Source organism: Wolffia australiana, chromosome 1 (genome assembly GCF_029677425.1).
Source record: "Wolffia australiana isolate 7733 chromosome 1, ASM2967742v1".
Taxonomy (NCBI): Eukaryota; Viridiplantae; Streptophyta; class Magnoliopsida; order Alismatales; family Araceae; genus Wolffia; species Wolffia australiana.
This window is the reverse complement of record NC_135835.1, coordinates 24886655-25143300: the sequence shown is the minus strand read 5'-3', so window position 1 is coordinate 25143300 and position 256646 is coordinate 24886655. Positions and strand designations below refer to the sequence as shown.

At 39.7% G+C, this 256646-nt stretch overlaps 12 protein-coding genes, 2 long non-coding RNA genes and 1 pseudogene across 25 annotated transcripts; 7 read left to right on the top strand and 8 right to left on the bottom strand.

The window, feature by feature from the left end:
* Positions 1-46664: 46664 nt before the first annotated feature.
* On the bottom strand, positions 46665-49200 carry LOC144716832 (uncharacterized). Its single transcript, XR_013585006.1, has 2 exons — positions 48108-49200; positions 46665-47974 (listed from the first exon to the last, which is right to left on the bottom strand). It is a non-coding gene; the product is annotated as an uncharacterized LOC144716832 (long non-coding RNA).
* Positions 49201-57039: 7839 nt separating this feature from the next.
* On the bottom strand, positions 57040-58757 carry LOC144712321 (xylan glycosyltransferase MUCI21-like). The gene is made up of 2 exons (XM_078586563.1): positions 58521-58757; positions 57040-58445 (listed from the first exon to the last, which is right to left on the bottom strand). The coding sequence occupies exons 1-2, from the start codon at positions 58645-58647 to the stop codon at positions 57208-57210; spliced, it is 1365 nt and encodes a 454-aa protein (XP_078442689.1). The 5' UTR covers positions 58648-58757; the 3' UTR covers positions 57040-57207.
* A 3252-nt stretch (positions 58758-62009) lies between these two features.
* LOC144712291 (xylan glycosyltransferase MUCI21-like) lies at positions 62010-63749 on the bottom strand. Its single transcript, XM_078586528.1, has 2 exons — positions 63499-63749; positions 62010-63423 (listed from the first exon to the last, which is right to left on the bottom strand). The coding sequence occupies exons 1-2, from the start codon at positions 63677-63679 to the stop codon at positions 62126-62128; spliced, it is 1479 nt and encodes a 492-aa protein (XP_078442654.1). The 5' UTR covers positions 63680-63749; the 3' UTR covers positions 62010-62125.
* Positions 63750-64840: 1091 nt separating this feature from the next.
* LOC144712301 (xylan glycosyltransferase MUCI21-like) lies at positions 64841-66458 on the top strand. The gene is made up of 2 exons (XM_078586540.1): positions 64841-65029; positions 65100-66458. The coding sequence occupies exons 1-2, from the start codon at positions 64903-64905 to the stop codon at positions 66344-66346; spliced, it is 1374 nt and encodes a 457-aa protein (XP_078442666.1). The 5' UTR covers positions 64841-64902; the 3' UTR covers positions 66347-66458.
* An 8949-nt stretch (positions 66459-75407) lies between these two features.
* On the top strand, positions 75408-77175 carry LOC144712311 (xylan glycosyltransferase MUCI21-like). The gene is made up of 2 exons (XM_078586551.1): positions 75408-75612; positions 75711-77175. The coding sequence occupies exons 1-2, from the start codon at positions 75522-75524 to the stop codon at positions 76991-76993; spliced, it is 1374 nt and encodes a 457-aa protein (XP_078442677.1). The 5' UTR covers positions 75408-75521; the 3' UTR covers positions 76994-77175.
* A 46904-nt stretch (positions 77176-124079) lies between these two features.
* On the top strand, positions 124080-135051 carry LOC144712258 (protein CLT1, chloroplastic-like). Of its 2 annotated transcripts, XM_078586493.1 has the most exons (11): positions 124080-124259; positions 124333-124771; positions 125678-125823; positions 126205-126242; positions 126373-126488; positions 127012-127111; positions 127195-127230; positions 127302-127352; positions 127449-127572; positions 129567-129692; positions 132422-135051. In XM_078586493.1, exons 2-11 carry the CDS (start codon positions 124365-124367, stop codon positions 132589-132591), a joined length of 1314 nt encoding a protein of 437 aa, XP_078442619.1. In that variant the 5' UTR covers positions 124080-124259; positions 124333-124364; the 3' UTR covers positions 132592-135051. The 2 variants fall into 2 exon arrangements, with proteins under 2 accessions (XP_078442619.1, XP_078442612.1); XM_078586486.1 differs by having other exon boundaries at positions 124080-124771.
* Positions 135052-135231: 180 nt separating this feature from the next.
* Positions 135232-139798, bottom strand: LOC144717109 (uncharacterized; annotated as a pseudogene). The gene is made up of 3 exons (XR_013585054.1): positions 135838-139798; positions 135532-135764; positions 135232-135450 (listed from the first exon to the last, which is right to left on the bottom strand). The product of XR_013585054.1 is annotated as an uncharacterized LOC144717109 (transcript).
* Positions 135232-143606, bottom strand: LOC144712273 (uncharacterized). 6 transcript variants are annotated; one of them, XR_013583760.1, is made up of 5 exons: positions 143376-143606; positions 140438-140513; positions 140281-140346; positions 135581-135662; positions 135232-135482 (listed from the first exon to the last, which is right to left on the bottom strand). It is a non-coding gene; the product is annotated as an uncharacterized LOC144712273 (long non-coding RNA). The 6 variants fall into 6 exon arrangements; XR_013583767.1 differs by lacking the exon at positions 135581-135662 and having other exon boundaries at positions 135232-135307; positions 135375-135482; XR_013583762.1 differs by lacking the exon at positions 135581-135662 and having other exon boundaries at positions 140281-140372.
* An 8956-nt stretch (positions 143607-152562) lies between these two features.
* Positions 152563-167028, top strand: LOC144712240 (rho GTPase-activating protein 7-like). 3 transcript variants are annotated; one of them, XM_078586478.1, is made up of 22 exons: positions 152565-152963; positions 153898-153934; positions 155197-155273; positions 156997-157067; positions 157146-157224; positions 157316-157460; positions 157562-157681; positions 158599-158676; positions 158832-158887; positions 158967-159036; positions 159164-159251; positions 159834-160077; positions 161499-161720; positions 162275-162550; positions 162630-162679; positions 163220-163280; positions 163932-164015; positions 164415-164528; positions 164660-164814; positions 165346-165415; positions 166148-166276; positions 166625-167028. In XM_078586478.1, the coding sequence occupies exons 1-22, from the start codon at positions 152904-152906 to the stop codon at positions 166817-166819; spliced, it is 2481 nt and encodes an 826-aa protein (XP_078442604.1). In that variant the 5' UTR covers positions 152565-152903; the 3' UTR covers positions 166820-167028. The 3 variants fall into 3 exon arrangements, with proteins under 3 accessions (XP_078442596.1, XP_078442587.1, XP_078442604.1); XM_078586470.1 differs by having other exon boundaries at positions 152563-152963; positions 156997-157224; positions 166148-166249; XM_078586461.1 differs by having other exon boundaries at positions 152563-152963; positions 156997-157224.
* A 5427-nt stretch (positions 167029-172455) lies between these two features.
* On the top strand, positions 172456-177278 carry LOC144712214 (uncharacterized). 3 transcript variants are annotated; one of them, XR_013583751.1, is made up of 6 exons: positions 172456-172833; positions 173910-174073; positions 175151-175697; positions 175770-175864; positions 176759-177051; positions 177148-177278. XR_013583751.1 is itself a non-coding variant. In XM_078586437.1 (5 exons), exons 1-5 carry the CDS (start codon positions 172492-172494, stop codon positions 176904-176906), a joined length of 1281 nt encoding a protein of 426 aa, XP_078442563.1. In that variant the 5' UTR covers positions 172456-172491; the 3' UTR covers positions 176907-177278. The 3 variants fall into 3 exon arrangements, 2 of the variants coding, with proteins under 2 accessions (XP_078442563.1, XP_078442552.1); XM_078586437.1 differs by having other exon boundaries at positions 172456-172818; positions 176759-177278; XM_078586426.1 differs by having other exon boundaries at positions 176759-177278.
* Positions 177279-180728: 3450 nt separating this feature from the next.
* LOC144712231 (antigenic heat-stable protein) lies at positions 180729-183732 on the top strand. The gene is made up of 4 exons (XM_078586450.1): positions 180729-180787; positions 182029-182155; positions 182795-182910; positions 183331-183732. The coding sequence occupies exons 2-4, from the start codon at positions 182048-182050 to the stop codon at positions 183644-183646; spliced, it is 540 nt and encodes a 179-aa protein (XP_078442576.1). The 5' UTR covers positions 180729-180787; positions 182029-182047; the 3' UTR covers positions 183647-183732.
* Positions 183733-195232: 11500 nt separating this feature from the next.
* On the bottom strand, positions 195233-198056 carry LOC144712207 (protein RETICULATA-RELATED 4, chloroplastic-like). Its single transcript, XM_078586413.1, has 8 exons — positions 197402-198056; positions 197185-197253; positions 196792-196923; positions 196652-196705; positions 196473-196517; positions 195845-195984; positions 195563-195688; positions 195233-195453 (listed from the first exon to the last, which is right to left on the bottom strand). Exons 1-8 carry the CDS (start codon positions 197945-197947, stop codon positions 195405-195407), a joined length of 1161 nt encoding a protein of 386 aa, XP_078442539.1. The 5' UTR covers positions 197948-198056; the 3' UTR covers positions 195233-195404.
* An 8824-nt stretch (positions 198057-206880) lies between these two features.
* EMB2654 (Tetratricopeptide repeat (TPR)-like superfamily protein) lies at positions 206881-228343 on the top strand. The gene is made up of 9 exons (XM_078586391.1): positions 206881-207410; positions 208199-208371; positions 208921-209026; positions 210581-211690; positions 211768-211873; positions 211969-212173; positions 212697-212829; positions 221815-221919; positions 228078-228343. Exons 1-9 carry the CDS (start codon positions 206979-206981, stop codon positions 228210-228212), a joined length of 2505 nt encoding a protein of 834 aa, XP_078442517.1. The 5' UTR covers positions 206881-206978; the 3' UTR covers positions 228213-228343.
* A 1241-nt stretch (positions 228344-229584) lies between these two features.
* On the bottom strand, positions 229585-235485 carry LOC144712197 (protein PNS1-like). The gene is made up of 4 exons (XM_078586403.1): positions 235193-235485; positions 231283-232224; positions 230266-230499; positions 229585-230177 (listed from the first exon to the last, which is right to left on the bottom strand). Exons 1-4 carry the CDS (start codon positions 235355-235357, stop codon positions 230001-230003), a joined length of 1518 nt encoding a protein of 505 aa, XP_078442529.1. The 5' UTR covers positions 235358-235485; the 3' UTR covers positions 229585-230000.
* An 11432-nt stretch (positions 235486-246917) lies between these two features.
* On the bottom strand, positions 246918-250865 carry LOC144712179 (phospholipase A1-Igamma1, chloroplastic-like). Its single transcript, XM_078586381.1, is given in 2 exon segments — positions 246918-247612; positions 249148-250865. Coding segments are annotated over 2 exon segments (1569 nt in total). The 5' UTR covers positions 250467-250865; the 3' UTR covers positions 246918-247362.
* Positions 250866-256646: the final 5781 nt, after the last annotated feature.

Here is a 256646-nt window from a genome sequence, read left to right as displayed (position 1 = left end):
AACTAACAACAAAATTGGTTATCCAAATTTAATTATAAGATTACCTTCAATTAGCAAAGCTTGATCAAGCTTTCCAAATTAAGGAATTCGGAACTACATTGCTTGGATTTAAAATTCAATTTGATTTGACATGATTCACCCTTAGCTAATGAATATTAAATGATTGAAAAACATAAGAATTTCGACGATTAAAAGATTGTAAACAGAATTTTAGAAGAAATCATGAAACTGAACGGAATTATGATATTGCTAAAATTGAGCACTAAATTAAGTTTAAATTGAATTAAAATTGAGCCTAGAAATACCAGGAATGAACTATGAATCTACTTGAAAGAATTCCGTGAAACGAACAGCGAGCTTTCCACGGATTTAGGCTTGAATTTTGGGGAAGAACACGGTGCTGGATTGTCGGTTTTGTTGTCCAATTCGAGCTCCGAATTCATTCCAGGTTGTTCTTTAGTCTTCAAAGATGGCAGGCGATCGCTCCTCAAGCTTGCAAATCAAGAACATACTCTAATTTTCAATTTTGCCCAGATTTATCACAGCAGAATCAGAAGAACTTGTTCTTCCGAGTATGCTTCCAACATTTTTTTGGCTTTGTACGCAGGTTGAATTAAGCGCCACATTGGACCACATGGTGCCGCGTGCGTGTCAAGCTTCCTTGGCACGGCTCTGTGTACATGTGATTTGCATGGACAAGGCTTGCATGAACTATGTGGAACTAAAATCCCATTGGTCCACACGAGCTTTGCACGTTTTAAGTCGCTACATCACACACAGCTAGTTAAGCCGCACTCATGCCGGATGTCATCCGGTCATCACGGAGCATGCTGAATTGGTGTCGATAAGGTGACGGTTTTGGACAACGACCAGGGCATTATTCGACAGTGAATCCTAACGGCTAGGATCTACGATGAAGATGCAGAATGCGTCTACTTATGGTATGTGCAAGCGCCGACTAACAATGGATTCCGACTTCTGGGAAACCGACGGAGTTGCCCGATGACGGGGAGGTTAGGTCTCCCGAGCCTTGTTCGAGGGGGTCAAGGAGGATACGACACCGTATGGGAAGTTCTCCTGCCGGGCTTTGCTCACACGGGACGGGCGAACCCGACTCGACCAAACAGGTAAGACACTCAAGTTACGCATATTTCCACTTGTCCTGTCCCGCTCACCTACGTCTAACTTGAGCGCGGAAGAGGCAATTTGACTAAGCACTGAAGGAAATAAGAGACGGGGCATAAGGGACGTACCTCAGGGGGTTTTGTTAACCAGAGTCCTGGCCTCGTGCATTCGTCCTAGCGCGGCAATGTGGGGGACGGTGGCTGGAACTTGGCAAGAGCAATAGGTTCGTCCCAACACACGGCATCGGTGACATCGTGGGGTACGAGCACGGGTAGCGACCGGACTGACAAGCGCGGTGAAGACAACTGCAGAGCGCCGGCGACCTCGCGGCAAGTGCGGGCACGCGGCCAGCCGGGTGGTTGAATGGGCACGGAGGGCGCTGGATTCCACACAAGGAAAGGCAGATGCCGGGTGCCGAGGTGGCATAGATGGCGGCTGTAGGAGCGACCGAGTCAACAGGTCAAGCGCCCGGTGACTCACGGGTGCGAGGGGAGTGTGAAGTGGGTAGTTGCAAGTGCGAGAGCGCAGTGCAGACGCGTAACGGTGGTGTGGGATGGGAGGAGAATCGGTATTGACACTGGCCGTTGGTGCCGATTCGGTGGCGGCAGCTGGTGCAAGCGCGAGGCTGCGGCGTCGGGCCTGGCAAGTGGCGGAGGTGCGAGTACACAGAGAGGTCCACGGACAAAGGGGGGGCTATCCTGCGACGGGCGCACGCACGCTATTTGACTTTGGTCAGTGCAACCCGACTGCGGCGAATGGTTGCGTGGGACGGCCGGCGACGGGGGTGGTGGGCCAAAGGGAAGCGCAAGGTGAGAGTCCTCTAGGAAGACCTGGGCACTCGTGTGCAGTACTGGCACCGTGACAGGGCGGTAGCGCGGTGCGTGCGCACGCGCTATCGAGGCCGGCGCGACACGCACGAGCGGTGGCCACTGCCGAGCGTTGACATCTTGCTTCCTCCTTCTCCTCCCTCCTTCTCTTCCTCCTTCTTGTTCCTCTTCTCTCCTTCCTCGATCGTGAGCGGTGACCTCTCGTCTAACACTTCTCTTTGAAAAGCACAACTTAGTCAAAAATAAACGAGGGTAATTGTTTAGGGGGGAGTAGGTGGGCCTTAACATAACAGGCCTAAACCCAAAAAGAAAATAAAAGAAAGGGAAGAAAGGAAAGAAAAAGGAAGAGAGAAAAGAGGGGGAGACAAGGGGAAGAGGAGGGAATTGTCTTTCCGTTGAGTGGTGGTGGAGGGGAATTCCCTATTGGTTGGATTCCCCTCATTACAACGAGTAAGACGGGGGACAAGAGATAAAAACAACGGAAAGGAAAGGAACACTGATAAAGTGTGAACGAAGCAGCGAAAGGAAAGAAAGATAACAAGCCCGTTACCCGGAATACTTGAATCCGGGCATACGTACCGTCGCCTTAGCTTGCCCGGTGGGCTGAACGCGAACCGATGACGATGTCGATGCTGTTGGTGATGTCTCCGAAGATGTTTCTGGGGTCTTGGGCTGCGCTGCGCCTTGCCAGGCAGGCTGAACGCGAACCAGCGGTGATGTTGATGCCGATGGTGATGTCTCTGAAGACGTTTATGGGGGCTTTGGCTGCGCTGCACCATCACGCACCTTATTGGTCCACGATCGCTATGCATGGTGCGCGACACACACAATGTTGTGTGCACGCGTGTCGTGCATCGAACATGCTGGTCGCGACTTCTGATTGGTTTGCACGCTCCTCATACACCCTGTGCAACTTAACACACGGTTAGTGCTTAAACTGGCCCAATAATGGCCAGTTTCATACAAAAATGATTTTTATTAAAAAAAATTGAAATAACGTGTAAAATAAATTATTAATGCATAAAAAATGCTTTATTAAATTCTCAAATTAGTTTTATTATCAATTTCTTTTAATTTAATTTCCATTAAAAACATTTAATTTCTTATACAGTTGAATTTTCAAACCATTAGAATGTGTTAATTGACTTAATTATTTATCAAGAGTATTGTTTGTTTTGAAAATTAAAAAAAATCTTGTTTTAACATAAACTCATGATACATGCACTAAGATTTAAAATTTTTAAACATTAAAAGGCCACAAATATGATTAAATTAGCATTTTATTAGTTGTTATTTGCATGTTATTATAGGGTTTAAAAGGGGGTGAAATCCCTTTAAATAAGGGGGAAATGGCCTCAAAAAGGCCCTTTCCTCACAAAACAACAAGAGGGGGTGTGCTTCAATTTTTGTGCACCCCTTTCTTTTAGGGGGTTTGCCAAGTCAAGCCCCCTTTCCCACATTCTGGAGTGTGGGGGGGGGGGCATATGTCATCGCAGGAACAACTGTTTTCTTTTGGAATCTTAGTTATCCAGATAACTGGAAATGTATGGTCCTTATGTCAATTTATTTTAACATAATTTCAAGCAGGGTTCATGGAAAAATACCATTAGTTGTGATGCTCTAAATATCAACATCTCTCTTGTTGGACAATTAGGGGCTTTTGTTTTGAATTTCATGAAACAAAGTGTCAGAAAGACTTCAATGTTTTTAATATTATATCTAATTTTGTGAGAATAAATTCATCACTGTAAGCATTGTCTCTGGGATTCTTTCATCGTGCATTTGACTTAGCATTCTTATATTGATAAAATTAGTGTTCTAAGCATTTAGAATTTGCATTCCTACCCTCCAATCAATGAATCATTCATTTAAGACTAAAATTGTTCAGTTTATTTTAATTTATATTGGAAGTAACCTATTGTTGATTTCTACATCCCAGTGCACAAACTAGGCTCTGACAACTTTGTACTATGTGGTGATTTTGAAATGAAACTTCCATGCTCTTTTCATTCGCAATGCCTTTATAACGTCCTACATACAGAAAATTCCTAGACCTTTTTGTCCTTTGGGGAGAAAAATAATCTACCAAAAAAATACAGTGAACATTAGTTTCATTATCCATAACAAGACTAAAGTTGGCATTAGTTTATTGATGTCAATTAGCATTTTCTTTGGGACAACATAAACTGAAAGAATGTTTAATGGCATGATATTTCAATCATTATTCATGAGTATTAGCCTAACACACACACACACACACATATATATATATGTTTCCCTTTTCAGGCTTCTACCATTTGGATAGTTTTCTTTTGTATGCTATCAAAATAAATGGATTTGGCTTGTCTCGTAAACATGTAGTAACGCATGTGAGTAAAAGGTAATGGATCAGAGAATAAAGTTTTCATCTGTTTAATTTTATTTTTTATAAAACATAGCAATTTGATTGGAGACAAGACACTCTTGGTTTTACTAATTTCATCATATTTTTGAATATTTAGTTTTTCTATTTAGGAAAAATATATGGGTCGTAATCAAGTAAGAAATCACAGGGTTTCCATTTTTCATATAGTATGATCCATTATGTGTGGATAGAAATTTTTTCAACATGTAGTGGCTCTGGACTTCTTTGTTAACACAAATAAGCTGGAAGAAATTGGAGCTCCTTTCCCTCAAACCCCTTGACCATTGAAACAGTGGGGTAGAATTTTATTGACAAGCACTGAAACGTTTTGTATGATGTAATAAAACTTATCCATTCCAAAGATAATCAATATATTTCTAACGGTTAAAACATGAATGTCATTCAACTCAACCATATGACTTTTTTTCATGTCGAGTTTTAAAAACAAAATGTTGGCTGCTAATTTTATGGTTTTGAAATTGTACTAATGATTGAACCAACCTAATATTGTTGTGCTTCTTTTTTCGTTTGTTAAAGCCAAAATGTTGAGAAATTCTTATGTGACATTACATAAACTTGTAGGGTATTTAAGCAAAATATGCAGGGTTTGGCATTCAGGTATCAGGGCAATGAATGTGGCTTTGTATGCTTGTGGCATGCGTTTTAAAGGAATTAATTTTTTATTTCCGTTAATACATATTATTTTATGATACCTCAGCAGTAGGTGAATAATCTTGAAGTCAAGCCATATGAACTTGGAGCACTATATGGGTTCATCATGTGGACAACATCTTTAGGCTCCTTGATACATGGTTTTTGACACAGCTATTGATTTACATAATTATTTACTGATTTCCAGATAACCTCCAGGAGTGTATGATGAAGTATCATTATTTTAATTCCAAGTACATTTTGAGAAATAGGAATTGCTTGCTTCAAAATATTTGCATCATAGTTTGTTTCATCAATCAGACAAGTATTGCAAGCTCATATAGGTTGATGATTTAATACATAGTCAAAATTTGCTTTATTTATCTTTTAAAATTTTTAATTTTTATTAAAGAATAAATAAAATAGTTCTTCATGTAATTCCAAAATTTTGTTAAATAAATTGCCGTAGTTTTCATTTTTTATAACTCAATCTTTTTGTAGTTAAAATTCCAAGGAATCAATTATTTCCTACAATTTTTATTTTATTTCAATAATATTCCTGAATGAGTTATAATAAAATTGAATTATTCATCTACTATCCAGATTGGCCCACATTAAAGTTATGATTTCCATATGATACAATGCATAGATGAACGGGAAAAATGTTTTTATGTATTGCAGAGTTTCAGCTTGTGATATTTTTCTTCATAGTTGAATTATTTTATATATCATCAAAAAATTATGTTATTACCTTACCCTTATTAGTAGATGTTTGGTCTAATAATCTAGTTCATTTACAATTTTTTAAGAGTTTGTATGTTTGATGTCGAACGTCGTCTGATCGGCACTGAGTATGATGGCTCGGTACTGATAAGGGATGATGGTATCCAAAGTCGACGGTGTCATCGTTCGACGAATGCAACCCTAACGGGTTATGTAACTATGATGCACAAAAGAGTGCCCTACGTGTCGTACGTGCAGGCTTGGACTGGGTTGCCGAGTGACGGCGACGGTGGCCGAACGGAGACAATCCGTAGGGCTCGCACATAACAGACGTACTTGTCCATACCAATAAGATACTCAATTATGTCATAGTTTTTCTCTCAAATGCCTCTCTCACCTACCTAGCCCGAGTGCGGTGGAGTGAAGATGAAAGTACACTACAAGAAGTAACTAAACGTGCAACAGGAGAGGATGGCGTACCTCATCGACGTGGCTCGCGGTGCAGAACTCATCGACGGTGAGCAGTAATCAAAAAGGGTGGGGTGGAGAGGCGCCGGAGAGTGAACTGCGGCTCGACAAGAAAGATGATGCTGGAGTACTATGTAAAGGTCAGAGGAGAAGAGGGTGGAGAGAGGCACGGTGAGCTACGGGTGCTGGCTCATAGAGCGATTGAATTTGGGTCGCACTCTTAGGCGTATATGCGCGGTAGAGTCAGACAGGCTTAAGGAGCGGCGGCAAACAGCGGTCGGTGGGGTGCGGATAGACCCCATCGCTGTCACCTTGGGAGGCGTTGGCTGGCATTGCGATCAAGGACGGAGGGGGACGTCCCAACTCTGTGGAGCAATTGAGCGAACAGTTGGCACAGTTTGGCGTGGGGATTTTCTGGCTACCGTGAGCACAACGAAGGCAGTCCAGCATGCGGCGCTGCTGGAATCAGTGAGTGGCTATGGCCGATCCACCAAGTTGTTCGCTATCAGGCTGCACGGGCAGGGGCGTCACAGTCGTGACTCCGTTCAACCTCGACGGGGTCACCAGTAGGCCCTGATGCAGCATTGAAATCGTGTCGCAATCTCTTATCCGGCGGAGATGGATGAGCCCGCAGCGCCGATGTTCTAGATCACCGGGCGTGGCCTCTTCTGTCGGTGAAATTAACCCGTGCGGAACAGGAGGGGGATCAAGCCCTCAGGTCAAACGAGTCAGAAATTCCCTTCACTCTGCGTTAATTTGCTGACAGAACGCGACATCTCCATCCTGCTTGGTGGTCGCGAGGGAAAATTGACTTGCGTGTAGTGACCGCGTAGACCCCCAAGTGTAGGGGTGGTAGGGTCCGTTGGGAATGGGGATGACTTCAGTCAGATAGTGAGCGCACCAAGTGCAATTTGACTGAGTGGGGTGGTGGGATGCTCCTTCCACTTCCATATTCTTTCCTGCCCTTGCTTCCATTCTCTCTTCTCCCTCAACTCCCCTTCCTCTTTCTACTTCTCTGAACGAGGGAGTGAGACTAGAAATAAACAACACAAACCTCTTCTTTGGTTTCTCCTGGTCTAACGAGCTAGGACGCCCCCCTCTTCCCTTATAAAGGGGAAGAGGTCAATTGGGCCCCCGTAGCTGGGTCAACAAGGGGGTAGAAAGGTCCATTAAGGGGGCCCTTATATAATGGGCCCCCTCATTACAAAATAAAGGGGGGGTGGGGGGGGGGAATTAAAACAAAGTAAAAATCAAAAGAAAGATACCAAAGATGAGGGCACAAGGGAGGGGATCCAATTATAGCTAAGGACCCCTCACCTTGACGACGACGAAGGGTGTACGTCATGTATCCCAAACATGACAAAAACACAATGACGAGACGAGAAAAGCACAAAACACGAGAAAGAACGACAAAAAAAAAAACACGATAAATCGAGCGATTTCACCCGATTTTTGACGACGGTGGCTGGCGATGTGGACGACGTCGTCAACAATTTTTGATGGCATGCGCCATCAATGTTTGTTTCTATGGTTGTAGTCTCTTTAACACTTGATAGGTTCAATTATTTGGGAATGCCATTTTGGATATATGTTCAATTATTTGCAAACGACAGATTAGGGTTTACACATATGTGTTGTGATTAATTTCCTTGACAGTTTATTTTCGTCTTGATTTGCTTAGGGAGAATTGAAATGGTTTTTGGTTTCTATAAAATATCACAAGTGAATTGGAGACAGCATGAGGTGTCGGTGATGCCTAAGATGTAGATAGTAAATTGGAGATGTTGATGGCTACAAAAGAGATGGAAATGATAGTGATAATGATGAAATTAAATATAATAGTAACATATGATCACAAGGGAAATGATGCCAAAAGGTGCAGATATGGAAAAGCACGCTGCTTAGAGTAGCAAACGTATTAGGGAAATAATGGAGGCAATAGTATGATAAGACTGCTGACACTAGCTATAGGCTGTAATTGGCAAGTCTTGTTGCCATGGGTAAAAAGGGGAGAGAAGGGCTTGGCCTAGTGGCAGGGATAGAGGGTCGAGGTGGCCGGAATATGGAAGAAAGTCCTAAAGTGAAAAATTAATGAGATTCTCTTTCCAAAATGTCGCTCATATCTACGTCAAGAGAATAGGCTTTTATAGACTTCCCCATGTGTTTTTTGAGTTCTTAAAAATGGAAATATTAAAAAACAAGGTAAAGTCTTTGTGTCTCTTTGCTTGGTTTTGTAGCCATTACCTTAGCAGTTTGGCTTCCCCAGAAATTTCCATCGGAGTGTTGTTATCTGTAATGTGTAGGTAAATTGGTCAAAATGTACTATTGGGTTTTGTCTTGAAAAATAATGCTTTAAGGGGCTATAAAAAATAAATTTTCTGAAACGTATTTCTTTTTACAGTTTTCCTCTGTGAGTTCAACCACTTGAAAATTGGAATATCATTATGGGTTGATGGATATAATGTGGCCATAAAACAAAAATACACAACCGTGTTTTACTTAAGTTCATTGAATAAAATACTATGTTCATTATGACTCCACTATGATGTTTAAAATGAAATCCATAAATATAAGCAATGACATAGTGAACTATGACGAGATCATAAGATATTGATCACTAGTCTTTAAACGTTAATTCCATGTATTCCTATTCAATAGATAGTTAAGAAGGACATCGAATTATCCTAATAGAATAACCCTTATTGATCCTACTTTTACAATCAGTATAACTGATACTACGGCTATTAGTGTGGCAACACTAAGGACAAATAGTAGGGGCTCTTTGGAGAAAGAGTTCACTGCATTGATCTGAAGAATCCTTATTTAGTGTTATACTTAACGTCAATCAGGTTGATTCATGTTACGGTTTTATAAGTGATCCACTAACTTGAGATAGGAAGGACCTCACATGGATGGATGACTACATTTTGACTATGACTTACGAGCCTTTAATCATGGTATTCAAATAAGTCATAGCTCAAATGTAGTAACAAGCTCACGAAGATGATTGAGTGGTTAATATGGAGTCATCCACACTTGGTAAAAGAGGAGATCGACTCAAGGAAGATGATGTAGTAATATTTGGACACGATACTGAGGATATTGGAGAAGGTGTTCTCTAATGATTCCTGTTATGCATCAGTACGAATCAAATGATGGATTAGGGTTTGATGATAAACCATACTCTAAGTTATTGGAGATTCTTGCGGAGATGATGGATTATACATATATCATTACTGATGATGGTAAAGGTTCCATCAAAGAGTTCAAACACTACTTGGTATCTTCTAGAGAACATGGTGTACCTTGGCACCCCATGGGCTGAAAACTTAACCTACCAATTGGGTTGAATCGATCCTTAGTTAATTAATCTATATGTTGATATAGTTAATTAATAAGATTGACCAATAATTGTTATTGGGCCACTAAAGTTGTTAAGTAGAATGATACATGGGCCTAGAGGGTCACATGAATAAGATCATAGGGGCATTGGTGAATATGTTTTACTTAATGGGTTTTTGAGAAAAATATATGGGCCTAGAGGGTCACATGAATAAGATCACAAGGGTATTGATGAAATATAAATTGGGAAGGGACACTTATTTCAAGCGCCCAAGACACCTAGAATTGGGATCCCCCTTTCTCCACTCTAATCTCTTCTCCACTTAGCCAAGGAGAGTGTCTTCATAGTGAGAAGATCTTCAAGGTTTTCAAGGAGATTTGAAGAAGAAAAATTAGAGATCCAAGAGCAACATGATTGCATGGATACTTCTTGAGGCCGGGCACATAAACAGCTTCATAACAATTAAAGAGTGAGGAAGTTTTGCATAAGGTATACATGATATATGATTTTAAAGATTGATTTAGAGTCGATAAATACTTTCACATTCATGGAAAAACCTATTTTCCATGATTGAACCAAGGCACAGAACCCAACAAGGGTAACCATCTAGCACTAATATGTGTTTACTTAATTACTTAGAGTGATTATGTATAAGAATGAAGTACATGAGTTGTTAAAATACCTCAAGCTCCATACATGCCCACGTATAGCCTTGTCAAGAAAAAAACGGATTCCTTCGTCATTAACTATAACTGTTCCCATTATAGAAGATATGAATACGAACAAAGAATTAAAAATTGAGAGTTAAGACCTGGGAAACCATCCCGTGTTGTGATTGTTGGATTAATATCCTATGAATGGTCTAAGAGGGGGGGACTGAATTAGACCACTCCCTTTTTCTTTTTTTCTTTTTTTTTGTATTATTATTTTCCTGATATCTCTACCTATTACCTAATTATAAAGAGAAAAGAAGTGGACACCCATAATTTTTATACAGGTTAGGGCTAATCCCTTAATCCTGTCCCGGGGTATCCAGCCGGAGTTTTAATATGTCCCTAACCAAGTTTCTAGGCCCCCAAGCTAAAACAGCCTGGTAATAGGGATACACAGATACCTCCTGTCTAGAAATTGAAAAACAAGAATGACCTTGAGCCCCCTCAGCCTTTTTGACGGTATCCTTGCTTTCACTTCTACTTCCAATGGACCACTCAAGTCCTTCTCAGCTTCCAAAAACTCCTTTACTCAAAATATTGCCTCTATTCTCACAAGTGTTGAAAGACCTTGTGAAAATATTGAAAAACTTGTATTCGATTCACCTGAAAGGTTAGCTCAAGAGCAAAAATATTCCAATGTAATTATTATTTTTTATATATATGAATATTTTTCAAGTCCTTATTATTAAAAAAAACTTAAAGAATAAGATTGATACTGTGATAATACTACTTTCTTAAGATACCAGGACTCTGAAAAGAAGAGAATTGAAAATCTGATCCCTTTTTCAGATTTGAAATTCAACAGTAAAAAAAAAATAGAAATCCAATTCTCTTTTCCTTTCAAATAATGGTTTCAGCAGGTAATTCTAATTCGTTCAGAGTGTTAAAATCAGCAAATGGAAAGAGAGATTAATCTTGATCTCTTTCTATCTTAATCAACAATTTCAGCAGGTAATTCTAGGTTGTTCAGAGTTTAACTTCTGCAGATGTAAAGAGAAACTAATATTGATCTGTTTCTATCTTAATCAATGATTTCAACAGGTAATTCGAAATTGTTCAGAGTTTAAATTCTGCAGATGAAAAGAGAAACTAATATTGATTTCAGCAGGTAATTCTAAATTGTTCAAGAGTTTAAATTCTGCAGATGAAAAGAGAAACTAATATTGATTTCAGCAGGTAATTCTAAATTGTTCAGATTTTAAATTCTGCAGATGAAAAGAGAAACTAATATTGATTTCAACAGGTAATTCGAAATTGTTCAGAGTTTAAATTCTGCAGATGAAAAGAGAAACTAATATTGATTTCAGCAGGAATGAAAATTCGTTCAAAATTTTTTTATTCTTCAAACGAGAAAGAATATTAATCTCGATTTCAGTAGTAATGAAAATTCGTTCAGAATGCAAGCTTAATTGTTATTTTCCGAATTTCAAACATTCAATTTCGCCAAAGAAACTCAAAATGTCAATGAATTTAATGTTCTGTTCTTACCAGGAATGGTGAGGTCGTAGTATCTGTTACTCTTACCAATGATGCCAATGCCGTTTAGAACCTTCACCCAAGATCTTCAGGTTTGACAATTTTGATCAACGTCAAAGATCACAAGAATGATCTGAGTCGCCGCACAAGGTCTTCCACGTTTCCCTGAAATCTGAGTTGTTTTTCCCAGGAGCTCAAGATCACCAAGCTTTTTCCTAGGAGCTGAAGATCACCAAACTTTTTCTCCCAAGAGCACAAGATCACCAAGCTTTTTCTGTTTTCCCACTTCTTAAAAAATCCCGCTACTTTTCTCTATTTCATTCTTTTTTTCACCACTCACGACCAACTACCTTTCTTCTTATTATTATTATTATTATTATTATTTTTAATTTTATTTATTTCGTGCCTACTTCTTTCTTTTTCTAAAATATTCCTGCAACTCTAACCATAATAACATTTTAATTTTATCTATGATAAACTAGGCACACAAAATCGAAACTTATGCATTTTGAAAAACTAAACTATATTTTTATTTCTCTTTTACCCAAAACCTAAATCTTGATTATTCTCTATGTTTTGAAATTCATAAAAATTCATAATCAACAATTTTCAGTGATAAGTGTCGATTCTTTCCCAGAGTAAAATTCAGGACTCCACTAAAAAAATTTCATTATCATCTGATCTAATTTACACAAGCTTTGACTCAAAGCCTTTCAAAAGTCCTTGTTACCCTTAAACCTAGGAATGTCACATTTTTTATCTAGGCCATTGAGATAAAATGGTGTCTAAATATTTTCAAGTCGTTCAAATTTTCCTTTAAGATTTTCAAAGTCTCCCAAACAAAAATTTGCCTAAATGCATTCATTTAATGTTTTTTCATTTTATTTAATTCCTAAAAGTGTATATTGTAAGGTCTATTAGGTATATAGTTTGTGAATTTCCAATCCATTCATTTTTTCTTCTTTCTTCTAATTTATTTACAGTCTTTCTGGTCAGAATAATTAGTAATGGAATGAAAACCTTTACGTGACTTGTGGAATCTTATATTTTTTAGAATATTTAAGGGTAGCTTTTCCTGGTTTTGATTTCAAAGGATATATAACTTTTGATTTTTGTTATGTGTGAATGGATATCCGTTTTATGCGTAAGATTTGGAAATTAACAGGAATACCTTTCCTCGATGATAAGAAGATGATGATTGGATAACTATGGCATTGTGAATTGTGATGCCATAATTATCTTATGGCGAATGATTGGCTGCACCAATCATTTGCACGACAGCAGCGAGCTATATTTGACGTGGCAAATGACATGAAAATAAAATGTATTATTAAATGCCACATAAATCATAAAATATATTCTATTAAATTTAGAACAATATTTCTTGGCTAAATAATTGTCAGAAAATTATAAAAATATATGCAAAAATTCTAAAAATATTAGTACATGCCTTAACAGTCTCTAGCCAAGTATTATATGCCCTGAAAAAAATAAATCTTCAGTGCATTAAGGTCAGGATGTCATGTAAAAGCACTATTTTTTTTTTAAATCACAGAACAATAGTGATGGGTATTTATGTCTATTTAATTATGATTACATGCAAATATGCCCAATAGAAGACATATATTTATGTAATATTCAGAAATTTTATATTATTACTTGCAAGTTATCATATTCCTTTGGTAGTTTTGATCCTACTGGACTTCTGATATGTCTAGAACTATGTTAAATATATATATATATATATTATGTTCTATAAATTTAACTAATTGTGGGCATCCAAATGAATGATTTTTTAAATTCCTCAATTTAAAGAAAGTTTTATCCCCAACTTGAGTTCTCATGAAGTGTTTTTATGGAAAGTAATTAATCTTTTAGGGTATTAAAGGGCTCTCAATGCCTTAAAGTATCCACACTCAACTCTACATAAAAAATGAATTTCTTTGGATATATAATGGCAAATTGACCATTGAGCCCTCTTACACATGTATATTATGCCAATTATTAATATGATATTTATCTCCAGAAGTTTAGTTTATGATGGCACATGAACACAAGAAAAAAATAACAGTGAACTAAGATAAGATTATGAAAAATGTAACAACATAAAAACAATTGTGGAAGGAAAAGAAGCGCTAGTTATTATGGAAAGATGGAAGCTGAAACCTGACGTATAGGTGATTATTTACTTCTAGAAAAGTTGTCATACATGAAATGTATAGTATATTTAATTTTTCTCAAATGATTCAATGTATTTCATTTATTTTTACAAGGAATTCATTTTCGTCCACTAGAAACCATATATGATCCTTCATTTATATCAAATCATTGTGCTAATGAGTAAACAATAAGTTTAAAATGTATAGTTTATCAAGGGAGTCAGTTTATTTACAATTAAATTTGACAACCATATTTTTTATCTTATATATATTTCTACGAATTTTATAAACAATTTAAAGGCCTAAATTCTATACTCTCATATTCCTTGATTTTATTTGAGTAGGAATTTATTTCACTTCCAAATTCATGATCATATAACTTTTCTTTATTTCACTTTAACTCATGTTTCATATCCTTCGGGGGTAAATCATCAAAATTACTGAAAAAACTGGGGGTATTTTACAAGAATCAAGTGAAAGTTTACCATATTCACATTTTATATTAATATCTTATTCTTGAATGAAAAATAATACCAGAGACACTGTTATTATTTGTTCCCGCACAAGATTCTCCATTTGGATCCTCAAACATTCATCATTTTTCATTATTCAATTCTTCTGCCCCAAATGCCTTCTAGGATAATCCCGTCAAAATTTCTCGTCTGGTTTTGCAAATATTATTCAAGTATGAATTTTCAATTTCATAAGACATTTTATCAGTAAGCATATATTCAGTCATATACTATAATTCTTAAGTAAAGAAGTATAAATTTAATCTACTTCCTTCGGTTTCTCCTTGTAAAATAGATTTTGTAAACTTTGAGAGCTTTTAGGGAATAAGGTGCTAGTGTATTTATGGGCATATAGTTTTCTTAAATGTTTCTCCATCGAGATATTCGTTGTTATCCTTATCATTTTTCTTAATTTCATCTGCATAATTTCATTGAAATTAGTAGATTATAATCTTCTTATTAACTTTATAATATGACTATGTATGCTTATGTTAATAAATGTCATCTTCAAAATTGGTACATGTAAAGTTTTAATGTTAATTTGGCTGGATCCCATGCTATTTTTTTTATCTTTCAAGTGGTTAAGATAGGATTTCTTTTGCGGCACTTGTGTTCGATTGAGGTCTATTATGGCTTTCCACATACTTTGTCATTCTATTTTTTGGTTGCATCATCATTTAAACGTTTTTGAATCATCACCTACTTTCTGTTCCAGAATATGTTCATAAGTATCGGACAGCATTTGCAGGTTGAAGTTGAACTTAAAATTGATTTTGTTGATTTGTGTAGAAATTGGGGTTTTTATAAGAATGCATATTGTTATGCATTTTTAATATTGATTTACATTCACATGGTTGCAGGTATGAAAAAATTCGTTGTTGTTCACTTTTCAGCTTCAAAAACTTTTTCATTTAAATGATACTCATTAAGACAAATAAAAATGGGAATATAAGCATAGATTAAATTTTGATGATGCTCACACCTATTAAACTTGCAACAGACATGGTCAAAGTTGATGACATTATCTTCATCCAATTCTATGAATATAACGTAGTTAGATTTACTAAAAAAATGACAAAAATATTTCTACATATGTGCCATCTAAGTATTACCCATCTTTTCTGGTTTAGTCCTTTAACAAACTAATTTCTTGAAGACTATATAAAAGGGATTAGAAATTAGTTACCTTACAATGGATTAGATGGGTTGCTTATCTGAATGACACCTTACTTTCTGGTGACAATGCCAGCTTACAAACCAGAATGAAAACACTATATATGTGCTTTAAGAGTCTCATGCAATGAAATAATTAATCGTATCTTTTATTATGAAAGCTTGAGCATGATTCAATCCAAAATGAACGTATGTATTTGGTTTTGAAATTGTAGAAAGAGGGAAATAGAAATAAATTTTAGGATTTTCATGAAAATATCGTTTCATCTTTTCATATATCAAGTGGAAAATTTTTCATGTGGTTAAAAGGTGATACTGAGATATTAAATAGCATATTATGATAACGAGGAGAATGAATGTCCTAACCAAGGATAAATATATATGATTATTAATACATATAATTTGGCTTCATGTTGATGATGCTTTAATGGATAAATGACATGCATGGCTGCATGTGGCTAGGTGGAGGCGGATAAATTAATGTGAAAAGATAAATACCCATAAGAAAATGATGAATCAAGTTCAAAAAGACTCATTATAAATCTATATGTTTCACCACAATCATGAAAGTTTCTAAATTAGATTAGAGCCTCTCCAGTTCTCTTTCACCTTCTTATTTTAATCAACAGGTAACACAAAACAAGCTTAATGGATCTGAAATCATTTTATTACTAATTAAGTATCAGAAATTACAGCATATTTTTACAACGATAGAGGGATTGATGAACCCAAGATGTGACATAGAAGTATACACATTCTAAGACCATTGTTGAGATTAATTTATCTGTATTATACTTATTTTTATATGAACTTTTATCTCATGCTTTCAATATATTAATTGGTTACAACAACAATTTTTAATGTAATGTTTGCATAAATTACAACTTCAATTACTTTAATGAAAAATGAATTTTATAGTATTAATGTGTTAAATTCTGTTCACTAGTCATTTTATATTATTTAGGACGAACCAAAAGAATGAAGTATAAGAGGGGGCTGAGTGAACAGACAAGCCACACACCAGCAACACTCATGCAGACCACTATCAGTTGAGTGCAGAAGCACTCACACTCGCCTATAGCTGGCAAGCATTTTTGCGTCTAAGGAGCTGCATCAGCGCCCTTCGAGATCTGCATAAGGGATCCTAGAAGGAGCCCACAGCACCTACATGTGGATTTGGACGCCCATTCAAGAGAAGAATTGTTTAGTTAATTTGCAGGGTATCCTTAGTCATTATTTGTATATAAGTGTCATTTTTAGTATTATCAATGTGGGATAATGCCTAACACACTTCTTTCAGCTCCGCATTGAGCTGGGCCGAGGAGATAAGAAACAGCTTGCGATCTAACACACCATGATCTAAAGAGAATTAGCAAGAAATTATGAGTGGGCTTCAAGCCAGCCCAACCCGAAGCCCGTGTCATATCGGGCCATTTAACTAAGCAGATATAATCTCAACATTCCGGTCTTCTTAAGAAAGATCAGGCTGTGAGATTGACGTCGTGCTTCTAATTCTCTTTTTTTTTCTATTCAGGCTTTTGATTGGCCACGACAACTGATGTGGACTGAGGGGCCAAGTAATGGATAATCAGGAGTTAGGGGTAGCTGATGAGGGCTGATGGAGCCACTTATATGGTAAAGGAGGGGTGCACAAATTATGAATGTGTCTACGAGTGTGACTTAATCTCAGCTGTTAACTGATTATTATGACGATCCAATAGTTGGGGGGCAAAGACCTCCTTGGTCACCCTGATTCTCACCCTTGGGAGTTTGCCAAAGGATGATGGGAGAATCGCATGCTGATCCAACGGCTTGGAGAAGCCATTGGATCCATGAACCCATAATTGAAGGGTCAAGAGAGCTTATCTCTTGACCCAATAAACTTAATTTTTGAAGCTTCACACCCTAGCTCATGGCACGAAAAACAGAAACACAGAGAGACCCATTATGGCATTGGGATGAGTGGGAGGAGAAGGGTGATGCTTCTTCAACAGCCTTAACTTCACAGGACGGCTCTAGGGAGAGTAGAGGGAGACTCAGATCTGCGCCATCATATTACTATCTGTCTAAGGTAATCAGAAATATTAAAAAATCTGAAATCCCCACTAATATTCATTTTACTTATCCTCTTAAGTCTTACCCGCCTTCTTAATTTCTCTCTCTATCTCTCTACCTGGTGTTGGTCAGGGCTGAGGGGGTGGTAGTGGTTTGGTATGTTGGGGCTGGTACAGGGTCGCGTCCTCGTAGGAGAACTTGTTGCTCTGTACTAAGCTATAGGCTTGATCTATGGTCGTCGGGTTCTACTCCAGCACCTTGGCACCCAACTCTGGTTGGATGCCGTGTATGAAGATGACGATTTGAATATGTGGACTCTCAACAAATCTTCACGGCATGCGGAGTTCCTCAAAGTCTTTGATGTAGTCATCCACCTTTCATTTGCCTTGCTTGAGGTCCATCCACTTTAGTAGGAGTCACATGATATAGAGCTTACAGATATATTTATCCTTCACCTTTCTAGAAAAGATGTCCCACATCATCGTAAGATCACGACGTTGTCTCATGGCATCCTTCTCGTCCTTCTAGTAGATATTGGCCTGTCCTCCAAGCTGGTCCTCAACATAGGCATCACATAAATCATCGTTCATGTCGTACCACTAAAAGTAGCTATCTAGGTTAGATTCGCAATCCGTGTAATCCTTAGGGTTTTATGTACCTTGGTAGACTGGTGCCTTGATATGGATGGTCTTCTAGATCATGGCACGATGTGCCTCTCTTCTTCACTCTTGAATATCATCGTGGTAGTCACGAGGAGCAGGTTTTTGTCGCATGACGTTCTATGGACCATAGTGTTCTCAAGGCTCTGGTACTAGTGCCAAGGGTGGAGCTGATAGGGTTGGGTAACTATCCTGATGGACGTGCAGGTCAGTTGGCATGTTGGTAGTCTGAGGTGCATGTGGCGTCGGTGGGACGTACTGGCCATATTGTGCTAGACGCAAGTATGATGGGTGGGGCGTGGGCTCAACTTGAGGAGGCACAGGTGGTGTCGCGGCAGCATACGAGTGGTCACGCAACGTATAGGTTGACGCCAACACATACGATGGTGGTAGTTGAGGGGGTGCACGAGGTGCCTTGTAATAGTCCTGGTGGCTGTATGGTGGTGGTGGCGCAGGGGATGCGCGAGGTGCCTTACTAGGCCATACGAGGCCGGAGTCATCTGAGGGGCTGGTGGGTTGTGAGGCTCCTCGTGTGCTACTGGGTAAACCCACACGCAAGGCGCATTGTACACGTCATGGCCTGGTACTAAATAGGGGCCGGTTCGTAAGGTCCACTTTGGTAGATATGATGGGGTCCTCCTGTGCGGTAACCAGCTGGTGCGAGTGCTTCTTCCCGGGGAAAAAATCTCACCTCCAGATAGTGTTGTGGCCGGTGTTGGTAGTAATAGCGAACGTCGTGGCATCGCGGTGAACGATAGCGGCCGGGCGGTGGCGATCATCATTTTTGTGGCTCCAAAGGGGTGTGACGTTGCTGGTACGGGCACGTTGGCTGATCAAGTGGTCGAGGTTGCTGTTAGGGCTATGGTAGGTTGTGGGAGGGGGGGAGGGCATGGAGCTATCACTCGTTGGAGCCTTCCTTTGGTAGTGGGGAGTGTTGTCCCATGGTGTTGGAGTTTGATGGGCACTTAGTGTCAGCACAGGCGCCGAAGCTAACACTATCTGGTCCCGATCACCTGACAAGGGTGGTGCCGCACTCATCGGCGGCCCTCTAGGGGGAGTAGAAACCCTTGAAAGAGAGTCCCTACTGGTTCGAGTAGATTTTTCATCTTCGCCAATATCAGGCGAGGTGGCATGTTGGTGCGGACCAACGGGATCTTCCAACGGAAGATCAGAACTCTCAAAATCATACTCATGATCCTCCTCGTAAGGTTCATCAACTATGATGGACCGTACCTGGCCGTGTTCATACCATCCTATGGCCAGATAAATCGTAAACTAGGGTTTCTATCTACAGTGATGCAATGATGTGATACATGTATGCACGTGTTTATGAATTTTGAAATATGGGATGCATGAAATCAAGTGTGGGAATGAGAAAATTTTGACCGAAGAAGCTAAGCGCAAAAATTAGCATGATTGAGTCTAATACCAGTATGGTGTAACACAAAGTACTAGGATCAAAGGGCTCGTGTCACACCATAGGGACTACGCAATGATGTGTGAAGGCGATGAGAACCAATGATGCGTTCGTTAGAAGATTTAATAAGAAGTACGACGATAACCTAGTGACCCAGGTCGGTAGTCCAGGTAGGCGACACGAGGGGTCAAGGCTACATACATGCTCCCAATGACCCGGATGATCATTTCAAAAAAAAACCGACGGAGTGGGGGAGGATCACTATCGATGAGCGTCCCCAATCATCACTGAGAGTGTTTCTGATCGGACGCAGATAAACAAAGTTCCTGACACAAATTCGGTCGCTCTTCCTACGACGTGAAAAACTCTTGGCAGAGGAGTGGACAAAATTGGCACTAACGGACATAATAATATTAAAAAGAGGGGAGAGAATATATGATCTACGGTCTCAGGGTTAGATGATTGTGGCAGGTCACGACCGTCGTTGAAATTGATGAAGGAACCGTAGGGGAGGGGGGTCGTAAGTGATCATGTCATGTTGGGGGGAATCGGTGTTCACGTTCACAACATGAGCAATGGAAGGGAGCAATCGTGACAATGACATGCTATGGCCAAGCATAGCGATAAAACTATGGGGCAGAACCAGGGCAGTTGAAGGAGATGACCGCAAGTGACGACCTAGTCGGATGACCGCTTGAGGGTTGACAACCAAGTGATGACCATGAGTGTGGTCGACATGTCGGGTGGTACGATTAGGCTGCGATTTGTATGATTCAGGTTGCACTCCGCGCGATGGATTTCAGATGGGGGGCAGGTGGGAGACCTCAAAAGCTAGGACAGGAGGCCACCGGGACGGGGAGTGGCAATTGAGGCACGCAGTAAGAGTGCTGATCGACTGTAGGGCACACGGGAAGTTGTGGGAACGTGCAGCGCGGGCTGAGGGGAAGCCATGGTTTAAGAAACTATAGACAACCGAGCCAGACCCGGAGTCCTGTGGAGAGGCTGTAGGAAAACGCCAAGAGGGCGCCAGGAACGTGGGATGACTCCGGGCAGGGTGCTGAGGGTGGTGGGTGGGCACGAGATGCAAGGGTGATTGGTGGTGGACGGGCAGCGCAACTGCGTTCAAGGGGCTGCGGGACCCCACCAAAAGGTATCGACTACGTCGGGAGCCTCTAGGCAAAGCACTGAGACCGCCGGAAGGCTGCATGACTGTGGAGCGTGCAACACAGCTGCGGGCTGGCTGGCCATGAGGTCGTGTCAAGGGAGCGCTACCTGCACACATTGGATGATTGCACTGTCAGCGGTGCAAGTGGTGGCCCGACCAAGGTCACAATGGCAGCTGTCAATGGCACTCAACGGTGGCTCAGTGGTGGTGATGATCGGAGAGTACCCTTTCTTCAGAAGTAACCTACAGGACCTGAGCTAGTGCTCCTCCATGGAGGGCAAAGATGGAGCCCCAAGGTGCAACTACGAAAGTCTTTTGTCTATTCCAAGGATCTCTGAGTTCATCATATGATGACCCTTATATAGTAAGGAGGGTTGGGGGTGCTCTAATGGGCCACCTTAGGGAAGGGGTCCAAAATAAGGACTCTCCCCTAAGATCAAAATAAAACAAAATAAAACCAACAAAAACGATGGAAGGGGGGGGCTCCCAAAAGTCAAAGGAAAAAAGGATGACACGTGGAAGGAAATAAAATGATGCTATGAAGTTGTCATCAATCCTGATATTGGAAATTTGGGTTCTTCACGTCGACTCGGGCTCCATGGTGCGGATATTGACAAGCATGGGCTTGATCTTTTGAATGGTCCATCATCATTTGGGATGCATGTTAAGGTGCCGGATGACCCGATGCTTAATTCTAAGCCAACCCTTTATGAAGAGGCAGTATACTCTACAATATTTCATTTCTTCCCCATAAATTCTTCTCAAGGTTTTTTCATGTCAACAACACATAAATGAAATGTTATTTCACAAGACTATCCACTAATGGGTAAAATACATAGATATATATATATATATATATATATATATATAGAATATAGAATGAAATTAAATCATGTTCGTAAATGGTACATACCTCATCTGATTTGGCTCCCAGTAATCGAAGACTAAGAATGGCATGATTGGGTCATCATATTCACATCCTTTCATGACTTAGATGAGTTGCCTGAACTATGAGTTTTGGGATTTGCTCACATAGTTGTCATTACAGAACCTCAAGGATTCCATGTGATATTATCTAATAAATAAAAGTATCAATGATAAATCATACTTTATACAACATTGGGGATAATTTAATTTAAATATTCATTGAATATAGAGACATAATTTTTTAATCATAATATGTTTTTTTTCAAAAACTCTCACTACAAGGCTTTGAAAAAAACGAATACGTTTTTTTCAAAAACATTGAAACAAATTGAATCTAAATTAAAAAAGACTCCATAGTTCTGGGTTGTGAAAAAATAAAAGGGATTTTGAATGAGAAAATGGTGATTAGAAATAAAAAGTTATTAAGAATGACTTCTCTAAGATTAAACTTGGTCAATATTTTGGTCAAAATCTGACTGATAAGATCATTGATTCACCTTATTTTAATACTGATTATGTAATAGGGAGGTCTTGAATATTTGGAGCTGTGGAGCCAGGCTAGCTCTTAGCTACTGTGATTACATAATTTATCAAGATTGGAGATGTTTCAGGTATTCTCTTCTGGTTATCAAGAAAAAGATAACCAATTTCAAATAGGAGCTCTATATATTTTATGGGTAGTCCTCTGGGAAAATCAGTGCCTTGGCATCCTCATTTGAAAATTCATTTTATATATTTAAGATGAATTTTCAAATGGGATTCATAGGACGAGTGAGATTGAATTTCACTTGGCGTTCTCATATAATAAGTTTTTCAAAGTCTGTAATGGGGCTCTATTACATATATTACTAGGTACGTTTACCAAGAGGTCCCTCCTCTATATAGATTTGTTGATTTTTATGGCTAGGTTTGTACATAAGAGTGGCGGGGTCTAAGTTAGAGATTTAAAAATTCATTTTTTATCTACTGTTTTTCAAGTTCATTCATAGATTATTGATTTCCTAGATACTGGAATGTAGATGAAGGGTCAACATTGTGCTTCTTATGTAGGTTACGACAACTCACTTACCCCTGACCTGGGTATATCAGTGGCTGGACTTCAAAGGCCCCCTAGAAAATTGTTGTTAAAGAGGTTATATAAGGGTATCAAATAATAAAAAGATGGTGAATAACTTGTCCTTCCTTGGTCCATTTGGCCTTGTCCATTTTAAATGGACATCTCTTTCCCCTCCTCTTGTTCGAACCACTCAATTTAGTTCACTTGTCCTCTTTAACCATTGTAAATGACTCTACCATGACACCGGATTAATCACTTAGGTCATCTAGGTGGCCTCCATGGCATAGTCTAGGAAACTCTCACAATATCCCTAGACTTCCAAATATTATCCAATCAAATAAAAAAATAAAAAATACAAATATATGAGTTCCAATAAAGTAGTTTATTGTGTTTGACCTTTTCTATCTTAAAACTACTGACTTTGACTTCTCCTTTTGACTTTTGACTTTGGCTCACTCTTCTGCTAATCAATAAATCACAAGTCTAACAACAAGAGGTTTACACAATATCCTTTTCTAATCCACTAAAATTTGTCTTGCTAAATTTGCCCATTACTTAACTTGGTGGCCCAATACGTCAACTTGATATCTCAAAATTGTATCTCTATTACAAGTCCAAATCATTCTTCTCTCCTCAAACTCTGTCCATAAGTATCTCTTTTATTATCGCTACGTCTCCTCAAGAATTTTCCTTTTTTAGTAATTTCTTTAGCTATCTTTTTCTTATCTTATCTTTGTTAATACATCAAATATTAAAAAATATTTTTCATAAATGCTCTAAGATCCTGATGTTTTTAGCCCTTTTGTAATCAGTACCCTCCTAAGGATTTTGCTCTGATCACTCCCTTTAGTCCACAATATTTCTCATTCAAACTGATCAAAGCTCTCTCAAACTCTTTGCATACTTTATCGCACTTTCCATCCACAAATTTTCCTTCTCTCCTTAGGTTCATTAATCTTCTTACATCAATCCAAAGTTTCTCATTTAAGATGCTTTCAATCCACACACTCTTACGATGCCTTAAACTCTGTCCTCCTCACCTTCTGTCCACATGTACAGGCTACTCTTACGATTTTGTCTAGATTAAACACACAAGACAAAAATAAAAAGGTCATAAGAGGAAGACCGGAATATGTTATTTATTCATTCTCATGATAGCATAGCACTATGGAAGGAATGATATGCCTTCTTTGGAAAGAGTGATTTATTTATTTACTTTATTTATTCCATTTCAGGTATGTAGAGCTCGAAGGTCAAGAATTTGGTGAACATCAACACTATTTCATTCAAGATTAAGACATTTATAGGATGCGATATGTTTTACTTTTAAAGAAGTGGGAAGCAGCATTACATGCAAGCAATTTTAAATTAAAAAAACCACCATTAACTTCTTACCTTTTTTCTTTCCAGGTTCAGAATTTGTGACAGCATTCATGGAACTTTTAGGGAACTTTGTACTTTCCCCATTATGAGGTCACACAATCTAGGTGGGCAGAAAAAATAGTATAACTAATAAGCCATTAAACTAAACAAAATAGAATGGCTAAAGACCTTTGTATAGTGCACAAGATCTAGCTTCCTGAAAACTCGTTTGAAAAAAATATTTTTAAAAAACTAATTTAAAAATGTTTACTTTATTTTTTTCCAAAGAAAAACACGCATTAGTCAAATTATGATGAGGGCATCCCCACTGATCAAAAAACTCTTTATAAATTTCTGAAATAATAATTTTAATATCCTTCAAATAAATATGGACAACTATAATTTGAATGTCAATTATAAACTTATCTTAAATCATTCTGAAAAAAATATACTTTTATGGCTTAAAGTTGATCCGAAAATAGAAGCAATGCATTGTTCATCCTTTTAAAGTGATTAAATGAGTTTAAATCATTTTATTTTTGGATTTAAGATTGATTACATATTAGGTATTTGGCTGAACACACAAATTTGGAGTCAACATGCATCTGTTTGACCCTGTTACCTTACATGTCAGGTGAACTATGTCATAGCATTCCTTAGGCATAGGTAGTATGTGCATGTATGATTATGGATTTCCAACTCATCCTCAACTCACTAAACATGATTTAAAATTTTTTATCATGTCTTGAAAAGAGGTTCATTGTGGAATGATCTCTGGCTCCCAAGTGCTTACATTGAACAAAATGTATGTAGAATTCATAGGGTAAATTCAACAAAATACACACATTCATAGAATACAAAGTTTTATGAACCATAAAATGCAATGTAAGGCAATGTAACATATTTGAAATTTCATCTAAGAATGATATACTTAGTTAAAGACAGAGCTTTAGATCCATAAAGGTGCTCCTGCTGTTCTTGTCTGATTGAGAACACGCAACATAGAAGTTAAGGAGATCACCTGGATCTTTTAATCAACCTGTCTTGGTAGAAGATAATGACTTATATTGATGACTCCTGATCTAGTTTCGATCCATCCCTTCTTCCATCAAATTGCATACAAAATTTTCCCCATTTCCTAAGACCTTAAATATTTTATTTTCTCATCATTTCACATTACCGAAGTTACATACCTAGCTTAATTCCACATACATGAATATCCATATATCTCCCTTTCTTATCTTATCATCACTCATTCCCTTCATTTTATTTATCTTTCTTTGTCATTCTCTCTCCACATCTACATTATCCATATTTGATATAAATTACTCATAATTTTTATAAATACTAATATTAAATTAAAACCTCACTAATTCCCCGTTCTCTCGAGCTCTTACCTTAAACCTATCACTTTTTCACCGCCCTGATCATAACTTCAATAGTTCTAAACTTCTGATGATGGTTTCATGTTGAGAGTGGTGATACTCATCAGTAAATGCACATTACAGTGCTTATACATCTATTCAATATTATTTATTAATATCAAACACCAATCAGGACATTACCATACCTAATTCTGAGTTTATATCATGGCACTTTACTGTGCTAAATTATCCTTAAATGGTCATGTCTTTGTTAAATACTGATTAAACGACTAATTCTGAAAACATGTTTTAAGTTAAGTGATTAACGTAATGTAATATCACAATAGTTCACTACTCATTAGCTATATCTTTATATTTCCTTTTAGGTAGATCATGTACATTACAATATTAAATTTATGTCAATGAATATTGGTGCGATATTGACTGTGAGATTTACTTCAGGGCTTCATACATAAAATTTGTCCTTTTTTCTCACAGTAATAAATGATCCAGAAAAGTTTGAACAGCAGGATAAAATTTAGATAAGTTAAAAACAAATTCCCTTGTAATACATGACCTTAGGAGGTAAATAAATCAAGGACTATTGCTCTTCCTGATTTTTTTGGAGTTTCGACTATAATAAGGAAATTAGAAATAGAAATTAAAGTTTAGCCTTAATATTACTGCCCATGGCGAGTACTCACTTCACTTAGCTTTGGCAACCTACTCCACATTTGATCAAAAGCAAGTATAGTGTTCTAGCAGCCACATCAACAACTCAACAACCCCAATCAATGAGTATGTGCTATTGTGCTTGCTATTTCATGTCATTATCACAACATACACAGCCTAATAGGCCATAGCGCCTTACACATGAGAAATGTTGGGTTCTTATTTTAAATCAGTTTATTTAACCTTTATGAAGGCATTTAGATTCTAAGTTTTTTCCATATGGAATTAATCACTCTGTATCATACAATAAAAGTGTGTGCTGGGCCATGGGCAAATATATATGAGAGAAGAATACAACCCATGTCTGTACCTCCAAACAAAGTAGGAAAATATTCATAGACCTTGAGTCAGTTTGGCCAACACCCATTCAGAGTGGGAGATTTCTTTCAAAACAGTCAATGTTTTAATCTTATTGGCAGAAATGGATGATAATGGAGCTGCTGTAAATGAATCAAAAGGCAAAATATGACTTATAATGCTGATCGGGAAATCATGGATTGCTTGAAGTGACCTGGGTTCATGACTCCAATTGACTTGTAAATGTAGAATATGTTCTACTGGAAATATAATAAACAGTAACATGGCCATCCATTTGCATTTTTAGCCATCTACCCCTTACTAGAAATCCTTTCTCGATGATGGATAAGACAAACGATTATGAAATAAAATATTTTAAGCTCTATATAAACCCCCCCACAATATTAGCTCACTCCATCCTATTAAACTGAATATATATAATCCTTTTGGTATATTTTATTCTAAAATCACAATATATTCTTTAACCTCAAAGTGAGGAAGACCCACCATCATTTTTTATTTATCTCTGACCTTTTTGTTTGAAGGTGCTGACAGTTCCTGCATTTGAATGAAGGACATGGTGTTAGTGAGCGAAAGGTAAGAGGATGGATAACAAAACTGAAGGGTGGGCATTACTGGAAGTGGATAATCAGAAGCGGATGACAAAACCCCAAGTATTCTGGAAAAATGGTAAATCAAAATTCCAAATTGAATATAAAATATAAATAATGAAAATATTTCATCGAATAGTTTAAGTACAACCTTTGTGCTATATATAGAATTTTGTGAAACACCATACATTCATTCTTCTTTCCCACGTTTGTGCTTCCTTTCTTCCTCTCTATTTTTATCTCTCCTTTATTTATCTTATTTCCATATGACTGAAAGACATGTAGCCATGCAGCTGTGTATCGATACAAATGTGAGGCTGCAAGACCAAGCAATGACCTGGTGGCATTGGGCAGTCACATAGTGTGCAATAACTATGCATAGCTAGTAAGCTTGTACGCCCCCCAAAATACCAAGAGGTGTTGAGTGCTTGTGTTCACTGCACTAATCCATATACACATGCACATAATTCACCTGTCTATATGTTCCTCTAATTTTTTAATTACGTCTATATGTGAATTACCTATCATTGTGGAAACAACCTCCCTCTTCACCATGCTTCTCAGAGTGATATTCAAAGGTTATAAAAATTATTTACCTAAAGTGAAATTTATTACAATGTTAAATTGACATTCCAAAATTAGCTCTATCATTTATGTGGTGGCAGAAAACATGAAATCATAATAACCATTTTCAAACAAATGAAAAGATAATAATCAAATCGGCTTATCATACTTTGGAATTTAAGTTATTGGTTCTTAAGTTATCACGTGCTGAACTTGTCAAGTGTCTAGCCTCTAGAAGTATCCACATGATCTTACACACCTTTAATCTCTTCTCTAAAGAGCCCTGTCACGTATTATGTGTCAATCTTTCACCATTCCAATCACAAGAAGAGGAGATGACACCCAATGCAAAAATGGTGGAGAATAATTGCCCCTAAAATTCTAGATTTTTCAAATCTTACTTGATGAGTTGTTTATACCCGCTAATTGAATTATGTATTGTAACATCCAAAAAACCAATCATTTGTGACCCTCTAGGCCCATGTGTTAGTCTCATTTAGAACTCCAATGTAATAATTTCTTTTATTGGTTAACCTTTATAATGGTATAAGTCAACATATAGCTTAATAAAGAAAAGCATGATTTAACCGAACCTTATGTTAAGTGTTATGCCCTTGGGGTGCTAGGTACAGCTTTCACTTAACAAGATACAAAAGAGAACATCAAATCTGTCACAGAGCCTTGATTGTGATTGATTTCTGTGAACGTGAAGTCCCTTGTACTCGATGTTCCTAGGGTGACATAAGCTTTGGCCTACTATCAAACACTAATCACTCATCTAGTTAGTACTTGTGTGTTAGGAAATCATCAGAAAACTCTGGTATGATATTTTAAAAGTTTTTCCAAGGACTTGATTGTGTAATCTTTCTTGAGTTATCTCTTCTAATAATGAGAGCACTCAATTCCACCTTGATCGATCAATCATCTTTGTAAAGTTCATGTATTGTTCCATCTAATATGTTTTTCAATTATATAAAAAGGAACTCACTGGTTTTTGCCTAAATATAGTAGTCCATCCATCGGATGTCATTTCTGAGTCAGGTTTAAGGATCACTCACCCAGATATGATGTAAATCAATCTGAATAATAGTTTCGTATAATCTCACTCAAGGATTTCTATGGATCAATTGAACGAACACTTCCCCCTGATGAGCACCCAATAGCTGTTAGTGTGTCCATATAAATGTCTACAATATTGGTCATTCTTATTTGGATATTTAAAATTATTTTCGAATATCTGTTGTGTGGGATTATAATATGTATTTAAATCTGTTGTGTGGGATTATAAGATATATTTCAACCTCATTGTGGCCCTACACTTAGCCTCAAACTCTAATCCTTTAGCTCGTTCCTTTAAAACAGTATGATTGTGTATGATTTACATCATTCCATGGATAGGCATTATATATTATTTTTAAGCACTCGAGCGTTAGTCTAAGTATAAATACATAATTCAAGCATTCCTCTTTTGTAAACGCAAAGCTACATAAACCAACAAGATGTAAGATCTGTATAAAAGTTTGTCACAATCCATTTTGTTATCTAACACTTTTATGATTTACAGTAATTTTAAAGTATACATAAATTTACTTGAACCACTTACCAGCAATAAGAAATGAATAATAGTTTGATCATAAAGAATAAAGGGTTTTAAACGATGAATTTAATATTCTGGTAAAAATAGATAAGAAATTGGCTTAAAATGGATTAAAAATATATGAAATTGAATATCGAGGTATTTTCCTAAACCAATTCAAGGAACACCAAGCAAATGGAGCATGTTGTTCTCAGCTACATGATGTTTGCTACGTATGCAAGATATGTGGAAACGGCACATGTAGGGGATATAGGCACCTTCATGGGAAATGAAAATACATGCATAAGCTACTGCACACATCCTATACAATGAAAACACCCTCGGGGTTGTAGTCTAGTATTTGATAATAATTGAAGAGACTAGTTTAATGGCCTGTCCAATCATATGTACGTGATGTCGCACGTCAGCAATGTCGTCGTCCATCGGTTAATTCACTAGGAGTGATGTAACTATGTGATGACATGAATCCTAGGTGGACGTCGATGTGCAGGCCCAGACGCGTGGGGATTCGCCAAGTTCTGAGCCCGAGGCGGGCGACCGGTGATGGTGACGGTGACCTTGTGACCCTCCCCAGAGCAACGATGGCAGCTACGATGTCAAAGGGAACAAATTCCGTTGATGCTCACACATAACAGACGAGCTCGACCCGTACCAAAGAATTCACTCAATTCATAATTTTCTCGATAAATTCTCTCACCTTGACTAGCCCGAGTGCGGTGGAGTCCAGCCAAAAATATATTGTATAAAGTAATGTAACTGACAAGCAAGGGGACGGTGTACCTGGTCGGTGGTGTCGATCATCGTCGCCATCTTCGACGATGCAAGTGGCTGGTAGGGGCTGGCACCGTAAAGGCCTGTCGAAGGATAAAATGATATAGCTCGATAGTAGGCGATGGCATGGTACTGGAGTGTGGTGTCGGAGGGCTGAGGGGAGGAGAGAGAGGAGGGTACAGTGGTACGAGAGAACGTACAATCAACCTAGGCTCGACAAGCACGACTCGTCAGGTGAGCCGGTGCGACAATGCATGAGAAACGATGTCCGAGGTACAAAGTATGACCAAGGGGCTCGGCAATGGCAGCAGCAGCTCTGAACAAATGCAGTGAGGGCGGCACAAGTAGCATGGCGGGCAGCAGAGTAGTTGTGTCAGTAGCAGCGCGTGTCCAAACACCTGGCGGGTGTCATAATTGTCTGATGCAGTCCTGGGCATGGCAAGGTTGCGATTGGTCTGCTCGGCTGAATAGGGTGCGAGTAGAGAACAACGTGCAGTGCTGTCACACAAGGGTTTATGCTCGTGTGTTGACCCTGCTTGACACAGACAGCATGGCCCGATGGAAGCTTGTAGTCCACGGCCAATAATTGGCTTAGAACATCGCCAATTGACCGTAGAGTGTGGGCGCACACCCGAACTCGGCAGACGACCATAAGATCTTGTACAGCTAAGGTTGTCGCAGAATGCACCGCACAACTAGATTTTGATGGAGGACCATGCCGACGAATGCAACCCGACTCATCGCCAACCTCATCGCGAAGCCCCAACAGATGTGAAGAACCCGAGTTTTCACTACTGATAAGCCAAAAATAGGGGTGAAAATTACGCAAAATTTTTAGCCCTTGTCGTTGTGAATTTTTGGCTTATGCAATAAAATTTATAAAACTCTACTTAATATGTATAGTGATAAGTATGAGTGTCGTCCAAGGGAGACAAGTAGGAATTTCAATTTGATTTTATTTTTGGTGTTTTAGATCCTAATTAGAGTGAATTTGATCTTCAATGAGGATCAAGTCACCCTAATTAGGTGAGAATTTAGAGAGGGGGGTAGAAGAGATGAGATGAAAAGAAGAAATGTGGGCTCTAGATTGAATTAATTGATCCAATTGGATGGATCAAAGAATTCAATTAGAGAGGTTGGAAGAAATTTTTGATTTAAGTTTTGGTTGGTTTTGAGAATTTGCTAAATCAGAAATAAAAAGGGAAATCTTAATCTCCTAAGAATTAAAACTAAATTTTGTAGAGTTTTCTTTTGGAATGCAATTGAATGCCAAGGTAAATCCCTCAATTTCTCCTCTCAATCCTAATCAGGGCTTGTACATGCCGCTCAAGCCAAGCGATTTAGAAGTTCAGATCAGAATAGAGATGAAGAAACAAACAACTTAACCTAATTCATTCAAAATGCATAAAAGTTCAAATACAATAAAGGAAAAAAAGTACCAGATAACTTGATCCAAGCTAGAGCTCCTCCTTGTCTTGCAGCTGTGATAGAGCACCATCCAAAATGAGCTCCCCCTCTCGAAATTTAGCTTTTATACTTAGGTTATAGGGTAAAAATCACCATTTTACCCCCGTTTAGTACTTAATATTTATCTATCAATGTAGGCTAGATCTGAATGATCTAACCATACAGATAGAAAGAGGGGATCAAGACGAAAAAATCCATAAAAAAATCATCTCAATCGGACTTCAGGATCAAAAGTTATTAATAAATCAATTTTAAACCAATTTAATCCATTGGATTTAAAATTGATTTATTTATTAGTTTCGTTTTTAAACACGCAATGACGTGTCGCTCTCTCATTGGCTGGCGCATTTTGAATCCTCCTTTTTGCAGAAAACTCCTTAAAAAGCCTGGAATTGCTTTTGGACGCCGCCCAAAAGTAATTGCGTATATGCCCCTGGCTCACTCTCTCTCCTCCGATTTCTCCTAAAACATTAAAAATATATATTAAAAATTGCAATAAAACCCTGAATGATTTTAAATAGGATCTTTACGCCTGCCGTGGCGACCGAGAGCTGTGTTCAGGGTCTTTTTGCAACGAAACGTTGCAAAAAGGCCCCGAAAAGTCTAGAAATTGCATAAATACATTTTTTCTCTTATAAATATGCCCTTTTTCATAGAATAAATGCATTTCTTCTTGAAATAAATCCCAGAAAATTCCTAAAAATTTTTAAAAAATTCTAGAAAATTCTAGAAAATTCCCTGATTAATTCCCATGTTGATAAATGTCGAAATAAACTTTTTAATATGCCATTTTCATCCAAAAATAATTATTTCGAGCTTCAATAAATCCTTAAAAATTCATATAATTAACAGAAAATTAGGGAAAAGCAGAAATTACTTGGAAGCATTATTTTTGTGTAAATATATGATAACAACCCAAATTTAAGCCTTTTAAATGCATAAATCATGCTAATAACATGAAATAAAGACCGAAATTAGGGTGTTATCAACTACCATATTTGAAAATCACACCTGTGTCATGGGAGAGCCCACTAAACCTTCTCTCCTAAAGGAGCCCATTAGGGCACTTTTGACGCCCCCCTTCTCTCTTTCACTGTAAAGGGAGGGGGAGGGCATCGTTTTTGGATGGACTGTCATTTGAAATATGAAATGAAAGTCTACGTTCTTTTTTCTAGGGGTTTTCTAGTGCCGATCTGCCCCTCTCCTCTTCTCTTTTTCCACCACTCCTTCTCCAGTCCTCCCCTCCTACTCGACTACCCGTTGATGTGATGTGTTCTGGGAACCTTCTGAGCGTCGGTGCTCATGCAACAGTTCTCCCGCTCCACAATTGACGAACTCCTGTGAAGTCGTGGTAGACTTCGTGCGGCAGGTCAGGAGCATGATGTTCTTAAGAAAGTGCACCGCTCGTAGTACCCGGGAAGTCCGTTCCCTCCTCCCTCCTCTCAGACTCGACCACGACTACAAGAGCCCCTTTGATGACGGGAGGGCCAGGAGAACTAGGGGGAAAGTGTCCTCTGCTTCCAGTTGTGTTTTTTGACCAACTGAATTCTATAGGCCATTGAAAGCCAGCACAGGACGGCGCTGCCAGTGTCTCACCCACACTATTGTGGGGCCACCTTGCAAGGGAAGCACTCCCAACGCCCTTCGGTCTGCTCAAAAACAAAGGAGTCGTCGTGACAGAATCCTCTTAACACTTTGAGAGGCTGGGACGTGAACACTCGACGTGGCCGTGTGAACGTGCTGGTGTAGAAATTTTAATCCAGTTAGCCATCGGGCTCCAAGTAGTGGACCCTGCGGAAAATTTCTTCACACTCATGAATGCTGCTTTTCTCTTTGACCGTTCACGCCCTGGTCGCGGTCTCATGAAGCTTACATAGGAAGGATCGTGGGGGAGGGGGAGACGCGGTCGATCTTGCTGCCTTGGGTTTCTCCCTCTCCCTCTCGATCACGAATCTGCTCAAGCTGGTCCCCTGTCAAGCGGGAGAATCGGTGGATACACACCCATCCGTGGACCGCGGCTGCTTCGGGCATTCTTTTGTTTCCTTTAAAAACACTTCAGTTCTGCAACAGGCATGCCCTGTCTCCAGACTTAATGCCACCACCACAGGTCACGCCTCCTCTCCCCTTTAATCTTTGCGGTATCATACTGCCTTCAGTGCCGATTTATTACGAGTGCTCCTCTGCCTTGAGAGATCCTTTGATTACTACATAGGAATAGCCACCATCTTATGTTAGAATACTTCTTTATAGTGTTGGATTAGTTCGCTAGTGACGACGGCATAGACGCTGCTGGATGGTAACCCTTCCTTTACTTCGTCGGCTTTCGAGCTGAGCTCTCGGATCATTGGGAGCCTAGGCCTGGCTCGACATCTGTGAGTGTTGTTACCTGAACCCCACCCTGGTTCAGTTGGTTACTACGTTTTCTCGTTGATCTCCCATTAAAACTTGCACGCATTTCACTTTGTTGTTGTTGCTTATATTGTGAACACTCCCAGCAGTGCTATGCGATGGGTCGATCGGTCGTTTTACATCATATTGGTATTAGAGCTTATCGTGCTAACCTCTATGCTTAGCACTATCAGTCCAGGAAAATACAAAAAAAATTATTTTCTCTTATTTTATTTTTCTTTTTTTTTGTACGCATATATATTTTGAAATTCATTGCATCCCATACATACATCTTGTCATCACATCATCCTAGATAGAAGACCTAGACTACAACTTACCTGGCCATAGAATGGTTAAGACACGGGCCAATTACGGTTCACCGTGGATGGTGCACCTCACGAGGAGGGTCTCGACTACGACCCTGTTGTTCCCAATATTCCACCTGAAGAACCCTTGTTAGCCCTCCCTTATGAACCCTCGCTAGAGAGAGGCGAATCCGAAGCATCGACTCGAGCTAGCGAAGGGCCCTCTCCGAGGGCCCCTACTCCCCCTAACAGGCCACCTATGAGCGCGCCCCCACCCATGATCAATGACCGGGGGCAGGATGTAGTGCTATTGGCACCTACGCCGGCACTAGGCTCCCACCCCATCCCAGCACCTGCGAAGGACTTTGTTCAAAGCCCCCCGAAGGCGCCAGCGCCAGATAGCTCGGAGTCCCCGCCACTCCTCGACGTGCCACCTCGTCAAGTCGAGCCACCGATGCGCACCTACCAACCACGTTAGATGCCACGGGGACAACCGCCATGAAGGCCAGCACCAACCAACCTGTACTGCCCGCCACGATAAAATGAAGACCGATATTACTACCAATATCGGCCGCTGCACTACCCAGAGTCGCAGTTCCCGCCACGCGAAGAGATGCCCACCCCGGTCGCATATCGGTCAGCAGGACCCTATCATAATTCTCAGGGCAGGCCATACGAGCCCACCCCTACCACGTACCCGAGTTGTGATACCTACGTCCCGCCATATGCGTGGGCCCAACCACCGACATACGAGGGCCCATACTACCCATTGGCTCCTCAGGCACCTCTAGCATCGTACGGGTCGGTGCCAACTCATGTAGCACCTTACAAGCAACCTGACTACTACGAGGAACCTCGTGCCCCCCCCCTCGGGCACCACTTCAATTGGCTTACGCGCCGGCGCCGACATACGTACCAGCGCCAACTTACACAACACTGCCTGCCTATGCACCAGCGCCAACCTATGCGCCACGCGACCCATATGCTGCCTCAACATCTGCCGCCGCCTCACCGGTTGCGGTCGTGGTCGTGGCATTCTATGCGCCCACTAATCAGTACGAGCCATATCATCAGTCGGCACCCCCCGCGCCAAGCCCTACGGACATGCCGCCCAGACCATCGGCCCCCCTAGATTACTACCCCACTCCTCGGGCTCCGGCTCCGGTGCCGACATCATAGGCCCGCGATCCCTATGACCCCCAGGATATTCGGTGACATTCGTCACCCCGTTGGCACTATGATGACAATGTCAGGGATCGTAGACGAGAGGCTCACCGAGCCATGATTCAGAAGAGCGTCCGAGTGGAGGTTCCGATCTAGAAGGGTACGAGGAACCCGAAGGACTATACAGACTGGGAGTCCGACTTGGAGAGCTACTTCCAATGGTACGGTATGGACGACGACTTATGCGTCTCATACGCCGAGGCCTGACTTGGAGGACAGGCCAAGATATATTGGGAGATCCAGAAGGATGCTGCGAGATGACGAGGGGATGCACAAAACTGAGATCGGCACACGTTCAGGGCAATAGGTTAATGTACGGTGGAACCAACCGACTGCTGCCCGCACAGGAAGAACGCATTGGAAGAAAGGATCATCTGGAGAGTGTCGGAGGATCAACCGCAGAGTAGTCTGCTCGTATCAAACACAAAGATTGACCGCACAGAGCCTTCTTGAGACAAAGGCCTTAGTTGACCAGGCGCGTGGAGCCTGAAGATCTGGCCATGATGAGAGTTCAACAAGGAGACTACACACTGCAGAATTATAGTCACGTTTGGCTGATAGGAATGACCAGAGGGCTCCGCAGAATCGATAGAGGAGCAATCCACACGTCCCGGGCACTACGATCGTCCACACAGAATGTTCCCGAGAAGGAACACCTCAGTACCTAGCGGAAGATCGAATACGAATGTTCCCGCACAGAATATTTCCGAGTAGGAACACCGACAGTGATAAGGGGTCTTCACGTTTTGGAGAGAGAAAACACGGCGGTTGACTGATATGCCGAAGTTGAAGTCACAACGAGCGGGGAAGAATTCCGACAGACAACGTAGTAGAACACTCCGACGGCAGGCTTCGTTGGTCACCCAAGAGTTGTAATAACAGCGACGTGAAAATGAGATCCCAACTAGCTTCTTCAGCGAAGATATTGGACAATCCGATGAAGATTTTGGGGCCCCTACAAAGGTGATTTTTGTGGGTGGGCGGCGCCTTCTTCCTTCTTCTTCTTCCTCCTTACCTTCTTCTTCTTCCTCTTCTCCTCTCAAGGTGAGATCTCAACGATGACTGTAACTGTCACAAATGCAAATCCAGATCTAGAATTGAACGTGGTCCCATCATGGCCTTATATAGGGCCATGATGGGCCCTTGCAAAGAGTCCAGGAAGGGGAGTCCAATAAGGATCTCCCCCCCCCCATTTACAACATAAGTACGAAAATAACATACTAAATGACGTGAAAATAAAAACGATGCGAATCGATATGAAAACATGGTGATACGGACGTGCCATGATGAGTAGGGGTGCTCGTCGTGACGAACACAAAACAGAGAATAAAACAATGGAAAACAGATAACGGAAGGTGCGAACACGTGCTCTACCCAGGGTACTTAAACCCGGGCATTTTCACGGACACTTTGGCGTGCCGGTCGAGCTGGACACGGACCGGCGGTGATGCTGGTGTCGTGGACGCCGGCTTCGGTGATGGCTCATTGGCGTCGTCTTGATGCTCTCCATCACCCTACCCATACGGTCCCAATGCTACGTACCGCTAAAGATGAGCACCTATGATGAGCACGTGCTATGCGACGTCCTTCCCATAAAAATCGGTAGCATTATATTGGGACGACCATGGTTATAGGACTACGACATGCAACTTTCAGGAAGATCGAACACATGCTCCTTTATGTATTGAGGATGCCGATTGATTTAGTATCCAGCGGTACGAGCACCCACATAGTCAGGACCGATCACCCCAATCCCGGTCGCCCAGCCGAAGATCACTAATGGGTGTATACCCGTATGTTTTGCTCTCACCCTGAGTGTTCTTTCAATGGAAGCGCCTAATACGCTACAAGCACCCCAGGCGCCTGATGCGCTCGAGTTGACAAATCTCATGTCTGATTATAGGGATGTTTTCCCCCAAGAGCTCCCTGACAAGCTCCCACCCATGCTAAGTATTCAGCATGCCATCAACTTAGTACTCGGAGCTTTGCTCCCAAATTTGGCACACTACCAAATGGACCGGTAAAGTATGAGGAGTTGTATCGACAGGTCAAGGAGCTCTTGGCCAAAGGTCTTATCCGAGAGAGTCTTAGCCCATGTGCCGTTCCACGGCACCTAGCACATGTGTTGCGACTCACGTGCCATCAACAAAATTATGGTGAAATACCATTTTCCCATACCTCGGGTGTAGGACTCATTCGATCAAATGGTCCGAGCAACTATATTCTCGAAGATTGATTTGCGTAGCGGATACCATCAGGTTCGCATCTGACAAGGGGTCGAGTGGAAAATGGCCTTCAAGATCAAGGATGGTTTGTTCTAGTGGAACGTCATGCCGTTTGGGCTATCCAATGCCCCAAACATGTTCCAGCGATTGATGAACGAAATCTTACATCCGTTCATCAACACCTCCGAGAGGTGTGCGTGGCATTACAGCGGGACAAACTCTATGCCCACCCGAAGAAGTGTAGCTTCTTCATGACCAAGGTCTCCTTCCTCGGCTTTATCATATCCGCTCACAGAGTCTCGGCCGACCCGGCCAAGGTCGAAACCACTACGTCATGGCCACAACCCAAGGATGTCAACGAAGTACGAAGTTTCATGGGTTTAGCTACCTTTTACCGAAGATTCGTCCCCATATTCAGCAACATCACTGCCCCATCATTGATCTCATCGGACTCCATAAGTTTGAGGGAATGAAGGTGGCCGACAAGGCATTTGAAGAAGTCAAGTGACGCATGACCGAATCGTTCTCTTTGGACTTTAACAAAGTCTTCAAAGTCACCTTCGACGCCTCGAGCGTAGGAATCGGTGGCATCCTCAGTCGGGATGGACATCACGTAGAATACTTTAGCGAGAAATTCAATGATACAAGACATCGTTATGACAACTAAAACCGAGAATTCTATGCCCTGGTACAGTCATTATGCCATTGGCGCGACTATCTCTTATCCAAGTAGTTCGTTCTCTTCTCTGATCATAGCGTGCTACGACACTTGCACGATTAGTGGAACGTGAGCGATCGCCACGCTCGCTGGATCGCATATCTATAGGAGTATACATTCGTCATCCAGCACAAGAAGGGGAAAGACAATGCTGTCGCTGATGCCCTTAGCCGACGCCCACCTGTGCTCACCATGATGAAAACTCGCATTTTTGGGTTTGAACAACTCCCACAGGACTATGCCGACGGTCCCAACTTGGGGAAGATTTCCAGCGCCATTCGAGATGGACCAAGAACTGAGTACCGAGATTACTATTTCTCCGATGGTTACCTCTTCTATGGGACGAGGCTATGTGTACCCCGCACCTCGTTGCAGGATTTTCTTATCTGGGAGACGCACGTGGGTGGTCTGAGCGGACACTTTTATGTCAACAAGACCATCTTATCTTTGGAACACCAATTTTACTAGCCGTCCTGGAAGAGGGACCTGCTCCAAGGCTAAGATGATCAAGCAGAATGCGGGGCTTTATACTCTATTACTTGTGCTGACACATCCATGGGATGATGTTAGCATTGATTTGGTACTAGGATTACCGAGGACTGGCCGGCATCAGGACTCCATCATGGTAGTCATCCATAGATGCTCCAAGATGGCTCATTTCATACCCTGCTCAAAGACGGCCGATGCCTCGCATGTAGCACGCCTGTTCATTGACGAGATAGTCTGCCTGCATGGAGTACCACAGTCAATTATGTCGGACTGCGACGTACTCTTTACTAGTTATTTTTTGAAGACCTTATGGGTTCTCATGGGAACAAAACTCAAATTCTCGATGGCCTATCATCCGTAGACGGATGGACAGATAGAGGTCGTGAATTGGAGTTTGGGAAATCTGCTCTACTCCATCATGGGCAAAATCTCACCACCTTGGATCGTATCCTTCCTCGCACGGAGCTTGCCTTCAACTCCTCGTTGAACCGCACAACCGGTTGCACTGTGTTTGAGATCGTATATGGCCAGGTACCTCGTAAACCCTTAGATCTCATTCAAGTGGAACCGCATTATAGAGCATCCTAAGATGGCATCGCATTTACATGACATATTAGGGACTAGGGAAGGACACAGTCCGGTCTCAGTCCAGTTTTACCAAAAAGCTAAACCTAGACCTAAAGTTTGGTCCAGTCTCGATCTCTGTCCGGTCCCGGTCTGGTCCGGTCTTTGGTCGGTCAAGTTGACTAGTCAATGTGTAATTACATGTTAAGTTGAATTGGCCGTCTCGCCACATCTACATGTTAGTTCCCTCTATCTCTCTCTGGAGCCAAAGCAGTATTGGATAATGAGAGAGAGGGAGAGAGAAAGAGAGGAATACAATTATAGAGTGAGAGTGTGAGAATGTGAGAGGGAGGGATTGAGAGAGTGAGAGTGAGACTGAGATAGTGCAAGACAGAGAATACCATAGGGAGAGAGTAAGACAGTGAGAGTGAGAGGGCAAAACTGTGAGAGAGAAAGAGAGAGAGAGAGAGAGAGAGGTTTAGGAGGGATAGAGGGAGTAGTTAAGGAGAGTAGAAGGGGGAGAGAGCAAGAGAGAAGAGGATGAGAGGGAGACCCGGAGAGGGGAAGTGAGAGGGAGAGAGAGCAGGCGAGATGGAAAGAGTTCAATAGGGCGAGAGTGCGCAAGGGAGAGGAATCAGGCTTGAGGGAGAGAGTATGATAGAGAGAATGAGAGAGGGAGAGAAGGACAGCCAAAGTGAGGGCGAGCGAGCAGAGAACGAGAGGAAGAGAGGAGTAAAAGGGGGAGAGCGGTTGACAGAGAGAGGGAGAGAGAGGAGGAGAGGGAGAGCAGGAGAGAGGGTGAGAGAGAGGGCGAGAGGGCGAGAGAGAGAGGTCCTTGAGAAAGGAGAGGGAGAGCCGGTGAGAGAGAGAGGGAGGAAGGAGGAATGGGTGAATAGGAGAGAGGTAGAGAGAAAGAAAATGAGAGGGAGAGAGTGAGAGCGGGAGAGAGGGCGATATGGAAGGAGGGAGGGTGAGACTGGAACGAGGGAGAGAGAGACAGGGAGAGAGCGGAAGAGAACGAGTGAGAGAGAGGGCTAGAGAAGTAGCGGGAGAGAGGGAGAGAGGGAGAGAGGACATAAGAGAGAGAGAGAGAGAGAGAGAGGAGATAAAGTAAAAGAAAACGAGTGGGAGAGAGAGATAAGCAAAAAGAAAGGAAGAGGTAGAGAGAGATAGAGGAAAACAAAACGAGAGGGGGAGAAAGAGAGTAATAGAAAACGAGAGGGAGAGAGTGAGAGCGGGGGAGAGGGCGAGAGGGAGGTGGTAAGAAACGTGAGAGAGGGAGCGTGAATAATTGGGAGGACAAGGCTGGATCTACAGGAGTGAGAGGGGGCGGAGAGAGAGAACGAGAAAGAGAGAGGGGGAGAAAACTAGGCGAGGGACAGAGAGAACGAGAAAGAGAGAGGGGGAGAAAACTAGGCGAGGGACAGAGAGAACGAGAAAGAGAGAGGGGGAGAAAACTAAGCGAGGGACAGAGAGAACGAGAAAGAGAGAGAGGGAGAAAACTAGGTGAGGGACAGAGAGAACGAGAAAGAGAGAGGGGGAGAGAGGGGGTGAGATATAGATAGCAGGAGAAAGAGAGAGAGGGAGAGAAATAGCGGAAGAGAGGGTGAGAGAGAGAGGAGAGAACTAGCGGGAGAGAGGGTGAGAGAGAGAGAAGAGAACTAGCAGGAGAGAGATTGAGAGAGAGAGAGGAGAGAGAGCAACCGGGAGAGAGGGAGAGAGGAGCAGGAGAGGGGAGAGAGGACGAGAGAGAGAGAGAGAGAGAGAGAGAGAGAGAGAGAGAGAATGAGTGGGAGAGAGGGAGAGACGACAAGAGAGAGAGAAAACGAGAAGAAAAGAGGAAGAGGGTGGGCAAGGGCAAGAAAAAGAGAGCAAGAGAGGGAAAGAGGGTGAGAGAATGGGTTTCGGTCTTCGGTCTGGTTTCGACGTGCGAACCGGACCCAGACCGGAAGGTTCGGTCAGCCCTTAAAACGCTGATCGAAGGTCCGGTTCGGTCCGGTCTGACTGAATTTCGGTCAGACCGTGTCCTTCCCTAGTAGGGACATGTATCATGACATTCATAATCGCATCGTCATGAAGAATGAGAAATACAAAGTTGCAGCTGATGTGGGCCGTAGGTCAGTTAGCTGAACTGAGGGTGATCTAGTCATGGTCAGGTTGAGGCCTGAGAGATATTCTCCTAGGGTCGCTACGAAGCTTCACACTCGTAGCGCCGGGCCTTTCTCGATAGTCCGCGTGGTTGGAGAGAACGCCTGCGTTGTGGGTATCCCACCTAATTTGGCGATCTGTCCTACCTTCAACATTAGCGATCTGGTCCGATACCATCCTATGCCACCCATTGTTGAGCCTCATAGCCCTTCGAGCCTTCGTAGTAATGTGAGCGAGCGTCCCCCTCTACCCCCTCCGTCTTGTCCCCAGAGAGGCATGAGCATGTTGAGTCGGTACTAGAGGAAGTAATTAACGTTGTAGGGGAACGAATGGACCAGAGGTTTCTTGTGCATTGGCAGGGTCGCCCGTCGTCAGACGACCTGTGGATTTCAGAGGCATATCTTCTTCGACTACTCCCAGAGCTCGTTCAACCCCTCGATGAAATCGTCGGCCCTCACTCGTCGGAGCCGAGTTCTTCCCACACCAGGAGGATAATGGAGGACCATATTGACAAATGCACCTTGACTTGTCATCAACCTCATCGCGAAGCCCCAGCGGATGTGAAGAACCCGAGTTTTCACTGCCAGATTTGTAAATCACACCTGTGTCATGGTGTTTTCTCATGTTCATGTTGTTTTACTATCTTACGGAGGCCCCTCACGGTTTTACGGGGTTGGTTTCACGTCGTTGATTTTGGTCTATCGTCCTAGACTGTGGGGGAGGCCACACCTGTGTGTGTACAGCCTTTCCCCCATGGAGCTTGTGTCTTTCCTTTTATCTCATTTTGTTAGGCCTTGAGGGAGGGAGAAGCCCAGCAGGACTTCTTCCTCCTTGAAGATCCCTTTAGGGGGGGAGAGCCCACTAAGCCTTCTCTCCTAAAGGAGCCCATTACCGCACTTTTGACACCACCCTTCTCGCTTTCACTATAAAGGGAGGGGAAGGGTATCGTTTCTAGATGGACTGTCATTTGAAAGATGAAATGAAAGTTTACGTTCTTTTTTCTTAGGGTTTTCTGGTGCCGAACTGCCCCTCTCCTCTTCTCTTTTTCCACCCCTCCTTCTCCAGCCCTTCCCTCCTACTCGACTACCCGTTGATGTGATATGTTCTAGGAAACCCTCAAAACGTCGGTGCTCACGCAACAGTTCTCCCGCCCCACAACCGACGGATTCCTATGAAGTCATGGTGGACTTCGTGCTGCGGATCAGGAGCATGACGTTCTGAAGCGGTTGCACCACTCGTGGTACCCGGGACGTCCGTTCACTCCTCCCTCCTCCCATACTCAACTACCACTACAGGAGCCCCTTTGATGGAAGGAGGGCCAGGAGAACTGGGGGGATAGTGTCCTCCGATTCCAGTTGTGTTTTCTGACCAACTAGATTCTGTCGTTCGTCGACAGCCAGCACATAACGGCACTGCCAGTGGCTTGCCCCCGCTATTGTCAGGCCACCTTGCAGGGGAATCACTCCTAACGCCCTTCGGTCTGCTCAGAAAACAAAGGAGTCACCGCGAAAGAATCCTCTTAACACTCTGAGAGGCTGGGACGTGAACACTCAACGTGGCCGTGTGAACGTGCTGGTGTAGAAATTTTAATCCCGTTAGCCATCGGGCTCCAAGCAGTGGACCCTGCGGAAAATTTCTTTGCACTCATGAATGCTGCTTTTCTCTTTGACCATTCACGCCCTGGTCGCGGTCTCATGAAGCTTACATAGGAAGGATCGTGGGGGAGGAAGACGCCGTCGATCTCGTTGCCCTGGGTTTTCTCCCTCTCCCTCTCGATCACGAATCTGCTCGAGCTGGTCCCCTGTCAGGCTGGAGAATCGGTGGATACATACCCATTCGGGGACCGTGGCTGTGATAAGCCAAAAATAGGGGTGAATTTTATGCAATTTTACACCCTTGTCATTGTCAATTCTTAGCTCATACAATAAAATTTATAAAACCTCACTTTAGATGTACAATGATGAGTAGAGGTATCGTCCAAGGGAGGTTAGTAAGGAGTTCAATTCGATGATTTTTTCGATAACTCAGCCCTAATTAGGATTAATTTGATCTTCAACGAAGATCAAATCAACCTAATTAGACAAGGAATTTAGAGAGGGAGGTAGAAGAGATGAGAAGAGTAGAAGTTTTTTTATACCCTAGAATAATGAAAAAGAAATTTTAATACCCTAGAATTTAAAGTTTTTTTTATAGTTTTCTTTTGAAATGCACTTGAATACCCAGTTAAATCTCTCAATTACTACTCTCAATCCTAATCAGGGCTTGTACATGCCACTCAAGCCAAGCGATTTGGAGGTTCAGACCAGAATCAAGAAGAACAACCAAGAAATTAATATAACTTCATCCAAAATGCACGAAAAATTCAAATACAATGAAGGGAAAGGTACAAAACAGGTTGATCCAGGCTGGGGCTCCTCTCTGTCTTGCAGCTGTGATAGAGAACCATCAAGACTGACCCCCTCTTCACGAAGTTCAGCTTTTATACTTAGGTTAAATGGTAAAAATTACCATTTTACCCCTAATTTGTAATTAATTTTATCTATAAATGTAGGCTTGATCTCAATGATCCAGCCATACAGATAGAAAGAGGGGATCAAGACGAGCAAATCCATAAAAAATTCATCTCAATTGGACTTATGGATCAAAGTTATGAATAAATGAATTTAAACCAATATTAGCCATTGGATTTAAATCCATTTATTTATAATTTTTCTTTTAAACTATGCGCTGAGGTGTCATCCTCTGACTGGATGGCGACTTTTCAACTTCTACAGGAGGGTTCGTTTTCGTTGCGCCACGTACCCCCCTGGCGAAAATAAAAACAAAGAAAAACTCATAAGTTCGTGATTTGTATACTTTTTGATACGCACGTAAATGTGCATTTTATCTTCATTCTTACTATTGGGAACTCGCCACATCACTGCCCGTGTGTGCGCGTTGTATGCGCCGCACGGGCGGTAAACTTACTGCCCACTGGGCGCTAGCACTACCTGCCATCGGATTCTCATCCGACGGCTGTGATGAGGCCACGTCGTTGCAATTGATGATTGCCTGGTCGTTTTACACATAAATCCTTTTTAAAAGATAAAATTACTGCCGGACGCTGCCCAAAAATAATTGTGTAACCACCCCTTCTGCATTCTCTCTCCTTTGTTTTTTCCTAAAAACATTAAAACAAATATTAAATCATTTGCAGTAGAACCCTAGAAAAATTTAAAAGATATCTTGACACCTGCAACTACGACCGAGTGCTGTTTTGAGGATATTATTGCAACGAAAATTTACGAAAAGCCCTTCAAAGTTTGAAAATAATCTTAATACTCATTTTTTCCTTATAAATATCTCTTTTCCCTTAATAAAAATGTATTTCTTCCTCAAATAAATCTCAGAAAAATCCAATAACATCCTAAAAAATTCTAGAAAATTCACTGATTCATTCCCGTACTAATAAATCTCAAAATTAAATATTAAACTTTCCATTTTCATTCAAAAATAATTATTTCAAGCTCACATAAATCGCTTAAAATTCATAGAAATAACAGATAATTAGGGAAAATTCAGAAATCACTTGAAAACAGTATTTTTATGTAAATACATGATAACAATCCCATTTTAAGCTCTTTAAATGCATAAAATTGTGCTAATAGCGTGAAATAAAGACCGAAGTTAGGGTGTTATCAGGCTGCTTCGGGCGTTCTTTTTTTTCTTTAAAACACTTCAGTTCTGCAACAGGCGTGCCCTGCCTCCAGACTTGACGCCAACACCACAGGTCACTCCTTGTTTCCCCTTTAACATTTGCGGTATCATTACTCCCTTCAATGCTGATTTATTATGACAGCTCCTCTGCCTTGAGAGATTCTTTGATTACTACATAGGAATATCCACCATCTTATGTTAGAATACTTCTTTATGCTGTTGGATTAGTTCGCTAGTGACGATGGCATAGACACTGCTGGACGGTAACCCGTCCCTCACTTTGTCGGTTTTCTAGGTGAGCTCCCGGATCATTGGGAGCCTAGGCCAGGCTCGACATCTCCCAGTGTTGTCACCTGAACCCCACCCCGGATCAATTGGTTACTATGTTTTCTCGTTGATCTCTCATTAAAATTTTCACGCATTTCACTATGTTGTTGTTGCTTATATTATGAACACTCCCAGTGGTGTTACGCGACGGGTTGATTGGTCGTGTTACATCTGATTCAGTATGGTGAAATTGCGTACACGTGCATGGACAATACATAGTGTGCCTTGATCGGTGGCATGGTGAGAGTCGAAGGGGACTCACAGGCGCGTGGGCTCCATAGTGGCTTGCATGGCAAAGGGTCAGCAGGTCCACCGGCTTCATTCACTTACCATGCAACGGTGGCTCACAGGCCTCAGAGATAACTCTGGAATATGGTTTACTCTGTAGAACCACTCACATACATAATGGCAACTCAACCGGCCACTATCAGTCGCGGGAGTGCACGCACATGCGGCAGAACCACATGGACGCTGCACAGGTGCATGCAGATACCGCACAAGTTTCCAGTGACACTGCTCGACGGCGTGTGGCGATAACCAAGCATGTATTGTGGCCGAGCAGAGTGCACGTTGGCTCAATAGTCTGTGGCAGCAGGAAGACGGAAGCCGGGCAATAGCAACCCCGTCCTTCCCTAACTTTGCCTCTTCTTCTCCTGTTCCTTCCTCTTCCTCTCCTTCTTCTTCGGGTGAGAGCTGGCGACGATAACTGCCAGAATAGAAAATCCAGATCTGACGACATTTGTTGCCCATCATGGCCTTATATTGGGCCATGATGGGCCCTTACAAAGAGTCCAAGTAAGGGGTCCAATAAGGAGACCCCTTTTACAACAAAATAAACTTTGGGAATTAGATGATGCGACGATACGAATGAATTTGAACACGTCAATACGGATGACGAAACTGAAAACATGATAAATTGGCAAATGAAACAAGCATGAGAGCAGGAGAAATTTGAAACACACGATGGCATGGTTGTGATGTCTTCACTGTAGTCTTGGCGTGCCGGTTGTGCAGGGTGCGAGCCGGTGGGTCGTCACTGATGATGATGATGGCTTCGACGATGTGGTGATGGTCTCGGGTGGACGCTCTCCATCACATTGACTCTTAGTAATATATTAAAATGGGATCATTCTTAATTATAAAGTGAGTGGAATATATCTAAGCATAATTATGCAAAGCTGAAAAAGGGTTAAGCATCAAGTGACATGTATAATTCTTCCTTTTATTTTTCATTATTAACCTCTGATGTGTAATTATAGAATCATTGGATTTGGTCCACTCTTAGGTGGATATTGAAAATGGATCATTGATCATTATCAATTGAGTGGAAAATATCTAAACTTAATAACTTTTGAAAGATGAAAAATGGTTAAGGATCGAGTGACATGTATAATTCTATGTTTCATTCTGTGGTGGCAAATAGACAACAGCGGCAGTAGTGGCTAAGGGCAACCGGCATGGTGAGAACGGATGATGGGATAGGGCGGCAGAAACAATGGTTAGGAAGCCTCAGTTTTTAAGAGCATGTTAATACAATGGTGAATGATGAAACATTTTATTTCTTGGAAAACAATCATAAATAGTAAAGTCATGGCATACAGATTAATTTTCATGGTATTTTAAAGACATTTATTTTGATTCGAAGAAGAAAAACCTAAGTTGCCTTAATATAAACATTTCCTTTAAAATTGAATATTTTTGTTATATCATAGAATTATATCGACACCACCTCCTATTTCATGAATAGCTTTCAATAGTAAATGATTTTTATGTCTCAAATTTTTCATCACAAACTATACTCAGCGTCCATGGTTTACTTCTATGGTTCTTATGTCAACGGTGGAGAATGCATTACCCCAAATGGTAGACGACTTAGCAGAGAATGACATTTCAAGAGACATGACCTGTGAGCTTTCAAAAGTCTGTAAACATTCTAAAGGTGATGCAGGACCACGTACGGGACGAAGTCCTGCCGTCGCCAAGGGTTCGTACTCAGTTTCGAAGGTGCGTCGCTGTGCGATGAAGGCTCGGGGTTCGTCAGGCATGGAAGTCCTGTAGAGACGATCTACGATGAGAGGCTCCGGGAGGGGGTGTAGTACGTGCAGCTGCCGACGAGCAGGGGAAAGACCGACGTTCGGGAGTCGACGGGGTCGCCCGGGGAAGGTAAGGAGACCTCTTGACCCTCGTCCGGAGGAACGAGGTCGCTACGGCGCCGAACGGGAATTACCCTGCTGGATAGTGCTCGCGTGTGACGGGCGAACCCGACTCGCACTGAACCAGGAGAGACGCTCAAATAGTCGGCATTTTCACTCGACCTTACGCACTCACCTACGTCTAACCCGAGAGCGGTGGAGGCAAATGAAAGCGCACTGAAAGAAATAAATGACGGGGGCGAGCGGCGTACCTTGTCGCCGTACGAGAGGATCGTCTTCACGCCCAAGAATCCTGCTGGAGGCGCTTTCAGCGTAGGGAGAGGACGTTTCAGTCCGCGGTCAGGGAGCACAAGGGGCGCCGTTGTTGGACGAGATCGACGCGAGGCGGCGGCTTGGACTCCGAGTGGACGGATGAGGGGTGTTACGGGGCAGCTGCTCGACCACCGGGCGGGGCTGCTCTACCGACCAATAGGAATGGCCGGTAATTCTCACGAGCACGAGGGGCGCGGGACAAGGCAGCCCGCGTTCGGTGAAGGACCGCGGAGTGGGTCAGCAGCAGGGCATCGCCACCAAGCGCCCGTCGAGCGCGGGAGTGCGCTGGTGACGCGGGCACCGTGGTGCGCGGGAGTGGCAGCTGGCTTTCCCGCGTGCAGGCCGGCGCGCGCGCGGGGAGGAACCCTGCGTTGGTTGGGCCCGCCCGGAGGTGCAACGGGGGGGACGCTCTCAGCGGGGGTCCAACCACGGAGACCTGTCGACCAGGCGTCGCCGGTCCGAGCCCGAGCGGACGGATTCGGGGGCGGAGACGTCGTGTCGGAGGGGCAGTTGCACTGGACCGGCAGGCGGTGCAACTCAAGCCCTCGGTACGAGGAAGCCTTTACAGCCAAGGCAGCTCAGTGGACGAGCGGCTCTTGCGGGAACCCGGTGGGGCTTCAAGTGGCGAGAGGGCCGGAGGTTGACCAGGACTCAAGGGAGCCGGTGCAACGCCGCGGCGGGAGGGAGTCCGTGGTGAAGGTCCTCGCGGTGCGTGGCTTCGTGCCGGAAGGCGGAGGAGGATGGTGGCCCGGGAGGCACCGGGGAAAGAGGGAGGAGGAAGGCGGCAGCGTACCGGCGTGCTGCGACGCGGAAGACCGAGCAGCCGCGCAGGCGCACAGACGCGGATCGCGCGCGCGCGCGGGCGTGAGCGCAGGAGGGGGGGAGGGCGTCAGCGGCGGTCTTTCTCAACTACTCCAGGGCGTCTTCCTTCTCTGCGTCCTCTGGCTTTCCTCTCCTGCTTCTTCTGCAGCAACTTCACGGGGCGAACCCTAGCTCAACGAGGAGAAGACATCATTCTCAAAGCGACAAGGTTTAAACTTCTTCAAAAAAACATTGTACCTCATTTAGGGCAACCCTCTTCCCTTATATAGGGGGGAAAGGGGGTGACCTGCTTACACCAAAAGAGGAGGATAAAAGGAAAAAACTAAGGACACATAAAGGGAAATCCAACGACCTAGGACCAAAGAGATGGACAACCAAGAAGAAGGGAGTGAACCAAGGAGAAGGGAGAGGGAATCCAGGCAGGATTATCCTCTCGCCTAACATGCGATCGTGACGAGTATAAAACAGCGAGTGACGAAGACGGAAGCAAAACGACAAGTAAGAAACGACATAAAAATAGTGATACGGTGTCCGTTACCGGGAATACTTGAATCTGGGCGTGCGTACCATCGCCTTGGCTTGCCGAGCGGGCTGAATGCAAACGGCTTGCGCTGTCGAGGGCGGCGGTGACGTCTCCAAAGACGTATCCAAGGCTGGAGCTGGTGCTGACGGAGACGACGGTGACGACTCCGAAGGCGGATCCGGGGCTATCGCCGGGGCTGCGCCATCAAAAGGTCCCCAATACTTAGATATTTTACACTGGTTGGCGCTTATGCTTATATGTGTGAAATTTGTTGTGCAAGAATATGACAAAGATCATCCAAGTCAAGCGACCATCAGATGATAGTACAAGTGTCTTTATGTGACACTTCAAGTTTGTCCGACCTAAAGAACGTGATGTGTTGAAGGGTGTTGCTACCATACGACATTGTTTGGAGGTCTTGGATGATGGGTCATTAGGACTCTTTGGAGATATGTGACCATAGTGGGGTGGAAAAAATTGATGAAACAAAGAATGTCAATAGTCACCTTGTTTGTAGCACCAATTTGCTTTGGCATTGGGAGGACTTCGTGCATGGAAAAGAATAATGATATGCAACAAAAATTGAAGTGGACCCTCTAAATGCAAGCATCGTCAAGCCATGGATGATGAAGCTAATCGACACGATAAAGGTTGGAGAATAAGTGGATGTTATGGGACATTGATTGGGTATTGAATACAACTGATGGATGGACACTAGAGAATGCTCGTTGGTTATTAGACATAATTGTTCGCTAGGTTGATGCTCATTGGCATTATCATGTCCGTGTCCTCTCAATTTTGGGATCTAATAGGAGATATGTAGGGAGCATAGGACTGACATCCTCCAGACATAAACAAATATGAACACGAAGCTGTGCCCACATCTATCACATTAAAGGCAATGGAACGAATATTTTTTCATAATATTTTCCACTACAGGTTTACGTAGTGATGACTGCCAATGCACTAATCAATAAAACAATGATGGCCAAACTTGGAAGAAACTACACTTCTGAAACATTGGTTTCAAGACTAGACAACACGTTGTCGAATCACACACAAATTAAACTAACAGGGACCATCTAGCCCCAAAGACCTGGCCTCAACAAGCTTGGGGAGCAAGAGCCAAAATGTGGGCCTCAACAAGCTTGGGTGTTGGACTTGCATGTGTGGGCCCAAGTGTGGGCCTCTCGTCCTCTCTTTCTAAGGGGCCCACAAAATGTGTGGGTCTATCTGTCTTCTATGACACCCCTTAGTACCCGGATGTAAAACAGTGGGTACCCGCTCACTAGCCAGAGGAAAAAACTTGAGAAGAAAATGCTGTTTTGAAACTTAGGTTTCATTTTCTACCCCTTCTTTTTTTTGTTTTGTCGAGGGAACCCTACCGCCACTCAATTTCGATTGCAATTCCAACCGCCACCACCAGAGAAGTAGCCACAGTTGTCCTCATGTCTAATAAGAATTGCCGCCATCATCTCCTCTACTTGTTGGAAACCAACACCATCGCCACGACATGAGGTCGCTTGTGCCGCATGCGCAAATGTCACCGTCGATGTTCTGACACAGAGCCATTGTGCTGACGGATAGCCTGGCGCCCCCGCGCAACTGTTTCCAAATCTAATCGCCGATGAGACCCGACATCACTGATGCCCATTGCTAAGATATAGCTGCCACTCATCATCGCTTGCTGCCATCACGACCTGCCACGAGGGAGCCTGCTAGTGGGAGAGGTCTAACTATTGCCGTCGCTAGAGACCCTACGGCCTCCGCTAGACCTTCAACGACCATTACCACGCCGTAATGATGACATCATTGCCTGGTTATCCCTCGTCGCATTGTTAAAAGGCACTCCTCTACTGCCGTTGTCTCGGGTCACCGAGGGGATTCCGCTGCCATTACAGCTCGATCATACCTCCTCACATCGCCATTCACGCCACCGCTACCAACACCCAAAGAAGACCTCTATTAGGTGCAAACACTTGTGGAAGCATACTTGGACGTGAACAACTGCAGAAGATGGTGAAGATGATCACCACGATGATACCGGGACAAACACCGAGGCATAGTCATCAGCCTCGTTACCTCCCCACGTCATTATCATCAATAGAGCACCAACTACATGAGAGAGAGAGTGGGAAGGAGAGACTCTAGTTTCTAAATAAATTTCAAGAAACTCAACTCAACTCAACGGGATCAATGAAAAACAAGAAGGGGTTAAGGGATGAAGTGGTGAAGAAACCAAGAGAAATGGGGGGCCTTTTGAAGGCACAACCATGGCCTAAAGGCCCCCTAAAAACTAGGCACGACCCTAGAAAGTAGGATCATTCCTATTTGCTAGGATGTGCTAAGCCATCCTACTTTCTAGGATGTGCCAAGTCAACCCCAAAATCCTGAAACTTAGGGCTGGGGGGTTTGACATTTTCAACAGCCTGCATCATGCTGCTGTTGTCTAGATATTGGCCTCCATCGTGTGTTGCCGCCTTCTTCCACCGACGATTGCCAAACCTACGTCCCTGTGGAAGACTACAAAATTTTGTATATAATTTCCTTGTTCATGCGCTGAAATCGCCAATCAAAATTATATATATATATCTTAAATTTGAAACAAGCAAATGAGAAATTATATACTTCAAAAGATTGCATAATATGCCTGAAAATAAGATATATATCTTTTTGTTTAAAAAAAAAAAAGAAAATAAGAAATTAGATACAAAAAATGCACAATTTTCTGAAATTTTGAAACTAAAAAATTATATATCTCTTAAAATGGAAACAAGAAAATAACAATGGATACATTTCAAAAGATTGTAAATCGTCTAAAAATAAGAAACATATTTATATATCTGTGTAATTTGAAAACAAGAAAATAAGAAATTTATACTTCAAAAAAAGCATTATTTGTCTGAAAATTTTAAAATAAGAAATTTATATCTCTTTCAATTAAAAACAAAAAAAATAAGAAATTAGATACTAAAAATGCACAATTTGTGTGAAATTTAAAACTAAAATTCATATATATCTTAAATTGGAAACATGAAAATAAGAAATGATATAGTTTGAAAAATTATATACTTTTGTCTAAAATAAGAAATATATATGTGCATAATTTGAAAATAAGAAAATAAAAAAATTAGAAATTTATAAATATTGCATAATTTTTCTGAAATTTTGACAACAAAAATTATATATCTCTTAAATTTGAAACAAGAAATAAGAAATTATATGATCCCAAAGATTGCATACTTTTTCTGAAAATTTGAAAAAAATTTAATTTCAAAAAATGCACGATATATTTTGTAATAAGAAATATATATCACTTAAATGTTGAAGAACAAGAAAAATAAGAAATTAGATACTAAAACGTATTGCATAATTTGTCTGAAATGTTGAAACTAACGCTATATATGTCACTTAAACTAGAAATAAGAAAATAAGAAATTATATACTTCGAATGATAGCATATTTGTTTCTAAAAATTTGAAAATAATAAATTATATGTATTTTCATTTTGAGAAATAGAAAACTCAGAAATTATACACATCAAAATAATGCATAGTTTGTCTCAAATTTTGAAATTAATAGAAATTGTATATCTCTTAAATTTGAATTAAGAAAATAAGAAACTATATAATTCAAAATATTCCATAATTTTTCTAAAATGTTTCAAATAATAAATCATGTATCTCTTCATTTTGGCAAACAAAAGATCAGAAATTACATACATGAAAATATTGCATAATTTGTCTGAAGCTTTGAAAGTAAGAAATTATATACTGAATCATATCATACTAAGATTAAAGTTATATAGATAATCATAATTAAGAATTCTTTTTATCTCATAAACGCATCAATAGATAGAATTTCATGCTATCTTTAGATAGTTTTAATGGAAAAACAGAAGGAAAATAGGTCATTGATAAACAATGATTCAGATGATATTTATAATTTAGCTCATAAGAAAAATGCCAAAACTATATCAGAGGTATAAACTGAATTTATGAATATAAACTACCTTTGGAACGAGCCGAAAACTTCCAAAATGTGTTCATGAACATATAATAAAGCATTTGATGGGAATACCATCAATAATAAATTCTGTGAATTTAAAGACGGTGCTAAAGTACTTCAGTATTTTTGTTTATTAAATGATATATTTAATGTAACGTAACAGCTACATTAACTGAATGTATGGGAAATATGATGAAAATAAGTTTGAGCAACTTTAAAGGCTGCAATCATTTCTCAATTATCCGGCATTGATGAATGTAAAATCTTGGTAAGTTGCCCCATTTTTACTAGATCTCAGAAAGTGTCAAATTTTACTAGATCATCTGAAATCATTTTTTCAATTAATTTATCTTTATGATACAGAAAATAACTTCATTTCTTCGGAGATAAGGATGAAACCTTAATCAAACGTAATTTACATAATTATATAAAAAATTTGATGACAACTGGTTATGGATGGTCTCTTTCTTTTATAAATTACATCTAGCACAGTTTTATGAACCCATTATCACTTAAAGTAATTTGGAGAATGAGGGACCCTGACATTTCAGTTCCCACTAATGAATTGTTGAGTTACATTGTACTACGTCGAGGTAAAAAGGAAGGGTAAATGCCTATAACCCATCTTTTCATATCCTATCACTAGGACGATGTCATCATATTTCTAATTTCAGATTCAGTGAAAATAAAATTAATTTATTAGCTGGATTAAATTACTTATATTCGTATTTCCAGTGACATTTATTTTTATATCGCATTTGTTTGGACATCACCCAAAGCTGACAGCATTATTGCTTTGTCAGAATCCAGTGAGAGTCATGTGGCAAGTACTCTGGACTTCGTTGAGTTCCTGGCAGGCAGCAATCATTATGATACACCAACATTGTAGGAACCGATAGCGAGTAGACATGCCTATGTGAGATAGATATGTAAACGTAATGACCCGGACTCTCTCCTTGAGATTTGTGCAGGTTCAGGTTGACATTGAGGCAATCAGTAGTGAAGGAAGACAAATTCTAAAATTCGAAGTCCTGAAAAACAGTATTTGCCATCTCCTTGTAGAACAACTGTGAACCCCTCCCTAGACCTTAAACAGTCGTCCTTTACATGTATATTTGATCATCTATGCCTCTCCTTGCTCAACATGAAAGTAATTTCTTCTACGCCACAAGCCTGACATTCGGACCCACGGAATGGCCTTCCCCGGCTTTCACTTTCTGGATCTGAGGATATTAAAAAAAGCCAATGAAGCTCATTAGCTGTCCTTTCATCCGTGGCCTAACGTGGCTTCTTCTTCACGTCTCAATGGGCAACGGTGGTGAACGGGTCAACCAGCTGGCAACGCCGCCGGCTGATCATGGTTTTTTGCTACTGAATGGGACCCGCTAACGTCATCTTAAACGCCGACCCCTGTGTTTTCCATGTGAAGATGAGCCCATGGGAATCTATGGTAGGGCTTGACTGCACCCTTCCTATTACACACATAGACGTGTACATTCTTCCAAGCCTCCCTAGGTGGGCGGAGCTACATAATAATTAAGCTTCCGCGTATTCGTCGTAGTTGGACGGTTTACTACCTTTCAACTCGGTTCCGAGATGTTTCGTAGAAATTCTCAATGTAAACTCCAGTTGACGAAAGCATGGACGTCTTCTTTGTTCTTCTTTTTTAATATGATAGAAATAGTCCCGTTCTTTCCTATTCCGCACAAAACGTGTACATTCTTCCAAACCTCCCTGCGGAGGGGAGATGGATAAAAATTCAACTTCCGCGTTTTTCTTCCGAGTTTGACTGTTTACTACCTTTCATCTCGGTTCCTGGATATTTCCTAGAAATTCTCAACGTAAACGCCAGTTGCCTCAAGCATGGACGTTTCTCTGTTTTTGTATGGTAAGATAAGATCAAAAAAATTCCGACCCTTCCTGTTGCGAACCAAAACGTGTACATTCTTCTAAACCTGCCCATCGTGGGGAGACAGATAAAAATTCATCTTCCGCGTATTCTTCTTGATTGGACTGTTTACTCCCTTTCATCTGGATTCCAAGATGTCTCCTAGAATTCTCATGGTAACTCCAAGTGATTAAACATAGACGTTTAGTTTCTTTTTTTTATAATATGATAAGATAAAAAGAATTCCGTTTCTTCCTCTTACGCACACAAACGTGTACACTCTTCGGAACCTCCTTACGGTGGGGAGATCGATGAAAATTCAAATTCCGCGTATTCTTCCGAATTAGACAGTGTACTACCTTTCGTCTCAGTTCTTAGATATTTCCTAGAAATTCTCCATGTAAACTCCAGTTGACTAAATCATAGACGTCTTATTTTTTTATATATAACATGATAAGATGAATAAAATTTCGTCCCTTCTTATTACGCCCAAAAATATGAACATGCTTCCTAACCTCCAAAAGGCGTAATGGTAGAGGGAAATTCAACTTGCGGATTGATTTTCATGTTGGATGGTTTAGTTTCGTCCCAATTCCTAGGAGGTTCAAGATATCAGCATCCACCAAGCCAGTTGATGGAATCCCGGACATACTCTTCCTCTTATTTTGTTTCTTGGGCGTTTTAGGTTTGTGGCCCACGGGTTTTATCCTATCCCAACATGTTTGGACGATCGCCCTGCCTGGTTACATCATAAGTTGTTTATATGTTATTCAATCTTTTCCACGTCGAAACTTTGTACCTCGGAGAAAAGAATTCAAGTCATTGAATGTCATTCATCTTACATCATGTGAGATAGATTAATGATGTTTCTCAAGATCTGGAGTGTACTAATGCCTTTCCTGGCCCTTAAATACGTTACACAAAAAAGGGAAAACATAAAAGACGAAATATTATTTAACTATGATTATGAATTTGAAGTAAAATTTACCATGATAATCATTGAGGAGTTTCGTTCTCTTGAAGTTAAAAATACTCTATCAAATAAATCCAATTATTCTATGGTAAATTTCTACTTTAAAACGCTGAGAGAATAATAGCTACGAGAGAAACGGACTGGTTAACATATAGTGTATTGGTATCTCTAGTTAATGTTGGAGATAATTGTGTGCCCTTATGGCTCCATAATAACTTCCACTCCCGCGTCTCTGATATTTTCCTTCCACATCATTTTATATTGCTACCACCCATGAGCATCGGATGCGAAGGAATGCCCTATTCTACTATTAACAAAGATTTATTAAGATGTAAATTATCTCCGCACTTTCGATTTTTCTCACCGTGAACATTCGTACCATTTTTTAAATAAAGACCAAGAGTGCTTTCATTACAGCAGCGCCGCAATTAACAGGAACCCCACATTTCCATTCCCACCTCCCATTCAGCTCTTTTATCTGTTGATACTTGAAAAATATTTACATTCCTGTTCACAAGGTTGTTAGATAACGCAACGGAAGCGGGAAAAACTGCCCATTCTTCGCGTCTATAATTATGAATGATTTACCATAGGTCTGGACGATATTCTTGGGTTCCCCATCTTTAAGGCTTCTGTATCATCTTTCACCTAATAGGATTTATCTCAAAGGAGCTTTCTCGATTAAGATTCGATGATCTCCGTCCATTTCGAAATTATTCACAGTTGCCCAATTATTCTACGGCGATCATGGTTACAAATCCTTTAAAACCAAAATAAAACAAAAGAAAAACCATCCTTTGCACCCTTCCACCACATAACCAACGATCAGGATTCACTCCTCAATAAGGCCTGATCTTGCGCCTTCTTCCGGGCGATTATGTGCTCGTATGCAGCAGTAAGCCTCTTCTTGAACCGCCGAAGATCAATCCTCACCATCTGCTTGTCCAAAAAGACCTTCTTTGTGATGGCCCAACCTTGCTTGGAAATAGACTCTGGGTTCGTCAGAACGGGGTCGTCCTTCTTGTAAACCCTAGACAGAGAACTCTCCTTTGGCTGAATTAAGTAAGGAATATACTTCAGCCCAATAGCCTTAGCAGGTTCGCCATAGTTAGCCTCTGCCGCCCACTCGGTCCCCAAGGGCTTAATCTGGATGAACACCGATCCCGGCCTCATGAACAGAAGATGTGTCAATGCACAGCCCACCACGCCAGTCAATGCGTCCGCAGAGTTTAGCGAACGGTAAATGTCAACCAACGCCATCGTCGCGTTAGGCCTTAGCACTTCCACCCGAAACCCTACCGCCTCCGCCAGCCTAACTACCTCCGCCTCGTTCTCCACCGATCTCGATCCTTTTCGGAAGATTATCGCCAATTTCGGTTTTTCTGCCGAAGAAGCCGGTTTACGTTGTGGGGAGCCGTAGGCGAGATCGAGGATGCCCTGGAAGTCGTTTATCGTCGTGTTCTTCGGCGTTGTTCTGGCTGGGTCGACTGCTAGTTCGCCGTGGACGTGCAGCCCGACCGTTGCTTCAGGAAAACAGTGGGTTCTGTTGTCGCGAGAGAAATCAACGAGGGGGTAGTCTGTGAGACGAGAGAGGATTTCCCCGTACTTGTTGCGCCACCACGGCTGAGACTGGACGACGACGAAGACGACGCGGCGGTTGAAGCGGGATGACGTGATGAAGAGAGGGACCATGCAATCTCTGAAGTCGTGGTAGACGTTGCCGATGTAGCCGCCGCCGGAGAAGATGACTGCCGGGACACGGTGGATGACGTCGCAGCGGTGGCCGTCGTCGGCGGAGCGGTTGACGGCGACGAGGTCGAGTTCTTTGATTTTGTCCATGATGCTGGTCTCCCATTTCCTCGTGTAAGGGCGGATTTTTTCTGTGACGGGGGCTTTGCTTGAGTAGAGGAAGATAGAGGAAAGAGAAGGGTTTGTTCTGATGTCCCCCCGGAGAACGCAGACGTCAGAGCTGAAGGCGTTTCGATCGCAGTTGAGGTACGTTTCCTTTGCAGGTGAGGAGAGAATGGCACGGGGCTTTGGCAGTGGTTTGGAAAGAGAAATTGCTGATGAATCGGCCGAGTCAGAACGGTGGAGAGACGGTTCTCTGCGACAGAGAAGAGAGAAGGAAGAGTTCTTACAGAAGACGGTGGCGGAGTAAGGGTCGTTGGTGATGAGGAAGGGCATGAGAATACTACAGGAGGCCAAGGAGATGATGAAGAGAAGACGAACAAAGTGGCGCTTGCTCTTCTCTCTTGTCTTCTCCATCGGCCCTCCTCGCGTGATGTTCGCCGGCTGCGGGTTTCTCGCGATATAGATCAATCAGTCGAAATTGAATGAGAACAAAGCTAGGCGATTTTACTTATGAAATGGCTTTCAACTTTGACGGTCAACAACTCCGCGGGCCTTGTAAAGCGGAAGGGTTTTGACGAAGTCAACGCGTTAGACTTGTTTCCCGGCAATTGTGCACCAATTAAAAAAGGTATCGTAGGAGTCGGCTGGTGGGCTGTCTTTTTTGTTCGAGTTGAAAATTGTTGAAATGACAACCGACATTTAGGACCTGTGCGCTTCTTTTACTTCCTGATCCTTATTTTACCTTATTTGAATCCCGTTCAACATTCGCAGACATTAGTTGTGCAGACGAAGATCAACGCGCCCCTTTTTTTCTATTTGCCCTCAATTTAATGGTTTTGCCGCCGTTTGAATTTTACAGCGCTATATTATCCTCGGGCTTGAAACCAGGAGGGTTTCGTTATTTTACTTTTAACTCCTCCCTCTCGTTGAATAATGAGAATCCTGTCAACAGATAGTTTTTACAGGGGTACAGTTAGCAGTCGTTGAACTTTTCTCGTCATGAACATGATAATCTTCCCAGGTTAGTTATTTGAGAAATATTTACTCCATTATAAAGATATCGAAGTCATCCTCTTTATGTTGAGCGATCGAGCAATTTCCTATTGACTTAGTTCGCTCCGTCGGTTCTCTGCAAATGAGTTTACTATCGTCAGGGTACATTCATATGCTATCGGACGAATATCTTCCCCGTTGAAGTCATGGCATCATTTTATTTCCCATGAGGCGTTGAATAATGTTTCCTTCTATTCCAAATATTACATCTGCTTCTTCATGCAGTTCCCGGAGTGTTTTAGTACGAGGTGGTGGGTTCTGGTAATCACTGATTACATTGCAGAAAAGAATCATTTGCCGCCTTTCGTATCGGTAATTATCGCAAGAAGACGCCAGAAGTTCAATCAATATCGCCCGCCCCCACTACTGATATCGTTTTCTCAATTATTTTATTTCTTCCGTTGAGCTGTCGGTTTCGGCCTCCCCGCAGCCGTCCATCCCTTTAACCCATTCAATCGACGCCCATGGTAAAGGATCTTAGGATTCTACCGTTCACTTGTATTTTTTCCACGAATTGAAAATAAAAATTCTTCCTTCCACGCATCATTAATGATTTTCTCCAATTTCCGTCCATTCATGAAGCTTTCAGTTCACATTCTCAGGGTCCCCACTCGACGTCTACCCGCCTAACTCAGACTTGGCAGCCACGGGCATACTAAGATAACTCGTCGCCTTTTCTGTAGCATCTCTTCTTTTGGTCAAGCCAGCGTTTTCCAAACGCATAGCTGCAGGACCGCAATTTGAGCAGATCCCGTCGTCCTACCAAGGAGACAATCTGAGGGGTGTTTGGCCTAACGTTACAGTATGGTCGGACTGAGAATTATCTTCGGTAAAAAAAATTGAATTCTAAACAGCATGGTACCGAAATTTCACTGAGGAAATGGGTTGATTGCTTTGCAAGATCGAGCTTTATCATGATCAACGAATACATTCGAAATTAGACCAGGATTAAGATCGAGCTTTATCGTGATAATAAAAGCTGATGGATTTGTTCTCGCTCAAACGTATGAAAGTGACTTCATAACATAATATATCGAAGTTTCAGTGTAAAGAACTGTAATTAAATGATCCAAAGAACTGTAATTAAACGCTTGTCCTGGACTTTAGTTTTAAGCAGACACCTGTATGTTTTGCTCCTATTATTAAATTATTGACATTTAACCTCTGTCACTGTTTTGTCCTTGCTGTGCTCTCATTTTTTAAAATTATACTGGCGGCTATCTCATCAGAGATGCATCGTGATAGCTACCCACCACCAACCTTCCTGGAAGACACCAAGCCAAGAGTGCTCCCATGTGAGCATGTTAAACTCGGGAGTTCCTCGTCTCCAGTATGAGGAAGCTCTTTAGGGTCAGCCTACTCTCATTTCGTTGTAGTGTAGTTTCTGACTAGAAACAGAGAACCTTCGAATATTAAGATTCTGAAGGGATAATAAGTGGTACATAAGATAAGATTGAGCGGTTCAAAACATGGGATTGTCAGTAGAATAAACATAACATCTAACTCTTAAGATGATAAAGTTTTGAAAGGACAGTGGTCATCATAAAAAAGGGAAAAACTTCATCATCCTTCCAGAATTACTCAACCACAAAATCATTAATAGTGTAAATGATTGGAATAATGCTATGGACAGAATAATATAAATGTGAAAAAGGATAATAACATTTTTATGAAGTGATTAACACAACTTCGTTAGGGTTAACTAGAAATATGAAATTAGAGTCTAGGAACATTAATTTTACGAAACAGCAAGGCCCCCAAGTTATAATAGTATAGAGAATCCCACACTGTTAAAGAATATGAGTCTCAAAAATTTGGATCTAATCCTGACGCTATAATAAGTTTGTGTATATGCAATGATATTTGAGGATCTAATTAGAAATAAAAGCCAATACCATGATACTGCCGTCACGAAAACTAAAACAAAAAATTATGTTTTTTTTCCAAAAAATGTATATTAAGACTTAAATATTTAGTCATAAACTTTTAAACAAATCCACACAGTTTTTCATTCTTCTACCAGAGGAGTTACGCTTATTAACTTCACTTTTATTTTAACTCATCGGTCCCTACCTTCGGTGGCGGTCTACAGGAATGCAATGACGTGGTTAGCACTTGATTGAGTATGGATGAGATTTGAAGATGTATCGACAGTGTAATAATATTTACTTTTTGGAAAGCATTATCCCTTCAGAGTTCTATCTTATCACAGATGTCTTAACGAATCCCGTCCATGAAGGTAAACCGAAAAAAAAAGTCAACGAAAGAGGATTGAGGCCAAACGTAGGACATTAAGATGTCGAAATGATAAGGCAATACTTATTGAGAGAATTGACGATGGCTGTTTCAATATTTACAACCGTCCTTTGTTTGTGTTCCGGATAAGCATCCGTACTGTAGAGTCTAAGCAAGTGCCCCGTTTTATAATTCACCAGCCCGATATTGTTTATATGAATGATCATATGGATCAGCACTGAACGAAGGCATAATTGAAATGCGAAAAAGAAACCTTGAGGATATTAATTGTAACAATAGCTCATTTTTGCACATTATCTTCAACGCTCTACACAATATTACTGTTAACCGGACATCCCTTACAATTCATCCGCCCAACAATGTCGATCTGGACATCTAAAAAATTCATGAAAATATGGAGAGAGAGAGAGAGAGAGATAGAGAGAGAGAAGACTTCAATCCTGCTAACAGTGATTTCGTCTTCTATCCGCCACAAAACTTAAGCGGATCTCCCTGGAACCCGCATATATACACATTTCTCAGGTGTTGAGTCTTTACATTGTAAACGAACCAACATATAACGAACAGACCCATCTTTTAACCATTATTCGGATCGACGGGGCAGCCAATTCTCATTCCATCGTAAGCTGGAATTATCATCCTCCATCTTCCTCGCCACTATATACTGATAAGTGCGGGTCAGCCGACCAAGGAGCCTATTCAAATCCAACTTCACCTTCTTCGTCTTCTCCTCCGAGACCAGCATTTCAGATATCTCCAACTTGTAACTCTTGTAAACGACCCCAATCTCCTTGGCCAGTTCCTCGTATTGGGTCTCCATAGTCTTCTTCGTTCCCTGTGTCATCACATTAATGAACACAGACCCGGGCCTCATGAACAGCAGGTGGGCCAAGGCGCTTCCCTCGGCGCTGAGAACAGCATCTGTAGAATTCAAAGCCCAGTAGATCTTTGCCAGCTCAGTCGTCCTGTCCAGCCTCAGCTTGAGAACTTGGAAACCCATCTCCTTGCAAAGCCCAACGAGTTTAGCCTTGTTCTCCACCGCCGCTGACCCGCCACCGAAAATGATAACAAGCTTTGGTGCTGAGTCAGCCACCGATGCCCCCTTCGCCCTTCCCTCGAAGAAGCGTATTCTTGGGCGGTAAGCTTCGTCGAGAAGTCGCCGAAAGTCATTAATGCTCTGATTCGCCGATATAGTCTGCGTTTGATCAACGAGGAGATCGCCGTGGCTATGAAGCCCAACTGTAACTTCTGGAAAGCAGTGAGTGCGGTTATCTCCGAAGAAGTCGATCGGTGGGTACGCCGAGAGGCGGGAGAGAACGTGGTCGTACTTAGCGCGCCATGCAGCGCGGTAATTGACGATGAGGAAGACCACGCGGCGGTGATAATGTCGGGAAGTGATGTAGAGAGGGATAAGCCCGTCGCTGAACTCGCGGTCGAGGTCGTCTTCTTCGCCGCCGCCGACGGAGAAGACGACGGCGGGAACGCGGTGAACGATGTCGCAATTATGGCCTCCGCCGTTGGATCGTCCACGGACGGTGATCGCGAGTTCGTCGACGGTGCTCATCAACCCTCTATCCCAATTTCTAGGGTAAGGTCGGATCTTCTCCAGACGCATTGAAGGACGGTTCTTGGGCGATGAGTTATTGGTTGGGCCGCCATTGTTGTAGAGGAAGATAGCGGCTGAGGAGGGCCGTGTTCGAACGTTCCCCCGTAAGACGCAGACATCAGATACATGACTTCCACGGTCGCAGCAGAAGGAGTTCTTCTTCATTACAGCGCAGGGGAAAACTCTCGGCGCTAGGGAGTTCTTCTTTGGTAGGCTTTTCTCGGCGGAAACGATGGCTCGTTCTTGCTCGGCCAATCTACGAGATGCTGAAATGGCTGAAGACATGATCGATCGCAAGTTAGAACAGTGAAGACGACGGAATCGGCAGCGCGGATTTGTCGAGTTCTTACAGGGTATGGCGGCGACGACGGGGGATCGTTCGACGAGGAAGAAGCTTGGCACGATGAGGCTGCACGACGCGAGGGAGAAGATGATGGCAAAAAAGAGTAAGTTCCGCCTTCCCCTCTCCATCTCGTCCGATCTGTTCCACGATATCGTTTGCCTAATTGCTTTCAAATGAAATGGGTACATGAAGAAACGCTCTTTCTTTCTTTGTGGGTAATCTTCCGTTTGACCCCAGATAAATTGAATGACGAGGGAAACGCGTTGACTTGGTATTCGCAGTAGCTAATGAACGGGAAGCGTTTGGTAAAGGGTCGCGCGTTGCTTCTTCTGACCGAACATTGAAATATCAACCACCGATTGAGTGATCTGTCCACGCATTTGATTAGTTCGCAAACAGCGGGCGTTACAGCGTTTTCTTCTGATATTTAATAACAACTGGGCTCCATATCCTCCAATCATTTTCTCCGCCGGGTACCTCAAAATGAATTACCAGTTGTTTCTTTCGCTCCAATGGATGGATCCATCTCGTGGGCTAGAAATAAATGTATAACTTGAACAATAAAATCTACCATTCTATACTACATATTTAAATTAGTCGGTGATTTTTGTTGATAGGCAATTTACTTTAATATGCCATTGTGCACGTATAATAAAATTTCTGCGTGGAGGTTGAGCGCCAAGAATCTAGACGACAAGAGGCAAACGCCGTTATCAAGATTTTTATGATTACATATCTAGGTCAACCGGCCCATAAGGTTATTTTTTATAATTGGACAAAAACTTGCGATAATTTATTTTGATTTTAATGGTCTTCGTTATCAAGGATGTACTTTGTTGTACTTCGACCATGTGCACGTTTTATTTGGGAAATAATGAGGGTTACGTACAAGATTCGCGGCTGATTAAATTGATACAGAAATATGCTATTTTCTAACGAGGCGAAAATCGTGAGACTTTAAAACTACACTACATTTATTTTCGGTAGGGGAGAGAGTGAATCTTCACAGAGATCAACGATCGAAGATACCTTCTCGACCAAACTCAGCACGGTAATATGAAAATTCACTGCCAAAGTTTGTATCATCCCTTTGTCGTTTAGAATAAAACATTTCCTGGAGGACAGCTTTTTTTTCTACGGCGATAAAATCATCGTTTTCCTCCCCCCTCCTTGTCGGTATTTGAAATATTAGGCTATGTGTCGACGTCATGAAGGCGACGCCCGCAGGTCGAAGGCCCCTCGGTATTGCCTGTTGGTTTCCTTTTAGTTCACGCGTAGCTAGCTCGGTCAACCCAAACAAGCCTAATCATATAATAAATATATTTTTCTTTTACCGCGGGTATCGTCTTCAAATGACCCTTCTTCTTCGGCTGCAATTCCAGCTCTAACAATAACACAACAGGAGGAGAAAATGAAGGAAATGGAGAAGGGGAAGCATCGTTCCCTCTTGGCTTTCCTCGTCATCCTCATGGCCTCCTGCATTCTGATCGCTCCATTCTTCATTTACGGAGGATCGTCATCGCCCATTCTCCCTCTCTGTAAGCACCGCCATTCCCCCACCCACAATCATTCTCCTTCAACTTTTTTCTAATGATTTCTTTCTATCAGGTTCTCACTTAACCGCTGAGCCGGTGCAAAGCCCGCTACCGGCCGTCAGCGCCAAAGTAGAGCACCAAAACGAGACATCTGCTCCCCCTCCCCCACGCCTGGAAACGTCTCTAACATGCGACCGCAGCGGCTTCAGCAGCGACGTCTGCGTTCTCCGCGGCGTTGTCCATCTCAACCCGTCATCCTCGTCTGTCAACCTCGCAAGCGACGGCGGCTCAGTCCCTCCTCAACTCGAAACAATCCGCCCTTACACGAGAAAATGGGACAAAAGGCTGACGCAATCCATCAAAGAGCTCAAACTCTCCCTCAACGGAGCCGACACAAAAGCCTGTGACGTGATCTACCCCGTCCCAGCCGTCATCTTCTCCATTGGCGGCTTCACCGGCAACATCTACCACGCCTTCAACGACGCCCTTATCCCTCTCTTCATCACATCCCACAAATTCCAAAGGCGCGTCGTCTTCATCATCCTCGAGTATCAAACCTGGTGGCTCAACAAGTACAAACACATCATCTCAGAACTCTCCGACTACCCACCGGTGGACTTCTACCGCGATAATCTCACGAGCTGTTTCCCGGAGGTCACCGTCGGCCTCAAAGTCCACGGTGACCTTACGATCAACCCTTCTCCGGATCTAACGGTCCAGAGCTTCCGACGTATGCTCGACGATGCGTACCGCCACGTACCAGGGCCTCTACAGCCAGCGGCTGAGAACGGTAAACCGAAGGTGGTGATTATATTCAGGCAGGGGACGAGGGCGGTAGAGAACGAGCAAGAGGTGGTGCAGCTCTGTGAGAGCGTTGGGTTTCAAGTTGAGATCTTGAGGCCGACTATTACAATGGACATGGTGGAGATTTACAGGGTAATTAACTCTAGCGACGCCATGATCGGCGTGGTGGGAGCGGCGATGACCCATTTGCTGTTTCAGAAACCGGGTGACGTGTTCATTCAGGTCGTGTTGTTGGGGACTAGGTGGGCGGCGGAGACTAGCTATGGCGAGCCAGCGAAGAAGATGGGACTCAAGTACATGCCCTACACTATAAAAACCGAGGAAAGCTCACTGTCAAGGCAGTACCCTAAGGAGGATCCTGTTCTAACTGACCCTGATTCGGTCAACAAAAAGGGATGGGATGTGGCGGCTAAGGTGTATCTTCAGCAACAGGCTGTGAGCATTGACGTCAACAGGTTCAGGAAAACGGTGACAAATGCGTACAAGTATATTGTCGCTCGGAAACGATCGATTTAATTGTTGTAATTTGGGAGGATGATTCAATTCTGTAAGAAACACTATCCGCCGAATTCAGAGGAAGAGGGCGGGTTTGCTGCATCCTGAGTAAATATAATTTGTTTATTGTGGAGATTATCTTCATTGAATTATGTTTGACTGTGGGGGCCAACAAATCCTACGATGAGACAACAAGTTCTGGTCCTCTGCGTTCACATTAAATTTGATTCACTCTTTTTACCTTAATTAAGTCCAAGGATATATGAATTGCTGAGTCGAGTATAATGGGATGATATTAGGCTGATTACATTTTTAAAATACATACCATAAACTCTCCTAATTGTAGGAAATATGAGAAGGACGACAAAATATGCGGGTAGAAAGTATTAATCTACTCTTGGTCACGAGAAACCATGTAATGAGAAACCAGATAATATTTTTAGTAAAATTTATAAAATTTTAACTATTATATGTTTTTTATGGAAGAAAAATAAAAAACGAGGATAACTAGTAAAAATAAATAAAACGACAGAAAAATATTTTATTCTTATCAGAATTTAGTAATGTGATATAACTTTTTGGAATTTCTCTATAGAGAGAAAATAATGAAAATCAAAATTAAAAACCTATTGAGTGGTTAGTGGTCAGTTCAGTTAAAATCGGTTCAGTTCATATTATACCACTAAATTTCGGGTCAATTTGGATCAATTCAGATCAGGACGGTTTTCACCGTGACATTTTTGCAAGGCGAGGCAACTTGACTTGGCATCCGCCATTGAACCTCAAGGAAAAGCAGTTGAAATAATATTAAATGAAATTTAAAAAAAATATATATTGTGATATATTTTTTAGAGTTTTTCTAGAGTGAGAACAGAATTAGCGCGTAAATAAAAATACACTTCCAATGGTTTGTGGGCAGTTTGGTTAAAATCGATTTGGTATAGATTGGTGAGCTCAGTTTAGGTCAATTTGAATCCTTTAGATCAGATTGGCTTTCACGACATCTGTTTTACACAAGTAGTTGGATTGATTGGCCTCCTCCATGTTGATCCTGTAGGATTGATGGCTATGCCTTTTATGACCAATGTGTTCTTCTGGATGCCAAGTAAGGCCGTTGAAGTGGTGAATGTTGTGGATGCGTAGTGAACATTAAAGATTGTAGCCTATGAATATGTTTTAGTGTGTTTCACATTATTAGAAAGCTTTTCATCTATGCCGCCCATAAAATGTTTACTCAAATATTAAAGTGAGAAATGGAAATCCAAGATATAAGAGATCACAAAATATTTTTGTAACTTCCCCCGAAGGGCTGAGTGGTGCTTCTTCTCCAAACCCGTTTATCAAACACAAATAAGCTCTTTATTTCATATTATTGTAGATGAAGAGTTCCTCTAATAATTTTGACGCTAGGCCACTAATAATATGTAGGATTCGAATCCATGACACATATGAAGAAAGTAGATAAGTTTACATAGAAGTACACAAAAGTCTGCTGCCTTTGAATTTAATAATATGGTTTTGGGGATATGATTATTTGTTTTACAGCATGGATCAATCATCTGTCCTTCACAGATTAGAAAATAGATCTGTAAAGTTCCAATGTTGGGTATTTGTCCTCAGTTCTTACCTTTCGTTGAACCGATTCTTTAAAATGGCTTTAAATGGTCTTGTAGTCTCAACTTCTTGTGAATCTGGCATTGTATGATATGAGTCGTGGCTTGGGTTTCCCTTTCGGGCCAGGGGTGTGGTTTGTGATTATCTTTTTCTCCCATTTCAAAACATAGTTCACCATTGAATTCAGCTAATGGCTTGTGACTATCTTTTTCGCCCATTTAAAAACATAGTTCACCATTGAATTCAGCTAACGGTTTGTGGTTATCTTTTTTCTCCCATTTCAAAACATAGTTCACCATTGAGTTCAGCTAATTCTGGTTCTTTCAAATAAAACTCCAAGATAATTCTACCTGACTCCAATGAGCCAAGTGGCATTGGTCTTGAAAATAATTAAATAGATAAAAATATAAATTAGGTTAATCAAATTAAACTTTTAGCAATTTATGTTGACCAATTAAAATTCAAACCTAGAAACTAGAAGCATAATCAAACTATAAAAGCACATTATTAAGAAATATATTTCATGTTATCATTCTAATGTCTATAAAGGATATCTATCTGAAAATTTTACCAAAATTTCTAAAAACGCAAGAAATTAGTACATAAAGAATCATACTGGCATGGAAATTTTCTCAAATATTCTATAAATACTATCTTATAATAAGTTGTGTGAAATCAATGCATTGTATACCTGTTATCCAGCCTCATTCCTACTCCATTAGTAATGAAATTTCATAGAGATATAGTAATTACATCTCACCTTAAGTGAGATGAATATAGGAGCCAAATCATTGAGTGATAAGTATATTTGTCAGTCCATTTTGCAACCTTAAAAGAATGTCTCAGTGCCTCACATTCAAAACTTATGCAAACTTACAAGTAGAAATCCAATTCACCTCATCCCATGTATATGTTACTACCCACTTTCCATTACTAGGGAGGGTGCATGAGATAGAAAGAGTGTAACAACTTTTAAGCGGAAGATAGATACGCCAATGAAGATATAAATCATAACATAAACAATTCATGAAAGTTATGTGTTAAACTTCTAAATTCATCATAATAATTTGATAAAGTCAATATCTATAACATATTGTTTGTTTATAACCTATATCCTACCTTATATTACTTTATTTTCTTATCTAAAATTTTAAGAATAACCCTACTTGAGTCATCGTGTCAAGTGGATTTATCATCACATATTATTGGTGTTTAATGGATATGGATTTGGGATATCTAAAATATCACCTCAGTTCTCGTAAACTCACACCCGCTCGTAAACTCATGCCTTGCAGAACTTCTTCTTCATCTTAAGATGAATTGACTTCATAACATTCATCTTAATCTTCATTGACTTCTTACCATCTGAATCTTCATTGGATTCCTGACATTCATCTGAATCTTCATAGACTTTTCTGTGTCCCTTATGCTCCCGCTCGTAAACTAAGGATTGGCTAAGAAGAGACAGAATCGAGCTTGTTGAGTTGAGGAGGATTCTGGGATACACACACGGACCATGGGCTGGACCAGCCGCGAGGATGAAGCTTGATAGGATCCGGACAGCTGAAAAATCAGAGTGAATTTTGGGCGTGGGCGCTCAATGGGGTATAGTATACACACCAAAGTCTACAAACCTTATGCATCATATGCTATAAAACCACGTATCAGTCTGTTCCATAACTCTAGTGGCTGAATAATGTTTCTTCACAACCCTCATAATTAACTATATTAGCAAATGAATTAGTTAAAGAAGTATGGATTTAACCTAACCAGTAGGTTGAGTTGCCAAACTACACCTTGTGCTCAGGATATAGATGAGCATATAAAGGCTCTCATCTAACCTTTACTACAATCACATACTGTGTTTGAAAAACGTTCGTCCATATGACATAGTTTATGGTTAAGAGTCAAATCCTAATCATTCATTCTATAGAGGTGAAGAAATTATTGGACAACACATTCTTACATAAGTACATTGCTCAAGCCAGGGAATTACATATTCTGGACTGATTGGATATCATTGTAACGAAGGCAGGCGGTTGTGTCAAGTCCACTAAAGCACCTTTGTAGCCTTATTTCTGTATCTAATTTAGCCTTTATTGGAATATCATTGGCACGCATTCCTAGGTCATTGTAAAAGCATAATTCTCCATCCATAAGGTGTCTATAATGCCCGAGGTATATGGACGTCTTGCACATCGATAACATGACTCAAATTGATTGATGTAAGAATAATAGTACTTAGATATTCATACAGATCAATTAAGTAAACACTTTCCCCAAAGCGTGCGCACTATCTGTCCATATTATCTCCGTAGAATGGCTATGGGATCGACCATGATCATCATATGAGAACAACTCACTAGTGTCATTATTTGTATATAATTTGATCTCCATCTTGAATATATTTCAAAACAGTATATTTAGAACACATTCTTAAAGACTAATGATCAGTGTATTATGTCATCATAATTATTTTAATCATTTCATCCATTCATGGACTTCATTTATGAGCATCATAAGTATAAATTGTATAATATTGTTTGGTTCATTTAATATGATCAAGTTTGTTTGTAACTATGAGTAGTAGAGTGGTTTGCTCATACAATATCATTCGGGTCCAATCGTGCACTCCAAGAGGAAAGGACTGAAGGAGTGAGATTCATATCATAACACTTGAAGAAAAGGCATCACTCAGCCCATTAATCACGTCACAACAAGGTTAGAGTGATAATAAATTTTTTCTGACTTGTAGCTTCGTCTTTTTTCTTAGGTTATTGGTACTATATTCTATGTTTCTATCATCATAGATGCCATTTTCAACTGTGTCATTTATTGATGTGTATCATCTTCCTCCTCAATCCCACAAGAAACTGTGTATCATCGTCACTCGCTCTCACTCTGTTACTCATCAACGTGTATCCATGATCCTCTCTCTTGACATCAATGGCGGTATCTCTTCAACCCACTCCCCTCCACATATATACATCATTATCCATCATCACCAGGTGTTTCCAGCTCACTATAGGAGGTATTTATTTTAAATTATTAGGTATTCTTCAATTGCACAGTTTTATTTAAAATTTTCAAATTAATTATAAGCTCTTAATAAATCAGGTTAATTAGAAAATTAATTTTGTAATTCTTCTAAAAATTTTAATTAATTTTAAATAGTTTCATTTTACTAATTTAGATTAAATTAAAAAAAACTATTATTCCAATATTATACATATTAAAGCTAACAGAAACTTATCAAATACTTTCTTCATGTGTATTTGACCCTTGCTCATCATGTTCTTGTATGGAAAATTTTAGTGTTACATATATCAGAAGCCTTAAACAAAATTTCTAACCCTAAATTCTGGTTCAGCTACTATCCAAACAGATAAAATATGTAAACATTATACACGTTTTTTGTGTGGAAAAGGTGGAGTATCACATAAACTTGTACTGGGACAGTTCTTTGATGACCTTTGATGCTTCTTGTCAAGATCTCCTAATCAAAGTTTCAAACTATTTCAACTCTGACTCTTTATGAATCAGGAGTAGATCTTGATTAGATTCTGAAAAGGTTTTCACGATGTTATAAGAATGGAGTGGATGCCTCTTATCATGAAAAGTTTCAGTTAGCAGGACTAAATATGTTAAGGAGCTTGAGATAGTTCACGAGTCCTAATTTGTGTTCTTCTCTCCCCACAGGTATACCTAACCTCTAGCTATATCAAATGCAATATTTTACCTTGTTGAGCACAAAAAAACACTACTCCCCTCATTAGGAGTGACAATTAATAAACAATTTCTCTACTAAATCAGAATATTTTCTAAATAACATGGAATTTCTGATTTGTTTCGTAGACTGCCAACATGGTCAATGCATTTTCACTTATACATAAAACAAGACAGTGCTAATGTCAAATTTTGTGATCAAGCACTTCCTAATAGCAAAGTCTTGTATGGTGGTTCTGTTCGTATCAACTAAAACTTGCACACAAAAATAAATAACATAAGTTTATATCAAAAAGGCAATATGATTATTCTCAAGATCTCAATCGTTATATGTATGAAATCTCTAATATAAACTCGAGGTTGTCTCCCATAATGGTGCAAGATTAACAATCTCCATTTAATTAGTCAAATCAGAACTGGGTTTTTGCCCATGAGCAAAACAGCTCTGTGTTATCTCCATGAGTCAAACCATTAAATCAAGGAAAAAGATTTTCTTATCTTCAACAGATGGTTAGGTGAATGTGAGAGTATCTTCACCAACCTCACAAGCATCTTCACCTACCTCCGTAACCTGAGTCATTTATATGTTTTCTACATACATTCACTTCATTTTCATGATAACCATCAAACCATGCTTTTTTAGTCATGGATATTATGTATGTCAAGTTAATCACACTTCAATATTATTTTAAGTATTTCATTGTTATATTGTTTATATTTTTTAAAATGAAATCCCCAAATGTGTGCAATGAGTCACTGAATTATGATGACATCATAACGAAGTGACTAGTCTCAAAATGTGGATATTCAACATGGGCATTTAACTATCTGGAAACAATAACACTATCTGAACCTAATTAAATGACAAATGTGGCTGATCCTATGACTATTAGTGTGTATAAACTAAGGACATAAGGGGATGCTCTTTAGGGATAGACTTCAATGAATTTATTTGTATGGATCAATGAATGTTATTATACCTGACCATCAATCAGGTTGAGTCATATGACGATTGTGTAAGTGATCTATCTACCTGAAACACGAAGGATATACTCTGGATGGGAATTTTTGTTTTCATTAAGGCATTTGAGTCTCCATTCATAAGATTAAAACAATTCCTAAATCAGATATATTAAGAAGTATATAAAGATGTTTCAGTGGTGAAGATGGGATTATTTTTCCTTGGTTCATATGAGGCGGTTGACTTGAGGAAGAAGATGCATTAAATCACTTATAGGGTAGTGTAAATACTGTATAAGGCATTCTCCGATGATATCTAGTACGCATCCGTAATTGTTATAACAGGCTATTATTAGATGAAAAAGCCAAAACATATGTCATTAAAGAGTCTCACATTGAATAAGGATTATACATGTTCAGTGACTGGTGATAGTAAGGGTTCCATGAGACATATGAGTCATTCAAGAGCCTATCATTTATAATGCATGTTCTAGAGCATGAAGTGAAGCAAGACACCCCATGGGCTAAAAACATAACCTATCAATTAGGCTAAATCAGTCCTTTATTAATTAAAATATATATATTATAATATACTTATTAATAAGATCATACAAATAAACAATATCGGGTCATTAATTTTATTATCTAGGGTGATACATGGGCCTAGAGGGTAAGACACGTAAGATCTATGGACGTTGGTAGATATACTTAAGTTATCAGGATATTTTTTAAAAACACTTAAATAAGTAAAATTGGGGAGCAACAATTATAGGTCCCCATGCCATCTAGATGACATTATCCCCCTCTCTCCCCCCCTTTATTTTCTTCTTGTCAAAATACTCAATCTATTGTGTGAGACTGGATGGCGAGAATAATCCCTATTTCTTCATGGAGATTTTAACAGATTCAAGAAGCGTTCCGAATCACCTTGATTAGGTGGATACATTTAGAGGCTGAACACCTTCACGGCATGGAGAGTCTCCCAGATAGCAAGTCAAGAATGGAAGAACTTACACACATGGTGACAAGAGCACGCTTTAGGTTTTTGTTCGTTTATGTTTGATTTATTAATCAAGCCCTAATAAATCCCAATATTCACAAGAAGTATGTTGAGGTAATGCCTCTAAGTTTTTCTCTTATGAATCTAGAATTAAAAATTTACGTGCTCGTAATTTGGGATTAGCTCCATTAAGATATCAAGTATTATGGTTCATGGATAAGGCTCCTCAAATGGAAGAACATATTTGTTTATTTAGGAATGACTAAAGCTGCACTGAGAGATTATGAGTTGTGGATGTAATTATGCCTTAGAAAATCGATGAAATCGAGACCTCTGGGACATAAGACAAACTTGATGTTGTTAATAGGAACTGGAGATTCTAAGCAGAAAGGCTTGGCTCAGATCAAGTTCCCCTAGTCAATATAAGATGTACTTGATGTGTGGAGCATTAAATAATTTTGCACTCATAGCATCTCGACTTATGAGGCATCCAATTTATCAGATGGCGGAATAATAAAATCATAGAAATTCAGTTGTCGCTTAAAATGACAAATAGAAGGTATCATTTGCTTGTGGAATGTTAGACAGTTCATGACGCGGAATGAAATTGTATTTGTCGGAAACAAGGCACTCTGTTTGTGAATTCACATGGAACAGACGGGACAAGAGAGAATGCAAGAGAATGGTAAAACGGAAGAAATCGATTAAACTCTTTGCGACACATTCGATACAAGTTTTCAGAGCACTTTTCCAATGAAAATTGTCAAAGAAATGATCACGTCATGGAACAAATTACTTACTACATTGCTGGAACTGTTGCTTCTCTTCATCAATAACACCTACCCGTGACATCCTTTTTTGAAAAACAAGATTAAACTAATTGTATTGTCGCTTGAATATACATACGAGAAAAATAAAAAGCTCGACTGAAGTCCCCTATGGAACGATATGCAGCCATCAAATATGCATCTCACATGCGGTCTGACATCCGCAGAGATGATAAAGTTGTCAGAGCCCGAATGGCTCTGATACCATTAAAATGATTCACAATAATATATTGCATAATATGGTTGCAAGAGATAAATCCCCCTGATCAGTTTTACGGACCATGAACTCCACTGAGGCCATGAATTTCCCTGTTCCATTTACTAAAAGTAAGGATCCTAAGTTACCCTGAGTGCATTATAGTAGTAAAAAAAACCAAGAACTCCACTCTACAATATAATTTAAAAACCTCACTACTCTCTCTCAAGTCTCAACGACAGGATTCTCACCAGGCTCCATAACAAAGGGGTGTTGAATCACTCAAATAAAGAAATATTAATTTCTTGGGCGGAGTCACGGAAACCGGCCAGTCGGTAAATATTTCATTTCTTGAAAGTTATCCGTTGACTGCGATGTGCTAACTACTCACTCTTAGAAGCATTCTTAACGCCACGAAATTCAATTGAGAGTTTCCATTTACGAAGTGGAAGGATCTTAAATGACAATGAATTCATTGATAGTAAACGATGAACCAGAGCTATATAAATGAATTCAGATCTCTTTCTCAATTCTTAACGACAGCACTCTCACCATACTCTGCATTAAGGGGATTCGGAGGAGAAAGATTGCATTCTTTGGTGAAGCTCCGGAAACGCCAGTTTACTACTATTTCATTACTAAGAGTTCGACAACGACGCACCAACCTCCTAGTCTTAGAAGTTCTCGTAAGGCCACGCATCAAGACTTTTCAACTCGACCCTCGGCTCGATTCCAATTTCTGATAATAAAAAAAGCATACGTGGTCAAAGTAGAATACAAGTGAAAACAAGTTGTCACTCGTATTCGTTCATGTCTACCCCTTTGAACTCACAATTCCAAGAGAAAAGAGAATCAGAAAGGGAGGATTGAAGGATGGAGAAGGGGGAACGGCGAGCTCTGCAGCTCCTCCTCGTCTTCTTCCTTGCCCTCTGCAGCATCTTCGCTTCTCATCTTCTCTCTTCCGGTCTTTTCTCCCTCTTCTCCCCTTCGCATGAGCTCTCTCTGCCGTTCTCTCCAAATCTATCTATCTTAACCAGGTGGGTTTTCGTGTCTTTGCTTCAGGGCCTTACGTCGCGGACGATGTAGGGGGAGTCGCCCAATCAAAAGTCAGCGCTGAGACAAATTCTAAAAAAGAGGCGCCTTTACCATGCTCCGCCCCGGCGAACAACTCCATCTGCTGCGACCGCAGTCACTACCGCACCGACGTTTGCGTGATCCGCGGCGACGTCCGCACCAGCTCTCTCACTTCATCCATCCTCCTCTACAACAGCTCCGTCCCACCGCAGAAAATCCGCCCTTACACGAGGAAATGGGAAACCAGCGTGATGAACACCATCGAAGAGCTCACCCTCGCCTCCTCCAATGACGCAGAGAAAACCCGCTGCGACGTTAACCACAGCGTCCCCGCCGTCGTCTTCTCCACCGGCGGCTACACCGGCAACGTCTACCACGAGTTCAACGACGGGATCATCCCTCTCTTCATCACTTCTCGCCGGTTCAACCGCCGCGTAGTCTTCCTTATCGTCAACTACCGCCACTGGTGGATCTCTAAATACAGAGACATCCTCCCCGCCCTCTCAGACTACCCTCCGATCGACTTCTCAAACGACAACCGCACGCACTGCTTCCCCGAGATCACCGTCGGATTGAGAATCCACGGTGAGCTCTCCATCGACCCAACCCTAACCTGGCCGCTAAACCAGACCCTTCTCGACTTCCACTCGTTTCTCGACTCGGCCTTCTCCCCGCACATCCGATACCTTGAAAACCATCAGCCGCCAAAGTCAACGACGGATGCGCCCAAGCTGGTTATCATATTCAGAAACGGGTCAAGGGCCGTGGAGAACGAGGAGGAGGTCGTAAGACTCTGCGAGAATTTAGGGTTTCAAGTACAGGTGATGAGGCTGAACTATGGATCGGAGCTTTCAGAGATCTACAGGGATTTGAATGCCAGCGATGCCCTACTGGGCGTGGTGGGCTGCGCGTTGACCCATCTTCTGTTCATGAAGCCGGGGGATGTGTTCATACAAATTGTTCCTTTGGGAACGGATTGGGGGGCAAATGCTAACTTTGCAGGGCCTGCCATGGAGTTCGGGCTGAAGTATTTTCCTTATAAGATTAAAGTTTCAGAGAGCTCGCTCGCTAGGATCTACGGTAAGGATGATCCCGTGCTTACGGACCCTGAGAAGGTGAACTCCAAGGGATGGGCAGAGACGAAGAGGATCTACCTTGGGAACCAGACGGTTAGGATTGATATTGACCGGTTTGTGGAGCCTTTGACAGCTGCCTTCCAGTTCATTGTCCGCCGGAAGAAATCGAAGTTAGGCACGAAGTTCGTGTCATGAGATTCTTATTGGAATTGTCCGCGGTAGTGGGGATTGAAAAAATATGTATTATTAAGGAAGGAATGGGCCTTGAAGGTGCTATTGTTAGCCAAAATGGAACAGCTCGCTTTTGATTGTTGGGTTCTGTAGGGAAGGAGATTTCTCCACCCGTAATGAAAGAAAGCACACTTAATTTTTTTGCATGTAACTATTTACATATTTTAAGCAACCTACTGTGTCATTTTACCTTTTTTTTACTGAAGGAGAGAGAAAATTAAGCTTTTTTTAGAAACAGTGGTTAGCAAATTAAATCACCAATGAAGAGTAAAGAGCCCTGAGTTAATAAAACCAAGGATATTGACTCTGAGACTCATTTTTCCGGGAGCTCCAATGTCGAATTAAAGCCTTAAGATTAACACAAAAAAATTAAAAGGAATGAACCATGACAATAGATAAATCTGAATCCTAATGAATCATTGGGTGGGATGGGGGAACAGACCAGAAACCTATCAATAAAACAGGAAAGAGTCAAGATTCGGCCAGCAAAACAGCAAATTAACTAATATTCAATTATTTCATCGGATTAATAAATTTCCGTTTTTGTATAATGATACGCGACAGAAAGTTTTTTATTTATGGAAATACTATTCTTCAATAATGTTTTTATATGTCGTTCCTTCTAAAACTTTCGCTTAATTTCACATTCAATTTTGTCAATAGTAGTAGTACCAAATAACTATTTAATTATACATAGTAAAATATATTTTCGATTAAAAATGAATAATCATAAATTTATATTGAGAGAGAGAATAAATGGATTGTGATGAATTTAATTCTCAAATTAAAAATCAGCTTAATCAATACTGAAAGATCTAAAAGTTGCAGTGAATGAAGCTCAAATAATACAACTTTATATTTGTATACTTTCTGTGAGAGACTGTTTACAAAATAATAAATAATAGATATAATATGTAGAAGTTTTATGAAAACTAAGAAAGAAATATATACAAAAATAATATATGATATAAATTTTTATTATCTTGTAACATTATAATTTCTACTAAATTATAGATTTCACGTCATTAAAAATGGCGAACGTCGATTTTTATATTTGTAACGGGAAATCAGATAAATCTTCGGTTGCAACGAATTAATTATCCCCGCTCAGTCCCAAAATTTGCTTACGGTATTGCGTTAATTAGTGATCAAACAGTAGCTTTGTCGTGATGGAACCAATTGACGTAATAGCCAATGCCTTACATCAGTTAACGATTCCAAACTTTACTGCAGGCGGCTTGGGCTGCAATCGCTCACGCCACGCATCTTTAACTGTTTTAGTCTTGCGCGATTAGCAAATATCGAGGGTCAATATGAAACAGTTTGAAAGATGAACAATGAGCATAGTTCAATATCACAACATTTATTCGAGAATTCTCATTCTTTAGAATTTCCTCGGTGAGTGCTTCCATATAATTACATCTCTGTCGATCACGAAAACAATTACGGAATAAACTATTACATGGGGGGAAAAGATCTGAAGTTCATAACTTTTAAGAACTTTCTCAGTTACTCTACGTTCATGCTGGTTTATTACCAAGTAAATGCTACGAATTTAAATTAATATTGTTGATGTAAAAGGAGCCCAGTAATCTCCTTCCAAATTCAGACTAATCAGAAAACGCGGCAGAAAAACATATAAACACGTGTTAAGGTGTAGAAAGAACGCGGCTGGTCACTTTCGGGGTGGAGCTTTGGTATCAACTGCCAACTTCTACAAAGATATACACATATATTAGCAACAGATAACTTAAATCAAATGAAAACTGTGTCCGTCTCAAAACTAAATATCTCTGATTGTTTTTGTCTTGAACATTTTATTTTCGGAAAAGAAACTTCGAGGTACCACAAAAAAAAAAAATTGGTATTCAAACACTAAGTATCTCTGGTGATCAAACGGGGATGTCAGACCAACCAGAAGCGAAGTTAACCTAACTAAAGTCAACCTAAACCAAGTCATTCAAAAGCCCTACCAACCCGTTTAATCAGGTGGCCTTTGTCTTTGTCTACAAATGAGTCAGATTGGCAGATAGCATTCAAAGTCCACCGAGAGAGCTTATTTAGAGGGGACAAGCATGATATTCCTGGCGGCGGTCATCAAAGGCGGCAGCCTTGCTTTATTTTCTGCTGCGCAATCGCCATCGAGATCCAAAGACGCGTTATTTGCCTGATGAAATGGCTTGGTAATCAGATAAGCCCGAAGTCGCAATCGCATGAGCCCCTGGCATTGTTTAACCGAGAATATCTCTAAAAGATTTTTATAATGCAATACTATAAATTAGCTTTCATCAAATGTTGCATTTACTAGATTCATGTTCAAAATTATCATAAATTGCATGCCATATGATTTTTTGCATTGTCATCGGAATCATCTTTACTATGTAGTGGTGTCAAGGCGCATGATCTGAAAATCATAAAATATCTTAGTTTACCATGTTGTGGTTTAATGAGTACAGAAAGTAAGATTGGCATGCAAGCCATATATACATCAATCTCGGACTTGGACAAAAGTCAATCATGGTTAGAGAGCAAGCCCATCGCTTTCCATGGACGCTCAAGACATGTTAACATAGGTAGATTTGTTTATCGGTATGTTATAGGGTCAATCAAAAAAATGATTTCCATCATGACTTCTCCTCTACTCATTATAATCATTATTGATGAACCAGAATTGGGATTGAAATATTTTTGTTTAAAGCACGACGTATTAATCACCATCTATGTTTAAATAAGATTAATCCAATAATATTCACAAAGTCCTGATTTATTTTTTATCCACTTATTCCCAGGATTTAAAGTTAATCCCACTACACCCAAAAAGAGTCAAGTGGAATAATTCTCACATTTTGTCGGAGTTCTATGAAAATAAAGGACAAATGCTATTTAAATTATAACTTTTAGATCAAAGAAGATAATAGGGAGAGCTCAATCCTTGACCTAAATTACAATAGGTGGCCCAGAATTATGGAAGGAAAAAGGATCCAACTTAACCTTCTATTGAGACCACATCAAAAGTAAGAACTATTTGTACAAGTACAGCCATAACCTAAGTTTGGAACCTGTTGAACTGTAAGAGGATCGATGAAAAATGTGAATCAATCCTCAATTTCAATACATAGATATCTATTTATTCCCCAGAGTTAAATCAAAAATAGAGTACAATAGGGCTCAAATATTTGAACTTCTCTTCCACTTTTTGGTACCCTATCTTGATATTTGTGCCTTACCAGTGGTTTGCTGAGTGATACTAAATTTTTCATCCTTTATTGGAAGAGAGAATGAAGTTAGCTAGCTTTTCCCATGCTGACCAAAAATTTTTCCCCTCTTTTTTAGGTTATTTCAGTCCTGGAAAATAATCGAATTTCCAATATGATGGCGAGGACACCAACGCATCGACATTGGACGCGTCACCACGGTCAACCGAAGTCAACGCCGCCACTAAGGACACTCCACCACCGTCAACAAAAGTCAATGCCGCTGCTACAGACACGCCGCCACCGTCATCGGAAAAAGTCAACACACCGGCATCACGCACGTCTCCGCGCACGCACACTCCGTCACGCATCATGACACGTCGCCAATGGCAGATCAACAACTGCCCCTTGACGTGACACGAATCACATCTCTCGTCTTTAATTTTTCGTCGTTAAGTTGTATTTTCTCTTTCCTCCAAGGCCTATATGTATAGGCCATTGTTTCAAGAAACAGTTAGGCAGTCATTATTCAAGAATTGAGTTTGTTTTAACTCTTCTTGGAGGACTGCCCAGCCTCCCCTATCTCGTCTCCTCCCTACCGCTGCTGCCGCCGCCATCGTCGTCATCACCGGTCTCCCTCCTGCCCTTCCCTCTCTTCTTCCGTCGTCACCTCTCTCTCTCTCTCTCTCTCTCTCTCTCTCTCTCTCTCTCTCTCTCTCTCTCGCCTCCCCCTCTTCTTCTTGGTCTGTCTGCAGTAGGGTTCGGCCACGTGGTTCCAGCCTCCCGCCCAAGGGTGTCCAGTAGCCGCCGGCCACCCACAACCACCAGCGCCAGCGCAGGTAGCCCTCACAATGCCGCCTACACCCGCGCCCTAGCGTCGGCCGCCCGCAAAGAGTCGCCAGCGCCAACGCAGACCGCTCGCACCCGCGCCCTAGCGCCGGCCGCCCGCAAAGAGTCGCCAGCGCCAGCGCAGACCGCCCGCTCAAGGCCACCCGCGCCGCGCCCTAGCGCCGCACTGGGTCGCCAGCGCTAGCACCCGCGCAGGCCACCCGCTTTGGGCTGCCCGCACCGTGCCCTAGCGCCGGCCACCCGCAACCACCAGCGCACGCCAGCACCCGCCGACGCCCACGCACGCAAGCGCCCCTGCACGCCGCGCACCCGCCCGCACATGCCGCGTGCCCGTCGCCCGAGCCTCCGGATTTCCTCGAAGCTTCTTACCGTGGCGCATACCGTTTAGGTTTCGGGGCGTTGCCCCGAACCCCGCAAGGGGGTGACTCCCCCCTTGACCCCCCGCCAACTGACCGCGCAGTTGGATCCGCGACACCCTCTCGAAGCGCACATCAATCGTCTCGCCAACAACGCCCCACGCCCAAGCAGTCCGGCCACTAAGCAACCAAGCTTAGTCCGGCCGTCTCTTTGACAGGGCCGCTCAACGCCCGGAACGTCCAAATCTTCTCTTCTAGTGGGCCATACAACGCCCGGATTGCTCGGTCTCGTCACGACCAAAATTCCCCGCAGCCTCTTCACGCACTACGGTGCCGAGGTACGCCTGAACTCTTTGGTGTCGACGTGTTCTTTGTCCAGTATTCCACGAGAATTCTCTAGTGTCAACAGATTTGATTTGTTTTGGAATTCCCATCAAATTCTCTCAATCGTGAGATTTCCTCGTGACATGAATTCGTGTATTGGATTTAGTGCTTCGGCATCGTCGCGGTGGTTGAAGACAGTACTCCCCCCCTCGACGAGGAACGTGGCTGCACGACCAGTATTTCATCGGTTTTAAATTCTGAATTCGATCACGTAGATTTAAGTGGTCTGTTTTATCCCTCCATCCAAACCCGTCAGTACCCTCCACCCGTCATCGTCACTCCCATCTCCCCTAGTTGTCCTACATCACAATATTTTCAAGAATTTAAACCAAATTCAAAATAACCTCCTAAAGCAATCATTACATGTGATTTTGTGCATTGCATGCCATTATGGCATTTTTTATGACCCCAATCGCATTTGCATCAAAACTGATATGTACATCCAAGCAGATTGTTTGGCTGCCAACAGACTATAATTTTTGGGTCATACCAAATAATAACAAAACCAAATATATTCTTTTTTTTTTTAGTATTTTCTACTCTATGAATTCTCTAATACTGAGAAATATCTCTAAATTTTAAATAACTACTTTTGACTAGTATTTAATTTACTTTAAAACTTTTTCGGTAATTTTATTGAATTTAATATAAAGTTTTTCCTAGATACTATATTAAATTCCCCATTTTTCTCAAAATCATAGAAAATCTTATTTAGTTGAAATTTCACTTTTTCAATGCCTTTTCATTGTAGGTTTGACCCTTCTCACCATGTGCCTAGTGCAATGCTAGTGTAATTGTGTTTGCATAAAACAGACCATAGTCCTCAAATTTGTTTAATATAATACTCCATGGCAATGTTTGTTAGCCTCAAGGTCCACGTCTCAAATCATTACAAATAATTTCCTATGTTGGTGCAAAATTCCTGAACACTGCTACTCAGTACAATTGCTGCATGACACCTGCTCTGATGGATATTATGTGGCCGTTAAGCCAATCACACTACCATGTTTATATAACTTCATTGAATAAAATATTTACGTTCATTATTATTCTGCATGATGTTTATAATAAAGTCCATGAATACGTGCAATGACTTAGTGAATTATGATGAACTCATAATACAGTGATCACTAGTCTTTAATCACGTATTCGATGGATTTTTGAGATGGAAGTCGAATTATCTGGATAGCACTAGCTGATTCTACTTATACCATAAGTATAACTGATCCTGTTGCTATTAGTGTGGCAACACTAAGGACAAATAGTGGGTGATCTTTGGAGAAAGAGTTCACTAAATTGATCCATACGAATCCATGAATGGTATTATACCTAAACATCTATCAGGTTAATTCAAGTCATGGTTGTGGAAGTGATCCACTAACCTGAAACATCAAGGACATCTCCTGAGTGAACGACTACGTTTTGACTATGACTTACGGGTCTCTAATCATGTGATTCAAATAAGTTATAGATCCCATGTAGTATGAAGCTTACGGAGATGATTGAGTGGTCAAGACGGGATCATCCACCCTCGATATCAGAGGAGAATGACTCAAGGAAGACGATGCAGAAAAATCCCTGGCCAGGGTAGTGAGGATACTAGAGAAGGCATTCTCCAATGATCCCCGCTATGCATCAGTACTAATTGAATGACGGATTAGGTTTTGACAAAAAACCATACCCTAAGTCGTTCAAGAGTCTCGCGCGGATGATGGATTATGCATAAACGGTAACCGATGACGGTAAAGGTTCCATGAGTGAGTTTGAGACTAATCGGTATCTTCTAGAGCACAAGGTGTAGTTTTACACCCCACGGGCTGGAAACTTAACTTATCAATTGGGTTAAATCGATCCATATTTAATTAATCTATAAGTTGATATAGTTAATTAATAAGTTTGGTCAATAAATGCTATTGGGTCACTAAATTTACTAATAGAATGATACATAGGCCTAGACGGTCATACGCACAAGGTCATAAGGGTATTGGTGGATCTATTTTACTTTGTAGAGTTTTTGAGAAAAATCTTAAGTGAAATATAGAGAAGGAAAGGGCTCTCAATTTAAGCACCCATGTAAGCCAGATTTGGGAGCCCTCCCTTTCTCCACTGTCTTCTCCACTCATCCAAGGAGAGTGTCTTCACGGTGAGAAGAGCTTCTAGATTTTTCAAGGAGAGTTGAATAAGAGGACGTCAAAATCCAAACGCTGAGTGATCGCGTGGATACTTCTAGAGGCCGAACGAGTGAACGGCTTCAAAAAAATCTCAGAGCAGCAAAGTCAACAGTAGAATGAGTTCCCCAAAAGGTACATTCGATGTTCGATTTTAAAGATTGATTATGAATCCATCGACACAATTCCGCATCCATGGAAACGTGTTTTCCATGGACGAACCAAGGCATCGTTTATTAAACCCAACAAACAGGCCAACTCAATTATACATGAGATGTTTAACTACACATGCTCTAGAAGGTACAAAGGAGTTAGTCATTAGTTATCTATATATGATCAAAATCTTGTCCACATGAGAGTCATATATTGACTTCAAGTATGATTAAATGTCAAAAACTACTCAGTCATCCAAGTTAGAACTGAGGCATTGGGAAATCATCAAGAGCTCATTTTACCATATTTGCCATGATTTCCGTGAGTTTGTTTGATCTTATATGAGAGGCAGTGTATCCCTTCGTGGATTGTTGATATGTCTAAACTACAATTGTTTGGAATCATGTGAATAAATACAAGTAATTCATAGTCAAATCATAACCGTAGGGACCACAAGATGTCCTTGTTGTATTAAGCATAAGGACCACTTACACAACTATGACATGAATTGTCATGGCTAAGATTCACATATAAAGTAAAACCTTTTCCTACAGAGCACCAGCTATCTCTGCATATTAGTTTCATTTAACTAGTACAGAGACCAATAATTATCGTCTAAAGAGCATGAATAAAAAGTGATATTCTATCCAAATAGGTCAGTTTCTTTCTCCAGTATTATATAACTCGGAGTGTTAAGGATATCTTTTAAAATAAGTAATTACTAAATTATGATCTCATTATTCACATAATATTATACAAACCCTTGCACAGATCCTTAATATTCACTTATAAGCATCACACATGAATAATAACGAATATGATTTGTTTTCATGAGTTCAAAATGATGTGAAATTGTCTTTGATGCCATATATTTCTATTTCTGATTTCTCATGTAGTTTTTTCATATGATCTTTAATGTTTCATGTTATGGCAAAATTCTGCCCCCTTGATATTAATGAGTTATCGTGATAAGGAAAAACAGTTTTAAATATCTGATTATGATAGAGGATGTGATGTGGGACGTCGTCGGGGACGTCGTCCGATCGACACCGAATATGATGGTTCGGTGCAAATAAGAGATGATGGTATCGAACGTCGACGGTGTCGTCGTCCGACGGATGCAACCCTAATGGGTTATGTAACTATGACGTGATGAATGGTTGTCCTACGTGTCGTACTTGCAGGCTCTGACTCGAGAGAGGTGCCGAGCTCCAAGCTTGGATGGGGTTCACCGGGTGACGACGACGGTGGCCTCTGGAACCTCATCAAAGCTATGAAGGCGTCTACGGCTGAACGGACTCAGTCCGTAGGGCTCGCACGTAACAGACGTACTCTTCCGTACCGATAAGAAACTCAAAGGTCGTAGTTCTCTCAATACCTCTCTCACCTACCTAGCCTGAGCGCAATGGAGTCAAGACAAAAGTACACTACAAGAAGTAAATAAATGAGCGACGGGAGAGGACATCATACCTTGTCGGCGGTGGCTAGCCATGCAGGAGTCGTCAACGGTCGGCGGCGGCCGAAGTGGGTGTGGTAGAGAGGCGCCGGAGAGTTGAACGGCGGCTCGACGAGCGACAATAGTTCTGGAGCTATACGTAAAAGGTCGGAGGAAGAGGGAATGCCGTGGGGCCGCGGCAAACCAGCTCAAGCGCGATTCTGAATTGGACACACCCTTTGGGCGGACAGGCGCGTGCGGGTTGAGGAGGGTGATGCAAGCAGTGGTTTGTGGCAAGAGGTTGAGGGTGGAGGCGAACAATCTGGGACACGGAGGGTTTATGTGCTAACAATCACCCGTCGAGCGCCTGGTGTGCGATAATCTCGAGTCAACTTGGGAGGCAGCGCTGTCCGTAAGGGCGACGCCTGCTATCGGCAGCGATGCTCACAGGCTAATGTCGAAGGGCCTGTCCAACATAGTTGTAGTTCAGTCTGTCGGCAATCACTGTCTCCCTTACGGCGCTCCACGATCGGGAAGGTCAGCGGCAGATCCTTCTTCCCGCGGACAGAGAGTCGTCGACCAATTCTGAAGGTATCGTCCAGTGTTAACTAATCGCTCGTGTCATTCAGAGGTCCAAAATCTGCAGATCACATTCGGTTGATCGCAATCGACCGTCCCAGTAGTCGGATTCAGCAGTCACGGCTGATCCTCAATGTGGGTGCCGCGCATTGACCATCGCGAGCGGCGGGTACGTCTGCTTGCGTGAGAAATAGACGGAACCTGAAACTGGTTTCCGCCAATGATTCTGGCACGTTGTGGGCTGTTCAGGCGCGGATGCGGCAGAATTGACTGCCTTGACCGTATGATACCATCCCAGAGAATCGTTCCCACAGATCTGATCGCACGCGCACCGCAAGGGCTAGCGTGGGCGAATTGGATCACTGTAGGATCCTGCTTGTCTTCCTGCAGTGGAATTCCAGGAACGAGAAAAGGGGGGGCAGGCTCAATCGTATGCACTGGCGGAGGGGCCGATGCCGCAAATTGGACTGCCATGGAATTCCCTTGTTCCTCTCCCTGCGGTGGTATGCCAGGGGCGTGAAGTTCCAGCCCCAACCTTGGGAATCGATCACCCACGAGGAGGGGGAAAGATACTCAAGATCTGGGTAGAAAATAAAGGGGAAAGGAATTCGATTCCCCCCCCCCCAATTCTTCCTTCTTGTCCCCCGTTCCCTCTTCCTCCTTCCTCTATGTTCTTCTCTTGAGCGAGGAAGGGAGACCAAGACAAACAAACGACGATTCCTCTTCTTCTTGTTCCTGGTCTACCTGTTTAGGAGGCCCCCTCTTCCCTTATAAAGGGGAGAGGTCAAATGGGCCCCCTAAATGGGTCAACAAGGGGGAAATCGGTCCATTAGGGGGCCCTTATAGAATGGGGCCCCATTACACATAGATGGGGAATTAAAATAAAATGAAATAGGAAAATGGGAAAAAGGGAGGCCCCTTTCCCATGACGATAAAACACGGACACGGGACGCATCGCAGTGCGATGAAAACATGACAACTGCGAAGAAAGCACGAGACACGACTAGGAAAAATGACGAAAATCAAAACAGGATAATCGAGCATCTCTTCACTTGGCTTTCGATTACGGTGGCCGGCGGCATGGACGATATCATCGGTGATCCTTGATGCCGTGCGCCATCAGGATGAGATGGAAGCAATTTTGAAAGCCACTGCAAAATAAATTAGAAAGGCAAGATGTCATGACATCTTCCCTTACTTCCATTGCTCTTGAATAGTCTCAAATATTTGAATGTGATGATGTTGTTGATGATACACAACTGTGTAGATTAATATCATGTGAATTAGATCTAATTGTGTAAATCATTTAGTGTAATATTCATGTTGACATTTGTTCTGATGCCCAGTTTTATATTTTCATGATTTTTATGACCGTTAATCTCTATATTGTTCAATTGTTATTGCAGCAAATCACAGTGATATGAACTTTCTAAGAAGTCGCACATCTTTTAAACATGTTCAAATCATTGGAGCTGAGTCCAATCTTAGGGAACAAGAAGAAAAGCAGAGCAGGTGTCATACCATGGCTTGATGATGAGTCCAAATTTAAGGGCTTATTTTAATGTTTTGATTTACACCTAATAAACAATATCTAATATAAAAGTCATCTTGAACACTCTATAGTATATGGGGCAAGAAAAGGGTCAATCTCCAAGGAGGAAGCACTTGAAATTTTATGATTCTCTTGAAATTTAGAATAAATTAAATCCATTCAAATCTCAAATAACCTTTTCTGGGATTTCTTTTGGCTTTTTCAATTTTATTTAATGTTTTTTGATATATTTATAGCATATAAGAAAAGAAAGTCACTAATAGAATTTAAAGATTTTTCCTGAATGTATTTTGAATTTAAAGGGGGTGAGTATCTTTTTTTTGTATTTTTATATATTTTTGAAATTAATTCATCACCAAAAACTATTAAAATGATAACATGACATGTGGTTAATTTACTAGAGTGTAATTAGATGTTAGAGTGACCATATTTGAATAATAGTATGTTTAGGGATTGTATTATTATTAAGTACTTTTTGAAATCAATAAAACACCCTATTCTTCCTTTTTTTGGACATCAAGGGAAGTAGCAGTGACGGCAGTGGTGGCACGCGGGCAGATATGGGCCCTCGGGCTCGTTGGCCCATCATGCCATTCAAATCGATTAAGACCAATTTAGACCATGTTCAGTGTGCTGCACCTTGTTCTGGACTTAAACAAAATTTTGATACCTTCAACATAGGAGCACCCTATAAACCCCTGGGGGTGCCTCCTCTACCCCCACAGACTGCTGGGTGGCTGGGCCCACCTCTAGCTGGACTATTACAAGCAAGGCCCACTCAAGCCCCATGGAGCAGGGGTGGGCAGAGAACCCTAGATCTGGATGACTAAATGATGGATTTTTTATTGTCAAGAGAGATGAACTAGATATGTATGTGAGGGTATAGAAAGATAAAGGGTTAATTCTAGAGAGATAAAGTGGTCAAAAAGAAGAGATAGAGAGAGAAAGTGGAGAAATGGTGTAGGAGGTGGTGGGAGTAGAGTTTGAAGTGGAAAACTGTTGAGATATTTTTTTGGAACTTTGTGGAAACAAATAGAGACATGGATTAAGGTTTATGAGGAGAAAGAGACAATTATAGAGAGAGAGAAAGAATGGGAAACATGTCTTTGCAGATCTACATTTTATCAACCTTAGATGGATAGGAAACTGTACGAAAATAGAAATCCAAGTTTTATCAACCTGAATGCATGCCTCCTATGCCCCAATGCTTCCTGTCACATTTTTAACCTTATATTTTGCCATAATCAAGCATTTTCCAATGCAAACAAAGAAGAGATTGAATGAAAACTTCAAAAAACATACATTAAGCATGTTGAACAACCTGGATCCTGGAAAATGCCTTGCCCTACTGACCAGACACTTGCTAGAGCACATCAAGAATGAGAGAAATAAGTGATAAAATAGTATTTATGCATTTTGGATAATTAATAAAATACCCCTCGTGGGTTTTTATTCTCTTTCCTTGCCATTTTGACCTCATTTTTTTCATCTTTTGAGGGTCCTCTCCTGCTAATTTATTTTCGCAATTTTTAATTAGTGATTCCAGATTTAATATGTGTATGAGAATATGGCCCATAATTATTTGATTTGCCTTTGAAAGCCCAAATGATGTTTGACCTCTTTAGGCTCATTTGCCCACTAAATTAGCTCCAATAAATGCTCTTGTCCAATGGTAATTGAGACATTAAATTCATGAAACACATGGAGCTATTACCATTTCATTTATAGTGTTGTCGCTAGACCAAATGGAGGATCAAGAAAGTTTTTCACCATTATGTCACGAAATTGTAACTGACAGAGATGTGGAGTTTGAGGTAGATAAAATGTTCCATGAAGAGAGAAAAGAGGATGTGTTTTACCAAAACAAGTCAAGAGGGGAATAAATTTTGGTGTATTCCTTTCCCTTGTATGTCTCAATCCTATATTAGAGTGATGATTGAGTGCAAAATCATCTTTGCGCTTCGTCTCTACAAGTGGTTGGCCGACAGGACATACGGTGGATAGAGATGAAATGCTGCATTCTAAGCTGGGTCCAGTAAGATTTGTTTCTTTTTTATTTGATTTGCACAGGTCCATTTCAAAACTATTCACTTCGGCAAAATCCACAAGCCCTCCTACGGGTCATTTCATCAAGAGCACTCTTAGGTTAGATTAGAATAATTAAATACCATTAAAAATTAGTATATTTTACAGGAGTATTTTTTTCTATTGGTTACCCTCACCAAAACATATCATATTATTTCACTTTGATCTGGACTGTCTTTATGAAACTGCTATCAAGATATTCTCAACTACTTTTATTCTTCTTATTCATATTATCTGACTTATTCTTAATTTTAGAACATGTCATCCATCATTTCCTAACTATATCATTCATATCAATCAAACATTTTAATATTTTGGTAAACCCCTAGACGAATCCAAATTGATGCATAAAATCATACATATTTTAAGGCCATTTATGGCAGCATTTTATTGATATTATCCTCATTTATTTGAATTTACAATTCATGCATTAGATGGACCACTTTTAAAAACTAAAAATTTTATTAGGAATGAAAATTACAGGTCCAAGTCTTTTCATGAAAAAGGTGATTTAAAATTGAGGGTTGTAGTGGGGTGGCAAAAATTTATAGGCTTAATTCATCTCATGATGGTTATTTTGTAATTTAGGGATGAATTTAAATAAATGATTAAGAAAATATGGGTTTTTAGTAAAATGGGATTATTAATTTACAAGTGATAAAAATTTATATAGCCACAAATGTGTTTAATTTTCTCCATGTGTTGTTAACTTTTTTCAATTTTGACATTGCAAGCAGGTCAGGCTAACAAGGATAATAGAAAATTCGTTGCCTAAAGGGCCACAATATTTAGAAACAAGAATGGAATATGACTGGGCTTCAAGCCAACCCAGCCTGAAGCCTGTGTCGAATTGAGCCAATTTCAGTATGTTGTTATGAATTATCAGCCGTCCATTCCTATAGAGGATCAAACAATGAGATTTAAAATAAATAAGTTTATTAATATTTCTTTATTTTACAGGCCTCTGATTCATATGCAGAGGGTGAGAAAGACAGTGCCGCCACACAAATGGCAAATCAGGAAGAAGGATAATGATGGGGCAGACGAAGAGGTTATAGACAAGGGAATGGGTGCACCAGAACTAAGTGAGGTCCATGGTTGTCACTTAATCACAGTCGTTGGATCCTTTCCATAGGAAATCAAATGGACAAGAAAAGATTCCTACATCTTCATCCCTGACCATTGACTCCATCAATTGGGCATAGGGTTCGCCCAATCGACATCTGTTCGATATCCGATATCGGACAACGGATATCTGATATCTGGGAAAAAATGGGACGGTGCCGGATATGGGATATCGGATATCAGATGATATCCGTCTCTGAGGGGTAGACGGATATTAGTACCGGATACCGTAAGTAGAGGGACGCGACAAATACTGGATGCTGGATATCGGTTTTCGTTATCCGGATATTGGTTTCGATATTCGGGTATCGCTAACCAATATCTGAAAATTTTTTTACCATTCCATCACAATTCCATATGGGAGATTTCTAAATTCTTTTGAGGCATAAAGTTGCCTCAGCCATCATATATATAAATCCCATAGCACGCCCACAGATGCCACGTCTTGTAAACATTAGATATGTCCCTATGACATGTTATTGTCAAATGTCAAAATTAATATAAGTGCATACTCAAAGCCCACAATTAATGTTTGAATGAAATTAATATAAAGGAATTTTATGAAAATAAAAGTGCATACTCGAAGCCGGCAATTAATGTTTGACCAAAATTAATATTCGAAAAGTAAACCATTTTTTAGGAATATGTTGCGAGTTTCTTTAATAAATTCTCCACACTTTTAGGTGCTTCAACATGGTTTATTTAACCAATATTTATATTAATAAATGAAGTGCAAATTTGAACTAAGTAATTTACTTGTTTGGTTAAGTGTAATTTTTTAATGTTGGGAAATTCACCAGTTTTTCAGGAAAATGTTGCAAAATTTTAAAATAAAGTCCCCTCCACGTTTTGGTGCTTCAACATGGTTTATTTAACCAATATTTATATTATTAAATAAAGTGCAGATTTGAAAAAAGTAAGTTACTTGTTTAGTTAGGTGTATTTTATAATTTTGGGAAATTCACCAGTTTTTCAGGAAAATATTGCAAAACTTTTAAATACATTCTCCCCCACTTTTTGGTGCTTCAACCAGTTTATTTAATCAATATTTATATTATTAAATAAAGTGCAGATTTGAACTAAGTAATTTACTTGTGTGGTTAAGTGTGAATTATTAATTTTTGAAAATTCAACAATTTTTTAGCGAAATGTTGCAAAAGTACTAAATAAATTCTCCCCCACTTTTTGTTGCTTCAACTTGGTTTATGGAACCAATATTTATATTATTAAATATAGGGTAAATTTGAACTAGGTAATTAACTTGTTTGGTTTCGTGTACATTTTTATAATTTTGGAAAATTCAACAATTCCTGAGGAAAATGTTGCAAAATTTTTAAATAAATTCTCCCCCATTTTTGGTGCTTCAACAAGTCTATTTAATCAATATTTATATTATTAAATAAAGTGCAGATTTGAACTAAGTAATTTACTTGTGTGGTTAAGTGTGAATTATTAATTTTTGAAAATTCAACAATTTTTTAGCGAAATGTTGCAAAAGTATTAAATAAATTCTCCCCCACTTTTTGTTGCTTCAACATGGTTTATGTAACCAATATTTATATTATTAAATATAGGATAAATTTGAACTCGCTCTCGGTTTCTCGAATGGCAAGTACCCACTTTCAGTACACCCATTTATCGTTCACCCAATGGACGGTGATGCCTAGAAGTCCAGTATCGTTCTCTGCAGTCCACGCGTCTATGGTGAGGGACACTCGGTCCACGTTCTCCCATAGCTTCTTCACATCTTGTTTCATGCTTCGATGCATTAGATGGTCCACTCCTTAATGACCTTCGCACTAGGAGGATCCAAGTCGAGCAGTATCGTGTAGCGCCACATCTCCTTGAACACGAAATTCTGAACAATGCTCCACGATGAATCAGTCATGCATATAAACCGTGCAATGACATTCTTCTTCTCGTCTGGCGTATGCCCTCTAATCGGCCCTCGTGAGCTTGGCTCTCCATGTTGTTTGCTTTGCATTTTCTCGGATACACACGGCTGATCAAGGTCTTCCAACACCTCACCCTTAAGCTCCGCCTGATGAGCAGGATGGCAAGCTTTGAAATTTTGCCAAAATACTATGGTGCTTTTGTCAGCCTGCCGCTTTATCGCTTTTCTCTTATTGTGCGGGTTCTTCTCCCGACACAACAAGCATTCATAATATCCATCACCGACATGTTTGAAGTAGTCAATGATGACTGAACAGTTCGAACGAGGGTGACTCTGTATGACACGAGATGTTCCCACGTTCGTACATTCAGGACAGTTAGCTCCTGATCCATATCCATCTTGGGGTGGGGCACTACCGTCTTGGGGTGGGTTCATGGTGCTGAAGTAATAATTTCATCAGCTGTACAGATTCATATGTAATGAATGAATAATAATCAGCATTGAGTACACGCAAAGAATCACTCAAATATCAAAATTGGAACAAAAAAAACTCCCAACTATGCCATCGGACTGTAAAAGTTCAGAATTGGAACATAAAAATACAAAATAAAACTAAGAATAAATCTTGGGGAATCAGTAACTTGGATTTATAATCGTTAGCTATAAAGATTCATATGCATTGAATGAATAATAATCAGCATTGAGCACACACATTGAATCACTCAAATATCCGGATTGGGACAAAAAAAACTCCCAACTTTGCCATCGATCTGTAAAAGCTCCAAATTAGAAATAAAAGTTAACAAGTACCAGAGTGTGAGAGAGAATGAGCGGAGAGAGGGAAAATTAGAGAGTAAGAGAGAATGAGATGAGAGAGGGAGAATTAGGGGTAAAAAGGTGAAAAAGAATCAGAGGGTGAGAATGAAAGAGAGGAGAGAGGGAGAATTAGAGAGTAAGAGAGAATGGGAGAATAGAGGAGAGGAGAGAGGGAGCATTACAGAGTAAGAAAGAATGAGAGAAGAGAGGGAGAGTTAGAAATAAAAGTTCAAAAGTACCAAAGCATGAGAGAGAATGAGAGGAGAGAGCGAGAATTAGAGGTAAAAAAGTGAAAAAAAATCAGAGGGTGAGAAGGGAGGAGAGGAGAGGAGAGGAGAGAGGGAGAATTACAGAGTAATAGCGAATTTGAGAAGAAGGGACAGGAGAGAGGGAGAATTAGAGAGTAAGAGAGAGTGAGAGAAGAGATGAGAGGAGAGAGGGAGAATTACAGAGTAAGACAGAATGAGAGAAGAGAGGGAGAATTAGAGAGTAAGAGAGAGTGAGAGAAGAGATGAGAGGAGAAAGGGAGAATTACCGAGTAAGACAGAATGAGAGAAGAGAGGAGAAGAGAGAGGGACAGTTAGAGAGTAAGAGAGAATGAGAGAAGAGAGGAGATGAGAGAGGGAGAGTTAGAGAGTAAGACAGAATAAGAGAAGAGAGGAGAGGAGAGAGGGAGAATTACAGAGTAAGACAGAATGAGAGAAGAGAGGAGAGAAGAGAGGGAGAATTAGAGAGTAAGAGAGAGTGAGAGAAGAGATGAGAGGAGAAAGGGAGAATTACAGAGTAAGACAGAATGAGAGAAGAGAGGAGAAGAGAGAGGGACAGTTAGAGAGTAAGAGAGAATGAGAGAAGAGAGGGAGAGTTAGAGAGTAAGAGAGAATAAGAGAAGAGAGGAGAGGAGAGAGGGAGAATTACAGAGTAAGACAGAATGAGAGAAGAGAGGAGAGGAGAGAGGGAGAATTAGAGAGTAAGAGAGAGTGAGAGAAGAGATGAGAGGAGAGAGGGAGAATTACAGAGTAAGACAGAATGAGAGAAGAGAGGAGAAGAGAGAGGGACAGTTAGAGAGTAAGAGAGAATGAGAGAAGAGAGGGAGAGTTAGAGAGTAAGAGAGAATAAGAGAAGAGAGGAGAGGAGAGAGGGAGAATTACAGAGTAAGACAGAATGAGAGAAGAGAGGAGAGGAGAGAGGGAGAATTAGAGAATAAGAGAGAGTGAGAGAAGAGATGAGAGGAGAGAGGGAGAATTACAGAGTAAGACAGAATGAGAGAAGAGAGGAGAAAAGAGAGGGACAGTTAGAGAGTAAGAGAGAATGAGAGAAGAGAGGGAGAGTTAGAGAGTAATAGAGAATAAGAGAAGAGAGGGGAGGAGAGAGGGAGAATTATAGAGTAAGACAGAATGAGAGAAGAGAGGAGAGGAGAGAGGGAGAATTAGAGAGTAAGAGAGAGTGAGAGAAGAGATGAGAGGAGAGAGGGAGAATTACAGAGTAAGACAGAATGAGAGAAGAGAGGGAGAGTTAGAGAGTAAGAGAGAATAAGAGAAGAGAGGAGAGGAGAGAGGGAGAGTTAGAGGGTAAGACAGAATGAGAGAAGAGAGGAGAAGAGAGAGGGAGAATTACAGAGTAAGACAGAATGTGAGAAGAGAGGAGAGGAGAGAGCGAGAATTATAGAGTAAGACAGAATGTGAGAACTGAGAAGAGGAGAGAGGGAGAATCATAGAGTAACAGAGAATGAGAGAATAGAGGAGAGGAGAGAGCAAGAATTACAGAGTAAGACAGAATGTGAGAACTTAGAAGAGGAGAGAGGGAGAATCTCAGAGTAACAGAGAATGAGAGAAGAGAGGAGAGGAGAGGAGAGAGGGAGAACTACAGAGTAAGAGAGAATGTGAGAACTGGGAAGAGGCAAGATGGAGAATTACAGGGTAAGAGAGAAAGTGAGAAGAGAGGAGAGGAGAGAGGGAGAATTACAGAGTAAGACAGAATGTAAGAACTGAGAAGAGGAGAGAGGGAGAATCACAGAGTAACAGAGAATGAGGGAAGAGGAGAGGAGAGAGGGAGAATTAGAGAGTAAGACAGAATGAGAGAAGAGAGGAGAGGAGAGAGGGAGACTTACAGAGTAAGACAGAATGTGAGAAGAGAGGAGAGGAGAGAGCGAGAATTATAGAGTAAGACAGAATGTGAGAACTGAGAAGAGAAGAGAGGGAGAATCACAGAGTAACAGAGAATGAGAGAATAGAGGAGAGGAGAGAGCGAGAATTACAGAGTAAGACAGAATGTGAGATCTGAGAAGATGAGAGAGGGAGAATTACAGAGTAAGAGAGAAAGTGAGAAGAGAGTGAGAGTTAGAAATAAAAGTTAAAATGTAACAGAGTGTGAGAGAGAATGAGAGGAGAGAGGGAGAATTAGAGACTAAGAGAGAATGAGAGAAGAGATGGAGAATTAGTGATAAAAAAGTGAAAAAGATTCAGAGGGTGAGAATGAATGAGAGGAGAGAGGCAGAATTACAGAGTAAGAGAGAATTAGAGAAGAGAGGAAGAATTAGAAATAAAAGGTTAAAAAAAATCGGAGAGTAAGACAGAATGAGAGATGACAGGGAGAATTAAAGAAAATAAGATATCTAGAATCAGAGAGTGAATGAGAATGAGAGGAGAGAGGGAGAATTAAAGAGTAAGAGAGAATGAGAGAAGAGAGGAGAAGAGAGAGGGAGAATTACAGAGTAAGAAAGAATGAGAGTAGAAATAAAAAGTTAGAAATAAAAAGTTAAAAAGTAACAAAGCGTGAGAGAGAATGAGAGGAGAGAGGGAGAATTAGAGAGTAAGAGAGAATGAGGGAAAAGAGAGAGAATTGGAGGTAAAAAGTTAAAAAGAATTAGAGAGTAACACAGAGCGAGAGATGAGAGGAAGAATTAAGGAAAAAAGGATAACTAGAATCAGAGGGTGAGTGAGAACTGAAATTCAGTAGCTTCAATTTGAAATACAACTCTTTGCGTACATGCAATCATAATGGAAATTCCAACAATTTTATGAATGGGAAGGAGCTATGAGAAATAGTGGAAGAAGAATTGAGAATTGGCAGATGAGAACTTAGAATTGGCAGACGAAGAAGGTATCATATGATAATTTAGAATTTTCGGAGGAAGAATGGCTCGCATGAGAATTGAGAAATGAGAATTTTCGGATGAAGTAGTCAAATATTGGCAGAAGAAAAAGGAAAAAAATTTGAAGGGCAAAGAAGAACTTACCTGTGATCGCCGATTCCGCCGATGCCGCCATCAACCGTTCGCCAATGCGCCAAACCCTCTCCGTCGATTCATGTATTTTGGATTCAAATTATCAAATTGCAAATACAGGAATGGACGAAATACAAAAGAGAGGTTTTTGAAGTTGGATATCGGAATCCAATATCCAACACCGATATATGATGTTGTCATCCCCCCCTGAGACAGAGGCGGATGACGACATTGATAATCCCAAATTTGAATGTTAAATAATGTTTTTCTATGACTTTTACTAAGCTTATCGACGTGTAAGGATTTGAGATATTCAACAATTTATTAACCTCAAAAACCTAGGGTAAGTAAGGGTCGAACCACAAGGAGCAGGTAATTCTCTTAATTTTAATCTCAATTCAATCTCTTCTGTTCCATGTTTACAATTTAATCTAATAATTGTTTTAAGATTTAATAAATTCAAGCTTTCAATTATCTATTTAAGAATTTAAGATCTAATAATCTTTCAATTTAAAATTTAACATTTAAATATCAGGTAGATCTCGACTTAGTCTAAATTTGATTAAGTCTCAGATCTGCCCGAAATTTGCGGGCATGAGTGGGCAACGCACGGTTGCACGTGGTGTGTGCGGCAGCGCGGCACGGCTACTCACGGCGTGTGTGGGGGCAGCGTACTACAGCGCCAGATCTAGATTTAGTCGAAATTTCGACTAAGTCCTAGATCTGCCTGTAAGGTACGCCCGTGAGCGGCCCTGTACAGCAGCAGTGCGCGGCTGCGCACAGCGTGTGCAGCGGTGGCGCACTTGGCACACACTGCTGCGCACAAGAAGACAACGGATGGCTAAAAGAAAATGTAATAATCTATCGAATACTAAACAGATTTGGTTGGATATGTTGGAAAGTTACAAATCTATACTTTCCAACCCAACTTAAACCTGTCTTAGGAGTGATTTAACAACTACTGAATTCTGATCAATCACACATACCTTGTTTCACGCCCCTTCACGGCTAGGAAGTGGTATTCTTTCTCAGAATATTCTCAGCTTTGCTTCTTCACTCAACTCAGTTGTTCATCAACAATGGAGGATCTACAGAACTTCGATTCATTCAATGCTTCAACTTCTCAAGACGAAAATTCTAGACACCTTTAAAATTGTTCTTAAGAGATTATTTATAGAGACTGTTCTCTCTTAACTGCTTTTGATCTTTTTGACGGCCAGGATTGATCTTCATTTAAATAGACTCATAATCGACGATTGACTTGGTCCACGCGCCCTCCTTGTTCGGTATTCATCCATGTTCATCACCTCCTTTCATCTTGATGTGTGTGCTCATTTAAACAAAGATAAGATCTAATCCACTTGATTCAAAGAATCAAGTGGGGTTAGTAAAAAATCATGCATTGAGCAATAAATGTAAAACTCATCATTTTGTGATATTATATATGCTAAACAACGGTATAATTAATGCTAAATGCTTGGTTAATTTATCACAAGATTATGTTTATCAGACATCGAGACGGATCTCGATATCGGATATCGGCAGTATAGCAACCGATATCCGATATCGAGATCTGATATCTGGATATTGAAAAAAAACGGATACTGAAAAGTGCCTTTCCGGTATCCTATGCAGCATTTGTCTTGATACCGTCATCTGGTACCGGTATCGGGACGGGTGAACACTAATTGGGCAGCAGATTCCGGCTAGAGGGGGGAACCAGTAGCCATCCAATAGCCCTAAGAGACACCCCAAGACCACACCATGAGATCTATGGCCTAGTTTTTTCCTCCGTAGCCCTAAAAAGAGTCTTCTACCCCACTTTCACTATCTTCTATGGCAGGAATCTATAGGCATGGGTATTTCTTACGATCTATTTATTCGGTAGTGGGAGACCTATCTTTTGTTTTTTTCCTAGCCATATAGGGGTGGTGATAGCTCCTTGAGGCTTGGGAAGCTTTAGACTGTGTCGGTGGAGCTCCATATCTTCGTAAATTTGTCACAGCAAGGAGGCAGATGGCCAGAGATTCACACCAAAGCTAGGGGGCATTAATTGACACCCCCATCTCCACCCACCCTATCAGGGTGATTGAGGTGAGCTGCTGCATTCCATCTAGTAGATCTAAATATTTTACCAGTTTTATAATATGGTACTGATTTTAAATCGCACCCCGAGTAAGATTTCAACCAAACTTGAGAAATCGGCTTCTATGAGGCATTTTATCAAACACGTAAATGCACCAAAATTTCCCCCATACTTTATATTAGTTTTATTTTCATTTGATAGTATAATTTATATATTAAGCATATGAACCACACTCTATACTATTGTGTATATATATTAATTCCTAATTACTCCTATCTTTCCTCTCTCTCTCTCCAATTTCCTATGTTGTTCTAAAAATTAAAGAAAATCTATTATCTCACTATCTCTCTTAATTTTAGACTATTATACTATATCAATAACATATTCCAGTCAATTGATATATATATATATGAGTAAATCCCTTTCCTATTATCATCATAATTCTTATCGCATTCCTTCTCTTCTTCATGTTATATCTTACAAAAATAAAATACTCATATTAACTAACTACCTACATCGTAATCATTTTTCTACTACCATAATTAAGTAGTCTATCCTTTACATAACCTAATATTAATCAAAATAAATGATCATACTAAGTAATCGCCTACTACGTCTTGTATCCTCATTAACTTATCTACACTCTATTGCTCTTATATGTTAATCTAAAATCTAAAAAACAACTATTTGACTACCTACCTTAATATCTTCCTTTATTATAATATCATAGATCAATTTCATTATCCTACTTAATATCTCTAATATCAATAAAAATATTACTCCGAATAATAATAATAGAGGTAGTGTATTTTCTTATAAAAATATAATATCTCCCTTTCCTCACTTCTCTATAACACTACTCATTATTATTTATTCTTATATATCATCCTAGTTTCTCCCTTACTCCACCTACTTCTTTCTGCTTACTACTTATCTTCCATGTTTTTACTACTTCTTTCATATTAACAATTCATCACTTATGTTATTCTACTAATACAATAAATATATCTTATTACTCACTTTAAATGTATCTTATTACTCACTTTAACATCTAATTTGTCTTGACCCTAACTCAGACATAGATCTATCTTCAAAGGCCACTGACTGCGGAGATGTCCACACTCTCATTAGACCTATTTGAGCGAGTTTCTGTACTTAAAATTTTTACTTGATTTAGGGAAACTAAACTTACAACGACATTAAAAATAACACCCTAATGTGCCTCTGTCACTCCTTTCTCAGTATCATTCTATCAAAATATTCATATAAATACTTAATATATCCTGTTATTAAATAGACATTAATTTAAATACTTATTAACTTCTTATAATATCACGTTATTCATATCTTGCAAAGAAAATTCAGGAATTCAAGGAAATATTTAAATGGCCTACATACCTCCAACTTATTTTGAAAGCCATTTCTTTAGTTTCTAATGCCAAATAGGAACATTTTTATTTTGGGATTCAAGGGGAAGTTAGATGCATGTGGACTAAGTCTTGGGTAGTTCCTCTAATCCCTCTAAATTTCCTCATAAAGAGGAGCATGAAATTAAAATGATGGAGCATGGAATCACAAAAGATAAAGACACGGCATAGCGACAAGTAGATAAATAGTGAAAGGGTATTTTAGTAGTCAAGGATATTTATATATATTCCATTCCACTTTCTCTCTCTTTACCTCAACATATTTGTGTTCGAGAAGTGGCTTGCCAATTGGATAAGGCTCTCCAATATATTGGTTTTTGAATTGGTTGATGTAATTTTTTTCAAGTTAAGATTCTTTGATTTCAAATAAAAAGTACATAATCATGAAAAATACTATTTTAAAAATGAAAATGAGCATATCAATTTGTCCCTCCAATTATGATAATCTCAATTACAATGAGATTGATGATATCTACCATACTGAAGAAAATAGATAAATATATAATGAAGGTGATATAAATGGTGAAAGTGTTAAATGATAATGGTTGTGGAAATTAATATAAGTGGTAGTAGAGGATTTATTGAATATCCATGCATTTTTCTCAAACCATTAATAACCAATGGTGTAGGTTACTTCCTCAAAACTTTTCTTTTCCTATACCATATATAACATTTTTTCACATGTTATTGTTTTGATTTTATCATTATTACATAATTTTTTATGATTGTATATTTTAAAATTTTCTCATTATCTTGCCATTTCAAATGCCATCTTCTCTCATTCATCATTTAAAAGTTTTATGGTTTAAAGCTTACTTCATATGTTTTCCAGTTGATTCTCTTTACCTTTTCAACTACCATTTCTATCAGTGAAATTATAGTGAATCCGATCTAATAAAAAATGGGTTAAAGCTTCTCTTGGTGTGAGAATAATAATCTTCATCATTAAAGGCCATAAAGTTATATGTTGAAAGCTCTATGATTCAAAATATGAGTTACAAGAGTAATGATCCCACAACTCCCTAGATAATCAATATACTTTCAAAGTTCTAATTCTTGATGTGCTTCTTTGATTAGAGAGAATAAATGTTGATGTGCTTTTTAATAACTAATATTAGAGCTCTGACATATAGCATGAAAGTTTTCATTGGTGATTTTTTACAGACCAAGCAAGCCATTGTTAGTGAAAGCAAGGCATTTAACTCCACGAATTTTAATATTTTTGTTATTAAAATTTGGCATATATGTTTTGATATTATTCATGTCTTTTATCATGAAATATCATTTTTTCATCAAAAATATATTCATTATATTTTATAAACATTAATTGAACGGATAATATCGAAAACTCTATGGGGTGGCTAGTGGTTCAATGAAACAAAATTTTGAGTCATAATTTATGTAATTTCTTCTCACATATAGTACAAATATATGAAAATCTTTCCTTCTCTTTTCCAATTTTATTTGGTTAATTTATTTTCATCGTGGAAGTTATTGCAAGATTTATGTTCTCAAGGATCCAAGTGTATATATATTCTCATGGATTTTACATTAATGGGCATGAGAGTACATATATATTCATTCTATTAACGTAAATGAAAATATTTTCAGAGACAGTGTGCCCAGGCTACTAAAAAACTTTTTTGAGACTTCATGGCTAGTTTATACAACCTTATGTACTAGCCACTTTTAATTCATTAAATTATATTAATTTTATTTATATATAATAGTTTCTGTATGTATAGTGCTTAGGATATAGGTGTGTTAATATGGATAAAAGTCGTCATTGATTGTGGAGTTAAATGCCACAAGAATGGGGGAACATAGGGGAGATATCTTGACCAAGATGAGGTTGTAAATTGACTTGGTATGTCTTAGGTAGAATGTACAGGTTAGTTATGAGGAAGAATGCAGATGATCCAAGATACATACTTCTTCTAATCACTTACATAACTTACTCAAACAACCAATTAGTGTGATTAAATATGTACTAATAATAACTAATATATTCATCCAAAGTATGACAACCTGATATGGGAAGGATCCCAAACCATTTAACAAAGAAACAAATCGGCAGAGTTACTAATGGCCTACAACCAAACATATTGTTCAGTATTAATTGAGATAAATCATATTAATTATTATGCATGTCAATTGTTTATAATGCATTCCAAGCATATATCTGATGGTTGTAAATTATGACAAATCATCATAAAAAATTATCTTTAAGTGTACCATTCATATTTATGTGATATTTGATAAGTGATGGAAATTATATGGCCATCAAGCCAATCACACTACCATGCCATGATTAATTTCACGGGAATTAATATTCTTCACTAATAATTTTGTGTTATGTTTATCATCAAGTCTCTGAAATAGTGAAACAATTAGTGAAGTATGGTGAGATTATAATATAATGATCATTATTCTTTAAGTGTGTTTTCTAAATAGACCTATTTCATTGATAGTGGAGACAATCGTTGAACTATCCAGATAGATTAGCACTGTTCAGATAGACTAGCATGGTGATCATGTGTCTATTGTTGGGTTCTAGAGGCCTATATCTGAATGAACAAATGGAATCGATCTGTAGCGGAAGACTTTTGCAAAAATCAAATGGCATCAACGAAAACATGAAACAAAGTACCTTTGTACGGATCGCCTCTGTGATTTCTTCGATCCCATAGGGAGACGAGTGGAGCTGCTCAAGTGTGCAGCCTCTAGACATATCCATGCAATCCTTGCCATGTTGAATCTCCTCATTCTCGTTGACGAGCCCTGTTCAATCTCTGTCATCGTCATTACGTCATCCCAATCGCATCAAGGATGGAGAGAGTGTATGGGGAGAAGGGAGAAGAAGGGGAAAGGCCCCTGAACAATTCTGGCCTAGGTGAATTTTGTTCAGGGCCTTCTCCCATTTATACTTAGTGGGTATTTTTCATAAAAACCCCCAAAACTTAAGTACATCTTCCAACGTTCAAAAGTCCATTTATGTGTGACCCTCTAGGTCCATGTATCATTCTAGTTAACCACTCTAGTGGCCCAATAACCTTTATTAGCCTTCCAAATTAATTAACTATATCATCATATAGATTAATTAATGTCGGATTGATTTAACCCAATTGATAGGTCGAGTCTCCAACACATAGGGTCCCAAGCTACACCTCGTGTTCTAGAAGATACAAACGAGCATGTATCGACTCACTACATGGAACCTGTTCGTCATTGGTTACCGTGTATGTATAGTCCCTCATCCACTTGACGCTCCTTGGACGACTTAGGGTGTGGTCAACTCTCAAACCCTAATCAGTCATCCAAGTTAGAATTGATGCATTTGGAAATCATCGGAGAACTCTTCTTTGATATTTCACTGCTTTGGCTGAGGACTTCATCGCATCGTCTTCCTTGAGTTGTCACCTCTTGACCACTCAATCGTCTTTGTGAACTTCGTGATGTACCCGAACTAATACCATTTAGAATCCTATGACTAGAGACTCATTGGCCAGAGTCAAAGTGCAACCGTCCATCCACAAGACTTTTTTGGTGTCTCAGGTCTAAGGACCACTTACACAATTGTGACATAAATTGACCTGATTGATAGTTTGGTATAATACCATTCAGGGATTTGTACGGATCAATTCACTGAACTCTTTCCTCTAAAGAGCACCCACTATCTATCCGTAGTGTCCCCACACTAATGGCTACAGGATAGGCCATACTCATGATATAAGTGAGACTAGATAGTGTTATTCTATCCGGATACTGCGATGTCCTTTTTGCATATCCTTTGAATAGGAATGTTTACAACACATGCTTAAAGACTAGTGATCTTTGTATTACGATCTCATCATAATTCACGAAGTCTGATCATGTATTCATGGACTTCATTATAAGCATCACATGTGCACTATAATGAATATGTTGTAATATTAATGAATATGGAACAAGATGTGGAATGTGTGATTGGCTTGCTGGCCACATATATTTCCATCAGCCATTACTATGTAGACATTAAGGATAGATGATGTGTGCTCTCTAGATAAAGAGTTCATAAAATTGATAAATATGAAGCTCTGAATGGTATTATACCTAAACATCAATCTGGTTGCTTCATGACATAATCGTATAAGTGGTCCATTAACTTGAGACACCAAGGAAATATTGTGCATGGACAGGTATGTTTTAACTAAGATGTATGACTGTCTAATCATGGGATTCAAATATGCTTTATTTTAAATATGGAAAGAAGCACACAAATTTTATTACAGGTCAAGGTGGGATCTCCCATCCTTAGTAGAGGAGGAGATTGATGTAGGGAAGAAGATGCATTAAATCCCTCGCTAGGATAGTCGATATATTGTGGAATGATGGAAATATATATGTTCTTGGAAAGCCAATCACACATATTTATGTCCATCTCTATCTCAATTGCTATCTCTTTCTCTATATCTATTTGTATCTATATCTCTATCTCTGTTTTTATCTTTATTTCTGTCTCTATAACTATCTACATCGCTATATCTATGTCTATTTCTCTCTCTTTGTCTTTATCTCTATCTTTGGCTATATGTCTATCTACCCGTATCTCAATCCCTACCTTTATCTCTCTTTCATTATATACTTATATCTTTATTTATATTTCTATCTCTACTTCTATCTATATCTATATATCTATGCCATCTTATTTATATCTCTACTTTTGTTTGTTTATCTATGCTTGTCTCCATCTCTATCTCTACCTTTATCTCTATCTCTATCTTCGTTCTAATTTTATCTCTATCCATATCGCGATATGCTTCTATATGTATCTCTACTTTTATTTATGTATATACTATCAGTATCTGTATCTTAATCTCTTGTTTATATATGTCTTTAGCTCTATATATATCTGTCTTGAATTTGCATCTCTCTCTATTTCTAATTATGCCTCTATCTGTACGACCATTTGTATCTCTATCTATATCTCTATCACCATCTCTATCTTGAAGTTTTACCAGAACGTTTAGAGGCTGTGGGATATCAAGTGAAACTTTTTATTGGATTAAAGAACTAAATTTAGAGAATCATGAATTACCCTATTCTTCACATCTCCTCTACCCTACTTTCCTTATTCTTCATCTAATTAGGGTGATTTGATCTTCATTGAAGATTAAATTGGCCCTAATTAGGGTCAAATTATTCAAGTATATTTATGGAGGCTCATCCGGAAGATCAAGCCCAGACTTATCAATAGCCGCATCGTGGAGCATGAGCCAACACGAAGAATCCAAATTTCTGATATCAGGTTTAACAAAAACTTCCTATCATCATTTATTTCAAGCATCATCATTTTATTTTGTGTATGTATCATTTCCTTTGACTATAGGGAGGCCCCCAGGCGTGTGTACTGGCCCCCCCCCCCCCCACCACCATCGTCGTTTTGTTTGTTTTGTTTGTATTTTTTTCAATCCTTTTGGGGAGAGCCCATGTTTGGTTGGCCCCCTAAAGGTGCCCATTAGGGCAACCACAACCCCACCCCCTACTATATAAGGAGGTGGGGGGATGAACACTCTACCTTAGACATCCAAGTTATGAATAATTGAAAGTTGTGTGTTTCCCCACGTTAGGATTTTCCCTGTGCTCTCCACCATGGAGAACTAGTTTATAGTTCATTCCTTTGTGTCAAAGTACTACCAAAGGAACCATCATTCATCGACAATGCTCCCTATGTTGACCTGCCGAGGCCTACAGCACTCGTTGTATCCTACATCAACAAACCGACTGCTACCGCACCTGACCTTTGACAATGGCAATTTCTCATAAAGGTGGCTGACCCCAAGTGATATCTCCCTCATGGTGTGCAACCACTTGGAATCATCATTCTCGCCATGTTCTTTTGACTCCTGCTGACTCCCCGTGGACGGCTACCTTCTTTTCATTCTTCAAAACTACCAGTCTAAACTTAACCCAATCACGAGCAACGATTTTCACGCTAGTCACAAATTGATTGATGGTTGTCAGTCCTCGGCTGACCAGGTCGCAAATATAATGGAGCATGGTCGCGCAAATCTCCACTCGGATTCTGCATCCCGAGTCACGACAGAAATCCGCACCCCTCCCCATCAGCTCTTCCAACCATAGGCCCCCCCGGTCAGCTCTTCCAACAACAACAACAACAGCTCTTTCATTTCATTGATGCTATGTGTTCATTATAGTTCACTCATGATGCTTATAATGAAGTTAATGAATATATCATTGGACTTATTGAATCAAGATATATTTTAATACAGAGATCACTAGTATTTAACTATGTGTTCTAAAAATTCCTATTTTAATGATACTTAAGGATATCAAAGTATCATGACAGAATAACACAATCTAGCCTCACTGATATGATGAGTATGGTTTGTTCCGTAGCCATTAATGTGTGTGCACGAAAGAAAGATAGTGGGTGTTCTTTAGTGGAAAGAGTTCACTAAATTCATATGTAAGAATCCTTGAATGATATCATACCAAATTTTCAATCAGGTTGATTCATTTCACATTTGTGTAAGTAATCCTTAGACTCGATTCACTAAAACATCATGTGGAAGGATGATTCAACTTTGACTATGGTCTATTAGTTCCTAATCATGGAATTCTATACAGTCTTAGTCCGAGTGCAGAAAAAGTTTACGAAGATGATTGAGTGTTCAACATGGGGATCATCTACCTTTGATATAAGAGGAAAGAGATCAAGGAACACGATCCAATAAAGTTCTTGGCTATAGAAATCAAATATCAGAGAAGAGTTTTATGATGATTTCCAAATGCGTGAGTACTAACTCAAATGACCAATTAGGGTTTGACACTTAACCATATCGTAAGCCATCCTAGGAGCATCAGGTGGATGAGGGACAGGTTTAATGAGTAGGTAAATACACACTCCCTTGTAGCCTACCATCCCACGTACTAAAGACTCAAACTATTGATCAGGTTAAATCAGTCTGTTATTAAATATTGTACATTATGATATGATTTATTAATTTGGATGTCCAATAAAGGTTATTGGGCCACTAGATTCATTAACTAGACTGATACATGGGCCTAGAGAGTCGCATGCAAATATTCTTTTGGACGCTAAGGGAAGTCGGGGACAGCCCTAAAAAAATTCACTCTAGCCATAATTCTTCAAGTCTCTTCACCTTCTTCTACCTTCTTCCCTTAGCTCCTCTCCATTCTCAATATGATCAAGATGGCGTAAGGGCGACCATAGAGGATGAACGGTGCTCATCAAGGTGAAGGACAAGATTTAACGTGCCAAGGATCACGTGGATACGTGTATATGCCACACACATGAGCAAACCATCCCATCTCACTAGAGGGTCCAATAAATCAAGGATATGATAAGCACCCAGGTGATTTGATTCTTGGTTTTCTTATGGTGTTTTTAACTTTGTTTGAAGCCTTCCATTACAAGGTATTATTTTGGTTCATCTAGATCAAGGCGTTAGAACCCAACAGGTAATGCATTTTTCAATGATCCATGTTAAAATCAGTACTAACTAATGACAGATTAGGATGTGATGATTAACCATACCCTAAGTCCTTCAGGAGTTTAGAGAAGTTGAACGATTATGTAAATATGATAAATGATGACAAAAAAGAAACCATGCGAGAGTTCATTCACTACTTTGTATCATATAGTGTGTGAGGTATAGCTTGACCTATCAATTGAATTAAATCTGTCATTGATTAATCAATCTATATGCCCATAGAGTTAATTAATAAGATTGATCAATAAATGTTACTAGGCCACTAAAAATATTAAATCGGCTGATATATGGACCCAGAGATTTACACGCATAATATTAATGAACGTTGATGAGCATACTTACTGTTATATGGGATTTTATGAAAAATACCCTAAATAAATATAAATAGAGTGGGGCACCCATTTCGGGTGTCCATGCATGTCAGATCTAGGTGCCCCCTCCTTTATTCCCTTCAACTCATTCCACTCATCCCATTGGACTGGTTTGATGGTTTGGAGATATTAAAGAGCTTCAAGAAAAATTAGAGACAAAGAAGAGGATATCCATCATTGTATGAATCATGTGGATATGTCTACATATTAAACACATGAAAAACTTGAAGGGAATCTCTTAAGGAGCATTTCAAGGCTGGAATTAGCTCTCCATAAGTTAATGAGATTATCTTTTATTTGTAGATGAATTCTGAATTGATTTACATGTCAAATGCAAGAAATAAAAATTAAACATTCAAATCAATACCCTAGAACCCAACAATAACAAAATAAAATATTTTGGATAGAATAATCTTCTCTCATTCATGTGATGAGTATGGTTTATCCAATAACCATTAGAGCAGAGATAATATGAAGAGGTAGTGAGTACTCTTTAGGGAAAATATTTCATTCATAATTTTCTAAGTGGTCCCTAGACCTTAGACACCAAAGACACTTTGTGGATGTGATGTATGAGTCCTAATTAGGTAATTACATATGGTTTTAGCTCGTTTGCAGCAATGTCTAATTAGATGATTCATTGGTCAAGTGTTGGCTTCTTTAGGCTTCCATAATGATCCAAAATGTTTTTCACATTATAAAAGGTAAAAAGTAAAACAAATATTGTACTAAATCAATGAACATGCTAACAATTTTTCAATGTGATTCAGCTCATTGTATGATTTTGTTTCAGTTTTCATGTGACCTAGAGATGTATCCATGCATTTTTTAGAACATTAGATTTTCTCTTTGTTCTCTTGAAAAATACCTCTTCAAAACCTTGATGATCTTCTCTGTTGGGTTCAAGATGCCTAGATCTGGATGAAAAATTCAAAACAATCCGCAATGGAAGACTTTAATAGAATTGTAACAGCATTGTCAAATCTCCTCCTTCATGTTGACGAACCTTGTTCAACGTCAGACGCCATCGTAACACTGTCCTGATCACATTGGGAATGGAGAGTGCCCATGGGGAGAAGGGAGAAGAAGGGGCCTTCCCTTATTTATACGAAGTAGGTATTATTCATAAAACCCTCAAAACTTAAGTATATCTTCCGATGTCCAAAAGACCATCTGTGTGAACCTCTAGGCCCATGTATCAGTCTAGTTAATGACTCTAATGTCCAAATAACCTTTATTAGCCTTCCAAATTAATTAAATATATCATCATTTATATAAATTAATGTCGAAATGATTTAACCTGATCGATATGTTGAGTCTCTAACACGTGGTTGCCAAGCTACACTTTGTGCTCTAGAAGATTCAAAGGAGTGTGTATCGACTCACTCATGGAATCTGTTCGAGATCAGTTACCATGAATGTATAGTTCCTTATATACTTGACACTCCTAGGATGATTTAGGGTATGGTTAACTGTCAAACCCTAATCAGTTATCTGAGTTAGTATTGATGCCTTCGAAAATCATCAGAGAACTCTTCTTCGATATTTCATTACTTGGATAAGGGCTTCATCGCGTCAATTTCCTTGCGCTTTCACCTCTTATACAGAGGGTGGATGATCCCACCATGACCACTCAATCGTATTCGTAAACTTCTTGATGCACCCGAACTAATACTGTTTAGCATCCCATGATTAGAGATTTGTTGGTCATAGTCAAAGTATAACTATCTGTCCACTAGTGTTCGGCCGTCCCGATGCCGGTACCGGATACCGGTATCGGGACGGATGCTGGACGGATGCCGGTAGCGAAAACTTCCGGTACCGGTTTTTCTGATATCCAGATACCGGATATCGTTATCGGATATCAGTTGCTACAGTGCCGATATCCGATACTGGTATCCGTCCGATACCGTGATCCGTCTCCCGTCTCAGGGGGACAGATGACGGTATCGGATATCGGATGCGGATATCGGTTTTCAATATCCGCATCGAATTTCATAAACATTTCATATAAGTTAGTTCTTTTATGAAATTTCATATAAGTTACGTATTTTGATTTTTTAAAGTTTTGAACCTTGTTTTCTGGCAACAGCGGGAGTGGGCATCGGCGAGCACCGGCGGGCAATGGCGAGCAACGGCGCGCAACGGCGAGCAATGGCGGGCAACGGCGACGGCGGGCAATGGCGGCGGCGGGCAACGGCGGCAGAAGGCAACAGGGGCAAGTCGATTTTCTGCTGGCAAAATAGGACCATTGCTCTTCTGTTTCCGTCAATTTCAGCTCTCTCTCTATCTTTCTTCTCAGCTTCCTCTTTTTCTCTATCTTTTCTCTCCTGTTATCTTCGTCCTCTCTCAATTTCCTATCTCTCTTCGTCCTCTCCCTCTCTCACTTTCATATCTCTATTTTACTTCCCCTTTCTCAATTTCATAGCTCTATTTTTCTTCTCCCTCTCTCAATTTCATATCTCTATTTTTGTTCTCCCTCTCTCAATTTCATATCTCTGTCAATTTCCTATCTCTATTTTTCTTCTCCCTCTCTCAATTTCATATGCCTATTTTACGTCTCCCTCCATCTATTTCATAACTCCATTTTTCTTCTCCCTCCCTAACTTTCATATCTCTATTTTACTTCACCCTTTCTCAATTTCGTAGCTCTATTTTTATTCTCCCTCTCTCAATTGCATATCTGTATTTTTGTTCTCCCTCTCTCAATTTCATATCTCTGTCAATTTCCTATATCTATTTTTCTTCTCCCTCTCTCGATTTCATATCTCTATTTCTCTTCTCCCTCTCTCAATTTTATACGTCCATTTTTCTTCTCCCTCCCTCACTTTCATATCTCTATTTCACTTCTCCCTTTCTCAATTTCGTAGATCTATTTTTCTTCTCCCTCTCTCAATTTCATATCTCTATTTTACTTTCTCCTCTCTCAATTTCATATCTCTGTCAATTTCCTATCTCTATTTTTGTTCTCCCTCTCTCAATTTTATATCCCTATTTTACTTCTCCCTCTCTCAATTTCATATCTCCATTTTACTTCTCAATCTCTCAAATTCCTATCTCCATTTTACTTCTCCATCTATTAATTTCATAACTCCATTTCTCTTCTCCCTCTCTCAATTTCATATCTCTATTTTACATCTTCCTCTTTCAATATCATATCATTATTTTTTCCCCCATCTATTAATTTCACAACTCTATTACTGCTCTCCCTCTCTCAATTTCATAGCTCTATTTCTCTTCTCCCTCTCTCAAGTTCATTTCTCTAGTTTACTTCTCCCTCTCTCAATTTCATATCACCATTTTATTTCTCCATCTCTTAATTTCATAACTCTATTTCTCTTCTCTCTCTCTCAGTTTCATATCTCTATTTTACTTCTCCCTCTCTCAATTTCATATCTCTATTTCTCTTCTCCCTCTCTCAAATTCATATCTCCATTTAACTTCTCCATCTATTATTTTCATAACTACATTTTCCTTCTCCCTCCCTCAATTTTATAACTCCATTTCTCTTCTCCCTCTCTCAATTTCATATCTCTAGTTTACTTCTCCCTCTCTCAATTTCATATCACCATTTTATTTCTCCATCTCTTAATTTCATAACTCTATTTCTCTTCTCTCTCTCTCAGTTTCATATCTCTATTTTACTTCTCCCTCTCTCAATTTCATATCTCTATTTCTCTTCTCCCTCTCTCAAATTCATATCTCCATTTAACTTCTCCATCTATTATTTTCATAACTACATTTTCCTTCTCCCTCCCTCAATTTTATAACTCCATTTCTCTTCTCCCTCTCTCAATTTCATATCTCTATTTTACTTCTTCCTCTTTCAATATCATATCACTATTTTTTCCCCCATATCTTAATTTCATAACTCTATTACTCCTCTCCCTCTCTCAATTTCATATCTCTATTTCTCTTCTCCCTCTCTCAATTTCATATCTCTATTTCTCTTCTCCCTCTCTCAAATTCATATCTCCATTTAACTTCTCCATCTATTATTTTCATAACTACATTTTCCTTCTCCCTCCCTCAATTTTATAACTCCATTTCTCTTCTCCCTCTCTCTATTTCATATCTCTATTTTACTTCTTCCTCTTTCAATATCATATCACTAATTTTTCACCCATCTCTTAATTTCATAACTCTATTACTCCTCTCCCTCTCTCAATTTCATATCTCTATTTCTCTTCTCCTTCTCTCAAATTCATATCTCCATTTAACTTCTCCATCTACTAATTTCATAACTCCATTTTTCTTCTCCCTCCCTCAATTCTATAACTCCATTTCTCCTCTCCCTCTCTCAATTTCAAATCTCTATTTTACTTCTTCCTCTTTCAATATCATATCACTATTTTTTCCCCCATGTCTTAATTTCAAAACTCTATTACTCCTCTCCCTCTCTCAATTTCATATCTCTATTTCTCTTCTCCCTCTATCAATTTCATATCTCCATTTAACTTCTCCATCTATTAATTTCATAACTACATTTTTCTTCTCGCTCCCTCAATTTTATAACTCCATTTCACTTCTCCCTCTCTCATTTTCATATCTCTATTTTACTTCTTCCACTTTCAATATCATATCATTATTTTTTCCCCCATCTCTAAATTTCATAACTCTATTACTCCTCTCCCTCTCTCAACTTCATATCTCTATTTCTCTTCTCCCTCTCTCAATTTCATATCTCCATTTAACTTCTCCATCTATTAATTTCATGACTACATTTTTATTCTCCCTCCCTCAATTTTATAACTCCATTTCTCTTCTCCCTCTCTCAATTTCATATCTCTATTTTACTTCTTCCTCTTTCAATATCATATCACTATTTTTTCCCCCATCTCTTAATTTCATAACTCTATTACTCCTTTCCCTCTCTCAATTCCATATCTCTATTTCTCTTCTCCCTCTCTCAATTTCATATCTCCATTAAACTTCTCCATCTACTAATTTCATACCTCCATTTCTCCTCTCCCTCTCTCAATTTCATATCTCTATTTGACTTCTCCCTCTTTCAATATCATATCACTATTTTTTCCCCCATCTCTTAATTTCATAACTCTATTACTCCTCTCCCTCTCTCAATTTCATATCTCTATTTCTCTTCTCCCTCTCTTAATTTCATATCTCCATTTAACTTCTCCATCTATCAATTTCAGAACTCCATTTTTCTTCGCCCTCCCTCAATTTTATAACTCCATTTCTCCTCTCCCTCTCTCAATTTCATATCTCTATTTTACTTCTTCTTCTTTCAATATCATATCACTATTTTTTCCCACATCTCTGAATTTCATAACTCTATTACTCCTCTCCCTCTCTAAATTTCATATCTCTATTTCTCTTCTCCCTCTCTTAATTTCATATCTCTATTTCTCTTCTCCCTCTCTCAATTTCATATCTCCATTTAACTTCTCCATCTATTAATTTTATAACTACATTTTTCTTCTCCCGCCCTCAATTTTATAACTCCATTTCTCTTCTCCCTCGCTCAATTTCATATCTCTATTTTACTTCTTCCTCTTTCAATATCATATCACTATTTTTTCCCCCATCTCTGAATTTCATAACTCTATTACTCCTCTCCCTCTCTCAATTTCATATCTCTATTTCTCTTCTCCCTCTCTCAATTTCATATCTCTATTTCTCTTCTCCCTCTCTCAAATTCATATCTCCATTTAACTTCTCCATCTATTATTTTCATAACTACATTTTCCTTCTCCCTCCCTCAATTTTATAACTCCATTTCTCTTCTCCCTCTCTCAATTTCATATCTCTATTTTACTTCTTCCTCTTTCAATATCATATTACTATTTTTTCCCCCATATCTTAATTTCATAACTCTATTACTCCTCTCCCTCTCTCAATTTCATATCTCTATTTCTCTTCTCCCTCTCTCAATTTCATATCTCTATTTCTCTTCTCCATCTACTAATTTCATAACTCCATTTTCCTTCTCCCTCCCTCAATTTTATAACTCCATTTCTCCTCTCCCTCTATCAATTTCCTATCTCTATTTTACTTCTTCCTCTTTCAATATCATATCATTATTTTTTCCCCCATCTATTAATTTCACAACTCTATTAGTGCTCTCCCTCTCTCAATTTCATATCTCTATTTCTCTTCTCCCTCTCTCAAATTCATTTCTCTAGTTTACTTCTCCCTCTCTCAATTTCATATCACCATTTTATTTCTCCATCTCTTAATTTCATAACTCTATTTCTCTTCTCTCTCTCAGTTTCATATCTCTATTTTACTTCTCCCTCTCTCAATTTCATATCTCTATTTCTCTTCTCCCTCTCTCAAATTCATATCTCCATTTAAGTTCGCCATCTATTAATGTCATAACTACATTTTTCTTCTCCCTCTCTCAATTTCATATCTCTATTTTACTTCTTCCTCTTTATATATCACATCACTATTTTTGCCCCCATCTCTTAATTTCATAACTCTATGACTCCTCTCCCTCTCTCAATTTCATATCTCTATTTATCTTCTCCCTCTCTCAATTTCATAACTCCATTTTTCTTCTCCCTCCCTAACTTTCATATCTCTATTTTACTTCTCCCTTTCTCAATTTCGTAGCTCTATTTTTCTTCTCCCTCTCTCAATTCCATATCTGTATTTTTGTTCTCCCTCTCTCAATTTCATATCTCTGTCAATTTCCTATATCTATTTTTCTTCTCCCTCCCTCAATTTCATATCCCTATTTTACTTCTCCCTCCATCAATTTCATAACTCCATTTTTCTTCTCCCTCCCTCACTTTCATATCTCTATTTTCATTCTCCCTTTCTCAATTTCGTAGATCTATTTTTCTTCTCCCTCTCTCAATTTCATATCTCTATTTTACTTTCTCCTCTCTCAATTTCATATCTCTGTCAATTTCCTATCTCTATTTTTGTTCTCCCTCTCTCAATTTTATATCCCTATTTTACTTCTCCCTCTCTCAATTTCATATCTCCATTTTACTTCTCAATCTCTCAAATTCCTATCTCCATTTTACTTCTCCATCTATTAATTTCATAACTCCATTTCTCTTCTCCCTCTCTCAATTTCATATCTCTATTTTACATCTTCCTCTTTCAATATCATATCATTATTTTTTCCCCCATCTATTAATTTCACAACTCTATTACTGCTCTCCCTCTCTCAATTTCATATCTCTATTTCTCTTCTCCCTCTCTCAAGTTCATTTCTCTAGTTTACTTCTCCCTCTCTCAATTTCATATCACCATTTTATTTCTCCATCTCTTAATTTCATAACTCTATTTCTCTTCTCTCTCTCTCAGTTTCATATCTCTATTTTACTTCTCCCTCTCTCAATTTCATATCTCTATTTCTCTTCTCCCTCTCTCAAATTCATATCTCCATTTAACTTCTCCATCTATTATTTTCATAACTACATTTTCCTTCTCCCTCCCTCAATTTCATATCTCTATTTTACTTCTTCCTCTTTATATATCACATCACTATTTTTGCCCCCATCTCTTAATTTCATAACTCTATGACTCCTCTCCCTCTCTCAATTTCATATCTCTATTTATCTTCTCCCTCTCTCAATTTCATAACTCCATTTTTCTTCTCCCTCCCTAACTTTCATATCTCTATTTTACTTCTCCCTTTCTCAATTTCGTAGCTCTATTTTTCTTCTCCCTCTCTCAATTCCATATCTGTATTTTTGTTCTCCCTCTCTCAATTTCATATCTCTGTCAATTTCCTATATCTATTTTTCTTCTCCCTCCCTCAATTTCATATCCCTATTTTACTTCTCCCTCCATCAATTTCATAACTCCATTTTTCTTCTCCCTCCCTCACTTTCATATCTCTATTTTCATTCTCCCTTTCTCAATTTCGTAGATCTATTTTTCTTCTCCCTCTCTCAATTTCATATCTCTATTTTACTTTCTCCTCTCTCAATTTCATATCTCTGTCAATTTCATATCTCTATTTTTCTTCTCCCTCTCTCAATTTCATATCCCTATTTTACTTCTCCCTCTCTCAATTTCATATCTCCATTTTACTTCTCAATCTCTCAAATTCGTATCTCCATTTTACTTCTCCATCTATTAATTTCATAACTCCATTTCTCTTCTCCCTCTCTCAATTTCATATCTCTATTTTACATCTTCCTCTTTCAATATCATATCACTATTTTTTCCCCATCTCTTAACTTCATAACTCTATTACTCCTCTCCCTCTCCCAATTTCATATTTCTATTTCTCTTCTCCCTCTCTCAATTTCAAATCTCTAGTTTACTTCTCCCTCTCTCAATTTCATGTCACCATTTTACTTTTCCATCTCTTAATTTCATAACTCTATTTCTCTTCTCTCTCTCTCAGTTTCATGTCTCTATTTTACTTCTCCCTCTCTCAATTTCATATAGCTCTTTTTCTTCTCCCTCTCTCAAATTCATATCTCCATTTAAGTTCTCCATCTATTAATTTCATAACTACATTTTCCTTCTCCCTCTCTCAATTTCATATCTCTATTTTACTTCTTCCTCTTTATATATCACATCACTATTTTTTCCCCCATCTCTTAATTTCATAACTCTATTACTCCTCTCCCTCTCTCAATTTCATATCTCTATTTCTCTTCTCCCTCTCTCAATTTCATAACTCCATTTTTCTTCTCCCTCCCTAACTTTCATATCTCTATTTTACTTCTCCCTTTCTCAATTTCGTAGCTCTATTTTTATTCTCCCTCTCTCAATTCCATATCTGTATTTTTGTTCTCCCTCTCTCAATTTCATATCTCTGTCAATTTCCTATATCTATTTTTCTTCTCCCTCTCTCAATTTCATATCCCTATTTTACTTCTCCCTCCATCAATTTCATCCATCCATTTTTCTTCTCCCTCCCTAACTTTCATATCTCTATTCTACTTCTTCCTCTTTCAATATCATATCACTATTTTTTTCCCCATCTCTTAATTTCATAACTCTATTACTGCTCTCCCTCTCTTAATTTCATATCTCCATTTCTCTTCTCCCTCTCTCAAATTCATATCTCTAGTTTACTTCTCCCTCTCTCAATTTCATATCACCATTTTACTTCTCCATCTCTTAATTTCATAACTCTATTTCTCTTCTCTCTCTCTCAGTTTCATATCTCTATTTTACTTCTCCCTCTCTCAATTTCATATCTCTATTTCTCTTCTCCCTCTCTCAATTTCATATCTCCATTTAACTTTTCCATCTATTAATTTCATAACTACATTTTCCTTCTCCCTCTCTCAATTTTATAACTCCATTTCTCTTCTCCCTCTCTCAATTTCATATCTCTATTTTACTTCTTCCTCTTTCAATATCATATCACTATTTTCTCCCCCATATCTTAATTTAATAACTCTATTACTCCTCTCCCTCTCTCCATTTCATATCTCTATTTCTCGTCTCCCTCTCTCAAATTTATATGTCCATTTAACTTCTCCATCTACTAATTTCATGACTCCATTTTTCTTCGCCCTTGCCCAATTTTATAAGTCCATTTCTCCTCTCCCTCTCTCAATTTCAAATCTCTATTTTACTTCTTCCTCTTTCAATATCATATCACTATTTTTCCCCATCTCTTAATTTCATAACTCTATTACTCCTGTCCCTCTCTCAATTTCATATCTCTATTTCTCTTCTCCCTCTCTCAATTTCCCCATATCTCTATTTTACATCTTCCTCTTTCAATATCATATCACTATTACTTCTCAATCTCTCAAATTCGTATCTCCATTTTACTTCTCCATCTATTAATTTTATAACTCCATTTCTCTTCTCCCTCTCTCAATTTCATATCTCTATTTTACATCTTCCTCTTTCAATATCATATCACTATTTTCTCAATTTCATATCACTACTTTTATATCACTATTTTCTCAATTTCATAGCTCTATTTCTCTTCTCCCTCTCTCTATTTCTCAATTTCCCCATATCTCTATTTCTCTATTACTCCTGTCCCTCTCTCAATTTCATATCTCTATTTCTCAATCTCATATCTCTCTTTTCCTCTCTCTCCTTGCTCATATCTCTCTATCTCTCTCTCACTTTCGTTCCACATCTCTCTTCTCTATTGGGCGCTTTGAGCGGAGTGTTATTTCGAGTTCCGCCCCATAAATCCGCTCAAGGGGTCGAACATCGCTTTACCATCCCTATCAACTATTATTAAAATAATGGTTTGTGTTGCCTCCAGGACTGGGTATAAAAGTATTTTAAACAAGAATTGTCAGTTTCAATTTTATTATTTCATCTATACGGATCTCTCCAAGGGGATCTTAATCCAAGACATATTAGATGAGCTTAATGTATAGGGTAAAGATAAGGATGGGACGGTTTGTTTGTCCCTAGACCAAAACTACGTCCTTTAAAAAATCTGTGGACAATGAGTAAGAGAATCTCTTGAGATCACAAATTAGTCCTTCATGGTGAAGCTCACCATAGCATCCAGAGATGGATGGAGAAGTTCTAGACAAAAAATTATCTTATTGTTTTGCCCAGGATGACATTGGAATGAGACGATCTAGGATGATGGACAAGAACATGTCCATGCATCTTTGGGTTGTATGTTGAGGTTAACCCTAAAATACTTTTCTATAATTTTTAAATAATCTTTTGGGAATATGATTAGTTACATACCAATATTTGATGCCGTTCGAGATGATATTCTCATCGAGCTGGTTGTTGTGCTAGGATGGGGAAATTTTTTATAAAACTCCTAAAACTTAAACCAATTATCCAATTTCTAAGTAAACCTCATGCCTGTGACCCTCTCGGTTGAAGTACCAGTCTAGTTGAAGAACCCATATGCCCTATAATTCTATGTAAGATAGCCTAATTAATCAACTATAGAGCAATTAAACTTTTATCAATCTAAAGCCATTATATATGTTCAGCCGCCAACATGTGAGGATAGAGACACCATCATGTGCTCGAGGAGATCAACTTTTTCATGTAATAGTTTTTTCCATCAGTAATAATTGTGCCCATATTATACTCTAAACATGTGACACTTTAAGAATGACTTAGGGTATGATCAACTATTAAGCCCTAATCAATCATTCTAGTTAAGATTGATGGGTTATGGAATTTTTGGAGAACATTTTCTCTGATATTTATGTTGCCATAGCCATGGATCTTGTTTCTTGATCTTGGATGAGACAACTTCCTCTTATATCAAGCGGATGATCACATCTAGATGATCTAAAACTTACGTCTGTCTAAGTCCATGAACCAAACATTTATTCGTTATCATTATTGTGTGATATTTATGTCCCAAAATATATGCATCAATAAATGAGTCATGATGAGAACATGATATGAGAGTCACTATGCTTTTAACATATATTATAAATATTCATATACAAAGGATACTCCATATGAAAAAAATTGTAAAATAATATCATTGGCTAGTCCCTTTGATATGACTAGTACGACGAATTCCATAGCCATTGATATGAAGATGTTAAGGAAAGATAGTAGGTGCTTTTAGGAGAAATAGCTCATGGAATTGATCTGCATGAATCCTAGAATGACATTATACATGATTGAATTTTTATTATGACATACAATTCCTATTAGTACTCATTCGTGTATTGGCTTAGATACACAAGGAGTTCACAAAGGTGATTGGATAGTGAATATGGAATAAATTGTCCTAAGTATAAGTGCAATTTTACTCAAGAAAGAAGATACATCCAATTCCACAATCACAATGATTTATATCCAAAGTCATTTGGGAGTCTCACATGGATGAAACATTACACTTATGGGGAGTTGATATGCTCTATATCTTATAGAGCACAAGGTGTACCTTCACTCAACCTAGCAATTGTGTTAAATAGATCCCACATTAATTTATCCATATGTCAGTATAGTTAACTAGTAGGTTTCATTAATAAATGTTACTAGGTCACTAAACTTGTTAGCTAGACTTATGCATGCACCTAGAGTGTCACACACATAATATATTTTGGATGTCGGGAGACACCCAAATTTTAATGACTTTTATGAAAAGTGCCCCAAATTTTAAAGACTTTTAAATAGAGAGATGTTTAGGTGCCCATGATAACCAGGCTTTTAGCACCCCTCTTTGTTCTCATCCACTACAGGGTGAGAATGGTGGAAATATATGTGGCCTCAAAGCCAATCACATGTTCTATATTTCATTCCATGTTCATTAATATACATATTCATTATTGTGCACGTGTGATGCTTATAATGAAGTCCATGAATAAATGTTCAGACTTAGTGAATTATGATGAGATCGTAATATGGAAATCAAGTCTTTAAGCATGTGTTCTGAATATTCCTATGTGAAGGATAGTCGAGAAGGACATCAAAATGTCTGGATAGAATAACACTATCTAGCCTCACTCATATGATGAGTATGGCCGTTCCCGTAGCCATTAGTGTGACACTAAGGATAGATTGTAGGTGCTATTTAGTGGAAATAGTTCACTAAATTAATACGTACAGACCTATATGATATTATACTGAATTGTCAATCAGGTTAATTCACGCCACATTTGTGTAAGTGATCCTTAGACATGAGGCACCAAAGACATCTTGTGGACAGTAGGGTTCACCCGTCCCGATATCCGTCCGATATCCGATATCGGACAACCGATATCCGATATCCGGACTAAAGAGGGACGGTATAGGATCTCGGATATCGGATATCGGCTGATATCCGTCCCTCAGGTGGTGGACGGATATCGATATCGGATATCGATATCGGATATCGGAGGGGTAGGGACGTGGCGGATCTCGGATGCCGGATATCGGTTTTCGATATCTCGATATCGAAAATCAATATCCGGCGAATTCTTTGTACAGTTTTTGCTATCCCATACCAGAAACTTTTAAATTCCGGGAGAGTATAAGTACGGGCGGCCCATTTTTTAATTGAAACACATTTGAGCCGCCCCGTGGCCCATTAATAACGATGTTAACATTTCAAAACGACCTTAAGGAGTGTGGTTGTAATTGATAGAAATAATAATAAAATTGTATTAATTGAATCAAAAAGTAAATACAATTTTCATTTACGTAAACAAACTCACGTGTTGTAGTCAGTGTATTAAGGAGTGTGGATGTAGTTAACAGAAATATTTATTAACATGTTGTAGTTAACAGAAACAGTAAAAAATATTAATAAAATTTTTTTAGTTGAATTAAGAAGTAAGAACAATTTTTATTTTAAGTGAACCGAATTACGTGATGTAGTTAATAAAAATATTAATAAATATTTGTTAATTGAATTAAGAAGTAAAAACAATTTTTATTTTAAGCTAACAGAATTACGGGTTGTAGTTAATAAAAATACTAAAACTTTTAATGTTATCTTGGGAAAATTCATGGCATTTGATATTTAGTTAGTGGAATTAATAAATTAATGGAGTTTTCACTTTAAGAGAAGTAAGTCACGTGTTGTAGTTAGTGTATTAAGGAGTGTGGATGTAGTTAACAGAAATATTTATTAACGTGTTGTAGTTAACAGAAACAGTAAAAAAGTATTAATATAATTTTTTTATTTGAATTAAGAAGTAAGAATAATTTTTATTTTAAGTGAACAGAATTACGTGATGTAGTTAATAAAAATATTAATAAATATTTTTAAATTGAATTAAGAAGTAAAAAAAAAATTTATTTTAAGCTAACAGAATTACGGGTTGTAGTTAATAAAAATACTAAAACTTTTAATGTTATCTTGGGAAAATTCATGGCATTTGATATTTAGTTAGTGGAATTAATAAATTAATGGAGTTTTCACTTTAAGAGAAGTAAGTCACGTGTTGTAGTTAGTGTATTAAGGAGTGTGGATGCAGTTAACAGAAATATTTATTAACGTGTTGTAGTTAACAGAAACAGTAAAAAATATTAATAAAATGTGTTTTAATTGAATTAAGAAGTAAGAACAATTTTTATTTTAAGTGAACAGAATTACGTGATGTAGTTAATAAAAATATTAATAAATATTTTTTAATTGAATTAAGAAGTAAAAACAATTTTTATTTTAAGCTAACAGAATTACGGGTTGTAGTTAATAAAAATACTAAAATTTTTAATGTTATCTTGGGAAAATTCATGGCATTTGATATTTAGTTAGTGGAATTAATAAATTAATGGAGTTTTCACTTTAAGAGAAGTAAGTCACGTGTTGTAGTTAGTGTATTAAGGAGTGTGGATGTAGTTAACAGAAATATTTATTAACGTGTTGTAGTTAACAGAAACAGTAAAAAAGTATTAATATAATTTTTTTAGTTGAATTAAGAAGTAAGAACAATTTTTATTTTAAGTGAACAGAATTACGTGATGTAGTTAATAAAAATATTAATAAATATTTTTTAATTGAATTAAGAAGTAAAAACAATTTTTATTTTAAGCTAACAGAATTACGGGTTGTAGTTAATAAAAATACTAAAATTTTTAATGTTATCTTGGGAAAATTCATGGCATTTGATATTTAGTTAGTGGAATTAATAAATTAATGGAGTTTTCACTTTAAGAGAAGTAAGTCACGTGTTGTAGTTAGTGTATTAAGGAGTGTGGATGTAGTTAACAGAAATATTTATTAACGTGTTGTAGTGAACAGAAACAGTAAAAAAGTATTAATATAATTTTTTTAGTTGAATTAAGAAGTAAGAACAATTTTTATTTTAAGTGAACAGAATTACGTGATGTAGTTAATAAAAATATTAATAAATATTTTTTAATTGAATTAAGAAGTAAAAACAATTTTTATTTTAAGCTAACAGAATTACGGGTTGTAGTTAATAAAAATACTAAAATTTTTAATGTTATCTTGGGAAAATTCATGGCATTTGATATTTAGTTAGTGGAATTAATAAATTAATGGAGTTTTCACTTTAAGAGAAGTAAGTCACGTGTTGTAGTTAGTGTATTAAGGAGTGTGGATGTAGTTAACAGAAATATTTATTAACGTGTTGTAGTTAACAGAAACAGTAAAAAAATATTAATAAATGTGTTTTAATTGAATTAAGAAGTAAGAACAATTTTTATTTTAAGTGAACAGAATTACGTGATGTAGTTAATAAAAATATTAATAAATATTTGTTAATTGAATTAAGAAGTAAAAACAATTTTTATTTTAAGCTAACAAAATTACGGGTTGTAGTTAATAAAAAAATAAATAAATTTGTGTTAACTGAATTAAAGAGTAAATACAAATTTCATTTACGTGAACAAAGTCCAGTGTTGTAGTTAGTGTATTTGGGAGCATAGATGTAGGTAACAAAAATATTAACTAACGTGTTGTAGTTATCAGAAACAGTAAAAAATAGTTAAGAGAGAGAGAGATAAGAGAGAGATGAGCAACACGAGAGAGAGAGAAGAGAGAGGAGCAACGACTGAGAGATACAGAGAGAGAGAGAGAGAGAAAGTGAAAGAGAGACGTGAGAGATAAAAACGAGAGAGAAACGAAACAACCGCGCAAGAATCGCACAACCGCTTTTCCCCCCTATTCCGCGCAGTGGGTGGGTCGGGCTCCACAGAATCGCACAACCGCACACGATCGCGTAACCGCGCATACCGTACACGCGCGCGCCCGCCGTCGATCACCGCCCACTTGTCAAGTTGTCCTTCAACGACTCCAATTTAAAAACGCTTCTCCGCTTCCCGCCACGTGCCCATATTAATCCCATCCCTCTCACGATGACGTCATAATTCACAAGCTCGTCTCCACACGTCTCTCCTGCCACGTGTCCGTAAGACGGACGCCTACGATGAGCTGGCATTAAAACAACGGTTCAGATGCGGCCACGTCATGCATGTGGCGACGCCATTGCTGACTGGACTGTTGGCGGGAGAACTCTCCATCTACGAGCATTCTTTTTCTCCTGGTTAACGGTCGCATCACTATCTCTCTCACTTCTTCCTCTCTCTCTCTCTCTCCTGATCTTGGGAATTGCCAGAAGGAGATCGATTTGGGAGGAGCATTGCGGAGGAGGATGGAGAAGATTCGAGGAATTTCAAAGGATTTGAAGCAACTGAAGAAGTGTTGAAGAATTTTGGTAGGATTTGGAAGAATTTGAGAAGAATCCAGGAATTTGAAAAGAATTTGAAGCAATTGAAGAATTTTGGTAGGATTTGGAAGAAATTGAGAAGAAATCGAAGCCATGGCTGCGCTCGGAGGAGGTCTCGTCGTCATCGCCGAGCCTTCGTTGTTGCCACGGCGTGCTGCTTGCAGATCTCGCACGACGCTACCGCATCGAGAATCCGTGATTCTTTCTGGAACTGCGCGATCGCGTCTACAAGGTCAGAGGTTTCATTCGATTGTTTTAAGATCGATTAGGGGGAGATCGCCGAGGAAGAAGGGGCGAACGGCGTGTTCTTCGAGCGCCGTGGGCGACGTGGATGGGGAGGAGAGGAATTTGGGAAGAATCGAGAGGAAAAGTAGCAAGGGGGTGTTGGCGGCCGCGGTGGTGACTGTTGCTTTAGCAACGGGGAACAGAGTGCTGCACAAATTGGCGTTGATTCCGTTGAAGAATTACCCCTTCTTCCTCGCTCTGTTCACCACTTTCGGGTAAGTTCTTGCTTGATTCCTGCTAATTTTTTTATTGCGACTCGAGATTTTGTTTATCTAGCAGAAATCTGCGGCTACCCTCCGCCGCAGATGACCAATCTGATACGCCGTTTCGAACACACCATTCTTGATATGGCCTGTCGCTTTCAGGCGGTGTTTATTGAAGATGACGTATTTGGCGTGGTCTGAACATTCATTTTTTTTCCCTTTTTTTCGATCTAGAAATGAAAATCCTTTTACGCCCGTTGATTTCGGGATCAAAATAGGTAATTATTCAAAAATTAAGTTTAAAATATTGAAAATCTGCCAGTAGCTGAGAACGGTTCTCTCTGGGTCCGGACTTTCGGCCAATATAAAGTTCTTGACTTCTTCGACGCTCCTCGAGTAGAGGGATTATCCAGGATGACCTATTTGGTCTGTCCTAGTTTCTATTTTTTGTATTTTTCTGATTTAGAAACTAAAATTCATAAATGCCCTTCGATTTAGGGGATCAAAATGGTGAATGATTCAAAAATTAACTTAACGATGAGTAAATCATTCAAACGCATACTACTTAAATATAAAGCTCTTGAGTTCTTCATCTCTCCGCGAGTAGGTTGATTATCCAAATAGACTTCCTTGGTCTGGTCTAAACTTTATTTTTCTTTTTTTGGGTCTAGAAACAACAATCCGTCTATGCCAGTTGACAGTATGCCCCAAAAAATGTGAATGATTCAAAATTAGATTGTATCGTGTGGAATATCTATCAATAGCTAAGAGCATCTGCTCTTGAGTCCTTATCTCTTCACCACCGGGGTAAATATTTGACATTTTTGGACGCTTACTTATAAATTTCTGGATTATTCATCTCTTTATTTGATGCCCAGGAAATATCTCCCATTTTTATATTTTTTTTCCAAATTTCAGGTATGTTATGGTGTACTTTACCATTTTATACTTCCGTTATCGCGCTGGGAATGTGACTGAGAGGATGCTCTCTTTACCGAAACGGCCATATGCCGTGTTGGGGTTTTTGGAAACTATTTCAGCTGTTTCCGGAATGGCTGCTACAGGTGTATTTCTTCTCACATTGAATAATCATTTTCATCATATGTTTCACAATTTAATTTCTCAAAGCATTCCACCTTTCAAATTCACTCCCCATAATTGTAGAATTCTAATTTTTTTTTCATCATTCAAGATTTGCAATCTATTATTATTGATTATGATAAAGAAATTATGGTAATCACTTTGAATTTATAGTTCTAGATTTATGAAATGCGTAATATTTGTTTCTCAATCCCAGATATTTTAATCATTATAAATTATTGTAATGATCCCATTCAGAGCTAATTTTACTACAATAAAAATGCATCAATAGGGGTTTCAACTTCGGCGCTGTCGTATCATCTGTGTATCTGCCTGATTCTCTTTCTTTCTTTGCCCTGGAGCAGCTGTTCTTCCCGGTCCATTGATTCCAATTCTTTCTCAGGTGATGATAATTGCTGAAAATTAGCCCATTTTTGGGGAGTGACGTAGGCATCCATTCGGTTTATTTTCTTTCGATGTTTTCATTTCCCAAATAAGGAACTTATTACGTTGGGTAATGATTTTCTATGCAGACATTTCTAGTCTGGCAGCTTCTACTATCATATCTGGTTCTTGGGAGACGGTATAGATTCAATCAAGTGGTTGGTTGCCTCCTCGTCTCTGCTGGGGTTGTAACAACCGTCATGAGGTGATTCCTTGGAGAAAACGCACTCCTTTTGTGAAATTAATTTTATTAAAAATCTTATTTTACTGGCTCCACTCAAAATGGAGGCTCTCAACCCATTGTCACAGTTTTTCCTGTAAAATTATTAAAGAACTCTTTACCACGTAAAGATGTAGTCATGACGAGTTTTGAATATGATAAAATCCCCAAGCCCTACCATGGGTATTTTTGTCTTTTAGAAGTGTATTTCCTTTGAAATAATTGTAGCCCTACCATAAAGAGTTAAATCAAGAACTCGTAGAATTGGCAGGGAGGTCTTCTGGAGGGGTGTTCTTGAGCCATTTTTACTTCTAAATTTCCCTCTCTCCCTACCCTTCCAAGAACATTTCCCAATGGATATCTACCAAAGTTCAATCATGCAAAATACATACCCAAGTTCAGACTGTGGATCTTAACACAGACAAATTTTAGCCTTTCATGTGGGGTCTACAAGTGAAGAAGTAATTAATATTTTTATTATTTTCTTGTTATTATTATTTTTTTTCAGTGGAACAGGTCCCAGAGTCTCTTTGAAGGGAACCGAGATCTTCTGGACGCTGTTGATGATAAATTCATTTTTATTCCAAGCCGCTGACATAGTTTATAAGGTCTTCTCGTTGAACATCTGAGTGGTTCAGAAAGATCACCCCTAATCAAAATTTTCTCATTTTTCGCTTTTTTTATCTTTTAGGAAATAATATTTGAGAGAACGAGAAAGAAATTGAAGGTACACTTCTCCATCAGATGGCGTTATTTCCCTCAATTTTTCTAGATTTTTTTCACCCGGACATTGTACAGGGTCGCTCTGTTGACATTTTTGTGGTCAACTCATTTGCGTCTGGATTCCAAGTACGTCTGCTTCTCCAGTTCTTGAATTTTTATTTATTTATTTTTATTTTAGTTGGTTTTTTGGTGAGGAAAATGACATGGGCTGCTACTGTACAGGCTATATTTACTTGCCTTCTACTCCCACTTTTGACCCAATTGTGGGGAATCCCGCTGGCACAACTTCCAACTTATGTCAAGCACGGCGCTGCTTGCTTTCTTAATACGGGATCATTGTCACAGGGTATATACTCTCTCTCTCTCTATCTCTATCTCTATATGTCTATCTTGCTCTTTCTAACTTATTTGCGCCATAGTTTAACCCATATTTTCCTCTATTTTCTTGAATATTAGAGGTCTTTGTCTCCTAATATCGTGTCAGCATGTATTATGATTTTCCTCTTTATCTTTCTCTCTCTCTTCTTCTCTCTTTTTTCTCTCTCTTCCTCGTACTAGTGATCCTTTAATCCTTCTTTTCTATTGCTATCATTGTGGACTAGATGTTATGCCTCGTGAATTAGAATCACTATGTAGTATCTCTCTCTCTATCCATCTATCCATCTATCTGTATCTATCTATCTATCTCCTTGTATCACTTTCTCTCTTTTCTCCCTTCTATCTTTGTTCTCTCTCTTCCGTGCACTAGGGATCATTTATTCACCATGTAGTATATCTCTCTCTATCAGTCTATCCATTTATCTTTCAATCTATGCATCGGTATAGTGCAGGGACGCAGACGGGACGGTTTTTTCGTCATGGGAGGTCTCGGACGAAAAAACCGTCCCATCTGCGTCCCTGCACTGATTCCGGACGTCAGATTTACGTCCCGTCCCGTCCCGTCCATCTTTCATGTCCAGGACGATCCTCGAACATTATAGGGCATTGTCTCCTAAAATTGTGTCAGAATGTGGTATGTTTTTTTCTCTCTCTCTCCATCTCCTCTCTCCTTGGCCTATCTCTCTTCTGTCATTTTTTTATTCTCGCATCTCTTGGGATCCTCGAAGCCAGTTTTTGCTTCATTTTCGTGGGTATCTATGGGCTTGCTTCCTAAAATCAAGTCTCAATGTGGTATGCTTCTCTCTCCCCCCTTCTTTCTCTCTCTCCCTCTCTTCTCTCTCTTTCCCCTCTCTCCTCTCTCTCCCTCTCTCCTCTCTCCTCTCCTCTCTCTCCTCTCTCCCTCTCTTCTCTCTCTCTCTGTCTTTCTCTATATCTAGCTCTCTGTCTCTCTCTATCTCTAGCTCTCTGTCTTTCTCTATATCTAGCTCTCTGTCTCTCTCTATCTCTAGCTCTCTGTCTGTCTCTGTCTCGCTCTTTCTGTCTCTCTCCATCTCTAGCTCTGTCTCGCTCTTTCTGTCTCTCTCTATCTCTAGCTCTCTGTCTCTCTCTGTGTCGCTCTTTCTGTCTCTCTTTATCTCTAGCTCTCTGTCTCTCTCTGTCTCGCTGTTTCTGTCTCTCTTTATCTCTAACTCTCTGTCTCTCTTGTTCCTCTCTCTATCTCTAGCTCTAGCTCTCTGTCTCTCTCTATCTCGCTCTTTCTGTCTCTCTTTATCTCTAGCTCTATGTCTCTCTCGATCTCGCTCTTTCTGTCTCTCTCTATCTCTAGCTCTCTGTCTCTCTCGGTCTCGCTCTTTCTGTCTCTCTCTATCTCTAGCTCTCTGTGTCTCTCGGTCTCTCTCTCTCTCTCTAGCTCGAGCTATCTGTCTCTCTCCATCGCTAGCTCTCTGTCTCTCTCGGTCTCTCTCTCTCTATCGCTAGCTCTCTGTCTCTCTCGGTCTCTCTCTCTCTATCTCTAGCTCTAGCTCTCTATCTCTCTCGGTCTCTCTCTCTCTATCTCTAGCTCTAGCTCTCTGTCTCTCTCGATCTCGCTCTTTCTGTCTCTCTCTATCTCTAGCTCTCTGCCTCTCTCAGTCTCTCTCTCTATCTCTCGCTCTAGCTCTCTGCCTCTCTCAGTCTCTCTCTCTATCTCTCGCTCTAGCTCTCTGCCTCTCTCAGTCTCTCTCTCTATCTCTCGCTCTAGCTCTCTCTGTTTCTCTCTCTCTTTTATCTCTTTCTCTTCTCTTTCTCTTCTCTTGTGCTCTCGTGGGCATTGAGATCGTCTTCCACAGGACTATGCACGTTGCGAGATGAGGACGGGGGATAAAAAGAAATTCGATGAAAATTAGTTGGATTTATTTATTTAGTTTTTTCGGAAACAACACCAGAAAACATGGGAAATCATCCTGGGGGCCTTATTGTCAGGATGCGAAGGTGCCCCGCTGCTGCCTATCTTGTTTATCCTGGTCAACATGGGCTTTAACGTGTCCCTGTTGCATCTCGTCAAGATTTCCTCCGGCGTTGCTTCCTGCCTCGCCTCCGCTTTCTCTGGTTAATCTCTCTCTCCCTCTCTCTCTCTCTAGATATATAAATATCAGTCTCTCCGATTCTCTCTCTCTCTCTCTAGACGTATTGGTGTCAGTCTCTCTGATTCTCTCTATCTGTATATATCTCTCTCTATCTATACATCTCTCTGATTCTCTCTATCTGTATATATCTCTCTCTGATTCTCTCTCTCTATCGATACATCTCTCTGATTCTCTCTCTCTATCTATACATCTCTCTGATTCTTTCTCTCTATATATATTTCTCTGATTCTCTCCCTTCATCTATATATCTATCTCTCCGATTCGCTCTATCTCTACCTCCGATAATTTCTATCTCTATCTGTCTATTTATCTATACATCTCTCTGATTCTCTCTCACTATAGATATTTCTCTGACTCTCTCTCTCCATCTATATATCTATCTCTCTGATTCCCTCTATCTCTATCTCTGATGATCTCTATCTCTATTGATCTATCTATCTATACATCTCTCTGATTCTCTCTCACTATATATATTTCTCTGACTCTCTCTCTCCATCTATATATCTATCTCTCTGATTCCCTCTATCTCTATCTCTGATGATCGCTATCTCTATCTATCTGTCTATCTATCTATCTATACATCTCTCTGATTCTCTCTCACTATATATATTTCTCTGATTCTCTCCCTCTATCTATATATCTATCTCTCCGATTCGCTCTATCTCTACCTCCGATAATATCTATCTCTATCTATCTATCTCACTCCCTCTCTCTATCTCTATCTGAATCAATCTCTCTCTCTCACTCTCCCTGTGATTCACTCTCATCTCTCTCTTTCTCGGATTCACTCGTATCTCTGTCTCATTTTGAATCACGCTCATCTCTTTCTCTCTTTGATTCAGGCTCTTCTCTTTCTCTCGTTGACTCACCCTCCTCTCTCTCTCTTTGATACACCGTCATTTCTCTCTCTCTCTCTCTCTCTCTCTCTCTCTCTCTCTCTCTCTCTCTCTCTCTCTCTGCCTCTTTCTCCTCTCTCTCTCTCTCTCTCTCTCTCTCTCTCTCTCTCTCTCTCTCTCTCTCTCTCTCTGATTCATTCTCATCTCTCTCTCTCTCTCTCTCTGATTCATTCTCATCTCTCTCTCTCTCTCTCTCTCTGATTCATTCTCATCTCTCTCTCTCTCTCTCTCTGTGATTCATTCTCATCTCTCTCGCTCCTTGATTCACTCTCATCTCTCCTTGTCTCTCTGATTCACTCGCATCTCTATCTCTTTGATTCACGATCATCTCTCTCTCTTTCGTCAAGCTCATCTCTCTTAATCTCATACTCTTTCTGTCACATCACTCTCACATCTCTTTCTCCCAGTTCCCTCTCATGTCTCTACTTATTCCCTCTTATCTCTTTGTTTGTCTCATTCACGCGTCTGTCTCCCTAACTCTCATCTCTCTTACTCTCATTCAGTCTCATCTCTCTTCCACTCATTGTCTCTCATCTCTCTTCCTCTTATTCTCTCTCTTTTCTATCTCATTTCTATCGGTCTCATTCACTTTCGTTTCGCTTCCTCCCATTCTCTCCCTCCTTTCTTTCTCATTCACTTTCATATCTGTTCGTCTCATTTTCTCGCATATCTGTGTCTCATTCATTCCCCTATCTCTTCCTCCCGTTATCTCTCTGTCTCATTCACCCACATCTCTCTTTCTGTCTCATTCTTTCTCATCTCTCTCTCTCTTTCTCATTCACTCCCCTCTCCCTCTCCCTCTCCGTCTCATTCACTACCATCTCTCTCACTCTCATCTCCCTCACTCCCATCTTCCTCTCTGTCTCATTGACTATCACTTCTCTCATCTGTCACTCCCATCTCTCTCTCTCTCTCTGTCCTATTCACTCTCATCTTTCTCACTGCCATTGACACACTCACTGTCATCTCTCTCACTCACTCTCATCTCTCTCATCTCTCTCTCACTCACTCTCATCTTTCTCATCTTTCTCATCTTTCTCATCTTTCTCATCTTTCTCATCTCTCTCTCTCACTCAATCTCATCTCTCTCTCTCTGTTCCATTCACTCTCATCTTTCTCACTGCCATCTCTCTTACTCACTCTCATCTCTCTCATCTCTCTCTCTCACTCAATCTCATCTGTCTCTCTCTCTCTCACTCAATCTCATCTCTCTCTCTTACTCGATATCATCTCTCTCTCACTCAATCTTATCTCTCTCTCACTCAATCTAATATGTCTCTCTCTCACTCAATCTTATCTCTCTCTCACTCAATCTAATATGTCTCTCTCTCACTCAATCTTATCTCTCTTTCACTCAACCTCATCTCTATCTCTTACTCAAACTCATCTCTCTCTCACTCACTCTCATCTCTCTCTCTCACTCAATCTTATCTCTCTCTCTCTCACTCAATCTCATCTCTCTCTCACTCAATCTCATCTCTCTCTCACGCACTCTTATCTCTCTCTCACGCACTCTCATCTCTCTCAGTCAATCTCATCTCTCTCACGAACAAACTCACCCTCATCTCTCTCTCCCTCTCTCGCATTCACTCTCATCTCTCTCATCTCTTACACACACAGTCACTCTCATCTCTCGGTCTCACAGTTCTCCTTCTCTTTCTGTATCGGTCTCTCTCTCTCTCTAGCACTTCTCGTCTCTCTCTCTCTTCGTGGCCTTTTCTCTTCTCTTTCTGCAAGTCTTTCTCTCTCTTTCGTCGCTGAATCTCTGGCTGCACGACGGCGTGTGTTACTGCAGTTCCGCTGGCGATCTTCGTGTTCACGCTGCCGCTGCCGTACGCCGGGTTGCCGTCTACTCTTCCGGCGAGCTTCTTAGCGGGGGCGGCGATCCTCGTCTCCGGCCTCCTCCTCTACTCCTCCTCTCCTCCTCCCCCTCCCTCCACCGCCCCTTGCCTCGGCCCCGCCTAATCTCCCTCCTCTCTCTCCCTCTCTCTCTCTCCCTCTCTTTCGCTCTCTCTCTCTCCCTGTCTACCTTCTCTCTCTCTCTCTCTACGTTCTGTCTCCCTTTCTACCTTCTCTATCCCTGTCTACCTTTTCTCTCTCCCTCTCTCGCTCTCTCTACGTTCTTTCTCGCTCTCTGTGTTTACCTTCTCTGTCTGTGTCTACCTTCTCTCTCTCTCTGTCTACCTTCTCTCCCTCTCTCTGTCTACCTTCTCTCTATCTGTGTGTCTACCTCCTCCCCCTCTCTCTCTCTGTCTACCTTATCCCTCTCTCTGTCTACCGTCTGTCCCTCTCTCTGTGTGTTTACCTTCACTCTCTGTCTACCTTCTCCTTCTCTATCGGTCTACCTTCTCTCCCTCTCTCTGTCTACCTTCTCTCTCCCTCTCTCTGTCTACCTTCTCTCTCTCTCTCTCTGTCTACCTTCTCTCTCTGTGTGTCTACCTTAGGCTTCGGGGATTCGGACAGATCGTTCGAATGTTTGATCGGATCGGGCATTCGAACGATTGAATCCGAACACCGACCTACCCCGTTCAAATCCGATCCGAACCCGATCTGAGCATCTGTTCGGATCGGATTGTTAGAACAAGGTGGTTGTTCGGATCGAATGTTCGAATAAGATCCGATTCAAACACGTTGTTCGAATCAGATCGAATCAAATGTTCGAATCCGGCGGCGCCAGCGGCCGCCAGCACCGGCCAGCTACGCCCAGCGCCGGCCAGCGTCTGCTCAGCGCCATCCAGCCGCCGCCAGCCGCCGCCAGCGCCAGCCAGCGGCCGCCCAGCACCAGCCAGCGACCATCTAGCCGCCGCCAGCGCTGGCCAGCGGCCGCTAGCGCCGGCCAGAAGCCGCCAGCGCCGGCAAGCGGCCGGCCAGCGGCCGCCAGCGTCCGCCTGCACCGGCCAGAGAGTGTCGCTGGCGCCATGGCAATTTGTTCGAAATTGTTCGAACTTGTTTGAACAAGGTCGAACAAATGGCAATCGAACACGAACAACCCAATTTGTCCGTTCGAAACTTTCGATCGAACACGAACAAAGGGTTTGTTCGATCGAAAGATTCGAACAAATCATTCGAATCGGCTTGAGTTCGTTCTAATCTGTTAATCAAGATTCGAACGATCCAATCCGATCCCCGATGCCTAGTCTACCTTCTCTCTCTCTCTCTGACTACCTTCTCTCTCTGTCTACCTTCTCTCTCTCTGTGTCTACCTTCTCTCTCTCTGTCTACCTTCTCTCTCTCTCTGTGTCTACCTTCTCTCTCTTTGTGTCTACCTTCTCTCTCTCTGTGTCTACCTTCTCTCTCTCTCTTTGTGTCTACCTTCTCTCTCTCTGTGTCTACCTTCTCTCTCTCTGTGTCTACCTCCTCTCTCTCTATCTACCTTCTCTCTCTCTGTCTACCTCCTCTCTCTCTCTGTCTACCTCTCTCTCTCTGTGTTTACCTTCACTCTCTGTCTACCTTCTCCTCTATCGGTCTACCTTCTCTCTCTCTCTGTCTACCTCCTCTCTCTCTCTGTCTACCTTTCTCTCTCTCTGTCTACCTCTCTCTCTGTGTTTACCTTCACTCTCTGTCTACCTTCTCCTCTATCGGTCTACCTTCTCTCTCTCTGTCTACCTCCTCTCTCTCTCTGTCTACCTTTCTCTCTCTCTGTCTACCTCTCTCTCTGTGTTTACCTTCACTCTCTGTCTACCTTCTCCTCTATCGGTCTACCTTCTCTCTCCGTGTGTTTACCTTCACTCTCTATCTACCTTCTCCTCTATCGGTCTACCTTCTCTCTCTCTGTATACCTTCCTCTCTCTTGGTCTACCTTTTCTCTCTCACACTCCCTCTCTTCTTTCCTCTCTCTCTCTTTATCTCTGTCTACCTTCTCTTTATGTGTTTACCTTTTCTCTCCTTTCTCCCACTCCGTCTCTCTCTCTGTCTACACTCTCTCTCTCATCTTCCTTCTCTCTCGACCTTCTCTCTTACCCTCTTCCCCCCTCTCTCTCTGCCTACCTTCTCTCCTATCCTCTTCCCCTCTCTCTCTCTCTGTCTACCTTCTCTCTCTCTATTTGTCTACCTGTCTCTCCCTCTAACTCTCTGTCTATCTTCTCTCTCACCCTCTCCCCCCCTCTCTCTCTACCTTTTCTCTCACCCTCTCCCCCCTCTCTCTGTCTACCTTCTCTCTCCCCCCCTTTTTCTTCTCTCTCTACCTTCTCTCTCTCAACGTTTCTCTTTCTATCTCCCTCTCCATCTCTTCTTCCTGCCTCTCTCTCTCCCCCCCTTCTTCACGATTCTCTCTCCCTCTCCCCCTTCTCTCTCGTCCCTCTTCTCTCTATCTTTTTTATTTCTCTTTTCTCATCCACCTTTTCTATCTCCCTCTCTCTCTATCTCTCATCATTGGCTTTGAGATTATTTGGAAAAGCTTCAGAAATAAAAAAAATTATTCTCGCGTCTCAGTTTCCTAATACGCTGTGAATTATTAAATGTAGTCTCTCATACAAAGAGTTTAAGCCATTCTTACAAGACTGTAGCCGCTTTGGGATAAGTGTATTTCACCCAATCAGTTGTTTTTACTTTTATTAATTACTAGTGGGGCCCGCTCGCAATGCTCGCGTGGGGTGAAGAGAGAGGTGATAAAAAGCGGGGACGTTTTCATTCATAGGGATAAAAAATCCCATATTTAGCTCCTCAGACATACCACACAGATCTGAAGATTGTAGACAGTGAGAGAGAAGAAAAAAATAGACAACGCTGGGTGACTGAGCAGACCATACCTGGTCCATATGCGACAATTTGCACATTCCATCTCCATCGTTGTGGCTTATCTCCTCCGCCGTCGCCGACGATATTCTGTAATCATATCCTTCTGGATAATTATACAGCTGCTATGATAAGAAAAGTAATTCAAAATGAATTGTAGTATAATATTACGGCATGCATCTTGTGTACTTTGTGTATTGATTTAGCAAATGTTTCTAACTTGTGGTCGACTTGTTTCTTTGGCTGCAGGTGGAGGAAGGAGGTGTGAATCATGGCCTAGCCCTCTTTCACGTGATGTTATTCTGCCATGACAATGATGATGATGATGATGTCGATGATGATGTATACGTTGATGATGATGATCATTTTAGTTGAGTGCAGAAGGAGGAACGACTTCCTGTAAGCTGAAATTAAGTTGTATCTTAGTTTGGGAAGATTATGGGAATGAGAAGGTGGAGAGAGGGTTTGAGGTTGTACCTAAGAAACTAGAAACTCATCTTCTACGACCTTCTACTCAACATCCACTAATGGAAAACCTCTGTGTAAACAACGTTAGTCACATGCAAGCGGTTCGTGCCGCCATCACAGAACACGATTCCTGATGAACCGATCCGCGTTCTTGAGAGAGCAACATAGAGCTGTCCGTGAGTGAAAAGTGGGTTTGGTAGATATAACCCCACCGTGTCGAGAGTCTGTCCTTGTGATTTGTTAATCATCATCGCGAAGGCCAGTCGAATTGGGAATTGAAGGCGCTTGAATCGAAAGGAAAGCCTCGATTGAGACGGGTAGAGTGCAATATGTGGTAGGAGATGGACTTCACAGTTGAAATTCCCTTGGCTGATGATAGTGGCTTGCAGCATTGTTGGGAAAAAGCCATTCACTCGTAGCCTAGTTCCGTTGCATAGACCTTGCACTGTGTTCAAGTTTCAGATAAGGATCACGATGCAACCGATCTTGAGTCGGAGTTTGTGGAGTGGCATTGTTGCATCATCAATTGTGTTTAGAAACATCTTTAAAGGTACAGAGATTCGTTGTTGACTTCGCCTGGAGGGATTGCATCAAAGCTTAAGTACTCCATTGCTTCACCTGGAAAGACGTCGAGCACCATGTTGTTGACCTTTACCACATCATCGTTCAAAGGCGTCAAAATCGTCTTCGCTAACAACTGAGTTGCGCCATCTTTAAAGGTACCATAAACTTGGGCAATAATCTCAGGTGGAAGATAGACATCTGGGCCAGCTCGTCCTTCTCCGATGGCAAGTAAGAACTCGCGCCATGCTTGTTGGTCGGGTGAAACACGGACATTTGTTTTGAGCCGAAAAACAGAGCAATAGCGCCATACATCGCTTCGGTTAAGGGACGAATTGATGATCATTGATCGCGAGCCTTTCTCTATGACTGGAAGCATTTGTCTGAAGTCGCCTCCCATCACGACAACCTTGTCGCCAAAAAGAACATTTTCCAAAGTTGCATCGGTAGTCTTCATCACATCACGAATAGATCGATTGAGTGTCTCGTAAACGTGGCAGTGCATCATTGGAGCTTTGTCCACAATTATAATACTTGCTGAATGAATTTGGCGGCCGATCATCAAGTCAGGTGAGAATCCACACGTTGAGATGTGACAGGAATAGGAATCTTGAATGTGGAGTGCAATGTTTTCCCTCCTAGAAGAAGCGCCGCAATACCACTTGTCGCAGTCGATATGGCATTGAGGCAAGAGGTCTTCATCTTTGAGAGAATAGCTGAGTAGAGAAACGTCTTACCAGATCCACCAGGCCCATCAACAAAGAAGACTTTGGCCTCCTTAGCATGTTCTGTTGATTCTATGGCTTCCAATACTGCGTTGTAAAGTTGTCTTTGTTATTGATTTAGCATGCCTTGTAGTTGTTCTGCAGCGAGGATCGCACTCAGGATGTTGTTTTCATGGCTTGGCCTGCATACTGTATCTATCGGTCGAAGTTCGATGCTTTGGGGCAACCCTGGGAATGCTGCGAGCGAAGATCCATTGTGGTAGAGGATTAACTCGAGTGCGCTCAACACTTTTTGTTGTATCTGGTGAGTCACTTGTGAGGCGCTGTTCTCGAAATGGATGTCCTCCGACATGGCTTCAAGGTATTTTTAGAGAAGCACGACTGGTTGGGAGATTTCATAATAGAGTAACATCATCGCAAAGAGCTCGCGAACTTGAAGGGGAGAAGCAACGCTTGATGCCAATCCAAGATCGTTGTCGAACTCTGTGTCGGAGTGGAGTAGGCCACGCGCAGCGGCAGCTCTTTGATACGTGCCGTAGACAACATCATCAACGGTGCGCAAATCTTCATAACATGTTGCTCCTAGAACATGATGAAGCATCAACAGGAGGTAGTATCGCGTATTGTCGCGAGGGCACACAAAGTGCACCCTTTCAATACACTACAGTCGCTGACGTCGTGACCAACGCCGAGTGGAGTCGTTCCATGTGTAATAAGACGGGAAGTCACAGTACAATGTTTGTTTGGCTAGTTCATCTTGTGGATGCTCCCTGTGGTATCGCATCCACTCTGTGAGGGGTGTGCGCTCCAACCTGTCCATGACTTCACTGACGGGTTCACCTTCTGCGTACGCTGTGGATTGCATATTCTCGTCGTGAACTTGGAGGGCATACACAGTTGGATACATTTTTTGCATGCTGAATTCATAGATACGCCAAAAAGATTCTGATGCAGATACGTATCGGGCGTCGAGGTACTGTTGGGCTTCATCGGGTGACGAAGAGGTTGGAGTTGTACCGGCGATGGCAGAGTCTATAGGAGCGTACTTTGAAGAAACTATTGCTTGAACGCGATCGTGGCCCTTGTAGACATACTTGTACAGGTACTTCACCGACTGAATGGAAAAGCAGATTTCCACGTTGATATGGCAGTTGAACACTTTGCACAAATACTTATTGTACGGAACAACCTAGCGATTATCAATGAGATGTGAACCCTTCTGGATGACGCGGCCATTATTGCGACGTAGGTAGAGAGGGTACCCATCATTGTTTACTTGTGTCGAGCCGATGAACTCCTTGGGGAACTTCTTGGAGCACTTTCCTTCCTTCATACACGTGCATCTTGGGTTTGCAGAGCCGCAAGGGCCATGAATCATATGTGTTGCCATACAGTCAAACAACTCCTTGTCGTTGGGATCTGGGAGTTCAGCACACACTATCTTATCGATGTCTTTTGGGGTCTTTGGCTTGTACAGAGCATCGAGTAGCCATAGCATGTGTGCGCGTGGGAGACCACGCTTCTGAAACTCGACAACGTACACACGAACATTTACTTGCTGAATATTTCCTTGTCGTTTATCAAATGGAGGAGCTCCTTCAGTTTCATCCAAAAAATGCAGCAGCAGAGGTCGAATCGATCTTGTGACTTCTGGCCAAGTAGTAGAGCATTCGTGATGTCGGGCCATTTTGGGCTGCAAGTCATCGTGATAAATAAATCTGGCTTTCCCATCTTTCGTACGATGGCCATAGCATCCTGGTACAACCCTTGCATGTAGCGTGGGCTGCCACAGAAGGTGGGAAAATGATCATCCTCCCTGCTGGCACATCAACATCGTTGGTGGCAACTTGATCAATCAACCCTTGGTAGAAGCATGCACGCAACGTTGCCTGATTGCATTGAATCCAGTGAAGGCGAGATTCTTCAACCTTGGCATAAGCATCTACAACATATTCTTGAAAAAGCCGGTCAGAAAGATGAAGCACTCTTGATGAGTCTCGAACCATGAAGTGGTAGGCATAAAATTGATTCATCGTCCCTTTGATTCTTTCTTTTAGCTTCCGGCTCCACCCCGGAGTACCATAAGGAAATAACAGCACGAAGTGGAGCGGATCATAATTTCTGCTGAGCTGATTCACGAACAGCAGCCCCCCACCACGCTTCCGAAGAACACTGTTGCGCGTTCCATCTCCTTCCTTTCCATCGCTAGGCATAAGAACAGCGATTTCAGAGCCTGTGGGTTGATCATAACATATGTCAGGAATAGAAGGCTCGCCAACTCGTAGCTCAAATTCTTGGGTGGATGCGGTGAGAAGTGCTTCTTTGTTGTTTGCTTGAAATTGACGAACAAACGGATTGACCACAGTCAGACAGTAGTGGATCTTTTCAAGGATGGTGCAATGCAAATCAGGGAAGATTGAGCTTCGGCGTTCGGTCTGGTAGTCTGTGTCGTAGATGTATATTTGAGAAAAGGAGGGAGCTTGTCCAACAGGGGGCAACAGAGCATTTGCGATCTGATGATAGACAGCGCCTTGGATTCGATACGTGTACACACTGGCATGGTTGTGGACGATGGAACGGTCAAAATTTGCACCGCTCGATGTGAAACCGAAAGCAGAACTGTAAGCTCGAATAAAATTGAGATAGTGCTTTGCCTCCTCCGTCGTACCCTCTAGCAGATCAAGAAGTAGTCACGGCGGGTTGGGAAATGCTGTCAATGCGACTTTGCCATCCTTGCAGCATAAGTTGAACACTAGGTTTCGCTAGCTGGAGCTAGGTTTGCGTTCTTATATCCACAGCTTTGCGTGGCACGAAGCACATGATGCATTCATGCCTCCGAGAGAATGTGGTTGAAAATTTGCCACATTGCGTGTAGCTGCGAGGAGTGTCCTCACATTCGCTGATCCCGTCGATCGACGATACGCAATTCTTTCAGCCCGACGGTTGCCCTCAATAACGGTTACGATCATAGTTCAGATGGGTATACCAACCTATTAATAGTAGTATAGATTAGCTGTAAGAAAAAAGTATTAAATGAAATACCGAAATAATTCATGGGACATAATATTTCATTACTCATACAGTAGAGGTGAAGAAGGGCATTAAAATAATATTTTGCATTTTTTTATGCTAATAACTATATTTTTTAAGGAAAATGTAACTATACCTTCCCTTAGTAGTCTTTATTTTGTAAGACCTCAGGAGCGATATAATAATGCGTGCCAGCCATTGACTTCGGTTGTGAAGGAACAGCAAAGTCTAAATTAGAAAGAGTGAGATGAAAAGACTGTAAAATTATATATACAATGTGAATTACGTCAAACCTTGGGATTTCAGAAATTGGGTATCTTCAATCTTTGATCCAATGACGTCGGAAAATATGGATATCAATTGCTCAATCTGAAATGAGGGATTTAAGGATCACAATGATAATTAGGAAGCACAGTCACAAAGTAGGGATCCCTAAATCAGAATATCTATATCACAATCAGAATTTCCAAGTACAATCAGAATTTCTGAAAGGCAATCAAAATTTCCAGGCATAGTCATAATTTCCAAAAACAATCAGAATTTATGGGAAATAAAAAATTTCTCAATATCAGGATGAATTTCCAAGGACAATTTTGTCATCAAAATTTCGTATATGAACTTCTCAATCAAAATTTCTAAGGAAAATAAGATGATGGAAACATGGCATGGGCATTGCAATCCCTTGAATCGATCCGTTTGCAAGGCGAGCTTCGGGTGGAGAGATAAGACAGAGAAAGCAAGGCCGCACTCATTCAAGGAGGTAAGAAATATCTCATCTTCAGCCACTCAGATGAACCACAGAGGTATGAAGCTCGTAGACAGATGGCAGAAAGGAAAAAAACGAAGGCCATTTCGTTTGGTGACAGCATAGAGGACAGGTGACGGAGTAGGCCTCAACTGGTCCCTATGGGCATGTTGCACATTCGTAATTGATCATCAACCACAGAATTTACGCCAATCTAGATAACCGTCTTGGACCAATATGCGAGAGAGCCCAAATGATTGATCTTATTTATCAATCAAGGGCGTAATGTTTGGTCAACATAGGCTATCAACGAATAGGCTTTAGCGCTTCCCCTTTTAAGTTCACATCTAGGATTGCCCCATAAAAGTCCTTGAATAGAAACACACAATGTTCTATTCCTCTTACTGCAACACTGGATTGATTTGATCAAGTAAATCCCATTTTGATCAAATCGGCCTCTTGGCTGCCATCAGGATCCAGCCAACCCCATTAAATCAAGAGTAGATCTCATTTACGTATCAATTTTCTCTTTGAATCAACCATGTACCATCACAGATCTCTGTCTCCCAATAGGAAGCGAAAATACAATTTAATAATTAAATTATTTTTTTGCTCTTATATATTGGAAAATTAGAACTAAGTAGAGTCTAATTTCGATTTGATGTGATTTTGTCAAAGCTGGACAGCTCGATGATGTTCCAGATTGTGAACGCTAATTGCACTTTTCAACAGTCGGTGCACATTTAGATCTCACTGATTAAGAAAGCTAAAGAGATTGAGGTTATTTCTCGTCGATGACATCAAAGTTCTCCATCGATCAGATTCTTTTCATCAAATATAAATTCTGATTAGGAGACTGAGATCTCAGTCTCCCATCTCAGTCAATTTACATTTCTCTCAATTTCAATCTCTTCAACAATCAATATCAATCTCTTCATCAAACAATTTAAAGCTCTTCGTCAATCAATTTGGATCGATCGGGAGACCGATCTCAAAGGTGTTCAGAATCTTGATCTCAGTCAATTTTGGAAATTATGATCTCAATTCTGATCAATTTAAATTTTATGTCAGACTGAGACTAAGATCTCGAAATTGACTGATAACAGAATCTCGATCTTGAAATTTATTGAAAATGATGAAACGATCAGGAGTTTGAGATCTCGAAATTGAGATCTAAATTCTGATCGAGAGACCAGAAATTGAGATCAGAAATTGAGATTTAAAATTCTGCTCGGAAATTGACTCAGATCGGGATTCTGATCTTAGACAATTTCGAGATCTCAGTCTTAATCTAAATCCAAATCAAAATCGGTTGCAATCGTGAGCAGAATTTTTAAGATCCCAGTCTCCGAATCGTTATCAATTGCACTCAATTTTGAGATTTTGCTCGTAGTCAATTTAGATCTCAGTGATACCGAAAGATGAAGAGATCGAGAAAATTTCTCATCCATGGACATCGAAGTTCTCAATCGATCATAATCTTTTCATTAAATCTAAATACTGATCGTGAGACTGAGATCTCAGTCTCCCCATCTCAATCATTTCGAGATTATCTCAATGTCGATATCTTCATCAATCAACTATGATGGATTGGGATACCAATCTCGAAATTGACTGAAAATCTCGATCTCAATAAATTTTGATAAATTTAAATTTTATGTCAGACTGAGACTAAGATCTCGAAATTGACTGATAACAGAATCTCAATCTTGAAATTGATTGAAAATGATGAAACGATCGAGAGTTTGAGATTTCGAAATTGAGATCTAAATTCTGATCGGGGACCAGAAATAATCGATAATGGCCAGGTGAACATCCGATCGAGGGCCCTGCATCACTTGTATGGCACTCGGGGATCTTGCTATCGCGGGGAGCAAGCTGCCATCGAGAAATCTTCAAAGGGTCTGAATCCTTGGAGTGGAGATCGTTGAGTTCAACTTGTAAGACATCATCATGAAAACTCAAGGTGTGAAGAGAGAGTACATGATTTAAAAAAACTTTTCGAGAGTGAAAATTGATTGATGAAGAGCTTTAATTGATTGATGAAGAGATTTAAATTGATTGATTATGAGATTGAAATTGAGAAGAAATCTGAACGGTCACAAATTCCGTTGATGATTTCTCTAATAAATCCGAAATTCATGGTTAACACTCGATTTCCCAAAAAATTGGGGAGTTATTAATGTAGCGTTAAATTGCAGCAGTAAAGATAAAAAAATATGAATGGTTACAAATTCCGTTGATTGACGAAGAGCTTTAATGTAGCATTATTTTTCACACACCGCGATGACACCGTATTGTTTTAGTACACTAATGTTTTTCGCACACTCTCGGAGAGCTTTAAAAGTTTTAGTTCTTTTGTTAACGAAGAGAGAGTACACAAATTGATTGATGAACTAAATTTTCGCACAAAGAAAAACAGATTCATACACCATATTGTTAAGATCAACAATCCAAAAAGAACTAAAGGAGAATGAAGTGCACACCGTGAGAAGAAGCTTGGGAAGGGTTGAGCGCTAGAGACCTAGACGCTGCCGGCTTTCCACTGAGGCAAAGAGGAGAGAACGAACGCGAGGCAGGAACATGAGTCTTCCTCTCTTCCTGTGGAACGAATCAACGTAGATGAAATGCTTCTCTTCCTCTATTCCTCTCTTCCTCTCTTCATCTCTTCCCCTAAACAAATACTTCTACACTTTGCACGACGCCACGACGTAACCTCCCAAACAAACGGTTTCATATTTTATCTCTCTCTTCTCCCTCACTCTCTCTCTCTTGTCTCTCAGCCAATCAGAGGCCAGAAGGGTACACCACTTTGCTTTATAGTAGTAGAGATTGGGTTAATAGCACGAAATGTCCCAAAAATTTTCAAATTTTTGAGATATATCCCAAACTATTTTTTTGGCACGGTATATCCCAAACTCTCTAAGTGGACTCTGACATGTCCCGGTTATGACGTGGAATCCACCGTGGCTGCTAGGTGGATTTCCGGCCAGATTTTGACCTGGGCAGAATCCACCTGGCAGCCACGGTGGACTCCACGTCATAACCGGGATTAACCCTTTTCTCTCTCTTTCCTTGATCAAACCTAGTTGAGAGAGAGAGAGAGAGGCATTCTCGAGAGAGAGAGACGTTCTAGAGAGAGAGGCATTTAATGTCGATATTTGTTTTCCGATAAGAGAGACAGGCATTCTAGAGAGAGAGAGAGAGGCGTTCTAGAGAGAGAGAGGCATTCAATGTCGATATTTGTTTTCCAATAAGAGAGAGACGCATTCTAGAGAGAGAGGCATTCTAGAGAGAGAGAGGCATTCAATATCGATATTTGTTTTTTGATGAGAGAGAGAGGCCTTCTAGAGAGAGAGAGACGTTCTAGAGAGACCCGCCCCAATCTAATCGCCTGGGAGAGAGAGGAGGCACAGAAACAGAGACATAGATAGAGAGAGAGGGGAAGGTGGAGAGAGAGAAAGAGAGTGAGAGGGGGGGAGAGAGAGAAAGGGCGTCGAATTTTACGTGCTGTTTGTAGTGAAATTCTTGGCGGTTTCTTCTTCGCTGTGGGAGTTCCGCGATCTAGGGTTCGTTATGCTCATTAGGGGCTTCCTTTTTTGTTTGTCTTTGTTAGATCTAATAGCGGGCTTTGCTCAGTGAGAAACAGTCTGTATTGAATGTTGGATCTTGTTTATCATAGAGGCTTGCTCGTCTGGGGCATCTGATTATGTCGTAGTGGATTCCTTTTGGCTTGGACTTGGTTAGATCTAAATTTCTCTTTTTCTCTCCCCCACTCTCTTTCTCTCTTTCCCTCTAAATCTTCTTATTCTGCACCTCGATTTTGTTTTATTCTATTTATTTTTGTTTAATTGTTTAAAATGTAATTCTGTTTTTCTTCTTTTACATTCTAATCGAAACTTAGATTATGAAATTTACTTATTTTTATGTTTTTTACAGCTTTTCATCTTGTGAAATGAAAATATTCGATATTGCTATGAGTTCTCCATACCTTGTGATCGATGTTTGCATTGTCCTCTTCGGATATTTGATATTCGTTAATTTGGCATTTTTCATGATAACAGATAGATCAACAACCATAATAATCAGATCATGGTAGGGTTCATCTATTGGTTGTTGGGACAACATTCGTTATCCAGATATCAATAGCCAATACCATGTATTCAATGAACAATATTGATGTGATACCTACATCGATGGACCGATAAGATTGGATACTCGTTGTCTGATATTGAATTGAATATTGGATATCAAAAAAGGAGAATGAATATGAAATATCAGTTATCAAAGTTAGATATCGATATGGTGATCGGATCCTACTCAGTGTCAGATCTGAGCGGATCCGATTTTCGATGTTTGAAATTTGTAACGATATCTCAATACCAATAGCACTACTCAACACCGCTAGCTGACCTCAATATCTCAATAATGATAATAATTCATCTAAAAATCAAACTCTCTATTTCTCTCTCTAAAATTTATCCATCTCTTCAAAACTCTCTCTCTCTCTCTTAAATTTACTCCTCTATGTGAAAAACTAAATTTCTCCTTTTTATTATAAATCTTTTTATTCTACTTTTTGATTTTGTTTTATTCTATTTCTTTTTGTTCTAATTCTTTAAAATGTAATTCAGTTTTTCTTCTTTTACATTGTAATTCAAACTTAGATTATTAAATTTTCATATTTTATATGTTTTTTTATAGTTTTTCAACTTCACATTCCAAATCATCTTCACATTCAGAAATTAAGGTCTGACCAAACCAGACCAAGCTGGACCGTGACCCAACCGGACCGAATTTAAGGTTCAGACCGTAAGGAGTGCCTAAAACCAGACTGAATTTAAGGTCTGGTTCTTCATCGTGCAGTGGTGCTCTCTCCCACCGTTCTCCTATTAGATTGTCTCACAAGTCAAAGTGTAAAAGAATGTAAGTTTTCCCTTGATAATTTAAATATATTACACGCATAATCAATTACTATTTTCCATTTGTTTCTTAAATAGGGCTGATGATGAGAGAAGAGTGTTTAGTTCTGATTATGATAGTGATGCTGATTCTGAATATAGTCCATGTGAAGAAAATAAGGAAAGTGATGTGTATACAAGTGATCCTGATGGATATTCAAGTGAAGAATGGAATGATAAATTTGTTGACGGCCAGAGAAATAGAAAAGAACAAGTTCAACAGCAAGTATCTGTTGATGGATATCATAGTGAGTATCTTGATTCGGATGATGAGATATTAACTCCCAATTATACTGATGATGAGGGTGAAAATAAAAGGAACATACACATGGGCAAAAGGTATGATCCTAGATGCCCCATTGAGAAGATTAAATTTCAAGTAGGCATGAAATTTGAATCGCCTTCTCAATTTAGGACAGTTGTGAAGAACCATGTTATATGGAATGGGTTGAACATCAGGTTTTTAAAGTCTGGTGAGCAAAAAGTTGAAGTTGTTTGCAAGAAAGATTGCCCATGGAGGATATATGCTAGTTGGGATGGTATGAAGGAGGCTTTTGTTGTGAAGACACTAAATGCTACTCATAGGTGCATTAGGGCTCCGAGGAATAGACAAGCCGATTATCATTGGATTGCAAACCACTTCTTAGAGAAAATTCGAATGAATATGAATTGGAAGGTGGTAGATATGATGTGGGAAATAAACGAACAGTTTGGAATCACAATTTCAAAGCATACCTGTTATAGAGCTAGATCTGCGGCGCGCAAGAAGCTTCAAGGATCTTTGAATGACCATTATCACTTGCTTCCTTCTTATTTTGCTGAGTTAAAGAAGGTTAATAGGAGTAGTACTTCTGAGTTGGTGCTTGATAGAGACACTCCTGTTTCTTTAATTAGGTTTAAGAGACTATATATATGCTTTGATTCACTAGCAAGAGGTTTTCTTGAAGGTTGCAGAAGAGTCATTGGTTTGGATTGATGTTTTTTGAAGACCGAAATGAAAGGCCAATTGTTGAGTGATGTGGGCAAGGATGGGAATAATCAAATGTTCCCTATTGCCTGGGCAGTGGTTGAAGGGGAAAATCAAGCTTCTTAGACTTGGTTTATTCAACTGCTAATTGAAGATTTAGGAATTTCCGATGGTCATGGTTAGACGATTATAAGCGATCAACATAAGGTACTTAACTAACTCGTTCATAATATTAAATTTGTTTGAAATCTTATTGCTTAATGTGGAACTAATTTATTGCACTAATAGCTTGATACTCTCTAACATTGTGTAGGGACTAGAAAATGTAGTGGCATATATGTTACCACATGTGGAGCATAGGACTTGTGCTAGACATATTTATGCAAATTGGAAGAAGAAGGGACATTCCACTGAGATACTGAAGAACTTATTTTGGAAAGCTGTGAAGTGCACAACTCATGAACATTTCCAGAGGATCATGAGACAAATGAGCACATTGAAACCACAAGCTGCGTATGACTTTGGAGATATAGGCATAAAGAAGTTTTGCAGGGCTTACATTGAGTGGCCAAAATGTGAGGTGATTGATAACAATATTTGTGAGTGCTTCAATAATTATATCATACAGTCTAGGTCTAAACCTATCATAGACATGCTAGAAGATATTAGAGGTGCAATCATGCAGAGGATAGTTAAGAAAATGGAGTTATTTTCTGATAGAACTGATCAATTATGCCCTCGGATAAGAGAGTTGCTCGAAGATAACAAGTTGAAGTCTAGGACATGCACTCTTAGACATGCATGCCAGTATCATTTCGAAGTTACAAACTTGGGAAACAGATTTTTGATTGATTTACTTACCAGAGCCTGTAGTTACAAATATAAGGGGCATTCCATGCTCCCATGCTATTACTTGCATTCACTGGATCAAGCAGGACCCTGTCAATTTTGTCACTGACTGGTTGAAGAAATATGTATACCAGCTAGCTTATAGTCATGGTATCCCACCAATGAATGGAAAAAACTTGTGGAATGAAGTTGAAGGGAACTATGTATTCCCTCCTTTCGTGAAGAAACAACCTGAAAGGCCTAAGCAAAAGAGAAGAATTGACATTAGTGAGAAAGAACTTAAGGGTCAAAGATTATCCAACAAAGGCGTGCAGATGAAGTGCTCTCTCTGCCACCAAGTTGGCCATAATCGGAACACATGCTTCTTGGATTTTATTCAACGTAAAAGAATGAACATGTATTGATCAATCATGCAAAGATCCTATGGAGCTACAGAACCTCCACGTGTTGAAGCAGATGAAGTGCTCTCTCTGTCTCTGTCTTCCCCTCTCGCTCTCTCTTTGTCTCTCCCCCCCTCTCCTTCTTTCTCTGTCTCTCTCTTCCACTCTCACTCTCTGTCTTTCTTCCTCTCTCGCTCTCTCTCTGTCTCTGTCTTCCCCTCTCGCTCTCTCTTTGTCTCTCCCCCCTCTCCTTCTTTCTCTGTCTCTCTCTTCCACTCTCACTCTCTGTCTTTCTTCCTCTCTCGCTCTCTCTCTGTCTCTGTCTTCCCCTCTCGCTCTCTCTTTGTCTCTCCCCCTCTCCTTCTTTCTCTGTCTCTCTCTTCCACTCTCACTCTCTGTCTTTCTTCCTCTCTCGCTCTCTCTCTGTCTCTGTCTTCCCCTTTCGCTCTCTCTTTGTCTCTCCCCCCTCTCCTTCTTTCTCTGTCTCTCTCTTCCACTCTCACTCTCTGTCTTTCTTCCTCTCTCGCTTTCTCTTTGTCTCTGTCTTCCCCTCTCGCTCTCTCTTTGTCTCTCTTCCCCTCTCCTTCTTTCTCTGTCTCTCTCTTCCACTCTCACTCTCTGTCTTTCTTCCTCTCTCGCTTTCTCTTTGTCTCTGTCTTCCCCTCTCGCTCTCTCTTTGTCTCTCTTCCCCTCTCCTTCTTTCTCTGTCTCTCTCTTCCACTCTCACTCTCTGTCTTTCTTCCTCTCTCGCTTTCTCTTTGTCTCTGTCTTCCCCTCTCGCTCTCTCTTTGTCTCTCCCCCCCTCTCATAATCTAAGTTTCAATTAGAATGTAAACTAAGAAAAACAGAATTACATTTTAAACAATTAAAACAAAAATAAATAGAATAAAACAAAATCGAGGTGCAGAATAAGAAGATTTAGAGGGAAAGAGAGAAAGAGAGTAGGGGAGAGAAAAAGAGAAATTTAGATCTAACCAAGTCCAAGCCAAAAGGAATCCACTACGACATAATCAGATGCCCCAGACGAGCAAGCCTCTATGATAAACAAGATCCAACATTCAATACAGACTGTTTCTCACTGAGCAAAGCCCGCTATTAGATCTAACAAAGACAAACAAAAAAGGAAGCCCCTAATGAGCATAACGAACCCTAGATCGCGGAACTCCCACAGCGAAGAAGAAACCGCCAAGAATTTCACTACAAACAGCACGTAAAATTCGACGCCCTTTCTCTCTCTCCCCCCCTCTCACTCTCTTTCTCTCTCTCCACCTTCCCCTCTCTCTCTATCTATGTCTCTGTTTCTGTGCCTCCTCTCTCTCCCGGGCGATTAGATTGGGGCGGGTCTCTCTTGAACATCTCTCTCTCTCTAGAAGGCCTCTCTCTCTCTCTCTAGAATGCCTCTCTCTCTCTAGAATGCCTCTCTCTCTCTTATCAAAAAACAAATATCGATATTGAATGCCTCTCTCTCTAGAACACGTCTCTCTGTTATTGGAAAACAAATATCGACATTGAACGCCTCTCTCTCTAGAACGCCTGTCTCTCTTATCAGAAAACAAATATCGACATTGAACGTCTCTCTCTCTCTAGAACCTCTCTCTCTCTCGAGAACGCCTATCTCTCTCTCTCTCTCAACTAGGTTTGATCGAGGATAGAGAGAGAAAAGGGTTAATCCCGGTTATGACGTGGAATCCACCGTGGCTGCCAGGTGGATTCCGCCCAGGTCAAAATCTGGCCGGAAATCCACCTGGCAGCCAAGGTGGATTCCACGTCATAACCGGGATATGTCGGAGTCCACTTAGAGAGTTTGGGATATACCATGCCAAAAAAATAGTTAGGGGTATATCTCAGATTTTTGAAAAAGTTTGGGACATTTCGTGCTATTAACCCTTAATTGTTTCATAAGAAATAATGACAATTGAATATTGTAGAGTTAATTACAAATGAAAAGCAAAGCGTTAGTCGCTTCTTTCTCATTGATTTACCAAAGTACGCTTCACAAAGTTCTGAAACTTTGAAATATACCAATTATATTGAAATACAAGGCTGTTGAGCAAAGTCCAGCCAGAGCATTTTAAAAATTCATGATTGATATATATATATATATGAAATATCGGACTGATACAAATCCTATTTGAAACAAAATTCTAAATGGAATATATAAAGCAATCGTTACTTATTTATAATCATTAATAATGTCGATCAAGTCTACCATATCTGAGTTTAATCCTGAAACCCAGGTAACCTTATTTTTAAAAGCAACGGCTCTTATTTATAGTCACAAGAGAGAGAGAGAAAATCATGTGAGGAGGCTGAGAAAGAAAGATAAAAAGAGAGTAACTGAAAGCCAAAGAAAGACAAATATAGAGAGATAAAGAATGACAGAGACAGTTAAGTGTGTGAGAGAGAAGAGAGAGAGAGAGATAAAGAAAGCCAGGTAACCTAGAGAGAGATGAAAGTAAAGAGAGTATTTGAGAACTATAGAGAGATAAATAGGGAGGGATATAGAAAGACAAAGACAGATGGTATAAGTTTTCTGATATAGATTTTAAGAGAGGAGACACTGAGAGAGAGAGAGACAAGAGCGACTAAGAAATCCAAAGGGAAGGGTAAATCAAGATATGTATAAAGAAAAATAGATAGTGGGAAAGAGACTAAGAGAAAGAGAGAGAAGAGAACTTAGCTCACATGCCTTGACCTGCCCGTCAGGTCTCTGAATATGCACTAGAATAACAAGAGTAGGAGAGATATTTACATATATAGAGATAGAGAGAGACACTGAGAGAGAGAGGGAAGAAGAGAGAGAGACTCAGAGGGACGGAAGAAGAGAGGAAGGGAAGGAGAGAGAGAGAGAGAGAGAGGGACGGAAGAAGAAAGGGCGGGAAGAGAGGAGGAAGGAGAGAGAGAGAGACAGAGAGGGAGGGAAGGAGAGAGAGACAGAGAGGGAAGAAAGAAGAGAGGGAGGGAAGAGAGGAGGGAAGGAGAGAGAGAGAGACCAAGAGAGTAGGGATCTGACCAGTTCAGATCCGATCCGAACCCAAGGTGCACATCGGGTTTGGATCGGATTGTTCAAACAAGATGGCTGTTCGGATCGAATGTTCGAATTCGATCCCATTCGAACACGTTGTTCGAATCGGATCGAATCGAATGTTCAAATCCAAATTCAGTGTTCAGTTCGGCTCCTGCAATACTGGGTTGTACAACGGCGGACGGCGGCCAGCGACTGCCAGCGGCCGCCAGCGAGAAAGTCGCTGGCCACCGCTGGCCATTTGTTCGAACTTGTTCAAACAGTTCGAAACAATAGCTGATCGAACACGAATGAACCAAATTATTCGTTCGAAAATTTCGAACGAACACGAACAAAGGGTCTGTTCGATCAAAAGCTTTGAACAGATCAGTTTGACTCGGCATTTGTTCGTTCGAAAATCTTTTGATCAAGATTCTAACAAACCGATCCGATCCCCGGTGCCTATAATAGAGGAGGGAAGGGGAGAGAGAGAGACTGAGAGAGGGAGGGAAGGAGAGAGAGAGAGAGAGAGAGAGAGAGAGAGAGAGAGAGAGAGAGAGAGAGAGAGAGAGAGAGAGAGAGAGAGAGAGAGAGAGAGAGAGAGAGAGAGAGAGAGAGAGAGAGAGAGAGACTAAAAGAGGAGGGACGGAGAGAGAAAGAGACTGAGAGAGGTAGGGAAGGAGAGAGAGAGACTAAAAGAGGAGGGAAGGAGAGAAAGAGAAATAAGAGAGAGAGGAGAGAGAGAGTAACTGAGAGAGGAAGGGAAGTGGAGAAGGAGAGAGAGAAAGAGGAGAGAGAAGTGACTGAGAGAGGGAGGGAGGAAGAGAGAGTGAGAAAGAGTAAAGAGGAGAGAGACTGATATAGGGAGAGGGAGAGAGAGAATACTTTGACTATCTTGCCTTGACCAGAGCGTCAGGTATATCTCGAAATGCGTTAAAATAAGCAAGAGTAGATGAAGAGAGAGAAAGCGATAGAGAGAGAAAGAGACCACTTTGACTCTCATTCCTTGACCTGTCCTATCAAGTATGGATCTCCGATCCTTAACACTCAACCTCCACATCCCACCGAAATCTAGAGAGAGAGACAGACTTATAGAGAGAGAAAAAAGAGAGATTAGAGAGAGAGATTTGGAAGAGGGCAGAGGTGGGACCCACCCAAATTGAGGGGGCTCACGTGCAGAGAGGTGCCCTAACCAGAGGGCAACCACGTGATGCCTACCAGCGCGGATATTTTAAAAAAATTCCCCTGAAAGTAAAACAATTTAATAATCATACCCATGACTTTCCCTAACACCCCCCCAAATTCCCTTGGAAATTCTCAAGAACAAGAAATAATTAAAAATAAAAAACAAAGATTAATCCGAAAATCCCACGTGGCACGCGTAGCATCGTCGAGAACTCATCCAATCACAGACCGCCACGTCAATGGTACCCACGACCGCTGCAACCACTCTACTACGCTCACTCTCTCTCTAACTTTCTCTTTCTATCTCTTCCAAAGTGCCTGTAAATGGGTGTGGCTTTTCGAAGAAGGCTCGGTCGGTCTGGCAGCAGCTCGGGAGAAGCCGTTCAATCTCGCCGTCGCCGCGCCGATGGAAGAAGATAGAACGGATTGAGATCGGTGGAAGAAGGCGGGAAGATTGTTCTACAATCTCTGGTTCTAGCGTTGGCATTTCTGCGCTGGATTTTTCCGCCAGATTTCTGTTTTTTCGCCTGATTTGGTAGGTTGTGGCACGGATTTTGCCGTTGTTTTTGTGTCTTTGATCGGCGGAGCGTCGTGGCGGAGGCTACGCCGGCGGCATTGTTCGGAGTGAGGCTGTTCAGCGGTCGATCTGATGATATAAAGCTGGCGAGATGACTTCTAGCCCCGGTGGTGCGCCGCTGGAGCGTCCGAGGCCTGCTGGCGTGAACACTGTGAGATTCTTCTTCCTGTAAATTTTCCTTTTTGTTTTTCCTCGCTTGCCTTTTGATTCCGTTTGGATCTCGTTCTCGCGCATCCGATGCAGCTTTGCTTGGTGTTCCTGTTGAATTTTGATGATTATTGCATGTTTCTCTTCGGGAGATGTGAAAATTTTAAGGTTATCAGTTTCAGTTAAAACTGAGTTTAAGTGTTAATGTCGTAGGAATGAAGAAAGGAAACTTGATTGGGCTTGATTGATTACATCGTCGTAGTGTTTGTTGAGCTATCTCTGTAGAGGTAGTGTGAGAGTGTATGATTGTATGATTTATTGCAGATAATGTTGTCAGGATGAGTTGAAAGTCAGTTTACAAGTTTTCCCCCAAATAATTAGTGTTTATTTGAAAGCCCTTTGATTTTATGAGCAAATAGTGAAATCCGACTTGATATCTTTACAGAGATAGTATGAGAGAGTATATTCCCATGGATGCAGGAAACGTTAACATTTATTGATGATTATGTCGGCATTATGAGCTGGAAGATATTTCAAAAGTTTTGCATCGAAGAAGTTGAGAGGAAAGACTTTCCAAATGCGCGAGCAGCTCCTGTCGTTAGTTTGGACCGTGTAATCGATGAAAGTGTGCAACGAGTTTTCGTTTCAGCCGTTGTTTTTTCTATGAAGTTCTGTTAATGTTGTTGTAATTTGATTTGAGTTACTATGAGGTGTCTACGTTTGTCTGTCCCTGTTGTACTATTTGATTAACGTTAACCCGGAGTTCTCTCCTTAGAAAGACAGCAAGCTTCTCATATATTCAATTTAGTTTTAAAAATATACTAATGTCATCCCTTGAACTTCTGGTGTTCAAAAGCAATGTTTTGTCTTCAGAGACAACTGGCTTTTCAATCCTTGAATTTACTGAAAATGTGTATTTTTCATCCTTTGGACCCCAGGTTTTCAAGAGCGGACCATTGTTCATATCTTCAAAAGGTATGTTTTGGTTCTTCAATATAATTAATCATACTTTTTATGCATTTGTGGGATCTCACTTAATTTGTTGCGTCTTACAGTGATTTCGACTCATAATTGTTCCTTGTCTTTAGTGGAGTAATCATAAAAATCTTGCATTGGATTGTTATTTTCCATCTGATCGTAGTTGTTTCTCATATGCAATCGTAGCTCCTACGATAGCATATAAAAAAAATTCTTCATTGATTTCATGGTAGCAGTACCCCTATAAAGAGTTGCTACGTAATGTTTGTTTTTATGATGCACTTTATTCTTGGACTTGTTTCCGCAACCCCAGCACTTCAAGAAACGCGTGTTCAAAAAAAAGGAATGCTATTCTTGATGCCAATGGCTTGGCTTCCCTTGAAATGTCTGAATTGAACATTTTCTCTACCAAAGAGAGATGAGATTATAAATGTTTTGTCTAATTATTTGGGGGTTAGTGGTTTTTTCTTTCCAGTGAATGAATCTCTTGGGATTCGACAGCATCAAGCGGTATCTCTAGTGCGATCTTTCTACAAAAAAAAACTCTAGTATGATCTTTCAAAAAAAGAATCTCTAGTGTGATCTTCTTGGTCTATTTTCCCTGTCTCGTTCATAACCTCTGCCACCTTTATTCCCTATGGTTCTGAAACCACTGAATGTACTGTCACCTGGCATTTTTATACTTCCTGTATGACAGCAGTGATTGGATCATCAACAAGGAACGGCTAATCTTTTAACTGAAGAAATCTTGGTTTCCCCTCCTTTTCCATCTAAATGTCGGCAGTGGGTACTTCATTAAACTAACTTAATATAGGAGGTTGGGTCCTCAGATTGAGTAGAGTAATGGCACGCAATCCTGGAAGAGCATAATAACATTCTACAAATTCTCCTTCTCTCAGCACCAACTTCTCTTCCATTTTTGGCCTTTATTATTACTTTCGTGGCATCTACCACGTTTTTTCTTGGGTCTCCTTTGAAATTCAACTTCAAATGATTTTGGAACCTTAAATTGTTATTTTAGATGTTCGAAAACCATTTTTTAACCATATGTTGAACTTTTAGTGTGTGTTATTTGTTGTGCTATATCTCTATGTAGGATTATTCACTCTGACCTGCGAAAATGTTGTCTTTTGTCATGTGTGCTTTAGTTATCTCCACATCTTGATGTCTAAACGTTTAAATAAACATTAGCGAATATGTGTTTTATAGCTTTTGATGGAATAAATATCTTTAAAATAACGTATGAATCATTGTCTCAGGGATTGGCTGGAAATCATGGAGAAAACGATGGTTCATCCTCACGAGAACGTCCTTGGTTTTTTTCAAAAATGACCCGGTTGGTACTTCAAATGCCGTTATTTCATGCAATGCTTTGTTATCTGGCTTGCATTTTCGGTTTATTTTCTCAAATGTTTCGGATAATTTTGTATGATTTCGGTCATATTAACCAGAATAGCGGAATGTCTCTCATATCTTTGTTGCCAGATTATTCATGAATAGAAAATACAAGCAATCATCTATAGTTTTCAAGGTTTAGAATGCAAAATGTCAATATATTATCATGATTTTGCATGAGTGATAGATCATTTTTTCTGATTGAATTGGCATCAAATCTATCGACAACTTTTTGTTTAAGAACTCATGACTGCTTTCATTCAAGAAAATGTCTGCTTTTAATGATCTATTCCATCGTTGCAGTTGTCGCAATAAATTTTGTCCAATGACCGATTTATTTTTGTGCTGTAACATGTTGTCTGACTTACTGTTAATGTACCGTTCTGCTGATAACATCTTTTTATGTGAAGCCTTGGTTCTTGAAGTCAGGTAGCCAAACTCCTTTTTCTTTTGAGATAGGCAGATGCATTGGAATTGATCTCACAATGATCATCCGGTTCCGGTTTTATGTCTTTGTGCGGGCTTCACTTAATGAAGCATGGTCTAAGGTTTTATAAATTTGCAATGATTTATAAAGTTTTGGATCATATTTCCAGAATGGGTTACGAGTTAGAACTTTTTATCAGTGGATAGACCAGAGTATGCTCATTTTTTTAAGAAACAGAGTGGTCTTATTTGATGTCTGGTGTTGTCTTTTTTGTATAATCTTCTAGTGGCAGAAATAGGTTGGGTGGGCATTAATAGATTCCTTCTTTTCTCCATCTTTGGAGTTCTCTGATGGTTAACCTTGCCACGTCGTATTTTGATAATAGCCTGATGGCTGTCTTCCAAGAATCAAGAATTTGTAGGGAAAGGTAGTCATGAGAAGGAAGAAGTGAGGGAAGAAAACAGAGAATAGGACGATCAAGAACTTGTGGTAGGTAGCAATCTTGATCCTCCTGTCAAGCTGGATGTGGCCCCAAGATTCCTAGAGAACTTGAAGATGTCATTCATGTTTGACTTATTACAGTATGGGACTTGTATAGTGCTTTGAATTCTTTCAAAAAAAAAAATAGTGCTATGAATTCGACATCCAAGGGACAGCTTCTCGCCCATGTTTTTAGTGGGAACCTGTCGCATTTCTTCTATTATTCATTATAACATTTAATTTGCAGAACTATGGGCCTTTATTAGGCTTCTTTGAGCCTTCTGTGATAAGTCATTGGCAGGACTCAATCACAATGATACTATTACGAAGTGTATTATGAAGTGTATCATTTGCTTTCCATAAAAATGTTAAAAGAGACCTTATGAGCCTTGTTTTGGCCTTTCGTGGTAAGCCAAGGCTTACCACAAAACGTAATCAATACTAGTATAAGTGTATCATTAGCAGGACTTTATTACATTTATACTAGTATTGAGTATACCACTTGATTTCCGGAAAAAATGTTAAATAAGTCCTTACGAGTCTTGTTTGAGCCTTCTTTGGTACATCCTTGGCAGGACTCTATCCCATTTATACTATGACTGACTATTGCTTTCTATTTTTATTGATTATAACATTTGCTTCCGGATAAATGTTAAATGGGCCCTTCTGAGGCCTGTTTAGAGTCATCTGTGCTTAAGTACTTGCCAGGACTCTATCCCATTTATACTATTGACTGATTGTGACATTTGCTTTGCAGAGTGCATTGCCCCAAAGGGGTGGTGAAGTGAATCTTACGTTGGGGGGCATTGACTTGAATAACTCTGGGAGGTTCGCATGCCTATGTTTCTTGAAAAATTCAGTCCAAGTTAACATTCTATTCTTACATACTCATCTTCTGTTCCACAGTGTTGTTGTTAGAGAGGATAAAAAGCTGTTGACTGTTCTATTTCCTGATGGTCGTGATGGTCGAGCTTTTACTCTTAAGGTATGCAATCATAATCATTTGGATCCTGTTATTATGCTGAAATAGAGTTAGTTAAGTTACTTTTCTTATCGCTCATATTCTAATACAACAGGCGGATACGTCCGAGGACTTGTTCGAGTGGAAATCTGCCCTTGAGCTTGCCCTTGCACAGGCACCGAATGCCGCCCTTGTTATGGGGCATAATGGGATATTCCGCAGTGAAAACAGCGATTTATTTGATGGATCTGTCCAGCAATGTATGGTTTTTCCTTCATCTTATTTCTTAAATCACTAAAAGAACGTTTCTAGTTAAATTTCTTCATTTTATAGATATTAAATGAAGAATATGTTTTCGCAGGGAGAGATAAGCGTGCTCTAAAGTCTCTGGTCGTTGGACGACCAATTCTGCTTGCTCTGGAGGATATTGATGGGGGTCCTTCTTTTTTAGAGAAAGCATTGTGTTTTCTCGAGAAGTATGGTAGGGCTTCTCACTCAGCGTTCTTCAACTTTTGTTGTTGTGAGGTTGTTTCTTCATCTTCCCCTGTATTTAATCATGGGTCCCTCTCTCAGATCATAAATTAAGATCTGAGTTGTGTAGTTGTGTATATTTCAAAAAAAATCATGCAGTTGTGTAGTTCTCTCATTTTATTGATTTATTCAGGATAAAATTTCTACGTATTTTGTGATCCTTGAAAGGGCTTTCCCATGTGATTTCCCTGAGAAGTATGATTGATTAATGAATGTGCGAACACCTGCTTCCGCATTTTGTTCTGCGATTGTGCACTAAACATTTAGAACTTCTGCATTTGTGCACTAAATGTTCTAGAGTCACGTGGGTAAGGTCTTGCATTTTCTGTGAAATTTTGACCCTTCTCCTGAGCGTCCCTTTCCTTCCTCTGTCAGATAGAGTTTTATTAGGGAAAATTATTATCATTCTAAGTCTATGACTTCTTTTTTTTAAGAAAGTCCATGACTCCTTTAAATGCCATTCGTGGGTCATGGACCCACATGGATAATTCTAACTTTAGAAAAATGTAAGTGACCACTTATAAATGTGGACCATTTATACAACTCTTAAACGAAAGAAATAAAAAGATACAAAGAAAAGGAGACAAACGCAATGCACAGTGTAACACTGTATTTTTAAGGTCAAATTATTCTGCTTTGTGACTTCGTAATCATATGTATCTATCACATCAGGAAGTTACCTATTTTGGGTGATCTTTCCCTCATTTTTCAACAAAAAAAGTCTGCTTCATGATAGTGTTGTATTATCTGGGCTAACTTTATTTCTTGTTGGGGTATTTTACTGATTTTGATAATATTTTATCTGCCTGTTTATTGCGTGCACAATTTTTTCTACTTTCCCAAAATTTGATTGGGGGGGCTTACCAGGTACCAATACAGAGGGCATCCTGCGACAGGCTGCAGATGTTGAGGAAGTTGACCGTCGAATCCAGGAATACGAACAAGGTTCTCTTTCTCTGCTGAGCTTTTGGTCAATGCGTGATTCATATTGGGTTGTACTTTTTTTTTGAAAGATTCAAATTGAGTAGTACTGTCAATGAAGTGTTCCCTTTTTGTGCGTCCTCTTTCCCATTTAACCAAGTTCAATATCTTTGTATCAGGAAGGACTGAATTCACACCGGATGAAGATGTTCATGTCATTGGCGACTGTGTTAAGGTTCTGATTTGATTTCTCGATTTATTTTCTTTCTGAAATCTAGATTCAGCCTCTGAAATATCTGTTGTATCATTGGCAGCATTTTCTCCGAGAGCTTCCATCCTCCCCAGTTCCAGCATCTTGCTGCACAGCATTGCTTGACGCATTAAGTATGATTACGTACATTTTTTTTTCTTTTCATTGCTTTGTTTTCCCCGTACATCACTTTATTATGCCTTATCATATATGTTCGATCTTTTCTGAACTTTGTGCTCAACATTCTTATCTCTTGGAAAGAAATTGAGGGGAAGGAGGCACGTGTTAATGCTCTGCGGTCTGCGATATCTGAGTCTTTTCCAGAGCCCAACCGAAGACTGTTACAGAGGTGAATAATACATTACACCTTCACGTTATTTATTATTTCTTTTGACCATATCTTTAGAAGAGTTTGTCACAAATGAATATGATAAGAGGGTGATGAAGTATCATCACGGTCCCTGTCATTTGTCCTCACCAGGATGACAATGAAAAAATCGTTATGAAAAAAAAAGATAGGATGATGATGACAGTGACAACTTTTTCTCATCGTTGCGTCCTGTCACTCTCCCTCGGAGGACCTAACTCAGTTGGGTGAAAATGACAAAATCCTCATCCTCATCTTCATTAGTTTGCATTGATGACGAAATTGTCATTGTCACTCAAGCTGCAGACGATGACGACTGTTGATGACAGGTTATTGATGACAGTGATGATTTTCATCATTGTCCGTGAACACTAGTTCAGAAAAATCATTTGTCAAACTTAGGATGACCGGAGGAGAGAGGACACGGGGCAATCACCCAAGGAAGACACTGCCAATCGGTAGATAGATGCTAACAATTTTACATACAAGGAGTGACATTGTAACTCTGCAATCTTACAATCTTTCCAAATCCTTTGCTCATGTTTATGTTAATATGGACTTCAGGATCTTGAAAATGATGCATATTCTCGCGGCTCCCACGGCTAATAACCGCATGACTCCTTCGGCTGTGGCTACCTGTATGGCCCCTTTGCTGCTTCGTCCACTTTTAGCTGGTGAATGTGAGCTGGAAGAAGACTTCGATGCAAATGGTGACGCCTCAGCTCAGCTTCTGGCTGCTGCCAATGCCGCCAATAATGCACAAGCGATTGCAACAACTCTCATTGAGGAATACGAAAGTATATTTGATGTACGCACCATTCATTATCGTTTCCTTATATTGTCTTGTTTTATCGCATTGTGTTTAATATGGATTTCATGGTTGAGGATCTAACTGATATGGCTCTTCCTTGTTTGATGACAATTTTCTTCCTTTACTGTCGTACTGTTCTTTGTAGAGTTGCTGTGAAATGTTGAATCTTTGTTTCTTATTACTGCTAGTTCATCTTTTTCGCGTACTGTTGTTATATCCAAACAATTGTCTACCATCTGAGTTTTCCCTTTGGCATTTTTACTAGATGCATTATTTTTAAATCTCTCTTTTTCAAAAAAATATTTTTAATTTTCTCATTTTCGTTGAACCTTCAGTAGTTATTGATTATCTGCAAATCCTAGAGCAAAGTTTTTGATGATGATGACACTACTTTTGGGCAATTTTTTTGTTTTCCGATTGCGAGCTAACTTCATTTGCATCAATTGATTTTCTGAAAAGATCAGAAATGTGATATGCCTCCCAATTTTGATAAACTCTTGATAGCGGGAAATTACCGAGAACGGAAGAATACTTTCCAAGAACCAATATCCGAGTTATAGGAATCGCAAGAGAGAAGAGAGAAACGAGGAACTCAAGAGTAGACAAGAAGAAAAGGGAAAGAAAAGAACTAGAACTAGGGGATTGAGTACGATCTCCCTCCCTCCCTCTGGATCGGGAAAGTCTCGCTCTCTAGGCCGCAGCTGCCGCAACTGATTTTCGAGAAGCCCCTTCTAAGTTCCTCCTTGCCTTTATTTATACTCATACTCCGTTGACCGCTTTCTCCTATGTTGACCGGCGTTGTTTAGTCCTTTGATAGGTACGTGGTAGGCTTGTAACAAAATGCATGCGGGGTACTTCAGTGGTCAACTTCAAACAAGATGAATGCTTGCGGGGTTAATAGTTGTCATTTAATGTTATGTTCTCGTATGAGGGATGAGAACCTGTCGATTTCCTTTTTGGTCTTAAGATATTAAACCATTGATGTCTGCCGCTTTGGTGTTTCTACTAAGTTGATTACATATAATCTACATTAAACTTCAGACACAAACAGTTTTCATGGAGATTCTTTGTTCGTAAAAGTCTTAATTCAAGGATCCGAGGAGGACCCTGATTTGTGGAATATAAAAATATTCCAAGGTTAATTTTAAGTTTTACAGTTTGTCAGTCGGGTGTCTTGAATGGGTGGGCTCAAGAACTCTATTTCATGACGTCTAAACTGTATATTTTGGATGTTACCATCGACAGTCCATGAGGCTCTGACGGTCCTTTTAAATTCTATTCTTAATTTTCCGATTTTGTTTGTTTGGGATTCACAAACTGAAAGAGTATTTCTTGTTCAATATTGCAATTATTTTCTCACCCCCTATTCCAGTTTCCAGTCTCAGAATGTAAACATATTCCTTTCTCACTTTTTGCAGAGTGATGGTTTGCATAGATGTGCCATTTCAGCTGGCTCTCGTGTAGAGGAAAGTGGAAGTGATGAGTCAAGTGACGATGGCAATTTAGATTTTAAAGGTGATGGATTCCATGATGCAGAAAACGATGTTGACATAGAAGTAGATGAGGATCCTGAACGTATTTTAAGCGGAAAACTGAGTGAAAGCAGCGGCTATGCAGGAAGTGATCTTTACGATTATAAGGTACTGATGCTTTCTTGTTATTCTGTAATTTATTGCCTCAAGATTCATATTTATTGGAAAACAAAGTATTGAATGATAAAGCAATCTATTTTCTTTCTATCTTTCTGCGAGTACTGCAAGAACTTAATTGAAAGTGAGTTCTTTTTTCCGTTTTTATAGGATTTAATTGGTTTCAAAATCGTTTGAGGATTGTTAACTTGTGATATCACATACTTCAGCGGATTCATTTGGTTCTACGCTAGATTCTTCCGTCTCTCAGTCTTTTTTTTCCTCTGAGTAATAGAAGATTTATAGGCGCAACATCCCGTTTGTCATAATATATTTTGTGCCTGAATCTTTCTTGAAAAAAATATATATTGTGTGCCTTAAGCACGACACATTTTGCATTTAATTCAGATTTTGAAGGATTCTGTCTTTTCAATTATAAAAAATATTAATCTCAGTAAAAATTGCACATTTTTTACGCCACTTAAATACTCAGGAATTAATCCGGTGAAGAAAACCTTCCATCTCTGCTTTTATTTACGAGTCTTGATGGTTTTCTGGTGGTATAGGGTTTTGGTGGGGATTCCGAAGGTGAATCTCCAAGAAGAAGTCAGCCCAGAGGTCTGGATACTCTAGGCGCTTCCCCAGGTCAGCCCAGTGACCGTGAATCTTCGCAAAAAGCTCCTGAGAAGAATGCAAATTGCGTCGATATCCTTGAGTCACCCATGTCTATGGGAGATATCCTATCATCTATGGAATCTGGATTACGTGGGGAGAAGCCATCTAATAGATCAAATGGTTCGAGTGCCCATTTAAAACGGCCCAATTTTTGGGGCCGAAATATTGTAAGCTAGTGAACTTCAACTCACCGTTATTGCTTATGAGCATTTTTTCTTGTATATTTATTTTTTTCTTAATTTGCAGGCATGGAAGAAACATTCTGTTGACTCAGTGGACTCGTCAGAGGAAGAGGAGTACGTCCTTTCCATGAATAATTATTCTTTTTCTCGTATAGAGATTATCAACTGGTTATAAATGTGGTTGTAATATCTATCAATTGTTTAGAACCTTAAAATTTCCGCTGCGTTTTCTGACTTTGCATTTCTGGTCATGTCATTTTTCCAGCTCGAAATACATTTTTTATCATCATTTCCTCTATTTTCTAAATGCATGAAGCTGACCAAGGACCCCAAATGATTGGACTGGCGTATTACTCGTAAATTATCTGTCTATATTATTTTTACTTCTGACCTCATTTTTTATATGGATCTGTACATCAAATCGGTACCATTAAACCTCGACCAAATAGATGACAATTCTTGCCATTTGCTGCAGTACTGCCTTATCTGGTGATGTTATTGTAGATACAGAAAATTCCTTTTCATTACGTGCTCTTAACCTGATACATTCTTGAATAGAAACTTGGTACGATGAGTAATAAATGAACGATTGTGCCTCTGTATTTTTTTTGTGGCAATGTTGGATCAAAACTGAAATATTTGTTTAATTATTAGGCTTGCTATTCAAAGGCTTGAGATTACGAAGAACGACTTGCTCAACAGGATTGCTAAGGAGGTACCACTCCCATCTCTTTTTCTTTGAGTGACAATTGAAGGTTACCAGAGATAGGTGATTGACCCGATATTATAAAAAATAGAAATGAGAATTAGGAAGTCCAAACTAGTCCCCCCAAGCAATTCACGTCCTTCTAAACTTTCATGAAACAAAACCCTCTTCATTTTTTTTTTAAAAGCAAAACCCTCCACTTCATGAACAACACCGTCCATCGAGGCTGTCTTACCCTTGAGGAAAAGTGCGTCTTGAGAATTGATAGATGCCTCATTGGATATCTATCAAGAAAACTGATGGATGGCTTAAGAGTTTTCGATTGCAGAAACTCTTGCCCGAACAGTAGCCATCTAACATTTGCCCAGAAGAAACTTCAAATGATCATAATTCCCCTATTCTGTCTTTGTTATAAATTTTTAGCTTTTATAACCCTCTGGTAAAACCCAACGGTTACAAACTTTCCCGCTCAATTATTTAATAGGCCATTATGGGCCTGTCTGGGCCATCTTTGATGAGTCCTTAATAGTACTCTACCAAGAATGAACCCGGTTCTTTGAAAAATAATTCCTATTCAGGAAACGTGTATTTCCTATCTAAAAATATCACTCAAAAATTGGCTTTCGTCTTTTAACAATTTATTTGTACTCTCTTATTCAGGCCAAAGGTAATGCCATTTTACAAGCTAGTTTAGAGAGGAGGAAGCAGGCACTTCATGAACGGCGCCTGGCCCTGGAGCAAGATGTAATGTCCTTCTCCGGTGACCTTTGATCTTTATTTTGTTGGTTGTTTTGTGCCTTAGATTTTTCTTTTTGATTGCTATAGCAATACAGTTGGCGATATTACTCTTCAGAAAGGATAAACCAAACTAAACCCTAGATGATTAGGCCTCCTTTATATTAGGTGTCATTGGTGGTATTGCAATATTATTGAAAATTAATTTTATACCTTGAGTTTTCATTCTTGCTTACTGTATTTTCTTCTGGATTTGCCTGTTGATAATTGAAGCACAGATCGTGTACATAACTTTGACACCTTTCCGCGGAATGTGGAAATAAAACTTCAGAAACTTTCACTCATTTTTCTTATAACGGGGGGAACTTCTCTTTTCTGAGTACTCAAGTCTATTAAATGTTTCTCCAGGTCGCGAGACTCCAAGAACAGTTGCAAGCGGAGAGAGATCTTCGAGCAGCTCTTGAAGTTGGTCTTAGTATATCATCTGGCCAGTTTACTAGTTCCCGGAATATGGATTCCAAGGTCGGTTACCAGGAATACTTACCTGTATTTATCTGGATTTACCTACAGTTTATATTATTCTAGAGGAGTTGTCTATCTTTCTAAATCCAGATATCGCCCTTTAAATGTGGTTTGGTTTTTACTTCATGCAGACAAGGGCAGAACTCGAGGAGATTGCCCTTGCTGAAGCAGATGTTGCCAGATTAAAGCAGAAGGTTTCGGAACTTCACATTCAACTTAATCAACACCGTCAGAGTCACTACGGATCTCTTCCTGAGAACGGTGACCACTTGCAGAATGTTCAGCCGTGAGTTCCTTATTCTACTTTCTGATGCAGAAAATTGATTTTTTTTTTTTGTTTACTCATATATGATTTTTCTTAGTTTTCCTTTGAGGTTGGAGAGATTCTAGGGGAGAACTATGTTCTATTTGTTCAGATTTTCCTGCCACTGATGACAGAAGAGTTCCGCTGTTCAAGATCAAGGGTTTTAGTTTTTACTGAAGATTAGATCGATTATTAATATGGAAAAAATAGCAAAAAAATAGTGTCCAATGTGTTACATTATTACTGTGTCCAACTCAATTCGACTTTCATTCGTTTGGTTTCTTAAATTCCTTATAGAACATTGAGTTGATTGATTCTATCGATTATTTCATAAAAAATATTTAAGTCAGCGTAAGTGAACTGACTGTTTCTATTAGTAACCGACATTTTCAGAGTTCCATTCATGTATCCATCAATGAACAAAATTACGCTACTTTTGTTTGATGCTTGATTTTTTGCTTACATTTAATTTAAACTGAATTATATCGCTTCATCGTCTGGATATGTAAATAGGAGGATTCTGCAGCAAGATTTTGACATGAGCCTGGCTTTCTGCAATCATGAGAAGAAACAGAGAAATGATGTATGCACCTTCTTTTCCCCTTCGTCCTTTACTGCCGCCATTGCAAAGCATATTAACTAAAGATGCCGATAATACATCTTTATTATAGATAGGTCAAGTTTTAAATATGGTCGGACGAAATATGTCAATTACTATGCAAATAAAACATTTACTTACAGATTGGGTAAGTTTTCAACTGGTGAGATGAAAAATGTCAATTCATATTCTCATAAAAAAAATTGTCTATAGATGGGCTAAGATTTTTATGTGATAGAACAAGTCAGTTAATATGCCAACAAAAAAACTTCATTTTAGATGAACCACGTATTTCATCTGTTCTGATGACATATATCAACTAATATGCCAATAATACAACTTAATCATAGACAGGCCAAGTTTTCCATCTGGCCAGATGAAATATGTCAAGTGATGTCCCAATAAAAAGGTTGATAGATAGGGTAAGTTTTTCATCTGATCAGATGAAACGTCAATTAATATTCCAAATAAAAAATATTTATTGATGGCTAAGAACAAAAAGATTATTTATACATGAACTAATATGCCAAAGAAAACTGAGCATAGGCTGCCAAAGTTTTTCATCTTATTATAATTTTTTGTATATTGTAGCAATTTTCCTTTTCATATTGAACAATTGCATGATTTAATTTTTCCTTGGGTGGGCTAACCAAACTCGTAACTTCTGCTCTATATAGTTATTTAGAATGACGGTAAATAAGCTATGGATTTACGCAGGCGCCGTCTGTTGGCAAGCAGTTCTCGAGGAAGATGTCCTTTGACTCGCAGAGCTCAACGGATTCCAAGGCCATGGAAGCCTCCACGAGCATGAACCCTGAGGTCAACTCCGCTTCCAAACTCACTCAGGTCAAAAAAAAAAATTGTTAAAATTCATATCATTAAAATAATACTCAATTTATTTCATTCAAAGATAATCTGATGCCGACTCTATTATTGTCAAAATTTGTCAAGATTTTTAGAATGATGCCCTTACCTTAAATCATTTTTCGGTCCACTTCAGTTTAAAGGAATTCCCAATTCAAGCAATATGTTTCATTCCTGCAATTTATCTGTGTTTTTGTTCTTACATTTTCTTCTGAAATCTCCTATTCTTAAAAGGGAAGTATCCCGTTTCCTTCAAAATTATATTTAATTTAATGTGATTGAATAAAAAATGCCCTTTTTTTTCATTAATGCTGAAAAAAAAATATGCAGGCTGTGGACCACGACGTCACTAGGCCGCCCTCCGTGGCGTCGGCCACTCTGGTGGAGTTGACCGCGAGGCTTGACTTTTTCAAGGAGAGGAGATCTCAGCTAATGAAGCAGCTTCATAACTTAGACGTGGGGCATACCGGGTCTCCGCACGGGCTCCGGTTCAAAGCCTCCCCTCCATGGGCTAGCCCAAGGTGAGCAAATCTGGCCCAGTATTAATTTCTGCCCAATTCCTTTTATTTCCCCCTTTTATCTCTCATTCTAGTCATTTAAAAGATGAAACTCTCTCGTATATGTGCTTTGCCAGTTCTTCCTTTTTTCTTTTCGTCTTTCGCAGTTGTATAAAAAATTCGTGTTACCTGGTGTTTCGGTAGTCGTAAATCTGTCTAATACAAGTTTATTAGTTCTCTCCGCTCTCGATCGTATCGTTGTGATTTGATTTCAGAACTTTGTTCAGGCGGTGATAAGCGAGATTGAATTCTCTCACGGTTCATGATTGCATCCATTCGAAACTTCTTAGGATGATGATAATTGGCGATGAGGAATTAAACTGAACAATAACATATTTTAGTTTTTTATAAGTTTGCTTTAGCAAAATCACAATATTTGGATCGTCTACTGGCAATACCAGTTATAATTAGGGAGAATGTGTTCCAAAACTAGGCATGGTCGTTTTGTTCTTTTTGTGCGAATTTGTGCGAATTGTTCATTCTTTCGGTTTTCTGAACTGAACAAAAACAAATTAGAACAGAACATCGCACAGACCTGTGTGTGGTTCTTTTGTTCGTTTTGTGCGAATTTTGTTCATTTTTGAAAAAAAAAAGAACAGAACAAAGAACAAGGCCCTGTGTGGTTCTTTTGTGCGAATTTTTTGTTCGTTTAAAACGAACAGAACAGAACGTCCATGTCTATCCAAAACTTATGTTAATTTCTCAGAAAAATTGATACTGATTTTTATAATCTGTATCATTGCTAAAAATTGATTTTTTAATGGTATTTACGCTACTATAAGCGTAAATACTACAAATATACTCGTGTTTGTGTCGTAAGCATTCAGTCTTGTTAAATTTCTCATTAAAGTTGCTGATTACTAGAAAATAAAACTGCAAGAAAGGTGAACTGGATCGTTCACTATTTGAAATTTCTTCTACATGTGAGGTAACAAATATTCATTGGAGAAAACTTATGCAAAGGTTGAAAAGGTAAGTAAAAATATGTATAAACATGTAAGAGAAGTCATTAATCTTTACTCAATTTCCTAATTTGTTCAGTATGATTCGGTAGTAATGATAAAATCTAGGGGATGATAATCGGTTAGGAAATTAACAAATGTTTTCAGGGGGGCAAGTTTGAACTTCTATTGATTATTTTTCTGTTAGATTCATTATTAGGAAAAACATATCCTGCCTCCTTCATGCCTTTTGTGATTCTTACCTGTCAATTTTCATTTCAAAGGTTTAATAACTTTCATGAAGGGGAATTATGCCTTAGTGTAGTTAATCATGTTTTAATTAATTTCAAAGGCTTCATTAATTTTAACATTAAAATGAACTGTATTTTAGTTTTTAAGTATTTATGATTTCATTGCATTTAAAGTATCGATCTGAAGATTAATTAGTTATAAGTTTATAAAAGTAAATAAACTGATTCTGATAAATAAGAACCTTTGGAAAGTAGCGAAACACTTTTTGAAGCAGCCGTGGCACCCCTTTTATTAATGTGATAAAGAGTACACAAACAAACTTCCCTGACCTATTAATCATCATCTCATCTGGTGCGAAACTCAGAAAATTCTCATAACCTTCCCAGCCCTGCCATCACCCTAGCACCGGTCTACATACTTGTGCTCGTAGCTCGATCGGAGTTCAGTGTGGTCTGGTAGATAAGTCATCAGTATCAAGTGATATGCGAATTCCTCAGTAGTGCTTTCTTCCGTAAAAAAAGTTGGTGTACCAATGAAAGAGAATAAACTGGCTTAATTCTGTGACCTAAATCATTCCTACACTTGGCCCCTAAAGAGAGACGAGAGTGAGAGATTCCAGCCGCGTTCCTAAATCATTCTGACCCATTCAATGCGTTACAGTGAGTCTGTGACACAAATTCCACAAGCGAGAGCAACTCAGAGTCAGTTTCTTCCACTTCATTTCTCCCATAAATCTGCACCATTCAATCCTCTTGTATTCCACAACACATACTCCAACTCTTTGCCACCGTACTTGCTCTCAACCTTCGTTCTTCTCTCTCTGTTCTGTGTGTCAAAATCCCTCTTGTCAAAGAAGAATCACTCGCAGAGAAACCATATTGGAGAATCCCAAGGTGCTTTTTGAAAGGCAGAGAAGGTACGTCGCCCTACAAGGTGCTTTTCGTGGGTCAACTATTAAACCCTGAGTTTTCAGCCATTGATGATGGAAATTCTCAACCCTACTTGCTGTGTATAGTTGAGAATTTTCACTGCATTTGGCTGAAACTCGAATAGCTTATAAATTGTATCGTGAAATTTTTATCCTCATTGATGATTAAACCCTACCTGATCTCATCTTTTCCTTCTAATAGGCAGCATTACCCAAATTGAAAAAGGACTTTTTAAGAAAAAGGAGAAAATCCTTACCCAAATTGAACATTGGCAAATTCCCTGTTTTGAGGGACTAAAAAAATCAAAGATGAATGGATTATGCATATTTAGAAAATGCTGAGAAATGAACTGAGGAAATAATGAAGATTCAAAGTTGAGGATACTTCATGCGTAAAGAAAATATAGTCAACATCAATAATAATTAAAATTATTAGTAAATATTTCCTGCTTATTTTAGGGAATTTTTTAAATAAAATTATATTTAATAAAAAATATAATTGTATTAAAATTCCGTCACGGACGTCATCCGTGAGGGACTCTTCGTCACGTCACGAGTCCGGACTACCCCGTCACCGTCATCGTCACCGTCACGGCTCATCCGGTTTGTCGCCGTCACTGTCACGTCATCTGTCACGAGTCCGTCACGATGACGCGTGACGTGACGGATGACGTTTGGCGATCCCTAGATGATACATCCCTACTGTCTGTATATCTCCAATGTTTCTATATTCTGCACTTATTTGCTGTGATAGAACATGCATTGATTTCATAAAAAGCTTTTCTAAAGGAAATGCAGGTGAAAAGGCTAATCAGTGGGGTTAATCCAATTTGGAGTATTGTCAAAGCGGTAATCTGCTTGCAGCTTGTTCCTTGCTTGTGCACTCGACTTGCAGCCTACTCCACTCGTTACCACTGTATGACGAAGTTTGGAGCAGAAGGGACTTGAACCCTCAATCTCAGTCTTGGCAAGGCCATGCTCTACCATTAAGTTTAGGGGAATTTCCTGTCACTAGTGACGGTGACGTCATCACTGTGACGGTGACGTGATGGAACGAGATGCGAGGACGCGTGACGGGTACGTGATGGATTTTTGAAAATCCTCAGATGTGTGACAGTGACGTGACGAACATTTCGTCACATCACCGTTCGTCACAACCCGTCATCCATCCCATCACGTCCAGGGCGTCACGTCCCGGACGTGCCGTTCCCTAGTATCAACATTGATATGTGGTTAATTTTAATATATATTTTATACAATGTGGTTGCCTATAAATAATATAAAATTGTAAGGTATTTAGATATAAATAGTTAAATGGAGGAATTTACGATTAATGAACAGTTTGTTCTCAATTTATATGCTGAAAAAATGATATCACATCCTATAATTTTCTAGTTTTTGAAGTATATTCCCCATCATTAAAATTCTGTGATAGGTTCTCTTCCATTAGGATCTCCCCTGATATATCATCTCATAGTACCATATATTCCCCTTTTCCTCCAATCTTTCCGACTCATTGTTTCCCATTCTCCTAATCTCATGTGGCCACTCTTGACATACCCACCCCAACCCCACCCCAATCCTTAATTATACACTCCTCAGGCCATCGCTCAGCTATATATGCAAAACCTACCAGTGAAGAATGCTTGACAAACAACCACAAAATTGTCCCTTCCTCCTTTATTGAATATTCTAGTGGAGTAGCTATTATGGAATCTGAGGATAATGATCTCTCTCGATGACTCAGACACTGATGTGTATCAAGTCAATGGTATCTCATGATTCCAAGCCTAATTTGAATTGTCTAGGGTTGGGAAACCCTTCCATCCATTCCCATCTCGTCTCCCTCAACAATAAATAAAAAGTAGAGATAGTGTGGCTTGTCGAATCTATGATCCAATCAGATGATGTCCACTTCATATCAAAAGGGTTAGGAATGCGTAATAGTTATAGTAACTATACAAATAATTTTTTGTTATTTTGGACTAGAACTTATTACCTAGAATTACTCGCTAGAGAAACTCAACACATCACAGCGAAGGTACTGGCTCCCCGCCAACTACGCACACTCTCAGTTACATATGCCTCACATAGCCACCCAGAAAATGAGACATGGTAGAAGCCAGTAAACATATATGAAATGTTATCCTATGGAATTCTTTAAAACCATTAGGATATTTCCTCCCTATTACTCAAACCAGTCCCTGAACTTCATTACACCTGACTCAAGCTCAAAGAACCGTAGACCTCTTTTTAAGCTTCAAGCTGTGTGGCTTAACAAAGATTTCCAGAGCTTTGTGAGATGTCATTCACAGTAAGATATTTCCACCTCTCTCATGGAGCACTTCAGTTACCATATTCCTGGATCCAACACGACATCATTATTTTGTTGCCATACTAGCTGGATGGTAGCTCCAAAACCCCCATTGGAACACATCCAACTATCAAGTTCCTCATGAGCATACAAATGTACATCCTATTATTGCACTTATAATCCCTCACTCTTCAACAATCTGTATAAAATGAGAGATCTTCTTTATCCTCTCATCGCTCGTGACGTGACGGAAGATGGTTGCCGAACCCTACATCCCATTGAGCAGGCATGGATGCAGCCATAACCCATACATGGAACCGTCAAGCTGATCGTCAACCACTCGAGAAATTATCAACATCATCATAAAAAAAAAGTCCATTACGAGGACAATGACGATGACGACGACGACGATGATGACAATGCTGATGACGATGACGACAATGATGACGAAGAGGATGATGATGAGGATGATGATGAGGATGACGACGATGATGATGACAATGATGACGAAGAGGATGATGATGAGGATGACGACGATGATGATGACAATGATGATGACGATTACGGCGATGAGGATGATGATGAGGATGTCGACGATGATGATGACAATGATGATGACGATGACGATGATGAGGATGATGATGATGACGACGATCATGATGATGATGATGAGGATGATGATGATGATGATGATGATGATGACGATGACGATGACGACGACGATGATGAGGATAATGATGATGATGACGACGACGATGATGAGGATAATGATGATGACGATGATGATGACAACGACGACGACGACGACGACGACGACGATGATAACTAGGATGATGATGACAACGACGATGACCATTACGAAGACGATGACAATGATGATGATGATGACGACGATGATGATAATGATGATGACAACGACGATGATGACGACGACAACGATGACAACGATGATGATAACGATGATGATAATGATGATGATGATGATGACAACGACGATGTCCATTACAACAATGATGATGACGATGACGATGATGATGGCAATGCTGATGATGATGACCACGACGCTGATCATGATGATGACAATGACGGATACCGGGCAGTACCTGAACACTATATCTCGCTACAAGTTACAAACGGTCACAAAGTGAGTCCTCTGCAGCCAACTCTGGAAGAGGGAAGGAAGAAGGAGAGAGAGAGAGAGAGATATGATGGGAGAAGAGGGAGGGAAGAGAGAGGCGAAGGTGGAGATGGACATGGCGGTGAGCGAAGACTTCGACTTGGAGAGGGTCGTCTGCAGCCACGGCTTGTTCATGATGGCGCCCAACCAATGGGATCCTGCCACGCGCACCTTCCGCCGCCCTCTCCGCCTGTTCTCTTCTTCTTCTTCTTCTTCTTCTTCTTCTTCTTCTTCTTCTTCTCGTACGCTTATCGTCTTCGTCCACATCTCCCACCCTCGACCCGGGACGAACCCACTTCGCATCGTCGTCTCCGGCGTGGACTGTCTCTCTCTTCAGCACCGAGAAACCCTCTTGGTAATTGGTACTCGGGTCTCTCTCTCTCTCTCTCTCTCATCTCTCTCTCTCCTGTTTATTTCTCTTTCTCTTTCTCTTTCTCCTTCTGTTTCTCTCTCTCTCTCTCACTTTCTCCTTCTGCTCCTCTCTCTCTCTCTCCTTGTGTCTCTCTTTCTCCTTCTGCTCCTCTCTCTCTCTCTCTCCTTGTGTCTCTCTTTCTCCTTCTGCTCCTCTCTCTCTCTCTCTCTCTCCTTGTGTCTCACTTTCTCCTTCTGCTCCTCTCTCTCTCTCTCTCCTTGTGTCTCACTTTCTCCTTCTGCTCCTCTCTCTCTCTCTCTCCTTGTGTCTCACTTTGCCTCCTTTGCTCTCTCTTCCATTCTGTCTCTCTCTCCTCTTCTATCTCTCTTTCTCTCCTTCTGTCTCCTGTTGGTTCCTTTTTCTCACTCTCTCTCTCCTAATTTCTCTCTGTCCTTTTTCTCTCTCTATCCTTCTGTCTCTCTCCTTTTTTTTTTCTCTCTCTCTCTCTCTCCATTTTTCTCTCTATCCCTCTGTTTCTTTCTCTCTTTCTGTCTCCATCTCTTTCTCTTGTTTCTCTCTCTATCCTTCTGTCTCCATCTCTTTCTCTTTTTTCTCTCTCTATCCTTCTGTCTCCATCTCTTTCTCTTTTTTCTCTCTCTATCCTTCTGTCTCCATCTCTTTCTCTTTTTTCTCTCTCTATCCTTCTGTCTCCATCTCTTTCTCTTTTTTCTCTGTATCCTTCTGTCTCTATTTCTTTCTCTTTTTTCTCTCTATCCTTCTGTCATTCTCTTTCTCTTTCTCTCTCTCTCTCTATATCCTTCTGTCTCTATCTCTTTCTCCTTTTTTCTCTCTATCCTTCTGTCTCTATCTATTTCTCCTTTTCTCTCTCTCTTTTTCACTATCTCTCTTGTTACTCTCTCTTCTTCCATCTCTCTTCCTCTGTCTCTCTCTCTCTCTTCATCCATCTCTCTCTTTCTGTCTCTCTCTCTCATTGTCTCTATCTCTCTCCTGCTCTCTTTCTCTCGTCTCACTCACCTTCATTCTCTATGAGAGTAGAATTCAAAATCCTGATGATTTCTCAATGCATTGCAAAGGCTCAAATCAGGAGAATGCTGCGGATCAACAAAGAGGACGACGCTGCAGTGAGGGAGTTTCATCAGATTCATCCGGAATCCAAACAAAGGGGATTTGGCCGGGTCTTCCGATCACCCACTCTCTTTGAAGACATGATCAAATGCATTCTTCTCTGCAATTGCCAGTGCGAATTCTTGACTTTTATGACTTCTGTTGCATCATCTCTACAAATTTATTTACTGCCCATTGATGTTTAATCTCTGATATACTCGCCGCTGTCTAGGTTTCGGCTTAAACAATCATCATCATCATCATCATCCATATTTTATAAGCTAAAACTGATTATTTTAATCATGTTTTCATCATCCATCTGTTTAATTCTTTGTAGTCATCATTATCATAATTGTCATTGTCATCGTCATCGCCAAAGTCATCGTTGTCATCAATCCATGGTTTTGCTGTAAGATAGATCATTTAATCATGTTATGATCATCCGTCTGTTCAATTCTTCGTAATCATCATCATTATCATAATTGTCATTGTCATAGCCATTGTCATCATCATCCATAGTTTCTTCATAAGATAGATCATTTTAATCATGTTATCATCGTCATCATCATCCCATCTGTTCAATTCTTCTTCGTCCTCGTCATTGCCATTGTCATCATCATTGTCATCGTCAGTGACATCATTATCATCATCATCATCATTATTTTCATAGCCATAGTAAACGACATCATCATCCATAGTTTCTGAGCTAAGAGATCATTTTGATCATGTCATCATCATCATCATCATCTTTCTTCAAAAAAATCATCATCGTCATCATCACCCATCTCTTCTATTATTCATGATAATCATCATCATCGTCATTGTCACCGTCATTATGCTAATCCACACATGGATGGCACTGATAATTAATTGAACAGATGGATGATGATGACGTTGACGACTTTCAGAAACTAGATGATACTGGCAATGATGATGACATGATTCAATGACAACCATTTAGTCATTATATTAAGACAAACCTGGATGAGGATGAAGATTTCCTCACCATCAGGTTTCATAATGTGTTCATCAGATTTACTAAGATTAAACTGAATTAGAGAATTGAAAAAGTCTTGATTACAATAAGAAAATAGTAAAACAACTCGATTCATCAGATTTCACAAGATTAACTGATTAATAATGTGTACTTATTTATTGACCTCTTGGACATTTAGATTCAAGTATGCTGATGAATTTCCAACTGATTCAGGTGGTCAAGAACATTATCAATGGCCAGAGCTCTGTGTGAACTTCAATCAGAGATCAAGGAAGGCCACCATCTTTCCAAGAATCTTCAGCCAAGAACCCCCCAGAAAAAGGAACTGAGAAGAAGAAAAACCAGTCTCAGATTAAACCTCCAGTTGGAAGAAGATCAACAACCATCTGAATTTGCAGTTTTGAAAAACTCTGATTCAGATTCGAATGAAAAGCCTAAGATGCTTGAATCTATTGGAGATTTCCCAATCCCAGAAGAACTGGCTAACCTTGATGCAGATTTTCTGGCCAGGCGTTGCGGTCTTGGGTATCGGGCGAAGCGCATTTCCATGCTTGCCCAAGCCATTGTGGAGAAGAAGATCCAGCTTGATGAGCTTGAAGAAGCCTGTGATGTTTCAAGCATGTCAAGTTACCAGACACTGAACGAAAAGTTGTCTTGTTTGAATGGGTTTGGCCCATTCACGCGTGCCAATGTCCTCATGTGCATGGGATTCTATCATAAGATTCCCTCAGATTCTGAGACCAGTAGGCATTTACGGCAGGTGGGTATTTGTTTTCCCATTTTACATGCTTTTTTTTATTTGAAGAAAGAGTTTGATTGATTATCTGTTCAGGTCCATTCTGTGACGTGTACAACCAGCAAGATGGTGGACGAGTATGTTCATGACTTTTATGGAAAATATGCGCCGTTTCAATTTTTGGCCTACTGGTATGGCTTTTCCCTTTTAGGATGGCATCTCTCTTTTAGGATGGTTTTTCCCTCAGTAATGTTCATGCCTATTACTGATCCTATTCTCTCTCTCTCTCTCTCTCCTCCACTCAATATTTCTCTCTCTTTCTTCTACTCATTATATATCCCTCTCTCTTCTACTCAGTATTTATGTCTCCCTCTCTCTTCAACCCACCATTTCTCTCTCTCTATGAGTCAATAATTTTTTTCTTTCTGTTCTACTCAATATTTTTCTCTCTTTCTTCTACTCAATATTTATCTCCCATAGTCTTTCTTTCACTAACTCGCTCTTGCACTCTAGTTTTCTTTCTCTTTCTTGCCGTCACAGTCTTTGTTTCACTGGCACTTTCTACTTTCGTTTTCTCTCATTCTGGCAGTCTCTCTTTCACTAACTCTCTCTTCTAATAGTGTTCTCTCCCTCGCTGTCACTCTGGCAGTCTTTCTTTCACAACTCTCTATTCTAATAGTGTTCTCTCCCTCTCTCACTCTGGCAGTCCTTTCACTAACTCTCTCTTCTACTCATGTTCTCTCTCACACAGTCTTTCTTTCACTTTCTCTTCTACTCCGATTTCTATCTTTCTTATAACTCTCTCTTCTGCTTATGATTTCTCACTCTCACAGTCTTTCTTTCACTCTCGGCCCTCCACTCTCTCTCCAACTAGCTCCTTTTCTCTCTCACGCAGGCAGCCTTTCATTCTACCTCAACCTTTGTCTCACACACAATGTCTCTCCCACTCTCTCTCAATGTCTTTCATTCTCTCTTCTTTTCTCTCTCTCTCTCACTCTCAACACACACACACTCCCACCAATTCCCCCTCTGTCTCTCTCTCTCTCTCTAACTCTCTCTCACATGTAGAATTTCCCTCCAACCAGGTCTGAACTATGGGATTTCTACGAGCAGAGGTTTGGAAAGATGAGTGAAATGGCACAAGCAGAGTATCATCAGATCACCGCAAACAATATGAAGGATCATGTTCTCAAAGGGCATAAATGCAGAAAATCTACTGATGAGCATCCATGAGTGTGTCTCATCCTTTCTCCTGATCATTTATTCATCTTTATCATTGTACAGCTTACTGCAGAAGTTCTTCAACAAAGGTGGCCCACTTCTGCAACAGAGTGATCCTAAAAATTATCTTAATTATGGTCTAGGCACTGGACCAAAGGTGAAGGTCCTTAAGTGGCCAACATCAGGGATTTTGTATTTTATAGTGTTTCTGATATGTTCTAATTAACACTGATCATTAGAATTTACGGCGCAGGACTCAGATTGCCAAGTGCTTTGCTCATGTGCAAAATGACCACGAGATGTCAGCTATCGGGTTTATAGAGTCGGAAAAACTAAAATGATATGGTTTCATGTCATCTGATAATTAATGAGGCGTTGGCCTTTTGCATACTGTTTATAGTAATTTAGTATGATGGATATAAATCAAATACATGATGACTGTATTTATGCTCTGTTTAGGGATATCTAATGTTTAATCCTCGTATTCTCAACTTGCATTTGACTCATACTTTTCCATTTCACCAAAATATATTTGATTTGTTTGTACTAATAAAATTTCTCTAAATCTAGAAGAAAATGTTTATGAAATCCATTGTTGATTTTATTTCTTGAAATTGGGCTTTAACCTTTCAGCCTGAGCTATGGTAACAAAAAGAAATAATTTAATATCCCCTCAAATATTTTACCTTCTGAACTTATTTCTCTACAATGCTGGTTATATATCAATTAATATTTTGAAAAAAAAATAATTTATATTATAACTTGGTTACCATCTCAGTGCTATTTTGCAAGAATCACATGATAAATTTCATCAGTATTATTACAAATTGGAACTCGAGATACTCTTCCTTAGATCGATTAAAACGGACAGATGAAGACAATAAATTTCTTCTATTATCATACACTTGTTTGAACAAATGAAATTTTACTCTGTTGTTTTATCCTATAAATGTTTTTGGAGGAATTAACTTCATGTGGGATATTCATTATGTATGGTCTTTTACCAAGGTATTTTGCAATTTAAATCGATTAAGAATGATGAAACACTTAGTTTTACATAAAATAAAATCAATAACTTGATAATTTAAAGGAAAATTTTCCAGTTGACCTTCATGTTAAAAGTCAACTTCTGTTCATTAACATGTTGATACTATGTACTAATTTAATACTGCTAATTTCTATTTGATTTGTATTCACAATATAGTACCATAAAAATATATTAAGATATATCCATGGTTTGATAAATTGATATGGTGATGATTTGATATGGGTCATAGTGTTTTAAAAAAGGGTTGAGCAGTCCTTAAGAATAAATCCTGGCTTTAAATATTCACCATAATTATAAATGGTTGCGGCACTCTTAGTAATGGCCTATCACTAATTCTCATTGAATTTTAAGTAGATATAATATTTGTAACTATCATTACCCAATGAGAAGATTATTGCTCATCATATCAATGATATATTTAGCAATTCAAAGTCAACTATAGATATTTCAACAGAATTTAATTTTAGAAGTAAAAAAGTCTCCCAAACTGTTATTGTCATTCATGAGATGTCATAATTGATAAAATTATAAATGAAACATGGATCAGTTCAAAATGAGGCAAAATGCACATTTGTCTTCAATAATATATTTGAATTTATTGCTTTATCAAAAGATAGGTCGAATAATAATTTCATAATATTATTATAATAAAAACTATAGTTAAATAAAAATATAAATAAATTTGTGAAGTTTTGTTGTATCGGATATTTCTCTCAATGGTATAGCATGGAAACTGGATGGAGAGAAAACAGGATCTCAAGCATTAGTTTGTGGAGAAAAGAGGATATGCACCCCTATGAAGATTGTGGATGTGTCTAGAGGCCAGGCATCGAGTCCACTTGAAGATGCCCACTCAAGGAACCGAGAGATCAAAGATTCAATCAATGCAAATATGATAATGTTTATGGATTTTCTATGTTTATGGTTTTCAGATTTATCTTCGATTCACTATTGAACTGAGCAATCGAGTTCAGATCGTGTCAATCAAGGGCCCAAATTTCCTAACAATCTCTTTACCAGTTATTCACTTTATCCCTCATATGTATATGATAGCCAGATCCTCCATCCTTATGCATTTCATTTATAATGTTTTCTCTAGTTCTTATAATATTAAATATCCATTCTCATCCCCTAATCACCATTTAAAAATTAATTAATTCCTAAATTAATTATTCGTGTGGGGATGGTCCTTGTTCATCTCTCTCTACTCGTTATTGTAATAATCAAGGGCAGATAAAATGGTTATTAGTTGGCTCAATTCTCAACCATAAACTAGATGCCTAATGAATGCCCATTTGGGTTTGCTGATGGGTAATGTCTACGTGAATACTTTTTGCTAAGATCTTTTTTATTTCTATATAGTGATTTTATTTTCTCGCACTAGTATCTTCTAACAGGGCAATCGGTCAGGAAAGGGCATGGAAATCTATAGAGAAAGACATAAAATTTAACACTCCTTTATTTTTAATGACTATTGGATATCTTGCTAAATTTGATTTTATTTTCCATGAAATGAAATCATATTTTTCTAAGAGAAATTATGAATATTATGATCCTAGATATGAGAAAAATCATGATAATCATGTTCCATGATCTGAAGGAGCCTCATCAATCTAATTTTCAATCTACTCAAATTAGCTTTATGTACTCATCTAATCATTTACTGGAAATCATAAATAATATTGTGGTTATGATTTTCAAAAATTGATATTCTCAAAATCATACATCTTCTAGAAATTCCTTCCTCTATATTCAATCTTCATTTTTAATGTTGTCAGATGCTGGTGAGATATTGGTATCAATGCCAGCCTTTTAGATGATATTGGAAATCAGACATCAAATGACAGATATCTGTCATCTGTATATTATTTAAGTTGAAGGATTGAGGCTGTCTTTCACATATCAGCAACATTGAAAATGAACATAGATATATATTACTAGAGCAAATAAATATCACTGGAAGCCCTCATTCCCCATTAGCCCATGTGCCTACTACTTGGCAGACTTATGGAAGTGGGAGTGATGAAGTATATATATATACAAAAGGAAGACGAAGAAAGCTGTTTGCATCTGACATCTGATATCGGCATACAAAACCTCAAAACGTGGGTGCATGCCACTATTGGGCGGGATATCAATACTGGTATCGGTACTGTAGCAACAGATATCCAATGTTGACAGTTGATATCTGGATATCAGTTATGACTGATATCAGTTTTTCCCAGTTCCAAATCCAATTTGATATCCAGATCACTATCGACATCCCGGAGGGGCGAGCACTAGCTTACAACCATCCTCCTCCTGTCCCATCATCCATTCCGTCCTGCCCCTTGGATATAGATGAAACAAAACAGCAGACTTGGTGACAGACGACTGACCTAATAAACTGACCATCCCGTCCCATCCGTTTTATTCCGTCATCAGTCCCAGAACCTATTTAGAAACTATAATTCTCTAATTTGATAAAGTCAAGGTGTAAAATACTCATTTTCCAGTGATAAATGTGAAATGAGAGCCTATCTAGAAATAATAATTCTCTAATTTGATAAAGTCAAGGTGTAAAATACTCATTTTCCAGTGATAAATGTGAAATGAGAGCCTATCTAGAAACAATAATTCTCTAATTTGATAAAGTCAAGGTGTAAAATACTCATTTTCCAGTGACAAATGTGAAATGAGAGCCTATCTAGAAACAATAATTCTCAAATTTAATAAAGTCAAGGTGTAAAATACTCATTTATCAGTGATAAATGTGAAACGAGAGGAGCCTATAAAAGCCATTCTACCGGCCCAGCTTCCAGATATGAACCGACTTCAACGGACAACGGCACGTCTGCTCGATGAGGTGAGTTCTACTTCGTCATCATTCAATTATTTCTGCTAAAAGTCTGTAAATCAAAGTCCGATTACATCTTGCTGATCGCGTAGCGCGGATTCCTAGCTAGGTTTCTTTGGATGCCTTGATCATGGCGAGAACGGGTGTTGTCTTGACCTTTGGGTTGTTTACGGGGACGAACCCTGATTGGGTTCTTTGTTAATATGGCTGCTGGCTTCAGCTTTGTTCCCTTCTTCTCTTTCTTCCCCGAAGTGGGTAGAAAAAAGAGGGTAAGCAAGCTAAAAATGAGGATATCTACGTAAGATGAGACGGAGAGAGAATGCTACCCATTAGAATTGCTAGAGATGATCGATACTGTTTAATATCTGGGCATCGCAAGGGGTCACTGTCTGTGAAATGGTATTCTGATTAGTATTCAAACGCAGGGAATCTGCACTAATAAAATTTTAATTTACGTGATTGTTCTTCTGGCGACACTTTTTATTTTTGGGAATTGAGGTGTAGTAAAATTAATTCACACATGCATACATCTCTTCAGCGTTATCGGTACGATCACTACTTTGATTATCTTTTCCCAGAAAAAAATTGGTTACCGAGTTTGACTAAATTATGTGATACTCAGCTGTATCGAATTGGTAAAAATACTGTAAATGTGGACTTACAGAATAGTCTCGATGTTGCTCCTCGTTTTGTAAGAATATCCCACGTTGTCTTCAAGCTTCACTCCCCCAAGAACTCTGGAGAGATCCCTCGCCGAATGCAGCTCCCGACTCTTCCAGAACCCTCGCTTAAGAAAGCCCAAAATACTCCGTGCCCCTTCTGGTTCCTGTCACCTTTATTTATAATTATTGTCTTCCTAAACTAACAAACAAGAACCAGGTGGTTATTTTGCCAGCTCAGCGTCAGCTGGCCCACTATCTTTCTGGCCTCGTCTCTTTCTTCTTTCATACATTCTTATGGGAATCGTATCATTATGTTGGTCATAACTCAGAAATATCCCTCTAGAGAATGAACTCTTGTCGTTTCATAATTTTTTTTTCTAATTCATGATTTGTCAACAATATCAATTCCGATGAATGCTAAAATTCTGTCCTAAAAATTGAAGAGTATGTAAACAAGTGCATGGTCTATGAATTGTTTCCCTCTTTCTGACCTGCTAGGTCATGTTTCTTCCTTAGAAGAAAGTAATGCAGTGCATAACTTACTTCTAGATGACAATAAAATGGCTTATCGTCCTTATTTTCTTGTAGTTGATGGTATTGAATATCAATGATGGGATCCAACATGGTATCTCCTGAGGATGTCTTGGAGACGCTGATGAATGATGGGACCATAGATTCTATTAGACTGAAGATTATCAACCAACTTAAGGCTAATGTAAGTCCATACCTCCTTTATTTTTCCTACTGCTTTCATTCATAGATGACATTTTTAGCATATCATCATTTCCTTTGCTTGGAAAAATTTGAACTTGGGTTGGTGTCGAAAGATGATGATGACGATGGCAAAATTGTTATCAATAGTCGCATGACAAGGTTATTAACGATGATAATTTGTCGTCATCGCTGTAAGTGTTTGCGGATGATGGCAAAGATCGTCATCATCCTTGTCATTTGTCATTGTCCATGTATTGAGTGGCGGCAATCATCATTCAAATGAGTTAGGTTAAACAAGAGAGTGATGAGAGGCATTGACAAGACAGAATCTTCATCATCATCTCGCCAGAGGACGGGAGTCGATGGCCATGATGATTTCATCGTTTACATAGTCATCATCATCAGGGACAGAGAGAGTGGTAGTCTTTGTCATCGTCTGCTCATATTTGTCCTGGTAGATTGCAAACAAGGGTTGTCAGTTGGTGATGAAATCATCATCGTTTTACCCAACTCTGATTATTGTCGTTGTTTTTATCATGTTGATCCATCATCAACTGATGGATGGCAATGGCAATGAAGAACAGTCATCGTCCACTCCTCATTGAATTCTTACCGTCCATCATGTCAACGTTGGGCCCAGGAAGAACTGAAGAACTACACGCTTTCAATGGTGGAGCAGAGCAAGGTGCTCAACACACCTGGTGCAGAGAAACAAACCAAGCGTGAGCTGTTTGATGCTCTCCGACAGGAACTAGAGTAAGCCACTGAACAACTTAACGTTTTTATTTATGTAATATTCTTATGGTACTATCATGAAACCCTTAAGCCTAAGGCTAAAAAAAAAATTGTTAAATATCCAATCTCCTTATAACTCAAGAATAGGATTTGGGACTGGGGTTGAGTTGGTCAACTAAGGGTATGGTTGACTTGCCAACCCAACCCCACCCCTGCTAGTGCAAAACCTTGGGAAAATCAAAAAACATTTGAATGGAGTTCTGGTTGTCGTTGTGTAAGAGGTTGGTATTTTCACCCTTGAGAATACTTTGACGTTCTATTTTCTCCTTGGGAGGTACCAGTATAGATTGAAATTGTGCCTCAATAGTCTGTTGATTTCTTATTTAATGTCCAGCTCCAAAAAAAGGAGGGGCTCAAATTCCAGTCCTTATCCATTTGCAGAACGTCGGTGCTTGAGAAGGCATCCAAAGCTGTGTGGGAGCTGATCCTTGACAGCAACAACCTTGGGAAGGATATTAGTGAAACAGTGGAGAAAGTGTACAAAAAGCTGAGTGGCTGTGAACAAGTACAAGTTCCTCCTGTCGACGTTCAGGCTGCAGATAAGGAAGTGAATGAGAAGGAAAAATCTATGAAGGCGCCTCAAGTGGAGGCAGGGGAAAGAGAGCAGAATGTTGACCCCTCACGACGGAAGAGAAGTTACAGTGAGATGAACACAGATGCAGGGTCAGCAGAGCCTATTCCCTCTGCAGAGTGTTAAGGTTCCTTCATTTAATTGACATCAATGGAATTTAAAAAATCTGTACTTTTTATTTTGAATTGAGCCAGAAGAACTTAGATAGACCATTAGATGTCTTTTAATCGCATTAAACTAATAAGGAAAACAAAGGGAGCGGTGAGAGCTGCTCGCCGTGCTAACGCATTTGCGCAAGAATTTATGGAGGGGTTATAGGCTGGCGGGGTGCTGATGCTGCATACTTTGAAGAACTTGCCCGAGAGAGCCTCTTAAAAAAAAAAGATGTCTTTCAATCAGAGTATATATAATAAATGAAATAGTATTGGGGCTCTAGTTTTCTGTGAACTGCAAGATCTTCATTGAATGATGATAAATAGTAAGAATTCTAAAGTAGGTTTATTTTGCTAAGAATCTTGTATGAACCTCTGAAGAGACTGTATCAGGAGATACAAGAAACGACCTAAAGAGCAGCTCAATAAATAAGAGCCTTCTCGCAAGAAGCAAGACACGTATTTTTTTGGGACTTTCCTCTTGCACGGGGCAGGATCCAGGAGATGCTCCAAATCTGGTGCCTCCAGGTTACCTTCACTTCCGTCTCAGACTGTTTCTTCTAGTCTCTTATCCTGGTGAACATTGATGAATATTCACATATACTGGATAGTGTTCCCCTGTCCCACGCCCGATATCGGATGACGATATCGAGACGGATGCTGAACCAGATATCAAAACAGGCTAATCCGATATCCGTCCTTTCTGATATCTGGATACCGATATATCTGATATTGGCTACTACAGCACCAATATCCAGTACCATTATCCGTCCCGGTATTGGCATCTGTCCTGGTCTCCAGGGCTGGATGACGATACCGGATATTGGCGCCGGATGTCAGTTTTTCTGATATCCAACATATAAAGAGAAATATATCTTAAATAATGTATAAATACGTAACTAACCAATAGGAAGCTATAAATATATTATGCTTCAGCATTTATTGTATTTCTTAAAGGTTTTCCATTAAAATTGTGTGCCATTGTCTGTACTATTAAGCCAGTCTAAAACGAGCCCAATAGTACAGTCAGTGGGGCCTATTATTTGTCGGCTAAACATGCATAAATCAGGATGGGTAGAGCGCGGGGTTTCAGGACAATGCGTGCTCGCTTAAACTTTTGTTTCTTCAATACAGGACATTGCGCGCTTGCTTTTTAAACCACTATCCGTATATTGGATATCGTTATCCTGATACCAAATTTTGGTATGGATTTTGATATCTGATATTTGGATGTCAGGTATTGGATTCAATATCTGGCACCGGCATGCACCACATTCAGAGACCTATGATATCTTATATTGGATGTATATCTGATATCAGTCTGATATCCCATATTTGGTATCTGAAATCACCCCAATTTTATTTGAATATCAGGTATCAGTTTTCCAATATGGGACAGAAATCGAATGCCCAAACACTAACACTGGATTTCAACATTTTCTTGATGATATAATACAGTTAGAAATGAGCCTATTGTTGGAGACAGTAATAAAGAAATCAGGAATGTTGGTGATGTATTCACTTACTCATGCTGCGAAGTGACTGACTCGCGCTGTTCTTTAAGATACCAAGTTTTGAACTAACCAGTTTCAAGGAGACTCATTAATCTGTTTGCAAGGGATGTCTGGAGACTCTTGTAACCTCATTTACAAGCATATTTCAGATGAAAAGGAAAGTCAGTGACACTCAATGTGCCCAAGTATGTCAGCCAGTCATGATCCTTCTCCAGGAGACAACAGAACAACACAGGAAAATTCACATTGGCACCATTTCGCAAATGAATGGATGATGATGATTGGCACCACGTGACGGATCACATGCTAGGCGATTCTCTGATGATACACATAAATCAGGGCTTCAAATAAATAGATAAAGCAATGGATGATGCTGGAGTCCCTATTCGTGATTATATCTATAATTTTGAATCTACTTTCATCAATTTTTTCCATTTTTTTCTATAATAATATTATGCCAAAACTAGGGTAAAGACTTGTAAAATAGTAAATTTATTCTGTATACTTTTCATTGCAACCCATAAATGTTACCCCATGAAAATAAGTGAAAATGAACTTTTTAATGAAGGATAAGGCTTCTGCCCCCTGAAACCTTTCAGAAACATACTCTCATTGGAATACCTCTCAGATAAGCCAAAGAGAAGTCAGCATACATTTTAATCAAGAATTTCTGCATTTAAGGATATTAGAATACAATTTCAAAACTAAATTTATCTTAGTTTTTTAGCATCAGTTGTCTGAACACTACTTGAATTTACTGAAAAAGAAAGATTGGAGACTACTTTATCGATATTTCACGTGTATTTCATAGTCATGAGAATAATCTGGGATATCTATTCTGTAAATAGTTATCCATAAATAAGAGGTGAGCCATTAAAACTTGATGTTAATGGTTAATATTCTGACTATGACTAAGTATCCAAAGTAGCAAGTCAGTAGACCTGAAATTGCATCTCACGTGAACTGTTTTGTGTTAAGACACATGCCTTCTTTTTGGTTTTAACTTAATCATTAGAAGTTTCATTGGATGAAATTAGTATTTGAATTGTAGTCTGTGATGGATATGAAACACACTGCAGTTGAGAAATAAAGCTATATAACATAGGAACCAATAGATGAAATTAGTAAACCTTCAAACGTATTTAAGTCATGCATATTCATAATCATACAGAAACTTGACCTTTTGATTTTATGGTTGGCAGTAACTTGACACAATCTATCTTTCTTTATGAAAACCCTGCTGATTTGTATGTTGAACACCATCACTGCTATGCATAAAATCCATGGAAATTTAATTCTCAAGATCATTGAATTTCATTATTGTGGTAAAAATACAATATCATCTTCCATATTGAACCTTCCTGTTTTGGACAAATATTGGGATCTGGCACATTTCCCTTCTTTTCTTCCTATCCTTGGACCTCTGGGTTATTTCTCTTTCTTATTAAGGTTACTTCTAAGGCCTCCAGAGTCCAGCCCATTTATATTGATTATTTATCCATCATATGCTGCATTTAATAGAGGATTATTTAGTGGGGTAAACTAGACCCCATCAGATCAGAGAGAACCAGTTGAGATTCAGTTTTTATCAATTTATGACAACTGTATAGAAATATTTGTTGGTATGCAATTAGTACATTATAATAACCTTCAATTGACCTGCACTTTTTTTTCTCGACTTTGTCGAAAAGGTTGTTGGAGCCTCACCATCTCTTATATCCTATTTTTGCTCCCAATAATATAAGTCATAAGGGATAAATAATCTAAAAGATATTAGACTCAACCTTGCATGGCCAAACACGGCTTGCCTTTATGGGAGGGATCCTACCGAGCTGACCCTAGCATTGACCAGTCTGACACACTTAAGGAAATTTTGGCCTACGCAGACCAATTTTGAGTCAAATTTGACACATGTAGGCATCACGTGAATTATTTTTGGATCATTTTAACTGGTTTTGGGCTGAAATAGTGCTCCTTGATTATTTCATCCTATTTTGTTTTGACCTATTAGATCATTAACCAAATAAATCATTATGCTTTTAAATTTTGATTCTATAGGTTTTAATGGACTGAGTCTAATTTTTGTCTTGAAATATTTCAATCACTTATTTCTATATTCATGTTATCCTACTGGTTTTATTCCACAAGCTTCAGTGATGAATCTAAACCTTCGTACTAATTGCATACCAACAAACTTGCAAACTTGAAAGGCCACAATTTTGGTTCATCAGTAGTATTATTTGGGAGATCACCCACCTATCCTCAGATTAGATAGAAAGTCAAATTTTATAGAATCAATTTACATTTATTAGGATTTTAACATAATTTTTTAGGAATTTGTAATGTCTAATCAATTTTCTTTACGAATATTATGATTGTATTAATATGGGTGGAGTGTTAAACATGCACATTAAAAATATCCTAGGGGACAATGCTTTATACAATTTATGGATTACTAAAATTTGGGATGTTAACTCATAAATGAAAATTATTTAATACCTTGAACATTAAAAATATGATTACCTAGTGATGAGCAAGGGTTATCTCCAGAGGAAATGAATATTAGGGAAATAATGACTTTTAAAGAAATAAGTAGGGGATGCAAATATTTATTTTTTAAAATAAGAGATATTTTGAGATGATAAGGAGATATGTAAGGATAGATATATGAATTCCATATGGATGGATAGTGTGGGTGGATTGATATGGATGAACTAATATTGATGGCTGGATATGATGGATCTTCAGAAGATGATGAGTGCTGGATTTTGAGCTTGTGGTTGACTTGATCCTCACTCGACTCGCTTAATGAAAGACAAAATGGAATCATAACTAACCTTCAAATATTTTGATAACAGATGATGATAGAATCACCTTTAGACCGATTGGATGTTTATTTCTTGGTTCCCCAATAGAATTGAGTTAAGTAGTTTAAATGCCCAAGTTACAGATGTTTCCAAGTAAGCCCTGCCACATCAAATATCTTTCTTCATCTTGATGAACACCATTATTGATCGATTATCTTCATTATGATTTCATTGTTAGGGAAGGGCACACAAGGAGAGAAAGAAGGAGGATGGGCAAGTGAAGAAATTTGGCCCCTGTAATTTTTTTCATAGCTTTCTCCTATTGATACCTAACGCAATTTTTTCAAAATTTTAAGCATATCTTATGATGCAGAAATATCATTTATTTGTGACCCTTGCCAATGTATTAGTCTATTTAATACCTTCAATGAATCAATCAACTTTATTGGCCGACCTTAAATTAACTATGTTTCATAACTTCAAATAATCATATCAACATATATATTAATTAATCAATGATCAATTTAAATTCATCAATATGTTTAGTTTCCAGCTCATGAGGTGCCAAGCTCCACCTTGTGCTCCAAAAGATTAAACGGAGTATGCCAACTCTCTCATGGAATTTTTACTTCTATGATCCGACTAAGTGAATTATGCATAAATTATACTACAGAGATCAATATTCTGTAAACATGAGTCCTACTTATTCCTAATCAAAGCTTACTTGATTAGGTCGCATACAATTATTTAGTCCCACTCATATTATGGGTGTGGCTGATCTTGTAGACATTAGTGTGGAGGCATTTGGGAAACATAGAGGGTAAGGATTTCATTGAATTGATATGTCTGAATCCTAATGCATATTATGTGGCCGTCGAGCCAATCATACCATCATGTTTCATTTGAATTCATTGAAAGAAATATTTATTGATTATTTTGTCCATGAGTATAATGAAGTCCATGAGCATGTGCACTGATGAAGTGAATTATAATGAGATCATCATACATCGATCAATAATATTTAAACATATATTTTAAACAATTCTATTCGATGGATAGTCAAGATGGACATCAAATTATCTGGATAGAATAGCACTCTCTTGTCCTACTTATATGATAGGCACTGTTGATCCTATGGCAGTTAGTGTGGAGACACCAAGGAAAAACATTGGGTGCTCTTTATAGAAAGAGTTCACTAAAATGATAAGTATGAATCCTAGAATAGTATTCGACATAAACTTCAATCAGGTTGATTCATTTATGATCATGTAAGTGTTATGTTGACTTGAGACACTAATGACATGTTATGGATGGATGGTTATGTTTTGACTACAACTTATGAGTCACTAATCATGGAATGCAAATAAGTCTTAGCTCGAATGTAGTAAGAAGTGCATGGAGGTGATTGAGCGGTCAAGATAAGATCGTTCATTCTTAGTATAGGAGGAGATTCACTCAAGAAAGCCGATGCAGTTAAATCCCTATCTAGAGTAGTGACGATATTGGAGAAGGCATTCTTCAACAATCTTACTACGCATAAATATTTACTAAATGATGAATTACAGGCTGAAGATTAGCCATACTATAAGTCATTAAGGATTCTCGCGTGGTCAAAGAATTAAACATCAATGATATTGGGAATCGATCAAGTTTCCATTAGAGAGTTCATCAGGTACTATATATCTTCTAGAGCACGAGGTATTGTTTAGCACCTTGATGTAACACGACGACCGGGTCGATACGCTCGTGCTACACCACAGGGGAATGACTGCAAAGTTATGCGACATTGTGATAAGATGCGTGCGAGTATAGTAAATCAAAGAGAAATATGTTAGATGTTGACTGATCTGAGGTGTAACTAAGGTGACGACATGGGGAAATGACGTGGCCTGGCCAAGCTCCCAATGAACCGTATGATCAACTCGACGGCCGACGGAGTGGGGGACAATCTCCATTCGAAAGCGCCTGTGACATCAACGTGACCGAGCAGGTCCAACACCGCCAAGGAGTGACCCTAACAAGTGATAATGGCTAATCCTACAACACGTGTAACTTCTCTTGGGCAGAGCAGCACTCGAAGACCGGAACTGAAAGAAATAATTTTGCTGTGAAATTAAGGGAATGGGAGGGTGAAGGGGACCTGTAGTTCATCGTCGTTGCACCAGGGGCGGGCTAAAGAAGAAAATGTTGAGGTCGTTCGATGGCGCTCCGTGATCAACATCGAAATCGATCCGCGTGTAGAATGCTTGGAGCGAGGCAGAGTCGAGTCCGCGAGTAAGTGACATCAGTGTGGGAATGGTGGGTCGACACCCCAGCCTGTTGTTGGGGTCGAATGTGCAAACAGGACCCGTAGCGGTGGAGTGAGTTGACGTCTTTGTACGGGTGATTATCGGGGATGACCTCCACAAGTAACTACCAATGCACCACAACTGAGGCCGAGCTTTGTCCATATGGCCTGGTGTCGGTCGAGACCAACGGTCAAGAGAGAGCCAGAAGATGACGAAGGCTAGAATGCGCTAAAAGGGTGCATTCACACGTTCGAGCGCCCTAGGAAAGCTGATACGATCGGAGAATTATAGCCCCACTGCTGGGGGCTGTCTCCAGGGTTCCCCGTCATGGCATGAAGGCAGAGGGAGGCAATGGCACGCAGGAATACCCCGCCCCTCCAGCGAGGGCCTGCGACTGTCTGAACAGTCCAGCGACAGACAATGAAGAAGGGCAAAATTTCGAACGGGAGACCCGCGGTACACTGCCACAAAGACTCATTCCGGCGGTGACCCGGCGGTCAAAACAGTGGCAGTCTCCCAGGAGAGGTGCATTCTGATCGCGTTTGACCCGTCGGTGGGGTGGTGACTTCCGGTAAATTGGGGGGGAGATCCACAAAAACGACTGTCAAAACCAGGCTGGCTGCGCTGATCGTCCCCACCAGAGTTCTCGATGACCCGGGTAGACCTGTTGGGAGAGGAGACCAAGGAACGGAGGACCCTCAGCGCAACCACCGGGCGAGCACAGAAGGGGGGGGGAGAAATGATCGACGTAAGTCTGAAGATGCGGGGCGACTCGTCGAATGCGATGCTGGAGTCAACGAGAGTCTCTAACCAGCAGTGCAACTCAATGATGTTCGGGAATGATGGAGATACTGCAGGGCAGGGAGGGGGAACGTGGCTTCGTCGACCGTAGGAGACCTGCCCACACCCTGACTGGAGAAATCCTATCCAAAGCAGGAAGCTCTCCCCAAGGGAGGGGGTTGAAGGGGAAACCCTAACCCACAACAATGATACATGGCTCTTTCAAAAACAACATAGCTTCTCTCTTTCACGAAAAAACACAAGTCCATCTCAGGTCAAGGGCCTCCCCTTTCTTTTATAGTGAAAGAAAAAAGGGGGCTTAGGAGTGCACTAATGGGCCTCCTTTAGGGGGAGAAGTCTAGTGGGCTTCCCCCTAAAGGGTACTTCAAAAGGGAAGAAGCCATGCATGGCTTCCCCCCCCTCAAAGGTGTAAACAAAAAGGTAAAACACAAGACTCACATGGGGTAGGCCCCTACACACGCAGCAGGGGGCCTCCCTACAATCCAAGCGTGATGAAATAAAAACAAAATGACGCGAAGAGGACCTTTGTAAAACCATGAGGGACATCCGTAAAATCATAAAACAATGGGAACATGAGATAAAACAACACGAAGCGGATGTGATTTCAAGCCTAGAAGTGGAGGCTCGATTTCTTCAAGTTGGCTTGGGCTCTGCGACGTGGCTGATGATGAGCCTGGGCGTGCTCGACAGGGTGGTCCTCCATCACACCCCATGGGCTCAAAAATTAACATATAGATGGGTTAAATATATCTTTAGTTAATTAAGGTAGATTTTGAAATATGTAATTGATAAGGTTAGCTAATAATTATTATTTGGCTGCTAAAGTTATTAACTAGAATGAAACATGGGCCTTGAGGGTCACATACATAAGATTATAGCTTAATTAACTAAAGATCTATTTAATAACTTGATCCATTTGTGGATATACTTTACTTAAGGAATTTTAATGTTAGGGGGGGGGGGGAGTTTAGGCACCCAAGCCAGCCAGAGCTAGGCACAACCCCTTTCATCCTTGCAATTTTTATCCCCTCAACCAAGAAGAGTGTCTTCAAGTTGAGAAGACCTACAAGGGTTCGAAGAAGAGTTGGAGAAGGAGATGTGAAGATCCAAGAGCACATTGATTATGTGGATACTACTAGAGGTTGGACACCTCAACGGTTTCATGACACTAGTTGGAGAAGGAGATGTGAAGATCCAAGAGCACATTGATTATGTGGATACTACTAGAGGTTGGACACCTCAACGGTTTCATGACACTCTCTAAGGGAGTAAGTCAAGTGTGTAACAAGTCCCCCACAAGGTACCAAAAGTTTGGTTTGATATTATCATCGATTTGAAATTGATTATGTGTTTCGTTTCCATGAAAAATGTTTTTTAAAGGTACTGATTGATGAAACTATAACCCAACAAATCCCTGAATGATATCATAGTAAACTATTAAACAAGGTTATTCATGTCACAATTATGTAAGTGGTACTTAAACTTAAGACATCAAAGATGTCTTATGGATGTAAACTTGCTCCCTCGGGAAGTGATCTGATGATGACTTATGAAATCTTATTCAAAGAATTCTAAATCCTCTTAGCTCAAATGAAGTAAGAAGCACATGACAGTGATTGTGTGGTCACTATTGGATCATATGCCCTCAATAAAGATGAGACAGCTCAGGGAAGATGTACTTAAATCCATGCTAAAGGTAGTAGAAATATTGGTGCCCCAAAGTAGGCATCATTCCTATGAGGCTCTTATAAATTTCTAAGAGACAGTAATATAATGAGGCACCTACATTTGATACACATGATAATCATTTGAGTGTCCTCACATTTTTGCTCGTGCTTGTCCCAAGGTCTTCTAATGAGAGTGGTGGAAATATTTTTGTCTAGCAATCCAACAACACATTCCCCATCTTTTTCAATATTCATTTGTACAATTTATCCACTATGGTGGAGAAGTGATGCTTATGATGAAGTCATGAATATATGATCTAACTTAATGAAGTATGATGATATCATAAGATAGAGATCGACATTATTTAATCATGTGAATTAATATTCCTATTTGTAGGATACTCACGAAGGACATCAAAGTATCTGGATAGAATAACACTATTTTGTCTTACTCATATTATCATTACGGCCAGTCTTGTAGGCATTAATGTTCAAACACTAAAGATAGATATTGGGTGTTCTTTAGCAGAAAAATATCCTGAATGGTTTTATGTCAAAACTTCAATCAGGTGATTCGGGTGACTATTGTGTAAGTGGTCCTTAGACCGGAGACACCAAAGACATTGTGGATGGACAGTTGTTCTTTCACTATCATTTATGAGTTCCTAATAATGGAAATCTGAACGACAGGTACAACAAGAAGTTTATGAAGATGATTTAGTGTTGAAGATGGGATCATCTGCCCTTGGTATAATAGGAGACAATTCAAGAAATATGATACAATAAAGTCCTTGCCGAATGTAGTGGAACATCGAAGAAGAGTTCTTTGATGATTTTTGAATGCATCATTACTAAGTCGAAGGACCAATTAAGGTTTGTGATTTAACTATAACTTAAGTCATCCTGTGAGTGTCAAAAAGATGAGGAATAATACAGTCACGATAACTGATGACAACCAAGTTCCATGAGAGAGTCAACAGAGTCATTTGTATCTTCTAAAGTATGAGGTCTAGCTTGGCACCCACGAGCTAGAGATTGGATAACCGATAACAAAAATATTGCATGAGTCAATACACTATTTTGACTTCCCATCCACAGCTTTATTTTGATGTTTTTATTCGGACCCATAGAGGATGTTTCTAATCTATGAGGTAGATCCTATTAAACAAAGATATAATGGAAATATGCCTTTACCTCGCACATTTTCTTCTTAGTTTTTTGGCTTTATAATGATCTATATCAGATCATCTCATCAGTTGGGACATATGGAAAGAAGATATTATTTTCATCATTTTATGACCATAATTATACTGCTCTTACTTTTGTTGGCACTCATCGCTATTTTTTACTTAGTTGTTTTGTCGATTCTCCCATATCCCCTTTCTCAAACATTCTCATTATCATATCAGATATATTCATGTTTGAATCTCTCCGATGGGTACTGCCCTCATGCACATTGGACACTCACATTAAGGGGAAGTTTGCTTTCTTAGAGGGGTTAATATGTAGGGGAAGCTGGCATTTTAGTGAGCCATCCTTATCATTTGATTACTTTCAAAAGGGGGGAGAAACTTAGGTATCATTCACATTTCAAAATTCATAAAAGGGGAATTTCAAGATTAGCGCTTAGTGCATTTTATTAAAATGTTTAAAATAAACTAAAATGCAAAGTCAATCATCAGTCAATGGTTAAAATCATGGATATGAAGATAACCAACTTTATAAGGTTTCAACATACAAATCACACATGTAATGAATGACTACCTTCAAGTAAATAAATATATATGATGTTTGACCATCTGGTTATTTGAAAAATCATCAACTTAGACATCAAGACTTTTATGACATGTTATTAATAAGGTCCTATGTCACCGGTTAAATAATTATGTAAATCAGACACCATTTGGCCAGTGAAACATGATGTCCAACATAGACTCATCTACCTACTTTAGAAATTTATATCTGAATTATTGGATTATTTCATAAGATCTTAAATGTAGACGAATGACATTAAATATTTATAATACTTTGAAGAATACTATTTAATAAATCAATAATATTTTTATGTACTTCGATGTTAAAGCCGTGGAGGAAAGTCCATTATTGAATTTACCTTTTATGGCTTATGAAGTGGATGTCAAAGTTGTATTCATGCCAATTCAAAATCGAAGCAGTTATTGTGTCTTATTTTTCTCTCTATTATTAAATGCAATTTACAATTGATGAATGATATGTCATGTGTCTCACCAAATGACTCATTTTTAGTTCCAAAATATACATAGATGCCAAGCTTCAAAAGTAAACAGTTTGATCTTGATAAAAAGATCAAAAGGAAAATCAAGATAAATTGTCAGACCCTCCTTTTTCCTAAATGGAAATGCATCAAAATGATCTCATATTAGACAGTGAAAGATGCATTTTACGCACAAAAGAAACAAATCTTGATCATCATCCAGGATCTAAAGAAAGAAAAATGCCAGATATCTGCGGATGAGTCCTAATATATTAAAAGTCAAGGAGTAAAACTTTACTGTTATCATTCTAATGCACGTGCCAGCTCATAAAAAATCAAATAAAAAGGAATGAAACCCGAGATAGGTAATCCATTCGTGGAGCTTACATAGATTCTCTGATGTTGGGCAAATCCCCATCCATCTAATCGCGTATCTTCTGGACTCCAACCCAGCGAGCATAGTCTACCCACCTGAATCATCATCATCACCATCATCATCATCATCATCATCATCATTAGCATGACTATCATTATCATCATCATTTATGAGAGATAGATGACAATGAATGAGAATGCTTACAGAAGGGATCCCAAGAATGTGTTTCCTGTACGCACAGCGAAGCATAACACGCCCAGAAGAAGCTTTTGGTGGTGCAGCAGGGGCTCTAAGATTCGTTGCTCAATCACCCCAGCCAACACTTGGTACCTTTTTCAGGAATTTTTTCCTCAGATCCAGTGGGAATCAAAAAAAATCTTTTCATGATCGAAAGATAGGAATGAATTTCCACTGAATTTTCATTTTTTCTTCTAATAAAAAATTATCTTAACAATTCAATTGCTATAAAACTGGACAATCGGATACCTGAGGTTACTTGAGACTGCCATGTAGACACCGTAAGCTGCACTAGTTGATAAGATAGGAACATCTTCTGCTTCCCCAGCAAAGTCCTTATCGAGCGCTTTTCTAACGGTGATCAGGGCATTGGTTGCGCCAGTTCCTACCTGAAAAAAATAATATTTCAGAAAACAAAATTCAGCAAAAAAAAGTTCTTAACATATTTGAGTATAAGTTAGACGGTTGCGCATTAGAATTACAGATAGATGCACATGTTTCCACAGCATTGAATAGACTGACGGACAAAAGAAGCCAAAGAAACATGTCAGGCAGTGAGGGTGAGAATGCCCAACTCACCTAATTCTAGAAGGTTCTGGAAGGGGGAAAGTTCTTGGAATATCTAGACGTCTATGAAGTTTTAGAAGCATCAATAATTCTAGTAGCTTCTTCCCTAGCCAATAATTATAAGTAATTATCTGAGATTCTCAGCCACAGTGTCTCCGTCTGCCGCTCTATTTTTTTCCTCCAATCTTTCTCCAGTTTCTCAAAAATTAACGGAACGTACAGGTTAAATGATTCTGATGACTGTTTCTGAAAGATACAAATGTAATTCTCAGAGAATTTGTAAGGATGTAAGGTTAGATTGATATCATACCAAAGATGCGCTGGTGCCGACGACAAAAAGTTTTGCTCCATTACGCTGCAAGACAATGCCCCAGTCATCAATAAGGCGTTGAAATTTTTGATTCATAAATGTTGACATTGGCAAAGAATGTTCTATGTATGAGTAAGGAATAAACTTTTCATGATCATTCATGCATATTTTGTACCCACCACTATGGCACCAACTCTCTGAAGAAATGAATAATGCGTTCCAGCCAATGCAACCTGAAAATAAAAAATATCACAACGGTGAAGAAAAATTAGAGAACTTGTTCACAAATTATGTCGATGAGAAAAGTTTGAAATTTAACCTGAAAGGCGTTATCAGGGCATCCGTAGAAAAATTTGGCAATTGGCCCGGCAGTGAAAGAAAGTGCCGGACGTAGCGGAACGGTGGGGGCAGGAAGCCAGACAAGCATGAAATCTGCAATAATAGCCATAATCTGAAAATAAAAAATGCATATTAAGGGTCAATATTGTAAACGAATGCCCTCATATCTTAAATGGGGAGTGATCAAGTTGGAAAATAATGAATAACACATTTCAAAATATCCTAATGGGGTATTATTCTTATCACAAAAATTCTATAGAGTTTGAAAATTCCATCCATAATTCATCATAAACTCCAAAAAATAACGCCATCGAATCATGCTATTATGAATGTAATAGGAATAAATCTGAGAATAAAGTGCCTGGAGACGTACCACATCCGCAAAAACGAAATCCAATTCCTTCATAAAATTTTCTCTACGACGCTCGTATTCGGCAGCCGTCTGAAAAAACGCCGAACAAAGCTGATTTTAGGAACAGAGCTTGGGAAGTATCGCATAGCGGACAGGAACGGTAGAGTTTTAGTAGCTCAAACGGGTGTTGTAATTATAGCAATTATCATTAAAAAACGGATAAGAACTTGTGAGACACCTTGGTGAAGATTCCAACGCCGCACTCAATGGCCACCTTAGTCAAGAATAGGTCATCCGCGAGCAACCGCTCCTTGAATCCGCTAAATTGAAGCAACCATCCAAGAACAGGCGATTTCTCTAGCTCGAAAAAGCGTTCGACAATGGATCTAGGAATTCTCCCGGCCTGGACGGCGGCGGCGAGATCCTTCGGAATGCTCTCCAGAGACCTTCCAGCCTGCGAAATCACCAACAACGCCTCCAATCTATTCTTCTCGCCAGAAGAATCCTCCTCACCTCCGTCGCCACCGCCACCGCCAGATCCTCCCCCGACGCCATCTCCTCCGCCATCGCCACCAATTCCAACGATCAGCGACGCCCAGCGCTTATCGCCGGCGATCCGGACAGAAGAAGACGGCGAAGACAGCACGACGCAGGAGAGATCGGAAGGCGGAGCGGCCACGACGAACGGAGCGCCAAATCCGACGATCGATCGATGGCGAGGGAATCGACGGTGCGTCGACGAGAGATTCACCGCGCAGGTTGAAATGCTCGCCGTTCCCGCCATTCTAAGCTCTCGAGGGATCGGCCACTGGCGATGATCTTGCAATGCCGCCGAGGAAGAAGATGAGAAGCTCGACTACTGACCTCTCTCTCAGCCATCGCCATCGCCGTTGAAGATGAAGGTCCGGCCAGATCCGTAGGTCCCGCCATGGATAGGATTGACAAGACTGTTTGGCCCTATTTATAGGGCGTAAAGACGAGGACGAAGCCGTTATCCCGGACTTTTCTCCAATTTAATTTCTTTCTTATACTAATTAGGAACCTTGGCGCCCAATTTGTTGAGATAGGAGAAACAAAATTGGGGCGCGGGAGTCAATCTTTAGATTCCAGAGGGCTATGTCGAAATTTGTACCAATAATTCGAACACAAACTCCGGTTTTAAAAAGGCGAAACTTTTGTTTCAGAAAAGCCCAAACTTTTAATTATATTGGTAGGAAGTCCTTAAGAAGTTTTTTATTATGAACTCGAAGCGTGGAAAACAGAATAATGGCAGATTCTAGAATCAGATGTGAATCCTCAGATTCTTTTGGTTTAATTCTAACTTTTTTGCCAAGAATGCAAACGAACATTAGAATCTTTGCGTTGATAAAGCTCAGTATATTATTCGGAGAAGAAAAAAATAAACCTCTGTTTTTCAAAAGATTATTAATAATATTTCAGCAAAAAATTACAGGGCCGTAGGAAAATGTCCTGAACAGTCTATTTTAAAAGATTTGGTGTTTTTGCATGAAAAGCATAGATTCATTAGGGTTTTACTGATAAATTTTCAAGCTCCAGGACAAAAATTAAAAAAAACAAGTGGAATCTTTGGCTTTCTTTATTTCCGTCCAAACTTTATTAAATGAAGAAAAAACAAATGGAAAATGAATGTGACGGGACATTAGCAATGGTCCATTGGTAATATTTCAGCAAAATTTGAAAAATGCCATAATATTGAGTTTTTAGCTTCCATTTCATCCACATTCACAGAGAATATGGCCCTCATATTAATACAATAGGAGAGACTTAATTACATGTATTTTAATCCTATTCCATCAATGTAATTTGGATAGACAGGCTCTGTACTTGCAATTAATCATCACACTTAATGAACCATTTTATGGTTGTATCTTAATGTCATTATTGAATCATTTTCTGGGGGATTAATGAAAGCTGACAATAATGGCATATCTTAATGTCCACTTGGGAAGATTAAATTCAGCGAAGGTACCCTCCTTCACTAACCTTAAACAAATTGAGGAACGAAGATAGAGCCAATATAACAAAGACGTCTGATCTCCTCTTCCCATTAGAGTTGTTGTACAATTACAAGGTTGGTAAAATGTCCACAACTAAAATGTGCAGTGGACTTATGAACTGGACCAACAGTTTAGAAAAACCCATGTCAAATGTTTGATTGTTATTATGAAATTGGAAAAACCTGATATGATGGATGTAGATCCAAATACAAGTGATTAGATAGACCCCGAAATTTGATGCTCCTCTGTTATAGGCATATGTTGTTCTATCTCACAATTCCATTTATCTATCTTTCCATTTATATTTATATAATTACATACCTATCCCTTTGTCCTTATGTCAATCTTTTTCCTTAAAATTAAGGCACACAACTTCACAATATTAGGATCAGGATCTAATCTTTGTTTGTCCAGTCAAGTACAAACAAAGTGATTACATTATAAATGATAAATCTTCCAAGGCAAGGATTAACTAACACTGTTCAGACTGTTTTTCAGTATCGTCGTCATAGTGATATCTTGCTCAAATTTTATATGTTATATGACAAATTGAAAATAATATGTTAGAAACAATGATTAACTAATAACATGTTATATGATAAATTGAAAATGATATCAATAATGCTAGATTTGTTAGAGTTATCAATAATCCTATGGATACCTGAAATTTAGTATATTAGGATAACTGAACTTATAGCTTTGTGAGTTCAGATATTATAAACTATATTTTATAATTGTATTTTTTTAATAAATTAAATCCAATTTAAAGCAATAAATTAAACCAATTTACTGAAGAAAAGTTCAAAAATAATTTTAAGATATTCTGCTTGCTTAAAAATACCTTAGTTGGCACTTTGGTGGCAACGGTGAAGGGTGGTTCATGGAAATCATATGCAATGAAATATGATTTTTTTGTCATTGGTAGCACTTCAAATGGAGGCAGATACATGTCAGCGAGCATCGGAGTCAATGTGGGGTCCAGACAGGTGAAGACGAATGAAGACCCGAGGAAAAAGACCAAAAAATGAGACTAAAAAAGATAAATATCATAGTAGCCTTATAATCATATGCCCAAAAGTGAAGTGGTGCTTTTTTCCTCTTAACTCTTGATCAGATCATGGCTCCTTCAATCCTTCACTCTTCAAATTCAACAATTGAACCCAAGAGAGACTTTGAATGACAAAGCCACCAGGATCAAAATCTAAGGGTGCTCTTTTTACAAAAAATTGGGGGATCTATGTATAGATCAAAGACCAGGATGGATAGAGGAGAGAAATACAAAACTACCCTCAAATAATCAGCCCAAACGCATTTGTCATTATAAGATATGTCGTTCTAAAATTGGGGAAATATGGGATATCCTGGCTCCTTGATCCACGTCACAAATCACCAAAGTGGCGGTGAAATCTCCAATTTTCCAAAGGTTCCACATCAAAATACATGTTTAGATTTACATTAATTGCGTTGTTGTCGGGTGTCCTTGATTTCGTCGAAAGTCACAATCATTGGTTCTAGATCAATGCATTTAATCAAATGTTGACACATGCCCTTAAAATTTCTAAAAATTAGCCAATTATTGGAAAAAATATGCATTTAAAACCTTTCTTCCAGTCATCATTTTCTATCTGGAACTAAAATTGAATAAAGTAAATGAATTTTAGTTTGATTTTATTGTGTGACTTCCCATATCGAACTAATGTCTTGGGCACATTTAAGGGGTTAGATCCAACTATTAAATCAACGAATATTATTCTAACACTTGCATGGAGGATCAGGTAGCATTTATTCCAGCTTAAATCAACTCTTTTTCTACATGTAGCATATTTTTTGTAAAAAACCTTTCAACATGGGCACTTTGATTGCTCAACTAATTATTGGCCTCAACCAATGATTGTTTGGCACCATCATTCGTTAAACACTGTGACTGGTTAGCACCAATCATTTGCTATGGCCAATGATGGGTTATAACTCAAATGAATTGGATTTGAACAGCTGGTGGTGCAGATCAAACAAACATAAATTACATTTAAAACCCAAAACAATATTTAATTTAATTCAATATATATTCTGGATTAATGAAGTAATTTATTTCTGAACATAATGTTAATTTTTGTGTAAAAGACCATGAAATTGGTGAGAATATCAGCGTAAAATATAATATAATTTTAAAAAATTCAATCATATGTATTTACGATAATTTTAATGGAAATTAGCATGTAAAATACATGATATTAGTATTTTAAATTAACTTGTTATTTGTTATTATTGGTTAGCAACTAGGTTAGATGTTGATTTATGCCACAATATTGTGAGTGTTCCTTAGACCTAAGACACCAAAGACATCTAGTGTTTAGATGTTGGTTTTTTTGTTTTGACTAAGATGTCCATGTTTATTTCAAATGATTGTGTAGCCAAGGCAGATGATGCAGTAGAAAAGAGTTTTCTTACGATTTCCCAAATGCATCAGCACTAACAAGGATGAATGATTAGGGTTAGATCGTTGATCACGCTCTAAGTTCTTATATGATTTTCATAGGATAAGGGATTATACATACATCTTAACTGATAATAGATAAGTTCGATGGAAGGGTTGATGAACTTTTTTGTACCTTTTGGAACTCATGGTATAGCTTTGTGCCTCACATGTTACTAACTCAACCAATCGGTTGGGTTGAATCGAACTATGTTTAATATATATATGTTAGATCTAGTTACTTATCTAGGTTATCAAATAAAAAAATATTGAGCAGAGGGAGTCCTTAACTAGACTGATATTACCCAAGCACATCACATTCACAAGGTTTATTGGAAACTAGAGGATACACTTAAAGTGCAATGGTTTTTATAGAAAAGGTCTATGGTGTATAGCAGGTGAAAATGCCAAAAGTGAGAAACATATATGCATGTCTCTCCCTTTGAGCCTCCTTCAACCTCTCCCCTTGAACACCTTGGCCCACCTATTGCAACTAGAAGACGTAGAGATCAAATGTGTGAAGGACCGCGTGTATATATCTTGAGGCTGGATGTTTGTGTCAATCAAGGTGATTCATTAAATGAACCACATGATATTTTTTATTGAATCCTCAGTAAGATGTTTTGATCATCAAAACGTTTTGATATCTATTTTAAAGGTTGAGTCAATTTATTTTATTCTGATGCACAAATCTCCTCTCTGATCACTGACATGGCAGATCCCGACATTCTAAGAGTTAAAATTTTTTATTATGATGTTTTGAAATTAAATACGGAACTTCATTAATATAATCCATTAGATACTCAACAAATACGTGTTTTTGTGTTTGATTACGAGAATATAAATAACTCCCAAAAGACAGTACATTCAAATTAGTGCGGTAATTTATCAAAGTTATTAGTATTTTAATGTTGATTTAATTTTTTTGGATTTCTATTTATCCACAAACCGTGTTGGAACAACTTTTTTCATGTTTGATTTCAAAAAATGCAACTACAATACATAAAGATTACCCTTAAATTAGTACACTCATATATGAAATTTATAATTTATAATTTATTTATAAATATCTGAAGTTAAAATGATACATAATAAATTTGATATGTCAACCCTTGAATTAATAATAGTGCTCATGTTGGATTTTGAGATAATTAATTCACCAATAGGAAATCGAGGTTTTAAAATAACTTTTTTGAGAAAGTCAAAATATTATCTCTACAAAACAATTATCATGATGCTTTTGTTTCTATACTAGAAAATGATCATTATCAGACATTGATAACCAACAAAACCAGAAGCTACTTCCAAATGATGGATTAATATTGGTTGTCTGTTGTAGGTTTATAACTTAATCCATTAATGGAATAACTTCATAGGTATGGTGATGAGGTTTGAAATCAATCTGTAAGAGAAATTTTATAAACACATAGGGTGATGATAGAGGGATCAATCCACAAAGATAATACATAATTAAGGACTTGATATATAACCTGACATAGAAATATGGACGTTCCGGCTCACAAGAACAAACAACAACCAAAATTATATGATGAATGGGATACTGAGGGTTACTTGATTGATGTAAGACATGGGGAAGAACGAAGAGAAGATGACAGCTTGGGATACAGGTGAATATGGAGGGCAGCGAACACTTTTGAAAGACAATGCTGCAACACGTAGACGGCCCCAAATAGAACATCAACCTACTACTAATGCCAAGTCTGAACTGTTGACTCTTGCGGTTCAAATGATGTTCTGAATGTGAATTTTGAAATATAAATATTTCAAATCATAAATGTATATAAGAACTGATACATGAATTATAAAATCAGCTTGCATGGAGTCAAGTCCGTAATAAAATGATTTGAACAAATTTCTTTAAGCTGCATTTTTATTGGCCTCTAGATGTATTCACATAGTTTTCCGTAATTTGAATCTCTTGGTCAACTTCTCAAAGACACTGTCAGAGATCTTTGGAAATCTCCTGATCATGCCAATAAATCATTAGTGGTGTCTATCTAGAGACCAGATACTGGAACTGATCAAAGAGATTTATCTGAGGCCCCACATGATTTTGGAAGTTATTCTGCCCTACATGATTATATTTTTGGTCTCAAGATCTATTTTTGGCTCAATGTTTCACTGCATAATCAAGTTGGGATCGAGTTAATCAATGATACAATCCCCAATAAGCAAACCACAATGTCCCATTTATGTTCATTGACATATACATATCCTTATTATTATTGTGTAATGTTTAAATTGAGTATATCTAATGGTTAAGAAGAGAGAACGTGAAAGGGAGGATGTGTGTGTGGGAGAATAAGAGAGAGAATGTGAGTGTGTGAGAGAGATGAGAGAGAATATATGTGTGAGAGAATGTGTATGAGAGAGATGAGAGAGAATATATGTGTGAGAGAATGTGTATGAGAAAGATGAGAGAGAATATATGTGTGAGAGAATGTGTGTGCGCGAGAGATGAGAGATATTATGTGTGAGAGAGATGAGAGAGAATGTATGTGTGAGAGAATGTGTGTGAGAAAGATGAGAGAGATTATGAGTGTGAGCAAGATTAGAGATAATAATGTGTGTGAGAGAGACGAGAGATAATATATGTGTGAGAGAATGTGTGTGTGAGAGAGATGAGAGATAATATGTGTGAGAGAATGTGTGTGTGAGAGAGATGAGAGATAATATGTGTGAGAGAATGTGTGTGAGAAGACCAGAGAGAATATGTGAGAATGAGAGGAGAGAAAAGAGAGAATGTGCGTTTGAGAGAGAAAGAGAGAGAATGCCAGAGAAAGAAGAGAGATAATGTGCGTGTGTGAGAGAAGAGAATGAGAAAGGTGAAGAGAAAGAAGGGAAAGAATTAGAGATTAAATGAGAGAGGTGAACAGAGAACATGGGAGATAAAATGAGAGAGGGGAAGAGAGAGAATGGGAGATAAAATGAGAGAGGTGAAGAGAGAGAATGAGACATAAAATGAGACGTGAAGAGAGAGCATGGAAGATTAAAATGAGAGAGGTGAAGAGAGAGCATGGGAGATTAAAATGAGAGAGGTGAAGAAAGATCAAATGAGAGAGGTGAAGAGAGAGCATGGGAGATAAAATGAGAGTGGTGAGGAGAGATGAAATGAGAGAGGTGAAGGGAGAGAATAAGAGATAAAATGAGAGGGGTGAAGAGAGAGAATGAGAGAGGTGAAGTCAGAGAATGAGGGATAAAATCAGAGAGAGAATGATAGAGTTAAAGAGAGAGGTGACAGATAATGGGAGATAAAATAGGAGAGAGAATGATAGATTTGAACAGAGAGAATGAGAGAATGGAAGAGAGAATGAAAGAATTGAAGAAAGAGAATGAGAGAGTGGAGGGAGGTATCAAAAAGAGAGAGCGGAGGGAGGGAGAGAGAGAGATAAAGAGAGAGAATGAGAGTTGAAGAGTGAGAATGAAAGAGAGGTGAAGAGAGAGAATGGGAGAGAAAATGAGGGAGGTGAAGAGAAAAAATGAGGAACTGAGAGAAATGAGCGAGAATGAGAAAGGTGAAGAGAGAAAATGAGGAATTGAGAGAAATGAGCGAGAATGAGAAAGGTGAAGAGAGAGAATTAGAGAACTAAGAGAAATGAGCGAGAATAAGAAAGGTGAAGAGAGAAAATGAGAGAGGTGAAGAGAGAAAATGAGGGAGAGAATGAGAGAATGAGAGAGATGAAGAGAGAAAATAGAGAGGATGAGAGAGAATGAGAGAGGCGCAGAGAGAAAATGAGAGAGAGAATGAGAGAGGTGAAGAGAGAAAATGAGAGAGGATGAGAAAGAATGAGAGAGGTGAAGAGAGAGAATGAGAGAGATAAAGAGAGAAAATGAGAGAGTTGAAGAGTGAGAATGAGAGAGAGGTGAAGAGAGAGAATGGGAGAGAAAATGAGGGAGGTGAAGAAAGAAAATGGGAGAGAGAATGAGAGAGAATAAGAGAGGTGAAGAGAGAAAATGGGAGAGAGAATGAGAGAAAGAATGAGAGAGGTGAAGAGAGAAAATAAGAGAGAGGTGAAGAGAGAAAACGATAGAGAGAATGAGAGAGGTGAAGAGAGAAAATGAGAGGGAGAATGGGAGAGGTGAAGAGAGAGAATGAGAGAGAGAATGAGAGAAAATGAGAAAATGAGAGGGTGAATGGGAGAGGTTAAGAGAGAGAATGAGAGAGAATGAGAGAAAGAACAGAGAAAATGAGAAAATGAGAAAAAGAGAGGGAGAATGGGAGAGGTGAAGAGAGAGAATGAGAGAGAGAATGAGAGAAAATGAGAAAATGAGAGGGTGAATGGGAGAGGTTAAGAGAGAGAATGAGAGAGGTGAACAGAGAAAATGAGAAAATGAGAAAATGAGAGGGAGAATGGGAGAGGTGAAGAGAGAAAATGGGAGAGAGAATGAGAGAAAGAACGAGAGAGGTGAAGAGAGAAAATGAGAGAATGAGAGGGAAAATGAGAGAGGTGAAGAGAGAGAATGAGAGAATGAGAGAGGTGAAGAGAGAGAATGAGAGTTAGAATGAGAGAGGTGAAGAGAGAGAATGAGAGAATGAGAGGGAGAATGAGAGAGAATGAAAGAGAGGTGAAGAGAGAGAATGAGAGAGGTGAAGCAAGAGAATGAGAGAGAATGAAAGAGAGGTGAAGAGAGAGAATGAAAGAGAGGTGAAGAGAGAGAATGAAAGAGAGGTGAAGAGAGAGAATGAGATTGAGAATGCAAGAGGTGAAGAGAGAATGAAAGAGAGGTGAAGAGAGAGAATGAGAGAGGTGAAGCAAGAGAATGAGATTGAGAATGCAAGAGGTGAAGAGAGAATGAAAGAGAGGTGAAGAGAGAGAATGAGAGAGGTGAAGCAAGAGAATGAGAGAGAATGAAAGAGAGGTGAAGAGAGAGAGTAAGAATGAGAGGGAGAATGAGAGAGGGGAAGAGAGAGAAGGAGAGAGAATGAAAGAGAGGTGAAGAGAGAGAATGAGAGAGAATGAAAGAGAGGTGAAGAGAGAGAATGAAAGAGAGGTGAAGAGAGAGAGTAAGAATGAGAGGGAGAATGAGAGAGGTGAAGAGAGAGAACGAGAGAGAATGAAAGAGAGGTGAAGAGAGAGAATGAGAGTGAATGAAAGAGAGGTGAAGAGAGAGAATGAGAGTGAATGAAAGAGAGGTGAAGAGAGAGAATGAGAGAGAGGTAGAGAGAGAGTTGAAGAGAGATAAAAGAGAGTCAGAGAGAAGAGACCTGAGAAAGAGAGAAAAGAGAGAGAAAGCGAGAAGGCTTAAATATTTTGAAGGAGAAGAGCAAGTACCTCACTCATCTCCCCTTCCCCCTCCCGGCCATGGGGACGATGCCCTCTCCCGTCGCCATGGGAGACCCTCGCCTCCCCACCCGAGCATCACGGAAGAGACCGCCCACTCCTCCGCCATCGCGCGACTTGCTCATCCGAACCAGCTCCCGCGACGACGACAGCCCGAGCAGCAGCGCTAGATTTCCAGAATCCAATCCGATCAACCCAATTGGGGAAAACCAGAGATCGCCCGCTTCCGTCAACTACGATAAAGGGTATCGCCGGACCTTCGTCGATGTTAAGGGCGTCGGCAGGGACAAGATTCCGGCGAAATACCGCCCCCGTGCGGCGGGCAGCGCGGATTGGTCTGTCACGGAGGTTGTAGAGCGAATTCTGCGGCTAAATCACTGGGAAGATGTTGATGGAGTTCTTAATCGCTGGGCTGGCCGTTTTGCGCGGAAGAATTTTCCCTTGCTCATCCAGGTATACGCCGGTGCTTTTACTCGATCTTGGTAATGAGGGTTCGATTGGTTGAACCTTTGTCTCGTGTTTAATCGGCAATTTGGTTGAATCGTCACCCACATTTAGTTTATTAGAAATCTAAGATTAAAGTTCTCATAAACTCTAACAATGATTTTTTTTTTCATAACCCCAGTCCTATCGAAGAACCACAAATATCAAGCCTTTTTTTAATTACTTGATGATCCTGTGTTGGAACCACATTCTGCGATTTTTTTTTGGGTTTTACTCACTAAAAACGATAATTTTATCTAAACACATTTTTCTGAACACAGTGAATGGGACTGAATGCCTCATCAAGATTTATCTCGAGAAGTGTGAAGATTGGATTGAATCGCATTTTCCGCTGAATGAGCTTCATGAGAGTTTTACGTAGGAAACCTAATTTCTGTCTTGTTGGTTTGGAATTATCTCGGCATCTCCAAGTTAAGAATTCTCTGCTTGCCTAGTTTCAAGATTCATCAACTTTTTGTTCTGAACCAAAAACCATGGAACTTGTAAAAATTGAAGAAACTGCCATGGAAAAGTTAGCCTCTAGTTGGATTGTCATTTATTGCATACAACGTGTTCTGAAACCATTCTATGATATCCATTTTTATTCATTATTTTGGCAGATTTTTTTACCCCTTTTAAGGAGGCTGTGAGTTTGCATGTCCTGTTTTTGAAATAGTGCATTCTTTCTGTTGCATTGTCTTTGGATGTTTTAAGCTGTATTCGGTATTCTTAATGGTTTTCTATTGTTCTTCTTGCAGGAGTTGTGTAATGCTAATGCAATTGAGCATAGCATCAAAGTGTTTTCTTGGATGAAAAACCAAAATATTTATCGTGCTTGCAGTGACATTTATAACATGATGATTCGGTTGCATGCCAGATGTAACCGTACTGATCAAGCTCGTGGATTGTTTTTTGAAATGCAAGAGTGGCGGTACTGTTGATTCTGTCTTGCTATGCTTCCTTACCAAAATGCATGTCTGATTATCCTTTTTTGGTCTTGTTCCAGAATTTATTTATTACTTAATTCGTTTCTAAATTAATCTTTCAAGCTGAGTACGTGTAGAAAAATATTTTGTTCCCGTTCTGTCATAATGTTCAGTTTATGATTTTCTTTTACCTAAAACGGTGATATCCAAGTTGGGCCGACTGCAAAACGTCTACAATTGTATTTTTCTCCTGTTTCTGCAACATGATGTGAACATTTTTCTATTACATCCTCCCATTAGATGAATTGGAGTGGGCTATCATGAGCCTGGAAAAACTGAAATTCGTTGATTAAAAATGTGATTTAGTGTTCATCATTTCGTGCTTATTTCAACTGAAGTGCCCATTTCCGTTTTTCTCCTGCACTTGTTGCAGAGACTTCATGCTTCACAGTCTTCACTCTGCCATTGACTCCTAGATCTTTACGTAATGTATGAGTCTTACACTTTTTTTTGCTTTAAACAGGGAATTGACTGTTGATTTTTGCTTTTGCCAGTTGCAAACCAGATGTAGACACATACAATGCTCTAATCAATGCACATGGCCGGGCAGGTCAATGGCGTTGGGCTTTAAATATAATGGATGACATGCCTCGTGCTGCGGTATGTATCTTTTTTATCATAATTGCCAAAAATGTGAAAGAAAATTGGTTTTTAACTACTGTGAAATAATGTGATTTTTTTGAAAAATGTATGATTCAGATTTATCTACTTTTATTCTTTAAGAAGTCATCTGCTTTCAGTCTATTAAGTGTTAGTCATTCCTTAATTAGTCTGAGAAGTTGCAAAAGAGAGCTTGTTGTCTGAAAGACCTTCAGGTCAATGTCAATCATCTAGCCCCGGCCTACAGACGATTATGTTAGAAGTAGGGGTATTATTATGGATGATATCCCTCATGCATTTCTTTTGCATTTGTCGCTGTTGTCAAGGGCTGAATCCTCCCTGAAGTTGTCAGTGGTGGAGCTCCGGAAAAGTTATGGGGGAATGACACCTCTACATAGAGTGAAAAATCAAAATAATTGTCCCAAGGGAGAGTCACGTTTTATTGATCCATGGGCTCGTTTAAATACAGGTTCTAGACCCAGTATGGACCTGGGAAGTTCGTACAGATCACTGAAAGACATCATAACAAATGAGAGACAGTAGGAGAGAAACACAAATGAACATAAAGATTAACAATTGGACAGGAAAGGGATATATTTTCCTGTATTCCTTGATTGTGTGGTTTAGAATTATAGTTTAAATGTTTTTAAACTATCCTTCATATGCAACGATTTTTACCTAAACGTTTTGACAGCTGGAGTCAGAATCGAGGAAGGGAGACTGAAGAGAGATGGCAGAACACCACAGGAAATGCAAAATAAGCAAAAGGGCTAGGTTTTTTCTATCAGGTGTAAGTGATATAGAAAGGTGCGTTGTGGGCTGGATTAGTCACAGCAGAATACAAAGTACCATGTCAAGTCTAACTGTGTGTAGCACTTGAGACTCACGTGCTACATTGTAACTATAACAGTTTTAATGAAATCCATCAGTTTGAAAACCTGGATTATAATACGACTTAGGTATTGATTTTGCCATGGATTACTGATAATGTACCAGGAAACAACTCCGTCTTCAGCTTCTCTGTTGATCACTTTCCAAGCTCCCTTCCTCTTCTTTCTTCGTCGTCGTGCTCTGCTGGCCCTTGCTCTTCAGACGGGATCCATAGTCGATTGACCCGCAGCCTCCAACAGATGCTGACTCCATTACTCGTTCAGAATTCAGAAGAAAGACATTGCCCTCCTGCTGTAGGACCCATTCCTTTTAAATTGTCAGCCGGGGCTTCTTCCATTTCAAACTCAGTCTGGCCCAATAAGGGCCTGGTCTGATATTTTACCGACATTCCTCCATTAGGAGGTTATTTCTGATAAGTTCTCAAGATGCTCAAGACTGGGACTGCTTCTCTTCACATGTGGCTTCCTTTTCTGATATTAATCACATAAAAGTATTTGCAGCCTCAGCTATTTTTCATCATAACGAAATGGTCCAGATGATCTAGTTCATACGTGGAAAAGTCAATAGTTTGGATGAACCTTTCTCGTTACTGTTTGAAATCTATGACTTCATTTTGAAGCTGAATTTCTGACTAATTTGTTTCTTGATTCCTAATTTTTGCAGATTCCTCCTAGCCGCTCTACATACAATAATTTAATCCATGCCTGTGGATCCAGCGGTCAGTGGAAAAAAGCCCTAGAGATTTGCCAAAAAATGACAGATAATGGAGTTGGACCGGATTTAGTAACCCATAACATAGTTCTGTCTGCTCTCAAGAGAGGATCTCAATATTTGAAAGCACTTTCATACTTCGAATTAATGAAAAGAAGACAAATTCTTCCAGATACAATCACCCTCAACATAGTCATTCATTGTCTCATTAAACTGGGACAATTTGGAAAGGCTGTTGATATCTTTAATTCAATGAGAGAAAAAAGAGCAGAATGCCCTCCAGATGTTGTAACATTCACCAGCATCATTCAAGCTTATTCATCTTGTGGGCAAATAGAAAATTGTAAAGCAGTGTTTGATTTGATGGTTTCTGATGGGTTGAAACCAAGCTTAGTATCATATAATGCTCTTATCGGGGCCTATGCATCCCATGGAATGGATACGGGGGCTTTATCTGCCTTCAATTCCCTAAAGAAATCTGGTTTTCAACCAGATGTTATATCTTATACATCATTGATCAATGCATATGGCAGGTCTGGACAGCCAGAGAAAGCTCGGGAGATTTTTGAGAAGATGAAACAGAGTTCTTGTAAGCCAAATATAGTAAGCTACAATGCTCTTATTGACTCCTACGGCTCTTCAGGGAAGTTGGAAGAAGCTTTAGATATGCTTCGTGAAATGGAGAGGAGTGGGACTCGCCCTGATGTCATAACAATGAGCACTCTTTTAGGGGCCTGCAGCCGGTGCAGTCAAATTGTGAATATAGATTCTGTACTTTCTGCTGCCAAATGCCGTGGCATTGAACTGAACACGGTTGCATATAACTCAGCAATAGGGAGTTACTTAAATACTGGAAACCATGAAAAGGCTTTGCAGTTGTATCATTCTATGAAGGAAAGAAAGATCAAGCCGGATGCAGTCACTTTCAATATCTTACTGAGTGGTTTATGGAAGATTGGGAAGTATGACGAGTCTCTCGAGTTTCTGAATGAGATGACAACTTTGCAAATTCCTTTTTCAAAGGAGTTTTATTCGTCTGCAATATGCATTTACAACAAAAAGGTACAGAGTCCCTTGATTTCATCAATTTGTTGTATTGCGCTTTAAGTGTCCATTCACCGTTTACCCTTACTTTTTAGGGCCAAATCTCAGAAGCAGAATCCATGTTTTCCAAAATGAAGTGCTCAGGTTGTTCTCCAGATGTTGTGGCATACACTGCTATGATTGACTTGTATGGTGGAGCTGGTATTGCAACCTGAAAGTTTTGATTCGTTTAGATTCTTTGATGAATTGAGTGTGACTCTTGCTAATGTTGCTAATGTTGTGCCTTTCCTCTGAAGGAAACTGTGAGAAGGCTTGGGAGATATTTCAGGAAATGGAATTGTGTGATATCCCTGCAGATCCAATCGCATACTCTTCTTTGATGAAATCTTTCAACAAAGGATGTCAACCCGAACGGGTTCTTACATTAGCAACGTTGATGAAAGAAAAATCTGTTCCTTTCAACTCGGCAATCACTTTTGAAATATTATCAGCTTGCAGCATGTAAGTAGAGAAGGTTCATCGTTGAAAACAATCTCAATGTTCATTCTTTTGGTTTTCTATCTTAAAATGAGAAAACATTAACTTTACCTTCAATGGTGTACGGGAATCTGTCATAATTTCGATTCATCTATCGCTAGGACAGATCAGAATTACTGTAGTAGAAAAATGAGATGACGGTGAGGATGGGTCCTTTCAAAAGGCTAAAGTTTGTTTTCCGGCCTTTGATTCTGAGCCAATGCAGGAATAGTTAACTTTTAGTGATGGTTAATTTTGGATGTCATTGAAATTTGCAGGGTTGTGTTTGAAAGTATTAAGTCCCAAAAACTTTCATCCTTCTAATGTCAATATGTAGTCCTTTCCTTTTATCAGCAAACTTTTTGCTTTTCAATGATCAATAAAAGCAAAAAAAACTTATTGAATTAATCAGAAATGGTTCATAATGTTTTCATAACTGTTTAAAATTTTAAGAGGTTTGAGAGGCTAAATTAGTTGTCTTTTGTTTTCTTGTGATGGTTCATCAAAGTCTAAGAGATTGGAGATGCGCGGGTGAACTCGTTGAGGAAATGGAGCCATCACTCAAATTCCTTTCGCTTGGAACTTGCAATCAGATTCTCCATTTCTTTGGTAAAAGTGGGAAGGTGGACAGTATGATGAAGGTTCGTCCTTATCTTGTCTTTTTGTTGTGAATATTTTATGTATCCTAGTTGCCCACGTTTCACAATATGTGCCTGTATATATTTGGTTCATTTTGCATCGGTAAATTCTGATAATATTATTACACATTTTCGTTTAACAATATTATATAAAAATCTCTTTTTAAATTTTTTTGCTCAGTATTATGTCCTGTATTACTTTAAATTCTAATCCTTAGTATTTTTGGTCATGCAATAACCGCTGCTTTCTTTGATAACGTTTTATTTTTACGGTTTTCACTTAATACCGTAAAAAATAAAAGGTAACGAGACTCTTAGACGTAATATGAGATTGCTACTTTGGGCAGTCAACTTAAAATATGAGTCAACCTCCTCAAACTGCATTTGGGAATAATCGTGTAAGATTTTTATCCTATTGATTAAAATATGAGTCAACTTCCTCAAACTGCATTTTGGAATAATGTGAGAATCATCAAGGGAGTAGAGAGAAATTCATGGAGGGAAAACAAACCAGAGCCCAAATGCGTAAAAGAAGTCTTATTAGTCCCCTCAAGTTGAAGGATTTAGGTCATATGGGCAAAGCTTACTGAAGGACGAAGCAACACACCATCTGGGGAGAGCCTTCATGAACATATACACAAGTTGGCCTCTGAAGAGACACTCATAGGAAGCATGGAGTCTCCTTACAAATGAAATGACAATCAAGTTGTATTTGTTTTCTCTGCTCATGAGATAGTGGTTTGGATGCACTACACAGGGCAGCCTGATTATCATAGTAGAGTGGGATAGCATTATCATAAAAGAGCCTAGTTACATCAGAAAGTGAGATAATCGGACGTTAATTGGCATGAGCCGTGGCTTGGTACTCAGCTTTACCACAGGATTGGGCAACCATGTGCTGCTTTTTGTAAAGAGTAAAAAACGAGTTAAACTAGAAGAGTCGCCAAAATTTCAAAATTCAAAACTCCAGCTCCACATCATATCATCCCTGTTAGAATTATTTGCTGATTTCTCGGGGTTACGTCTCAACAGAGAAAAGTCAGTCTTTGTGGGATTCGGCCTATCGTTGGAGGAGGAGATCCAATGCGGTAATGCGCCAGGCACACCCCGAGGTTCGCTACCAATGAAGTATTTGGGTCTTCCACTGACAGGGAGACGCCTCCTAGCTGCAGACTGGCAGCCAGTGATTGACAAGGTGGAGCGCAGGTTGGAGGGCTGGCAGAACAAGGTGTTATCATGAGGGGGTCGCCTGGTACTTTTGAGGTCGGTGCTCTCAGCGATCCCTATATTCTTCTTGTCGGTAAATAAAGCACCGGCAGTTGTGACAAAGCGGCTAGAAGGATTAATGAGGCGGTTCTTTTGGGGAGGTGGGAGAGAGGGGGATCCTAGGGGGATACCCATAGTAGCATGGGATGTGGTCTGTAGACCTCTGAAACAAGGAGGGCTGGGGGTTCTCCGCTTGGAATCCGTGAATTCGGCATTGCTGCCTTAATGGGTCGAACGAGTTATGACACCAGCGGAGGGTCTTGTTTTTGTCAGTAATGAAGAGAAAAGAGAGGGGAGAGAGTGACACAGCCAGGAAATTGGGGCAAAAAACATCATCTATTATTTTCTTCAACAGGCCCCTTTATACCTTTAAACTAGAGAGAGAGAATCCCCTTAACGGTCATATTTTCGAAAAATATGACCGTTGAAGGAGATAGCTGTCCAATGGTCAGAATTTCTGACCGTTGGAGCCTGGGCCTGAGATATCTCAGACCCAGTAAATATTAGGCTCATAAAGGGCCTAATATTGGCCTTACTCGGACCTCCCACTAATGGGCCCTTAGTGGATAATTAGTGGGCCCTTAATGGGCCCTTCATTTTAGGTTAGTCTTTTATTCATAATCCTAGAGTTAATCTATTACATTTTACACAAAGGCCTCGGGTCCATTGGTTAGCTTAAATCCTAACACATATCTTCCATGATCTAACACCCCCCCGCAAGTTGGGTATAGATGTTGATCATGCCCAACTTGGACACCAACGCCTGAAATTGAGGGCCTGGGATGCCTTTCGTGAAGATGTCCGCGGTCTGCTCCAGCGTAGGTACATATTGTGGGACGATATGCCCCTCATCAATGTTCTGCTTGATGTAATGTCTCACCACCCGTGCGTGCTTTGTGCGCTCATGTTGGACTGGGTTCTTCGCCATTGCAATGGCTGACTTGCTGTCTGACTGCAAAATCATACCCTTACTGTTGTATAAGTGTAGGTCCTTCAAGATGCCCTTGAGCCACATGCCTTCGCAGACCCCCTTCTTCAAGGCTCGAAGCTCTGCTTCAGCACTTGAGAGGGAAACTTCCTTCTGCTTCTTGCTTCGCCATGTAACGAGGTTACCACCAAGGAAGCTGCAGTACCCAGAAGTAGAGCGGCTGTCTTCGAAGGACCCTGCATAATCAGAGTCAGTGTATAAAGTAATACTTGGCTCACCTCCTGTTCGGAAGAATAGTCCCTGTCCAATAGTTCCTTTTAGATAGGCTAAAATTCTGTCTGCTGCGCCTTGATGAGACTCCCGTGGGTCGTTCATGAACTGGCTCAGGGAGTTCACTGCAAATGCAATGTCAGGTCTCGTATGATTGAGGTACAGGAGCTTACCAATGAGTCTCTGAAACGATGTCTTGTCCACCGGAGCATCCCTCTCATGCTGCTGTGCCTTTAGTTTGACATTAATGTCAACTGGTGTGGCGGCTGGGCGGCAGTCCAGCTTACCGGTTTCTTTCAACAGATTTAGGATGTACTTGTGCTGAGACAGTACAATCCCAGTCCCTGAGTAGGCAACTTCAATTCCTAGAAAATAGGTTAGAGGCCCCAGTGATTTAATATCAAATGATGACGATAGGTACCTTTCCAGTTTCTGAATTTCTTCGTCGTCATTCCCTGTTATAATTATATCATCCACATACACAATTAATATTGCTACCATACCTTCCTTACCATGTTTTATGAAGAGTGTATGGTCTCCTTCACTCTGAAAGTATCCTGCTGTCAGCATGGCCCTAGAGAACTTTCCGAACCATGCTCTGGGAGACTGCTTAAGTCCATATAAAGACTTTCTGAGGCGGCAGACGTTCCTGGGATTGTCGCTCACCTGATATCCAGGAGGTTGTGCCATATATACCTCCTCTTCAAGTTCTCCATGTAGGAAAGCATTCTTCACGTCGTACTGGTGTAACTTCCACTTGTAGATTGCTGCCAGTGCAATCAGAATTCTGACCGTGTTTAGTTTCGCAACAGGGGCGAACGTTTCATTGTAGTCAATCCCATATGACTGCGTATACCCCTGGGCCACCAGTCTGGCTTTGTGCCTTGCTATTGACCCATCTGAGTGGTATTTTACCGTAAAGACCCATCTACAACCGACTACCTTTTTTCCCATTGGAAGGGTACCGACCTCCCAGGTGCCGTTCTTCTCAAGTGCTTCCATTTCCTCGTCCATTGCCTTTCTCCATTCTGGGGATGTCAGAGCTTCTCTGATGTTCTTTGGGATAGACACAGCTATCAAGGCCTGCACCACTTGATTATATTCTGGGGAAAAACGACTGTAGGAGACATAGTTGCTTACCGGATATAGTTTGGTCTTCGTACACTTCCGGGTACCTTTACTAACTACAATCGGCCATCCATGGTTGCTTTGATTTGCTTCTTCTGCTGATATTTGTTCTTCGCTTACGGCATCCACTACCGGGTGAGGTCCCTCTTTTTCTGTCATATCCGGCAGTGTTTTCTTCACGTTCCTCTTCACTATCCCTTAATTCTAGCAATCGACTGGACTTCCCACCTTCCGCATCTCCTTCCTCTGATTCCAAGTAATCTCCAGATCTGTCTGCTGTCCCATAAAACATTCTGACTTCGTCGAATTGCACATCTGCAGAAACGTACACTTTCCTTGACTCCGGATTATAGCACTTATACCCTTTCTGCGTGGTAGAGTAACCCAAAAACACACATTTCACTGCCCGATGATCCAATTTTCCTGCATTGTGGACATAAACATACACAACACAGCCAAATACTTTGGCCGGCAGGTTAGTCTTTAAAGTTATGTTATGAAATTCAGAGGATAAAATGTCAATTGGGGCCTTGAGTCCCAATGTCTTTGATGCTGTCCTGTTGATGAGGTGTGTGGACGTAGCTACTGCCTCAGTCCAAAGGTATTTAGGGCAATTTCCTTGAAACAGGAGTGCCCTGGCCGACGTCATAATATGACCAATTTTCCTCTCAGCAAGCCCGTTTTGCTGAGGGGTATTTACACATGAAGATTGATGGACAATTCCCTTCATTTCCATGTAGTTGTTTACTTCTCCGCAGAAGTATTCCTTGGCATTGTCGGATCTCAGACATTTAATTCTTTTTCCAAACTGATTTTGAATCATTTCGCAAAACAACAGAATAATAGACGGTACTTCTGCCTTTGATTTCATTAGGTATACCCATGTATACCTCGTGAAATCATCTACAAATAGGACAAACCATCTCTGGTGTAATAATCCAGTTATGGAACAGGGGCCCCATACATCACTATGAACACACTCGAAGGCCGAGGAGGCTCTGTGGTTCGTACTGACGTATGGGGACCGTTTAAGTTTAGCGAATTGGCAACTCTCACAAATTAAGTTTTCAAAACAAATTCCATTAAACAAATGAGGATGCAATTGTTTTAAGGTATGAAATGAGGGGTGTCCTAATCTTCTATGGAGAAGGATGACCCGCTCCTCGCTCTGGGCAGCATAGACCATCGACTCCCCCCCTCCTTCCCATGATTCATCTAGCAGGAGAAGACCGCCTCTCCGGCTAACAGATGAAATCTTCTGTCCGGTGTCCTTACACATAAAAAACAACAGTCAGAATCCAAGGAGAACCGCCATCAGGTATTCTCCACTAGCTGGATTAAAGACAAAAGATTTGCCTTCAATTCAGGTACGTGGAGTACCCCCTTCAGGACTTTCCCTTTAATGAGGATTGTTCCTCTTCCCTCTACCGGTAAGACTCCTCCATTGGCAGTGAAAACTTTAAGATTTCCTTTTTCAAACTCGTAAGTTCGAAATAAGGATCTGTGGGGTGACATATGGTCTGTCGCCCCTGAATCCAACACCCATGATACTGAAATAGGTTGAGAATTTGTAATAGTAAATGCAAAACACTTACCAGACTGCACGAGGGACGTTGAGCTCATTTTCTGCAGGATTTTGCTTACTTCCGCTTGAATCATTTTCTGGATGTTGCTCCCGGTTTCCTCCTTCTCGGTGGAGGGTGGTTGGTCTCCCTCGCTGGCCACATAGGCCTTCTTCTGCTGGCCTGGGTTCCAGGTCCCTTTCTTGATCTGCTCCTCCTTCCACGCCAGCCTTCGGCAGTCTCGCTTGATGTGCCCGGGCTTTCTGCAATACCCGCAGATAAGTTCTGAGGTATTACCTTCCTTTGGAGGGGCTTTGGGTTGCTGGGGAGGTGCTGTAGGCTGGGGCTCTCTTTTTGCTAGGTGGGCTGCAACGGTAGGCTTGGGAGTTTCTCCTCCCTTGCTACCTAACTTCTTCCTGCTTTCTGCTCCTTGGAGTTCTGAAATTGCCTCTGCTAATGTGGGAAATCTTTCCCGGTGTAGCAGCTGGCTCCGGAGGGTCTCGTACTCGGAGTTGAGGCCCATTAGGAACTGTAGAGTTCTGAACTTCACCTCTCGGATGTACGAGGGGGAATTTTTATCCCCTGTGGGCCACAGGAGATCCAATTCCCGCCAAATCGCCTTTAGCCTTGCTGAATAGGTGGAAATTGTCAGATTTCCCTGCTTTAGTGTCCGCTCTTGCTCGCGGAGATCATAGACACGAAAGTCGCTGTGCATTTCTGCACACGATCTGTTTACCTCTAACCAGAGGTCTTGGACGCTGTCGATCAAAAGATAATCCTTCTTCTGTTCATCCTCCTTGTTCTTTATCATCCAGTTCGTAATGAGAGCCTCTTCCGACTCCCATACCTCCAATCCGGCATCATCTTCTGATGGAGCTTCTCCTGTCAAATGTCTCCCAAGATAGGCTGCCTTGAGAGCTCTTTGTGTCATAGTGACCCATGTTTGGCCATTTATGCCGTTGTACTTCATGTCCAGGTCGGGCAGGACAGGCCTTCCCTGGACTGGTGTGGTGAACTGCATGGCAGCGGCTGAAACACGAACTGCTGGAGCTGCTGCTGGAGTGGAGGCAGCTAGGGAGGCTAGCTCCTCAGCTTCTTTTTCTGCTCTGGCTGTTGCTCTGGTTCTGGATTTTCCCATAGAATTTTAGGGAAAGGAACACAGAAATCTGAGCTCAAACAGAGCCTTAAACAAAGCTTCAATGAAGACTGCGATCAGGGCTTCAATAAACTTCGATCAGGGCTTCAAACAATGCTGCAGCAGGCTCAGATCGATCTCTGCTCTGATACCATGTCAGTAATGAAGAGAAAAGAGAGGGGAGAGAGTGACACAGCCAGGAAATTGGGGCAAAAAACATCATCTATTATTTTCTTCAACAGGCCCCTTTATACCTTTAAACTAGAGAGAGAGAATCCCCTTAACGGTCATATTTTCGAAAAATATGACCGTTGAAGGAGATAGCTGTCCAACGGTCAGAATTTCTGACCGTTGGAGCCTGGGCCTGAGATATCTCAGACCCAGTAAATATTAGGCTCATAAAGGGCCTAATATTGGCCTTACTCGGACCTCCCACTAATGGGCCCTTAGTGGATAATTAGTGGGCCCTTAATGGGCCCTTCATTTTAGGTTAGTCTTTTATTCATAATCCTAGAGTTAATCTATTACATTTTACACAAAGGCCTCGGGCCCATTGGTTAGCTTAAATCCTAACACATATCTTCCATGATCTAGCAGTTTTCAATGTCCTAAGAGACATGTATGGCCGTGATATGGATTGGGAAGGCGATGGGTGAGAAGTAGGGGGGAGTCCCCTTTTTTGGCGCAGCCTACGTCAAATCATCCCTCACATCCGTGAGTTATTTGATGCCAAACTGGGAGATGGGGAAGGCTTTCGGTTCTGGCATGATAACTGGTCCAAACAAGGTCCCTTGAAGTTGAAGTTTTCCAGACTATTTGCTCTAACAAGGAACCCAACTGCCACGGTCAGCGAATGTTGGGACGGGGCTTGGGTCCCAACCCTCTCTAAGACATTATCAGATCTTCGGTTTGAGGAGTTGTTGGGAATGCAGGAGATCCTCCTACCGCTCAGTCCTTCAGCAGATTATCGAGATGGATGGGTATGGGGGGGGGCACCTTTCTCGGTGAAGGATGCAAAGTTAGAATTTTTGGCTGGTTGTTGAGGAGCCGGAAACTTGTCACCTGGATCTATCGGCGGAGGTGGGCACCAGCAGAGCCCATCGACTGCCCCTTGTGGGCTAGGGGTGAGGAAGACTGCTCACACCTTTTCTTCACATGTCACCTCGCTCAAGGAGTATGGGCCGCGCAACAGATTTCAGGGGTGAATATCTCCTCAGACGACAATTTTTGGGCATCAGTCACGACGGGTGGATACCGGAGCAGAATGGAGTGGGGGAGAATTCTTGCAATACTGTGGGCGGTATGGTTGCACCGAAACGAAGTGGTGTTCAAGGGAGGAAAGGCCTGAGTCGAGAGTGCCATATTTGACGTTGAGGCACTAATATCTTTTTGGGGGGTAGGGGGATAAAAGCGGTCATAACTGTAAATGATGTGTACATGACTTTGTTTTTTTAATAGTATCAGGTGGGCCACCGGTTTCGGGTGGTCTGCCCTATTTTCTTCAAAAAAAAAAAAAACCAATACTCCAGCACCCACGTCAATTTTTGGAGTTAGTAAACAAATCAGTCGGACTTGAGATTTATTGCAATGCAGAGAGACATTGACAAGGTTGAGAGATTCTGCCATTCCCTATGTTGATGCTTCAATCCGTGATATTTAAAATTGGTTTCTGGTAAGATCCTTCTCCTTTGCAGAATAGATTAACTCAAAAACTTAGTTCATGTCCAATGTCTCAGACACAATCCTGATGTTAAGAGTGGTAGGAAGAAAGGGACAACAGAAGAAGAAATCGCTGTTGATCTCGCCCAGGGCCACAGGGTTCTATAAGTCTGCTGTACCGGCGTCTCCGGTGGAAGGTCACGGAGGGAAGAGGAAGGGGTTAGGGTAGAGTAGGATGGAGATGAGGGAAAGAGGAGAGAAGGGTAGAAAGAAGTTTACAAGGGGATATTTCCTGCCTCGTTCTCCTCTGCACTTTCCGTTTTATGACTCACTGCTTGCCCAGGAGTCATATTTTCATTTGGTTTTGGGCCTGAATTTGTCCCTTGTTGGGCCGAAAACAAGGGAGGTTGTTTGGAGCCCCATTCCCGCTTAGAAGACTTGACTGGGGTCTCAACATTTTCCTTTCCTTTCCTTTTCTTTAAAAAAAACATTTCCTTTCCTAGAATTTTTTGTATGCATTATGTGTGTTGTGAAGTGTCATATTAGGCATTCACTTGGTATCTGTTATAACGTTGACTATAACGAACAAGATACTATAAACTTGGAACGATTTTGTTCAAGAGATTTGTCGATCAAGATAGAAAACGAGTCTTCTCACAGTTATTCAGAGAATAAATGTAGAAAAAGGAGAACATTAGATCCGATCTGGATATCCCCTCCTGGTCGTTTGGGATGTGCCTTCCGATTTCTCCAGCTCCCACTCCGGTGAATGGGAAATTTAAAGAAAGAAAGATCAGTGTAACTGCCTTCTCCCCCACAGTATTAGTTATAGCATTATGTGCTTTTGTACACGGTACATGCTCTGTCCTTTCCTGCCCTCCGTTACCATCTCCTTCTCTATGCCTTGCTGAAGTACTTGTCAGTATGCTTCCTCTTATTTGACCCAAAAATTGGTGCAAACTGTTTCCTCTTTTATTTTTGGTTCATAAAATGTTATTTTTTCTCTGTAAAAAACATGACAGGTTAATTTTCCTGCGCAGCTCTTCTTCAAGATTACTATGTCTGGTCTGGTCGTGAATAGTGGAACTTACTCAATTTTATTGAGGCACCTTTTAGCGGCAGGGAAATGGAGGAAATACATAGAGGTTTGTTGAAAACTAATGTTTTTTATTTTGTATGTAGATCAATTTTATATCTAATTAGACTCATTTACTGATTCACTGCTATCATTCTATTATCTCTTTGCTTTTTTGTATCAGCACACAACGTATAGAGTATTTGGTTTAAACTAAATGATGCAAACCCTTAATGAGAGAAAACCACTTTGACTAATGAGATTAGCTTTTATAGGAGTATGACGTGGGTCATTGATACGATGGGACATTGGGCATTTTCGTCATTTCACCACTGGGCAGGGTTTTTTCGTCATTTAATGTTTTTGGGCTTTTTCCTTCAAATAGATGTAGCCCTCCTTTGGGGAGTGCATACATGAAGATATCATGGTTGTATAGGTTTTGTAGATGATCTTTCTGGCACCCTGCTGCTCCCTCTCCCTCTGAGTTCCTGGTGACAATTCTACCACTGATCTTCCTTTCTACCCTATCTTTTCCCATGAGAGCTTTCGGGCTCTTCTCAGCCATCTATAGGGAACCCTCTTGAATTCACAGAACCAGCAGCTGCTGGATCGTTGTAACAGGCGAGTGGTAGATCTGGAAGTGAAAGATGCAAAGACACTTCACTTTATTTGGCGGTTTACCCTCGATTTTTACAGCAGTTATTTCTGGATGAGGCATTGGTCGCCTTGTTTCTCCTCCTCGCATCATAATGCATGTCGAATTTAAAACCTAGAAATTTTACCAGCTATTTCTGCTATAGACCTAGAATTTAAAACCTAGAATTTAAAACCTGTATGGCTGTTCTCAAAATTAACCGAGATACTTTGTTAGAGGTTTGTGTTTTGATAAAGAATTGCCAGGAAAGCGCCAATGCCATTGTTAAGGGCATCTATTTGGCAAAGCATTGCTGAGAGATATCACGACAGGCTACCTATGATTTGGAAAATGCTCAACCGACCATTGCAATACACCCTTCTTGAAGAGTCCGATAATGAGCATGGCAATTGACACATACTTGGAAAAGGGTCTCTCTAATAGCCTGTCAATCCTGAAAAGTTTCCAAGTTTACCTAAATTCTTTGAAGGTGCCTACTCTGTGATAAGTGCAATTTTGGAGTAGTCCACCATTAACACCCAATGCCCAAGTTTTCAATTTTTCTCTGAACCACGCACCATTTCTTTGAATCGATGTGTAAGGAGTAGTCTGCTAATATGATACCATCTCTTATCGTTTCTAAGGGTACTTTAATTGTTTGTCCCACTAATGGCATTTCTGTTAAACTCCCTTTGTATGTATTTCGTTTGAAATAGGTCAGCCAGGAAAAAAGTATCATATTGTTGTTTATCATGTCTCTCTACGAGTGTTGTCCATTCTGCTGGTGTCTCTTCCCTGAGCGAAGTACTTATCCTGCCGGCCCCTCTCCCCTCCTATACTTAACATCCATTCCGGCATTCTCTCCATCTGCTGGTGATCATTTTGGTGTCTTCTCCCCAATAAGAGCTCTGCTGCAGATTTGCTGCATGGTCGTCATAGCTGGTGCTGGGTAACAGAATTTCATCAAAGAAAAATAACAAACTTCCTCTTAACCAGAAGAAACTTTTGGTTCTACAGTGATTGAAAGGTAACAGGGCATTCGTCAACCAAACAGCTTCACTTCGAGCAGTCTTTGGTGTATCTTTTGCGCTCATGTGCTTTTGGTGTTACCTTGATGCCGAATCTAGTTTGGTGAAAATTGCCGTACATTGAAATTCCTCTAAAAGCTCACCGGCACAGCAATCAGATTACGATTTGGGACTTTGATATAATTTAGGGCTGTGTAGTAGACACAAAACACCACTTTTCATTTTTATTTTGGACGATTCATGCTGGAATCAAGTATGGGCTCTTGGATTTTCTAATGAGTCCAAAGCATTGTTTTAGTGGTAGACGGACAATCTTTCCTCTACTTCTTTCAAAAAAAAAATCTTTCCCCTACCAAACCCTTGTCGACAAGAGGAGAAATCAAGAGATCCAAGAAGGAAAAACAGAAAACATAACTTCTTTATAGTTGTTTGATCAGTTCCCTTGTACCCCTTTATATAATGGGATACAACGGGGGGTTACATGTAACAGTATCCTATCAAAGGAAATAACAATAAAGGAAATAGCAATAAAGAAAATGACAATACAGGATATATCATATAAATGAAATGGTTAGCTGAAAAGAATTATAAATCGTGCTCTAAATTTCATCATTCTGCTGATAATAGTATCTGTCAGCCCCCTGTCTCCACTCTGGGAGAAATATGCCACTACTCTCTGTTAGGGTTTCCAACAAGAAAATGACGCTTCATCACTGAGCATTTGACCCGTATTTAGGTTACAAATGATTTGGGCCTGGCCCATCAGATGTCCACCTAAGGATTTACTATGAATACAGAATTGTACAGATTTAAAGAAATATTACTTGAAGAGGAGAGAGCTTCAACATGAGTGTAAATAAAAGGGCATTGTCTGACAGTATGTGTTAATGCAGCAATAAATCAGATGACCACCTGGGATGAGGTGGATTTGATGATTCATTTCCATCAATAGATGTAGTTCTTGTAGGCGGATAACGACCCTGTACCCCCAAAGGTATCTCAGCTCTCTGGCCTATTAGAGTTCTTTTAGTCATTTGGTTGTTAAGTTAGTTTCCCCACTTTCTCTTTAAATGAGAGAAGAGAGCATTGGGGTCCCTCTTGTTGGCCTGAGAGTCGGACAGGAGTGGAAAGCCACACTCAGGTATGACTGAGGGCTTCCTATTCTTAATTTGGAGTAGGGAGCTGAAATACAAATTACATAGAAGACCCAATCTTTAATGCTAAGTGCGCCTCCCGTGGTGACATGGTTATTACATGTCACCCTGAGAGTCAGACAGGAGTGGAAAGCCAAACTCAGGTATGACTGAGGTTTCCTATTATTAATTAGGGGTTGGGAGTTGAAATACAAGTTACACAGAAGCCCCAATCTTCAGCCCAAAGGGTATCTCCCATGGACTTCAAATACTAGATTCTAAACAAATGATTCCTGGTGAAGGTACATTTAGCTCCATCGTTGGGAAGGATCATGATCTGTCCATCGTAAAATAAACCCTTTGTCTTCAGATTCGCCTTTGAAGTTGGTCCCTGTGCTGACTGTAGGGAGACCTGCGCTGTAAACAGACTACAGTTAGTGTCTCTAGTCTCCTAGATCGGCATCCAATCAATTGTCTCTTCTGTATCCACTTGATCTTTTTCTTCTTCCCCAAGGATTATGATGTTAAATTCTCATTTAGGCCTGCAGCCTGGGTTAATGTCCTTGTTACATGGAAAACAGTGTCCCTTTTCTTTTCTTCCTTGATATTCTGCATTTGAGAGATGTGGCTTTGTGCACCTCAGATCTCAAATCAAAGATAGACCACGTAATGATCAAATGAGAGTAATGACCAGAGCCCTCAGAAAACGTATGTTCCTGGATACATCTTCCGAGTGTCCCATGTGCACACAAGAAGAGGAAACCTGTTTGCATCTTTTCTTTGAATGTCCATTTGCTCAGGCGATCTGGAGGCCTCAGAAGCTTACAGGGGTGGACGTGTCTTCTGATGTGGCATGCTGGGGCTCAATCCAGGGGAGTGCAGGCAGGGGACGGATGGGAAGGGGAAGGGTCCTTGCAGTTGTTTGGGCAATCTGGCTGCACCGTAATGAAGTGGTGTTCAGGGGGAGGGCAGCTTCAACGGACAGTGTGCTACATGATGTGGAAAGCCTCATCACATATTGGTTTGGGAGTGAGTGTTGATTGGAGAGGATCATGCTGGTCATGTACTACACGTTCATGTGTATCATTATTTCTGGGTTGACCACACATTTCGGGTGATCTTCCCTCTTTAATTCAAAAAAAAAATGATCAAATAAGAGTCCTAAAGGAGTTAGATGGCAAATAGTCTGTCATCTGGAGAGATAGGTGATAGGAGAATTTATGGGAAATGAAAATATATCTGGCTCAAACCGGAGATAGATCGACCTCCAGTCTAGTAGGAGGTTCCCCTGGTCCGACCTTCTTTCCCACAATCCTCTGCACATCTCATCTTCATGCCTAATCAGGCTTTAATTAGGCCCGTATAGACCCTTGAAGTGACATGTGCTGGCTTCTTTTCTTCTGACATTGATAGATGCTGGGTAAGTGATACAGTCAGATCTTGGATAGTGATTTGATCCGCAACATGAACGCAAATTCTGTATCAAGAAGCATATAACCGTTCAAAACATCCAGATGGAGAGTTCCGGATCAAGAGCGAGGGAGGTGAGAGATTTGGTTTACTAGAATGAGAAAGAGAGGCAGGATAATGGATATGTCCTGGTGAAGATCCCCCCTACTGGTCAGCAGGATAATGGAGATGTTCCGGATCATGCCTTCACTGAAGGCATGAGTGATTGATATGCACACTCATGAACCTGAAGCTGATTTCTGATATGATGCTTTTACATCCTTAGGGTAATTATCATCTTTAAATATCTTTCAGCCCTAGTTAAACCCATGTAGCCTGTCCATGCGAGGCCGACTGAATGTTTTGATGAAAAAGTATTGGGTTAATAGTTAGCTAGGTTTATTCTGTAGAGCACTTTGGCGGATTTGCCTCTCTCTGGGGGGATTATCTCCTCCTGGCTCTCTACCTCTCATCTCATCCATCCTGTTCCCCTGTACGAACGCTGAGATTTGTATCACTGGAATGTCTAAGAAGGCGAAGAGCCTGTCCTTCTTTACAGACAATATCGGAACTTATTCCAGTCCATCTAGCTTTGCTGATGCAATGGCGGAGTGGGTGAATACGTTCAAGAGGAATTAAAAGACAATTCATTGTATCATGCACCAGTGCAGTATTCTAAATCAGGGTAATGTTTGAGGTACTTATGAAGGCTTTTAGCTGAAAGTTATTCTGCTACCGTCCGGAAACACTTTAGGAGTATTTTCGTCATTTGCACTGGGATAGTTTTCTTTAAGTGCATGTAGCCCCCCATAATTAGGGCAGACAAGAAAATGTTGGTGGTTGAGCAAACTCTGCAAGAAGAATGAATTCGTAGAAACAGTGGCATCACTGATTCATACAAGAGACTCTCCTTTTGAGAGGACGCCCATTGAGCCGACGCACCAGTAAGAGATCTCGGTAAATTTTTTTTTTTTTAAAAACAAGGAGACCTCGGTAAATTGCCTGCACATGCGTCAAAGTCTTTTAATATATGGGAGGGGGAAGGACATGATTTTCAACAAGTGGTTATTCGTGGGGCAGCTCAAAGGCTGGCATGCAGGGGGTATCTGCGACCAGATGAAAAGAGGAAATATTCTATCTTCTCTCAGACTGCATCTCTTTTCTCTCTTTGATCTGTCTTCTCATCTCTCCCTATCTGCATCTTGCAACTGAATTTGGATCTCCATCCTGATCTGAAGGAACATTGTATCTCTAAAAGCTCATTTTTTATCAAGTTTTCTTGAATTTCGAATTCAGGAAATAGGTTCATAGAAGCGCTTTAGAAGAGGCACAAATCTGGGCCTGCACCATCACTCAATATTTGTAATCCTTTTTTTTAATCAAATGCCTATCATCTCTTTATTTTGTTCAAGGATTTCTTCCACCCTGGAGACTTACAACAAGATCTCTATCATTTTCTTAGTCGCCAGATGATGTTGCTCATAGTCCAACGCATTGTGACAGGGCTAATTGCGCAAAATGAGATCTTTATTTCATAAAAAAATTGCATCTAGAACTAATCTGCCCTCTATATACAGCCTCTGCTATTTGTTGATCTGGAGAACAGGGAAGTGTATACTCGTAAACAAGTTAATTCCCCCGCCTGTGGAGGGGGGTGTTCTGCTATGCTTTCATTTTTAATGTTCTCTTACTTATTCTGTTTTTTCCCATATTTCTTACTTTCCTGTTGTGTTGATAATAGGCCTTGTAATAATTCTGGGTTCTCGGAACTACACAATGCGACGTCAAAGATAATATTTGATGATCCAATTTCTTATTCCATAGCTCAAGTCATGTGGGGTGTTCATATTGGTCTTTTGGTTTGATTGCCGTTAAACCTCAAGTCAATTGCACTTTTTCCAATACATTCTTCCCAATTTTCAGTTCCAACAGTATTTTATAATTTTGTTAAAAAGATAAAAACTTGGGTACCTCTCCACTCTAGGTTTTGCAGTGGATGGAAGATGCTGGAATACCTCCATCTTTTCGCATGTATAGAAACGCCCTTCAATTTGCCGAGAAGGACAATAGCGGAGAGCTGGCTGCTGCTATCCGGAGAAAGATGGGTACTTCCGTGTAGAAAAAAACCAAAACCTTCAATTTATAAGAAAGAACCCAACATTCTTTAGTTCATTTGTTGTAAATATCTTTTATGCTACGCTTGTGTTCACCTAAATCACCATTGTTATTTCGCCGTTTCTGCGGTCTAACTGTCTTCTGTCTCTTCCGTATATAGTATATTATAAATACATATATACTTTTCGTACTAGCCCAGGTGGGTCCATTAAGCTTCTGTTTATTCTGCAGGATTCCATTTGTAAGTGTGGATTACAGGTCATATGTTCTTTTTCACTTTCTGTCTTTAATTAACTCTCCAAAATTAGCACCATCACTTGCAACTCCCTCTGCTGTACCCATTTCACTCTCAAACTTTTTCCTGACTGACACTTTTTCTGACTTCCTCTCCCTACCGACATATCCCCAATTTCCCTATCTTCCTTTCTCAGATTGGGGCTGAGGAGCCGTCGAGAATAAAGACAGTTTCTGTTCTTTCTACTGGACTCCACTTATTAATGACCATTTATTATTTTTCTGTGTCTATTCTAACACACTCTGTAAAAGTTTATATTTTTATCTATCCCTTGTCGCTTGACGCAATTCTGTACCCGTGACTCTTGGCACTTGAATGCCTTTACTGATTACCTTTTATTCCCAATTTGTCATCTGAAAGTAGGGATGATTGCCCGGACTGCCTCGAACCCCTTGGGCAGTGAGCAGATAGGTTTTAGGGCCGAAATCCAATCCGCCCACTGGTCAAACCTGCCTGGAAAAATGGCAATTTAAATTAGACCAGAATTCTTTTCCAAATACCACGTTTTTTTTAATTTAGTCCAATTAATTATTTGAATTAATATGATCATTTCAGAAAATTCGTGGAAATACCTCTTAAGAGACCAGGATATGCAGCAATCACTTCTCCCAATCCATTGACACCTGGCTGCCAAAACTTGAAACATATTCACGAGATGTGTCCTCTCCCTTCGCATTACTTTGAGTCGATTCAGCAAAACACGAGGGGCTCTACAACAATGAATTTTCAGATTCATCCAATTTTATCTCTGAAGATTCGATTGCTTTCTCAGCCATCGATCTTTCCATAATTTGTAAGAGCTCGCCTTGAACAACTCAAGGTGTCAGGCTTGGACTATTCAACGGTTTTAATTTTTTTTTTTCTCTTGGGCTCTCACATGTGTGTGGTCCCCCAAATTTGGATTGTCGTATTCAACGGCTCAGCTTGATTCCAAACCATTTGAAAAACTCCAACTATCCATGGAGACATCCACGAAAAGAACATCAAACGATCCATGTATTTGTGGGCAAGAGCAGAATGGCACAGGATCTCCAACGCTGTTTCCCAAACAAGATGATCTCTTTGGTCTCGCTCAATAATGTGTAGGAAACATCTTCCATTGGGGACTGAGTTATGAAATTCTGAAACAAAGGTCACAGGTCCAATCTTCTTTAAAAGAGTTTGCACCAACACCACAGCTGCTCTACCCCAGACCCTGTGCAGAGTGCAGGGTGAATGCAACGTGGGTTGCGCAATCGGCAGTTCAAAAATTTGAACTCTGTCCCGGGTAGCATGGGGCACGCGGAATCCGGTTGAATCAGCCTCGACCACCTTGCAAGGCTAAATACTCCTGGATGACCGATGGCGATCTAGTACCATGACCAGACCATAGCTATCTGAGAGGCTCAAATGGGCTGACTCGCCCTCCCACCCGGGCCGGGGGCCAATGCAAAATAAATAATATACAGGTACAAAGGCGAGAGCCAATAAAAAATGTGGCCTAGGCAGGGCAGTAAGCTAACCAGTGGTGGTGACGTGTGGAGTGAAGCCTGTGGGCTCCTTGCCAGTGCGGATCTGCTCAAGGCGGTCCGTGATTGTGGTGTCATTTAAGAACAGCCTCGAGGTTGGGTTCTCCGCATAGCAGACATAGTAGCAGCCCACGCAGGCCTGGGTCAATGCCATCCCTATCCGGGTCTGCAAGAGAGAGAGATAGATGGATCATGATGTGACGGGGTGTGGAGAGAGAGATGGAATGCAGGGAGAGATATGGATAGAGAAGAACCATGAGGTAGCCGATGAAGAATGAGAGAAGGGAGACGGAGGGGAGGTAGCTGGGGTGGGAGGAGAAGGTCCAGGAGGCGGCGAAGATGAGGCAGAGGGAGCCGCTAGAGACGCCGGAGAGGAAGCAGAGGGCGTTAGTGATGTCCGAGTCCACCAGTGGCTCCATTTTCCTCCTCTCGAACATCCCCCATGTACTCTGTGATGCCTCCACGAATCCCCTGCCGTATGCTGCAATCTGCCATCACAATAACGATGATGGTCATGTTGATGAAGATGATGATCATGTGATGATAAGTTTCATGGAAACGGATGAATGTGATGACCACCATTCATGACAAGGATGATATTGGTAATGCTAGTGATGATGAGGATGCCCAAGAGAATGATGATGATGATGATGATGCTAGTGATGGTGAGGATGCCCAAGAGACTGATGATGATGATAATGAGGATGCTAAAAAGACAATGATGGTGATGATGATAATGCTAGTGCTGACGAGGATGGCAAAAGAGAATGATAATGATGATAATGCTAATGATGTTGAGGATGATGATAATGCTAGTAATGATGAGGATGCCCAAGAGAATGATGATAATGCTAGTGACATTGAGGATGCCCAAGATAATGATAATGATGATAATGCTTAGTGATGATGAGGATGGTATAAGAGAATGATAATGATGAGGATGCCCTAGAGAATGATGATGATGATAATACTAGTGATGATAAGGATGACAGAAGAGAATGATGATGATGATAATGCTAGTGATGATGAGGATGTCAAAAGAGAATGATGATAATGATGATGATAATGCTAGTGATGATGAGGATGCCAAAAGAGAATGATGATAATGATGATGCTAATGCTAGTGATGATGAGGATGACAAAAGAGAATGATGATAATGATGATGGTAATGCCAATGATGATGAGGATGACAAAAGAGAATGATCCTGATTACGAGGATGCCCAAGAGAATAATGATGATGATGTGGGGAGGACGGGAGGAGATGAGTACGTGGACATAAGCCCAGCTGTTGCCATATCTGAAGACAGTCTCCATGACGCGCAGACAGCAGTGGGCGCAGGAGAAGAGAAACTCGTCCTCCCCTTCGAGCAAATTCAGCGCGCGCGCCACCACCCTGCACAGCTCGATCGTGGGCACGAACAGCGACCCCATGCAAGCGCTCCCCAAGTTTACGGTCACCGCCCTCTGAAAGCAGTACCCCACGTCCGACTGCATCCCCCTCAAATAGTACAACGCTACCGCCCTGCTGACCGTCAGATTCGCCACGTTGCGCATCACCTCCGCCGTCCACATCAGGCTGATCACCAGCGCCGTCACCGCCGCCGCCGGCACTCGGAAGCTGTACACCGCTCCGATCACCGCGAAGCACCAGAGCGTTATCCACACCGCCCCCGCCGCCATCATCCCGTAGGCCGGCCGGTTAAGTGCCGCGAATCGCGCCTCGGCCGGGCTCAGTGCCCGGGCAAGCACCCGCGCGGCGTAGCCCATCCGCCGGCTGGCCCAGCACGCATACAGTGCGACGCACACGGCGAATACGATCAGGGCCAGGCCGAGGGCGTCGGAGGCGGGTGTGGAGAAGGAGATGAGGAGCGCGCCGGAGGCGAGCGTGGAGAGGAAGCTGAACCAGATGATGAAACGGACGGTCAGGATGGTGGGCCGGGAGCGGACGAGCTTCTGCCAGAAGAAGGCAAGGAGGATGCTGAGGACGGCGGCGCCCTCGGCGGGTGGGACCCAGAAGGAGAGGGCCCGCCGCTCGTGGCGGTGGCGGCGGGAGGATGGCAGTGCCGCCATTCCCGCCACCGCTTTGTAGATGAAGTAGGCCATGGCGGCCCCCGCGGCCGCCACGTGGACGAGGAACAGAGCCAGCGAGATCCGGTTTGTGTACCGCCGCGAGTTCAGTGAGCCGCCGAACGCCGCCGGCGCCGGGTCCGTCTGGTGCATAGATAGAATTCATGTGTTGGATTGCTAGATAGCATTGATTTGCAGAATTGATGTATTGGATAGATGGATAGAAGGATGGATATCTAGACAGAATTCATGTATTGGATAGATAGACAGACAGATATAAAGATGGATACTTTGATAGATAGATAGAAAGATATATGGATAGATAGACAGACATATATAAAGATGGATAGTTAGATAGATAGAAAGATACATGGAGAGATGGATAGATAGATGGATAAATACAAGGATAGATGGATAGATAAATACACAGATGGATAGATAGATGGATGGATAGATAGAAAGATAGATGCATAGTTATATGGATAGATGGATAGATAGGTAGATGCATAGATACATGAATTGATGGATAGATGGAAAGATATAAGGATAAGTGGATAGACAGATAGTAGATGCATAGATACAGGGATAGATGGAAGGATGGATAAATAGATAGATGGATAGATAGACACATGGATAGATGGAAGGATGGATGGATGGATAGATTGATAGATAGATGGATACATAGATGGATGTATACATAGAAAAATGGGGTTCGAGAAGGAAGTTATGATTCATACCCTTGATATCTATATTTCTTTCTATATATCTATCATGGGATTACGTACCCATGAAAGATAGGTAGAAAGATAGACAGAAAAGTAGATGGTTAGAAAGGGAGGTTTAGATGGATACATAGATAGATAAATGGGCTAGAGAGGGACCTTAAGATTTGCATCCATGGTATGTATCTATCTATATATCTATCATGGGATTAATGCCCTTGATAGATAGATGGATTGATGGTTAGAGAGAAAACTCAAGATTTGTAAACTATGATATCTATCTATCTATCTATCATGGGTACGAAACCCATGATAGATAGATTGATGGTTAGAGAGGGAGATTAAGATTCGTACCCATCATAACCATGATAGAAAGATAGATGGTTAGAGAGGGAGATTGAGATTTGTAACCATATATCTTTCTATCATGGAATTCGTACCCATGAAGTATAGACGGTCAGGGAGGGAAGTTGAGATTCGTAACTATGATATCTTTCTGTCATGAGAATCGTACCCATGATAGATAAATAGATGGTTAGAGCGGGAAGTTAATATTAGTAACCGTGATATCAATCGATCATAGGATTCTTACCCATGATAGCCAGGTAGATTGATGGTTAAAAAGGGAAGTTAAGATTCGTAACCATGATATCTATCTTTCATGGGTCAATGCCCGTGATAGATAGATAGATAAACGATTATTGTGAGAGAGATGAAAGTATGTTTATTATATTATCAGAATACTGAGAGACATGGGGAAATGAATCTTGAGAGAGAAGTAGATTTGTAAAGCGAGAAAATGGGAGTTAAATTCATAGTCCGACAAAGGAGTTTATGAGTGACGTGGACATTTATTTTTGGGAGAGAGAGACAGAGACTTCCGGAGAGAGATAGGGAAGAGAGAGAAAGAGATATATGACTGAATAGGGAGAGCACCAGAACGGACGTGGACCGGAAGAGAGAGAAACAACTGAGACTACAAGAGAGGAGAGAGAAAGAGATCACCGGAAGGGTGTAGATAGGGAGAGAGAGAAACCAAGAGAGATTGCAAGAGAGAAAGCAAGAGAGAGAGAGAACGAGATCACCAGAACGTGGGTGGATAGGTAGAGAGAGAAAGCAAGAGAGAAAGAAGGATATCACCAGAACGGGCGCGGATAGAAAGAGAGAGAAAGAGATCACCAGAAGGGGCGTGGATAGGAAGAGAGAGAAAGAAGAGAGAGACAACAAGAGAGAAGGAGATCAACAGAAGTTACAGAACGTGGGTGGATAGGTAGAGAGAGAAAGCAAGAGAGAGAGAAAGAGATCAGGGAGTGGATAGGAAGAGGGAGAAAAAAGAGATAACAAGAGAGAAAGAGATCACCAGAACGTGGGTGGATAGGTAGAGAGAGAAAACAAGCGAGAGAATGGGAGGGGGAGAGATGGAGAGAGATCTCCACTCCCCAAAACGGGCGTGGATAGGAAGACAGAAAAGGGAGATATAGAGAGAGAAACAAGAAAGAGAGAGAGATCACCACTCACCAGAACCGGCGTCTATAAGAAGAGAGAGAAAACTAGGGAGATGCAGACTGGAGAGAAATAGAGAGAGAAAACAAGAGCGAGAGAGAGACAACAAGAGAGCGAGAGAACAAGTACGAGAGAGAAAGGGAGAGAGAAAGATCACCACTCATCAGAACCGGCGTCTATAGAACGAGAGAGAAAACTTGGGAGATGGAGAGAAATAGAGACAAAAAACAAGAGAGTGCGAGAGAGAGACCAAGTAAGAGAGAGATCACCCACTCACCAGAACCGGCATCTATCGGAAGCGAGAGAAAACTTGGGAGATGGAGTGAAATAGAGACAGAAAACAAGAGTGAGAGAGAAAACAAGAGAGAGAGAGAGACAACAAGAGAGAGAGAGAGATCACCACTCACCAGAACCGGCGTCTAAAGAGAGAGAAAACTTGGGAGATGGAGAGAAATAGAGACAGAAATCAAGAGAGTGATAGGGAGAAAACAAGAGCGAGAGAGAGACAACAAGTAAGAGAGAGAGAGAGAACAAGTAAGAGAGATAGCAAGTAAGAGAGAGAGAACACAAGAGCGAAAGAGAGAGACAACAAGAGAGAGAGAGAGAAAACAAGAACGAGAGAGAGACAAGAAGAGAGAGAGGGAGAAAACAAGAACGAGAGAGAGACAAGAAGAGAGAGAGAGAGAGAGCAAGTGAGAGAGAGAGAGAGAGAGAGAGAGAGAGAGAGAGAGAGAGAGAGAGAGAGAGAGAGAGAGAGAGAGAGAGAGAGGGAGAGAAAGAGAGACAGAAAGAAAGAGAGAGAGAGAGAGAAAACAAGAGCGAGAGAGAGACAACAAGAAAGAGAGAGAGAGAGAGAGAGAGAGAGAGAGAGCGCCATGGCCACTGACCAGAACGGGCGAAGAAAGGAGCTCTGAAGACACCGTCGCAAAACCCCTGCTCTCGTCCGCCACGTTTATAGACACGGGCGGCGCCGCCGACGACGCCGCCGCCTCCGCCGTCGCCACCACCACCACCGTCTCCCCCCGAGTCCCGTCCTCCGCCGCCGCGCCCATCCCCCCGGTGACCACACCCACCCCGCCCTCTTCTTCAAAGACGGCGGCTTTTCCCTCGTCAGTCGTCACACTGGCCAAAGCCAGATGTGATCTACCACCATAGAGAAGAAGAATCCAAGACTCTGGCTTTCTCGTGATAAGAACCCAGAGTCTCCACGTGGCAAGCTCTCATTGGCTCTTCCTTTTCCGTTCACCCCACGAAAAAATATGCCCCGTGGGATCTGCCCAGTGGAATTGATGCTGAGTTTGGCCAATGGCTGCTATCTGGGTCCCCCTTTTTACTGAAAAAAAGGATGTGGGCATCTTTTTCTTCCTTTGTCTGAGAGCCAGTGAAATAAGTCACAACAGCCTTGGCAAAATTTAGCTGCTGGGTACTGTTCTACTATTGGTTTATCACCCCCAGAAGGAGACTGAATTAAGTGTTTTAATGTTTTTTCTCTTGGGTTTATGGGGACTTGGGATGAGTTAAGTGCTTTGAAGAACTACTGAAAACTTCGCGAAACCCTTGCTAGGGTTTATGTAGAAAGAACCGGTAACTCCTTATGGGTTGTACCCCCAAGACATGGAAAATGGGGTCTTATTGATCTTGTGGCAGTTGAAAATTTGGGGGGTTTCTCGTAGATAGTGGATTCTGTTCAAACAAAAAACAAAGCGTAATTTTGAGTTTGAGCAAGTTGAGATTCATTATTTTGATCAAAGTGTCATGCTACTGACCGAGTGGAGACTGAATAAGTCACATCGTGTTCTTATATTTCATTAGGTTCAGTTAAAGTGGACAGTAATAATCTAGTAGGTGGTGGTAGAATATTGACAAAGTTATTTGGTAGAATGTACCCCACACTGAAAAATATGCCCAATGGAGTGGGGGGGGGGAGGGGGGCTTTTAGTCCGTTTTGAGGCACTTTATTGCCAACAGAATTGATGCTGAGTTGTCGCTAATGGGGGCTACCATCTGGGACTGTTTACTGAAAAAGATGTGGACATCTTTATTCTTTTGTCTGAAAGCTAGTGACTAAGTCACAACTTGCTCAAATTTAATGGAGTTTCTGTTATAATGGGTGGAGAAGTGTCAAATTTACTTGCTAGGAACTGTTGGTTTATAAGGACTTGGGATAAACCCAGAACGGGCTGATTAAGTGTTTTTATAATTTATTAATGGAATAGAGAGTTTTGAAAATATGATGGCACTAACCAATCTGAATAATTCACATCATTTTTATGTGACAAGCAATGGCAGAATACTGAAAAGGTTATTGGCTAGAATCTGACGGACTGTGGAAAACCAAAGAGGAAAGGTAGATAATAAATTTCTGTAATTAATAGACAGGCATATAAGTCTACTGCTATTAAGTTAATATTGTGTAAAAATTCCTAGATCCCCCTGTAGAATGACAAAAGAGATGATATAATGGACCAGGTATTTATTTTTTTGTAGGTTTAGGGAAACACCTTATCCAATCCTTGTACCCTCTTTTCACTTGAACCTCACCCTCATTATAAAAGTTGTATACCTCTTCAGAGTATATTCTCTCACTTTGGTCTATTTCTCTCACTAAACTTAATCCAAAAGTCAGATTATTTAAATATCTTCTACACTTTTCAGATAATTTAGACTAAACCAAACATCAATATTTATATGACAATTTAATATATCAGAAAAAAAGTTAAATTAAATAAATATTTTAATACATATATTCACAACATATGCTTCTTTTTTGTATCATTAATATTTATTATTTGTCTTTTAGGTCTTGGCATCTGACCCTAGGAATTAATGCCTACATAAATAATTTGGAAATAAAAAATAACCTTGTAAAAATTTACTTAATTACTCTCCTAGTTTTTTTGGATTCCTTGGAATTAACCCTGTTAAAATTTCCTCAATGGTATTAGATAATTCTGTTCCTAGTGTCTTATTTTCTCAGAGGGAAATGGGTATCTTTAAAAGGCTCACATGCCCTTATTTTTTTTCTATTATTTTTTTTCTTATTATAATATGATTCATCTAAAGGTTAGTCTATCTAACAGAGATTTTAAGAAAAAATGAAAGATGGATTAATGAAATATATTTCTATGACTTTGTTTCTGGATCTCTTCTGCTTATTTACCAAAATGTATCATAATAGGTCCTTGGGAATCAAAGTTTATTTAGTAATAGTTTATTTTTTGTTAATCAGACTAAATTCTTTTATATCCTGTCATGGGTAAGAATCTTTAGCAAGAATATTGCAAATGAGGCCCTTTGGTAGGCAAGAAAAATTGAATTAGAAGGAAAAAAGAAATATGAGCAATAATAAAGGATGATGTACTTGTTTATGTCAAACAACTGCGAAAAACGTCACTAAAATAAAAATGGTCAATATTTGACTGTGATTTTATTTCGAATCAGGTAGATTACCAATTTTATAATGGATCTTTCAACTTTTTGGATAAAATTTAGCCATATCATTCATTCAACGTTGACACAGAAGTGAGTGCATACCAAAACAACTCACGCGATCTTGACTATTTAATTCCTATAAAATAACTTTAAATAACCTTTAAAAAGTTTAACAAATAGTGGAATCGAATATACTAAATACTAAAATTTATCCTTTTACAATGCAACTAAATTAAATGATGAAGTTGAGATGATTTCCTTCATTGAAATTTAAATAAAAAATTAAATATATATCTATATATATTATATCCTATATAAATATACAAATGCTGCATTAAAATGGATTAATTCATACATATGAGAATTGAAAATCTCATTTAACTAGTGAAAGGAGCTCATAGATACATGAACTAACAATAGTTAAAAATTCAACTACATATCAATATTTCGCGATATTAAAAGTGGTGTGGTGAACTCACTTTTAAAAGTCAAGTGTCTTCATATTCATAAGGGTGCTAGATAATAACTTATTATATCAACATTAGAACGATTTATTTCTTGATCCAACAATGTCTTAGGGTTTTATGAATAAGAATTCATGTTTCATTTAGGATATAATTTTTTGAATATTTTTTACTGTTGAAGTTTGGACTTAGAAAATGACTTGTATAATCATCATAACAGGAGTCTATGCTCGGGTGAAATACCTCAATAGAAATGCATCACCCAGATGTAAAGGCTTTGGGGAGGGGGAATGGTGGTTCCATTTGGGAACCCCGCCTCATGGATGCATCCCGACAATGTCATCTAGGGCTACACCATCATAAATCCAAAGCCTGGTGATGCCTCACCCAAATCCGGACATTCTAGTTTGATGACTTGTCCATTATTTAATGTACCAGTATTTATGATTTTTTAAACTGATGGATTTGTTTCACAAAATTTTTTAGTCTTTAAATGTTTTATTGTATACAGAATATTAACATATTATGTTATCCATTTTTCGGTCCATAGACCCTTTTAGATAGTCATCCCCTTTTAAAAATAAATATATATATATTAATACATCTCCTCCATGTAAGCATAATCCCATTTTTATCTACCCATAATGGGATCTTCCTAAATAGACATAGACAATAGCATTATATTATTATTGGCAGCAAGACTAGTTAAGGTTATGTGAGAACAAAATTTTGGGATACTTTCCATTGGGAGAGACTTTGATAAGACTGTATTAATCTTATTGGGAATAAAAAAAACCTGTGATTCATTTTAATCCAAAATAAAATATTCTGAGGAGATTACTGAAAAATGAAGACATATTTCTTGTGTTTCTTGTCAAAGAATTTAATTATAAAGTATTCATCTATCAACGATTCCATTTTCTGAATTTTGGGCTGGCTTGATAATGCTAATGATGATTAAATATGATCAAATATGCTAATATACTGTCTAATATTTTCAACATTTTTTGAATAAATGTGAAAATTATGGAAGCAACAAGTGAAATGACAGAAAGATAAAAAAATCAAAATATTTCCAAAAGCCCAAAGTTTTAATGGGGAAATAAAATATATTAATTAAAAATATTAGTTTATAAAAGATACATTGATATTATAATAAATTTAATTCAATAGGGAATAAATTTTGATTAATACAAAAATTAGGAATTTTAAAGTTCTGAATTAAATTGAACCAAACACTAAGCAAATAAATGATTGTATACGTAAAATTCTTCAAATATTTGTATACATAGTACAAGAAAAAAGAGGATAGTTTCAATAAATACCAATTATTAAAAGTAAAATTATCTAAAATAAGAGGAAATATGTGGAGCATTTTCAATATTTTTGTACTGTAGTCAAGATACAGTTCATATGATCCCAAAATCTGTGATGACAGGTTTATTGAGAATAAAGGTTGGATAACTTTGGAATTATATTAATCATTTATGATATGATATTGTAAGTACAAATTTTTTTGTTTCATAATTCATTTAGCAGTATCGAAGTTAGGAAATTTGGGTCATGCACCAATATAATAGGTAAAGCATTATTAGGTACCTAACATATGTTACATGCACCCATATAACAGGTAAAGGCTTTACCAATATAATAGGTAAAGCCTTATCATATGTTATGTATTGACTAGATACATAACAATATTTTATGCCAATATTTTATAACAATATTTTATACCCCTATCAATATTTTATGCCAATAAGGCCTCATCTATATCAATATCAACTAATAAACTAATGTCCTAGTATATGCCATTGGATGTAAATTCTGTCCTATTTTTTGCCACTGGATTACATTGCATTTTGCATTCAATCATTATACCAGCATTGTCTCCTCTTTCCAAAATCTATGTCGGATGGCTGCACATTCATCGTACCCAATTCAAAAAAATTTTTGAACACCGGTTCCATTTTCTTAATAAGAAATCAAGCTTGTGTATTTATTTGTTATAGTGAATGGATCACTTGTACCTAAGTGATGGCCTAACTTTAGAGCGTGGGGATACTGAATGGAAGACAACATCAATTAATATATTGTAAATAATGAAAAAGAGTTGATTTTAGAAGTATGTGCATTCCAATTGAACCATCCAGACCATCTTCTTCAGAGTTTAAGGGTAAATAAAAAGAGCTTGTTGGGAATAGTTGACCTATGCGATGGAACATATGTGTATTATGTTGACAGAGTTAGTTTTCAAGTCAGATTTGTATTTAAATTCATTAACTATGTTATGAATATTGCGTAGGTTTTGATGTTTTGTGGCTCTTTACCAACTTTAAAATCCAAGATTTCTGCTTTTAGCATTCAAAATCATTCTTCGTTCTTCACATGAAACTCATGAATTTTGGTTTGGAGGTTTATGTTAGTTACGAAGTAATGAAGGGAGTTGGCTAGTGAAAATTCCCTCCTTGTGCGAGCATGAAGCTTACTCATTCTCTGATAAAAAAATCAATCAGTGGGGCCATGCCAATTTGAAATAATGTGTTATAAAGGTCAATACCCTCCAGTAAAATAAAACTGGGTCGACTTGTTTCCATAGAGCAATATTGTGGCAATGTTGAACTAAGTGAGTCGATTGGTTTTTGTAAACCATCACAAGTATTTCATGTTGTCAGAGAATGCCATGTTGCCTAGAGGACCTTAGAAGGAGGGGACTAAGAGCATAAAATAAGGTAACTCTTGCAGAAATCTAATTTTTTTAAATACAAATGACTAGCCAATCAACCCATCTGGCCCGTCAATTTAGTGATCTTATCATCTTGAAAAATGGAGATAGATGACCACTTTTGTGACCTTATCAACCTACTAAGTTTTACTAATTAATGAAACCTATCTAAATGCACCTTATATATTAAATTGATCTAATGAAACCCCCATATTGACTTGAACTATAGGAATTTTTTCTAAATAAAAGCCCAAGAAAAGAATCTAAATGTAACCTACCTTATAGACCCATATTTTAAGTTAAATATAGGCTAATAAATATGCATTTGGTTATGGAATAATATATGTTTTATTAGTTTTAATTTATAGTATCACTATTTAATATTAGATTGTCTTCAAACCTTTTATCTCAAAGCCTTGTTATCATCCTGATACACATTAGCATAAATAAAATAAAGTAGGAGTATGATATAAACAAAGTTCAACAATCTTGCATGTATGATTGATGAACCCTAAATGAGGCATAAAATTATAAGTATTTGAAGGCCATGTTGGTATCATTTTATGTGTATGATATTCATTTATTATATGGATTCTCATTTCATCTATTAAATATAAAGCTTGGTAAAAGTGAAATTATTAAATAAAATTTTTACATAATTTACATGTCCAATCATTTCTTCAAAAACATGTGCCTAAAACATTACAGGGAGGAAGTCAAAATTGATGAAATAAATAAAGACAGAATGTAAAAAGAGTTTAAGAACAGCCAGGCACCACCAGCAAAGCACTTTAGCCGTAGGTGGGTGAGTGCAGCAATGCTCATGTCTGCCTACAGCCGGTAAGTGCTTTGGGCAAGCACAAGGAGGCTCAGAGCCCACCATTGTCACAGGGAGCCCCCAAGGAGCTCACGCAGGATCATCATTGTCTAGCCTGTCCACACACACCAAAGGAAAAGATGTTTTTATCCAATATTGATTTCCACAGTATTTATATAGAGACCATGCTTTTCAATGTTTTTGATATGGGATAAACGCTCATCAGTTTTTTCAGCTACGCGCTAGGCCAAGCTAAGAAGCAACAATGGGGAGAATGACCCAATGAGCTGTGACATTTAAAAAATTAAAAAGGAATTATGATCAGCCTTCACACCAACCCTGCCCGAAGCACGTGTCATTTTAGGCTACTTTAAGTGAGTGGATATAATCTCAGCCATTTGATCTTCTTAAAAAAGATCAGACAATGAAATTTTTCTGAGTCAAAGACGGGTGTACCATTAACGAATGGGTCCAAAATTGTGATTTAATCTCAACCATTGACACATTCATATGGGGATTCAATGATTGGGGTAAAGACGTTCTTTTCCACCCCTGACCATTGTCCCCGTCGACTGGCCAGTGGAGGCCAGTGATGGGGGTGATCACGGACTGATCCCATGGCTCCTGGAGAGCCATTGGATTAGATCTGTTATGTGGAAGGGTCGAGAAAACTTCTCTGGACCCTTTAACATGTGTTTCTGTGGGTAAATTTACCTATCTTCATCATAGGAATCAGGTAGTTGTTGAGGACTCTTGAAAGGAACCTATGAGCTGGAAGAGGGGTTGCGAGACTCCTCAACTAACTTGAAGGCCTTTCGAGAAGACCAATAAGAACTCAGAGCATCATAGAATCGTGCTAGGATGGAGGGAAGAGCAAGCAACGTGCACTGAAGTGAGGGGAATGATGGACGGCACCCCCATTGCGGATATTTAAATCAGGGCATTCTGTGAGCTCAGAATTCCTTTGATCATTATCCCAGTTGTCCCATCTTCAGCATTTGATCTTTAGATCACAGTCGATTGCAGTAGGAGCCAAGAATGTTACCGATTTTGATTGTGCAATCATTGAAGCATTTTCGCGAACATTTTTCAGACTCATATAATTTGATCTGGTTTTAAATATTTTTCTCTCTCTTTTCTCTCATAAAAAATATATAAAAATACCTCTTAACTATTATATATATATATAAATACCTCTTAAAAATACCCATATTATATTATTATAATTTACTTATTAACCTTATGCCATTATAAATATTTACTCTTAATTACTCCGATCAGTCCTTCTATCCTTTTTTACTTTCCCTCTTTCGACCAAAACCCTCAAATTATTTTAAAGTTCAATAACAAAAAGTGTTCTTACCTTATCTGTTTAATTCCAACTCTATCTCTGTAACTCTTAAAATTTTAAGCGCACAAACACACAAACAAACACACACACATATGAATAATATGGATTAATGGAGGAGAAATATAAGTGCATAAATATATATGTGCATGTATATATTTATATTAATGGAGGAGAAATATATGTGCATACATAAATGCACATATATTTGTCCTCCATTAATCTATATATCAATTTATCATCCCTTCTTATCCATACCTACCATAATTCTGCTCCCTTGTCGTAATTCTTCTCCTTACCTCTTATTAAAATAAAAACTCCTATTAGTTAATTTCTCACATCTTATTAAGTAAAATTTTATTCACCTTGTAACTTAATTTTAATATCCATCATTACTATATCTACCTCCTATCTTATATACACCTTACTATTAAATAAAGAAATAACCTTCATAGATTCTATTAAGAATAATATATTATTTTTCTCTCTATCTTACTGATCTGATATACCTCTTCCATGGCCTATCTTAATATCATCCTTCATTCTAAACCTATGTTGAATATCAATAAAAAATATTAATCATAAGCGGTGATAAGTGATATTATCTTGCCACTATCTCAACTCTACATTTCATTGCTTAACTTATAAAACAACCATTAAATTCAATTCTTTAGGCCAGTCCCTGTGGAGATGACCTTGCTCCTACTATACATTTGAGTGAGTTTTCTACAATTATGAATTTAATTTGATTTGGGAAAATTAATTATGACACAAATTAACACCGTAGTTTGCCTTCATCATTGATTCCTTGGGCAGATGCTATGCATAAAAAATATTCATTTATGAAAAATAATTTTAGAACCACCTCAAGATGTGACACTGAAAAAAACACCATGTAAAAGGGATTACACATTATAGATATCTCTGCACTATGATTTGGAAGGCATGTGCATATAATGGGAAACCACCAAATATTCAGTGATAGCAATAAGGTGGAGCCCTGGTGATGCTAAGAATAGGGCCTAAAAGATTGGTAGCCTTATGAAGAGAATACAGAAGCCTTGGAAACCCAGGACTATGATACCATGTAAAGTAAATACATGAAAAGTATTGATTGAATACACAAGGGGTCTTTATTGGGCTTTGCCATTATCAATAATCCGAATTGAGATTCATGAAGTAGACTAGATACACGTATAATAATCCCTTTAGAACTAAAAACAAAATACATTGGTGATCTAATCATCTTACAAGAGTCAAATCAACTACCATTTTCTTGAACAATTAATCTCCAACTAGACAGGTGCCTCATGTCACAATACCAGATCTCCTTGCCCTCTTGATCAATGTCACCAGAGAACCCCATGGATGTTATACCCACTTCAATCAGATGAGGGGAGACTTATCAATGAGAAATCAGAGAAAGGACCACCTAAATCAAAATTTAAACCAGTGTGTCTTCCTTAGGACTTTTGGGTGTTTTACATTTAATATAGTTTTTGGTTTAAACTCTTACACCATAAGTAACTGTGGAATTAATCCATTCATGCAAGCTGTCTACAATCAATGCCTCTTACATATGACACTACGAAAATATATTAGGGAAAAGTTAACTGTGAAACCCTAGTTGTTCATCCAAATTAGAACTTATTCATTTGGAAATTATCCGAAAAAATTATTTTGTGATAATTCTACTGGTTTGTCAATGAATTCTTTACATTGGTCTGCCTTGTGTCTTTCTAATGATATCCCAAGGCAGGAGAATCCCTCTTTAAACACTATCATCTTTGTGAAATTGTTGCCGCATAAAATATAATATTGTTTAGAATCTTACATATGGGGATCCTATGTCATAGTCAGAGCACTACCTTCCATCCAAAAGGTTCCCTTGATGTATGGTCAATTGAAACCACTTAACCATGATATGAATTGAACTGGTTAATTGTTAATTTTAAAAATCTAGGGAGACATATGAATATATTCATGAACTCTTTCCCATAGGAGCACCCACTCTGGACACAAATGGTTACAGGATAAGCCATCCAAATCATACAAGGAGTAAATAGTTCTATTTTAGCAGGATATTTAAACATCTGTCTTTGATACCCTATGAATCATAATGATAAATATACATGTCTAAAATTAAACAAATCCTATGAATCACAAGTAATCACGACAATATGATCTTATCATAATTCACCCATTGTCTCACAAATCCTTGGACCACATAATTTAATCACCCTCGACCGTATGTCCTTGGATATAAAATAAATAGATCATCTCTGATCATGAAAGTGATTATTAAATCTCACACCATTGATATATTGTTCTTGCAGTGATCCTAATAGAAAATCTCACATGATAAAGCCCATTAATGCTGAAGGTCATAGGTCAATTAACGAGTTCAAACACTCTTATTGATTCAGTTAATGAATAAAATTTTATTAATTCAAAAGTAAAGCCATTCGTGTATAATGGCCTACAGTTTATCCATAAATAATGTTAATTTTTTCTACTGTTTTTACAACCATAGTCTTAGTAAAACATATAGATTTCCTTCCAGTAATCTCACAGATCCATATTGTAATGAATAATTGTAATAAAACACTTTCTTCTTATGTTTACCCATCGATCGATTAACAAGTCAAAATCAAGTGCAGCAACTAATGCAAAACTTATAATCACCGAAAGAGGATGATCGCAAATAGAGTTCATTTTTAAAGCATAGGCAGCGACTACCATACATCCATCGAAATTGCAGTCAAAACCAAGTGATGAAAAACACGATACTCAAACTTTCCAAAAGATTGAATGCAAGAATCTAATGGGTGATATATCGATTGTTATATTAGATAGATAGATAGACAGATAGACTAAAGCTATACAGATAAATCAGCTGATAGATGGGCGTATAGGGGACCAGACAGATGGACAGATAGAGAAACCAAAGGAAAACATTTGACTTTCATTGGCAGGTTGACATTAAAACTTCTCATCTTTCAAAATTTTCTAGTCAATCGCTTCAACAGGTCTCCAATCGCCTATGACAGTGTTTGAATGAACTTGGGATTACAAGTCGAAATGCATGGCAGCAGATAAAGATAAAATTCCAGAAAGTATTAAATTGAGATTCCTTCGGCCATGAACAAGGATAACTGACTTGTGAAGCATTTAGAGGAACTAGTTTACAAGAATCAGTAGAACCTAGACTTAGAATGATGGCGGGCGATCCTTTAAGTCCCTATTATATTGAGCATTTCCCGCTTCTCGAGCTAGCAAAATCATTATTCGAGCAAATAGTAGTATTTTTTTATTCACCCCATGGTTCTGAAAGGGACCTAGCGTTACTCCCAGATTAATGTGAAACCGAGCCCATGTTTACTCCTCTGTAGACAAAAAAAAACACTGGTCATCAGCCTCATTGCATCTCCAAGTCATCAACGTCAATAGAAGACCCTTTCGACCAGTAGAAAGAGAAAGAAACTCCTTGTCCAAAGAACCTTCGAAGAAATCTCTAATGACTTAAAAGAAAAACAAGAGGAAACACGGCCTTTCCACAAGACTCAGTCCCTAGTAGCCCTCAAGATCCCAAAAAGGAGCCACGATCCTACAGAATACACACTATCCTATTTTCAATCCCATAACACCAAGCTCGGCTGTTGTTGGAACCTAGCTCTCTCACTTCAGCAACTCACATAGAGAAGGGAAGCACATGCACTCAATCTCTTGATCACACACAGAGATAAAAGATTTAAGTTCTCACTCTCTTGATCTCACGCAGAGAAAAAAGATTTAAGTTTTCACTCTCTTGATCTCACACAGAGAAACAAGATTTAAGTTCTCAATCTCTTGATATCACACAGAGAAACAAGAAGAAAGAATACTTTGAGAGAGGAAGGAACCAGTTGATGCAAACAGCATACTACACCAATGAAATTCATACATATTTATATGCACTCCTTCATAACTATGGACTTAAACAAACCCTGACCACACACTGTCCATGTGGGTGTTCTTCAAGGACACCAGTCTTTTGCTCCTCAAAATCAGCTCCTCCCTCCACATCTCCTTATACCATGCTGACTTTTTATTTCTTTACTTGTTCAGAAAATAACTCCCTAACTGGCTCAAGATTAACAAACTAACAGCTGTCTGACACATTCCAACACCCTATTATGGAGAAAAATAAAGAACTTATGCGACGAAATCAATCAGCACCCGTCTCTATGACCAAGAACTCGGCACAAACATCTCTCTGCTGCTCCGCCTACACCTCATGCTTCACCCTCGTCTATGATACCGATCTCACGACGAATATCATCCATGTCTTGCGGAATATCATCTTCCCAGGTGCGCTCCGGCCGTATCCAATGCCCATTTTCTGCACGGACTAACCCACAATTCGCATCCTGCCTCCAGTTGGGGGGCACCATGTACTCGTCCTTGAGGAAGTCAGAGGACTTGTTCAGCAGCGCCAGATCTCGCCCGCTGACCAACTCAAACGCTTCTCCTTTGCCTTCATACCTGAAACCCACGAGAAGAAAGGGTCGACCAAAAACCCATAGCTTTAAAGAGCTAGCGATAGAGGGACAGAGATAGAGAGATCGAGAGAGATTTTGAGATAGAGAGATCTAGAGAGAGAGATAGAGAGATTTAGAGAAAGAGAGATAGAGAGATCTAGAGTGAGATAGAGAGATCTAGAGAGAGATAGAGACATATATAGAGAGACAGAGAGATCTAGAGAGCGATAGAGATAAAAAGAGATCTAGAGAGATAGAGAGAGATAGAAATAAAAAGAGATCTAGAGAGAGATAGAGATAAAAAGAGATCCAGAGAGAGATAGAGCTAAAAAGAGATCTAGAGAGAGATAGAGATAAAAAGATATCTTGAGACAGAGATAGAGAGATAGATAGATCTTGAGAGATAAAGAGATAGAAAGATATATTGAGAGGTAGATAGAGAGATCTAGAGAGAGAGAAAGAGATAGAAGATATATTGAGAGAGAGATAGAAAGATCTAGAGGGAGAGAAAGAGATAGAGAGACATGGAGAGAGAGAAAGAGATAGAAAGATATATTGAGAGAGAGATCTGGAGAGAGAGAGAGAAAGAGATAGAAAGATATATTGAGAGAGAGATAGAGAGATATATTGAGAGAGAGATAGAGAGATATATTGAGAGAGAGATAGAGAATATATTGAGAGAGAGAGATAGACTGATATATTGGGAGAGAGATAGAGAGATAGACTGATATATTGGGAGAGAGAGATAGACTGATAGATTGAGAGAGAGAGATAGAGAGATATATTGCGAGAGAGAGATAGAGAGATAGACTGATATATTGGGAGAGAGAAATAGACTGATATATTAAGAGAGAGAGATAGAGAGATTTATTGAGAGAGAGATAGAGAGATATATTGAGAGAGAGATAGAGAGATATATTGAGAGAGAGATAGAGAGAGATGTTGAGAGAGATAGAGAGATATATTGAGAGAGAGATAGAGAGAGATGTTGAGAGAGATAGAGAGATATATTGAGAGAGAGATAGAGAGATATATTGAGAGAGAGATAGAGAGATATATTGAGAGAGAGAGATAGACTGATATATTGGGAGAGAGAGATAGACTGATATATTGAGAGAGATATATATATTGAGAGAGAGATAGACTGATATATTAGGAGAGAGAGATAGACTGATATATTGAGAGAGAGAGAGATAGAGAGATATATTGAGAGAGAGATAGAGAGATATATTGAGAGAGAGATAGAGAGATAGACTGATATATTGGGAGAGAGAGATAGACCGATATATTAAGAGAGAGAGATAGAGAGATATATTGAGAGAGAGAGATAGAGAGATATATTGAGAGAGAGATAGAGAGATATATTGAGAGAAAGAGATAGAGAGATATATTGAGAGAGAGAGAGATAGATTGATATATTGAGAGAGAGAGATAGAGTAAGAGCGAGAGATAGATAGATAGATAGATAGACAGATAGATCGATAGACAGATAGATATAGAGTTAACTTTTCATCCTCGAAAAAAAAAGAAACATCTCACCCGTCGAGGAGATGCAGGTATGCCTCGAGGTTATGATAGCAAGCGACGTCAAGGCCCTCGGGGTCGCTCTTCAAGAAGGGCGAGCTGTGATGATCAAGTGCAAGTTCAACGCCAACATGGGCGTAACTCCACGCGCTAGCAGCACCGATGCGGCGCAGAATCTCTGGTATTTTCTCGTTGAACACAATACCCGGCACTTTTGGGACTAAGTCGTGGACGTTCACCACGCGAATAGACTTAACGCCAAGACCCTTCTCGAACCTCTCCTTGAAGCGCTCGTTCCCTACTCTGGGTCCGCCAAAGGAGTAAACGCAAACGGGTATCGCCTTCTTCATTGGTTTTCCTCTTTGGCGCGAGATTGTGTTTATCACGAGCTCGGCTAAGTCGTAGGCGCTGAGAGTAGCGAGCGCGCTTCCCAGACTATGTCCGGCCAAGGAGATGATTTTATTATGTCCCCTCGGCTAACTCTTTTTCATTATGTCCCCTCTCTCCTCCGCGTAGAGCGCCACCAGCTGGCGAAGCTCCGCCATCGCCTGCTCCCTGGCGGAGTACTTGGAGAAGAGACCGGCCGGGTTCTTCTCCGTGTAGACCTCGAGGAACCCGGCGAGCGCCTTGACCGTTCGATCTGGGCTCGGAATCCCCACGTAAGATAATGGCCGTTGGATGTCCTTCAGGTCCGCCAGCCACTCCAGCTTGGTTATCGTGCCTCGCCAGACGACGATGATGTCTCGGCGGCCTCGCCTCGCCGATGCTTCATCCCCGGAGACGGCAACGTAGCCGATCCAGTTTGTATCTGTGCTCCAAGCGTCGTTTCTCTTCGAGCGGCGGCAGAAATGAGGGAGGTCGACGTTGATAGTTGCGTAGAGGTATCGCGTAACCTCGTACCCCTTGTCCGCCATGCCTAAGCTTTGTAAGAGGTTGTGGCGGTCGTACTTGCACTGGCCGCAGTATCGCGAGAACATGTCAAAGTCGAAGGAGTCGTAGCAGCCTTGCGCCAGATCGCCGTAGAGAAGTAGCTCTGCCCTGAGAGCTGGGTCGATGGGGTCCGTTAGGCCCGCCCAGTCTTCGCTTCCCGCGAGCTTCTGCCATGGTGTAGTCGGTTCTAATGGCGAAGGTGAAAGGGGAACGTGGGTCGCAGACGGTGGTGATGTTCTCAGTTGGAGTCGGTGATTAGAGAAGATGATAGGGAAAGGTGTAGGACGAGCGGGCCTGCTGAGGAATGACGGGGAAGTGTAGAGAACAGGCACGGCGGTGGCCATGGAGAAAGAACTCGCGTTCTCAGAGTTCAGAAAGACGGATAGACTTGGGTTTTGAGGCATAACGATAATCACTGGGTATTCAACCTTCTTGTGGCCCTACGCTTCGCGCATGGTATTATATCATTTTTTATAGGTTTAGATGGTGACGTTCTCTCTTCATCTCGAGATTTATCTCATTGTGTCCCTGTCGCTGTTTCTATCTGCCCCTCTCTCTCTCTCTGTCTCTCTCTCTCTCTCTCTCTCTCTCTCTCAAGATATCTCAAATTGTGTCTCTGTAGTAGTCTGTCTGTCCCTCTCCCTCTTTTTTTTGTGTTATTCTCATTGATTGAATCATCGGCCTGTCCTTCTCCCTCTTTCTCTCTTCTCTCTTCTCTCTCTTTGTCCGTCTCGCTCTCCTTTCTTTCTCTATGTCTATCAGCCTCATTCTCTCTTTCATATCTCACTCCCTCTAGTTGCTCTCTCTCTCTCTCTCTGTCTCTCCATCTCACTATCTCATTCCTTTCTCTTTTCTTTCCTCCTTCCTCTCTCTTCACACCATTTTTTTTCTCTCATTACGTCTCTTTCTCCATCTCAATCTAATATTCCATGCATTTCTGTATCGGTCTATTTGTCTCTTCCTCTCTCTATCGTTCTCTTGCCTCTCTTTCTATCCCCCATCTATCTACCTCTCATTATCTCTCTCTCTCTCTCTCTCTCTCTCTCTCTCTCCCTCTCTCTCGTCTCTCTCTTTCTCTGTCCCATCTCAGTTTATCTCTTTTTGTGACTCTCATTTTGTTTATCAGTTTTAGTCTCTCGTTTCAATCCATCTTTCTGTGTCTCTGTATGTCTTTCACTCCCTCCCTCCCTCCCTCAATCTACCTCCCTCTATATCTATCTCCCTCGGTACCTCTGTCTTTCTTTCTCTCCCCTATTAGTCTACCTCTGATTATGTCTCTCCGTGTCTTTGTCCCCATCTAAATCAGTATATTGTTGTCTCTCTATCTCTGCATATGATCTCTCAGGGTTATCCACCCTTAAAATACGCAGGCATCGCCGATAGTTTTGACCTCCAGCAATTAAGGATAACCGATAAGTATGTCTCACGGTTTATGAAGGCCCGTCATCGTTACCAGCTGTCTTGCTGATAAGGGACAATGACCATTCACCTATAACATATATAGGTCAATCCTGTTGAGATAATCAACTCCAATTTAAAAGCTCGCTTCCTCAAATAGTTTATTACGTTTAGAAAACTATTCTAAAACTCCTTGGTATATTCTGCAAGAGAAGTCATGGCTCCGGAAAATGGTGGGTTTCCTCAGTATATTATTGCGAGGGCCGAGGAGTGAACGGCTGAGAGAAAGAGAGAGAGCGAGATAGAGAGAACAATGCATCACATCAATGCTTGTCAACACCCCAGTGCTCTTCAAGTCTCATGTTCACCGGAGCTAAATTCTCATACAAATGGTGTTTGCCAAAGGGCACCTAAAAAAATGTACTTGAACGTTCACATCACAAAATATTTCATTAAAAAAATATAGATACATAGATAGATATATCTATCGATAGATAGATAGATAGATAGATAGATAGATAGATAGGCAGACAGATAGATAGATAGAGAGATAGATAGATAGATAGGCAGACAGATAGATAGATAAATAGATAGATAGATAGAGAGATATGCGATATTGGAGTATCACCCAAAAGATACAAGCATGGATTAAAATTATTGAACCTCTTATCTTACCAACAAAAGTTACAAAAGAAAGATAAATTCAAGTTTTGAGGAACTGGAAAATTAATTCAGGACTGTTGCACTACAAACATTCTATCGTAATCATTACTTGGAGGCCTCCTCAAGGGTTATTGTATAAACTTAATGTGGATGGAGCATCAAGCGGAAACCCCGGTAAAGCAGTGGGAGGAGGAATAGTACGAGATGCACAACACTCGATGATTTTTGCTTTCTCTCATGGTTACCCAGATAGCAACAATATGGAAGGAGAAGCGTGGTCACTACTAGATGGATTAAGACTATGTGAACAAAGAGGTATTCAAAAGATAATTGTGGAATCAGACTCCGCAGCACTTTGTCACATAATTAAAAGTCGTACTTGCCTATAATGGAGATTTAGGCCATGGTGGGACCAAATCCTTATGCATATAAATAAAATTGAGCACATGACCCACATCTATCGTGAAGGCAATTCTGTAGCTGATGCATTAGCTAATTATGCTATTGGAAAAAAAATGAGAAATTTTTGTCTTGCAGGATTGAAGAATTGCTCCAATCCAAAGGTAACTATCGGATGGACAAACTAGGTATGCCATGTATTAAATATTTTAAATCTTCGAGATAGGACGTAATGTTATTGAAATGATAGGTATGTTAAATGCAGGTAGCATATAATATCTGTTGCTTATAGGTTACAATAAATTTTTTACGAGAAAAAATATTTCCAAATGAAGAACATGAAATTTAAATATTTTGTTTAACATAATGATTCTGAAAACCTCCAATTCAGCTAGCCATAAATTTTGTTCTACCCATGCAAGGTACTCTATAATCTTAAATAAGATTTCTGAATTGTGGAAGTATTTATGTTGACTTATGTTATTCAATGTAATACAGGTTTTATAGATATTTCCTGACTTCCAGATGTAGCATATTAATTGTCAGGTCGAGAATTGGGGATTGCTGGGGTGTTGTGGCCAATCAGTAAGTACTTGAATTTTAATCATCAATACAGTAATACAGATTCTGTAACAGAAAAAGTCAGAGTATATGTCTTAGTCTAGGGGCTTGCTATCGAAGGAATGTGTCAATGACTGGGGGAACCAAGACTGGCAGCAGGAAAGTGAGACATGAACGGGAAGAACATGGCAAAAAATTTCAAGAAAGTATGCAAAGGTTGGAGAACTCGTTAGAAGCATTTCAAAGAAGCCTACAACAAAGTGAGAAAAGCAGCAAAGACATATGCATGAGCAATGAAAAGAATGATTACAAAAAAATCAATGCAGCAAAAGTCAGAAACCAAAGCAAAAGCTATGATGCTCAAATAAGTTAATGCAGCTAAACTATGATGCACTTCTCAACAGTGAAGAGTCAAGGTGAAGGATATCTCTCTTTCCCAATAAAGGTCAATGCTAACCCGCCTCACGACACTTCCTTGGACACCGAGTCCCTAGTCTGAGAAATATACCATGACTAACTTTGTTACAGAATCTGTGTTACTGAGGAGATGGTCAGTTTTTACTACTATGGGTTGACCTCAACATTGCCTCCAAGCACTTTTCAAAGCCTATATGATTATATGAGTATCATGGATAAATGTAATATCATTTGAATTATATGACTATCACAATCTTGCAAACTGAACAAAAACTAGATTGTATTTCAAATTAATTGATAAAAATTTTGTTCATTGCCTTTCTATAAACAAATAGTTCTCATGTTGATCCTAATACCTATCGAAGTTCTACTTGAGATGCACATGTGTGTTTTTGTGTTTTCATTTAGAACAGATTAAACTTTCAACAAATAAGGTCATGATCTAGCACAAAGGAGCAACTTTTCATCACAACTGGTCCAAGCAAAGGAAACAATAGACGAAAGAGAGGGATGGAGAAACAAATTCAACCCTGTCTACGAGACAATCACTCAGAGCTGCAAAGAAACATAGGGTGGTGCAAACAGACCAACATGATGCATGGAAGAAAAATTCACAGATGGAAATAAACGACAATAAATCTTGTTCTTCAAGACATCATCCACCAACAATGGAACATCAACCAAGCAATCAAACTGCCTCACAACAATGCTTGTCAACGGCTCATTGATTTTGAAGTTCCAAGTTCATCGGAGATACATTCTCATACAAATGGTATTGCCAAGGGTTCCTAAAACAATGTCCTTGAACGTTCACATCAATGAAAATTTTCATTTATATAAAAAATGATAGACAGATAGATTGATAGATAGATAGATAGATAGACAGATAGATAGATAGATAGACAGATAGATAGATAGATAGATAGATAGATAGATAGATAGATAGATAGATAGATAGATAGATAGATAGATAGATAGATAGATAGATGATAGATAGATGATAGATAGATAGGGGAAGGGAGGGAGAGGGAGGGAAGGAGAAGTGTAGAGGGAGGGGCAGGGTATGAGCGAGGCGTTTGCGAATGAGGATTGGAAGGAGAAGGGGAAGGGTATGGGGAGAGATTGGAGAGCAGGGAGGAGGGAGAGGAAGGGATGGAGAAGGGGAAGGGTATAGGGAGGAATTGGAGAGCTGGGAGGGAGGGAGAGGAAGGGATGGAGAAGGGGAAGGGTATAGGGAGGAATTGGAGAGCTGGGAGGGAGGGAGAGGAAGGGATAGAGAAGGGTAGAGGGAGGGGCAGGGGAAGAGCGAGAACGGGAAGGAAGGGATAGGGAGGGAAGGAGAAGGGTAGAGGGAGGGGCAGGGGACGAGCGAGGGTGGGAGGTTGGGAGGGCAAGGGGAAGAGGAGATAGGGTAGAGGTTTTGGAGAAACAAAGCTTTGAGGTTGAAGGTGGAGGCGGAAGAAATGGGAAGGAAAAAGAAAAAATATGGTTTGGAAGAAGTCACCGGAAGCAACATTGCCGAGGGACCAGCGATGAAGGCAAAGGATGCTACAGAAGTTCTGGCACCATTGCTGAGTGATGAGAAGGACACCATTGCATTGACATAAACTCAGGTAAGTTTTTCTTATTCTTCTTCGCTACATAATTTCTGCATAATTGTGTCTAATGTTTCACAAAAAATAGAATATAGAACAGAAGCACCAGTAATAGGAACAGAGGATTCTAACAGAGGTTTGATATGCAATGTTCCAACAATTTTACACGAGGATACTATTATGGGAAATCCACAAAGTAGAGTGGAAATAGAAAGGATGGAGGGGAAGAGTTCATTGGGTGAACGGATTGAAGGTCAGGAACTAGTAATGTTTGGTGAATATCAAAAGGACCAAAGTTTGGGGAAAGACCTTCCAGTTGGTGGACCAAATGTTAAAGTGTCAAACTAAGGAGACGAACGACGAAGGAACATCTAGATCTATGCAAAGAGCGTACAGATATGCTAAGGCATTCCCTCAACTATCATGGGGGATGTTTCCTACAATGGACTAGTACAATACAAGCCATGAGGTGGCCGGCTAATGTGGCAATGGAGATGATTTTTAAGGTTGAGGGTCCAAATGATCATGATCAGGATGGCATTCCGCAGTTATTTGGGGATTACTAACCAAAAAAGAGATGTGCATGGGTTAATGGCTATCAAATGTCACTTAGTAGGTGCGACTTAGATAGAACAGTGGGGATAGACTGGAAGCAAGAAAAAAAAAAGGTGAAAGCACGTAAACTAGAGCCAGTCCTTTCAATAGATCAATACCAATGGCTTTCAACTATGGCTGCTAACTGGATTCAAAATATGTGCGTATTAATGTCGTATGAAGGTACTGATGAAATCAGAATAGCCTTACATCTCCTACAGGACAACAGATGTTTTGATATTGAGTGGAATGCAGTGTTATGGTGTTTCATCAAGTGCACATCATAACATATGTTTTTTCAGATCATTTTGGCACAAACTCATAGAGCATCAGAGGCCAGGTCTTTTGATGAAAGAAGAATATGCTTTAGTCGACACAACTGGGATAAAGGAGTGTCAAAATAACATTGCAGTATCAGGACAAAACAATAAAGATCCTACTTATAAGAATCAGCCAATCAAAGTACCAAAAAGGCTATTACCCTCTATTACGCAAACAATCCCATACCCACATAATTTGGGTAAGAAGAGAGCTCCAAGAGCTATAAAGAATGGGAGGGCTACTAAGACTCCAGTTTCTCAAATACTTAATTTCAAATTCAATAGATTTATCACAGCATTCAGGAGACAAAAAACATGTATACTAGGTAATACCCAAAAAAATAGAAGAAAGATGGTACACCAGTCAGAAGTAGCGAAGGTATTGACGAGGAGTGAGGTTGGAATTTCAAATAAGGTAACAGAACATAACAAGAAGCAATAAGTGAATAGTCAAAGGAAAAAACCTTTATTTAAAGAGGTATTTTTAGGAAACCCGATTCGAAGCTAAAGGCATTCAGAGTCAAAAGCATAGGAATGGCATATTCCCATATTCTTGTCGGAGATCCAAACATAGGGGATATACTTTGCTTGATGGGATAAAAATGATAACATTTTCAGATGAGGAAATACAATAGAT

Excerpts from the sequence above, each read along its gene's own strand:
- LOC144712311 (XM_078586551.1), top strand. The coding sequence starts at position 75,522 with ATGGAGAAGGGGGAACGGCGAGCTCTGCAGCTCCTCCTCGTCTTCTTC. Across the intron at positions 75,613-75,710 it reads TTCTCATCTTCTCTCTTCCG|GGCCTTACGTCGCGGACGAT; the intron begins GTCTTTTCTCCC and ends TCTTTGCTTCAG.
- LOC144712301 (XM_078586540.1), top strand. The coding sequence starts at position 64,903 with ATGAAGGAAATGGAGAAGGGGAAGCATCGTTCCCTCTTGGCTTTCCTC. Across the intron at positions 65,030-65,099 it reads ATCGCCCATTCTCCCTCTCT|GTTCTCACTTAACCGCTGAG; the intron begins GTAAGCACCGCC and ends TCTTTCTATCAG.
- EMB2654 (XM_078586391.1), top strand. The coding sequence starts at position 206,979 with ATGGGGACGATGCCCTCTCCCGTCGCCATGGGAGACCCTCGCCTCCCC. Across the intron at positions 209,027-210,580 it reads ATGACATGCCTCGTGCTGCG|ATTCCTCCTAGCCGCTCTAC; the intron begins GTATGTATCTTT and ends TAATTTTTGCAG. Across the intron at positions 211,691-211,767 it reads TATGCATTTACAACAAAAAG|GGCCAAATCTCAGAAGCAGA; the intron begins GTACAGAGTCCC and ends CTTACTTTTTAG.
- LOC144712258 (XM_078586493.1), top strand. The coding sequence starts at position 124,365 with ATGGCTGCGCTCGGAGGAGGTCTCGTCGTCATCGCCGAGCCTTCGTTG. Across the intron at positions 124,772-125,677 it reads GCTCTGTTCACCACTTTCGG|GTATGTTATGGTGTACTTTA; the intron begins GTAAGTTCTTGC and ends TCCAAATTTCAG. Across the intron at positions 127,573-129,566 it reads TACGGGATCATTGTCACAGG|GATGCGAAGGTGCCCCGCTG; the intron begins GTATATACTCTC and ends CCTTATTGTCAG.
- LOC144712231 (XM_078586450.1), top strand. The coding sequence starts at position 182,048 with ATGATGGGATCCAACATGGTATCTCCTGAGGATGTCTTGGAGACGCTG. Across the intron at positions 182,156-182,794 it reads TCAACCAACTTAAGGCTAAT|GAAGAACTGAAGAACTACAC; the intron begins GTAAGTCCATAC and ends CGTTGGGCCCAG. Across the intron at positions 182,911-183,330 it reads GCTCTCCGACAGGAACTAGA|AACGTCGGTGCTTGAGAAGG; the intron begins GTAAGCCACTGA and ends ATCCATTTGCAG.
- LOC144712291 (XM_078586528.1), bottom strand. The coding sequence starts at position 63,679 with ATGTACCCATTTCATTTGAAAGCAATTAGGCAAACGATATCGTGGAAC. Across the intron at positions 63,424-63,498 it reads CGTCGTCGCCGCCATACCCT|CCATTTCAGCATCTCGTAGA; the intron begins GTAAGAACTCGA and ends TCATGTCTTCAG.
- LOC144712197 (XM_078586403.1), bottom strand. The coding sequence starts at position 235,357 with ATGGGCGCGGCGGCGGAGGACGGGACTCGGGGGGAGACGGTGGTGGTG. Across the intron at positions 232,225-235,192 it reads TCCTTTCTTCGCCCGTTCTG|ACGGACCCGGCGCCGGCGGC; the intron begins GTCAGTGGCCAT and ends TCTATGCACCAG. Across the intron at positions 230,500-231,282 it reads ACAGCTGGGCTTATGTCCAC|ATTGCAGCATACGGCAGGGG; the intron begins GTACTCATCTCC and ends TTGTGATGGCAG.
- LOC144712214 (XM_078586426.1), top strand. The coding sequence starts at position 172,492 with ATGATGGGAGAAGAGGGAGGGAAGAGAGAGGCGAAGGTGGAGATGGAC. Across the intron at positions 172,834-173,909 it reads TCTTGGTAATTGGTACTCGG|GCTCAAATCAGGAGAATGCT; the intron begins GTCTCTCTCTCT and ends TGCATTGCAAAG. Across the intron at positions 174,074-175,150 it reads ATTCTTCTCTGCAATTGCCA|GTGGTCAAGAACATTATCAA; the intron begins GTGCGAATTCTT and ends CAACTGATTCAG.
- LOC144712207 (XM_078586413.1), bottom strand. The coding sequence starts at position 197,947 with ATGGCGGGAACGGCGAGCATTTCAACCTGCGCGGTGAATCTCTCGTCG. Across the intron at positions 196,924-197,184 it reads ATTTCGTTTTTGCGGATGTG|ATTATGGCTATTATTGCAGA; the intron begins GTACGTCTCCAG and ends TTTTATTTTCAG. Across the intron at positions 195,689-195,844 it reads GCAGTCTCAAGTAACCTCAG|GTACCAAGTGTTGGCTGGGG; the intron begins GTATCCGATTGT and ends TTCCTGAAAAAG.
- LOC144712240 (XM_078586461.1), top strand. The coding sequence starts at position 152,904 with ATGACTTCTAGCCCCGGTGGTGCGCCGCTGGAGCGTCCGAGGCCTGCT. Across the intron at positions 157,461-157,561 it reads TGATGGATCTGTCCAGCAAT|GGAGAGATAAGCGTGCTCTA; the intron begins GTATGGTTTTTC and ends ATGTTTTCGCAG. Across the intron at positions 163,281-163,931 it reads TCAACAGGATTGCTAAGGAG|GCCAAAGGTAATGCCATTTT; the intron begins GTACCACTCCCA and ends TCTCTTATTCAG.
- LOC144712321 (XM_078586563.1), bottom strand. The coding sequence starts at position 58,647 with ATGGAGAAGACAAGAGAGAAGAGCAAGCGCCACTTTGTTCGTCTTCTC. Across the intron at positions 58,446-58,520 it reads TTACTCCGCCACCGTCTTCT|CAATTTCTCTTTCCAAACCA; the intron begins GTAAGAACTCTT and ends CCGATTCATCAG.